We start from the raw sequence: 288,358 nt of genomic DNA on the forward strand, positions 1-288,358 counted from the left end.
TCTGTTCCGGTGGGTGTTCCTCCTGCTGCTGCAGCCCTCGGCAGTAGCCCATGGGCTCACTATCCAGTGTTTCATGTGAAGTGTGAGACTTACATAAGCGCACAACTATGGAATGGGCTCCCAAAAGCTGTGAAAACAATCCATGACCACTTGAACTTCAGGAAATCACTAAAAACCAACCTCTTCAAAAAGGCCTACCCCAACAACCCCACGTAACCCTCTTCACCTACCAACACAGCATGACTATGATCGCACAGGACAACACGCAATCTTCATCCATTTCGACCCTCCACTTATACCTCATACGATCACTATACAACTTTGTATTTGTTATCCACCGACTGGGCAAACGCCTTTGAAGGTACTATGTAAGCCACATTGAACCTGCAAATAGATGGGAAAATGTGGAGTACAAATGCAATAAATAAATAAAAACATGGAGGAGACAAGGCGGTAGAACGAGAGGACATGAAATGAGATTGAAGGGGGGCAGACTCAGGAAAGATGTCAGGAAGTATTTTTTCACAGAGAGGGTGGTGGATGCTTGGAATGCATAAAGGAATCCTGTGCAGTAGGAATGGATCCTCAGAAGCTTAGGCGAAATTGGGTGGCAGAGCAGGTGGGGGAAGAGGGGTTGCTGGTTGGGAGGCGAGCATAGTGGAGGGCAGACTTATACGGTCTGTGCCAGAGCCAGTGATGGGAGGCGGGACTGGTGGTTGGAAGGCGGAAAATACTGCTGGGCAGACTTGTACGGTCTGTGCCCTGAAAAAGGCAGGTACAAATCAAGGTAAGGTATACACATATGAGTTTATCTTGTTGGGCAGACTGGATGGACCATGCAGGTCTTTTTCTGCCGTCATCTACTATGTTACTATATGTTATGTTCTAACATGGAGCGAGGACAGTAATACACAGAAATAAAGATCACAGCAAATCATTCCTGGACAGTTATCATCCAGGTACTCAGCAATCCATCTGTATGTCTTTTTCAGTTGAATAGCTTGGTTCACTTTGTGTCCATCACCCCCACCACTACAGTTTTGCTGCTGAGCTCTTACCACCCCTTATTTTTTAGCATCTTGAAAAAATGTAACAAAAATAAAATGCAAGTGACCAGCTACTGTCTTGACAGTGAGAGGAGAATCACAGTTCAGTATCTGTTTTATATGTTGTCAGCTATCTTACCAAAACAAGTTGAGCTCTTGGCAAGTGAAGATGATCTAGACTAATGTTCCAATTTCCCTCTGAAAGTACCAGCATATATTTTGTGGCAGCAGCCTGACCTTTCACATGGTGTCCAAAATGCATGTTGTGCTAAGAAATATAATGCCACAGAGAAATTTACCAAAAGGATTGTACCATTAAAAGATCTGAAAATATTCTAAATGATGTCCTCCTCCCCCATATCAACTACTACTACTACTACTACTATTTAGCATTTTTATAGCACTACAGAGCTTACGCAGCACTGCACAAACATAGAAGAAAGACAGTCCAAGCAAGTAAATCTATTAATGTGTAGAGGAAAGAGGAGCGGAGGGTAGGTGGAAGCAGTGGCATAGGAAGGTGGGGGCGGTGGGGTGGTCCTCCCCGGGTGCATGCCGCTGGGGGGGTGTCAGCTCCGCTGGTTCCCTCCTCTCTCTACCCCAGAACAGGTTACTTCCTGTTCCAGGGCAGAGAGAGCAGGGAACCAGCGGAGCCGACGCAGCTCCCAGCAACAACGTGCACTCGGGGCGGAGCGCCAGTGGTAAGAATGCACTCCGAGGGGGGGGGGGTGTGCGCGCCGATAGGGGGTGCACCCTGCTGCACCCGAGGGGGTGCACGGCGGCGACCCGCCCCGGGTGTCAGCCGCCCTCGCTACGCCACTGGGTGGAGGCGAGTGGTTATAAGTCCAATGCAATGTTAAAGAGGTGGGCTTTCAATCTAGATTTAAAGATGGTCAAGGATGGGGCAAGACGTAGGGGCTCAGGAAGTTTATTCCAGGCGTAGGGTGCAGCGAGGCATGTTGTGCTAAGAAATAGAATGCAAGAGAGAAGTTTACCAAAAGGATTGTCCATTAAAAGAACTGAAAATATTCTAAATGATATCCTCCTCCCCCATATCAAAGTCTTTTTCCCATGCTTTCAAGATCATGGTAGGAAATCTCAGATGATTATATATATGTGCAGTGCTTTTTTGTGCCGGTACGCAACGGTACGGCGTACCGGCACCTTTTTTTTTTGCTCCCCCCGCCCCGTGACAGACGCAGTGCCAGCCCCCATTTCCGGCCGCTGCTGCTTCTCCTGTTGAGCAGCAGCGGCCGCTACACAAAGAAAAAGATTAAAAAAAAACTTCAAACCTGGCTGAAACGCGGCACCCCGGCACTGTAGACAGCCATTAGGCATTGGCTGTTGCCCCGCAGCCGCTCCTCCTCTTGCCTCTACGTCACTGCGCTCCTCCGGGGTCTTCCTCCAGGGGCAGTGACGTAGAGGCAAGAGGAGGAGCGGTTGCGGGGCAACAGCCAATGCCTAATGGCTGTCTACAGTGCCGGGCTGCCGCGTTTCAGCCAGGTTTCAATTTTTTTTTTAAAATCTTCTTTTTCTTTGTGTAGCGGCCGCTGCTGCTCAACAGGAGAAGCAGCAGCGGCCGGAAATAGGGGCTGGTGCCGCGTGCGTCGCGTCTTCGCGCCATTCGCGCCAAACTTGGCAGGGAGAGGGAATCCAACAGAGGGAAGGATTGGGGAGAGAGAGAAAGAGGGAAACCAACAGAGGGAAGGATTGGAGAAAGAGGGAAACCAACAGAGGGAAGGATTGGGGAGAGAGAAAAAGAGGGAAAACAACTGAGGGAAGGATTGGGGAGAGAGAGAAAGAGGGAAACCAACAGAGGGAAGGATTGGAGAAAGAGGGAAGGATTGGGGAGAGAGAGAAAGAGGGAAAGCAACAGAGGGAAGGATTGGGGAGAGAGAGAAAGAGGGAAACCAACAGAGGGAAGGATTGGGGAGAGAGAGAAAGAGGGAAACCAACAGAGGGAAGGATTGGGGAGAGAGAGAGAGAGGGGGAAACCAACAGAGGGAAGGATTGGAGAAAGAGGGAAAGCAACAGAGGGAAGGATTGGAGAAAGAGGGAAGGATTGGGGAGAGAGAGAAAGAGGGAAAGCAACAGAGGGAAGGATTGGGGAGAGAGAGGGAAACCAACAGAGGGAAGGATTGGGGAGAGAGAGAAAGAGGGAAACCAACAGAGGGAAGGATTGGAGAAAGAGGGAAGGATTGGGGAGAGAGAGGGAAACCAACAGAGGGAAGGATTGGGGAGAGAGAGAAAGAGGGAAAACAACAGAGGGAAGGATTGGGGAGAGAGAGAGAGAGAGAGAGGGGGAAACCAACAGAGGGAAGGATTGGGGAGAGAGAAAAAGAGGGAAAACAACTGAGGGAAGGATTGGGGAGAGAGAGAGAGAGAGAGAGGGAAAACAACAGAGGGAAGGATTGGGGAGAGAGAGAAAGAGGGAAACCAACAGAGGGAAGGATTGGAGAAAGAGGGAAACCAACAGAGGGAAGGATTGGAGAAAGAGGGAAGGATTGGGGAGAGAGAGAAAGAGGGAAAGCAACAGAGGGAAGGATTGGGGAGAGAGAGGGAAACCAACAGAGGGAAGGATTGGGGAGAGAGAGAAAGAGGGAAACCAACAGAGGGAAGGATTGGAGAAAGAGGGAAGGATTGGGGAGAGAGAGAAAGAGGGAAAACAACAGAGGGAAGGATTGGGGAGAGAGAGGGAAAACAGATGGAAGGATGGGGAGAGAAAGGGAAAAACAGATGGAAGGATGGGGAGAGAGAGGGAAAAACAGATGGAAGGATTGGGGAGAGAGAGGGGAAAACAGATGGAAGGATGAGGAGAGAGAGAGAAAAACAGATGGAAGGATTGGGGAGAGAGGGAAAAACAGATGGAAGGATGGGAAGAGAGAGAGAGGGAAAAACAGATGGAAGGATGGGGAGAGAGAGAGGGAAAACGGAAGGATAGGGAGAGAAAGAGGGAAGACGCTGGATGGAAGAATGCAGAAAGAAATAGGGGAGACACTGGAAGGATGGGGAGAGAAAGCAGAGCTGCTGGATGGAAAAGGGGAATAGAGAAAGACTGGAGAATAAGAGGAAGGGGCATGGGGAGAACAAGGGTGAGGAAAAGATGAAAAGCCACAGGTAGATGAAGGAAATTAAAGAATGGATAGTAAGAATGAATTAAATCTGGACAGAGAGAGAGCCTGAAAAATATTGAAGAAAGCAATGAAAAAGGAGACAAAAATGACAAATGGCACAGAAGAGTTAAGCGAAAACAAAGGAAAGGAGAATCACAGACTGGGACCAATATGGAAAGAAAAACAGTCACCAGACAACAAAGGTAGAAAAAAATCATTTTATTTTCATTTTAGTGTTTGTAATATGTCCAATTTGAGAATTTACATTGGCTGTCTTATTTTGCACTGGGTATACTACTACTACTACTTAGCAAATCACGTTATTTTTTTCTCCTATAGTACTGTAATATTTTCAATGATGTCTGTTTATATGCGCCATGGCTGGTATAGGGGGTGTGGTTAATGTGGGTGTGGCTATCATAGGGGTGGAGCCATATGTGGTGACCCCGCCCATAATGAGTACCGGCACCTTTTTTTCTACAAAAAAAGCACTGTATATGTGATAAGACTTGGCCTAAGGCTTTGATTTGTTTACAAAATGTGCACAAAGTATGATCCACCTTTAACACCAGAGCAGACTGTATCATGGGTCACATTAAAAATTGCCTCGACTAAATAAAAACTCGTGTTCCTTCTAAAAGCAGATGCATCAAAGATGCACATGAAAAAGGTCATATGTTGGATCTGGTATGTGCAAACTATCCCTCTTTGTTGACTTTTTGTAACTGGGAACCAGAATTATGGTCAGACCATTACAGTTGTACATTTACTTTGAATTATTTTTCTTCTAAATCAATTCAAACTCCTGTTCATAAGAGCAAAATGGATAGAAATAATAGACAAATTATTTGTTTGTTGGAATGTAATTGTATTTTACATGCATTGCCTGTCACCTATTATTTCTCTGTGATTACTCTGTGACCTCTGATGTGAATTACTTAGAGAGGTCACACTGCTATGCAACTTCCTGTGGGGGTTAGATGCAGCACATGCAGCACATGGAGCACATGGAGCTCATGTTCTCTCCTAACCTGAGAGGATCTATGGTGGTGTGAGCATCCATTACCATCTAAGCACATGGAAGGAGCTGATAAGACAAATGTATAGTAATATGTATATATAAGCCTGTCTGATTATAATCTAACTACAAACTGTGAGTAAACAGATGTTTTGTTACTTCAACTTTAAAGTGACTCAGCAGTGAATTATTCAGGGGTGAATGAGAGAGAGATGAAGAAAGAAATTAACATTTCTAAAGCTGAAGCTGTGTGTACTAAAATCTGCTAATTATTTACTACAAATAATCCAACAAAAGGGTTATGGGCCCAGGGCCAGGAATTGAAAAAGAAGAGAAATATTACCAGGCAGAAAAAAGGCCACATTTTTCTCTTAAGTTTTAAAGGAAAGATTCAGTCTGTCTCTCTCTCCCCCCACACAGCAGACAGAAGGCTAAGAAAATGGCTGAGGGAAGAAATTCACCATTGTTCTATTCTCTCAAGGTGCCTAAATTAACTGAGTTTAATTATCGGCAGTGGGAACTAAGATTCATATGTCTCCTTCGAGCAAAAAGATTAAATATATGCTTAGATCAAGACAGAACAGATGAAAATATGGCTGAATGGGACAATGCAAACTATTATGTGAAGTGCATGCTTTTGGAAGCTCTCTCAGAGAAACAAGCCATATTAGTGGAGGGAAAAGATACACCAAAGGACATTTTATATAAACTGAGAACTATGTATGCAACTACATATGCAAAGCAGCAACCAATTTGGCTGGCAGAGTTGAATGAAACCAAATTAAGGGATAAAAGTAAATGTAATGATCACATTATGCATCTTATGTCTTCATTTCAAAAGTTAGAACTTTCTGGAATTCCCATGTGTGATGCATTGAAAAGAGCATTTCTTTTTACCTCACTATCAAAGAAGTTTGATGTTTTTAGGTCTGTAAATGAGGCCATTGAAGGGCAATCTTTTGAACAGGCAACATCAAAACTAAGGCAGGAATGCATAATAAATGATTCTGAGGAGATGTGTTCTCAAAGCAAGTCAGAGAGAAATGAAACAAATTTCTTGGCAAAGAACAGAGGAAGGCGGAGCTATGGGAAAACTCCACCCAAGGGCAAGCTGATTTGCTACTCATGTGGAAAGGAGGGACATGTATCTAAATGGTGTAAGGAAACACAAAACACTCCCTCTAGCTCACCTAAGCCAATGGAACTAAAGAATTTTCAAACCAGGAAATGTATGAAAGACAATCATAAACAAAAGGGCTTTCTAATGGCAGAAAAATCTTTGACTATGGTAAATAATAATTCAAATGAAAGTACTTGGATTTTGGATTCAGGGAGCACATGCCATTTAACCAATTCTAAGGATTTCTTTCAGGAAATGTGTCCAGAGGAAGGTATTCTTAAAACTGCAAACGCAGGGACTGCTAAGATCCAAGCAAAAGGTATTGGATTCTTAAAATGCAAAGTGTCTAATGAAGTTAAAGAAATTCCTGTAAGTGATGTCTTGTATATTCCCCAAGCAGTTTGCAATATGCTTAGTGTATCTACATTAGATAAGAAGGGATTTGCGATTCATTTTGAAAACAGTAAGTGCACAATCTCTAAAAATGATGAAGTGTATGCTGAAGCTTTATGCATAATGATGTTTATAAACTGAGCATTTCAGGTGAAGCCTCACATATGGCGCAAGTAAGGAAGAATGATGGTAAATGTAGTCTGGAAATCTGGCACCGCCGCCTGGGACATCGTGATTTTAAGGTGATCCAGGATCTTTACAGTAAGCAACTAGCCACTGGCATTCAGATAAGTGCAGATGCTGGTAAAATGGAGAAATGCATAGACTGTGTTACTCAAAAAGGTGTGAGACCCTCATTTCCTGCATACACAGGAAATAGGAGTAATAAAGTACTGGACTTAATACACAGTGACTTATGTGGACCGTTTAATATCCCATCATTGGGAAATAACAGATTTGTGCTAATATTCTTGGATGATTTCTCTAGATATTGTGTGGCCTATTTGCTGAAAGAAAAAAGTCAAGTCACAGACATGCTGAAGAAATACGTAGCCATGGTGAGCAATAAATTTGAAAGAAAACCAAAGGTTCTTCAGACCGACAATGGTGGTGAGTTCACTTCACAAAGCATGCGCACATTTCTAGAACAAGAAGGCATTCAGCATATCACAACAGTAGCTTATACACCAGAGCAAAATTCTGTTGCAGAGAGAAAATTTAGGTCACTTGTGGAAATGACCAGATGTATGCTGTCAGATAGCAATCTCCCTAAAAGACTATGGGGGGAAGCCATTCTCACAGCAGTGTACCTACAAAACAGAATGCCAACTAAAGGCGCTGAGCGCACACCACATGAGACATGGCATGGTAGGAAGCCAAACCTGTCACACATAAGAACATTTGGAAGTACAGCATATGCTCATGAACCAAAGCAAAGAAGGCATAAGCTGGATTCCACAACAGAAAGGGGCATTTTAGTTGGCTATGCTCCAGGACACAAAGGATATAGAATTTTGAATCTGAAAACTGGCATTGTTGGCATAAGACATGTTACATATTTTGATGAAAACAAAAGGGTTGATAAAGGCTGGATTATCCCAGATGAGCCTTATCATCCAGAATATGAAACTAGAACCATAATAGACATGCCAGTGTATATAAATGCCATACCAAGGCAGATGTCTGAAAGCAACTCACCTGTATCTAACGAGGAACAGGCAGAGGAAGCAGACACAGAAAGGATCATTGAAGAAGACAGTACAGTTGGAGAAGGGGAATCAATTGGAGAAGGACTCTCAGATTTAGAGGATGCGGAAAGGTCAGACCAACCTGTTGTCAGACGCTCATCCAGGGAAAACAAAGGTGTTCCACCCCCAAGACTGTCTTACCTAACAAAGTCAGCAGAAGCTCAAGAGCCCTTAACATGGGATGAGATTGAGAAAATGCCAGCAGAAGAAGCTGCTGAATGGCATAAAGCTGCACAAGAAGAAATTGATGCATTGGATAAAAATAATACTTGGATTCTTACAAAATTACCTCCTGGCAAGAAAGCTATAGGATGCAAATGGGTATTCAAGTTAAAAAGGAATGCACAAGGAAAAGTGGAAAGGTATAAAGCCAGATTAGTGGCAAAGGGATATCTTCAAAAATATGGAGAAGATTTTGATGAAGTGTTTGCACCTGTAGTGAAACACACGACAATTAGAACACTTCTGAGCATTGCAGTCTCAAAAGGCATGCAAGTCAACCACATTGATGTGAAAACAGCGTTTCTTCACGGGGATATAACTGAAGACTTGTACATGGAACAGCCAACAGGTTTCATAAATACAAAACAAAGACAGCTAGTGTGTAAATTAAACAAAGGTCTTTATGGATTAAAGCAAAGTGAAAAATGTTGGAATGACAAATTGCATGAAATATTGACAAATTTAGGATTTAAGCAAGGTGAAGCAGATAAATGCTTGTACACTAGGTGCACAAATGGACAATATGCATACATTTTAGCTTTTGTTGATGATCTGCTCATTGCAAGCAAAAGTGAGCAAGAGTACAAGGACATTGTAAAATGTTTAAACCTCAATGTTGAGATAAAAGAACTGGGTAATGTGTCATACTATCTTGGTATAGAAATTGAGAAACAAAATGATGGTTCTTATCTTCTAAGCCAGAAGCAGAAAATAAATGAGCTTATTGAAAGTTTAGGTATGCAAGATGCCCAAGTTGTAAGCACTCCCATGATCACTGATTTTCTGAAGGATGAAAACAGTAAGAGAACCTTTACCAGATAACATCCAATATAGATCAGCCATAGGTAAGCTTTTATATCTAGCTACCACATACAGGGCTGATATAGCAAATGCAGTAGGAATTTTGAGCAGAAGGGTCAGCTCACCTACCAAATCAGATTGGACTGCAGTTAAAAGGATGGTAAGGTATTTAAAGGGTACCATTGATTGTAAATTAAAGATTTCAGCCAATAGTAATCCAAAACTAATATGTTACTGTGATTCAGATTGGGCAGGGGATCATTCTAATTATAAATCCACAAGTGGATATGTGTTTATGTATGGAAATGTACAAATTTCATGGGCCAGTCATAAACAAAGTATTGTGAGTTTGTCTTCTACAGAAGCTGAATACGTGGCCGTATCGGAAGCGTGCAGAGAACTGATATGGATTGAAAAACTTTTGCTGGATTTCGGAATAGCTGAAAAGAGACCAATCCAGATAATGGAAGATAATCAGAGCTGCATCCGACTGTCACAGAATGACAAGGTTCAGTCACGCACCAAGCACATCGCAACGAAATACCACAACGTGCGAGAGTTGGCGAAAGAAGGGGTCATCAGTCTACACTATTGTCACACCAGTGAGATGACAGCTGACATCATGACCAAACCGTTACCCAGAGAACATTTTGTGAATCTGCGTATAAAGCTTGGACTTTGTATGAATAAATAATTGCATGACAGTTATGCATGAGAAGGGGTTTGTTGGAATGTAATTGTATTTTACATGCATTGCCTGTCACCTATTATTTCTCTGTGATTACTCTGTGACCTCTGATGTGAATTACTTAGAGAGGTCACACTGCTATGCAACTTCCTGTGGGGGTTAGATGCAGCACATGCAGCACATGGAGCACATGGAGCTCATGTTCTCTCCTAACCTGAGAGGATCTATGGTGGTGTGAGCATCCATTACCATCTAAGCACATGGAAGGAGCTGATAAGACAAATGTATAGTAATATGTATATATAAGCCTGTCTGATTATAATCTAACTACAAACTGTGAGTAAACAGATGTTTTGTTACTTCAACTTTAAAGTGACTCAGCAGTGAATTATTCAGGGGTGAATGAGAGAGAGATGAAGAAAGAAATTAACATTTCTAAAGCTGAAGCTGTGTGTACTAAAATCTGCTAATTATTTACTACAAATAATCCAACAGTTTGGTCTTCAGTAATTCCATTTATAGATATGTCTGAAACTAGTTTTGAAGTTTTATTTTTGACTTGAAATTCTATGACCTCATCAGTTATCGGTCTTATTGCTCCTGAATATGAAGTAAAAGTTAGTTGGAGAGTTAGTTTTTTTCCTGCAAAATTACTGGCACTGAAAAAATATTGTCATTGTCTAGAACGTAAATAGAGAAAGCAAAAAATGTGATAAGAATTAAATGGAAACAGTTATTAAAATAGTATAAATGTGGCTTAAATAAGGCCAAAAGAACATATTACTCAACCTCTGTAGGTACAGAAAAGCCGAAGCTTAGAAAGTTATTTGAACTGGTTAATTTTAATCTAGCGTCTTCTTTCTCAACCAATGCTGTTCAGTCCTCTGATGAAGAGTTAGCTGTTTACCTTGAGTCCAAAGTGAAATTTATTCATTTCATAAATGTTCCTATTTGTATTTTGCCAAAACCTATATCAGATTTGGATGATGTGCTAGCAGACAGATGCCAGGTCTCTTTTGACCCGGCTTCTGCCATTGCACTGTTTCCATTAATTAATACATCTTGTTAGAAACCATTTCTAATTTTGCTCAGGTGCTGACCTCTCTGTACCTGAAGCAAACTCCTCCAAAGTATAACAAATTTGGACCTTTTTAAATTCCAAACTTCTCAACTTCTGGCTATAGGGCAATTTTGGAAGTTAAATCATTTGAAAATTCTGGTCCCACCCAGAGAATTGCCTTAACAGTAGTTAGCTGGCACTTGGGACTTAATCATTACACAGCAGGAGGTAAGGGTTGAGCTCTGAATAGGGGTCAAACCATTTCTAACTTTGCTCAGGTGCTGACCTCTCTGTACCTGAAGCAAACTCCTCCAAAGTATAACAAATTTGGACCTTTTTAAATTCCAAACTTCTCAACTTCTGGCTATAGGTGAGATTCCTGATATTCTCTTTAATTTAATGCTTAGTGCTTAATTAATTTTGCCCTGTGAAACCTCTTATTTTCTTTCTTTTTCTCTTCCTACCAAGCTCTGAGAGGGAGGCTGTATTGTATTGGGGCTCTAAAGTGCATTTTACATTGTTGAAACTGATATAATTATTGGGAATATCTGGATTTATATTACAACAAGGAAAGTTTATTTTTTTATATTCTAGGGCAATTTTGGAAGTTAAATCATTTGAAAATTCTGGTCCCACCCAGAGAATTGCCTTAACAGTAGTTAGCTGGCACTTAGGACTTATAATCCCACCCACCCCAGGGTTTTCCACTCATTTATAGACAAACCAAACCTCATTAACTTAATCATACACAGGCATTCTTACAGACTGTTAACCCCAACTAAGTATACCTGTTCATACCCAATTCAAGAAATCAGGATGACTTTTATTCTCTGCAATAATTGTGGTACTTTAGTTTCAAGGCCAATCATCTGGAGACTTAAAACTTGCCCTATCTGTCTTCAACTATCTAGTTTTAAACAAGAGTTCAGTAAAGTAATGCAAGAATTGGATACAATTAAAGCAGCTTCTAGGACTGCACAGAGAAATAGCTTTTCACCACTCCGTCAAAGAATAAAACCACATAAGAACAGATGGTTCACAGTAGGCTCAGGCAGACTTCGTCATGTGACACAGAAGCATCCACCCCGCACAAGTGTTGCCACTAAAGAATTCTTTTGCTCCATTACAGCACTGTAATGCTCCTGAAAATAGAACTGAAGCAGAGGAAAAAGCAATAAAGTTGGAACAAAAAGACATGAAGGTACCCAAAGTGAAAAGACACTCCCAAATCACTAATGTTAAAACACATACCAAGAAATATAGGTGGAAAGCAATGACCACAAATGCTCGTAGTCTAAGCAATAAAGTTCATGACCTTCAAGCCCTGATGTTGGAGGCAGATGTTGTTGCAATCACAGAGACATGGCTCAACAGTTCCCACGAATGGGATGCAAGCATACCAGGCTATAATCTATTTAGGAAGGATAGAGAGGGTCGTAAAGGTGGAGGAGTAGCTCTGTATGTGAGGAATGATATCATGGCGACTGAAATGACAGGGACCTGGGGAAAAGAAGAAGCGATATGGATCACCTTAAAAAGAGAAGATAGAACTTCTGTCCACGTGGGTGTTGTCTAAAGACCCCCCACACAATTAAAGGAACTAGATAAAGATCTGATTGCAGATATTCAAAAATTAGGAAAGAAAAAAGAGGTTCTGTTGATGGGAGATTTCAATCTGCCGGATGTAGATTGGAAGGTTCCGTCTGCCAAATCGGAAAGAAGTAGAGAAATCGTAGATGCTTTCCAAAGTGCTCTGCTCAGACAGATGGTGACGGAACCCACGAGGGAGGGAGCGATGCTGGATCTGGTGCTCACAAATGGGGATAGTGTGTCAAATGTGCGAGTGTGTGCACATCTGGGAAACAGTGACCATCAAACGGTTTGGTTTGATATAACGGCTGAAGTGGAGGGCGGCCACTCTAAACTCAAAGTCCTGGATTTCAAGCGTGCTGACTTTAGTAAAATGGGGGAATACCTGAGGAAGGAGATGATGGGCTGGGAGGACGAACAGGAAGTGGAAGGGCAGTGGTCCAGGCTGAAAGAAGCAATAAATAGGGCCACAGACCTTTATGTAAGGAGAGTAAATAAAAGCAAGAGGAAAAGGAAACCGATATGGTTCTCCAAGCAAGTGGCTGAGAAAATAAAGGCTAAAGAGTTGGCGTTCCAGAAATATAGAAAATCTCAAGAAGAGGAACACAGGGAGGAATACCGGATGAAACTGAAAGAAGCCAAGAGAGAGGTACGTCTGGCGAAGGCGCAAGCGGAAGAACAAATGGCTAGAAATGTAAGGAGGGGCGACAAAAATTTCTTCAGGTATATTAGTGAAAGAAGAAGGACTAAAAAGGGAATTGTGAGACTAAAAGATACAGCGAACCGCTATGTAGATAATGATGAAGAAAAAGCCAATTTACTAAATAGATACTTTTGTTCGGTTTTCACTGAAGAAAATACTGGAGAAGGACCGCGAGGGACTGGCAAAAGTACACCTGAGAATGGAATGGATATAGCACCATTCACGGAAGAGTGTGTGTATCAACAACTTGGAAAGCTAAAGGTGGACAAAGCCATGGGACCGGACGGGATCCACCCCAGAATATTGAGGGAGCTCAGAGAGGTCCTGGCGGGTCCTCTTAAAGATTTGTTTAATAAATCCTTGTAGACTGGAGAGGTTCCGAGGGACTGGAGAACAGCGGAGGTGGTACCTCTTCACAAAAGTGGTGATAGGGAAGAAGCTGGAAACTACAGGCCGGTAAGCCTCACTTCGGTTATTGGAAAAGTAATGGAAGCCATGCTGAAGGAAAGGATAGTGAATTTCCTAGAAGCCAACAAGCTGCAAGATCCGAACAACATGGTTTTACCAGAGGGAAATCGTGCCAAATGAATCTCATTGAATTCTTTGATTGGGTAACTGGAGAATTGAATCATTGACGTGCTATAGACGTAATCTACTTAGATTTTAGCAAAGCTTTTGACACAGTTCCTCACAGGAGGCTCTTAAATAAACTAGATGGGCTGAAGATAGGTCCCGAAGTGGTGAACTGGATTAGGAATTGGTTGACGGACAGACGACAGAGGGTGGTGGTAAATGGAGTTCGCTCGGAGGAGGGAAAGGTGAGTAGCGGAGTGCCTCAGGGATCGGTGCTGGGGACGATTCTGTTCAATATATTTGTGAGTGACATTGCCGAAGGGTTAGAAGGTAAAGTTTGCTATTTGCGGATGATACTAAGATTTGCAACAGAGTGGACGCCCGGGAGGGAGTGGAAAGCATGAAAAGGGATCTGAGGAAGCTAGAAGAATGGTCTGAGGTTTGGCAATTAAAATTCAATGCGAAGAAATGCAAAGTGATGCATTTAGGGAGTAGAAACCCACGAGAGACGTATGTGTTAGGCGGGGAGAGTCTGATAGGTACTGAGGGGGAGAGGGATCTTGGGGTGATAGTATCCGAGGATCTGAAGACGACGAAACAGTGTGACAAGGCGGTGGCTGTAGCGAGAAGGTTGCTAGGCTGTATAGAGAGAGGTGTGATCAGCAGAAGAAAGGAAGTGTTGATGCCCCTGTACAAATCGTTGGTGAGGCCCCACCTGGAGTATTGTGTTCAGTTTTGGAGGCCGTACCTTGCGAAGGATGTTAAAAAAATGGAAGCGGTGCAAAGAAAAGCTACAAGAATGGTATGGGATTTGCATTCCAAGACGGATGACTAAAGACTTGCTGACCTGAACATGTATACCCTGGAGGAAAGGAGGAACAGGGGTGATATGATACAGACGTTCAAATACTTGAAAGATATTAATCCGCAAAAAAATCTTTTCCGGAGATGGGAAGGCGGTAGAACGAGAGGACATGAAATGAGATTGAAGGGGGGCAGACTCAAAAAAGATGTCAGGAAGTATTTTTTCACGGAGAGGGTGGTGGATGCTTGGAATGCCCTCCCGCGGGAGGTGGTGGAGATGAAAACGGTAACGGAATTCAAACATGCGTGGGATATGCATAAAGGAATCCTGTGCAGCAGGAATGGATCCTCAGAAGCTTAGCTGAAATTGGGTGGCGGAGCAGGTGGGGGGAAGAGGGGTTGGTGGTTGGGAGGCTAGGATAGGGGAGGGCAGAGTTATACGGTCTGTACCAGAGCCGGTGATGGGAGACGGGACTGGTGGTTGGGAGGCGGGAAATACTGCTGGGCAGACTTATACGGTCTGTGCCCTGAAAAAGACAGGTACAAATTCAAGATATGAGTTTATCTTGAGCAGACTAGATGGACCATGCAGGTCTTTTTCTGCCGTCATCTACTATGTTACTATGTTATAATTGTCCTTTAGACAAACCACCTAGTGGTGTACCAAGGGCGGGGCGGTGGGGGCGGTCCACCCTGGGTGTCAGTGGGTGGGGGGGTGCTCCGCTTCTGCTGCTCCGCTCCTGCTTTTCCCACCCTTTAAAAAAAAAAAACCTGAGAAGTGGCGTCTGCCCTGCTTGTAAAAGAAACAAATCTCCTTGTCGTTGTCGGGCCTTCCCTCACTGTGGAAAAAGAAGCCAGCAGATCAATATAACATCAGAAATATTTTATTGAAGATACCGCATGTAAACAAATTGCCCGACACAGGCCGTGTTTCACCCACCAAGGGCTGCGTCAGGGGCTAATTTGAAACCTTCAGAAAGGAGCAACTCTAAAAACGGAAAATTTGTGGTGTATAATAGATTGGAAAAAACCAGCGCATACAGCAGATGCCTAAAATGATGTGACTCTTAACACAACGCAAGCAGATGCTTCCCTCACTGTGTCCCGCCCTCCTCTGAGGTAACTTCCTATTTCCGCGAGGGCGGGACACAGTGAGAGAAGGCCCGACAACGACGAGGAGATTTGTTTCTTTTACAAGCAGGGCAGATGCGAGGCGCTGCCTGCCACGCCGCTTCACAGGTTTTTTTTAAAAGGCAGGGTGGTGGCAGGAGAAGAGGGCTGACAGAGATGGTGGTCGGGTCAGGGGGGGTTCTCAGATGAGAGAAGGACTGAGAAGGGGCTCTCTCTCTCTCTCTCATGGGAGAAGGGGGGGCTGGGGAGGGGGTTCTCAGATGGGAGAAGGGGCCATGAGGGAAAATGGGGGCCATGCCTGGTACTGGTGAGAAAATGCGGCATGCCTGGGTCAGGTGGGAGAATGGGTCTGGGGCTGAAAAGGGGGGCCCTAATGCAAGGCATGTGGATGAAGGGGGCTGGAACAGGGGGCTGAAATAAGGGTAGGTGGGATAAGGGGGCTAGTGCTGGGACTGGTGGCTGAAAAGGGGCAGGGGCTGAAACTGGGGGGGACTGGGGGCTGAAAAGGAGACAGGGAGAAATGGTGGGGGCTGAAGTTCAGGACTCGTGAGAGAAAAGGGCTGGGGTTGAAACTGGGGGCTGAAAAGGGGACAGGGAGAAGTGGCTGGGGGCTGAATCTTGGGACTGGTGGGAGAAAAGGGCTGGAGCTGAAACTGAGGACTGGTGGGATAGTGGGGCTGAAGCTGGGGGCTGAAAAGGGGGGCAGGTGGGAGATGTGGGCTGGGGCTAGAACTAGGGGCAGGTGGGATAAGGGGGCTGGAACTGGGGGCTGAAAAGGTTGCCAGATAGGCGGATTTCCCGCCCAATTGGGCGGTTTTCAGCAACCCACTGCAGGAAATTTCTGACCGCTGCGGGTTGCGGTTTTTTGGGCTGCTTTTTTTTTGCCGGGCGGTTTTTTTTCCTCCACCGGCTGCAGTTCTTCGCCCCACGAGGGTCGTGGCTAGTAACGTTGGGGGGGGGTGGTTAGTGACATTGGGGGAGTGGTTAATGATGTTGGGGGCGGGGTTGGTGATGTTGGGGGTGGGGCTGGTGATGGCGGGGGCAGGGCTGGTGATGGCGGGGGTGGGGCTGATGATGGCGGGGTTGATGACGGCGGGGGCAGGGGTGTGAAATTGTGGGTGGGTTTTGGAACTGGTTAATTGGCAACACTGTCAGCCAGTGTTTGAGCCTTAGGCTTACTAGGAGAGAGGGCTCAAGCTACTTTTCTGTTGAATAATTTTGTTTGTTAAATTTAAGAAAAGCCTAAGAGGACTTGTTGCAGAATGTTGTTGTTTTATTTTTTAAGACTCTGAACTGCAGTAAAATACATTGGGGAAAATGACAAACAAAACCATAGAATGACTTTGTTTAAAAACCTACCAGGAAACAGGTGTGAAAGTTTGACTGACCCTGGTGGGGGTAGAAGGTGAACAACTATTTCCTAGAGAGAGAGAGAAAAAAAAGCACTTGACTATTCACCACTTGGAAATCTAGGATAGAAGGGAGAGGTGAGTCCATGTAGGAGCCTGGATGTTATTTTTTGATCTGTGGGGAGTATGTCACTTCCTGACTAGTAAGGAAAATGGCATAGCTCCCACAGAGTTTTCTTCCTTGACTATCCCTTACAGTCTGACATGTATTTTAAGACTGCTCAGTGTCATGACTCTTGGAGCTTGGTAATTAGAAGCCCCAATATCATGGAGCATAACCCTGGCGCAGCAATCACCTGAAGTCTCTATTATTTTATAAAGTCTCTTTTATTGAATAAATCACAGATAATTTACTCACAGATAGACGTTCAGGATACAGAGACTTCTTAATCTGGAGGCTGTGGGAGATGGAGATCTGAAGAGAGGTAGTTGTATTGCAGGGGGAGGGGAAAGTAGTTGAACAGGTAGAAATAGGCCAAAGCTGGGTGACTGCAATGTGCGATATCTCATTTGGAAGAAGATATTTACAGGGTAAAAAATCCAGGTTCGTTACAGGGATTTTCAGCAGGACAGAGCTGTCTGGAGCGAGATGGTGTTGGCTCCATGTCCTTGGCTATAATGGAGGAAGAAGCCCCACGTGGCTGAAAGGACAAAGAAGTGGTGGGGCTTCACACAGGGAGGAGCAGATAGAAACCAATGGGGACAGAGCCTGCTATCGGATAGCAAGGGGTAGTCCTAGAGATAGGAGGGAAAGGTCACACCTGGCTGACCTCTGAGGACAGATAGTAAGACTAAACAGGAAGACAAAAGAGCCAAGCTTGGCAGAGAGAGAGAAGGTCTGAGCAGCCTCACAACCAGTGATAGCAGTTCTTACACAGCCAAACAAGTGTGGTTGCACTGCCTGTGAACTACATTACCCACAGTGCATTGCTCATGTATTTTTCCAGTGGGGAAACTGCAGCAATGATAGTCCTTGGGACTGAGAATAACAGTAAAGGCATTACACACATTTTAGGATCACGTTATAAACTAGTGCGAGGCTGTCGGAGGACAGAACACTCCTCGCCTGGTATCGGTAGATACCACTATCCATATTATCACACTTTATCAAATTAATTGCATGCAAGGTCCATTATTGACATTCAGGCTGTCCATCGGCTGTCACGATCCCAGGCTTCAAACAAACAGTCGCGAACTCTGGAACAACGTGAGTTCTTGACCTATTGTCGTCGAACGGCAGCAGGAGGCAAACCTCCCAAGCAGGACTGGACTAACAAGCTTGGTTTGGCTGGAACCAGTTGCTAGGATGGACTTGGCTTAGCAGGAACAGGATTCAAAATGCTGGAACCAGGTTCAGGATGCTCGAACAAGCTGGACAGGAACAGGATTCAGGATGCTGGAACAAACTTGGCAGGAGCGGGAGCTGAAAGCAAACAAAGCAGAGACGAGCAGGCAGGGGACTGGAGCTGAAGACAACCAGGATAGACACAAGCAGGATACAAAGCTAGCCCTCACAGACAAGCAACAGGACTAAGGCTGAAGCTAAGGCAGAGAGGGACTAGAACAAACAAGGCAGGCTAGGCAGGACACAAACCCGACCTAGAGACAGACAACAGACTAAGGCTGGAGCTAAGGTAGTAACCTGTTCCAGGGCAGAGGGAGCTGCAGCGAATGAGTGACGAAGTTTAGCAAACTCGGAGCAGGCGTGCGCCGCGGCACCCCCCCAGCAGCGTGCACCCGGGGCGGACCACCCCCACCGCCCCCCCCCCCCTTGGTACACCACTGTCTCTCACCCAGACTAAGCAGTATATCATCTTTAACTACCAATAGGGTGAGCAGATGCCTTTCTGCCAGGTCATAAAGAACAGAAGCCAGTGCTGGATTCTTTTTTAAGTTCTTTCTCAAAGACACTTTCTGCACAGACATAAAAAGGTTAATAAATAAAAACAAACAAAATCCATAACCTAAAAACAAACACAAAAAAAGCACTGACTCTAAAGTTTAGCAATTTCATTAAAGCAAAATGTATTTTCACATATCACAAACTCTTCCTATCCAAGCAGAATGTTTTTTATATTTATTTATTTATTTATTGCATTTGTATCCCACATTTTCCCACCTCTTTGCAGGCTCAATGTGGCTTACAATACATCATGAATGGTGGAGATATATAAGAAATAAACATTTAGTAATTACACACACAAAAAGCAATCAGATTTTCACTTACCAGCTCTTCACAGCTAAACTTCCTCTTTGAACCTACTGTTTGAACCATCAGCCAATGAAATGGCTTTTAGTAGCTATCTCAGGTTACCTGATAAGATAATTATGCACACATCATTGCAGTCATGCCCTCCTCTCAGAAAAAAAAACTAAAACTTTGAACCACTTACAGATTTTAACAAACATTTACACTATTTATTTTTTATTTCTCCCCAGTCTCACTTGCACACCTCCCTCCAAACCTGTTCTCTTTAATTTGAATGTTGTTCACGTCAAGCTCACCCTGAATGAGAAGTTGTTCTCACACCAAAGACATATATAGCACTCGTTGTATTCTTTTAAGCAACTTCAGCAGAGGTGTCTGCCTCAGTTAGCACTGCTGGACTGCCTTCATTTTCTGACGCGGGCAGGGGAGAGAGGACAATCACAACTTCAGGTAAAAGATTTTGCAACTGAACGGACCTGGCACCCTCCAGAGGTCGGGGCCCCCAGCCGGTGCTTACCCTGTTGGCATGGCCCTGAATGTGTGTATTGGACGTGTGTAGGTCCATTTTTCAGTGCACCTACAAAAAAGGCCTTTTGGGGGGGCTGAAAATGGATGTGTGGCAAAATAAAATTTGGCACACATCAATTTTGGGCTTGAGACCTTATCACCACCCATTGAGTTAGCGATAAAGTCTCACATGTTTACTGGGTGGTAATCATCAGCACATGTACACTTCCAATTACCCCCATTAGGCTACTCCTCCACTCCCAAGGTCACAAAGAGCTGTAGTGGGAACTGAACCCAGGATGCCAGAATCAAATCCCACTGCCCTAGCCATTAGGCTACTCCACTCCAGTTACTATACAAACCTCCACACATTTCTGCTAGATTGATGTTTGTCTGTTTTTTAATATAAATTAAGCTTTAGTAAAAAAAAAAAAAAAAGACAGCAGCAAGCTATATTTAATATTAAATACACAGAACTAGAGCAGGTTTCCCCATGAGAGTAAACTCTAAGAGAATGACACTATAAAGCTCCTGTATCTTAGCAAGAAAATTGGATTCAAGTTCAGCTTAATGACTTCTCCCCTCAATAATTTCATATCTGTTTCATTGCTTATATACCTATTTCCAGTGAGAAAATATGACTGTTTTTAATGCTGCTTTTTTTAATGTAAGTGATTTAAACAGCATTTGTGTGGGATCAGCAAGAACCTCATAACATCTCCCAAGCCGACGAATTAAGTACAGTCAGTTTTGAAGATGCAAGCTCATTCTCTTCTGCTTTTTTTAATGCTTTTTCATGGCCTTTGGAGGTTCGCTGAGTGTTTGTGTTCATTAGGGCAGGATTTGTTGACATCACCAGGATATCACAGGAATGGGGACATCATAATCGGAGGAATAGTAAATGTGAACAGTTTATATCTAACTGAACGGTTTAACTTCACAGATCCCCCTAACTTCCTTAATAATAGATTGTAAGTAAAATTGTTTAGCTTGTTCCTATCGGGGTTATGTTTATGAATTTTACAATGCACAGCCACTAACTGGGTGAATAATAAGTTTACTTGGATTCTTTTGAAATTAACTAGGTTACGGGGTCCTTTTACAAAGGCGCTCTGAAAATGGCTTGTGGAAATGTAGGCATGGGTTTTGGGCGTGCGCTGATCCATTTTTCAGCATGCCTGTAAAAAAGGCCTTTTTTAATTTTTGCCAAAAATGGATGTGCGGCAAAATCAAAATTGCCGTACATCCATTTTGGTTCTGCGACCTTACCGCCAGCCATTGACCTAGTGGCAAAGTCTCACACGGTAACAGAGCAGTAAAGACCTACGCGCACCAAATGCCACTTGATGCACGTTGGACGCACAACAAAAATGAAATTACTGCAAGAGCCACACGGTAACCAGATGGTAACTCCATTTTGGTGTGCGTTGAAGTACGTAGAGCCTTACGCTGCTTAGTAAAGGGGCCCTAGATTACTTATTACTTAGGATCCTATTGTGAATTAGAATTTGAAATGTAGGTTCCTAAAACATTGGTGGATGTGCCAATATTGCAAAGCACTTTTCCATAAAGAGGTTTACATATATACAGGTACTTATTTGTACTTGGGGCAATGGAGGTACTTATTTGTACTTGGGGCAATGGAGGGTTAAGTGACTTGTTCAGAGTCACAGGGAGCTGCAGTGGGAATTAATCCCAGTTCCCTAGGATCAGAGTCTGCTGCAATAACCACTAGGCTACTCCTCCACTTGTGAAACATTGGTGGCTATGGAATAGAAAAAGGAAATGAATGTGCCAATATTGCAAGGCACTTTTCCATAAAGAGCACCTGTTACCTGGGCAAGTGCTGCTGATCATCTGTATACTGTCTTGAGTATCCTTACAGACCCCTCTGCATTTTAAGTGCATTTACTTAGGGTATTTATAATCAGCTTAATCTATTCTTGGTGGAGTACAATGAACTGAGAATTAACAGTAAACAATCATTTTAAAGAGAACTGAGTCACACACAATAACTGCTTACATGATAGGATGATTGCAGTCAGATAGAACAGGTAGTGTCAAATGTGAAACAACTGAATAAAGAAGTAAAATAAGTAGTATTAATTTTTTACTAATCAATTAGTCTTAAGTCTCTAGAAGGGGCATTTTCAATATGACATCTAAGTCGGACTATGGACATTTTCCATTAAACGTCCCAAATTTGAATAGGAAATATGGAGGGGCATAATTGAACGAAAACGCCTATCTCCATGGGCGTTTATCTCCGAGAACGGGTCCGTGAAGGGGTGGACCGAACCGTATTTTGGGAAAAAATAGACGCCCATGTTTTATTCAACAATGTGTGAGCTGGGCGTTTTTGTTTTTCAGCGATAATGGAAAATGAAAGCGCCCAGCTCAAAAACGAATAAATCCAAGACATTTATTCGTGGGAGGGGCCAGGATTCGTAGTGCTCTGGTCCCCCTCACATGCCAGGACATCAACCGGGCACCCTAGGGGGCACTTTTACAAAAACAAAAAAACAGGTAAAAGAGCTCCCAGGTGCATAGCACCCTTCCCTTGTGTGTTGAGCCCCCCAAATCCCCCTCAAAACCCACTGCCCACAAGTCTACACCATTACTATAGCCCTAAGGGGTGAAGGGGGGCACCTACATGTGGGTACAGTGGGTTTGGGGGGGTTGGACGACTAATAAGCATTAAGCAGCACAATTGTAACAGGTAGGGGGGATGGGCCTGGGTCCACCTGCCTGAAGTCCACTGCACCCCCTAACAACTCCTCCAGTGACCTGCATACTGCTGCCAGGGAGCTGGGTATGACATTTGAGGGTGAAAATAAAAAGTTGTGAAACATCATTTTTTTGTGGTGGGAGGGGGTTAGTGACCACTTGGGGAGTCAGGGGAGGTCATCCCCGATTCCCTCCAGTGGTCATCTGGTCATTTAGGGCACTTTTTGGGGCCTTATTCGTGAAAAAACAGGGTCCAGGAAAAGTGTCCTAAATTCTAGCTAAAAACGCATACTTTTTTCCCATTATCGGTGAAATGCGCCCATCTTTGTTAGGCAGATAGCCACGCCCCAGTTCCGCCTTCGCCACACCTCTGACACGCCCCCATCAACTTTGTCCGCATCCGCGACGGAGTGCAGTTGAAAACGTCCAAAAATCGGCTTTCGATTATACCGCTTTATTCATTTTTGTGAGATAAACGTCCATCTCCCGATTTAGGTCGGAACTTGGGCGTTTTTCTCGTTCGATTATAAGCAGGATAGCCATTTTCAAAAAAGCAAAGCGTCTATCTTGTGCGGATAGTGCCAGGGTGTCTTAAGGTATTAGGATAGCAGGAGATACTGCCACTAGCTGGATAACAGTGCTGACCCCCTTATCTAGATACAATAGTAGGCAACTCATTTAGGCACCTTTTCTTGGAAAATTCATTGCAGTTTGCTGTCTGAATTTTTGGCTCCTAAATTTAGGAAACTTTAAACTGACAACTAGCACCTAAATTTCAACAAAAACATTCTTATATTTGGGAAAGTAAATGTAATGTGTTCCAACTATGTCTATGTAAATTGATGAGAAAATCCACAAGTAAATTATTTAAATGTGTGGAACAAAAAAGGAAACCTTTAGAATTTTGCTTGTAATTTCTTTACAGATTCATACTTTGTCTTATAGAAATGGAAAGTGTCAGCAGATGAGAATCTCTTGTTCCATCCAGTCTGCTTATTTATGCTGTGACCAATCACACTCAGTCTGTGGTTTTCTCCTTCATTCCTTCTTACACTAAGGTCACATGTATGTTTGATTTGCACCAGGGTTGTAATCAGTGGTGTGCTGGAGCTGGCTCACACCGGCTCTGCCGAGCCGGTTGTTACTTTTTCAAGAATTTAGTGAGCCGGTTGTTCAGCTGTCAGCTCTCGCCCCGCCTCTCCAGTCTCCGAGTCAATGTCACGACGCCTACCTCCTCACAGTGGCTCCTCGCACTCTCTCCGCCTCTCCTGAGTCTCCCAGTCCTGCCCAGCGGCCCATCTGTCGACGGCAGGACGCCATCCTCCTCCCAGCGGCTCCTCTTGCTCTCTCTCCACCTCTCCGAGTCCCGCCCTGTCAACGTCACGACGCCCCTGCCCTGCGGCTCCCTGCCCGCCAGTGAGTGCGCGCCCTTCCTGCTTCGGCTCCTGCAGGTTAGTTTGGCTCCTGTCCGTCCCAGCAGCTCGCTTCTGACTGCACTCTTCATTGGCCATGAGGTAGTAGTGCCTTCTGCTGCACTGCTAATGCACTCCTCCACACACCCTGCCGCCGGCCACCAGTCTATCGTCGTCCTCCTCGTCGGTAGAAGAATCTTGGATTGGATCACCAAAAAGGAAGGACAGGGGGGGGGGGGGGGACAAGATGGAACACTACTCTGGATGGGAGAGAAAGAGGGCAATGGCAATGGGCATGAATGGCCAAATTTCAGTGAGGATATCCTGTTTCCTGATGGGTCACTCTTAACTGTTGTTGTAATCTACCATGGGAAGCCTGGTGTTATAAAATTTGATGGAATATATTGAAATTAAATGGAAGTAGAATTAAACTCTCCTTTCATTGGGGCACACATGGAATCAGATCTGTTTTGTAGAAGTTTACCTTTTAGATATGCAAATGGATTATTCTGTTTTGAACATGTTTCAGGGGGAAGTGGTTTTATTAGTCAAAATAAATATTTTGTTTGTAGATTTCTTTTGTTTATATAAATGGGCTATATAAACCCCTAATGCAGCCCATATTAGTTTTCTTATATTTTGTTCTTGTGATAACTTATACTGTGCCAAAACTGAAAACTCTTATCTCTGTCTGGTTGGTAATAAAAGGAGCTCATTGTGAACACTATCTACCCTAAAAGACTGTTTTGTGGCTGTATGAAGAATTGTGATATTGAATAAATAAGCATATGTGTGTGTGCCCCTAGTCATGATGCATCCTAAGTTTAAATAATCCTTTCAAGAAATCCAGTTAATCTTTTAACTTATTAGTGGAGCATTACCACAGAGGCTTGGTATGGTCGTATTTTCAATATGGTAATACTACAGCCCAGCTAAGGAACAGCCAGGTTATTTTGAGTTAGTCTTCATCATACATATGTTTACAACATACATATGTACAGTTTTTTGTTTTTGCCATGTCCCACCAGCCAAACAGACTTCTTCCACTCTCCGCTGCTTGTTTCCTGCGCAGAGCAGCATGCCAGGCAGTCGGGACTTCTTGTACATGCTCTGAGAATGCGCAAAAACTCCCAGCATGCTGCACAAAGCCAGAAACAAGCAGTGGGGAGTGGTGGCAGTCCATTTATTAGGTTGTGGGGCTCAGTATCCCTGCCAGTAAAGGAATGCCTAGCATGCCTACACGGGTAGGGGGGGAGATAAATGTGTTGTGTCCCCCCCCAAGTCCACCCCTGGGTCTCCCCCCCCCCCCATCCAAATTGCAGGGCAGGCTATGCTCGCAGAGAGAGCCTGTTGTTAATACTTTACCAGCTAACTCTCTCCCTGGGAATAGCCAGCTCTGCCAATTTGTGTGTGTGTGTGGGGGGGGGGGGGGGGGGGGGGGGTGCAGAGGTGGATGGGGGAAGAGAGCCTGTTGTTAAAAATTTACCAGCACAACACTGGTTGTAATCCTTCCACCTCAGTTATCCACCTGCCTTTCTAAAACGTATTTTTATTTTCCCCAACTTACTATAATGACACCTTGACTTTCAGAAATTCATTCTTTGGAAAATGCTACTTATTTTTCCCTTATCAAAGCCTGATAGAAAACCAAAGGTTTGAAAAAATTTTTCATTTCCAAATTGTTTTAACATGTTGACTATATGTGATTCTGAAACATTTTCACCTTTGTACATATGGTTGACAAATTCTGTCAGTCACCAAACTTCTGTCATTGTTTTTTTTTTCTTGACCTTCTCTGTCCGAAGGTCTATTGCGGTACAAGGGGACCTCAGCATGCATCAAAAACAGCTGGATGTTTGCTGGTTTGGAATTGATATATCAGAGACGAGGACATTGCTTTCAAATTCTATAGAGTGAGTGCTGAGAAGTTATGTATTTACACTTCACAGGGATTCCTGAAGCAGGCCTCTATGGCTGAAGCACGATTTGTGTCGAGTCCATTATATACTTTGAATAAAGCTTCTGATGTGAACTCTTTGAGTCCGTTGGACGTTTTGTTTGCATCATCTTTGTTGTCACCGTCGCTGTTTTTGCCTGCTTGTATGGTCACAGGCAGGTCATGGGCATTTCTAAAATCTATGCGCATTATTATAGAATATACCCGCTCCTTGCATATTTTATGGTTCTAGATTTACAGCAGGTTTTACTTGGCGTAATTGGCTGTGGCTAAATTTAGTTGTGTGGACCGTTACTCAGTGTATTCTAAATAACTCATCCAAATTTAGGCTTATTCTATAAACTATGCCTAAAGTAAGTTGTTCTTAATAGAATAGTCTTAAGTGAATTAAGTGAACATTTAGGCATGATATATTGAATCTAGTCCACAAGGGAGAATTCTATAAAGACCAGATCTCTTTTAGAACATAGGCGCCGACTCCATGGGTGCTGTGGGTGCTCGAGCACCCCCAATATTTTCACTGTCCAGGCATTGGCAGGGGCGGGGGACACCGACCTCTGAAGGGCACCACCGCTGCTTACCCCTCCGACGTCACAGCAGCTGCGCAGCGTCAATGAAAGTGCTGCTGGCTAGCCTTCCCTTCGCTTCGCTCGTTCGTTCCCTCTCAGTGTCCAACCCTCACTGAAATGATGTCAGAAGAAGGCGGGACACTGAGAGGGAACGAACGAGCGAAGCGAAGGGAAGGCTAGCGGGCAGTGCTTTCACTGATGCTGCGCAGATGCTGCCACGGAGGTAAATTTAAATAGAAGATTTAAACCAGAGAACAGGGCGAGCAGGTGGACATGGGAGCGGGAGGGCAGGGGAGAAAGAAGCATTGATCGATGTACATGGATGGGAGGGGAGGGCAGGGCCCAGGGAGAGAGGAGAAATTGCTGGACATGGAGGGAAGTGAATTGCTTGATATGGATGGATGGAGGTGGGCAGGGGAGGAAGGAGAATTGCTTGATATGGATGGATGGAGGTGGGCAGGGGAGAGAGGAGCATCGATGGACATAGATGGGAGGGCAGGGCCCAGGGAGAGTGGAGAAATTGCTGGACATGGAGAGGAGGGCAGGGGAGAGAGGATAATTGCTGGATATGGATGGATGGTGGTGGGCAGGGGAGAGAGGAGCATCGATGAACATGGATGGGAGGGCAGGGCCCAGGGAGAGAGGAGAAATTGCTGGACATGGAGGAGAGGGGAGGGCAGGGAAGAGAGTGGAGAATTGCTGGATATGGATGGATGGAGGGAAGCAGCAGGGGAGAGAGGAGAATTACTGGATATGGATAGATGGATGGAGGGAAGGAGAGTTGCTGGGCATGGGTGGATGGAGGGCAGGGGAGAGGAGAGTTGCTGGACATAGGTGGATGGAGGGGAGCAGAGAGTGGCTGGACATGGATGGAGGGAAGGGCAGTGGAGATAGGAGGGTTGCTGGACATGGGCGGATGGAAGGGAGGGCAGGGAGAGAATTGTTGGACGTAGATGGAGGGGAGGGAAGGGAAAACAGGAAGGAGATGCACATGGATAGAGGGAAGAGAGAAGAAATGCTGGTCATGGATGGAGGGGAGGGAAGAGAGAGGAAAGAGATGAGATGAGGGAAAAGGAAGAGAGGAGAAAAACTGCACATGGATGGAAAAAATAGGCAGAAGCTGGATCCACTGGACAGTCAAGTCTGCGGAGGACCCAGCTTTTATTTATGGAGATAGAGCAAGAAATGAAGAAGAAAGGAGGAAAGTAAAGAAATAAATGGAAAGGAAGCCCTGGAAATAGAGTTAAGAGGACAGATAGCAGCAGAATCAGATACTGAGCCAGCATGATCAGAAAAACAAAGTCACCAGACAAAAAAGGTAGAAAAAATCATTTTATTTTCATTTTAGTGTTTGGAATATGTCCATTTTGAGAATTTACATCTGCTGCATCTGCTGTCTTATTTTGCAATGTATAGCAATGTGTTTCTTTCTGTTTGTCTGGTATTGTGCTGCATGCAGGGTCTAACTTCTTAGGATTTCAGGTTAATTTTTGAAGAATTTGAAGAGGGGCTATCTCTGTTCTGCATGTGTGACTGAAGGCCAAGTGTCTGAATAGGGATCTGTTTGTTAGATTCTGAGATTTTGCTAATACATTGTTTTTCAGAGTTGGCAAGACTGTCTGTTCTCATAATTCATGGTCTGTATGCTAATTTGGTTTGTGTCATTTAGCTGTAACAGTTTACAGTTTACAATGGAGCTGTAACAGTTTACAGAAATTATCTGTATATATAAAAGGCACCTCCAACGTTCCAATTAAGCCTCAAGCCGGATGAGGCTCCCGAGATATCCGGTTTGCCCTGCAGTCACTGTAGCTCCGCCCTCGCGTCAAAACGCGATGACGTCGAGGGCGGGGCGGCGAATTATGTCAAGGGCGGGGCGGCGAAGGCACAATGCACGAGTTCCAACTTCCACAGATTCTGATAGCAGCAGCGGGGAGAGCGCTGCCAACTTTGACCACAAACTCGCAAGCAAGTTAGTGAGGAACGGAGGGAGGGAGAGGGGGCTGTGGAACTCGGAAGGGAGGGACGGAGGGGGGGGTCTGGAACTCAGGAGGGAGGGAGGATGGTGCGTGGGGGGGGGGGGGGGGATGACCTTGCTAGCGCCTGTTTCATTTTTTCCCGAAATGGGCATTTCTTACTAGTTTATAATAAAAACAAAAAAAACCCAAAAGTTATTTTTCTTCTATACTGGTGTAATATTTTCAGTGATGCCATGGCTGGTAAAAGGGGTGTGACTACTGTTTGTGCGGAGCCATTGTGATCTCACCCCTGGATGGGTAGGGATGCCGACTAATAGGCTGCAGGAGGGCACCAGAAACCCTAGGACCGGCTCTGCACCCGCCGTAAGTCGGAAGTTCCATTCCCAGCCAGCCTACCTGCCCGGTGCCCGCCCTCTTGTCCCTCAGTTCTCCGCCGGTCCATCCTCGCCTTCCTGCGTGCCGCCCAGAATTTTAAAACTCATCTTACCTCGGGGTCCCGGCGGCAGCAGTGAAAGGTGAGCAGGCTCGGCGCTTCAGCCTTCCCTTCTCTCTCAGCTCTGGTCCCACTCTCATTTTCTGTTTCCACAAGGGCGTGACCAGAGCTGAGAGAGATGGGAATGCTGAAGCACCGAGCCTGCTCGCCTTTCACTGCTGCAACCGGGACTCTGAGGTAAGATGAGTTTTAAAATTCTGGGCGGCATGCAGGAAGGTGAGGAAGGACCGGCGGAGGACTGTTGTGAGAGAACAGGTCAGGCTGGGGTTGGGACTGGCACTCGGAGGAGAGGGGGGCCTGGAACTTGGAGGAGAGGGGAGAGAGGGAGGGGGAACGGGGAGGGGGAGGGAGGGGCGGGGGAATGCACCAGCTGTTAAAAAAAATTCAGCACCCCCAATCATTTTGAAAAGTTGGCTCCTATGTTTTAGACCAGATCCCTTTTAGAATACTATCTAATACTATCTAATAGTATTCAATAGAGTCAGAATGCCCCTGCCCCTCCTATGTCAGTGCTCCTATGTAGTTATGCACTAGAACACATTTTGTTGAGTTATAGAATGACGGGACACCGTAAAAGCAGAGGGCCATGTGTCACTATGTGAGAGGAAAGCAGCAGAAGGAGTAGTGGAGGTAGCAGGGCTCTACCCCAAAATGATAGGACAAGAGATGTAGTAAACAAATTCTTTATTTATCAAGACCCAAAACAGCACTGTGTTTCTGCAAAAAGCCTACATCAGGGGTCTTACACTACTCCTTCTACTGGCCAAGTTATAGAATAGCACTTGAGTGCACTGTGGTATCGAAGTGCCATTTCAGCCCCATTGTAGCACCGAATACTATCTTTTCTGTAACTACTATTCCTGAATAGAACTCCCTTCCATTAAACATTCGGAGAGAACGGAACTAAGAAATTCCGTAAAATTTTTAAAACACATTTCTTTGGTGGGTCTTAATTATATTATTCATATTACATGAATGTTGGTATGATATTCTTTATTGCCACTTATGCATTTGTCTAATTCTGCGATAGTTCCTTTTGTTGTACACTGCGTTGAACACTATTTTGGGGAAACAGTGGTTAAGAATTATCGATTTACATTTTGACATTAACTGTCAATGGCATGCTAAAAGTTTGAGCCTAATTAGCTCCTAACGTTTAACACACTATAGAGAATTATCCCCATATAGAGTCATTTTCAAAACCATATATGTGTATAAAGCAATAATTTGCATGCAGGAAACAGGCTTTTACAAAATTGTGTGCCAGACTTGTTCATAAAGTTATGTACATTCAACCTGTACACGTGTAATGCTGCATGGAGCGAGCAGAGGCTTTCCTGGGAATGGGGCTGGGGAGAAGGTTGCATTTATGTACAGGCTTTGAAAACATCATGCGTATTTGTATAAATTCACCCTAAATATATGTGTGTGCTAAAGAACAGGTGTAAAGCTTAGAGATGTACATTCAGTTGAAATGACATGCAAATGTCAATGGCATTTCCTTTGTAGTGTGCCATCGTTTCTAACCTAAAGTGACAGGAAACTCCTCAAAATGTGGGGGTATTTGTTTCAATTCTATTGTTAAGCAACGTGTACAAGTGTTGGGTAATGCACACTATCAGTAGACTCACTGTCATGTTTGTGCTCACTGTCATGTTTGTGACTTTTTTCTTGGTTTCTGCTCCTCTTGCCCTCTGGTGGCCAGAACCGGTGGCTGCCATAGACTTTCCAGACACTTTTCAGTCCGGTCCAGATATTTTAGCTCTCAATCTTGCTTGGAAGTTTGGCAGCTAGCCTCACCCTTAGCTGCCTTGAGATTGCTGCAGCTGAGCCTCAGCTGCTGAAGGGCTTATTAGCCACCTGGAAACTTCCTGCTTTGCCGTTGCAATGCCAAAGGTCCAGGTTGGTGTTTGTGCTTAGTGCACTTCTGCCTTGTCTTGCTTAGCCTTCTTTCTTAGTTAGTGTCCCTAGACTGCAAACTTTGCGTGTTTGAGTCTCCTGTATCTTGTCTTGATTCCAGTCTTGATTGTTCCTTCCCTGTCTGCTTTTGGCTTCCTTTCCCTTCTGGCTGTGTACCTTGGGTTTGAGACCTGTATCTTGGACCTGTTCTAGTCAAGCTTGTGTTGGTTTCCTGCCTGTTTGAGACCCTATATCCTGTACCTTGTCTTGTCAAGTTTGTCTTGATCCACTCCGTCCAGTAAGTCCTGCCGGCTGCCTGCACCTAGGGGCTCAACCCCCAGGGAACGGCGGTCAAGCGCAGGTGAAGTATTGTCCAGTCATGCTAGTTCCTATAACCTGCTTGAGAATCCTGTATCCTGTCCAGTCCTAGTTGGTGGGTTTTTGCCTGCTGCTGCCGCTCCCCGTCAGCAGCCCAAGGGCTCACGTCAGTCCAGTGTCCGAGATCCTTGAGAACCTAACACTCAGTATTGAAAAGTAGTGTACATTAGTACTCACTAATGAGCAAGAGTTCACATTATTGGAACAATAACACACTATTGATTATATTAACCCCAAAACGAAAGAGAAGAAATACTTTTAACAACCCTGAACATATTGGAAATACTTGGTAAATTCCATGGTAAACTACACAGCCTTAGTAAATATGTGCTCAGGTTGTCTAAGATCTTTTATTTGTCTGCTTATTATACATAATCTGACACTGAATCTCATTACAGTTTTAATGCAGAAGACATCTACAACTTCCTGGCCTTTGTTTCTGCAGTGGAGGAGATTAACAACAGCTCAGAGCTCTTACCCAACCTCACGTTGGGATTTCACATTTATAATTCTTACAGTCATTCACTCTTAATATTTAAGGCTGCCATGAATATATTTTCACAAATGGACACACCAGTCATTAATTATAACTGCAAAACATCTGGTACACTGGCTGCTATCATTGAAGGTCTTCCAGCTGAGAGATCAAGTCAAATATCCAATGTGCTCTCAATATACCACTTCCCACAAGTAAGGAGACATTTATATTTTACTTTATTTCCTATTCTATAATCCATTTTGACAGATCATCTTCATAAAAATGAATCCAAATTGCTATCCACAAACACATAAAGTTATAAGCTGCTGAAATAAAAGGATGGCAATTAAAAGTTACAGTTTTAATGCCACATCTTCCTGCAATGTGAAATGTGCATGCTAAGCTTTCATAGAAAATCAATTTTGAACAGAAGAGGGCAATTGAAACTAGTTTGGCAGCTACTAAAGCCTCAAATAGCCCCCAATATTCAGTACCAGTGACCCCTCCTGGCCCAGTACTGAATATCCAGGGCTACTTCTGCTCATGGTAGTGTATAAAAACACTGACTGCCGTGGGCTGAATATCATCTGCCGTCAGCTTTAGTGTGTGTAAGAAATGTGCATGTACTGCCTGTACAGCTTAGTAATCATTTTAGAGACACATGAGAGGGAGAGCTCATATTTTCAATCATTGCTTAAGTTGGCATTATCTCACTTATACATACAGCTACACCCCAACGCTCTTACATCAATTAAATGTCCATTCTCATTGATACATGATTTTTAACCCGAGCCTCAGCTGATGATTCTTTTTACATGGGGATTCTTCACCATGATTCACCAGGACTCTTCATCGACTCCTTTAATGCTTTCACTTCCCAATAATTGTATTCATAATAATAATTTCAATTTCAATATTAAATAGGTTGTATTAAATGTTTAATTTATCTTAAGACTCGTTGCCAATTCTGCTGTATGCCGACATGGGTCACGTTTTGCAGTATACATTGCATCAGGGCAAAATCCTAAAACAAATCCCAATATCAATGAGATTATTTCAATCCAAATTTATCTTAAGATCATTTTTTATTAAGTATGTTAACAGGAAAACCCAACAGAACTAGTACAACTGAGTGGAATGATTCCAAGAAAATCACACAACAGGCGATAACAAAAAAAAATAACATACTTAGCATATTCTTTGGTATTTTTTCCTTTATCGGTTAGTCCCACCCTTCCACCTCCTCTCACTTCCCTCCTTGTTTTATTTATTTATTTATTTTTGCATTTGTATCCCTCATTTTCCCACCTATTTGCAGGTTCAATGTGGCTAACATTATTCCGTAATGGCGAGCGCCATTTCCAGAATGAGAAATACAAAGTGGTATTGCGTTAGAGTTCATAAGTGACAGAGTAGATTAAGCAGTCAAGTATGGAAAATTCATTTTCGGAATGAGAAATAAAGTGGTATTGCATTAAAGTTCATTAGTGGCAAAGTAGATGAAGCAGTCAGATATAGAAAGTTTGGTATTGTTCAGTTCTGGTATAAGTTTCATTGTCTGGTATTTACGATCGATCACTGTGGTATGCATTATTGAACAGGTTGGTTTTTAGTGATTTTCGGAAGGTTGTTAGGTCCTGCGTTGTTTTTATGGCGTATGGTAGTGCATTTCATTGTTGCGTGCTCATGTAGGAGAAGCTGGATGCATATGTTGATGTATAGTTTTGTCCTTTGCAGCTGGGGTAATGGAGATTCAGGAATGTGTGTGCTGAGCTTTTTGTATTCCTGATTGGTAAGTCTATAAGGTCTGACATGTAGACTGGGGCCTCGCCGTGAATGATTTTATGAACCAGAGTGCAAATCTTGAATACAATACGTTCTTTGAGTGGTAGCCAGTGTAGTTTTTCTCTTAGGTGTTTGGCGCTTTCGTATTTCATTTTTCCAAATATGAGTCTAGCTGCTGTGTTTGGGCAGTTTGGAGTTTCTTGATGATTTGTTCTCTGCATCTGGCATAGATTGCATTGCAGTAATCTGAGTGGCTTAGCACCATTGATTGTACCAGGCTGCGGAATATTTCCCTTGGGAAGAAAGGTTTTACTCTTTTGAGTTTCCACATTGAATGGAACATTTTCTTTATTGTACTTTTCGCATGGCTTTCTAGTATGAGATTTCAGTCAATTGTAACTCCGAGAATTTTCAGACTATCTGAAACAGAATGGGTGTAGTCTGGGGTGTTTATAGTGGTGGGTTTGTTCGTGTTTTATTGTGATGAGAGGATGAGACATTGTGTTTTTTTTGCGTTGAGTTTTAATTTAAATGTGTCTGCCCATTAATCATGATTTGGAAGCTGTATTTGATTTCATTTGTGATTTCTGTTAGATCATGTTTGAACGGGATAAAGATCGTAACATCATCTGCGTAGATGTAAGGATAGAGGCCTTGGTTGGATAGCAGTTTGGCTAGAGGTGTCATCATTAGGTTGAAAAGGGTCGGTGACAGCAGTGATCCTTGGGGAACTCCGCATTCTGGTTTCCATGGTGATGATGTATTCAAATGTGATATCACTTGGTATGTTCATGCGGTTAGGAAGCCTTTGATCCAACTAAGTACGCTTCCACCAATCCTGAAATATTCTAGGATGTTTAATAGTATTTTATGGTTTACCATGTCGAATGCGCTGGACATGTCGAATTGTAGGAGGAGTACACTATTGCCAGTTGCAATTGCTTGTTTGAATTTGGTTAGGAGAGTGATTATTACTGTTTTGGTGCTGTGGTTGGATCGGAATCCTGATTGTGATTCATGTAGTATTGAGAATTTGTTTAAGTAGTCAGTAAGCTGTTTGGTTACCATACTTTCCATTAGTTTGACTGCCAGAGGGATAGATGCTACCGGGCGGTAGTTGGTTATGTCATTTGCTTTTTTCTTTGAATTTTTAAGTATTGGGGTGAGTAGTATGTTTCCTTTATCTTTAGGGAAGAGTCCGTGTTGTAACATATAAATTAGGTGCAACATGAGTTCTGTTATTTTATTAGGTTGCTGGGGCATATGTCCAGTTTGCAGTGGGATTTGGTAAGCCTGTTTTTCACTTTGGTGACGGTTTCATCGGTAAGTAGAGCAAATTTTGTCCAGATTCGGTCTGCTGGATATTCATCAGGGATTGCGTCCAGATGTTCAATGAATTTTTCATGGTCAGTGGTAGCGTGACTCGTAGCTTCATAATTTTCTCGTTGAAGTATTTAGCAAGGTTTTCTGCTGATGGGGTGTCTGTGTTGTTTGTGGTAACCAGTGTGGTATCAAGTAGTTTGTTCATGAGTTGAAAAAGTTTATGCGTGCCTTTGTAGTCTGGGTGCTGGTTAAGAACAGAAAAAAAAATGCTGCATGACTTGTATTCTGCCTGTGTCACTGTGCTCATATTAGCCCTCTTCTCAAATCACTTCATTGACTCCCTGCATACTGTTCAAACTCCTCTTATTGACTTACAAGTGCATTCACTCTGCTGCTCCTCAGTACCTCTCTAATCTTATCTCTCCCTACACTCCTCCCTGGGATCTCTGTTCCCTGAGTAAATCTCTCTTATCTGTACCCTTCTCCTCCACTGCTAACTCCAGACTCCGTTCCATTTATCTTCCTGCACCATATGCCTGGAATAGACTTCCTGAGCTGGTATGTGAAACTCCATCTCTAGTTGTCTTCAAATCTAGGTTAACAGCTCACCTTTTTGATGCTGCTTTTAACTCCTAACCCTTATTCACTTGTTCAGTACCCATGTTTTATCATTTCCACCTTAGTAATTCCCTTATCTCTTATTTATCCTGTTTGTCAGTCCTAATTAGATTATAAGCTCTGTCGAGTAGGGCCTGTCTCGTTATGTTCAGTGCACAGCGCTGCATACATTCAGTAGCGCTATAGAAAAGATAAGTAGTAGTAGTAAAATCAGACAACAGTTAAAGATCCTGCTTCTTGCATAATGAGTCAAGGTAGACCAAAAGGGTTCCCATATTGCTTGATTCTTAAGGCCCTCTAGTGAGTCCAAGCTCTGCACCCATCACCGCTCCATAGTGAGAGTATGAATCATACCTGCTCTCCATGATTGCTCCAAGGGGGCCTTCTCGGACAACCATGAAGAAAGGATCAGTATTAACAGAGTGTCCCAGCAAAGAAATCTACTAGCTCTCTACCGCCGTGGTTGTATTTCAGGAGTAACACTGTACATAAGACTTGACTGTAGGGGGACCGAACAGAACTACATCTTGGTGATAAAGGTCAGAACCCATTGCCAATGAGATTGTACAGATGAGTATTTCCACAGCATATGACCCAGGGAAGCATTCAACTGACCACATTTAAAGCAAGCAGAAGTTGAGCAGATTTTCATAAAACTCTTTTTACATCAATAAAAAATCTACAATTTCAAGTCCATGCTTTCACAAAGAGGTGTGTCTTCACCAGTTTATGAAACTGTGTTCTACCGTTACACAACCTTAAAGTGCCAGGGAAAGCATTCCAAACATGTGGACCAGCAATAGAAAAGGCTGTCTTCCAAGTACAAACAGGTTTCACAGAAAGTAAAGCTCTTGTCACCATCAACATTGCATTTTCAGACAGCAAGGCCCATAAAGGCTGATACACAGAAACAGCCATCTCAGGGCCAGGAACAAATTAAGCAAGCTAATTCTCCCCAGCATGAAGAGAGAATTACCCTTCTAGCCCTTCAACCTGGTCCTGGTATTCTTCAATAATTGGTTAATGTTGAGAGAATGTAAGTGGATCAAATCCATAAGAAGGTGCACCCCCAAGTATTTAATACTACCTGAGCCCACTGCAAGGGGAATGCTCCAGACTAGGATGACCAGACTGAAGCAAGAACCAGTAGGCCATAAGAGTTATCAAGATTAAGAGGAAAGCTAGACAGAAAGCCATATTGCATCATCAGATCAATCACTGCCGTCAGGGAATGCTGGGTGTCTGTGAGGATAAGGAATAGGTCACCAGCAAATTCCAAAATCTTTAATGTGTAATTTCCCACTTCCAGGCCACATATTTCTACCTCTCCCTTTAGGGTACAAAGTAAAGGTTCTAGGGAAAGAACAGAGACTAAGGGGGATATATGACACCCCAGGCTAGTTCCTCTAGCTATTGGAAAACCCTGTGACTGCCCTCCATTAATAAGGCCATAGTTTGCGCATAAAGTGCCTTCATCTCACTCAAAAATCACCCATTAATCCTAACAGGGCCCAAAGTATGGAACAAAAAAGACAATGCCAAACAATCAAAGGCTTAGAGGGATCTAAGCTAACTGAGTGCTGGAGTATTAGTATGCTGACAGTGCACCAACGCTAGCAGTGCCTTCCAGACATTGTGAACTGCATGATGCCCAACTGCAAATCCTGTTTGATCTCCCTCTGTCACAGTGGGTAAGTGCTTAGAAAGGTGGGAAGCCAAAATATGGGCAAACAACTTCACATCCACATTAAGGAGGGATATGGGTCTTTAGGAACCAGGATCATCATCAGGCATACCCGGCTTGAGGAGAAATCAAGGCACATTAGTATTATATCATGTAGGCAAAATTCAATACCATGGTACAATGAAGAACTAAAAAAAAAAACTAAAAACACAATCCAGGAAGCTTAAACGAGCATGGGAAAAATTAAAAGATGCACAATCACTGAACGCATGGAAACAAACCCAAAGAAATACAAATATGCAACAAGACAAGCCAAAAGGTCATATTACAAAACCAAAATAGGGCCTGACTACAAAGACACGAAAAAACTATACCAACTCGTGAACAAATTAACACAACTAACACAAACACCCCATCTGCAGACGCACTTGCCAAATACTTCAACGATAACTTCTTTGAGTGTATGGACCCAATCCCCGGCGAATACCCAGCAGACAGACTGGACAACCTTCACTCCCCTCACCGCTGACACAGTCAACCAAGCGACTAATAGGTTCTCCAAGACTCACTGTAAATTGGATGTCTGCCCCAGTTACCTATTAAAATCTGCTCCTCACCTCTTCATAGTAGACCTCACATCCCACTTAAACTACAGGCTTCAACATGGTCTCTTCCCAAAGGAAAACGGCAACATCCTACTTACCCCAATACCAAAAGATACCAAGAAAAAAACAGACGAAATCACCAACTACCGACCAGTAGCATCAATTCCACTGGTAGTCAAACTGATGGAAAGCATAGTAACCAAACAACTTACTGACTACATAAACAAATTCACAATACTACACGAATCACAATCAGGATTCCGCTCCAACCACAGTACCGAAACAGTTCTAATCACTCTCCTAGCCAAATTCAAACAACAAATAGCAACAGGCAAAAGCATACTTCTCCTACAATTCGACATGTCTAGTGTGTTCGACATGGTAAACCACAATATAATACTAAAAATCCTAGAATACTTCAGGATTGGTGGGAGTGTTCTTAACTGGATCAAGGGTTTCCTAACAACTAGAACATATCAAGTGAAATCAAACTCGAATATATCATCACCATGGAAAACAGACTGTGGAGTACCTCAAGGATCACCACTTTCACCGCTCCTTTTCAACCTAATGATGATCCCACTAGCCAAATCCTTATCCATTCAAGGCCTTAACCCTTTCATATACGCAGATGATGTCACATTATACATCACTTACAGATATGACCTAACAGAAATCACCAAAGAAATCATACTCAGCTTGAACATCATGAACTCATGGGCGAACACATTTCAACTAAAACTAAACACAGATAAAACACACTGTCTAATCCTCTCATCCCAATATAACACGAACAAAACCACCAACATAACCACCCCAGACTACACCCTCCCTATCTCAGATAGCCTGAAAATACTCGGAGATACAATCGACTGAAATCTCACACTAGAGAGCCAAACAAAAGCAACAACAAAGAAAATGTTGCTCTCTGTGTGGAAACTCAAAAGAGGGAAACCATTCTTCCCGAGGGAAATATTTTGCAAATTGGTACAATCAATGGTACTAAGCCACCTAGACTATTGTAATGGAATTTATGCGGGATGCAAAGAACAAATCATAAAGAAACTCCAAACTGCCCAAAACACAGCAGCCAGACTCATATATGGAAAAACAAGATTCAAAAGCGCAAAGCCCTTATGAGAAAAACTACACTGGCTCCCAATCAAAGAATGTATTGCGTTCAAAATCTTCACCCTCATTCACAAAATCATCAACGCTGAAGCCCCGGGATACATGACAGACCTCATAGACCTCCCAATCAGAAACACATCAAGATCAACACGAACATACCTAAATCTCCTCTACCCAAGCTGCAAAGGACTCAAATACAAATCAACCTAAGCATCCAGCTTCTCCTATATAAGCACACAACTATGGAACGCACTACCAAATGCCGTGAAAACAACATATGACCACTTAAACTTCCGGAAATGAATTAAAACTCACCTGTTCACAAAGGCATACCCGAATGACCCAACTTAAATGCCTCAACTCTGCAACACAACAAAACCAAAGCTTGTTCTGGACATAAATTACCTCTTCCTCATTATGATTCTTAAATCTGTCTGCCACGCACAAACTTTACTCTACCACAACTTCACTTTGTATTTGTTCATACCGATATTGGTGATAGCCTCTATGGTACTATGTAAGCCACATTGAGCCTGAAAATAGGTGGGAAAATGTGAGATACAAGTGGTACAAATAAATAAATAAATAAATAGTGGGGCAAGGTTCCTACGCCAATCACTGCCAGATAGAGGGGCATAATGGAACAGAAACGCCTATCTCCATGGGCGTTAATCTCCGAGAACGGGTCCGTGAAGGGGCGGAGTGAACCGTATGTTCCAAAAAAAATAGACGCCCATGTTTTATTCGCCAAGGTGTGAGCTGGGCGTTTTTGCTTTTCAGCGATAATGGAAAATGAAATCGCCCAGCTCAAAAACGAATACATCCAAGGCATTTGTTCGTGGGAGGGGCCAGGATTCATAGTGCACTGGTCCCCCTCACATGCCAGGACACCAACCGGGCACCCTAGGGGGCACTTTTACAAAAACAAAAAAAAGGTAAAAGAGCTCCCAGGTGCACAGCACCCTTCCCTTGGGTGTTGAGCCCCCCAAATCCCCCCTCAAAACCCACTGCCCACAAGTCTACACCATTACTATAGCCCTAAGGGGTGAAGGGGGGCACCTACATGTGGGTACAGTGGGTTTGGGGGGGTTGGACGACTAAGCATTAAGCAGCACAAATGTAACAGGTAGGGGGGGGGGATGGGCCTGGGTCCACCTGCCTGACGTCCACTGCACCCCCTAACAACTGGTCCAGGGACCTGCATACTGCTGCTTGGGAGGAGGGTATGACATTTGAGGGTGAAAATAAAAAGTTGTGAAACATCATTTTTTGTGGTGGGAGGGGGTTAGTGACCACTGGGGGAGTCAGGGGAGGTCATCCCCGACTCCCTCTGGGGGGTCATCTGGTCATTTAGGGCACTTTTTGGGGCCTTATTCGTGAAAAAAACAGGGTCCAGGAAAAGTGCCCTAAGCTCTTTTGGCCTATGGGATGGTTTAGTTGGACCACCTCCTCTGGCAAACAGGGCATGACAGATTAGCTAAAATAATCCTCTACCTGTTCCATGGACAATTCAATCTCTGCCTCCTAGAGGTCCTGGCTTGGCCACTGCTGTAAACGGGATACTGGGCTATATGGACCACTGGTCTGACCCAGTATGGCTAGTCTTATGTTCTCAAATTCCACTCCGAATTCCATTCCGAAGATGTCCTGCCCCACAAAGAAATCTCACCACAACCGGATGCGAAGCTAAAGAATGTCTATCCAATCGACCCCTAAGGCATGCTAAGGCCGCCACCTGGACCTTTAAAGTATTTAACGATAGCGCCTTATCCATTCCCTCCTGTAAGAATGCCAAAATGGATCCCAGAGGACCCGATTGAGGAGAAATGCCTGCCAAAGAACACCAAGCAACAAAAGTCCTCCAAACTCTAGCATACACCGTTGAAGTAGAAAGTTTGCAGGCCTGCAACATTGTCGCAATGAAAGCCTCCGAATAACCTTTCCGCCTCAGACGCGACCAACCCATAACTATCTGAGCTACAATTCATTACTTAATGTCAGTAGAAAGGAGCTATTCAAATAGTTGTCATGAGGAATTATTTTATGTTCCAGGGCAAGTACTATTTAGAAATTGTCAGGCTAATGATGCTTGCATCACTTGCACCACCTGTAGTCACGTTATATATGGCCAGTTTTGAGGAAGAGGTGATACATAATTCACAATGGTTTCAACATGTGATCTTTGGAAGGTGATTTCTGGATGATATATTCTTCTTATGGAAAGTTAGTGAAAAGCAATTGCAAGATTTTATTTGTCTTAATGGTCAAACTCAATATTTAAATACCTACAACACAATAGCGAACAATCAGATACTAAGTGAAACACTTTAAGAAAGAAGAGAGGAAAAGGCCACAGCAGTCTGTGGTACGATTTCTTCATACAGACAATATTTCTTTCATCGGCCAAAAAGACTCTCCTCCATTTACAACTGACCTTAAATTATGACAAAGTCCAGTTAGATTTCTTGAATTTGTGAGTTAAGCGGTTGGCATGGAGATACAGACTACATTAATTTGCAAAGAGATGGAAAAGAACACACTATTGCACTTTCACAGTTTTCATCCTTATAGGTTGTGTGGTAGCTTACCTCAGCCAGTCCCTAAGAGTTGGAGGATCTGCTTCTTATCTGAGGATTTTGAAGTTGAAGCTGAAGAACAGTAGCATTACATTTTAAAGAGAGGTTACCCATGTACAGTAGTCCGTAATTCCTATTTATTGGCTTGTTTTGCCCACAGGATCTGCTATCCTATATAATAATTCTCACCATCAACGTTCTAATGTGGGACTGCCTGTGTCCGTGGCTCCTGAAGTTGCTGAGCTAGGCTCCGTAGCCAGGATGATGTCACTCACAGCTGATTCCAAGGCAAGGGGAGGAGTAGGGAAACACGCAGAGCGTGTTTCCCACCTCCTCCCCCTGACTGGGAATCAGCTGTCAATGCACCACTCCCTGCTACTTCGGAGCAAGTGGCAGGGAGCGGCGCAACAAAAAACTACAAGTGCGGCACCACAGAAACCCCCCCTCGGCGCATCACCAAAACACCCCCCCAAGCACATCAAACACCCCCCACCCGAAGCACATCAACACCCCCACACACACACAAATGTCACCCCCCTCCCTTCCAGTTCAAGGCCCCCTCACGCCCCTCCCACCGAGTTCCAGACTTCCTCCTCCCTCCGATTTCAACACCCCCCTCTCCGTGTTACTGACCCCTGGACCCCCTGCCGCGACCCTCTCGACCCCCCCTTCCCACTGAAAACCCTCCCCCACCACCGTCACGTATCTGTGCTGACGGGGGACCCCAACCCCCGACAGCCGAAGTCCTCTTCTCGGTTGCACAGCATTGCTTGATGAATGATCTGATCAAGTTTCTGTGCGTGCATCTGTGTTAAAATTGGAGGGAGGGGGGAGTCTGGAACTCGGTGGGAGGGGCGTGAAGGGGCCTTGAACTGGAAGGGAGGGAGGGAGGGGGTCTTGAACTTGGAAGGAAGGGAGGAAGGGGGGCGTGGGTCTTGGAGGAGACAGAGTGAGACAGCAAGAGAGGGTGGGGGATTACCTTGCTAGCGCACGTTTCATTACCTACCAAAACGAACCTTTTTTACTAGTTTAGTTATAAATCTGGAAATTCAGAAGACCATCATAGGGACGTTATTGCCCCGAGATGTTCCGGTGCTAATTTTAGAGTGCAGTTTGGAACCACAAGGGGCTTCTGATCATCGGGACCTTAGACTTATCTATTCAGCTGATAAGTTCAATCACTTTGCTTTCTTATTCTTGGAGAGTGATTAGCTCCCTATCTCTTACAGGTGTAAAGTTAAGATTCTAAATCTTCCCTTTATGACTCTGAAAATTTGCCTATCTACTGATGTAATAGTCTACTTCCGTGTACACCATTACAAATGCTGCATTCTTAAGAACAGAAGTTACTTTCTATTTCTCCTCCATCAAGAGCTCACCTAGACTGTATGAGGGAGAGGGCTTTTTTCTTCCTTACTCGCATCTTTGGAATTTAATCCCACAAGATCATTGTTACTTAAGCTTGATTTGAAGGCACATTATTTGCCTTTGCTTTTGATTGAGAGTATCGCACTGTCCTTATTTGAATCTAGATATAGTGAAGAGTTGGGTTCCAGACACCTAACTATTTCTTCATTTATTCTCTTGTCTTGCATTCTAATTATCCTTATGCATTGTAAACTGCTCTTGAATATGCATGTAGGTGGGATAATAGTAAATAAACTAAAATAAAATAATAAACATGAACAACAACAACAAAGCAAATTAAAGATCCAGTACTTCTCTACACTGGTTGGATAAAGCATATCGCTACTTCCACTTTTTGCCTTCTGCCTTACTGTATGGAATAATGTTGTAAATGTGACCTGAATTGGCTACTGAGGAAACAGGGTGTTGGGTTTGATGCATCTTTTGTCTATCCTACTGACAGTTCTTATTTCAATATAGGGGATTGGTTACTAATGTGCATTAAGGGAATAACATACAACATTTGCTTCTTAAGGCACATTAGATGATAAAATTATGCATTAATTTAAAGTAATAATATTAATTTATTGTAACATGTTACACGATGAGATTGATAGCATGCAAGTGAATGCAAAACACTTCATTTTATGCAAATTAAATAACACAGCTTGTGTTGAACTTTGGAATAAGTGTTATTCACAGGAAAATAATATCAGCATTATTTTTACCCTTCAGGAGCACTAGGTCATTATTGTGTGGCCTAATGTTCCTAGATGCCTTCTTAAAAGAGCTGGTGCATATGAATAAATGCAACCTCCTTTTCTTCTCTTCCCGCCCCCCCTCTCACTACCCTAGAACAGACTCCCATTCCCCCAGTCACCTCTATTCCCTCAGAGTAGACCATCACAAACCTGAAGTCACTTTACAGAACCTCCACCCTAAAGTCATTCCCCCCAAACCCCTTTAGGAGCTGCCATCTAGAATACGGATTATGAGCAAGTCCCAGTTGTTCCTGCCCTGTAACTCTCCAGGTTCAAAATGGTAACCTGTTCACTCCTTCAGTAGTCTTACAGTACTGCTGCTAGGATTGGGCTGCCATATAAGGAACTTCATATTTTGCTCTCAATTGGTAATTTAACCTCTAGAAATAGTACATCTTGAATCCAGAGTGTGATGGGGTAGAAGCGACAGGGATTACTACGTCCCCAGCTGCAAGACAGCAGGAAACCCCCAGGTAGGTCTAGTGAATCTTTGGGGAGTTGAGATGTTGGCACTGACATCAGGGGAATGAAGGGTCTGAGAATGTAATTTAGGGGCTATTGGTTCTGGTAGGTAGGGTTGACTGAAGGGGCTGGTATTCTGTTTAGCAGAGAAGGTGGCTTCAGAGGGTTGAGAGTCTATTCTGGAGACATGGGAGACACCCTTTTAATGGGCACTGGCTCCTATAAGATGGTGCCCAGAAGCATTGGACTGCATATTAGTAGCCCAATGCTCAATGGCAGACAAATAATACAGGTTGTGAGACTGACCATGGTTACAAGTTATGTTATTGATTCCTGCAGTAAATTGAACTGCGATAATAAGATATTTTACCACAGCTTAGTTGATATCTCCTTCAATCTCAAGGAATTCAAAGATAATTCTGAATTAATTACATTTCTTGACAGATCAGCTATACTTTTCATAATCCTTTCATGAGTGATGGTATTAAGTTCCCATATTTATATCAGACTATGCCCAGCATTCTTAACATTTGTACTGGATCGTGAAGTTACTGAAACATTTCAAGTGGACCTGGGTTGGTATCATTTCACCTGATGATGACAGCAGTCAAAGGTTTGTCCAGATCCTGAAAGAAGGGATTGAGCAGAATGGAGCCTGCATTGAATTCATAGAAATAATCAGTTACATCAATGCTTTGTCACAAGAGAGAATTGGCAAAATTAATGAGACTATTCATAAATCATCAACTAATGTGATCATTGCTTACTTTAATACTCAGATTACATGGAGTTTGTTTTGGGAGTTACATATTTTCAATATACCTGGCATGATCTTTATCACCATAACTGACATTGATTTTCACTTAACCAATGAAGTGGAATTTAGTTACAAGAATAACACCTTGCTATTCACTGGAATAAAGAAAACTATTCCAAGTTTTTTAAAATTTATACGTGAGGTAAATCCTATTATGTTTCCTGATGATATTGCAATTAAAGATTGGTGGCTTGGACTGTGTGACAACCAGTGTCCCCAAACCATCAAAAGATCCTGCAGTATAGATGGAAATGCTTCCTTCATGTTCCACTGTGACAATACCCACTTTGCCAACAGTTATGATGTTTACAATGCTGTCTATGCCCTGGCACAGGCACTGAAAAACATGCTTTTCTCTGGCTCTGGGAACACCACCACGTGGAATGGAGACCGACAGAGATTATCAGATTATTTACCATGGAAGGTAACATCATTTTCTAAAGGAATGCTATATACAGGAAACAGAATTGGTGACAATTTGTGGAGTGAAGGGTGAGGTTCAAATCTTTCTGGGTTGTCCATTTATTTAAAAGATTTATTTTTACTGTATGTGATGCCTAGAGTGTTGCATTCATTTAAAAATCTCTTCTTCAGATTATAAGTGGAATCAAATATATGACAGCCAAACCAAAGAAGTGAGGTACACTAAAGGAGGATATCAAAGTGTAAAAGCTATATTACAAATCAAAAATCGGATATGAATATTCAAATCCGAAGAAATTATTCCAAATTGTCAACAATCTTCTTGAAACAAATTCGGTCACCTCCACAAGCTCAGTTTCCCCATCAGCGGATTCACTGGCCAACTATTTCAAAGAAAAAATTCTAAAATTACGCAACTCCCTCACCTTACAAAACTCTGACATTGATGGCTTCCTTAATCACCTTCAGTCTACCTCTGAAGACCACCCAGCAGATCGTATTTGGCTGCATTTCACCCCTCTCTCCATTGAACAAGTCACCAAAGCAATTTCCAAATTCTCAAACTCCTTCTGCTAATTGGATACATGTCCTAATTATCTACTAAAATCTGCCCCTCCCTGCTTCATCCAGGATCTCACTTCTTGTTTAAACTTTATGCTTAAAACTGGTTTCTTCCCCCCAAATTATGGAAACATACTCCTTACCCCCATTCCTAAAGATAATAAGAAAAAATCAAATGACATTACTATCGACCAATTGCCTCCATACCATTGATAATAAAGTTAATGGAAAGCATGGTAACTAAACAACTTGTGGAGGACAAATTTTCCATCTTACATGATTCACAATCCGGTTTTCGATCCTTTCTATAGTACCGAAACGATATTGGTTACCCTTATATCTAAGTTTAAACAACTAATTGCTGCTGGCAAGAGCATATTCCTTCTGCAATTTGACATGTCCAGCGCATTTGACATGATTGACCACAACATCCTGTTATACCTTCTGGACTATTTCGGAATTGGAGGAACCGTACTTGAACGGTTTAAGGGTTTTCTTTCATTTAGATCCTATTGAGTAAAAGTGAATTCAGCTTTATCTTCTTCATGGAATGCAATTTGTGGAGTCCCTCAGGGATCACCACTGTCCCCCATATTGTTTAACATAATGATGGCCCCACTAGCAAATGCCCTATCCAGGTTAGGTTTAAATCCTTTTATCTACGCAGACAATGTAACATTATATATACCATTTAGTAAGAATTTGGAAGAAATTACCAATAAAATCACTCTTGGACTGACCACAATGGACAAATGAGCCAATTCTTTCCACCTGAAATTAAATGCTGAAAAGATGCACTGTCTCATCTTATCGTCTCAGTATAACAAATATAATTCTACCACTTTAAATACTCCCAACCTTTCTTTACCAATCTCAGATAGTTTGAAACTTCTAGGGATTACAATTGACCGACATCTAACATTGGAGACTCAAGTAACCAATACTATAAAGAAAATGTTTTATTCGATGTGGAGACTCAATTGAATAAAACCATTTTTTCCTCGTGACATCTTCCGCAATCTGATACAATCTATGGTCTTAAGTCAGATGGATTACTGCAACGCTATATATGCAGGATGCAAAGAACATCTACTCAAGAAATTACAAACGGCTCAAAATACTGCAGCAAGACTGATTTTTGGAAAACCCAAATTTGAATCTGCAAAATCTCTTCGAGAAATTTTGCACTGGCTCCCCATTAAAGAACAAATAGCTTTTAAAATATGTACATTAATTCACAGGATAATCTTCGGTGAAGTGCCAGAATATATGCTTGAATTGATTGACTTACCACCCAGAAACAGATCCAGTACCTCACAATCATATCTGAATTTACACTACACCTCCAACTTTACATACATTGAGGGGCATAATCGAACGGCGCTGGCCAAATAGCTGGCCGGCCATCTTTGGAGCCGGCACCGTAAGTGGGCGGAGCCAGCCGTATTTTCGAAAAAGATGGCCAGCCATCTTTTTCTTCGCTAATACGGTTGGGCCCGGCCAAATGTCAGAGTTCGCCGGGTTTGAGATGGCTGGCATCGGTTTTCGGCCATAATGGAAAATAATGCCGGCAATCTCAAACCCGGCCAAATCCAAGGCATTTGGTCATGGGAGGAGCCAGCATTTGTAGTGCACTGGCCCCCCTCACATGCCAGGACATCAACCGGGCACCCCAAAAATAAAAAATAAAAATAGCTCCCAGGTGCATAGCTCCCATCCCTTGGTTGTTTAGCCCCACAAATCCCCCCAAAACCCACTCTCCACAACTCTACACCATTACCATAGCCATAAGGGGTGAAGGGGGGCACATACATGTGGGTACAGTGGGTTTTGGGTGGGTTTTGGAGGGCTCCCATTTACCACCACAAGTGTAACAGGTAGGGTTAGATGGGCCTGGGTCCACCTGTCTGAAGTGCACTGCACCCACTAAAAACTGCTCCAGGGACTTGCACTCTGCTATCAGGGAGCTGGGTATGACATTTGAGGCTGTTTTATTTTTGGGTGGGAGGGGGTTGGTGACCACTGGGGAAGTAAGGGGAGGTGATCCCCGATTCCCTCTGGTGTCATTTGGGGCTCCTTTTTTAAGCTTGGTCGTGAAAAAAAGGGACCAAGTAAAGCCGGCGAAATGCTCGTCAAGCCTGGCTTTTTTTCCATTATCAGGCGAAGCAGGCCATCTCATGAGCACGCCCCTTCCCGCCCCACTCCGCCTTCACTACCCTACCGACATGCCCCCTTGATGTTTCGCCAGCTCTGCGACGGAAAGCAGATGAACCCGGCCAAAATCGGCTTTCGATTATACTGATTTGGCCGGGTTCAGGAGATCGCCGGCCATCTCCCAATTTGTGTCGGAAGATGGCCGACGATCACTTTCGAAAATGAGCTGGATAGGCACTCAACTGTGGAATGCGTCTACCCAGATCTACCTAAACTTCAGAAAATTATTGAAATCAGTACTGTAAGAAGGCTTATTCCCCAGATTCAACATAATTTGAATTAACTCTTACCATTAATATGACCCAAGGACACTAATTACCCGTTATCATCATTCACCCATTGCTGTTTAATTGTTATTTCTATCGTACTCTCTATTGTATAATTGTGCCTTTTGTACTGTAGCCTTATTACAGATTTATTGTAAGCCACTTTGAGCCTGGAATCAGTGCGAAATTGTGGGATATAAATGTAATAATACATAAATATAAGCTATTAAACCAACCCGACACGGCCGTGTTTCGGCACAAAGGCCTGCCTCAGGGGTCAAGCAAATAAGTTACATCAGGAGGCAGGACGCATAAGAGGTCCCTGGACTGGCCAGAGCAGGCAACCTGTCTTCTTAACTACAAAGTAAAAATATTCAAATCGTGATCATCACCTAAGGAATAGCACACACATTCCTTCCACTGCTAGACACCTTGTTTAAATCAAATGGGCTTTTGTTTGCAAGATGACTCTACAGGATGTGAAGAACACTAGTCTTGAGCATTTTTATTTTGGGTGACAAACGCCACCAAAGGTGGCCCTTGCCCCACAGCCTACATTCAAATAGGGCAAGACACTTTGTGAAATAACACAAACCCCTGCAAAAAGACACCCAAAACCTATACTGAAAACTTACCACACCATAATAGCCCTAACCTATGTATGAAAAGTCGGTACTATAAATATTACAGTGGGACCAAGAGAAGTGATTCCCTAGGTTGTCCTGGAGCACCCTCTTGCCATTCAGGTTTTTAGGTTATCCACAATGAATCTGCATGAAAAAGATTTGCATGTAATGGAGGCAAGTAATGGAGGCAGTATATGCAAATCAATGTCATGCATATTTATTGTGGATAGCCTGAAAACCTGACTGGCAAGGGGGTACTCTAGAACCAATTTGGGAAACACTGTCCTTGAACACAAAAAACTCACCACACCATAACAGCCCTAACCTACCTATGAAAAGACAGTGCCCTAAATATTACACTGGGCTCTGGAGCACCAATATACCTACTATTGGGAACCTGGAACAAGCTGCACTGTTAAACAGACACTACATGCTAGCAGAATCCTTCACCTAAGTCACACATGCAGAACATGGTCAAACCCTCATCTATATAACATAAGAATAGCCATACTAGGTCAGACCAATGGTCCATCTAGCCTAGTATCCTGTTTCCAACAGTGGCCAACCCAGGTCACAAGCACCTGGCAGGAAACCCAAATTGTGACAACATTCCATGCTACCAATCTAATACAGAATAGAGAGCAACAACAACAACAACAGAAACAACAAAAATTGAAATAGAGACCCCCCCCCCCCCCCCCCCCCCCCTCCTCTCTGCTCAAGGAAGCCAGACTCTATAAACAGTGCAATACTGGTAAAAAAAGAAACAGAAATGCATTTTCTCCTGTACTTTGCAAAATAAAAATAGAAAAAAATGTACCTTTTACAAAGCAGGTACATCTCAGTCCTTACAAAGTATTAAATAAAAATAATTTTCTTCTACCTTTGTTGTCTGGGAATTTGGCTGGTCCCAGTCTTTGTTTCCATGTTCCACGAGTCAGTCATACAAATTCTTTTCCAGGTTGGCCTTTCCATTTCTTCTCTCGCCTCTTGTCTTCTTCCTTTCCTTTTCTACATCTGTTGGCAGTGTCCCCTTCTCTACATCGTTTTATGTCCCCAAATAGTTGTGCATAGAGCTGCCAAGTGATCAAGCTCCAGAAGGGAAGATTTTTCAACCAGTCCTAGTGTGAACTGACATCCCAAATTCATGTGGGATTTGCAGTCCCTGATTCTCCCCATCAAAATCTGTGCACTCGGACCCCTGCAGGGTTGCTAATTTGAAGACATCAGAGATGTGCATTTTTTAAATACTGTCATATTGCTAAAATCAAATTCAAAATAAAATACCTTTTTCTACTGTTTGGACAATTTATTTTCTCATTTGCTTTGGTCCCACTGTCTCTTTTCTGTTCTTCTCCATTTCTTCTGCCTTTACAGGGTCTCCTGCCTATCTGACATTTCTTCTGTCGCCAAGTGCACCATCCTTCTTTCCTCTGCACCACTATTTGTCCTGTCTAGTATCTCCCTTCTGTGTCCCTTGTCCCTATCCTACCTCCAAGTTCAGCTTCTGCCCTTTCTGTGTCCCCATCTCCCCCTTTTTTCAGCACAAGCCTACCTGGTCTCCTCATCTCCCCCTTTTCTAATATCTGCCCTCCTGGTGTCTCCATCTCTCCCTTTTTCTAATATTGCCCTGTGTCCCCATCTTCCCCCTTTTTCCAACATTACCTCTTTCTCCCCATCTTCTTTCCATATTCCCATTCTCCCCTTCCAGTGGTGCCTCTTTGTGTCCCTATCTCCTCCTCCTCCCCCCATTCCAGTAGTGCCCTCTCTTTCCATGCCAAATGGAAAGAGCCACCTGTACCGGATCGCCTTTGACCTCATAAATTTTGTGACTTCTCGGAAAGACAAGCGCTTTTGCAACGTGGTCCAGGTCAAATCCTGAAACACTTCAATCTTACAATTTTTTCAGATAATTTCCTTTTGCTGCCTTGCTTTGGACAAAATCTTCTCCTTCATAGAGAAATCAGCAAAACACACAACAATGTCCCTCTGACGAGTTTCCCATTGCGGGCCAGCCACTCTATGTGCTCTATGGATACCAAAGTCTGGCAATTGGCCTCCCTCCTCAGAATTCAGAATGAAGCCACACAGTTCTCAGATCACTGCTTCACAATTGCTAAAACTGTTTAAATCAGGGACTCCCTTAAATCGCAGGTTATTGTGGCGCGATCCAGGTCCTCCACCTGCTCCCTGAGTTGCTGCAATTCCCTCGTGTCGGCACTCACAACTTTATGCAGTTTCCTCAAGTCCTGCTTATACATCTCCATTCCTTCCTCCATCTCTCCGACTCGCGTTCCCAAATCACGAATGTCAGCCCTAATGTCTCTGAGGGCAGATTGTATATCCTGTCGGACCACCGCCAAGTCCACCTTTATGTCTTGAAACTAAGCCACCATCTCCATTTTCGCTCGCTTCAGGGCCATCCACCGCCCGCACCTCACCAGCCTCCGGACTTGACGCCATCTTTGCTCCACTCTGCTCTCCCCCCCCCCCCCCCCCCCCCCGACTCCACTGGGGTTTTTTTCCTTGCTCCGCCGAAAACCAGAATCGTTCCAAGCTGTTCTTCGGTGGCATTCCTCAGCCCACTGTTGCGGTCTGATCTTTCCTGCTCTCTCCTGCCGTGCGTGATGTCACTGGTTTCTAAGTCCTCTGCTGCCTTAATTCCTGGAGCAAACTACTCCCGTGCAGTTGGCACATAAAAAACACATATACATATATATATATATATATATATATATATATATATATATATATATATATATATATATATAAAAATCCCCTGCACTACTTTAGGACCCCAGCTCCTCAAAGGAACTGCTCCACTTCCAGCAGTGTACAGGCTGGCCTCTCCACTGTACCCTTGCTTCTCCTCCTCTCACTACCCAGCCTTTCCGTTCGGGCCCCTATCTCAGTCCTGTGGGAGAAACCCCGCGTCTCCGGGCCCACTCCTCCATAGCTGCCCCACAACCGTACTACAGCCTTCAGAGAGCTCCACTCGCCTCATCCCACGATTGTGCCTGGATCTCAGCTGATCAGGAATTCTTGCCGTCTGCGGCTTCCACAGGACCGTCACTCCCAACTCGTAAGGGATGCTTCACCTAAATGGCCGCAGCGGTGGCACCACGCTTTCTGGCTCCCCGATCCACTGCTACCGCTACGTGTAATGAAAGACTCGCTCGCCCGATCTTCCGCTCCTGGCTGTGACCTGCCGCCGATTCCCGACCACCAGCAGCTCCTCCAGCTCTCACCTACTCCTTCCACTCCCCAATGAGGTGGGTAAACTCTTAAATTCACAGCATTATGGATGCAGGGTCCCAGAGGTATGCAGGACACATCCACTCACACCGACGCCATCTTCCTTCTCTAAAACATCAATGTGTAAATATGGTTTTTGATTTTTAAAAATTTAGGGATTGGTTCAATTTAAATTTGGTTTGCATATTCGTGATCGGGGAATTTTTCTGGATTTTGGGAGTGGGTTAGTTTTTTAATTTATATATTTGTAGGGGTTTTTTTGGAGGGGTGCTAGTTTGAAGGGGTTAGGAAAGGGTTAACAAATTGAATTTGATGTAGCAGGTAGAGGGGAAGGTAAGGAAATTTTTACGGTAGGTTTAAAATAATTTTGGGATTTTTGGGGGATTCTAGGGGTAAATATTGTGGGGCGGGTATTAAAAAGGGTTAAATTTGAAAAATAAATTCATAGATCAGGAATATAAGTAGTGCTTGGTGGTGGGTGTAAATTTGGGACATTTTGATGGAAATTTTGGGGTTAAATTTTTATTTTTAGTAATTTTCCATTAAAGTCTATGGGAAAATTAAAAGTAAAATGGGGTTACAGTTGGGCTTCTCAGAATTCCGTTTGCTACTGGGAAAAAATGGAATTCTGAGGGTGAGTCTGATTGGCTCAGAGGGAGCGGAATTCTGCGCTGGGGTTCCGTTACCTAGGAGACGGTGCGCTGGCTGTGGTCAGAGGAGGCTGAAGTCAGCGAGGCGAGAGGGTGTGTGTAAGCAGTGCTGGCGGAGCTTGTGAGAAAGGGGAAGGAATTAAAGGAAAATTTAAGAAATAAATGTGGGAGAATGAGAATGTTAAAGGGTGTGTGAAGGGTAAATGAGAGGAATAGGGAAATTGTGAATGTGTACCTAAAGTGTCTGAAAGGGGTGTTCTAAAGGATTGAGAAAAAGGAGTGTAAGGGGTGTTAACCTGTCAGGAAAGGGGAGAAATAGCAGTGAGAAAGGTTTGTGTTGAATGAGGATGCATGGGTTCCTGAGAAGTACGGTGCGCCTCCTTTATAGATAGGAAAGCAGTGAAGTACGGTGCGCCTCCTTTATAGATAGGGAAGCAGTGAATGAGCTTAGGTTCCAAGGATTTAGGGAAAATTAATTTGATTTTATTTTAGTGAAACCGGCCACAGTTTTATTGTCCAAAATTTAAAACCATCTAGGACAGGGAAAATTCGTATGAGTTTAGGGAGTGAGGTTTTTTTTTTCCCATTTAAGTTTTTAAGAGAGAGGTTTAGGGTGAAGACGAGCTGAAAGAACCGGACATCGGAGGAATCAGTTCCAGGGCCCCTACGCAAGACAGATTTCCAGAGAAAATAATACAAAATTTACAACGACAGTTAAGTGATGTTTGTTCTGTGAAAAAAAACAATTCTTACAAATACTTACGCGATGAGACGGCTGATCCGTGGTACCTGAAAAAGAAAGAAAGAAAAAGACACATGCCTGTGAGCTGGTAACTGGGAACTCGCCACGACTATCAACATCTGGCTTCTCAGTTTCCTGTTCTATTTACGTCATCCACAGGCATAGGGGGGCCGCTTGCTTACAATACACAACAACTTGTTTGTCTAAAATGCTGTGGCTCTAGGGGCAACAATATTGTCTCACTAGCACCACATTGAAGGGCACTATGACCATGAGGTCAGTGTGTCACTTAAAAAAGTGCTTTTCTGAGGTGAAAAGATGCCACTCAGTCTAGAACAATAGGCCTAGGACTTTCTAATACTGATTAGGAGAATTAAAACATTACACCGCATTTATGCTAGTACAGAGCCATTCTGACCGGAGAGTACATAATCCAGTAACAACACCTTGTGTTACTCTGCTGCTCAAGCCATTATATCAGCTCACCAAGGAGATTTCCAGGAGTCTTTGGCTAGCTGGCTGTCGGACCTTGATGGGGTTCTTGTATTGCAAGGCTTTTCGCTGACTACACACATATTCACAGTGCCCTTAGCACAGGCTTCTGCAGTGAAGGATGAAGTTGGTTAAAGTCAGTATTTTCATGTCAGGTTAGAAATGCTGAACATGCCATGTCTTGTATCCCATATACTTTTCTTATAGAGGCGTGTAGTGCTTGTTTTCCTCCTACATTAAGCATCATTACTATTAAGTTTATTCTGATGACTAATGAGAAATGTTGAATAATTATATAGTTTATGATGTGTTTTTGTGTATTGATATCTTTGACTCCCTTCGAGCTCTTTGGTCAGTTGTGTCGTCAAATAAAGTAAACTGAAAATAATCCTTTAGTGGGTAATTCTAGAACTGGGAACCTCCATTTAGGTATCTGAGGCCACATAGTAGAAGCCTTTGCTGTAACCGAACCCAGGTGCCCAAGTTCCATTATAGAATTCTAATCAACCCGCTATCGTTTCCTCTACTATATAGATACCCCCACTTATACCAGCCATAGATCAGGCTCTAACTGTAGCTGGGACACACATAACTTACTGTATTCTGTAACTACTCCCATGCTCTGCCCTATGAATACTTGTTCCATTGCAAATATTCACTATGTAGGTTAAACAGATATTTGTAGAACATATGCAGGTATATGTCATTATTCTAGACATTTAGCTGTGTTATACTTATATAAAAGAGAGAGCCTAGTTTAAAGAATTGGCCTTAAATTGCTTGACATATGAAGAGGTATGTTCGAAAGGACGTTCAAGTCAGAATAGAGATGTTCAGCTCATAACAGCAAAAAGAAACGTCCCTTTCACATGTATTTTCAAAAAAGAAATACATCAGGATTTCCTGTTCAAAAATACATGGAGATGGAGCTAAGGATTTTCACCTTGAACAGCTATTTTACAAACTGGATCATCCAATGTAGGAATGGCAAAAAACAGGGACAAGGACGCCTGTCTGGCAGAATTCTTAGAAGAAGAGTCACACAGACATGTTAGTAGAGCAAAGGTGAGGTCTATGGTTAGTTCAGTGGACTGTATCCAAGGGACCTAGGTTCAAATTTCACTTTACCTAGTAACATGGTAAGTGACAGCAGATAAAGACATGAACAGTCCATCCAGTCTGCCCTACAGATTTAAATCAACAATGAATATGATATCATATACTTGATCATGGTCTTTCTTTAGTGTTTCTGTGACATAGACAGTAGAAGTCCTTTTGGCTCTGTTCTAATGTTCCAGCTACTGGAGTTGCTGACAAAGCCCATTCCAGCCTATCCAAATCTGTCTCGTCATTTGCAGGACAAACAAAAGTCTGCCCGGCGCTGTCCTCACGTTCCAAATTACTGGAGTTTCCGTCAAAGCTCTCTCCAGTCCATCCTAAACCCAATTGCTATATGCATGACTGAAACCATACAAGCCAGTCTAGCATCAGTTGATGCAGCCAGAGTCGCCATCTAAGCGCCACTTGACATGCAAACACATATTCAACCCCTTAAGTTTTATTTTTTATATCATTCATTTTCTAATTATAGATCCTCTGTGTTCATCTCACGCCTTTTTGAATTCTAAAACCTCCATCAGGAGAACATTCAATGTATCAACCACCCTCTCCGTGAAAAAGAATTTTCTGACATTACTCCTAAGTCTACCACCCTGTAACCTTCATTCAGGTCTTCTAGTTTTACCACTTTCCCTTTTCTGGAAAATATTTGGAGTCTGTCCAGAGGGCGGCTACAAAATTAATAAGTGGCCTTGAACACAAAAAATATAGGGGCTTATGAACCTCAACAAGTATACACTGGGAGAGAGGAGATATGATAGAGATGTTTAAATATCTCAATGGCATTAATATACAGGAAGTGAGCCTTTTTCAACTGAAGGAAATCTCTGGAACAAGGGGGCATATGATGAAGTAAAGAGGGAATAGACTTAGGAGTAATCTAAGAAAGTATTATTTCACGGAAAGGGTGGTGGAAGCGTGGAATGGCTTCCTGGTGGAGGTTGTGAAGTTGAGGACTGTGCCAGAATTTAAGAAAGCATGGGATAAGCACATGGGATCACTTAGGAAAAGAAAGAGTAAGGGTCACAGAGGATGGGCAAATTGGATGGGCCATTTGGCCTTTATCTGCCGTTTTGTTTCTATATTAATACCTTTCAAGTATTTAAACGCCTGTATCATATTTCCCCTGTCCCTCCTCTCCTCTAGGGTATACATATTAAGGTCTTCCAGTCTCTTCTAATACGTCCTTTGGAGCAAGCCCCATATTATTCTTGGACCTCTGGACAGCTTCAAGTCTTCTTACATCATTAGCAAGATATGACTTCCAAAACTGAACACAATTCTCCAGGTGGGGCCTCACCAACAACTTGTATTGGGGCATCAACATCTCGTTTCTTCTGCTGATTACACCTCTCTATAAAGCCTAGCATCCTCCTGGCTATGGCCACCACCTTGTCACACTGTTTCGTTGCCTTCAGATCGTCAGATACTATCACCCCAAGATCCCTCTCCCTATCTGTGCATATCAGCCTCTCACCACCTAGCACATATGTCTCCCTTGGATTTCCACTCCCTAATGGGCTCATTTTCGAAAGAGAATAGCGTCCATCTTTCGACATAAATCGGAAGATACACATTCTTCTCCCAGGGACGTCCAAATCGGTAAAATCGAAACTCTACTACTACTTATCATTTCTATAGCGCCACAAGACATACGCAGCGCTGTACACCATACACGAAAAGACAGACCCTGCTCAAAGAGCTTACAATCTAAATAAGACAGGTAAACAGACAGAAGAACTAAGAGGTAAGGGAATTATAGAGGTGGGGTACAGGGCAAGTGAGTAAAGGTTAGGAGTCAAAAGCAGTGTCAAAGAGGTGGGCTTTTAGCCTGGACTTGAAAACGGCCAAGGACGGGGCTAGATGTACAGGCTCGGGAGGCGTGAGGTGCAACGAGATAAAAGGAACGGAGTCTGGAATTAGCAGTAGAGGAGAAGGGGACAGACAAGAGAGATATATCTACAGAGCGGAGTATCCGAGGGGTGGTGTAGGGAGAGACAAGAGTGGAGAGGTACTAGGGAGCGGTAGAGTGAATGCACTTATAGGTCAGTAAGAGAAGTTTGAATTGAATGCGAAAATGCATAGGGAGCCAGTGAAGTGACTTGAGCAGAGGGCTAATGTGAGCATAGCTACTTTGGCGGAAAATTAGTCGTGCAGCAGAGTTTTGGACTGATTGACGAGGAGAGAGATGGCTAAGTGGAAGGCCAGTGAGAAGCAGGTTGCAGTAATCTAGGCGAGAGGTAATAAGAGTGTGGATAAGGGTTCTGGTAGAGTGCTCAGAGATGAGGGGACAGATTATGTTGATGTTATAGAGAAAAAAACGACAGGTTTTGGCAATCTGCTGAATGTGAGCAGAGAAGGAGAGAGAGGAGTCGAAGATGACCCCAAGGTTACGAGCTGATGAGACAGGGAGAATGAGAGTGCTATCCACAGAAATAGAGAAAGTGGGGGAGAGGAGAGGTGGGCTTAGGGGGAAAGATGAGAAGCTCGGTTTTGGCCATGTTAAGTTTCAGATGATGTTGAGACATCCAGGCAGCGATATCAGATAGGCAGGCAGAAACCGTGTTCTGGATGTTGGTAGAGATTTTGGGGGTAGAGAGGTAAATCTGGGAGTCGTCAGGGTGGGATGATATCAGAGAACCAAGGGAAGAAGTTAAATGGAGAACAGGAGAGGACCAAGAACAGAACCATGAGGTACACCGATTGGTAGTGGGATAGAAGTAGAAGAGGATCCACCAGACTGTACACTAAATATGCGAAGCGAGAGGTAGGAGGTGAACCAGGAAAGAACAGAGCCCTGGAATCCAAGTGAAGACAGCGTATCAAGGAGTAGGCTGTGATCAACAGTGTCAAAAGCGAATTTGGACGTCCCCAATTGCACTCCGTCGCAAAAACGGCCAGACTTCAAGGGGGGGGGGGGGTGTTGGAGGTGTAGCGAAGGTGGGACTTGGGTGTGCCTAACACTTGGATGTCCTTGACCCATAATCGAAAAAAAAAACACTTGGATGTTTTCACCCGGACCTGTTTTTCATATGACTAAGGCACAAAAAGGTGCCTGAAATGACCAGATGACCACTGGAGAGAATCGGGGATGACCTCCCGTTATTCCTCCAGTGGTCACTAACCCCCTCCCACCATCAAAAAACATCTTTCAAAATATGTTGTGCCAGCTTCAGATGTCATACTCTAGTCCATGACAGCAGTATGCAGGTCCCTGGAGCAGGTTTATTGGGTACCCAGTCCCATCCCCCATACCTGTTACGTTTCTGGAGGAAACAGCGAGCCCTCCAAAACCCACCACAAACCCACTGTACCCACATCTAGCTGCCCCCCTTCATCCGTAAGGGCTATGGTAGTGGTGTACAGTTGGGGGTAGTGGTTTTTTGGGGGGGGGCTTTGGGGGGCTCATCACACACAAGCTAAGGGATCTATGTACCTGGGAGCAATTTATGAAGTTCACTGCAGTGCCTCCTAGGGTGCCCAGTTGGTGTCCTGGCATGTCAGGGGGACCAGTGCACTACAAATGTTGGCTTCTCCCATGACCAAATGGCTTGCATTTGGTCGTTTTTGACATGGACGTCTTTGGTTTCAAAAATCACCGAAAATCAGAAACGTCCATGTAAAGGGACGTCCAATTCTTTGATTGGGTAACTGGAGAATTGAATCATCGACGTGCTATAGACGTAATCTACTTAGATTTTAGCAAAGCTTTTGACACAGTTCCTCACAGGAGGATCTTAAATAAACTAGATGGGCTGAAGATAGGTCCTGAAGTGGTGAACTGGATTAGGAACTGGTTGACGGACAGACGACAGAGGGTGGTGGTAAATGGAGTTCGCTCGGAGGAGGGAAAGGTGAGTAGCGGAGTGCCTCAGGGATCGGTGCTGGGGCCGATTCTGTTCAATATATTTGTGAGTGACATTGCCGAAGGGTTAGAAGATAAAGTTTGCCTATTTGCGGATGATACTAAGATTTGCAACAGAGTGGACGTCCGGGAGGGCGTGGAAAGCATGAAAAGGGATCTGAGGAAGCTAGAAGAATGGTCTGAGGTTTGGCAATTAAAATTCAATGCGAAGAAATGCAAAGTGATGCATTTAGGGAGTAGAAACCCACGAGAGACGTATGTGTTAGGCGGGAAGAGTCTGATAGGTACTAAGGGGGAGAGGGATCTTGGGGTGATAGTATCCGAGGATCTGAAGGTGACGAAACAGTGTGACAGGGCGGTGGCTGTAGCGAGAAGGTTGCTAGGCTGTATAGAGAGAGGTGTGATCAGCAGAAGAAACGAAGTGTTGATGCCCCTGTACAAGTCGTTGGTGAGGCCCCACCTGGAGTATTGTGTTCAGTTTTGGAGGCCGTACCTTGCGAAGGATGTTAAAAAAATGGAAGCGGTGCAAAGAAAAGCTACGAGAATGGTATGGGATTTGCGTTCCAAGACGTATGACCAAAGACTTGCTGACCTGAACATGTATACCCTGGAGGAAAGGAGGAACAGGGGTGATATGATACAGATGTTCAAATACTTGAAAGGTATTAATCCGCAAAAAAATCTTTTCCGGAGATGGGAAGGCGGTAGAACGAGAGGACATGTAATGAGATTGAAGGGGGGCAGACTCAAAAAAGATGTCAGGAAGTATTTTTTCACGGAGAGGGTGGTGGATGCTTGGAATGCCCTCCCGCGGGAGGTGGTGGAGATGAAAACGGTAACGGAATTCAAACATGCGTGGGATATGCATAAAGGAATCCTGTGCAGCAGGAATGGATCCTCAGAAGCTTAGCTGAAATTGGGTGGCGGAGCAGGTGGGGGGAAGAGGGGTTGGTGGTTGGGAGGCTAGGATAGGGGAGGGCAGACTTATACGGTCTGTACCAGAGCCGGTGATGGGAGACGGGACTGGTGGTTGGGAGGGGGGAAATACTGCTGGGCAGACTTATACAGTCTGTGCCCTGAAAAAGACAGGTACAAATTCAAGATATGAGTTTATCTTGAGCAGACTAGATGGACCATGCAGGTCTTTTTCTGCCATCATCTACTATGTTACTATGTTACTATGTTATGTCCAAATATAGGGACGGCAAAATTTAAGGATTTGGACGTCCCTGACGGTATTTTCAAAATGAAAGATGGATGTCCATCTTGTTTTGAAAATACGGGTTTCACTGCCCCAAGATTTCAACGTTTTGGAAGGACGTCCAAATCGCAACATGGGTGTCCCTTTCAAAAATGCTCCTCTAAGTGTATGACTTTGCACTTTTTTGCATTGAATTTTAATTGCCAAACATTAGAGAACTCTTCTAACTTCTGCAGATACTTTTTCATGTTTTCCACTCCCTCTAGAGTGTCCACTCTATCAAATCTTCGTATCATCCACAAAAAGGCAGACCTTACCTTCTAACACTTCGGCAATATCACTTACAAATATATTGAACAGAATCGGCCCCAGCACAAAATTCTGAGTGGTATAGAAAGAGTAAAAGTAATTTCATTTATTACTCATTCCAAAAGTACAATGTCATGATGGTGACTGTTTCCTTGTCTGTACTCACCTCGCCCTCTGGTGGCCAGAACCGGTGGCTGCTATGGACTGTCACACGTTCCAGGCTTCAGCCCAGTCCGGTCCAGATCTTCCGGGCTGCCAGACTTGCTTTTTGTTGTTTGTGCCTGAACAGCGCCTGTAGCTGCCTTGTGATTCCTGCATCTGAACTTCAGCTGCTGATGGGCTTCATTAATGACCTGGAAACTTCTGTGTTTGTCTTTGCATCGCCTAAGGTCTCTGGGTTTGTTGGTGTGCTCTGTGCACTTCTGTCTAGTCCAGTTTGTTGTCTGAGTTCCTTGTCTGGTACTAGTTAGTCTGTGTGTAGTTTAGTTTTGGTTTTATTGCTTATTTCCTAGTCTTGTTTCTGGTCTGTATTCCTTGTCTAGTTCTTGGTTGTCTGTGTTTCTTTCTTAGTGGCTGCTTGACAGCTTTCCGTCCTGACTCTTACCTGTCTGAGTTTCTTTCTTAGTGGCTGCTTGGCAGCTTTTAGTCCTGACTCTTTCCTGTCTGTGTTCCTGTCTAGTGGCTGCTTGGCAGCTTTCAGTCCTGACTCTTTCCTGTCTGTGTTTCTTTCTTGGTGGCTGCTTTGCAGCTTTCAGTCCTTGTTCTTGAGCCTGTCTACTTTCTACCTAGTGTGGTATTGTTTGTCTGAGAGTCCTAGTCTAGTATTCTGCTTAGCCTCCCTTGTGTATTCTAGACCCTGTGTGAATTCTGTTGGTATCCAATTCCTGCCCTGTCCTGTAAGTCCTGCCAGCCGCCTGCACCCAGGGGCTCAACTCCTGGGGAACAGCGGTCAAGCGCAGGTGAAGTCTAGCTGTTCCTGCTCTGCCTGTTCCAGCTTGTTTGCCTCAGCTGCAACTCCAGTCCGGGGCTCCAGTCCTGTTCTGCCTTGTCTCTGGTTTGGGGGTGTTTTGCCTGCCACTGCCGCTCCTCGGCAGTGGTCCAAGGGTTCACGAATCCAAGTTTATCCGTGAGAAGCCTAACAGAATGCAAAGGCCATGAGCTCGGCAAGATCATCCTTCCAGCCCAGGACTTTTGCTCCTGTTTCCCGTATGAAGTTCAGTTCCAGTTTAATTATGGTTTTTGATTCTTTCATGACACTTTATAAGTATCGTGGAACACTTTTGTCTAAACCAGCTCTGAAGAGACTTCCTGAAGCGGCAGAAGAGAAAGCGTGTCCAGGAGCTTATGATTGCTGAAAACCCAGTTTCTGCTATTGACCCTACCGCCACCTACTGGTCTCCTGCCAAGACCTGCGGAATGCTCTGGAAGCTGCCGCTGAAAGAAAGCGTCTTGAGAATCCCAAGCTCCAGGCTTACCTGGAGTCCAACCTGAGGGGCGCTTCTAGCCAAATTGCTCCGGAGTCCATTCAGAGGTCCAGTTCCAGCCAAGTTCGAAGTCTCGTCTGAGTGGCGCTTCCAGTCAAGCCTCTGAGTCCAGTCCGAGTGGCGCTTCCAGTCAAGCCTCGGATTCCTGTCCGAGCAGTGCTTTTGGTCGAGCCTCCGATTCCGGTCCAAGTGGCGCTTCCAGTTGAACCTCCGATTCCAGTCCGAGCGGCGCTTTTGGTCGAGCCTCTAATTCCAGTCCAAGTGGTGCTTCCAGTCAAGCCTCCGATTCCTGTCCGAGTGGCACTTCATGCTGAGTCCACACTGAGTTCCAGTTCCAGCCATGAGGCTAAGTCTAAGTCAAACTCCAGTTCCAGCCAAGATGCTGAGTCCAAGTCGAGTTCCAGTTTCAGCCAAGATGCTGAGTCCAAGCTGAGTTCCAGTTCCAGCCAAGCTGCTGAGTCCAAGCCGAGTTCTAGTTCCAGCCATGAGGCTAAGTCTAAGTCAAACTCCAGTTCCAGCCAAGATGCTGAGTCCAAGCTGAGTTCCAGTTCCAGCCAAGCTGCTGAGTCCACACCGAGTTCCAGTTCCAGCCAAGTTGCTGAGTCCATGCCGAGTTCCAGTTCCAGCCAAGCTGCTGAGTCCACTCTGAGTTCCCGTTTCAGCCAAGATGCTGAACCAAGTTCCAGTTCCAGCCAAGATGTTGAATCCATTCTGAGTTCCAGCTCCAGCCAAGAGGCGAGTTCCAGTCCTGATGCCAGTCTGGGGTGCAGTCCTAATGTCAGTCCGAGGTCCAGTCCTGATGCCAGTCCGGGTTCCAGTCGCGACTCCTGTTCAAGCACCAGCCCAGCTACCTCTGGTCATATTTTGAAGATCCTCCATAGGTTTTACCATTGTTACCCATGGAGACCTGAATTCCCCGTGCAGGTCAGGGGGGGCCTTGAGGGGGCGGTACTGTCACAATGGTGACTGTTTCCTTGTCTGTGCTCACCTCGCCCTCTGGTGGCCAGAACCGGTGGCTGCTATGGACTGTCATACGTTCCAGGCTTCAGCCCAGTCCGGTCTGGATCTTCCAGGCTGCCAGACTTGCTTTTTGTTGTTTGTGCCTGAACAGCGCCCGTAGCTGCCTTGTGATTCCTGCATCTGAACTTCAGCTGCTGATGGGCTTTATTAACGACCTGGAAACTTCTGTGTTTGCCTTTCCATCGCCTAAGGTCTCTGGGTTTGTTGGTGTGCTCTGTGCACTTCTGCCTAGTCCAGTTTGTTGTCTGAGTTCCTTGTCTGGTTCTAGTTAGTCTGCATGTAGTTTAGTTTTATTGCTTATTTCCTAGTCATGTTTCTGGTCTGTATTCCTTGTCTAGTTCTTGGTTGTCTGTGTTTCTTTCTTAGTGGCTGCTTGGCAGCTTTCCGTCCTGACTCTTACCTGTCTGAGTTTCTTTCTTAGTGGCTGCTTGGCAGCTTTTAGTCCTGACTCTTTCCTGTCTGTGTTCCTGTCTTAGTGGTTGCTTGGCAGCTTTCAGTCCTGATTCTTTCCTGTCTGTGTTTCTATCTTAGTGGCTGCTTTGCAGCTTTCACTCCTTGTTCTTGAGCCTGTCTGCTTTCTACCTAGTGTGGTATTGTTTGTCTGAGAGTCCTAGTCTAGTATTCTGCCTAGCCTCCCTTGTGTATTCTAGACCCTGTGTAAATCCTGTTGGTATCCAATTCCTGCCCTGTCCTGTAAGTCCTGCCAGCCGCCTGCACCCAGGGGCTCAACTCCTGGGGAACGGCGGTCAAGCGCAGGTGAAGTCTAGCTGTTCTTGCTCTGCCTGTTCCAGCTTGTTTGCCTCAGCTGCAACTCAAGTCCGGGGTTCCAGTCCTGTTCTGCCTTGTCTCTGGTTTGGGGGTGGGTTTGCCTGCCACTGCCCCTCCTCAGCAGTTCCAAGGGCTCACGAATCCAGGTTTATCCATGAGAAGCCTAACATACAAACACCAGGGTACAGTCAAGGAAGTTACAAAATATTGTTAAAACAAATAGGAGGAAATATTTTCTCGCTGAATGGATAGTTAAGCTCTGGAACTCTTTGCTGGAGGATGTGGTAACAACAGTGAGCATATCTGGGTTTAAAAAAAGGGATTGACAAGTTCCTGGAGGAGATATTCATAGTTTGCTATTGAGACAGACATGGGGAAGCAACTGCTTGTTCCAGGATTAGTAGCATGGATTGTTGCTACTAATTGGGTTCCTGCCAGGCAGTGCTTTTTTTGTGCCGGTACGCAACGGTACGGCGTACCGGCACCTTTTTCTCCTCCTCCCCTCCCCTCCCATTATTTCCAGCGATTCTCCGCCTCTCCCCTGCCCTCCCATCGACGTCCAGCGATTTTTCCGTCCCTCCCCTGCCCTCACCTCTCTCATATCCAGCGATTCTTCGTCCCCCAGCGGTCCTCCTTCACTGCCTGCCAGCCAGTCGGACTCAGAAGCGAACGGTGCAGGCAGCGATTGGCTGGCAGCGTCGTAGCTTCCCTCTGCAAGTCCCGCCTATGCGTAAACAGGAAGTTGTAGGCGGGACTTGCAGAGGGAAGCTACGACGCTGCCAGCCAATCGCTGCCTGCACCGTTCGCTTCTGAGTCCGACGCTGGCTGGCAGGCAGTGAAAGAGGACGGCTGGTGGACGAAGAATCGCTGGATATGGGAGAGGTGAGGGCAGGGGAGGGACGGAAAAATCGCTGCACGACGATGGGAGGGCAGGGGAGAGGCGGAGAATCGCTGGAAATAATGGGAGGGAAGGGCAGGGGAGAGAGAACTGCTGGAAATCAATGGGATGGGAGGGAAGGGCAGGAGAGAGAGAATTGCTGGACATGGGATGGGATGGGAGGGAAGGGCAGGAGAGAGAGAATTGCTGGACATGGGATGGGATGGGAGGGAAGGGCAAGGGAGAGAGAATTGCTGGACATGGGATGGGATGGGAGGGAAGGGCCAGGGAGAGAGAATTGCTGGACATGGGATGGGATGGGAGGGAAGGGCAAGGGAGAGAGAATTTCTGGACATGGGAAGGGCAGGGGAGAGAAAATTGCTGGACATGGGATGGGAGGGAAGAGCAGGGGAGAGAGAATTGCTGGACATGGGATGGGAGGGAAGGGCAAGGGAGAGAGAATTGCTGGACATGGGATGGGAGGGAAGGGCAAGGGAGAGAGAATTGCTGGACATGGGAAGGGCAGGGGAGAGAAAATTGCTGGACATGGGATGGGAGGGAAGAGCAGGGGAGAGAGAATTGCTGGACATGGGATGGGAGGGAAGGGCAAGGGAGAGAGAATTGCTGGACATGGGAAGGGCAGGGGAGAGAGAATTGCATGGGATGGGAGGGAAGGGAAAGAGAGAGAATTGCTGGACATGGGAAGGGCAGGGGAGAGAGAATTGCTGGACGTAGGATGGGATGGGAGGGAAGGGCAAGGGAGAGAGAATTGCTGGACATGGGAAGGGCAGGGGAGAGAGAATTGCTGGACATGGGATGGGAGGGAAGAGCAGGGGAGAGAGAATTGCTGGAGATGGGAGGGAAGGGCAAGGGAGAGAGAATTGCTGGACATGGAATGGGAGGGAAGGGCAGGGGAAAGAATTGCTGGACATTGATGGGAGGGCAGGGATGAGATAATTGCTGGACATGGAGGGGAGGGCAGGGAAGATAGAATTGCTGGACATGGAGGGGAGAGAGGAGAATCGCTGGACGGGGAGGGGAGGACAGGGAAGAGAGAATTGCTGGACATGGAGGGGAGAGAGGAGAATCGCTGGACGGGGAGGGGAGGACAGGGAAGAGAGAATTGCTGGACATGGAGGGGAGAGAAGAGAATCGCTGGACAGGGAGGGGAGGACAGGGAAGAGAGAATTGCTGGACATGGATGAGAGGGGAGAGAGGAGAAATGCTAGAAATGGATGGAGAGGAGAGCAGGAGATAGAGGAGAATTGCTGGACATGGATGGATGGAGGAGTTGGCTAGGAGAGAGGAGAAATGCTGACTTGGATGGAGGAGAGGGGAGAGAGAATTATTGCTTTATATGGATACAGAGGAGGGAAGAGAGATGAGAAATGCTGGACATGGATGGAGAGAGGAGAAGTGCTGGACAGGAATGGAGGGGAGGAAAGAAAAAAGAAGATGCACATGGATGGAGATGAGGGAAAGGGAAGAGGAGAAAAACTGCACATGGATGGAGAAAATAGGCAAAAGCTGGATCCATGTTATACCTCCTCCAGTCAATTCCATGGAGGAGGACCCAGCTTTTACTTATGGATGCAGGGCAACAAAAGAAGAAGAAAGGAGGAAAGTAAAGAAATAAATGGAAAGGAAGCCCTGGAAACGGAGTTAAGAGAACAGATAGAGAGCAGCAGAATCAGAGACTGGGACCAATATGGATAGAAAAACAAAGTCACCAGACAACAAAGGTAGAAAAAAATCATTTTATTTTCATTTTAGTGTTTTGAATATGTCCAATTTGAGAATTTACATCTGTTGTCTTATTTTGCACTAGGTATGCTGGAGCTGTAACAGCTTACAGAAATTATTTATAATGAAAAGAAATCATGTTATTTTTTCTCCTATACTAGTATAATATTTTCAATGATGTCTGTTTATATGCGCCATGGCTGGTATAAGGGGTGTGGCCAATGTGGGTGTGGCTATAATAGGGGCGGTGCCATGTGAGGTGACCCCGCCCACAATGAGTACCGGCACCTTTTTTTCTACAAAAAAAGCACTGCTGCCAGGTAATTGTGACCTGGCTTTGCCACTGTTAGAAAGAGGATACTGGGCTAGATGGACCATTGGTCTGACTCAGTATAGCTACTGTTATGTTCTATGAGTGAATTCCATTAACTACCACCCGCTGGCAACTATCTGTCAACCAGTTCCTAATCCAGTTCACCACTTTGGGTCCTAACTTCAGCTTATCAAGTTTATTTAAAATCCTCCTATGAGGAACTGTGTCAAAGGCTTTGCTGAAATCTAAGTAGATTACATCTAGCGCACATCCACGATTCAATTCTCTGATCACCCAGTCAAAGAATTCAATCAGATTCATTTGGCATCATTTATCTTTGGTAAAACCATGTTGTCTCGGATCTTTTAACCTATTGGATTTCAGGAAATTCACTATCCTTCCTTCAGCATCGTTTCCATTAATTTTCCATTAACTGAAGTGAGGCTTAACAGCTATAGTTTTCAACTTCTTCTCTGTTACCAGTTTTGTGAAGAGAACCACATCCGCTCTTCTTCAATCCCAAGGAACCTCCCCCATCTCAAATAAATATTAAACAAATCTTTAAGAGGGCCCTCCAGAACTTCTCTGAGCTCCCTCAATGTCCTGGGATGTTTCCTGACTGGTCTGATGGCTTTATCCACCTTCAAATTTTCACATTGTTAATAACCACTTTCTTCCATGAACAGTGCTATATCTATTCCATTCTCATATGTACCTTTGCCAGTCAATCGTGGTCCTTCTCCAGGATTTTCTTCCATGAACACAGAACAGAAGTATTTGTTTAGCACTTTTGCTTTTTCCTCATCATTCTCCACATAGTGGTCCACAGCATCTTTTAGTCTCATAATTCTGTTTTCAGCCTTTCTCCTTTCACTAAAATACCTGAAAAAATTATTGCTGCCCCTCCTCACATTTCTGCATTTTATGAATGCCAGCTCTTTAGCCTTTATTTTCTAAGCCACATGTTCAGAGAATCATATCAGTTTCCTTTTTCTCTTGCTTTTATTTATTCTCCTTCCAAAAAGGTTATTAGCTATATTTATAGCTCCTTTCAAAATGGAACAATGCGTTCAACTTCTCGTATGTCCTCCCAGTCCGTCAGCTCTTTCTTCAGGTATTTCCCCATTTTGCTAAAGTCAGCATGCTTGAAAATCAGGACTGAGTTTTCAGTGGCTGCCATTCACTTTAGCTGTTATATCAAAGCAAACTGTTTGATGATTACTGCTGCCCAGGTGGGCACACACTCGGGGACTAGACATCATTTCCCCATTTGTGAACACCAGATCTACCATTGCTTCCTCTCTCATGGGTTCTCTTACCATTTATCTGAGCAGAACACTGTAAGGCGTCCACGATCTCTCTACTTCTTTCCAATTCTGCAAGTGGAACTTTCCAATCTGGCAGGTTAAAATCTCCCAGCAACAGGGTCTCTCTCTTCTTTCCCAAGTTTATCTAGTTCTTCTGATTGTTTTGGAGGTCAGTTGGCAACATCCATGTGTAATTGTGAGCCCTCCAGGAGCATAAAAATACTTACTGTACCTGAATGTACACCATTTCAATTATATAATTAGGTACAGTAGTTGTTTCTCTGTTCCTGGAGTGCACAACATTTTACAAAATAAAAAAGAATTGAAGCGAGATTTGAATCTGGGTCATTTGGTTTCCAGCCCAATGCAATAACTACTAGACTGCTCCTCAGACCTACACTTGTTTTGTTCTGAATGTCCATAATACCTGAAGCTGTCTCAGAGGCTGGTATTCCTTTCCAGTTTCACTTTTAGGGGAGATGGAGAGGGACAGCAACCACTGGGGGTTTAATGAGGTGCTCAGACCACCTTTATGTACCCTAGACTTGATTGACACAGGTCTAGCTAAGAATGGGATTTGGATGTTTCAAGCACAAGAACGTCTATTTGGGCGTTTTGAAACATCCGTTTGCTTTGAAAATAAGTGCCACAGACTGTGTAAATGCAAACTACTAATGGTGAGCATTCAGAACTTTCATTTGGGTTCAGTTATTTTCTTTTGTGGATATTTTTTTTTCATACTGTTTTGTATCTCAGAAGTATCACTCCATATCATGTCAAAATAGAACATGCTCTTTCCTGTTTCCTTCATTTGCATTTTTTTTTATATAACTATTGCCATACTGGGACAGACTGAAGTTCCATCAAGCCCAGCATCCTGTTTCCAACAGTGGCCAATCCAGGTTACAAGTACCTGACAAGATTCCAAGCTTCTTTATCCATTTATTGAAAGACTAGTAAAAGAGGCCCGTTTCTGTGTGAATGCTGCCAGATAGATGATCTTTAACACCTGGAAGCTGCCCAACAGCTGCCTTTACCTACTGTGTGCGTGTGTTGGAGAGAAGTGTTTGAGAGCGACCCACAAAGAACTGCCCACCAGTTGTTCTGAAAACTTATCGGAGCAGTTGACTCTGCCCACTGATATCATCATCCTGGGTTTTAAACCCCAGAAGCAGCCCAACAGTGGCTACTTTGATTTTAGATCTTTGTCTACTGTGTGTGTGCTGGAGAGGATTGTTGAGAGTGACCCAACAAGAACCACCCACCAGTTGTTCTACAAGCTCATCGAAGCAGTTGACTCCGCCCACTTACATCATCATCCCGGGATTTAAGCCCTGTAAGCAGCCCAACAGCAGCTCACGCTGGTTGCTCACAGAAGGTGAAGGAGAGGGCCCCTTAGTGAAACCTTGGAGAGCTACTGGAGAGATGCTGGGGATTGTCAGAGGTGACTTGTTGATTGGTTTGAGAATGGTGCGGGCAGTAGGTTGAAAAGTGTTTTTTTTTTTCATATTTCTGTTATAAGTGGGCATGAAGGCTTTGGGGAGTTGGTTGGTAGTCGGAGGGCGGTTAAGATTGTTAAATTGCATGTGAATTGTGAGAAATTGCAGGAGGTCCTTTTGGACTTGGAGATTGGGCATCCAAACATCAGATACAAATCGATGTAGACCTGTTTATTAAGCCATACTAGAGGGTGTCTACACGGTTAGCGCATTCTAATTTTTAGCTAAAAACATTAGTGCACCTTAGTAAACAGGGCCCTTGGTGTCAGTTGATTTGTAATGTGTGACTGACAGATTAGAAATGCTCTTATTCAAATACATACATTAAAAGAAAATTGGCAGTTCCAGGCATTCCAGAAATTTTATCCTTTATTTTTTTAGCTTCATCATTATCTGAAGAATGTGCGCTTTAAGAACAGTCTGGGTGAAGAGATATATTTTGATGAGAACGGAGACCAAGCCACTGACTACATTATTATTAATCTGATCCATCTCCCCAATGGGACATTGAAACATGAAATTGTTGGAAGTTATAAACCTTCTGCTCCCCCTGGAGAGGATTTTACAATCGATGAAAAAATGATAGTTTGGGAGGCTTCATTTACTCAGGTTAGAGTGATAAAACATTATATAAGATGGTTAATAATACAAGAGGTATTGCATGCTGTTATACAGAGAAGAGTAGAAATTTGGCTTCATGATTGAATTTTGTACAATTCTAATGGGTCCATTTTCAAAGTGATTTAATCATGCACGAGAGGCTTCTGGCCAGTTAGATCATTTGTACAGGACTATCTGCTGAAATTTAGCAGCTCTTAACTGGTTCCTTCTGTGAATATCAGCTCTAACCACTGGTCCACCCCCAGCAGGTGGCATTTCCAACGCAGGCTGAAATATTGGAAAAATATTTCCACAGAGGGTTACTCAGGGGTAATCGTGCAACGCTGAGCACTGCCCAGTTACTACCGGGTTAGCGTGGGAGCCCTTAATGCCACCTCAATTGGTTGCGGTAAGTATCCCTCTGAAATGGCCATGCGGCAAGTGCAGACTTACTGCATGGCCGTTTCTTCTTCGGGGCTTTTTACTCCCTGAAGTAAAAGGGGCCCTGGTGTGTGTTGCAAATACGGCCACCGCTGCTAGCATAGGGCACCCTTTTACCACCGTTTAGTAAAAGGGCCCCTATGTTAACTGGATAAATCAGACTGCATAAAACTCAGTCCTATCTACAGGATGAAACAAAAAAAAGGTAACCCCCCCTACAGGCTTTTGTTGTTTCTTATCAACTGTTTGGAATTTCAGTGTTAAATCGAACAGCGTTATTTCTTGCTCCCATCTACATTTATGTGCCATTGAATTCTCCCACTTCATGGTAGCTGGCTCCTCTCCCTTGGGCAGCTCTAGTGGTAGGCTACTTCCTTCTTCCACATACTCCATGGAATTTCTCTCTCCCTTCGTTTCTCCTCCTCCCTGGTGACCCTCCAGGAAATCTGCTCTCCCTTTCTTACAGCTGGGGGGAATTATATACTGATGGTGAAGCCAGGAAAACTGAGCTTCATCCTTCCCTTGCCCTCTAGTGGGGAAGGGAGTAACAGGCTCACCCTGCCTCAAGCCATTGCTCCCCCTGTTGGGACTGGGAATACATTCCATCTTTTTAGGACTACTCTCCTCACTCATTCTTGCAAGGACTTCTGGGACCCATAGTTCTGGGCTCAACTGCTTCACTGGGGTATCCCTGGGGCTTACCTTGTCACAAAATGATAACATGCCTTTGTAAACAGGGCCTTTAACCTGCTATCCGTGAATATTCAGCAAGGGATGGCCACCATCTCCCGCTTTATATTTGAGGTCAGCATATAGCAGCAAACTGGCCACCTTTGAATATTCAACGCATCACCGGTGAAGTTACATTCCTTTTAGCATAACAACCCAGCGCTTCACGCGTTCCAAACTGTTTGTACTGTAAAACTACCATTATTTGAAAAAAAGAAACGGGGTACTGTTAATGGTATCATAGTTACATTCCCCTGATATTTAGCACTATTTAACCGGACAGGAATGACTCCTGGCCGATTTAAATAGCACTTAACCAGCTATCTCAGCAGGGAATGAGAACCATTTCCCGCTTTATATTTCAGGTCAGCATATAGCAGCTAACTGGCTATCTGCGAATATTCAACACATCACTGGATAAGTTTGGCGATCAAATCAGGCCACCTAAACAGCAGGTGTATCTATGTCTGGTTTAAACTTAACTGGCCAGCTCTAAATATTCATTTGGCCAGTAAAGTTTAAATCGACTAAATAAACCCTCTGAATATTCAATGTCAGTCACTGGAAACAGCCCGGCATTGAATGTCCAGGCTCGGTGCTGACTGCGGGACTTAGACGGCTTGCCTCCCGTGGTTTCAATATCGGACCCATTGATTTATACAAACAACAGTTTGTATTTGATAATATGATCATTTACAAATAAGTTCTTTAAAATCATTTCCTATTCGAATGGCAGTAATGGGTTAGGTGTCCACAGCTGATCTGAGACAGACGGAGCTTACCACCAATAGGCAGAATTTGCCGCCAGATTGGTTCACCCAAAACAATAGCAAATGCTTTTTAGAAATAACGGACTGCCTATCCTTTGTCCATCTGTAAAAAGTCTAAAACTCTTCAAGTTAGATAGGCAGCGACTTAAAAGATGGAGGATAAAGGATTTTTTTTTTTATTTGAAAGCTTCCCATATCTAGATATATATCATGCAATAAAGTTGAATTTAACTAAAAAAAGCATTAAAAATTATTGTAGCTAGTAGAAACAGCAGTAGTAAACTCTGTATTTTATGCTCTTTTTTTCTACACTGTTCTATAATACATGGTCATATTTAAGTGAGGATATCCTGTTTCTTTATAGGGTCATCTTAACTGTTGTTGTATTGTGCCTTGGGAAGCCTGGTGCTGTAAAGATGGAATATATTAAAACTCAGTGGAAGTAAAATTAAACTCTCCGTTCATCAGGACACATGGAACCACTTCTTCACCTCATCTCTTTTGTAGAAGTTTAGTGTTTAACGTATCATATGGCCATTTCCTTTAAAAACCCAATCTTTTACCTGCTGTAGTAGAAGGGGGCCGCAGCATAAGGCAAATCTGTGTGCTGACGACACCGCAGGGGTCCTTATACTGCAGCTTGTTAAAAGGACTCCTAAATCTGCTATAAGCATTTAATGCAGTCCATTGGGTTTCATATATTTTGTTCTTGTGATGACTTATACTATGCCCAAACTGAAAACTCTAATGTCTTCTACCTGGTCTATAATAAAAGAAGCTTATTATGAACATTACTCTAAAATGTTGTTTTGTGGCTGTACATGAGGAATTGTGATATTGCATAAATAAGTGTGCGTTTCTGTTCCTAGTCATGCATCCAAAGAATATATAATACCTTCAAGAAATCCAGTTAATTGTTTCACTTATTAGCGGAACAAAACCACAGAGGCATGGTATGGTTGCATTTTCAATATGGTAATACTAGGGCCCAACTAAGGAACAGATTATTTTGAGTTGTATCAAAATTGCTTTCCTTGTGCCATCACCATCTAGATGGATAGGCAGTGCCTTAAAAGGTGGAGGATAAAGGATTTTTTTTTAGATTTTATATCCCACATTATCCCAGGAAACTTGGGTTCAGTGTGGCTTACATTTGAAAATATAGTGAGACAGAATAATAGAGTTCAGTAACATCATGGGAACAAGTCGATGGCTATGTCTGAAACATAGATGGATAATTTATAGTGGTCATCTTGAAGCTTAATTTCCAGAATATTTTGGTTTGAGCGGATTGAAATAACTAGGGATTCCAGGGCTAGATTAAATAACAGGGGGGAGAGGGGGCAACCCTGCTTAGTGCCTCTATATAATGTGAATTTTGGAGAAGTGATGCTGTTGGTGAAAATAAAGGCTTGAGGAGACTCATAAAGTAATTTAATCATATTGAGAAAAATTTTACCAAAGCCAAACCATTGGAGAGTTTTGAAGAGAAAGGGCCATTCGATTCTGTCGAAGTCCTTTTCTGCATCTAAGGAAAGGGCTATTAATGGAGAGTCAACATCATGTGTGTGAGTTAGTATATGCCAAAGTAGTCTGGGCATTCTACCAGATATGAAACCATTTTGATCACGATGGATAAGCGAGGACATCACAGATTTTAGGCGATTAGCAAGGATTTTGGCATAGATCTTGTTGTCAATATTAATAAGAGAGATTGGTCAGTAATTTGATACATTAGAAGAGTCTCTGCCTGGTTTGGGGAAGATTCTAGGAAAGAACCCTTATCACCAGAGTGAAGAAGGAGATGGTCAAATAAAATAAGTAATTTGAGACTAAGAATATTTGTAAAAATTGCAGAAACTTCTATGAGTAAGCCATCATTACCTGGGGCTTTATTATGGGGAATCTCTTTAATAGCCTTGATGATTTCATCTAAGGAAATATTTTTATCTAGAATAACTTTTTGAGATTGTGATAATAAAGATTGACTCAAATTTTTCATAAAGTTGTCAAAGGATGACTCGGAGAAGAGTTTCTGAAGTATAAAGTTGTTGGTAAAATTTGGAGAATTGCAGAGCTATTTGAGAGTCTGTATAGTGAGGATTTCCTAAGGAATCAATTATGTGAGATATGCGGGCGTGACTTTATTTTGCTTTAAGCAACTGTGCTAGCAAATGTCCTGATTTATTATTTTCCGCATAATAGACAGATTTCTGAATATTTATGGAGGAAAGGGCATCTTGACTGAGAATGGTGTTTTAATTATATCTATTTAAAAGAAGCTTTTGATATACAGTAATACCTCGGTTTTCATTGACTTCGGTTATCGTCGGTTTCGGTTTTCGTCAATTTTTTCCGCGAAACTTTGTCTCAGATTTTGTCGGTTTCCTCGGATTTCATCGGCGTGCCCACGTGACCTCACTACTAATTTTGCAAAAACAAAGGACGACCCACGCATTCTCCTGCTCAGTGTTGCGTTGTTTCTCATTGTTTGAGCATCACACCTTGCGTCTATCCAAACAATTCTATTGTTTTCCAGTGTTTTTGTGCTTTTTTTATTGATTGCAAGTGCTAATACTACAATTAAATGTAAGTGATTAATGCATATACAGAAGGCCAGGAACACGATCGAGTTGAAGAAGGAAATCATTGAAAAATACAAAAGCGGCATTAAGATTGCTGAAATTGGCTGCAAATCTTAAAGAGGCAGAAGAAACAGACCTCTTTGGACAGCTTTCTTGTGCAACATGGGTCCACTGACTCTGAAGCTAGTCCTAGTGCCAAAAGACCAAGAAGGGAAGTTACCCCAGATAGTGCCTTGATACCTAAGGTCCTTATGGAGGGGGATCCCCCTTCCAAACAATAATATCTGCACCTCTCTCTCCCCTCCTCACAGTCTTCCATATGTCAAGAAGAGCCTTCAGAAAGGTAAATGCCATGTTAAATGTTTATTTATTCTTTACATTAGTCTTTTATATTCATTTTATATTAATTTATTATTTTTAATATTAAACATTATATTTATTCTCTATAAAATGTGTTTTTGGAATGTATTTTAGAGTGTCTAAAATGAACTAATTGGATTTACATTGATTCATATGGAAATAATTGACTCGGTTTTCGTCGGTTTCGGATTTCGCCGATTGTTTTCGGAAGGATTATTGACGAAAACCGTGGTCTCATTGTACGTTATGATCTTTGGTTTCTGGTTATTGTTTTTCAAGAGATTTAGTTTCATTTACCAATAGATCTAACTTTCGTTTTTTATATACTCCCACAGAGTAATTGATAGTGGCCTTATAGGCAACCCACCATATATTAACTGGAGAATTATGTAGAGGATTATTGGTAAAATAATCTTCAGTGGATATTTTCAACAGAGATATAAAAGAGTCCTCCTTTAATAGGGAAGTGTTGAGTCTCCAAGCTAAAGATTTTTAGTGGAGGAGATATTTGAGAAGTATAATGAGATAGCAGAATGGTCAGATATATTCCTACTGTGAATTTGGGAATTAGCTACACTAGGTATGAGAGTTTTGAAGATCAGGAAATAGTTGATTCTTGAGTAACTCATGTGAGGTGGGGAGAAGAAGGTGAAGTCTTTTTTCTGTGGGATTAAACAGTCTCCATATGTCTACAAGACCCAGTGAAGAAATGAGTGAGTGTAAGGCAGAAAAAGCTTTGGATTGGTAATAGGGGCAATTGGAGAGCCTATCAAGAAGAGGGTCAAGAATTTGGTTAAAGTCCCCACCTAAAAATATAGGGTTAGGGAGAGAGCTGTTGATTTCTGAAGCTAGGAGATGAAAAAAATCAGGAGAGTCTTTGTTGGGTGCATATATATTTAAGAGAGTAACTGGTGTATTATTTATCAAGATGTTCACTTTAACCCATCTGCCTTCCACATCACAAGATTGTTTAATAATATTAATTGAAAGGGATTTCTTGTGTAAGATGGCCACTCTGTTTTTTTTTTTTGTGCACTGCAGGAGAGTGTGCCGTGAGTGAGAAGTTTTTGTCTTGGAGGCATTTAGAGTCTGAATCTGATAGATACGTTTCCTGAATAAAAGCCAAGTCAGAGTTCAAATTGTGTAAATATATTAGAAGTTTCTTCCTCTTAATAGGGTTAAACCTTTTATGTTAATGGAAGTAATTCTCAAGCAAGTTGTTCGATAATAATACAGGAAACAGAAAAACTGACTTGACTTTATGTGAAAAGAATATATCAATTATATCACAAGTCAAATAGGCAGTAAAGTTGACAAAAAGGAGAATTACAAGTATGCCTATGTGCTCAAAACAGTGGGAGGGAGAAAAAATTAAGAAAAACATTAGGTAAAAAGGATTCAGAGAAAACAATGGCATAGAACAGAGAACAATGCCAATACAATTGTAATAAATTAGTAAGGGAGAAGTGAGACACATATTGAGAGAATTAGAGGCTCAAAATTTAACAGTATGAATCTGCAGAGAGCTAGCACAGAAAACTTTTTTGCAGCATGTAATCTTGCAAATACCAAGGGAATAACAATTGTTAGGAGATTGGAGATAATTGGAAAAATTGGAGAAAAGAGAGCAACATTAAACATTTATAGCAAGTATTATGCAAATATATATAAATCTCATTATGCAATGGAAATAAATTCCAAAATGAGAGAAAGGACTGGAAGAGGGAAATTAAGATGTTTATTTCAAACCTTGTTAATGTTTAAGTCTCAAAAGGTGTCCAGAAAAAGGTTTAGGGCCAGGTCATCAAAGGTACGGGCAGAATTGTGGATTGTCACCCACATTTGTGCAGGGTAAAGGAGACCAAATTGAGCGCCAAGAGACTTTAGGCGATTACGTTGTGCAAGAAGTTGTTTTCTGCGATGAACTTGCTGAGATCCGGGAAAATTAAGACTTTCATACAATCATAGAAAATAGGCGATTTCAGTTTGGCATTTTGAAGAATTGCTAAAGTTTCAGGGTAGTGGCGAGTCTTAAGGACAATCGGTCGAGGGAAACGTTGTTGTGCAGTTTTGCCAGAGGTGATTTCAAGCAGTGGGCTAAAGTTTAAACCCAAAAGCGTGGGTAGGTGATTTTCCATAAATTTAATGGAGTCAGAGCCCTCTGCACCTTCTTTAATTCCAAGAGCTCTTAAGTTGTTTCTCCTTGCTCTATTGTTGAGATCTTCCAGATCTTTTTTGAGTGAATCAATCTCTTTTGTTTTTGATCAGAGAGAAGAGATTTCATTGGAGTTAGCTTCACACTTCAGGGAGAAAGAATCCATGCGCGATTGAGTTTGTAAAAGCTGAGATTTTATTTCATTAATATCTTCTCTGAATTGGGAAATGGAGACGAGAGTATCTTTGAGAATACCTCTGTGAGAGAGAAGTTTGCACATGATGGTCTGCATTGTGATTTCCTCATTTCCAGTCTCGGCCACCATTACGGCTTGATGAGAGGAATCTTGATGAGGTTTCTTTGAGGCCGGAGACGCGGACTACTTAATATCTGCCTTTGGAGATTTCTTTGGCATGATATCAGGTAAATATTAAAATGTAATTTGCTGACTTCCGGCGGAGCTGCTGGCCAAGATGGCCGCCACGAGCTGAGCTCCGCAAAGTCGCGATCGGGGATCCTCAATTTATCCCCCTTTAACGCCCCGAAAGCTAGCACAACTCGGCGCCACAACAGCAAGGCACGCGCTGAAAGCAGATCAGCGTAGTGGACAAGGGAAAGCGGCGAAGTTGAGAGTGCGGAGAGCCGAAGTTGTGTACCGCCCTTCCCCCGCATCGCGGAGTGCTACCACAAGCCGGAGAAGTGGGAAGGCCGAAGTTCGCACGCGATCGGGACGGAGAAGAACAGCGGAATTGATTGAGTCCTGCAAAAGGAACAATAAAATAAGCAGGAGCGCCCTAGCAATTAGCCACGACACAGGCTGCCGAGTGAAGAAGGGGCAAGGGAGCTAGAATCGCTGCAGGCAACAGGAAGAAGGCGGTTTATAGGCCTGCATACGGAGGCCAAAAGCAGCACATGCTCTTCACAGACACCCGGCAGACTCAACATCGGGTAAGACATTAAAAGTATACAACAGAGCTTGATGTAAAGACGCCAGAAGCCAGTAATATTAAGAGGAAAAGAAAAGGGAAAAAAAAATAAATGGCTATTGGCCCTAGAACAATATGAGAAGCTTTTCCTACTTCAAGACATTAAAATAAGATCTTAAATTATAAGAGATACAGACGATTGTTTAGAGCAAAAAGATTAAACACTCGGGAAACAGGAACGGAGATCCAAAGACCTCTGGGGACAGAATAAAAACCATCTCTGTGTATGGCTACCCGCAGCTCAAAAAAAGAACCGGAAAAATCCAGAGGGGGAGGCACAAAGATGGCGGAGAAAAGCTCCCCCGCATCTCCTTCAGTGAGCTCGGTTTGGGCCTCAGAAATAGTAACAGAGGTCAAAATGGCAGTAGAAGAAACAATGAGCCAACAACTTCAACAGATACTGGACAAGCTGGATGGAATGGATCAGCGGTTTACGACCTTCACGAAAGACTTTCAAGAGGTCCAGCAACGGTTGGGGGAAGTAGAAACAACAACGCAGGAATCATCAAGGACCATACAACATCTCCAAAAAACAGTAACGGTACTGGAAGAAAAAGTAGATGATCTAGAGAACCACTCTAGAAGAAACAACTTAAGACTGGTAGGAATACCTGAATCAATAAAAGATGGAGAACTCAGGGAATTTCTTGAAACCTGGCTGGAGAAGATTTTTAACAACCAAAGCACGGCAGGGCCGCTCAAGATTGAACGGGCACATCGGCTGGGAGCCAGAAAAGCAACCTCAGATAGACCTAGAGTGGTCATACTGAAACTGCTCCATTATCAACACAAGATGGACATATTAACAGCTCTCAGGAAAGGAGAAAAGCTGGAGATAAAGGGACATAAGATACTGTGCTTTCAAGATTACTCTACTAAAGTCTCTTTACAACGAAAGCAATATTCACAGGTATGTGGACGCCTTCATAAATTACAAATACGTTTCAGCCTATTATATCCGGCAAAACTGCGAATCCAGCACAATGGCGGAGTGAAATTTTGTGACACTGTGGAAGCGGCACAAACGCTGGTTGATCAACTGGAAAGAGACAGATCGAGCCCATCCAAAAATAAATAGTCTCAGCCGGAGGTGAGCGAAGACAAGAGAGGGACAGAAGACACAGTGTAAACCTGTGGTGTTAATTTTGCATGGCTGTGTGCGAGGGATGAGGTGGTAAATGTTACATAGAAAATATTGTATAACAAAAAGGGGACAAGTAACATAAAGTTGAGAATTAATTGTCAGCGAGGATCCTTGATCGCTGACACGGAGGTTGAGCACCATTGGTGCACTTAGGAGTAAGGGGGGTGGGGTAGGGATGGGAAGAAAGGGGCTTACATTAAGCAACTGGAACTTCATGGTACAACAGGTAGAACAACAAATAAGCAGTAGCCTAACACCTGGAGATTTAAAATACAGAGTGATGGGTAAAGATAAGCGAGGGGGGTACAGGCTGGGATGCCTCCTTTGCCCATTGAGAGCGGGAAATACTTCAGTTTATCATCAAAGAGAAGATGTCACGTAATGGCACTTAAAATAGTGACGTGGAATGTGGGTGGTATCTCTTCACCGATTAAACGGCAGAAGATATTACAAGCACTCCATAAACAAAAGGTTTCTATAGCCTTATTGCAAGAAACGCACTTGAATGCTAGAGAACATGAGAAACTTCTGTAAATAATTTGGGGGGGTCTAGAACCCCTCAAGACGGCTAAAGTGACCTTAATCTGACTCCATCTCCACACAGCATTACTACTGGGGTAATCTGGGAGTTTGTAATTGAATTCTGTGGGCACTGCGCAGGCATCAGAGGGTGTAACTCTGGTAGAATCCCCATGACCGTGATTTTCTGTCTATCAGGACCTACTTTAATCTTTAGTTATCTGTGTACCCAAATGTATTCTATTAAAGTGTAACAGTATTTTGTACATGCAATGAGTGTCAGTTGTATTTTCTAAATTCGTTGGTAGAATAAAAAGGAAATAAGGAATAGACATAAATTAAGACAAACATAGTTTTAGGAAGATAAGTACATTTTATTTCTTACCCAAAGACAAGTCTTCAAGTTGGTACAAATTACAGATTCAGTCTGACAGCTCACCCCGGGTAGGGTCTTCATTTCGGTACAGATTCTGGATGTAACCGGACAGAGCTTCGCTGCTTTCAAGGTGTCGGAGAAGGACTCTCAAATTAAGCCAAATTGTCCCTTCTTTTATACCCTCACATCTCAATAGAAGTCTATGGCATGACCTATTTTGGACCTATTTTTTTCAAATATTTCTCAATTTCTTAGATCATACTTTCATATCCGGCCATCTGTACATCTGTACCCAACTCTCTGTACCCAACTCCTTCCGTTCTATCTATTTCTAGAGCTTGCCACATTTTCCGGTACTGTAAACATGTTTTTGGAACAAGTTGTTTTTCTCGTTTAAAATATCTTTATCAGTTTCACTTCTTCCTTTTGCAATACCTTTAACATCTGATGACCTCTATACCATCTTATACAAAAAATAAGCTCCATTTTAAAAACCACATTTTATCCATCATTTTTTCATTATAGGTGCTATATTCTATTACCAAGTTGTACCTGTTTGTGTCAAGACTCATTGTTCTGATCTGCTTTCTGCAGATTCTCAAATATTAAATCATTTGCTTGTTATCTGGCCTAGTCAGTACTTTTTCAGTTGTTTTAGGCCGTGTGGCTTTGCACACCTCTATTCCAGTGGTGGTCTGAAGCCAGGCCATATATTAACACTTCATAGATGGTGGGTGGGTTCCTACTATGAATCCCCGGCGCAGGCCAAAAAAGCAGGAGTCATAATATTGATCAGGAAGGGGATCCGTGTTCTGACTCATAAAGTTCTAACAGATACAGAGGGAAGATTTGTGATAGCACATCTAACAATAGAGCGTCAACCAGTAGTACTGTGTAATCTGTATGCCCCTAATACATATAACAAGGCTTTCTATAAGAAGCTCCTACGACATCTGTCGGGGTTTGATGGGCTCCCGCTATTGGTAGGAGGTGATTTTAATGCAGTAGATGACCCTAGTATAGACAGGTCGCACGGAGAGAAGAAGGGGACAGGAGCGGACTCACGGGGAATCAGAACACTTAGTGAGGTGCTGGACATGGTGGATGTGTGGAGGACTATGCACCCAGTAGAACGAGACTACACTCATTTATCTCGGGCGCACGACACCATGTCCCGCATTGACTATATCTTCATATCACGAGATCTGTTTACAAGGATTCAAGAGTCTGAAAAGGTCCCATAAAAATTTCAGATCACGCGATGGTAGCTATTACTTTGGGGCCCTTAAGTATAGACCCAAGTCACTTCCAATGGAAATTTCCAACTAGATTATACAGAGATAAAATATTCCGGGAATATATACTACAAAAATACAAGCAGTTCCAAGAAAACAATCAGGAACATAGATCCACCCCAATATTGTTCTGGGAGGCGGCCAAAGCTGTACTACGGGGGGAGATAATAGCATACACGAGCCATCAAAAAAAGACAAGGGACAAGGAGATGCAGAGGCTGGAAAAAGAGGTAACAAGGTTGAGGAGAGCATACGGACAAAGTCATTCCATACAGTTAAAAGCTCAACTCCTAGAGCTACAACAGACTTTAAACGAAAAGATTCAGCAACAGGCCCAGAAAAATTATATATATTATAGATATCAGTTATATAAATATGCCAACAAAAATAGCAGGATGTTAGCACGTCTGGCAAAGCCAAGACAAGGACCTTCTAAAATAGCTGCTTTATATACCTCAGATGGCACATTAGTGAACGAGGATGCCCAAATAAATAAAGTACTGTTAGGGTTTTATAAAGGCCTATATTCAGCCCCAGATCCTCCCCCATTGGATAGCAAGCTGTATTTCAGTAGCCAAGAGGTAATGTGCGTAGAGCAGAGGAGCTTGGATATGTTAAATGCCCCCATTACGGAAGGAGAGGTGTCCTGGGCAATACAGCAAGGTCCATTGGGAAAGGCCTCGGGCCCAGATGGCTACAGAGGGGAATTTTATAAAATGTTGAGAGAGGAGGTGGTACCATCTTTGACAGATATGTTTAATGCTATAGTGAAGGAGCAACAAATGCCTGCATCACTACGTCTGGCGCAGATCATAGTATTACCTAAGCCAGGGAGAGATGCAATGAAACCAGAGGCATATAGACCGATTTCATTGCTCAATTATGAAGCTAAGCTTTATGCTAAGGTCCTAGCAAATCGCCTCTCTAGGATATTGCCAGATATTATAGAGGAATCTCAAGTGGGCTTTGTACAGGGTAGGAATACTACGAAAAATGTGCGAAAGATAATTACAACATTAGAAGCCGTGTCAAATCAAACCATACCATCATTGTTAGTCAGTTTTGATGCCGAGAAGGCTTTTGACAGGGTGGTCTGGGATTTTTTATTTGGTACATTAGAAGCCTATGGGATAAGTGGGTTTTTTCAAGAGGCAATAAGGGCGCTTTACTATCTACCACAAGCCCAGATATGGGCCAATGGTATAATGTCTACCCCTTTCTCTATATGTCGGGGCACTAGGCAGGGGTGTCCATTGTCGCCTTTACTGTTCGTTTTAACATTAGACCCCCCTAATAAGAGATATCCTGCCGACACCAGACATACAAGGAGTTACAATTGGCGCTAACACTTTTAAAATTGCAGCTTTCGCTGATGACTTGTTAGTTCATGTGACCCACCCTAACACCTCACTGCCGGCCCTTTTGGAATGTATGGAAGAATATGGAGATTTTTCTGGCTTCAGATTAAATTTAGAGAAGTCGGAAGCTTTAAATGGACAGGAGTTACCAGAAGGGGATTGGCGTGAAAAGGTTCCATTAAAATGGGCAAAAGAATCTTTTCGCTACTTAGGAGTGAGACTATCCATGGATATTTCCAAATTATACCATCTGAATGTAGAGAAGTTGATACAGGATATAGGCCGCACTTTAGAGCAGTGGAATCATTTGCCTTTATCACTGATGGGTAGAATAAGTATATTCAAAATGATTATATTCCCAAGATGGCTGTATATCCTACAAGTCATGCCACTACACTTACTACGTAAAGATATACAAAAATTGAATAGGATATGTAGGAAGTTTCTCTGGGGGGGAAAAAAATCTAAGATGCGTATAGAATATCTCTATGATAAATGGGAACAGGGAGGATTGGGACTACCCAATATCCGACGGTATAACCAAGCATGTCTCCTGAGACATCTTCGGGATTGGATATTGGATACGGAACAATTTACCCCGCTAAGATGGGAGCAAGCATTATATGTGCCTTGGCACATCAATTTCTTGTTACAGGCCCAAACCAAAGAGCTACCACCAATGTGTAAGAAAAGTATATTGTTACACCCCCTAAGACAGATTTGGCGCTTTCTTATGACAGTTTGGAATCAACACCCAAACATTAGCGATCAGCTTCCACTTCGGGGAAATGGAGGTTTTCTGCCTGGACTGGAAGCTTGGATATTTAAGAGCTGGTCAGACATGGGAATCACTCTAATTGAACATATAGCAAATGAAGAGGGAAGATTATACACATTTACAGACCTGCAGCAGAGACTGTCTTTAACCAACACAGATTACTTTACATATAGACAGTTACATCATTACTGGCATAGCTTAGACCAAGAGGCATTGGGCTCAAAATTGGGACAAAAACTGCGAGATTTTTTAAAAGGGGACGCACGTGGCCAGGTGTCTATATCCAGTTTGCATCGGGCGCTGCTGTCGCTCTGCCAGCCCCGAAACTATAAAGCATTAACAGAGGCATGGAGCAAAGATTTGGGGTATGAATTGAAAGGGGTAAATTTTGCAAAATTGATAAAAGATATCCCAAAACAAGTGGGTGGGGCGGAGCTGCAGGAGAGTCAATATAGAATAATACACAGGGGTTACATAGCACAGACACAAGCAGCAAGAGCCGGTTGGGCGCCGGAGGCGCAGTGTGTAAAATGCAGACGAGGGAGAAATACATTGTTGCACGCATTTTGGAGTTGTGTAAAGGTGAAAATCTTTTGGAAAAGGCTCCATAATTATTTGGAGACTATAGTAGGGTACAGGTTAATCCCCTCTTGGAGAGGGGTGGTATTAAATAAAAGGGGAGCCTACGAACTTTCGGATAAGAGCGCGGATCTCCTGCTGGGTAAGGCGTATGCAGTGGGGAAAAAATGCATATTGAGACATTGGATGCAAGAGGAACCACCCATCATCTGGCTTTGGAGGAATAAATTTCATGAGTTGATGCTATGGGAGGCTAGAGCAGCACGAGGTACCCCAAAGAAAAGAAAAGCATTCATTTCCATTTGAAATAGATACTTGCAACAAATCTCTCATAAAGCACGAAGTGCAGTGCTCAATAATTTGACTGAGCCATGAGATAGAAGGAGAGAGAGGCTAAAAATTTAAGGTATGGGAGGGGTTAGTGGAGTATGCATAGTTTGAGTAGACCGCCTCAGGAATGGGGGAAAGTGCCAGAGGAATCCGGTCACGTTCACCTACACTTTGATAAGTATACTGAGGGGAGAGGGAGAGGGATGCCATGAAGTTAAAAGTTGGTTTAAGAGGAGGGAGGGAGGTGGGGGTGGGAGGGAGGGGACATAGTTTTGAAAAAGGTAAGATACTATGTAAATTGAAGGGTTACATGCCATAATAGCTTGGGGAGAATTTTGATTGAAGAAAAACATTCAGCAGTCTCGTCGGTAAACATTGTTGAGACTTAAATGAGGTAATAAAATACAGAGCAATCACGAGACACAATTATTGGAGTTTAATATGGAAGTTTATGGGTTAAGATAGAATTATCTGTTATCAAACTTTTACTGTATAACAAAGAATTGCAAATAATGCATCTTCATTCATAACAATAGTTAAAGCATAAAAAGTAAATATAAAATAGGGTCTGGGGGGAGGGAGGGATAAATGTTGTATTTCAAAATGGGATGGCTGTACGCAATGTTGCATGGTTGAAGTGCTGTTCCACTGAGTCTTGTATAATTACTTTGAGAATGTTATGTTTAGGTGGATTGGTACTTTTGGAGATGTCATCAATAAAAACGGTTGTAAATGACAAGTAGAGGGGAAAGAGGGAGGGTTGGGGGGGTTGGGAGAAACTGTCAAAAAGATTGATGATGGACTTCATCATTGTATTTCTATTTTGAAAGTTTGCTGGTGGCATTTAAGTTTCTGCCAGATATTGGATGTAGTTATCTTTGTCATCAATAAAAATGTTGAAATATAAAATGTAATTTGCTGTGAATAAGCGAGAGAAGTTGTAAGCAATCTGTCGGATTGTTTAACTCTGAGCAGGAGCTGAGAGATTAAGCCGCCATTCTCTGTTACGCTTAGCAGCGCCCCCCTATACCAATTGCTTTTAACCATCCTTAGGCTTCACCTTTGGGTTTAACAAGCAATATCATGTGCATATAATGTCTGGATGAATTAATTAAGACCTTAGTAACATTGTAATATAGTAGATGAGGGCAGATAAAGACCGGTATGTTGTATTCAGTCAAAATTTGAATCAAATGCCCAAAATATGTACTACTTGGTAGCAGTAATGAAATAGTGATGGAATATTTACATAGCAGGCAGCCAACAGATTTATTTTCCATTGAAAATAATGAATTTTGCATGAACTTGACGGCTAATAGTGTGCTGTTTGCTACTGTATTTTGTATTTCGGTGGTATATTGTTCCTGTTACGTCTGTGCTTTCCTCGCCCTCTGGTGGCCAGAACGGGTGGCTGCTATGAATCATTACCTGTTCCAGATTTTAGCTCAGTCCGGTCCGGATCTTCAAGGCTGCCAGGTTTGCTTGTGTTGTTTGAGCCTGCACAGCACCCGTAGCTGCCTGGTGATTGCAGCAGCTGAGTCTCAACTGCTTCTGGGCTTATTAGCCATCTTGGAACATTTCTGTTTGCCTTTGCATCGTCTAAGGCCCTGGTATGTTAGGGTGCTGGTGCACTTCTGCTGAGTCCAGTTCTAGTTTGGTTTCCTGCCTTGATTCTTGTCTGTTCTTGATAGTCTGTGGATAGTTAGATTAGATTGTTGTTTGTTTGTTTGTTTGCTTGTCTTGTCTCTGGGTTATAGTTTTGTGTGTAGTCCTCGTCTGTTTGTATCTTAGTGGCTGCTCTGCAGCTTTTAGTTTTGTGTCTTGTTAGTCAGTGTTTTGCTCCCTGTTTTAGTGGCTGTTTACAGCTTTCAGTCTGTCCTTTATTTTACCCTTTCTTTGCCCTGCTGTCCCTGTATGTTCCTTTCCCCTCTGACCCTCAGACCCTGTTCAGTCTAGTTGGGATCCTGTTCCTGCCCTGTCCTACAAGTCCTGCTGGCCACCTGAAGCCAAGGGCTCAACCCTTGGTGAAAAGTGGCCAGGTGCAGGTGAAGCCTAACTGTTCATTAAGCTCTGCCTTGTCTCCGGTGTGGGGGTGGTTTTGCCTGCCACTGCCGTTCCTCAGCAGTGGCCCAAGGGCTCACAAACCAGTTTCCAGCTTTGAAAATGTGACATTTCCTCTGTATAATAAAATCACAATCATGTATATACAATCACATAGCTAGGAGATAAAGATTTTTTTTCAAAACATGCCTTTTATAAGCAAACAGACTTGAAGAAGAAATAAATATATAAAACAAACTGGAAAATCTTGAAACATTTAGACTAACTCTGGACAAAACTTCTGCATGAAAGATTCTCAACTCGGGCATTCGGCAATCATTCAGACATACCCACTTACATATCCAGGACTATACCAGAAGCCATTTTCTTTGACAAATGTGGAATTTTATTTAGGCCGCAGCCAGGCCTTCAACATTGCATTTTACCAAAAAATACATAACATAATCAAATCCCACTGGTAAACATAACCTTCACCTGAGTACGCAGCCCTTCTTTCTTATGTCACCACAGGCTGTGCCGTCCAAGCACCCTGTTCTCCTCAGTGCTGTCATAGCACACAATGTCACTTGATGCATCTCGTCTAAGGATGCACCTACAACTTTAAACCAAAGCTCTTGTCCCCCTGGCCATCCAAGCCAGGAGACTAGCCGTGTCCACATTGTTGTTTTAGCCTGCTAGCATGCAGGCATACACTTTGCTTAGTATTGCAACTTTCAACAGCTCTTTTTAACACGCATGTAGTAAATCACTTCACAATGTTATCCGCTAAGGTGCTGCGTACCCGGCACTGTCGTTGCATAACTTTCGTAGCTTACGCCTCGCTGCGACAACTGCCCCTTATACACATGGGCGGGTGGGCGGGGCAGCACTGATTCCTTCACCTGCTGTCCACAAAATGGCACACTCCTTTCCGATCCCTCCCTTCTTCACTACCCCTCCCTACCCGCCCCCTTTCCCCTTAACCCTTCACTCACCTTCCCTTCCCCTTACTCCCTACTCCCCCCTCCCCCTCCTCTCCTTTGTCTTCATGGGCTTTCAGCCCGGTTGTGATCGGCCCCTTTTTAAGGGGTGGGCCTTATTATTTTCCCTCATTATTCAATACCTCTCTTTGAAATAGTAGTAATAAAAAAAATCAAGTGCATTTTTATAATACACACTGCATTCCACAAAACAAAAGGAGCAAGTTCCCACGTACCATATTTTTCTTTTGATGCATGCACAAGAAAAAAAGATGTTAAATGCTCCCATGTTTCAACCTAATTAATGTTTGCCAAAAGATCATCCCGCAAATTCCTTGATCTGCACTTCCCCAGTTGCAAGGGAATGAAATACAAATTAATGCATGCATCAAACTTCACCTACTTGAGCACACAGTTATGGAATGCACTGCCGAGCAACTTGAAATCGATATACGAAATAGCGAACTTCCGCGCACTACTGAAGACCCATCTCTTTGAAAGAGCATACCAAAAAGATCAACCCAAGTGAATATGCACAACTCACCTATTTAATTTTAGAACTGTCTCCTAAAATCTGCTTGTATACTACTACTTCGCTTTTCTTATCATGCTGACAAAGAACATGCAATACTAAATGTTTATTACTAACGCTCTTCCAATACTCATGATGTATTATAAGCCACTTTGAGCCTGCAAAGAGGTGGGATACAAATGCAACAAATAAATAAAATAAATAAATAAAAAATAAAACTCTGAATGTTGGACATTTGATTCTCCTAACATGATGTCTGTTTTGGTGGCCCTTAATAGGTGAAAACCTCTCTGAATGATTGCAATGCCTGCTAGGGTGTTAGTCCCTATAATCAGCCCCTTCAAATGACACACTGATTACGATTTAGAACTAATTACTACTCTAACCTTTCAAATCAATACTTCCTCTGTCAACAATAATGAACGACAACATGGATGCAGCAGCTGATAGGTTTCTTTGCTCTGTTTTGGGTGTACCATCTTAACGGTAGCCCAGATTAGTAACTCTGCCATGTGTTTCTCTTCATCCTAAACACCTCCACAGAAATGTGTACTTTTAACGTAGTTTAATATTACTTCCTCTGAAAAATAGCTGACTATAATTTAGCTGTTCTAGGGGTAAATAACAAACCTCAAATGCGAAGTCCAAAGAAAAGGTCTGAATTGGTCCATAAGTGGACAGGAATGAAATCTGCATTTTATAAACTACAGTCCAGTGACATTTGAAGGTAGATATATATTTTGTTTCAATCCTCAGACTCCTCCACAATCCAGATGCACTCAGAATTGTGCTCCTGGCTTCAGGAAATTACCCAGAGAAGGAAAGCCTGTCTGCTGCTATGACTGTATTCCCTGTCCAGCTGGACATATCTCCAATGAAACTGGTGAGTGATATACAATAATGAGAGGCTCATAGTGGCAAGTTATTCAGCCCCGCTTCTTAAAGGACATTATTTTATTCTATTCTATTATCTTGGATTTATAAATTGCAGAAACCCAAGAGGTCCGAAGCTATATACAATAGTGTCATATTCCTAATCTGCAATAAACCAGTTACAAGCACTAAGTAATATCACAATAACAGCATTAAAAATAAACTGAAGTCAAAATCACAAAATTTAGTTTCTTATGCCTTTATAAAATCTTGGGGATAGTACATAAGTACATAAGTACATAAGTAGTGCCGTACTGGGAAAGACCAAAGGTCCATCTAGCCCAGCATCCTGTCACCGACAGTGGCCAATCCAGGTCAAGGGCACCTGGCACGCTCCCCAAACATAAAAACATTCCAGACAAGTTATACCTAAAAATGCGGAATTTTTCCAAGTCCATTTAATAGCGGTCTATGGACTTGTCCTTTAGGAATTTATCTAACCCCTTTTTAAACTCCATCAAGCTAACCGCCCGTACCACGTTCTCCGGCAACGAATTCCAGAGTCTAATTACACGTTGGGTGAAGAAAAATTTTCTCCGATTCGTTTTAAATTTACCACACTGTAGCTTCAACTCATGCCCTCTAGTCCTAGTATTTTTGGATAGCGTGAACAGTCGCTTCACATCCACCCGATCCATTCCACTCATTATTTTATACACTTCTATCATATCTCCCCTCAGCCGTCTCTTCTCCAAGCTAAAAAGCCCTAGCCTTCTCAGCCTCTCTTCATAGGAAGTCGTCCCATCCCCACTATCATTTTCGTCGCCCTTCGCTGTACCTTTTCCAATTCTACTATATCTTTTTTGAGATACGGAGACCAGTACTGAACACAATACTCCAGGTGCGGTCGCACCATGGAGCGATACAACGGCATTATAACATCCGCACACCTGGACTCCATACCCTTCCTAATAACACCCAACATTCTATTCGCTTTCCTAGCCGCAGCAGCACACTGAGCAGAAGGTTTCAGCGTATCATCGACGACGACACCCAGATCCCTTTCTTGATCCGTAACTCCTAACGCGGAACCTTGCAAGACGTAGCTATAATTCGGGTTCCTCTTACCCACATGCATCACTTTGCACTTGTCAACATTGAACTTCATCTGCCACTTGCACGCCCAACCTCCCAGTCTCGCAAGGTCCTCCTGTAATCGTTCACATTCCTGCTGCGACTTGACGACCCTGAATAATTTTGTGTCATCGGCGAATTTAATTACCTCACTAGTTATTCCCATCTCTAGGTCATTTATAAATACATTAAAAAGCAACGGACCCAGCACAGACCCCTGCGGGACCCCACTAACTACCCTCCTCCACTGAGAATACTGGCCACGCAATCCTACTCTCTGCTTCCTATCTTTCAACCAGTTCTTAATCCATAATAATACCCTACCTCCGATTCCATGACTCTGCAATTTCTTCAGGAGTCTTTCGTGCGGCACTTTGTCAAACGCCTTCTGAAAATCCAGATATACAATATCAACCGGCTCCCCATTGTCCACATGTTTGCTTACCCCCTCAAAAAAATGCATTAGATTGGTGAGGCAAGACTTCCCTTCACTAAATCCGTGCTGACTTTGTCTCATCAGTCCATGTTTTTGTATATGCTCTGCAATTTTATTCTTAATAATAGCCTCCACCATCTTGCCCGGCACCGACGTCAGACTCACCGGTCTATAATTTCCCGGATCTCCTCTGGAACCCTTCTTAAAAATCGGAGTAACATTGGCTACCCTCCAGTCTTCCGGTACTACACTCGATTTTAGGGACAGATTGCATATTTCTAACAGTAGCTCCGCAAGTTCATTTTTTAGTTCTATTAATACTCTGGGATGAATACCATCAGGTCCCGGTGATTTACTACTCTTCAGCTTGCTGAACTGACCCATTACATCCTCCAAGGTTACAGAGAATTTGTTTAGTTTCTCCGACTCCCCCGCTTCAAATATTCTTTCCGGCACCGGTGTCCCCCCCAAATCCTCCTCGGTGAAGACCGAAGCAAAGAATTCATTTAATTTCTCCGCTACGGCTTTGTCCTCCCTGATCGCCCCTTTAACACCATTTTCGTCCAGCGGCCCAACCGACTCTTTGGCCGGTTTCCTGCTTTTAATGTATCTAAAAAAATTTTTACTATGTATTTTTGCTTCCAACGCTAATTTCTTCTCAAAGTCCTTTTTTGCCCTCCTTATCTCCGCTTTGCATTTGGCTTGGCATTCCTTATGATCTATCCTGTTACTTTCAGTTGGTTCTCTTCTCCACTTTCTGAAGGATTGTTTTTTGGCTCTAATGACTTCCTTTATCTTACTGTTTAGCCACGCCGGCTGACGTTTAGTCTTTTTTCCCTTTTTTCTCTAATACGTGGAATATATTTGTCCTGAACCTCCAGGATGGTGTTTTTAAACAGCATCCACGCCTGACGCAAGTTTTTTACTCTGCGAGCTGCTCCTTTCAGTCTTTTTTTCACCATTTTTCTCATTTTGTCGTAATCACCTTTTCTATAGTTAAACGCTAGCGTACTTGATTTCCTAGTTTCACTTCCTTCAATGCCAATATCAAAACCGATCATATTATGATCACTGTTATCAAGCGGGCCCTCGTACCGTTACCCCCTGCACTAGATCATGAGCACCACTAAGGACTAAGTCTAGTATTTTTCCTTCTCTTGTCGGCTCCTGAACTAGCTGTTCCATGAAGCTGTCCTTGATTTCATCAAGAAATCTTATGTCCCTTGCGTGTACAGATGTTACATTAACCCAGTCTATATGCGGGTAATTGAAATCCCCCATTATTATTGTGTTGCCCAGTTTGTTTGCGTCCCTGATTTCCTTTAACATTTCCGCATCCGTCTGTTCGTCCTGGCCAGGCGGACGGTAGTACACTCCTATCACTATCCTTTTCCCCTTTGCACATGGAATTTCAATCCACAGTGATTCCAAGGAGTGTTTTGTTTCCTGCAGAATTTTCAATCTATTTGATTCAAGGCTCTCGTTAATATACAATGCTACCCCTCCACCAATCCGATTCACCCTATCACTACGATATAATTTGTACCCCGGTATGACAGTGTCCCACTGGTTATCCTCCTTCCACCAGGTCTCAGAGATGCCTATTATATCTAATTTTTCATTTAGTGCAATATATTCTAACTCCCCCATCTTATTTCTTAGGCTCCTGGCATTCGCATATAGACATTTCAAACTATGTTTGTTGTTCCTAAGTACATCATGCTTAGTACTTGACAGTATTAATTGGCAATCTTTTGTCTGATTTTTATTGTTATTTAAGGATACCCGATCTACTACAATCTCTTTTGCAACCTCACTATCAGGATACTCTATCTTCCCTGTTATGGTGATATCTTTGAAAGATACCTTATCCCGAACCATGCTCTTTTGAGCGACTGTCGGCCTTCCCCCCATTTCTAGTTTAAAAGCTGCTCTATCTCCTTCTTAAACGCCGATGCCAGCAGCCTGGTCCCACTCTGGTTAAGATGGAGCCCATCCTTTCGGAATAGGCTCCCCCTTCCCCAGAATGTTGCCCAGTTCCTAACAAATCTAAAGCCCTCCTCCCTGCACCATCGTCTCATCCACGCATTGAGACTCTGGAGCTCTGCCTGTCTCTTGGCATTTCTTCCTGTCTCTTCTGATGCAGAAAGTTCTCCGTTCCTTCACACAACTAACAAGACATTTGCTTAAGTTGCCACTGTCTCCTATATACCCATGAGTCACTCCTAGTCTTTCAGTATACTAGCATGAGCAGTACAGCATAGTCAGTAAACTTTCTGTGTTATAAGGTCAAGGCTTAGGCTTGAAGTGTCTCCCATTGCAACTATGGTCAAAGGCCAGGGAAATTTCAGGAAAGCCAAGACACTATTCCAGGGTGAATCAAGGATTTCTAGTCAGGGGAAGTTTCCTTCTACAACCGGTTCTTCCCACTATTCACTCCCCATGTCTCTATCTTTCTGGAAGATGCCATAATGTCCAGAAGGTCAGATCCAGCTCATCCTTCCTACATCTGAGGTTGAACAACAGTGCCCCTGCGTTTGGGGGGGCAGCAGTCAGGGGAAGGTCACAGTTGAGCTGGGGAGGCTTAGCCTCCCCAAGCCTCTTATACGGGGCGCCTATGACTGTCCTCCCATCCTATCCATGTCCATCAATTCTCCTCTGCCCTGCCCTCCCCTTCCCTTCCTCCCTCCCTCCCCTCGATGTCCCGCAATTCTCTACACCTGACATGATCTCGCCTTCAGCGTTCCCTTCCCCCTCATTGTTCCTCCCTTTGATATCATTACGTTTTGACGCGAGGGCGGGGCAATGAGTGGGAATGGATGTTACGAACCCAGGCATCCAGATGTAGAATGTTGGAGGTGCAAATTATTATATAGGATGACACCTTTGCTTAGAGATCTTCATTGGCTGACTGTTTCTGGAAGGGTTGAATTTAACACTGTTTCAAGTTCATCTGACCACATTACTCTGATATACTACTCTTCTGCGGATCGATCTATTTGTAGTCATTATTCTCTAAATCTAGCTGTTCCTTCAGTGAAAAAAATTCAATATAAACTTTTTTTTTGATAATTCGTTTAGCTATTCCGCAGTTAAACTGTGGAACTCAATTCCTAGTCAACTCTGGGGATTTCAAATTACTATCAGTTTAGGACAGAGGTAGGAAATTCCAGTCCTCGAGAGCCACAGACAGGTCAGATTTTCAGGATATCCACAATGAATATGCAGGAGATAGATTTGCATATCAAGGAGGCAGTGCTTGCAAATCTATCTCCTGCATATTCATTGTGGATATCCTGAAAACCTGACCTGTCTGCAGCTCTCGAGGACCGGAGTTGCCTACCCCTGGTTTAGGAAGTTTTAAAAACTTTATCTATTCAAGAAACATTTTGAAGTGTTAATGTTGCGTAGTGTAATGATTACATGTTGTAACCCACTTTGATTGTTTGAATTTATTTATTTATTTATTTATTTATTGCATTTGTATCCCACATTTTCCCACCTCTTTGCAGGCTCAATGTGGCTTACAATACATCATGAATGGTGGAGATATATAAGAAATAAACATTTAGTAATTACAGAAGGATCTTGTGTTACATGATAATGAAAAAACATGATATTAGTGTAACAAGCAAATATTATAAGACAATTCTGGATATATCTGGAGGGGTTCACATTTGTTGATTTTTGTGGTATGCCTTGTTAAATAGATGGGTCTTCAGTAGTTTGCGGAAGTTAGTTAGTTCATAGATTGTTTTTAGGTTGCGTGGATAGAAGGATAGGAAAAACAGAATAGAATAGAAAATTCTGAACTTGTAAATGTAAATGTCAGCCCAATCTATGGCCCATCCATGCTTCTCCCCTGCAAACACCCCTCTGACATTTCTGAAACTATAAATATGAGGTTTTTTTCTCAAACGCACTTTCATGGGTTAGTGATCAATCAAGTTCTTGCAAATTTTAGACATTATGACTCAAAGAAAGGGGTAAAATGATGTACAATTAGGACATTCATTTTTGTGGAAGTATTTTACTCACCCAATGCAAAGATGTTCTCAGGAAGCCCCTTTTTAATATGGCTAAAAGTGCATGTTGTATGAACCCTCTGTGTACTGTAAAGCAATTATATGACTAAATCTGGTAAGTGGCTTTGAAACATCTCCTTTAAATTACAGTATATCAGATCAATATTTAAAGTGACTTAACTGGCCAAAAATAGTTAAATCACTTGCTCAGGGCTAACCGGTCAAATTCAATAGCTCTTAACCAATTAGTGCTGCTGAAAATATCCAGTTAGAGCCTATCAGTCTCATATCCAGCTATTTTGGGGGCATTCTGTGGTCTAAATCAGTACTTGACTGGTTAATTCTATTCAGCAATTAATTGGCCAAAGTAACTGCATAAATAGTGCAGATAAATGTCTATACGGTGCCCCATAGCTGATTACAGGCTGAATATCGCTCTTAATGGCTATGCTTTATCCAGCTCCACATACCCGGAAATTTAGTGCTGAAGCCTAGATATGGTTTGGCATTGAATTTATGGGAATACATTCCAGCAGTGGTCAGCAAAATGCTAAGCAGCGCAGGCTGAATATCAACCCCTATATCTTTAAAATTAAGAGCAATATTTAGCCACTCTTGTAATCTGACGTTATTTTTGAGACGTTAAGAAAATATTCTGTCTTCTCAGATATGGAGAACTGTATAAGATGCCCAGAGGACCAGTGGCCCAATGAAAAAAGAGATGTCTGCATCCCAAAAATAATAATATTCCTCTCCCATGAAGAATCTTTGGGAATCATTTTGATATTTATCAGCATTTTCTTTTTTCTCATCACTGCTGTCATTTTGGGAATCTTCATTTATTACAGAGAAACTCCCATTGTGAGATCCAACAACCGGAACCTAAGCTACATTCTCTTAGTCTCCCTCATGCTCTGTTTTCTCTGCTCATTGATATTCATAGGACATCCTGAGAAAGTGACCTGCATTCTTCGACAGACTGCCTTTGGAATAACGTTCTCCATCTCTCTCTCTTCTGTCCTGGCAAAAACAATCACAGTGGTCATGGCTTTTCAGACCACTAAGCCTGGAAGCAAGCTCCGGAAATGGATGGGTTCCAGAGTCTCATACTCTACAGTACTTTCTTTTTCCCTTCTTCAAGTCCTCTTTTGCCTTGTCTGGTTGGGAACTGCTCCACCATTCCCACATCGTAACACGCAAACAGAAGATGGAACAATTCAAATTGAATGTAATGAAGGATCAATAATTGCATTTTACTGTATTTTGGGTTACCTGGGATTTCTGGCTGGTATCAGCTTCATTGTAGCTTTCCTAGCAAGAAATCTACCTGACAGTTTCAATGAGGCCAAGTACATCACCTTCAGCATGCTGGTGTTCTGCAGTGTCTGGGTGTCTTTCATCCCAACATACCTAAGCACCAGGGGCAAGTACATGGTAGCAGTAGAGATATTTGCTATCCTGGCCTCCAGTGCTGGAATACTGGGGTGTATCTTTATCCCCAAGTGCTACATTATTCTGTTGAGGCCTGACAGGAACAACAGGAAGTATATCACAAAAAATAAATTGATGTAAACTTTCCTGAATGTTAAAGGAAAGCTAAAATAACAGCAAAATCTTACATTCCAACTCATACATAATCTGTCTAATATTCAAGGCCAGCTGCACATTCATGATTCTCAAGAGGTCTGAACAAGGGTAGGATGGGAAATTACCTAGATAGAGGCAATATTCAGTCACTGAGTAGATTATACTTTTAGTTTAAATGTATAGTTATGCCACGGTGACTACAATATCTGAAATATTCAGGACCTCAGCTTTTATATATAGCAGTTCTGATTATTTGGGCTGAATATCTCCTTACCTCTGATGATCTGATATTAAGCACCACATACACTAGGCAGCATCCAGGTGCCTCAGTGTAGTCCCAAGTTATAGAATTTAGTTCAAACTTTATGTCAGGTCAGAAAAGAACAACAAACAGGAAAAATAAATACAACCTTCAACATGCAGGGGACAAACATCTCACATACTAACATGGAGCGAGGACAGTAATACACAAAAATAAAGATCACAGAAAACCATTGCTGGACAGTTATCATCCAGGTACTCAGCAATCCATCTGTATGTCTTTTCCAGTTGAATAGCTTGGTTCACTTTCTGTCTATCACCCCCACCACCACAGAGTTGCCACTGACCAGCTACCACCCCCTATTTTTTAGCATCTTGAAAAAAAGCTATCCAGAAATTCAATGCTGAAGGCCTGACATGGTCTAGCATTGAATTTATGGATTTAACACTGGTGGCAGTCAGCAAAATGATGGTCATAGCTGGTTTTATATCAGCCCTGATATCTTACCAGATAGCTCAAATTCAACTCTAGTGCTATGGACATCATGATTTGAAAAAATGTTTTTTGATCCATATGAAGAATGTCTACCATTGCAAGTGACCAGCTACTGTCTTGACAGTGAGAGGAGCATCACAGTTCAGTATCTGTTTTATATGTTGTCAGCTATCTTACCAAAACAAGTTGAGCTCTTGGCAAGTGAAGATGATCTAGACTAATGTTCCAATTTCCCTCTGAAAGTGCTAAGAAATAGAAAGCCAGAGAGAAGTTTGCAAAAAGGATTGTGCCTTTAAAAGATCTGAAAATATTCGAAATGATGTCCTCCTCCCCCATATCAAAGTCGTTTTCCCATACTTTCCAGATCACGGTGGGAGGTCTACACAATATTCATCTCAGATGATTATATATATGTGATAAGACTTGGCCTGAGGCTTTGATTTGTTTACAAAATGTGCTCAAAGTATGATCCATATTTAACACCAGAGCAGACTGTATCATGGGTCACATTAAAAATTGTCTCGACTAAATAAAAACTTGTGTTGTTTCTAAAAGCAGATGCATCAAAGATTCACATGGAAAAGGCCATATGTTTGATCTGGTATGTGCAAACTATCCCTCTTTGTTGACTTTTTGTAACTGGGAACCAGTATTATGGTCAGACCATTACAGTTGTACATTTACTTTGAATTATTTTTCTTCTAAATCAATTCAAACTCCTGTTCGTAAGACAGAAATGGATAGAAATAAAATAGACAAATTATTTGTTTGGTCTTCAGTAATTCCATTGTTAGATATGTCTGAAACTAGTTTTGAAGTTTTATTTTTGACTTGAAATTCTATGACCTCATCAGTTATCAATCTTATTGCTCCTGAATATGAAGTAAAAGTTAGTTGGAAAGTTAGTTTTTTTCTGCAAAATTATTGGCACTGAAAAAATATTGTCATTGTCTAGAACGTAAATAGAGAAAGCAAAAAATGTGATAAGAGTTAAATGGAAACAGTTATTAAAATAGTATAAATGTGGCTTAAAAAAGGCCAAAAGAACATATTACTCAACCTCTGTAGGTACAGAAAAGCCGAAGCTTAGAAAGTTATTTGAACTGGATAATTTTAATCTATCATCTTCTTTCTCAACCAATGCTGTTCAGTCCTCTGATGAAGAGTTAGCTGTTTACTTTGAGTCCAAAGAGAAATTTATTCATTTCATAAATGTTCCTATTTGTAGTTTGCCAAAACCTATATCAGATTTGGATGATGTGCTAGCCGACAGATACTAGGTCTCTTTTGACCCGGCTTCTGCCTTTGCACTGTTCCCATTAATTAATAGAACATCTTGTTCTAATTGTCCTTTGGACAAACCACCCAGTGACGTACCAAGGGCGGGGCGGTGGGGGCGGTCCACCCAGGGTGTCAGCGGGTGGGGGGTGTGCTCCGCTTCCGCTGATCCGCTCCCGCTGTTCCCACCCTTTAAAAAAACCCTGTGAAGCAGCATGGCAGGCTGCACCTCGCGTCTGCCCTGCTTCTAAAAGAAACAAATCTCATTGTCGTCGGGCCTTCCCTCACTGTGTCCCGCCCTCCTCTGAGGTAACTTCCTATTTCCGCGAGGGCGAGACACAGGGAGAGAAGGCCCGACGACGAGGAGGAGATTTGTTTCTTTTACAAGCAGGGCAGACGCGAGGCGCTGACTGCCACACCGCTTCACAGGTTTTTTTTTTAAGGCAGGGTGGTGGCAGAAGAAGAGGGCTGATGGAGCTGGTGGTCGGGTCAGGGGGTTCTCAGATGGGTGAAGGACTGGGAGGGGGTTCTTTCTCTCTCTCATGGGAGAAGGGGGGGCTGGGGAAGGGGTTCTCAGATGAGAGAAGGGGCCATGAGGGAAAATGGGGGCCATGCCTGGGACTGGTGAGAAAATGGGGCATGCCTGGGTCAGGTGGGAGAATGGGTCTGGGGCTGAAAAGGGGGGCCCTAATGCAAGACATGTGGATGAAGGGGGCTGGAACAGGGGGCTAAAAAGAAGGGTAGGTGGGATAAGGGGGCTAGTACTGGGACTGGGGGCTGAAAAGGAGCAGGGGCTGAAACTGGGGGGACTGGGGGCTGATTGATTGGGGAGGGGGGAAATAATAAGGAGTCTAATGTCGGGGGGACACTTTCGGGCGGGGACTCACTTCCTTTGGGAGGAACTGGCAAGAAGGGAGAATAGCCAGTTGGAGGGGAAGGGAAGGGATGGGGAGGGGGGGTCAGAGGGCAGGGGGGAGGGGAAGGGGGGATCTTGAGGGTAGGGTCTTGGAATGTGAATGGTCTTAACAGCCCCGGGAAGAGAAGTATTATCTTTCGAGAACTACGTAGGTTGAAGTGGGATGTAGTAATGTTACAAGAGACGCATATACAACGGAAGGATGAAACATTGCTGAGGAATAGGGTACTGGGCGAGGGGTACCCATGTGCAAATCCCAAAGGGGGGAAATCTGGGGGCTAGTTATATATATTAAAGATAACCTGCAATTCACCAAGGAACAGAAATTCAGGGGGAGGGATGGTAGATGCCTGGCACTCAAAGGAACAATTAAGTGCCAACCAATTACATTTATCAACATTTACGCACCAAATGAGGGACAAGGGGAATTCTTTGACAAATTAGTTCCTTTTGCTAAGGGTCAAATAATATTGGGGGGAGATTTTAATTTCCCTGCAGCAGGGCTTGATCACTCAAAAGGAAAAGAGCAAGGTGCGAAATACACGAGAGGGAAACTTCTCAAATTAATGCGGGAACTAGACCTACTGGACATATGGAGGTTGCAACACCCAGGGCAAAACCCTTCACGCATTATTCACATGCGCAAAAGACCTATGCTAGCATAGACGCGATCTGGGGTAGTCGCTCGTTATGGGGTGGTACTCAAAGGTTCTGAAATTGATAATATACATGCCTCCGATCACGGCCCTGTGTGGGTCATGTTGGGGGGGGGGGGGGGGTTGGGTAAAGAGAGAGGGGGAAGGGTATGGAGACTCAATGAAGAAGGGGCAAATCTGGAGGAGAAGCGGAATTATATAAAGGATTTGGGTCTCAATAAAATAACAGATACCCAAAGGGTGAGTTTAGAAGCCTCTATAACATTGGAGGAAGTGTTCGGAGTCATCAAGGGATTAAAAGGAGGGAAAGCGCCGGGGCTAGATGGGTACACGGGAAAGTATTACAAAGTGTTTAGACAAGAATTGGCTCCCCTACAGGTACGAGTGGGTAATGCCTGCTTTATTGGGGAAGAGATACCTATAAGCATGCAAGCGGCAGGAATTACAGTGCTCCTCAAGCCAGGGCGGAATCCAGCTTTGTGCGGTTCCTATAGGCCGATCTCCCTGCTAAACATTGATGTCAAGATCTTGGCCAACGTGATGGCGGACCGCTTGGGCAAGCTCTTACCATTCTTGATCCATGAAGATCAAGCGGGATTCGTGCCACATAGGCAAGTAGCAGATAATATTCATAGAACTCTAAATATCAAGTGGGGAGCTCAGAGGAGAGGGGACTCCCTAACACTTCTAGCGACCGATGCAGAGAAAGCATTCGATAGGGTGGATTGGGAGTTCCTATGGGAAAGCACGGCACAAATGGGGATGGGGAAAACTCTCATAGGTTGGTTGAGGAAACTATACGCCCATCCGGTAGCCAAAATTAAAGTTACTGGGGGGTACTCCGAGCACTTTGATGTTCAGCGGGGAACTAGGCAAGGGTACCCGCTCTCCCCATTATTATTCGCTATAGCCATAGAGCCATTTGCTCAGAGGATCCGCTTGCTCCAAGAGGTCCGGGGGCTTCGGATGGGAGGTAAGGCGCATAAGATTGCACTTTTCGCGGACGATATTTTATTTTATATCTGATCCCCTATGACGACATTGCCTGCTTTGATTAAAGAGCTGAAAGATTATGGCTGGGTATCGGGATTTAAGGTGAACTATCATAAGTCCGAGGTGATGGGGGTCACTATACCAGAGGTTGAGGAAGAAAGAATAAAAGAGGCGTTTACATTTAAAATAGCTAAGGACAGTTTCAGGTATCTAGGGATACAGATCCCGCGGAATCTCAATAAATTATATCAATTAAATTATATACCTTTACTAAAAGAAGTGTGGGGGGATATGACCAAATGGCAAAAGGGGTGGCTTTTATGGTGGGGCCATATTGCGTCAGTAAAAATGAACATTCTACCCCGGCTTCTATTTTTGTTTCAAACACTACCAATCCCAGTACCTAAGAGGGAGTTAATGAGGCTGCAAGCAGATATAGGAACATTCGTTTGGGTGGGAAGCACCAGCAAGATTGGCACGGAAAATAATGTGGGGTACACCTGATCAAGGGGGGAGGGGAATACCAAACATTCTCTGGTATTACTGGGCATCACAGCTAAAGCAAATAGCGGTTTGGGGTAAAGTAGATCTATCTCCAATAACAAAATTAGAACAGATCTTTGTCCAAGAAGGGGTATTGGAGGGACTGTTATGGGCCTCGATTCTGGATAATACATATAAGAGGTTAACTCTAAATCCCTTTGTATCACATCTTCTAGCTTTATGGGGTACTTTAAAACACAGGCTTAGGGGATCTAGGACTAAATCTACATTTGCTTGGATCACACAGGACCCGGGTTTCCCAGCCGGGACTGAAGGTGGGGTGTTTAAAACATGGTTCCATAAAGGGTTGATACGTTATAGAGATTTGTTGACAGAAGAGGGAATTAAACCTTTTGCAGAATTGCGGGAGGCCTATGAGCTACCACCCTCTGATATCTACGCTTACATGCAGGTAAAGCACTACATAATATCCGTTAGGTGGGTTAAAGATAAATTAGTAGAAAAGGAAAAGATGGAAGACATATGGGGGAAGATTGATTTATGAGGGAAGGGACTCTCTAGGCTATATGATCATAAAAGGGGGTCACAATTTGTAAAACACCAGTATATGCAGGCCTGGGAGAGGGATTTGAAGCAAGAGCTGACTGACTCTGAATGGGGGCGAGTGTCTAGAGAGGTTAAAAAGGCCTCCGTATGTGTACTCCTCAAAGAAAATGCATATAAACTACTGAGCAGATGGTACTATACACCGGAGAAAGTGAAAGCAATGTTCCCTGGAGCCTCGGATACATGCTGGAGGTGTAAGGAGGAAAAGGGCACTTTTTATCATGTGTGGTGGGAGTGTGTGTTAATACAGAAATTTTGGAAGGGTATTACAGGGCTATTGACAGAAGCCCTGGACACTTTATTCCCATATGATCCGAAATGGTGCCTATTAGGGTGGGGGAACCAGAGAGGGGTGAAATGGGAACAAAGGATTAAGAGGATAGGCCTAGCGGCTGCAAAATCTACAGTAGCTGCATTTTGGAAGCAAGACAAGGGACCCACAGTGCAAAACTGGCTTGGAAAGATTAGGGGACTAATAGTGATGGAGGAATTGACAGATAAAAGGCGGGGGAGGTTTAATTCGGAGGCTGAAGAATGAAAACACTTTGACCAAATATTGGGGAAAGACCTGTAAGGGGGGGAGGGGAGGGGAGGGGGAGGTCGAGCCGAGAATGAATGGGACTAAGATGGTGGGGTTGGGGGGGAGGGGGGATGGGGGTGAATATGGGGTGGGAGAAAATGGAGGAGACATAGGAGGGGACATTCTTTAATGCTTATATGTCTGTACCCTGAGGTTCAGATGAGGGAATGATGGATGTTAATAGAATTTAGGATGAGACATTGTAATGTAACTTTTATATGGTTTGTTCAATAAACTTAAAAAAATTAAGAAAAAAAAAGGAGGAAAAGTCCCTCACTCAAACGTGAGTAGCAAACAAAAAAGTGAGGTAGATTCAATGAGGATGCCTAGAAGACTTTAATTTAGAGAAACATACAGTTGACCCAACACGGTTGTGTTTTGGCACAAATGGCCTGGCTCGGCAGTCAAGTGGATCTTTTATGTTGTAACGATAAAACTTAACTTAAAAGTAACGTCAAGATCCTTGCTGTCGAACCTCTCTGTAATCCTCAAGTGAGTAAGGAGTGCAATAATGCAAACAACGTCTGACTGGCAAACGCCAGTGATGTAACTTATGCAATAAAAAAAGTCACCAAACGACTCGACACAGCTGCCGTATTTCGGCGCCGAAGCGCCTGCTTCAGGAATCTTACGGTGTAGGTTATGCAAAGGTAAATGGTATTTCTAAAACCAAATGCAACAGAAAGCAACTTATGGTTGTTCAAGGTATAAAACCATCACTTTCAACACATGGCAGCATAAGCTAAAAGGAAAGTAGAGAAACGTTCCTGTCAACTTTTGCTGTTGGTTAGAAGAGCCAGCCTACTCTACTCTTTTGACTCGTGTTGTTGACGTTTATAGGGATTCAGTATTCCTCCACTTTGACTGGTTGCTTCCTTCTTCTTTTTTGTATAGATATATAAGTAGGACTATGTTGTGTTTGTAAATAGGCTTAATGTAGGTTCCATTTTCCAACTTGAAAAACACTCCCCAAATATGCAATGTCCTCAATTACATCTACTACTAATCATTTCTATAACACTACTTGATGTACACAGTAATGTACACATTATATGCAGGTACGTTCTCTGTCCCTAGAGGGCTCACAATCTAAGGGCTCTGTTTACTAAGATGTACTAGCGTTTTTAGTATGCGCTAAAATTGGCACGCGCTAAACGCTAGAGATGCCCATAGAAATATATGGGTGTCTCTAAAGTTTATTGCATGCTAAAAATGCTAGATCGCCCTTAGCGCTGCTTAATAAACAGGGCCCTCAGTTTTTATACCTAGGACAATGGAGGATTAAGGGGTCCTTTTACTAAGGTGTGCTGATAAATGGCCTGCACTGGTGTAGATGCATGTATTGGACGTGCACAGGTCCATTTTTCAGTGCACCTGCAAAAAAAAAAACCTTTTTGGCTAAAAATGGACATGTTGCAAAATAAAAATTGGAGCGCGTCCATTTTCAGCCTGAGACCTTAGCACTAAAGTCTCACCTGTTAACTGGGTGGTAATCATCAGCGAGCGTACACTGCCAATTACCGCCTGGTTAGCGCTGCGCACAGGAAATTTTCCAGTGTGCGTTGAGGACACACGTAAAAAATGAAATTCCCTCCTGGGCCAAGGTTGCAAGCAGCTGTAGTGGGAACTGAACCCAGATTGCCAGAATCAAAGCCCACTGCACTAGCCATTAGGCTACTCCTCCACTACAGTTATTATACAAATCTCCAAACATTTCTGCTAGATTGATGTTTGTCTGTTTGTTAATATAAGTTGAGCTTTAGTTAAAAAAAAAAAAAAAGACAGCAGCAAGCTATATTTAATATTAAATACACAGAACTAGAGCAGGTTTCCCCATGAGAGTAAACTCTAAGAGAACGACACTATAAAGCTCCTGTATCTTAGCAAGAAAATTGGATTCAAGTTCAGCTTAATGATTTCCCCCCTCAATAATCTGATATCTGTTTCGTTGCTTATATACCTATTTCCAGTGAGAAAATGACTGGTTTTTTTTTTAATGTAAGTGATTTAAACAGCATTTGTGTGGGATCAGCAAGAACCTCATAACATCTCCAAAGCCGACGAATTAAGTACAGTCAGTTTTGAAGATGCAAGCTCATTCTCTTCTGCTTTTTTTAATGCTTTTTCATGGCCTTTGGAGGTTTGCTGAGTGTTTGTGTTCATTAGGGCAGGATTTGCTGACATCACCAGGATATCACAGGAATGGGGACATCATAATCGGAGGAATAGTAAATGTGAACACTTTGTATCTAGCTGAACGGTTTAACTTCACAAATCCCCCTAACTTGCTTGAAACTAAAATGTAAGTAAAATTGTTTTGCTTGTTCCTATCGGGGTTATGTTAATGAATTTTAAAATGCACAGCCACTAACTGGGGGAATAATAACTTTAGTTGGATTCTTTTGAAATTAACTAGGTTAGGGGGTCCTTTTACAAAGGCGCTCTGAAAATGGCTTGTGGTAGTGTAGGCACGGGTTTTGGGCGCGCGCGCTGATCCATTTTTCAGCACGCCTGTAAAAAAGGCCTCTTAAAATTTTTGCCTTAAATGGATGTGCAGCAAAATCAAAATTACCGCGCGTCCATTTTGGGTCTGCGACCTTACCGCCAGCCATTGCCCTAGTGGCAAAGTCTCACATGGTAACCATGCAGTAAAGACCTACAAGCATCAGATTCGCGTCTGATATGCGAATCCAAAAATAACAATTATTTTTCAGCCTCTTGTATCGGACACACGACAAAAATGAAATTACTGCAAGAGCCACATGGTAGCCAGGTGGTAACTCCATTTTGGTGCACGTTGGGCTTGCTTAGAGCCTTAAGCGGCTTAGTAAAGTGGCCCCTAGATTACTTATATTTAGGATCCTATTGTGCATTAGAATTTCAAATGTAGGTTCCTAAAACATTGGTGGGTATGGAGTAGAAAAAGGAAATGAATGTGCCAATAGTGCAAAGCACTTTTCCACAAAGAGGGGAAAGGGAATGGGGCTGGATATACCTCCTCTCTGTAGTTTTTGTAACTACATTCAAAGCTGTTTACATAGCATACACAGGTACTTATTTGTACCAGGGGCAGTGGAGGGTTAAGTGACTTGCCCAGAGTCACAAGGAGCTGCAGTGGGAATCAAACCCAGTTCCCCAGGATCAGAGTGCGTTGCACTAACAATTAGGCTACTCCTCCACCTGTTAGCTGGACAAGTGCTGCTGATCATCTGTATACTGTCTTGAAAATCCTTACAGACCCCTCTGCATTTTAAGTTGATTTAATTAGGGTATTTATAATCGGCTTAATCCATTCTTGTCAGAGTACAATCAACTAAGAATTAACAATAAACAATCATTTTAAAGAGAACTGAGTCACACACAATAACTGGTTACATGATTGGACAATTACAATAAGATAGAACCGGTAGTGTCAAATGTGAAACAGCTGAATACAGAAGTAAAAACGAAATATTAAGTTTTTTACAAATCAATTAGTCTTAAGTCTAAGTTTGACTATGGACGTTTTTCACTAAATGTCCCAAATCTGAATAGGAAATATAGCCATTTTCAAAAAAGTAAAGCGTCTATCTTGTGCGGATAGTGCCAGGGTGTCCTAAGGTATTAGGATAGCAGGTGATACTGCCACTAGCTGGATAACAGTGCTGACCCCCTTATCTAGATACAATAGTAGGCAACTCATTTATGCACCTTTTCTTGGAAAATTCATTGCAGTTTGCTGTCTGAATTTTTGGCTCCTAAATTTAGGAAACTTTAAACTGACAACTAGCACCTAAATTTCAACCAAAACATTCTTATATTTGGGAAAGTAAATGAAATGTGTTTCAACAATGTCTATGCAAATTGATGAGAAAAACCCACATGTAAATTAATTAAATGTGTGGAACAAAAAAGGAAACCTTTAGAATTTTGCTTGTAATTTCTTTGCAAATTCATACTTTGTCTTATAGAAATAGAAAGTATCAGCAGATGAGAATCTCTTGTTCCATCCAGTCTGCTCATTTATGCTGAGACCAATCACACTCAGTCTGTGGTTTTCTCCTTCATTCCTTCTTACACTAAGGTCACATGTATGTTTCATTTGCACCAGGGTTGTAATCCTACCACCTCAGCTATCCACCTGCCTTTCTAAAACATATTTTTATTTTCTCCAACGTACTATAATGATACCTTGACTTTCAGAAATTGATTCTTTGGAAAATGCTACTTATTTTTCTCTTATTAAAAAGCCTGTTAGAAAATCAAAGGTTTGAAAACTCTTTTTCATATCCAAATTGTTTTAATATGTTGACTATATATGATTCTGAAACACTTCCACCTTTGTACATAAGGTTGGCAAATTCTGTCAGTCACCAAACTTCTGTCATTGATTTTTTTTCTTGACCTTCTCTGTCCAAAGGTCTATTGCTTAATAAGAATATGTTTTCCTTTTACCAGTAAATAACTTTTTTCCATGACTAGTTTTCCAACATCATAATCCATGAAATGTCATCAACACTTGGCTACTGCTGTTTCTTGACCTGTTCAAGTTCTTCCCTAATGCATCCCTGATATCCCTATAACAGCTACATATTGTTAGATAACCAGATGGCCACATCTATTCACCTGCAGAATTTTGTCTATCAAGTGTAAGGTTGATTGATGGTATTTTGAGTCCCAAGAGCTCAGCAGTTCTCGGAATAACTGTGGGGGCTTACTGCTTACTAATCCAGAACTACCGGTAGTTCCCACCCCCAGCAAGCGCCATTTCCAGTGCTAGAAATGTTTTTAAAAATTTAATTTTTTTTAGCAATGGTGTTTAAATAGCCATGCGGCAAGTGGTTCACTTGCTGTACTGTCACTTCTTTTAAAAGAGACAGCCTTTCACCCTTTGCGGTAAAAGGGGGCCTCAGAGTGCATCAAAAGCAGCTGGATGTTTGCTGGTTTGGAATTGATATATCAGAGACGAGGACATTGCTTTCAAATTCTATAGATTGAGTGCTGAGAAGTTATGTATTTACACTTCACAGGGATTCCTGAAGGAGGCCTCTGTGGCCGAAGCACGATTTGTGTCGAGTCCATTATATACTTTGAATAAAACTTCTGATGTGAAATCTTTGAGTCCGTTGGACGTTTTGTTTGCATCATCTTTGGTGTCACCGTAGCTCTTTTTGCCTGCTTGTATGGTCACGGGCAGGTCATGGGCATTTCTAAAATCTATGCGCATTATTATAGAATATACCCGTTCCTTGCATATTTTATGGTTGTAGATTTACAGAAGGTTTTACTTGGCGTAATTGGTTGTGGCTAAATTTAGTTGTGTGGACCGTTGCTCAGAGTATTCTAAATAACTGCATCCAAATTTAGGCTTATTCTATAAACTATGCCCGGAACGTTCAGGCTTGATATATTGAATCTAGTCCATGAGGGAGAATTCTATAAAGACCAGATCTCTTTTAGAATACTATCTAATAGTATTCAATACAATCAGAATGCCTATGACATGACCCAGCCCCTCCTATGTCAATGCCCCTTTGCAGTTATGCACTAGATCACATTTTACTGAGTTATAGAATGACGGGACACCGCAAAAGCGGAGGACTGTGTGTCACTATGTGAGAGGAAACCAGCAGAAGGAGTAGTGGAGGTAGCAGGGCTCTACCCCAAAATGATAGAAGGACAAGAGATGTAGTAAACAAATTCTTTATTCATCAAGACCCAACACAGCACTGTGTTTCTGCAAAAAGCCTACATCAGGGGTCTGTACGCTACTCCTTCTGCTTGCCAAGTTGAATATAGAATAGCACTTGAGTGCACTGTGGTATCGAAGTGCCATTTCAGCCCCATTGTAGCACCGAATACTATCTTTTCTGTAGCTACTATTCCTGAATAGAACTCCCTTCCATTGAGTTCGATTCCCGGCACAGGCAGCTCCTTGTGACTCTGGGAAAGTCACTTAACCCTCCATTGCCTGCCGCATTGAGCCTGCCATGAGTGGGAAAGTGCGGGGTTCAAATGTAACAAAATTAAATTAAATTAAATTAAACATTCGGAGAGAACAGAACTATATGAAATTCCGTAAAATTTTTAAAACACATTTCTTTGGTGGGTCGTAATTATAATATTGATATTACAAAATGTTGGTAAAATGTTCTTTATTGCTACATATGCATTTGTCTAATTAGCTGCTAACATTTAGCAAACTATATAGAATTATCCCCATGGTGGGTCATTTTCGAAATCATATATGTGTATAAAGCAATAATTTGCATGCAGGAAACAGGCTTTTACAAAATTGTGTGCCAGACTTGTTCATACAATTATGTACATTCAACCTGTACACATGTAATGCTGCATGGAGTGAGCAGAGGCTTTCCTGGGAATGGGGCTGGGGAGAAGGTTGCATTTATGTACAAGCTTTGAAAACACTAAGACATTTCCAAATCTCAGTCCCTGCCTTAAGGCAGTTCAAGTTAAATAGGATACTCTATCCTATCTGAGACTAGTGATGTGCTGAGAGAGACATCACGCAACACAGTTTGGTCTGACCTTTCTTTGAGGATAAATCTTCTGCAGTGCAGAAACTTATTAAGGCCAATTCAAGACCACTGATTGTGGAGTGACATATGACTTTGGTTGGTGGACAGAAGAAATAGGTTTCAAATCATTTTTCAGTTAGAATTCATGTTTCTAGATCTTTTATTTGGCTGCTTATTGTACATAATCTGACACTGAATCTCATTACAGTTTTAATACAGAAAACATCTACAACTTCCTGGCCTTTGTTTCTGCAGTGGAGGAGATTAACAACAGCTCAGAGCTCTTACCCAACCTCACGCTGGGATTTCACATTTATAATTCTTATAGTCATTCACTCTTAAAGTTTAAGGCTGCCATGAATATATTTTCACAAATGGACATACCAGTCATTAATTATAACTGCCAAACATCTGGCACACTGGCTGCTATCATTGAAGGTCTTCCAGGAGAGAGATCAAGTCAAATATCCAATGTGCTCTCAATATACCACTTCCCACAAGTAAGGAGACATTTCCATTTTACTTTATTTCCTATTATATAATCCATTTTGACAGATCATCTTCATAAAACTATATCCAAATTGCTATCCACAAACACATAGAAGCTGCTGAAATAAAAGGATGGCAATTGAAAATTACCACATCTACCTGAACAGAAGAGGGCAATTTGAAAATAGTTTGGCAGCTAAGTCTCAAATAGCTCCCAATATTCAGTACCAGTGACCCCTCCTGGCCCAGTACTGAATATCCAGGGCTACTTCTGCTCATGGTAGTGTATAAAAACACTGACTGCCATGGGCTGAATATCGTCTGCAGTCAGCTTTAGTGTGTGTAAGAAATGTGCTTGTAATCATTTTAGAGACACATGACAGGGAGAGCTCACAGTCAAGGTACATGCATCATATTTTCAATGCATTGCTTAAGTTGGCATTATCTCACTTATACATACAGTTACACGCAACGCTGTTACATCAATTAAATGTCCATTCTCATTGATACATGAGTTTTAACCTGATCCTCGGCTGATGATTCTTTTTACATGGGGATTCTTCACCATGATTCACCAGGACTCTTCATCAACTCCTCTAATGCTTTCACTTCCCAATAATTGTATTCATAATAATAATAATTTCAATTTCAATATTAAATATTTTGTATTAAATGTTTCATTTATCTTAAGACTCGTTGCCAATTCTGCTGTATGCCGTCAAGGGTCACGTTTTGCAGTATACATTGCAACAGGGCAAAATCCTAAAACAAATCCCAAAATCAATGAGATTATTTTAGTCTGAATTTATCTTAAGATCATTTTTATTAAGTATGTTAACAGGAAAACCCAACAGAACTAGTACAACTGAGTGGAATGATTCCAAGAAAATCATACAACAGGTGATAACAAATAAAAATAACATACTTAGCATATTTTTGGGTATTTTTTGCTTCATCAGTTAGTCCCTCCACCTCCCCTCACTTCCCTCCTTGTTCCTCTGGGTGCTGGTCAAGAACAGAAGAAAAAACCAAACTCCTGCTGCATGACTTGTATTCCACCAGTGTCGCTATGCTCATATTAGCCCTCTTCTCAAATCACTTCATTGGCTCCCTATCCATTTCCGCATACAGTTCAAACACTTCTTATTGACTTACAAGTGCATTCACTCTGCTGCTTCTCAGTACCTCTCCACTCTTATCTCTCCCTACACTCCTCCCAGGGTACTCTGTTCCCTGAGTAAATCTCTCTTATCTGTACCCTTCCCCTCCACTGCTAACTCCAGACTCTGTTCTATTTATCTTCCTGCACTATATGCCTGGAAAAGACTTCCTGAGCTGGTATACGAAGATCCATCTCTAGCTGTCTTCAAATCCAGGCTAAAGCCCACCTTTTTGATGCTGCTTTTAACTCCTAACCCTTATTCATTTGTTCAGTACCCATGTTTTATCATTTCCACCTTAGTTATTCCCTTATCTCTTATTTGTCCTGTTTGTCAGTCCTAATTAGATTATAAGCTCTGTCGAGTAGGGCCTGTCTCGTTATGTCCAGTGCACAGCGCTGCATACGTTCAGTAGCGCTATAGAAAAGATAAGTAGTAGTAGTAAACTCTGTCAACAATTAAAGATCCTGCTTCTTGCATAATGAGTCAAGGTAGACCAAAAGGGTTCCCATATGGCTTGATTCTAAAGGCCCTCTGGTGAGTCCAAGCTCTGCATCCATCACCGCTCCATAGTTAGAGCATGAATCATACCTGCTCTCCATGATTGCTCCAAGGGGGCCTTCTCGGACAACCATGAAGAAAGGATCACTTTCATTATCATCAGAGTGTCCCAGCAAAGAAATCTACTAGCTCTCCACCGCCGTGGTTGTATTTCAGGAGTAACACTGAACATAAGACTTGACTGTAGGGGGATCAACAAGAACTACATCTTGGTGATAAAGGTCAGAACCCGTTGCCAATTAGATTGTACAGATGAGTATTTCCGCAGCATATGACCCAGGGAAACATTCAACTGACCACATTTAAAGCAAGCAGAAGTTGAGCTCATTTTCATTAAACTCTTTTTACATCAATAAAAGATCTACAATTTCAAGTCCATGCTTTCAGAAAGAGGTGTGTCTTCACCAGTTTATAAAACTGTGTTCTACTGTTACACAACCTTAATGTGCCAGGGAAAGCATTCCAAACAGTGGACCAGCAATAGAAAAGGCTGTCTTCCAAGTACAAACAGGTTTCACAGAAAGTAAAGCTCTTGTCATCATCGACATTGCATTTTCAGACAGCAAGGCCCATAAAGGCTGATACACAGAAGTAGCCATCTCAGGGCCAGGAACAAATTAAATAAGCTAATTCTCCCCAACATGAAGAGGGAATAACGCTTATAGCTCTTCAACCTGGTCCTGGTATCCTTCAATAAATGGTTAATGTTGAGAGAATATAAATGGATCAAATCCAAAGGAAGGTGTAACCCCAAGTATTTAATAAACTTGTACAGCGCTGCGTAACCCTGGCAGCGCTATAGAAATGCTAAGTAGTAGTAAGTAGTAGTAGTAGTAATACTACCTGCAGCCCACTGCAAGGAGAATGCTCCAGACTAGGTACGGAAATGTGATATGCAACATTGGACCACGGCCAATCCGCCGACTTTCTGACATTGGCATAACCAGGTGCATCGATTGTTAGTCTGGGAGGCTAAAGAAGCTAAGGGGTACTGTAAACGGAAAATTCAATTTCTTAAAATATGGGGATGCTACTTAGACAAAATGATGCAGCGAGGAATAATTCTCATTGTTAATAGCTTATAATCGTATAAGATATGATAATAACAGTGTATCGGGTAGTTATGGGTTAATCGGAAGGGGGAGGGGGAATTGTAGGGGAAGGGGTGGGGGAGGGGCAAGGAGGAGTAGGAATTGAGGGTACTTTAAGTTTGTAACTGTTATGTATGCTCTAGAGCAGAGTAATTGTTATGGAAAGTTGAGTGTCTATTCTACATGAAGTTAGTATTATATTCTGTTGACTTCTCTATTATATTAATGTTGAAATATACTATAAGGTGGAGTAGTAAATAATACAATAGTAAATGATACAATGTTTACATGTTGAAGCATAAGGATGGAGGATGTGGGGGAACATAACGAAAAAAGATTGGTGACTGTAAGTAGCAAATAATTTAGTTTGTTAGTGAACTCATTTTTGAATTTCTGTATATTCTGAATGTGGATTGTGTTTTAGTTTTGAAGTGTCATCAATAAAAATTGTTGGAAATGGAAAAAAAACCAGGCAGGGTGCTGTGGCAGGAAAAAAAAGGATGTTGGGGGGGGGGGGGGAGAAGAGAGTGGGCAGGTGGATATGAATGGGAAAGAAGAGTGGGGGCGAAGAATAATCACTGGACATAGATTGCAGTGGAAAGGAAAATGAGAAAAAAAACTCACTGTGTACAGATGGAAAAGCGCAGAAAAAAAAAATCTTTGGGGATAAATGGATAAAGGAAATGTACTGGAAATGAGTGAGTGGATGGAGAAAAGAACAGGGAAGAGAGAAGGACTGCTGATTGTTGTTATGATGAGACTTCTCTTCCCTCTCTTCAGCAGACCTCACTGGCCTGTGGCTCTTGAGCAGGACTCCAACCAACCTGTTCCCAACACCCTGAACACACCAACCTTCAGGCGCCTGGGTCCCTTTTCAACTCAGGGTGACCTGTTCCATCTGCCCTCCTACTGCTGCCGGTTCTTCTGGGGTATACCCTCTGTTCCTGGGTCACTCCTCAGGCTTTCTCTCTGAGGGTACAGCTCTGTCCTCCAGCCCCTGGCTGCTAGTTCCTTATTCTTAATAAATAGCTCTATCTACACACAGTCCACCAAAACTCCACAGAGTTCAACCAGTATCTTCAAGGGGCTCTTTTTCCATCAGCTGCCAGATCTCCAGCTTCTCTCTTCTCTTTTACCACTCAGGCAGGTATAAGGTGGTTAATTAGCTTCTCCGCCCCTTTAGGCTCTTCCCCCTAATTCCAGGCAAGACCCAGCCCATAACAACCTACGCCTGTTTCCAGCCCAGGATTCTGCTTGGTCCTAGCAACCTCCATCTAGACATTCTCCTACTAGCTCCCTCTAGTGACACATCCTGGGCATTTTCCCCATTTCTATGGAAACAGCGCTCTCTAGTGGCCTACCCAGGACAGGACAGACCCTTACTCTTCACAATATGGATGGATGAAGGAGAGGGCATGGAGAGAGGAGAATTGTTGGACATGGATGGAGGGGAGGGAAGGGAGTACAGTAAGGAGATGCACATGGAAGGAGGGAAGAGAGAAGAAATTCTGGACATGGATGGAGGGCAGGGAAGACAGAGGAAGGAGATGCATATGGATGGAGGGGGAGGGAGAGAGAAGAAATGCTGGACATGGATGGAGGGGAGAGAAGAGAGAGGAAGGAGATGAGATGAGGGAAAAGGAAGAGAGGTGAAATACTGCACATGGATGGAGAAAATAGGCAGAAGCTGGATCCACTGGACAGTCAAGTCTGCGGAGGACCCAGCTTTTACTTACAGATGTAGGGCAAGAAATAAAGAAGAAAGGAGGAAAGTAAAGAAATAAATGGAAAGGAAGCCCTGGAAACGGAGTTAAGAGGACAGATAGCAGCAGAATCAGATACTGGGCCAGCATGATCAGACAAACAAGGTCACCAGACAACAAAGTTAGAAAAAAAACAATTTTATTTTCATTGTAGTGTTTGGAATATGTCCACTTTGAGAATCAGGTGCTCAACGTTAAAAGTTTATATTTATTTACTTATTTATGGCATTTTATCCCACATTAAACATGAATTAGATTGGAATATGGGATCATTTATTTTTTTTTCCTGGAGAGAGTAATACATTGCCACCCACCACAGGCTCTCTCAACGGCTATAGCCAGCTCTGCAATTTGGTGGGGGGGGGGGGGGGGCCCAGAGGTGGATGAGGGGCGCATAGGTGGACGGGGGTGCGCAAAGGTGGACCGGGGACAGAGCCTGTTGTTAAAAATTTACCAGCACACCACTGGGTAGAAGCAACTGGGATCACTACGACCCCAGCTGCAAGACAGCAGGGAACCCCCAGGTAGGTCTAGTGAATCTGTGGGGAGTTGAGATGTTGGCAGTGACATCAAGGGAATGACGGGTCTGAGAATGTAATTTAGGGGCTATTGGTTCTGGGAGGTAGGGTTAACTGAAGGGGCTGGTAATCTGTTTAGCAGAGAAGGTGGCTTCAAACGGTTGAGAGTCTGTTCTGGAGACATGGGGAACACCACTTTAATGGGCACTGGCTCCTATAAGATGGTGCCCACAAGCATTGGACTGCATATTAGTAGCCCAATGCTCAATGGCAGACAAATAATACAGGTTGTGAGACCGACCATGATTACAAGTTGTGTTATTGACTCCTGCAGTAAATTGAACTGTGATAATAAGATATTTTACCACAGCTTAGTTGATATCTCCTTCAATCTCTGGAAGACAAAGATAATTCTGAATTAATTACATTTCTTGACAGATCAGCTATACTTTTCAGAATCCTTTCATGAGTGATGGTATTAAGTTTCCGTATTTATATCAGGCTATGCCCAGCATTCTTAACATTTGTACTGGGATCGTGAAGTTACTGAAACATTTCAAGTGGACCTGGGTTGGTATCATTGCACCTGATGATGACAGCAGCCAAAGGTTTGTCCAGATCCTGAAAGAAGGGATTGAGCAGAATGGAGTCTGCATTGAATTCATAGAAATAATCAGTCACATCAATGATTTGTCAAAAGAGAGATTTGACAAAATTAATGAGACTATTCATAAATCATCAACTAATGTGATCATTGCTCACTTTAATAATGAGATTACAATAAGTTTGTTTTGGGAGTTAAGTATTTTCAGTATACCTGGTATGATCTTTATCACCATAACTGAAGCTGAGTTTTACTTATCCCATCAAGTGGGAATTGGTTTCAAGAATAACACCTTGCTATTCACAAGAATAAAGAAAACTATTCCAAGTTTTTTAAAATTTATACGTGAGGTAAATCCTATTCTGTTTCCTGATTATATTGCAATTGAAGATTGGTGGCTTGGACTGTGTAGCAACCAGTGCCCCCAAACCATCAAAAGATCCTGCAGTATAGATGAAGATTGTTCTGGCATGTTCCACTGTCACAATACCCACTTTGCCAACAGTTATGACGTTTACAATGCTGTCTATGTCCTGGCACATGCACTGAAAGAAATGCTTTTCTCTGGCTCTGGGAACACCACCATGTGGAATGGAGACCGACAGAGATTATCAGATTATTTACCATGGAAGGTAACATCATTTTCTAAAGGAATGCTATATTCAGAAAACAGTATTGGTAACAATTTGTGGAGTAAAGGGTGAAGTTCAAATCTTTCTGTGTTGTCCATTTATTTAAAAGATTTATTTTTACTGTATGTGTTGTCTAGAGTGTTGCATTCATTTCAAAAACTCTTCTTCAGATTATAAGTGGAATCAAATATGTGACAGCCAAATCAAAGAAGTGAGGTACACTCAAGGAGGATATCAAAGTGTAAAAGTCTTTAATTCATAAAAGCTATAAAACCAACCCAACAAGGCCGTGTTTCAGCACAAAGGCCTGCCTCAGGGGTCAAGTAAATCTTTTGTGCTGTGATTGGTTTGAGAGTGGTGTGGGCAGTAACATAGTAACATAGTAGATGATGGCAGAAAAAGACCTGCACGGTCTATCCAGTCTGCCCAACAAGATAAACTCATATGTGCTAGTTTTTTGTGTATACCTTACCTTGATTTGTACCTGTCTTTTTCAGGGCACAGACCCTATAAGTCCGCCCAGTACTATCCCCTCCTCCCAACCACCAGCCCCACCTCCTACCACCGGCTCTGGCACAGACCGTATAAGTCTGCCCAGCACTAGCCCCGCCTCCCAACCGTCTCTGCCACCCATTCAAGGCTAAGCTCCTGAGGATCCCTTCCTTCTGAACAGGATTCCTTTATATTTATCCCACGCATGTTTGAATTCTGTTACCGTTTTCCTCTCCACCACCTCCCACGGGAGGGCATTCCAAGCATCTACCACCCTCTCCGTGAAAAAATACTTCCTGACATTTTTCTTAAGTCTGCCCCCCTTCAATCTCATTTCATGCCCTCTCGTTCTACCGCCTTCCCATCTCCGGAAAAGGTTCGTTTGCGGATTAATACCTTTCAAATATTGGAACGTCTGTATCATATCACCCCTGTTTCTCCTTTCCTCCAGGGTATACATGTCCAGGTCACCAAGTCTCTCCTCATACGTCTTGTAACGTAAATCCCATACCATCCTTGTAGCTTTTCTTTGCACCGCTTCAATTCTTTTTACATCCTTAGCAAGATACGGCCTCCAAAACTGAACACAATACTCCAGGTGGGGCCTCACCAACGACTTGTACAGGGGCATCAACACCTCTTTTCTTCTGCTGGTCACGCCTCTCCCTATACAGCCTAGCAACCTTCTAGCTACGGCCACCGCCATGTCACACTGTTTTGTCGCCTTCAGATCCTCAGATACTATCACCCCAAGATCCCTCTCCCCGTCCGTACCTAGCAGACTCTCCCCGCCTAACTCATACGCCTCCCGTGGATTTCTACTCCCTAAGTGCATCACTTTGCATTTCTTTGCATTGAATTTTAATTGCTAAACCTTAGACCATTCTTCTAGCTTTTTCAGATCCTTTTTCATGTTTTCCACTTCCTCCGGGGTGTCCACTGTGTTACAAATCTTAGTATCATCCGCAAAATAGGCAAACTTTACCTTCTAACACTTCAGCAATGTCACTCACAAGTATATTGAACAGAATCGGCCCCAGCACTGATCCCTGAGGCACTCCACTACTCACCTTTCCCTCCACCGAGCAAACTCCATTCACCAGCACCCTCTGGCGCCGGTCCGTCAACCAGTTCCTAATCCAGTTCACCACTTTGGGTCCCATCTTCAGCCCATCCAGTTTATTTGAGCCTCCTGTGGGGAACCATGTCAAAAGCCTTACTGAAATCTAAGTAGATTATGTCTATAGCACATCCATGGTTCAATTCTCCGGTCACCCAATCAAAGAATTCAATGAGATTCGTTTGGCATGATTTCCCTTTGGTAAAACCATGTTGTCTCAGATCTTGCAGCTCATTTTCTTCCAGGAAATTCACTATCCTTTCCTTCAGCATCGCTTCCATTACTTTTCCAATAATAGAAGTTAGGCTTACCGGCCTGTAGTTTCCAGTTTCTTCCCTATCACCACTTTTGTGAAGAGGGACCACTTCCGCCATTCTCCAATCCCTCGGAACCTCTCCCGTTTCTAAGGATTTATTATACAAATCTTTAAGAGGACCCGCCAGAACCTCTCTGAGCTCCCTCAATATCCTGGGGTGGATCCCATCCGGTCCCATGGCTTTGTCCACCTTTAGCTTTTCAAGTTGTTCATAGACACTCTCTTCTGTGAACGGTGCTATATCCACTCCATTCTCAAATGAACTTTTGCCAAACCATCGCGGTCCTTCTCGCGGTTGAAAAGTGTTTTTTTTTTCATATTTCTGTTATAAGTGGGCATGAACGCTATGGGGAGTTGGTTGGTAGTCGGAGGGCGGTTAAGATTGTTAAATTGCATGCGGATTGTGAGAAATTGCAGGGGGGTCCTTTTGGACTGGGATACTGGGCATCCAAACATCAGATACAAATCGATGTGGACAATTGCAAAATGATGCACTTAGGGAAGAATAAATGAAATTATGGCTAAATGATGTTAGGGTCCACATTAGGAGTCACTACCCTGTTTGCGAAGCCATGCTAGAGGAACGCTAGTGTTTTTACTGCATGCTAAACATTACCACGCGCTAACCGTGTTCTTACCCATGATGTTTCTATGGGTGTCTACATGATTAACGCTTACGAACTTTTAGCAAAAAACACTAGCACACCTTAGTAAACATAGTAACATAGTAACATAGTAGATGACGGCAGAAAAAGACCTGCATGGTCCATCCAGTCTACCCAACAAGATAAACTCATATATGTATACCTTACCTTGATTTGTACCTGCCTTTTTCAGGGCACAGACCGTACAAGTCTGCCCAGCAGTATTTCCCGCCTCCCAACCACCAGTCCCGCCTCCCATCACCGGCTCTGGCACGGACCGTATAAGTCTGTCCTCCACTATCCTCGCCTCCCAACCACCAACCTCTCTTCCCCCACCTGCTCCGCCACCCAATTCCGGCTAAGCTTCTGAGGATCCATTCCTACTGCACAGGATTCCTTTATGCATATCCCATGCGTGTTTGAATTCCATTACCGTTTTCATCTCCACCACCTCCCGCGGGAGGGCAATTCCAAGCATTCACCACCCTCTCCGTGAAAAAAAATACTTCCTGACATCTTTTTTGAGTCTGCCCCCCTTCAATCTCATTTCATGTCCTCTCGTTCTACCGCCTTCCCATCTCCGGAAAAGATTTTTTTGCGGATTAACAGTTGATTTGTAATGTGTGCCAAAGTGAGTGAGCATCAAACTGATTGACAGATCAGAAATGTTCTTATTCAAATACATACATAAATAGAAAATTGGCAGTTCCAGGCATTCCTGAAAATGTGCCCTTTATTTTTTTAGCTTCATCATTATCTGAAGAATGTGCACTTTAAAAACAGTCTGGGAGAAGAGATATATTTTGATGAGAACGGAGACCAAGCCACTGACTACAATATTATTAATCTGATCCATCTCCCCAATGGGACTTTGAAATATGAAACTGTTGGAAGTTATAAACCTTCTGCTCCCCCTGGAGAGGATTTTACAATCGATGAAAAAATGATAGTTTGGGAGGTTTCATTTACCCAGGTTAGAGTGATAAAACATTATATAAGATGCTTAATAATACAAGAGGTATTGCATGCTGTTATATAGAGAAGAGTAGAAATTTGGCTTCATGACTGGATTTTGTACAATTCTAATGGGTCGATTTTCATAGTTATTTAACCAGGCAGGAGAGGCTTCTGGCCATTTAAATCATTTGTACAGGGCTATCTGCTGAAATTTTGCAGTTCTTAACTGGTTACTTTTGCTGAATATCAGCTCTAACCACCGGTCCACCCCCATCAGGTGGCATTTCCAGTGCATGCTGAAATATTGGAAAAATATTTCCTCAGAGGGTTACTCAGGGGTAATTGGGCAGCGCCGAGCACTGCCCAGTTACTACCGGGTTAGCTCTGGAGCCCTTAATGCCACCTCAATTTGTTGCGGTAAGTGATCCCTCCGAAATGACCATGCGGCAAGTGTGGACTTACTGCATGGCCGTTTCTTCTTCGGGGCTTTTTACCCCCTGAAGTAAAAGTGACCCTGGTGTGTTGCAAATACAGTCACCGCTGCTAGTGTAGGGCCCCCCTTTTACCACCATTTAGTAAAAGAGCCCCTATCCAGCTTATTTTCGAGAGAGATCGCTGGCCATCTTCCGACACAAATCTGGAGATGGCCGGCCATCTCATGAACCCGGCCAAATCGGTATAATGGAAAGCTGATTTTGGCCGGCTACAACTGCTTTCTGTCGCAGAGATGGCCAAAGTTAAAGGGGGCGTTTCGGAAGGGTATGGAAGGCGGGATGGGGCGTGGTTATGAGATGGACGGCTTCAGCCGATATTGAAAAAAAGATGGCCGGCTCTGACGAGCACTTGGCTGGCTTCACTTGGTCCATTTATTTTTAGGACCAAGCCTCAAAGAAAAGTGCCCCAATTGACCAGATGACCACCAGAGGGAATCGGGGATCACCTCCCCTTACTCTCCCAGTAGTCACCAACCCCCTCCTACCCCCAAAAAAATTTTTTAAACATTTTTTTCCAGCCTGTATGCCAGCCTAAAATGTCATACCCAGCTCCCTGACAGCAGTATGCAGGTCCCTGGAGCAGTTTATTGTGGGTGCAGTGCACTTCAGGCAGGTGGACCCAGGCCCAACCCCCCCCCCCCCCACCTATTACACTTGTGGTGGTAAATGGGAGCCCTCCAAACCTCCACCAAAACCCACTATACCCACATGTAGGTGCCCCCCTTCACCCTTAGGGCTATGGTAGTGGTGTATAGTTGTGCAGAGTGGGTTTTGGGGGGGATTTGGGGGGCTCAGCACCCAAGGTAAGGGAGCTATGCAGAAGCGTAGCCTGGTGGGGCACAGGGGGAGCGGTCGCTCCCCTAAACAGCTGTTTAAAAAAATGGTGACTATGCGCCTCAACCCAATAAATATTTTTTTCTGCTCCCTCCCGAGTCTTTAATCTTTTGCTATCTCTTCTTCTGCCCGCGCTCTCCCGTCCGCGAGGTCACTTTTACTTCCCGAAGCGTTCTCCCTCTGGCACCGGTGATTCACAGTCAGCCTGCCAGCGTCGGGGCTTCTCCTGATATTTAGCGCTATTTAACCGGACAGGAATGACTCCTTGCCGATTTAAATAGCACTTAACCAGCTATCTCTGATATTCAGCAGGGGATGAGCACCATTTCCCGCTTTATATTTCAGGTCAGCATATAGCAGCTAACTGGCTATCTGCGAATATTCAACGCATCACTGGATAAGTTTGGCGATCAAATCATGCCACCTAAACAGCAGGTTATCTTTGTCTGGTTTAAACTTAACTGGTCAGCTCTAAATATTCATTTGGCCACTAAAGTTTAAATCGACCAAATAAAACCTCTGAATATTCAATGTCAGTCACTGGAAACAGCCCGGCATTGAATGTCCAGGCTCGGTGCTGACTGCGGGACTTAGCCGGCTTGCCTCCCCTGGTTTCAATATCAGACCCATTGATTTATACAAACCAAGGTTTGTATTTGATCATTTACAAATAATTTCTTTAAAATCGTTTCATATTCGAATAGCAGTAATGGACTAGGTATCGGCAGCTGATCTGAGACAGGCGGAGCTTGCCACCAGTAGGCAGAATTTGCCGCCAGATTGGTTCACCCAAAACAATAGCAAATGCTATTGAAAACAATAGTAAAAGCTTATTAGAAATAACGGACTGCCTATTCATTGTCCATCTGTAAAGTCTAAAATTCCTGCGGTCCTTATACTGCAGCGTAGTAAAAGGACTCCTAAATGGGCTATAAGCACTTAATGCAGTCCATTGGTTTTCACATATTTTGTTCTTGTGATGACTTATACTATGGCCAAACTGAAAACTCTAATGTCTTCTATCTGGACTATAATAAAAGACGCTCATTATGAACATTACCCTAAAATGTTGTTTTGTGGCTGTACATGAGGAATTGTGATATTGCATAAATAAGCGTGCATTTCTGTTCCTAGTCATGCATCCAAAGAATATATAATAACTTCAAGAAATCCAGTTAATCATTTCACTTATTAGCGGAACAAAACCACAGAGGCATGGCATGGTTGCATTTTCAATATGGTAAGACTAGGGCCCAGCTAAGGAACAGATTATTTTGAGTTGCATCAATATGGCTTTGCTTTTGCTATCACCATCTAGCTGGATAGGCAGTGCCATAAAAGGTGGAGGATAAAGGACTTTTTTTTTTAGATTTATATCCCACATTATCCCAAGAAACTTGGGTTCCATGTGGCTTACATTTGAAAATATAGTGAAACAGAATAACATCAGTAACATCATGGGAACGAGTTGATGGATATGTCTGAAACATAGATGGATAATTTATAGTGGTCATCTTGAAGCTTAATTCCCAAAATATTTTGGTTTGAGCGGATTGAAATAGCAAGGAGTTCCAGGGCTAGATTAAATAACAGGGGGGAGAGGGGACAACCCTGCTTAGTGCCTCTATATAATGTGAATTTTGGAGAAGTGATGCTGTTGGTGAAAATAAAGGCTTGAGGAGACTCATAAAGTAATTTAATCATATTGAGAAACTTTTCACCAAAGCCAAACCATTGGAGAGTTTTGAAGAGAAAGGGACATTCGATTCTGTTGAAGGCTTTTTCTGCATCTAAGGAAAGGGTTATTAATGGAGAGTCAACGTCATGTGTGTGAGCTATTATATTCCAAAGTAGTCTAGCGTTATCACTGGACATTCTACCAGGTATGAAACCATTTTGATCACGATGAATGTGAGGATATCACAGATTTTATGTGATTAGCAAGAATTTTGGCATAGATCTTGGTGTCAATATTAATAAGAGAGATTGGTTAGTAATTTGAGACATTAGAAGGGTCTCTGCCTGGTTTGTGGATGACAACAATTTAAGATTCTAGGAAAGAACCCTTATCACCAGAGTGAAGAAGGAGATGGTCAAATAAAATAAGCAATTTGGGACTAAAAATATCTGCTAAAGTTGCATAAAATTCTATGGGTAAGCCATTGTGTATTTCTGTCCCTTAGCCCCCATGGAAAGAGAAAGCACTACAGCCCCAACAGCTGAAAAAATAAGAAAGAGAACTCCGATGTGTTTGCACGTGAACAGTCTGTGGCCATTGGCTAGTCAATTATCAGTATAGCGTGCAGTTAGTCACAGAGCAAAAAAAATTACAAAGAACAATACCCTTGTGTCCTCTCTCTGTCTCTCTCCACAAATGCAACATACTGGTAGGCTTCACTGTGTCCTCAGTCCCTTAGCAACTATCAAGGTTACATCCACCTTATATGAAAAGCATACTCAGCTGCAAACAAATGTTATGAAGTGTCAGTTCTCAACTCCTGAGAAGGCAATGATTGTTACACAAGATGCTGAGTTAGTAGGCTAACTTGTGAGAACCAAACTGACAGTACAGGCCTTAAGCCTAGCCCTTAGTCATAGGACAAGCATAGGAAGGCATATACATTTCCCTCTTGAAAGGCTGAATAGCGAGAAGCATGAAACCTTTCACACACAAGGAGCACAGATAGTGGTGGTAAACATGAAGGACTGGGTTCTTCAGAGCCAATACTGGAAGTGCCTCTGAGAGAAAAGGTCACAAGGAATGACTGTGCAAAAAAAACTAATAATTAAAACAAAAATAGAATTTAAGAACAAAAATGGGGTCCAGGAGAAAATGATATGTGTAAAGGGAAATATAAAGCAATGGTATAGCATCATGAGTAAAAATGGGCCATTAACCATTAAAACTATGGTGACATATGTCTTACACCAGGACAGAAACCTGAAAAACAATCACCAACAGAAAAAACAACAGGATGAGCAGATATACACTAAATTATAAATTGCAACATATAATATCAAAATTTCTTAAAGCCACTCAGCAGAAGTAGCGACCTGCAAACCAGGAGTAAAGAAAGAAACTACATCAAGGGAAGTGCTAGAAAATAAAATTCAGCAGGAATAGAAAATCAAGCATACAGGTGTACAGATACCAGAAGCATTCCCAGGAATACATGGGTATAATGGAGTAGAATAGTGCCAGAAAATATACATAAAAGGAAAAACAGCACAAATAAAATTAAAAGGAAAAACTGTCACAGAAGCTAATACTTGACCTAAGTATTGACATGTACCAGAAAAGGAAATACATAAACGGGCCAAAATAAGAAGAAAAGCTGCAAAGACAGGAGAAAGGGATAGTGGACAATGAATACGACTAATAAAGAATTCAGGACAGTTAACCACAATACAAGAAGTGTTAACCAGAATAGCAGCGGACAGCATAGCTTTAGAAGACTATGCAACAGAAGCTGCAGACATGACATATGAGGAGTCATATGAATGTAAAGAGGAAAAACAGTTGTAAGAATAAAAAAACAAATTCATCATTATGGCAAATAGTTCAGTATGGCAAAAGTCCAAAATATAAAGTCCACAATGCAAAGTCTGTCTCAAGTTCCAGATAGAACAGTAGGTGAAGGGCAAAGATCAGATAGATGGTTATAGGAAGAATGTCCTTCAAATAAAGCAGATGTTGGGGTAGGAGTCCAAATGCAAAAGTGTCCAGATTACACAGGAGCAGTGTAAGGTTTGTGTAGTAGTTAAGCAGCAGGTACTCAGCATCAAACTTGAGTGAAGTTCTCCAGCATCCGATTGTAGTGGACTTGAGAATTATTACTGTACTGTGGGTCATCTGGATCAGATGTTAAGGCTTCCATTTGAACCCTAATTTCTCACTTGGTTTGTTGTTTGCTTCATCGGTTTGAGACGAAGATTCCTATTGAAGCACCTCCCCTGTGCAGCCAGGCTTACCCTTGCAAGAAGGTGGTCTACTCTGGTTACCCAATTTTTCCCTCTTGATGACCTTGATAAGGACCCAGTCTCCTGCTTGGACCTAGCCAAGCTCAATAGGTTCAGGATCCGTGAACACCAGTGACCAACAACAGAAAATGAAAAAACAGTTAGGATGGAGGCGGAAAAGGGATGGCCCCCCAGCGGGTTTGTGTAGGAACAATTTCAAACAGCTCAAAACAATCTCCCCATTTGCCTAAAAAAGAACCAAGGGCATGAATCTCTATCTAGTATCTGATATGAGATCAGCCAAAAGTATACTAATTCTCCTGTATTAGGTCTAGGTCAAGTTTAAGTAGGACAATCCTATAGAGGTCAATAGTTTCTAAAATATCAGTATCATCAGGACCAGGGTCCCAACTCAAAGAAGACATGAGAGAGTTAAAAGGGTAAAGCAGTTCTTCCACAAATGTTGGAGTAATACAAAAAGTAAAGTTTTTTTTATCAACAAATTGTTGCTAGCAAGGCAGTAAGAATAATGACAAACAATGAAATAAATTAAAACTCTAGAACCATAAGTCCCCAATCATACAGTATGAAGTATGGCTGATTCAAGTTTTATAGCAGATTTCAGATATCTGAATCAGGAAGTATGATTTTGCAGCTTTACAGCCGTGGCTGAAAAGGCCTCAATTTGCTTCCAAATTATGTGTGTAAACTGATCTGGAATGACATTAGACAGAGAAGTATTGGGAAAACTGGTATGCTGTGAATATTCTTGTTACCATCCCTCTTGTTGAGTGCCTGATCCAGGAAGGGTACTTCTTTATCTATCTGTAAAAGACTGTCATGTAAATGGACAGTTAGTGTATCTATTATGGGCTGCAGACTCACAAATGGCTAATCTGCCCAGAAGGAAGACAGCAGCCAGTAGGTGAATGATAAGATTGCAGATACAGAAAAATAGAAGGAAAACATGTGGAAACATATGAGTGTACAGCTAGTAAGCAGACAGAAAGCATTATAACTAAAAATAGAACAGAAATTACATAAAAGTAAAAATCCTGCAATCAGAGCAATAGTGTAATCACTGAGGTAGAGTTCAACAGTTCATCCAGTAAATGGAGCAGGTCTTTAATCACACAAATTAGTGCAAAATTTCTCCTTCCAGTAATGCAGCCGTAGGTGTCACTTTAGATGTCACTGTTATCAGACTAGTCTCGCAGCATGCTTCAAAAGGATGCCAACTCAGAGTAAATAAGGGGACTTTGAAGAAAGACAATAATACAAGATAAACAGAGCAGAACCATGAGGACTTAATAGTATTTCATAGACATGAGGTCATAAAGGTCAGAGTTCCTAACAAGTGAAACAATCTATGTAATGTGTGGGCAGTTCTTAAACAAAATGGCATAAGCTCAGGTTTGATACATTATGCAAATGTAATTGAAGTTAATTTGGAATAAAAAATACAAAAGAGTATACCATATACATTTCCCTGTATAACCAGTACAACATACGTCTACACCGTCATTCACGTGCTCTGACCATCTAATCAACGTGCAGTGTTCTTCCCAGATATTGTGCCATGTGACTTTCTAACAATGCATTCAACTGGCAGCAAACGACTTTGACAATGTTTCATTCACTATTAAGTGGAACATCCCTATAAGCTTTCACAGAATTACCCAAAAAGGAATGGGAATTTTTCATCCATCGATATCGCAATTAAACTTCCAGCAATGCAAAACATAACAGTAAATCATTATTATGGAAGCTCCCTCTGGTGGCTAAAATAAGTACGAAAACAGTATTCGTTAGCTACTAAAAGTTTCTTAACATTGCCTCCCCTGGGATTATTGATCTGCAATATCACTATAAACCTAAGATCTTCATCTTGATGGATAGCCATGATCCAGTGGTCTGTCTACCAAGGGTGGTCTCAAAGTGCTGAAATCTAAGATTGCTTAAATGTTGAGCAATTCGATATTTAATCTTATGTTTAGTTTCCCCAATATACCATTTGTGACATGAGTATCGGGTGGCTTAAACTACTTGTTGTGATTCACAATATGTTCTTGTTTTCAACAAACCAAAAAAAAAATCTCTTTATAAATGGGCCACTCATACTTTATCTGCCACAATACACAATCGTAATAGATCATCATATAGGAATTGTAAATTTTAAAAAGTATCATTCTTTAATTCCTTTAGCGATTTCTTAGGGGAGGAAAGTAATTCTGTCCAATCACAAGTAGGAGAAAAAGTTTTCAAATTCAAATAATATAAAACAAAGCGTGAAAGTATGCAAATAATGGTAACAAGTTATCTATTATGCAGTGAAATAGAAGGCAAATAAGAGCAGCACAAATTAGTTTCAGGCAAGGTATATAAAAAACTAAACCACGTCATGATGTAAAAGCTCGTTTAGGTCCAATGTTCCTGGGAGGGATGTCTGTGAAATCTCAGCAACCTAGGATACAGAACATAACACATTTAATATTGGAGTAGACAGACATGTATTGTAACAAAATGTAAAGAGAATGGAATTTAAACCAATTGGGGCAAACTAGGTGCTGTCCTTGTTCTGGGACAGTACAAAACATTTCAAGTTGCAGGGTACACAAAATATGTTAACTTCTTCTTGATGTAAACATTCATCTAGATTTACTGGGCCTGTTAAGCAGTTGCTCTTGAATCTGAACTACGTAAGGTAGAGTATTTTTTGTTACATTTGTACCCCGCACTTTCCCACTCATGGCAGGCTCAATGCGGCTTACATGGGGCAATGGAGGGTTAAGTGACTTGCCCAGAGTCACAAGGAGCTGCCTGTGCCTGAAGTGGGAATCGAACTCAGTTCCTCAGTTCCCCAGTGATACAAAAATTAATAAACTAAACACTTTAAGTAAAATGGGAAGTGCAGGACAAAGTTTAAAAGCATTTAGTATGTGGACACAACAGAGAAAGAAAAAAAAACAGGCAGGAACTTTACAGTAAATCTCCCAGTGAATGTAAAATTTATCCTAAATGTATCCTTGTAAATCAAAATCCAACAGTGAATGTTACGTTTTGAAACCAATGTAAGAAAGTTAAAGGCAGTTGTGTACAATCTTAGTAGGAGGAATGAAACCAGCTGAAAATAAGAAAACTGCATTACAAAAATTAGCATGCCATCAGAAATATGAATTAGCAACATGTAAACTCTGTCAGGTGTACTGTGGGCGGCGCCACCGTGATCGATGGTATCAATTTAGACAGGGCTGCACAAAGCCCTTTGTCATCCCAATACATTTTCAAAATAGGTATCCGACACTGTTTCAACTTTAAGAATGCTGTCCCATACAAAGAATCAGGCTTTAATATATGAGTATAGTATGTGGTTCAATAAGATGAGCCATTTGGAATTGGATCCAGACTATAGAAATAAATGAATGATTTTACAGCCTGTATTACATATGCGCTGCATACCATGGAGGATTGAAAAGAATTAATGAAAACAAGGCAATTATCAGAAGAACATGGATACATATGCTCCCTAAAAGAAAGCATAAACTGGGGGGGGAAAAAACATCAGGACATAATTTCAGTGAAGACTAGTACGAGCATTGGTCACATAGTCAGGGTTCAAATGATGTAATGTCCTGCTTGTACTGGAAGGTGTCAATGAAGGTAAAAGGACAATTTTACGAACCTGGGAAAAAGACTGCAAACAAAAAATCAATTAAACAATGAGGGCCTCTGTCTAGGCCCCAAGTAACAATTCACATAATGTATGCACAATTGCTTAACTGGGTAATGAGATATGTTACCAACAAGCTGCTGCTTAAAAATCATTAGACAGACACATGTCATTAATTTGCACGTTTGAAAATCGGATACTGATATGACTATTATTCCCTTTTGTTTTGCTCATTAATGACATGTGGCTATTTGTAAGGAAGGGGAAAAAGTTTTAAAACAATAACTTGTGAGGGCAAATTAAACAAGAGCAAACTTAGACAGTTGCCTAGAAATGCACTGTAAGAGTATGAAATACTGTACTGTAAGGTATATAAAAATGCTTAACAACAACAATTCCTGGTTTTGTTTTGATATACGCCTTACAGTCAAATTTTAGTATATAGAAATAAGACTATATTACAAAAATTAGGATTCCAATTTTAGTATATGTGCTGCCAAATAGCAGTGTAAGTGAAACGGAGAGCACCTAAACATTTATCGGTTCTCCTGCAAGGAACCCCCCCACCCCCACCCCACATAAAGACAGATGAACAATTGAAAGTCAAGGAATTAAGAGGTTATAATTTAGATTATGCTATAGAAATGCAATAGTGGGCATGATTTTACAATGGTTCTTGTAGTATGCATTCTTTGCTATATAATAGTGTCAGAGGATAAGGAAATTAATTTTGCCTCATCAAATGCATTACACAGGAAAGTAATTTCTTTATTGCCGACCATAAGGGTTATGTGAGACAACACATGACTTTTAAAATAATCATAAACTTTTTTAAGTCAAACCTAGTCATACAAGGAGTACAATGTTCATAAACTGTAAAGGTTTTATTATTTTTTTTTTAAAGGCAGACCTCGGGAACATCAGTCTGTAGCCCTGAAAACTAGGAATAGAAAATTCAGAAGAATTCATGATAACCTGTAAAACAAAATCGTACTGAAGGAAACAAAGCTGCAGCCTTGACTGACCGTTAAGAAATATAGAGCAAGAAAGAGCCTATAATTTGGAAATTAAAAATTGTATTGCATTTGAAATAATCCTCTGGTTTCTGGATCAGGGCCCTTGAAACAGAAAGCAGGTGGATTTAAATGCAAAATGCAATTAACTCATGCTGCACAGCTAAAATAAAGCATTACAAGGCAGGAAAAACAGCGTATTGAAAGGAAAACGCCCACATAAAAAACTGGCCAATCGGCACTCACGCACACACACATTGATGACGGACAGCAACCGAAAGAAGAAACGTTGCTTGAAATAACAGCACAACCTCTGCCAGAACTTTAGGGAAGAAAGGAAAAAATAAATAAATATAGCTATGTTTAACCAAAAGTGTAAGGACACAAAACAGTTATCCTAAGGAACAGTAACTAACAGGGCTACAATGAGAAATCCATAGACAGAGCAGCTTTAAACCAAGCAAGCTATGCCAGGAATTTAGGGAAAAAAGAAAAAACAAAATACAGCTATCTTTTATGCAAGTGAATCAAGTAACACAGACTGCAACTAAAAAAAAATTCCTCTTTTTTTTTCTGCTACATGAGAAAGTCTCGCTGTCTGCAAAACCACTCCAACACTTTTTTGTGCTTTTCACTGCATTCCAAAACAAAGCAAACTACAGATACCGAGTTGTTATCCTGCTCCAACGTTAACAATTACTTATTGTGAATGATGGAAATACAATGTGTTACAGTACAATTATGAGTTACATTGTGAAGAGTTATGGGAAAACAGTGTCAAGTCAAGACATCATTTAGGGCGTGGAAACACTGGAATGTTACAATGGGGAAAAGATAGGGCGATAGAACAATAGCAGAGGACATAGGGTATCACAATTGTATTTGTGGGTGGAGATTGAGGTGTGGTGTAATACAGGGTAGGAAAATTCAGAAGAGAGTGTATTGATGCATTTCTATTAGTGTGAATGAATATGTTTTGATCCTTGCCATAAATTTTCTCAAAGAGATATGTCTTCAATCGTTTGCGGATGTCGGTTAATTCGTAGATCGTTTTCAGGTTGCGTGGTAGTGTATTCCAGAATTGTGTGCTCATATAGGAGAAGGTTGATGCATGCAGTACTTTGTATTTTATGCCTTTGCACTTAGGGAAGTGGAGGTTGAGGAAAGTTCGGGATGATCTTTTAGCGTTTCTGGGTGGCAGGTCTATTAAATCAGACATGTATGCAGGAGCTTCACCGTGAATGATTTTGTGAACTAAGGTGCATACTTTAAAGGTGATCCGTTCCTTGAGTGGGAGCCAGTGTAGTTTCTCACGTAAGGGTTTTGCACTTTCGTATTTTGGTTTTCCGAAGATGAGTCTGGCTGCTGTGTTCTGGACTGTTTGAAGTTTCCTCAGTATTTGTTCTTTGCAGCCCGCATATAGTGAGTTGCAGTAGTCCAGATGGCTGAGTACGAGTGATTGCACTAAGCTGCGGAAGACGGATCTTGGAAAGAATGGTCTTATTCTTTTCAGTTTCCACATGGAGTAGAACATCTTTTTGGTTGTGTTGTTCGCGTGAGTTTCAAGTGTTAGGTGGCGGTCAATAGTGACTCTGAGGATTTTTAGAGTTTCAGAAATTGGTAGATTTAGTTTAGGTGTGTTAATAGCGGTAAATTTATTCCTGTTGCATTGGGAGGTAAGTATGAGGCATTGAGTTTTTTCTGCGTTCAGTTTCAGTCGGAATGCATCTGCCCAGGTATTCATGATGTATAGACTTTGGTTGATTTCATTGGAGATTTCATTAATGTCTTGTTTGAAAGGAATATATATCGTTACATCATCTGCGTATATGTAAGGGTTAAGGTTGTGGTTTGATAGAAGTTTTGCCAAGGGGATCATCATTAGGTTGAAAATAATTGGCGCGAGGGGGGATCCCTGCGGTACTCCACATTCCGGTGTCCATGCATCAGACGTAGTTGAATTCAATGTTACTTGATATGAGCGCAAGGTTAGGAACCCCTTGAACCAGTTTAGGACATTGCCTCTGATGCCAAAATATTCAAGTATGTTTAATATGATTCCGTGGTCAAGCATATCAAAGGCACTTGACATGTCAAATTGCAAGAGGAGTATATTGGTGCCGGTAGCAATCATTTGTTTGAATTTGGTCATTAGGGTAATTAGTACTGTTTCTGTGCTGTGATTAGACCGGAATCCTGATTGGGCATCATGCAGTATTGAGAACGTGTTAAGATAATTTGTGAGTTGTTTGGTTACCATCCCTTCGGTTATTTTGGTTATTAATGGTATAGATGCTACTGGTCTGTAGTTAGTTATTTCGCTTGCATTTTTTTGTGTGTCTTTGGGTATTAGGGTGAGTAAAATTTTTCCTTTTTCCTTTGGGAAAAGTCCGTTTTGTAGCATGAAATCCACGTGGTTCGTTAGGTCTATTATGAATTGTTGAGGAGCTGATTTCATGAGGTTGTTTGGGCAGATATCTAGTTTGCAATGGGATTTGGCGAATCTTTTGAGCGTTTTAGAGATGAGGTCCTCTGACAGTGATTCGAATTCGGTCCAGATCCTGTCTGCTGGGTATATTCCGTCTTCTGGGTCTAGACAGTTTAGGAGTGTGGCGTATTCAATAGGGCTGGTGGGTATTTTAAGTCGTAATTGTATAATTTTTTCCGTGAAGTATTTCGCGAGGTCATCGACTCCTGGTGCGTCTTTGCTATTGTTTGTAACTGGTGTGGTGTCTAGCAATTTATTTACAAGGTAGAAGAGTTTGTGTGTGTCTTTGTAGTTTGGTCCAATCATTGTTTTGTAGTGTAGTCTTTTAGTCTGTTTTATGGTATATTTGTATTTCCTCCGAAGTGATTGCCAGGCATTCAGTGTGTGTTCATCTTTCTTTTTGTTCCATGCGCGTTCTAGCTTTCTGACTTGTGTTTTGAGTTTTTTCAGCTCTTCGGTGAACCATGGATTAGATTTTTTCCTACGTGATGTTCTGGTTTGGATTGGGGCAATTGTGTCTAATGTTGTTTTACATATGTCATCCCGTTCTTGGAGGAATTGAATGGTGTCTGTATTTGTTGACCATTCATTTTGGTAGACCTGTTGCCAGAATGTTGTGGGGTCTATTTTTCCTCTCGTGGTGTATGTTGTTCGTTCATGGTTGTTGATTGCGTTTCTGTGTATTTTTCGCCAGTGGAGGGAGACTTGTGCTTTATAGTGGTCTGTCCATGGTGTGGGTGTCCATCTTGTGTCTGTAAGTAGGAGAGTTGAGTTTGAGTCGAATTTGTGTGTAATGATGTCTAGCGTGTGTCCCTTTTCGTGTGTTGGTTGAGTATTAGGTGCATGTAAATCCCAGAGTTTTAAGAATTCTTTACATTCTTGTGTGCCTGTTGAGGTGTCATCTTCGAGGTGTAGGTTGATGTCTCCTATTATGAGGATGTTTGAGGCAGAGACACATATGTTCGAGATAAAGTCCATGAGTTGCATTTGGGAGTCTTTCCATTTTCCTGGTGGTCTGTAAAATAGGATTGCGCTGAGGTGTTCTTGTAGGTTCGGATGAGTGATTCTTGTTGAGGCTGTTTCGAGTTGTGGTGAGGTGGATTCGCCAATGGTTGTGATGGTGAACTCGGATTTGTAAATTATGGCTATTCCGCCACCTCTTTTTCCATTTCTTGTCCAGTGGGTTATTTTGTATTCAGGTGGGCATGTCTCTTTGATGGCAGGGTCTGTAGGGCTGTGGAACCATGTTTCTGTGATGAATAGAAGGTCTAGATTCTCTGTGGTGATCCAGTCTAGTATGTCTACTGAGTTGCTTACTGCTGATCTTGCGTTGATGTATCCTATTCGGATTGAGCGGTATGGTTCTGTAGGGAGGTTTGATGTGTTTATTTTTATTAGTTGTCTGTTTCCCCGGTGGTTGAATTTGTCATTGTTGGTTTTTTTCTCTTTCTGTTGGTGGTGTTCATATGTGGAGATTTTTCCTTTTGGGTGGTTATTGTATTTTTGGTCTGGTGAGTTGTTAATAGGTTGTACATAGAGTTGGTGGATTATGGTAGGGTTGTTGTTGATACTGGGGGTGGTCCATGCGTGGTAGATTATGGGAATGAGGTAGATTATTATCAGTAACTTGTTGGTGTTCATGTTTGGTTTTTGTGGACGGTGTTCGTGGTATTTTTGGCAATATCAGTAGATTGTGGGCAGAGGTAATATCAGCAGCATGTAAATGTACAAATAAACAATATATATAGTAGTTTAGTTAGCTCTTCTCAGCAGTAAATGTACACAGATCTACACAGAAAATCTACACAGTCATTGATTCCTAACCACTACTCACTTGTCCTGTATCCTTTTCTTCTCTTTAAATAACTAATATAGTTAGTTCTTCTCAGCAGTAAACATACACAGAAAATATACAAAGAAAGTATGCACAGTCACTGATTCCTAACCACTACTCACTTGTCCTGATCAATTAGAATATGAGCTAGGTCAATGTCGATATTTAGTTCGATAGTTAAATCAATAGAATATGGACTTTACCTATTATTGTGATCTTACATGGCATTCAGGCAGTGCAAGCATGCAAACATGAGGCTGTGCTTTCGGAACAGAGATGGCGCAGCGATACTTAGTTCATCATGGGCTTTCTTGGTCTGAGTGGTCCGTTGGCCACGTGGTCGGGTCGCCGTTGTTGTTTCGCTGGGCCTTTCCGTTTCACGTTCTTGCTCAAGTCCGTGCTTGTTCGTATCTCTACTCCTCTGTGGTAGGATTAATTCAGACGCTTTGCAGGCAGGTCTCCCGGTGGCCACGTGGTCAGGCTGGTCGTTTGAGACGCCGCATTCCAGGGGCTTTGTCGGAAGGGCGTCCGCTTAGAGCCACGGAATATGGCTACGGTTCGCCCCTGTATCTCCCTGTCTCCAGACGTATGGGTTGCACTCTCCGGTACACAACTCAGACATCCTGAGCAGTCCGGGAGTGGATAAGCGCAGGAGTTCTGTTCCAGAGCTCCTATCGTCGATCATTGGTTCTGATTCGGGTTTACCGGGGGTGGGTCGCAGGATTGGTATGTCGATCCCCGCGTGGTTGCTCGGTCCCCGGACCTCGTCGTTGAGTCCCACTTGTTGTTTTCGTCTATGCTGATTCTGTCTGTGGAGGTATTCCACCTCTCCGGTGTTAGTAGGACAGTTCAGCTTATGTTATTCGACAGGGTGGTTTAGAATGTGGCCCCCGGCGGAGCTCTTGTCTCAGCGTCAAACCGGGTTACCATGTTGCACATCGCAATTTCACAATGTGTAAGTGGTGGTCTTTGCCACTTCGCTTCTCTCTGCCCTTCTAAGTGTAGTGCTCGGTCCCCGCTTTCGAGGCTTCTTTCTGCCCGTCCGAGTTTTGTGATCGGTGCCTACCTTCGGGGTGATCAGGATCGTCCGTTTATCTGATCGAGCGCTCGGCGCATGAGGTGTAGCCGGGTGATGCTCACCGGAGGCTTCTCGGTAGGCCGTAGGATATTGTGCCTGAGTTATCGGCAGGTTCACGCACCTCTCAACCGTGCCACTTTTGTTAGGTTGCGGCTTGATCGGCAGATTTAATCCTCTGCGATCCGTTAGTGTCTGTGCTGAGGCTGCCAGCGGATGGATGGGCCTTGTGAGGTGCAGACACACTTCCTAAGACCTCATCTCTTGGATCTCTGGTCTCTAGGTCTGTTTGGGCCAGTTGTTTCGGCGCTGCAATCCGTCGATCGGCTCATGTTTATCTCCGATTCAATCTGTTCTGTTCGGGTCCGTTCGAGGATGGTCAGGTAGGTCAGTTCTTTCGGGACCTCAGGAGCTCGGTTACGGAGCTCCTTACCTGTCGGCCATCTTACCATATATGGATTGGTCATGTATTCTATCAGTCTCTCCTGATGTGTTTGCACGTGAACAGTCTGTGGCCATTGGCTAGTCAATTATCAGTATAGCGTGCAGTTAGTCCCAGAGCAAAAAAATTACATAGAACAATACCCTTGCACCACTTGTTCCTCTGATCTCATCCCCACCAACTTTCTTAACACCATCTCTCATACTGTCACCCCCTCCATCTGTGATATCCTCAACCTCTCTCTCTCCACTGCAACTGTCCCTGACACCTTCAAGCACGCCGTAGTCACACCTCTCCTCAAAAAACATCACTTGACCCTACCAGTCCCTCCAACTAACGCCCCATCTCCCTCCTACCCTTCCTCTCCAAAATACTTGAGCGTGCTGTTCACAGCCGCTGCCTTGATTTTCTCTCCTCTCATGCCATCCTCAATCCGCTTCAATCCGGTTTTCGCCCTCTACACTCGACAGAAACGGCACTCTCTAAAGTCTGTATTGACCTGTTCCTTGCCAAATCCAGAGGCCACTACTCCATCCTCATCCTCCTTGATCTATCCGCCGCTTTTGACATTGTCAATCATGATTTCCTTCTTGCCACACAGTCCTCATTTGGGTTCCAGGGTTCTGTCCTTTCCTGGTTCTCCTCCTATCTCTCCCACCGCACTTTCAGAGTACACTCTCATGGATCTTCCTCCACCCCATCCCGCTCTCTGTTGGAGTTCCCCAGGGATCTGTCCTTGGACCCCTTCTTTTTTCAATTTGCACCTCTTCCCTGGGCTCACTGATCTCATCTCATGGTTTCCAGTATCATCTTTATGCTGATGACACCCAGCTGTATCTCTCCACACCAGACATCACCATGAAGACCCAGGCCAAGGTATCGGCCTGCTTATCCGACATTGCTGCATGGATGTCCAACCGCCACCTGAAACTGAACATATCCAAGACCGAGCTTATCGTCTTTCCACCAAAACCCACTTCTCCTCTTCCTCCACTCTCTATCTCAGTTGATGGCACCCTCATCCTCCCCGTTTCATCTGCCCGCAACCTCGGAGTCATCTTTGACTCCTCCCTCTCCTTCTCTGCGCATATCCAGCAGATAGCCAAGACCTGTCGCTTCTTCCTCTATAACATCAGCAAAATTCACCCTTTCCTCTCAGAGCACACCACCCGTACTGTCGTCCACGCTCTCATTACCTCTCGCCTTGACTACTGCAACCTACTCCTTACTGGCCTCCCACTTAGCCATCTATCCCCCCTTCAATCCGTTCAGAACTCTGCTGCATGTCTTATATTCCGCCTGAACCGATATACTCATATCACCCCTCTTCTCAGGTCACTTCACTGGCTTCCAATCAGATACCGCATACAGTTCAAGCTTCTCCTTCTTACCTACAAATGCACTCAGTCTGCAGCCCCTCATTACCTCTCTACCCTCATTTCCCCTTACTTTCCCGCCCGTAACCTCCGCTCAAAGGACAAATCCCTCCTCTCAGTACCCTTCTCCACCACCGCCAACTCCAGGCTCCGCTCATTCTGCCTCGCCTCATCCTATGCTTGGAATAAACTTCCTGAGCCCTTATGCCAAGCCCCCTCCCTACCCATCTTCAAATCTTTGCTCAAAGCCCACCTCTTCAATGTTGCTTTCGGCACCTAACCTTTATACCTTTCAGGAAATCTAGACTGCCCCAATTTGACTGCCCCTATTTGACTGACTGTACATTTGTCCTTTAGATTGTAAGCTCCTTTGAGCAGGGGCTGTCTTTCTATGTTAAATTGTACAGCGCTGCGTAACCCTAGTAGCGCTTTAGATATGTCAAGTAGTAGTAGTAGTAGTAGTGTCCTCTCTCTGTCTCTCTCCGCAAATGCAACATACTGGTAGGCTTTACTGTGTCCTCAGTCCCTTAGCAACTATCAAGGTTACATCCACCTTATATGAAAAGCATACTCAGCTGCAAACAAATGTTATGAAGTGTCAGTTCTCAGCTCCTGAGAAGGCAATGATTGTTACACAAGATGCTGAGTTAGTAGGCTAACTTGTGAGAACCAAACTGACAGTACAGGCCTTAGGCCTAGCCCTTAGTCATAGGCCAAGCATAGGAAGGCATATACACCATCATTACCTGGGGCTTTATTATGGGGAATCTCTTTAATAGCCTTGATGATTTCATCTAAGGAAATATTTTTATCTAGAATAGCTTTTTGAGATTGTGATAATAAAGATTGACTCAAATTTTTCATATGGTTGTCAAAGGAGGACTCAGAGAAGAGTTTCTGAAGTATGAAGTTGGTAAAATTTGGAGAATTGTAGAGCTCTTTGAGAGTCTGTATAGTGTGGATTTCCTACGGAATCAATTCTGTGAGATAAGCAGGCTTGACTTTGTTTTGCTTTAAGGAACTGTGCTAGCAAATGTCCTGATTTATTAGACAGATTTCTGAATATTTATAGAGGAAAGGGCCTGTTGACTAAGATTGGTGTTTAAGTTTTATCTATTGAAAAGAAAAGTTTCTGGTTATTGTTTTTCAAGAGATTTAGTTTCATTTTCCAATAGATCTAACTTTTTTTTATATATATACTCCCACAGAGTAATTTGTTATAACTCCTCTGATAGTGGCCTCATAGGCATCCCACCATAATTAACAGGAGAATTATGTAGAGGATTATTGGTAAAATAATCTTCAGTGGATTTTTTCAACAGAGATATAAGAGTTCTCCTTTAAGAGGGAAGTGTTGAGTCTCCAAGCTAAAGATTTTTTAGTGGTTGAGATATTTGATAAGTATAATGAAATTGTGGAATGGTCAGATATATTCCTACTGTGAATTTGGGAATTAGCTACACTAGGTATGAGAGTTTTGGAGATCAGGAAACAGTTGATTCTTGAGTAACTCATGTGAGGTGGGGAGAAGAAGGTGAAGTCTTTTTTTGTGTGATTAAACAGTCTCCATATGTCTACAAGACCCAGTGAAGAAATGAGTGAGTGTAAGGCAGAAAAAGCTTTGGATTGGTAATAGGGGCAATTGGACAGCTTGTCAAGAAGAGGGTCAAGAATTTGGTTAAAGTCCCCACCTAAAATTATAGGGTTAGGAAGAGAGCTGTTGATTTTTGAAGCTAGTAGATGAAAAAAATCAGGTGAGTCTTTGTTGGGTGCATATATATATTTAAGAGAGTAACTGGTGTATTATTTAGCAAGATGTCCACTTTAACCCATCTGCCTTCCACATCACAAGATTGTTTAATAATATTAATTGAAAGGGGTTTCTTGTGTAAGATTGCCACTCCGTTTTTTTGTGTGCACTGCAGGAGAGTGTGCCATGAGAAGTTTTTGTCTTGGAGGCGTTTAGAGTCTGAATCTGATAGATGCATTTCCTGAATAAAAGCCAAGTCCGAGTTCAAATTGTGTAAATATATTAGAAGTTTCTTCCTCTTAATAGGGTTATTTAAACCTTTCATGTTAATGGAAGCAATTCTCATATAAGGTGTTAGGTAATAATACAGGAAACAAAAAAACTGACTTGGCTTTTTGTGAAAAGGATATATCAATTATATCACAAGTCAAATAGGCAGGGAAGTTGACAAAAAGGAGAATTACAAGTATGCCTATGTGCTCAAAACAGTGGGAGGGAGAAAAAATTAAGAAAAACATTAGGAAAAATGAATTCAGAAAAAACAATGGCATAGAACAGAGAACAATGCCAATACAATTGTAATAGATTGGTAAGGGAGAAGTGAGACACATATTGAGAGAATTAGAGGCTCAAAATTTAACAGTATGAATCTGCAGAGAGCTAGCACAGAAAACATTTTTGCAGCATGTAATCTTACAAATACCAAGGGAATAACAATTGTTAAGAGATTGGAGATAATTGGAAAAATTGGAGAAAAGAGAGCAACATTAAACATTTATAGCAAGTATTATGCAAATATATATAAATCTCATTATGCTATGGAAATAAATTCCAAAATGAGAGAAAGGACTGGAAGAGGGAAATTAAGATGTTTATTTCAAACCTTGTTAATGTTTAGGTCTCAAAAGGTGTCCAGAAAAGGTTTTAGGGCCTCCAGGTCATCAAAGGTGCGGGCAGAATTGTGGATTGTCACCCACATTTGGGCAGGGTAAAGGAGATCAAATTGAGTGCCAAGAGACTGTAGGTGATTACATTGTGCAAGAAGTTGTTTTCTGCGATGAACTTGCTGAGATCCTGGAAAATTAAGACTTTCATGCTATCATAGAAAATAGGCGATTTCAGTTTGGCATTTTGCAGAATTGCTAAAGTTTGAGGGTAGCAGAGAATCTTCAGGACAATCGGTCGAGGGAAACGTTGTTGTGCAGGTTTGCCAGAGGTGACTCTGTGGGCCCTTTCGATTTCAAGCGGTGGGCTAAAGTTTAAACCCAAAAGCGTGGGTAGGAGATTTTCCATAAACTTAATGGAGTCAGAGCCCTCTGCACCTTCTTTAATTCAAAGGACTCTAAAGTTTTTGATCAGAGAGAAGAGATTTCATTGGAATTAGCATCACACTTCAGGGAGAGAGAATCCATGCACGATTGAGTTTGTAAAAGCTGAGATTTTATTTCATTAATATCTTCTCTGAATTGGGAAATGGGGAGGTGAGTATCTTTGAGAATACCTCTGTGAGAGAGACGTTCACACATAATGGTCTGCATCGTGATTTCCTCATTGCCAGTCTCAGCCACCATTGCAACTTGATAAGAGGAATCTTGATGAGGTTTCTTAGAGGCGAGAGATGAGGGCTGCTTAACATCTGCCTTCGGAGATTTGTTTGGCATGATATTAGGTAAATATTAAGATGTAATTTGCTGTAAGCAAGCGAGATAAGTTGTAAGCAATCTGCCGGATTCTTTAACTCTGAGCGGGAGCTGAGAGATTAAGCCGCCATTCTCTGTCACGCTCAGCAGCGCTCCCCTATACCAATTGCTTTTAACGACCCTTAGGCTCCACCTTTGGGTTTAACAAGCGATATCATGTGCATACGATATCTGGATGAATTAAGACCATAGTAACTTTGTAATATAGTAGATGAGGGCAGATAAAGACTGGTATGTTCTATTCAGTCAAAACTTTAATCAAATGCCTAAAATATGTACTACTTGGTAACAGTAATGAAACAGTGATTGAATATTTACATAGCAGGCAGCCAACAGATTTATTTTCCATTGAAAATAATGAATTTTGTATGAACTTGACAGCTAATAGGGTGCTGCTTGCTACTGTATTTTGTATTTTGGTGGTGTATTGTTTGTCTCCATAATAAAATCACAATCTTGTATATACAATCACATAGCCGGGAAAAAGATCTTTTTTTAAAAACATGCCTTTTATAAGCAAACAGACTTGAAGAAGAAATAAATATATACAACAGAACTGGAAAATCTTGGCACATTTAGACTAACTCTGGACAAAACTTCTGCATGAAAGATTCTTTTTCCTCATTATTCAATACCTCTCTTTGAAATAGTAGTAATAAAAAAAATCAAGTGCATTTTTGTAATATATACTGCATTCCACAAAGCAAAAGGCGCAAGTTCCCTCATACCATATTTTTCTTTTGATGCATGCACAGGAAAAAAAAGATGTTAAATGCTCCCATGTTTCATCCTATTTATTTTATTTATTGTACATTTATATCCCACGTTTTCCCCACAGTTAACTTTTGTACGTAAAAAATAAAATTCTGAATGTTGTACATTTGATTCTCCTAACATAATGTCTGTTTTGGTGGCCCTTAATAGGTGAAAACCTCTCTGAATGATTACAATGCCTGCTAGAGTGTTAGTCCCTATAATCAGCCCCTTCAAATGACACACTGATTACGATTTAGAACTAATTAAAACTATGACTTTTCAAACCAATATTTCCTTTGTGAACATCCATATGCTGCACAAGCTGGCATAAGTGAGATCAAATAAAAATGCTACCAACAATAATGAACGACAACATGGATGCAGCAGCTGATAGGTTTCTTTGCTCTGTTTTGGGTGTACCATCTTAATGGTAGCCCAGATTAGTAACTCTGCCATATGTTTATCTTCATCCTAAACACCTCCACACAAATGTGTACTTTTAACGTAGTTTAATATTACTTCCTCTGAAAAATAGCTGACTATAATTTAGCTGTTCTAGGGGAAAATAACAAACCTCAAATGCGATGCCCAAAGAAAAGGTCTGAATTGGTCCATAAGTGGACAGGAAAGAAATCTACATTTTATAAACTACAGTCCAGTGACATTTGAAGGTAGATATATATTTTTTTCAATCCTCAGACTCCTCCACAATCCAGATGCACTCAGAATTGTGCTCCTGGCTTCAGGAAATTACCCAGAGAAGGAAAGCCTGTCTGCTGCTATGACTGTATTCCCTGTCCAGCTGGACATATCTCCAATCAAACTGGTGAGTGATACACAACACATGAGAGGCTCATAGTGGCATGTTATTCAGCCTCGCTTCTTAAAGGACATTATTTTATTCTATTCTGTTATCTTGGATTTATAAATTGCAGAAACCCAAGAAGTCCAAAGCTATATATAATAATGTCATATTCCTGATCTGCAATAAAACAGTTACAAGCACTAACAGGGGAATTTTCGAAAGAGAAGGGCGCCCATCTTCCGACACAGATCGGGAGATGTGCGTCCTCTCAGAGTCGCCCAAATCGGCATAATCGAAAGCCGATTTTGGGCGTCCCCAACTGCTTTCTGTTGCAGGGATGACCAAAGTTCCCAGGGGCGTGTCAGGGGCGTAGCGAAGGTGGGACTGGGGCGTGCCTAACAGATAGGCTTCCTCGAGCGATAATGGAAAAATGATGGGCGCCCCTGACGATCACTTGGCCAACTTTACTTGGTCCTTTTTTTATGACCAAGCCTCAAAAATGTGCCCTAAATAACCAGATGACCACCGGAGGAAATCAGGGATGACCTCCCCTGACTCCCACCCTGAAAAAACAACTTTAAAAACTTTTTTTTTGAGTATGGGTAAAGGATGTCCTTTGCTATGCCTCTGACATCCCCTTTGTTTATTTGGATTACAAGTAGCAGCAGTGGGATTTGAACCAGCCACCTCTGTATTGCAAGACCAGTGTTCTAACCACTAGGCCACTCCTCCACTCTCTTGAAATTTGGACGTCCCTGTGTGTGTGGGGGGGGGGGGGGGGGCAGTTGAGGACATCCAAAAAGTTTGAAAGAAGGACGTCCATGCCTTTGTTATGCCTCCGCTAACACACACACCTCCTCCCAGGGACCTGCATACTGCCCCCCCCCCACCCCACAGGGACAGCCAAATTTCAAGGTAGTGGAGGAGTGGCCTAGTGGTTAGAGCACTGGTCTTGCAATCCAAAGGTGGCCCGTTCAAATCCCACTGTTGCTACTTGTGATCCAAAATCCAAATAAACAAAAGGGATTACAGAGGCATAGCAATGGCATGGATGTTCTTTTCACAGAAACATCACATTTTGGACGTCCTCAACTGCCATCACAGGGATGTAGGCATAGCAAAGGAAGTCCTTCACCCATACTCTTAAAAAAAAACATCCCTGACGAGCACTTGGACGTTTTCACCTGGAGTTTTGTTTTTTTAAGGTTGTAGATGGCTATTATACACGCAGCTTGTCTGCATGTATGAAGCCGTCTTTGGCATGCACAGAGCAGCCTCGCATAATGCGTGGCTGCTGTGCACTGGCTTCCCCTCCTTAGGAAGGAAATCATATGCAAATGAGCTAACAGTGAGCAGCTCATTTGCATGCGTTTTCCTTCATGCATGCCCGTTCCTTTCTGAATCGCAAAGGGATCTGTAAGGGAAGGGCTTTTTCTGTTCAGTTAGTGGGTGTGCTCGGTTTCCATTATCACCGACCATCTGTAAGTATAGGCCATTTCTTCCCATTTCTTCTGAACCTCAGGAGGGATGCAGAAAGTTCTTCGTTCCTTCACACAGCTAACAGGGCATTTGCTTAAGTGGCCACTGTCTCCTATATACTTACACATAACTACAAATTATTGCCCGTTAGCACTTGTTAACCCCAATTATTGATACTTACTGATTATTAAATATTTATTGCTTGTTAAACACAGTTATTGATACAATTAAGGGCCAATGTGGTGAAAATTAGCCAATTACGTTACGTGCATAACTGACTCTATTCTATAATCAATTTCCCAACTTTGTGCCCAACATTAGGCCCCATTTATAGAATTTGTGCACATAAATCCATTGTCTATATGTATTCCTGGATTGGCCGTTGTCATGGATAGGATGCTGGGCTCGATGGACCCTTGGTATTTTCCCAGTGTGGCATTACTTATGTACTTATGTGGTGAAGTGGTATCAAAATTAAGTCAGTATTTGAAAATTCCTTGTTGGGAACTTACCATAGGTCCCCTGCACTTTTCGGCAGAAAAAGAACATACAAAATTTACTAAAAATGTAATTCAATCAAAGCAGCAAAGAAATATCAAGAACAACAAAGCAGCAAAAACACAGAGCAGGCAATTCTGTAACAGGATTCACCATTTAGGCACTAAAATTAAGCAGCTCATGGAAATGTTAGCGCATAGTAACATAGTAGATGATGGCAGAGAAAGACCTGTACGGTCCATCCAGTCTGCCTAACAAGATAAACTCATATGTGCTACTTTATGTGTATACCTGACTTTGATTTGTATCTGCCATTTTCAGGGCACAGACCGTAGAAGTCTGGCCAGCACTAGCCCCGCCTCCCACCACCGGCTCTGCCACCCAATCTCCGCTAAGCTTCTGAGGATCCATTTCTTCTGTACAGGATTCCTTTATGTTTATCCAACGCATTTTTGAATTCCGTTAACATTTTCATCTCCACCACCTCCCGCGGGAGGGCATTCCAAGCATCCACCACTCTCTCCGTGAAAAAATACTTCCTGACATTTTTGATAGATGTGACATTATGCATGAAACGCACAACATTTTCCATGTCTCCCATTATGGATCTAGAACAATGCATAGAACTGAATCTTTATTGATTATGCTGGTTACTAAAATTAAGACCTTGTTAAGTCAAAATATTCTATCTGTCTAATTCAATTTGATGTTTTAGGGGCCTTTCATATTGTTGACAATACGTTATTGCTAAATAGGCTGAATGGATTGGGTTTGGATGGTATTGTTCTGAAGTGGTTTAAGGGTTTTCTTGGTAATAGGCAATATAGTGTCAAAAAAGGAACATTTTCAGAGTTTTAGAGCTCAGTATATAGCGACCCTTAAGGTTTGCCTTTGTCACCGATTTTATTCAATGTTTTTATGCGTTCTCTGGGAATATTTTATCAGCCTCATTATTTTTTGATGCTTCTTATACAGATGGCATTTTTATTTTGGTACCAGTCATAAATGATTTAATTTCAGATTTTACTTCCAAGACAAGGATTGCTGGGTATCAACTAATCTGATAAAGGTTAATACAGCTAAGACTAAGTTGCCCTACTTTGACACATCTTTAAGCAGAGTACCACCAAACTTAGTTCTTAACAAAAATGCAGAGTAAAATATTATGGGTTCCACAGCTATGTTTAACTTTAACTTTGCAAAGCGTACATTTCACAAATTCTGCACTCTGTCTGGTTTCGTCATACATCTGTTCAAATACAGACTGTATAAGTGACCGCTTGTCAATCGGGCATGCTGAGCTTGATTTTTTTCTTTCTCTGTAGAATCCATTGGCTGCTAATCTAATTCCTGAAAACAAGGTAAAATTCACATTGGCAGCAGAGAATAATAATTGACTGAGAGCAAAACAGTAAAAACATTATTTTTAGAAATTAACTTCCCCCTTGCAACTACACTCTCCTCACTTGACATCATTCATCGCACAGTTCCTATTCCTATATTTTACAGCTCCCCCACTTTTAACCAAGTTTAGCCATCCACATATGAATAAAACCAAAACATGAAAGACTCCAGAAGAAATTGGAGAGTCATGGGATAGGAGGTAGTGTCCTATTGTGGATTAAAAACTGGTTAAAGGATAAAAAACAGAGAGTAGGTTTAGATGATCAGTATTCTCAATAGATAAGGGTAGATAGGGGGGTTCCCCAGGGGTCTGTGCTGGGACCACTGCTTTTTAACATATTTATAAATGATCTAGAGATGGGAGTAACTAGTGAGGTAATTATATTTGTTAAAACTTACAAGAGGACCTTGCGATTGTTGTTTTCAAACTGGTTTATTGATATCTGAAAATCTGAAAACTAGATTTCAGATTTCAAAACTGCCAGATAGTATTAGAACTCTCTTTCTTTTACTAAAATTGAGCTGAACTCACTCCCTCCCCCATCCTACCCCACCTGGTTTTCTGCAGACACTCTAAAACAATTAGGAGTGGCTAGTTTCTGTTGAGAGCTAGGTAGCTTCAAAGTCTTTGCTTGTCTCCTGCCTGAAGGAAACTCACTCAGATAAGACTTGTGCTGGCTTTATTCCTGGATATTCCTACGCTAAAGCTGTGTTTTTGGACATTTCTGGTGCATTTCGTAACCTGGTCTTCCCCTTGACTTAACCTTGTCTTCCCCTTATCCCAACCAGCTGTGTAGATAAGTGGCTTAATACAGTTCTAGAGATAGGGTTTACAGCAAACACATTCCACAGGTTTTAAATTTTAAGCCCTCCCACCCTGCCCCGCATCCCACCCACCCCAGGAGCTTTCCTAAATACACTAATCACAAATTAACTCCACCCAAATACAAATCTCTCTGCCTTTGTGGCTGAAAAGTAAAGTTAATCTTGCATACTATTAACCCCATCATAGCACACCTATTCATACCCATTCCAATAAAAGAGGATGACTCTTATTCTCTGTAATAATTGTGGTGCTTTAGTTTCAAGGCCAATCATCTGGAGACTAAAGGCTTGTCCTATATGTCATCAGCTTGCTAGTTTAAAACAGGAGCTCAATAAAGTAAAGCAGGAATTAGATGCACTTAAAAGCAGCTTCAAAGACTCCACAAAATCATACTGCACAGAATCAAGCCAAATTCACACCACTGCCTCAAAGGATAAAACCACCTAAGAATAGATGGTTCACGGTAGGCTCAGGCAGATTTCGTTATGTAACACAGAAGCATCCGCCCTCAGAAGTGTTGCCCCTACAGAATTCGTTTGCTCCATTACAGCACTGTGATGTTCCTGAAAATAGAACGGAGGCAGAAGAAAAAGCAATGAAGGTGGAACAAAAAGATAGGAAAGTACCCAAAGGGTTAAGGCACCCCCAAATCACTAATGTTGAAACACATACCAGGAAATGTAGATGGAAAGCGATGACCACAAATGCTCACAGTCTAAGCAATAAAGTTCATGACCTTCAAGCCCTGATGTTGGAGGCAGACTTAGACACTGTTGCAATCACAGAGACATGGATAAATGGTTCCCATGAATGGGATGCAAACATACACCAGGCTATAATCTATTTAGGAAGGATAGAGATGGTCGTAAAGGTGGAGGAGTAGCTCTGTATGTGAGAAATGATATCACGGCGAATGAAATGACAGGGACATGGGGAAAAGAAGAAGCAATATGGATCACCTTAAAAAGAGATGATAGAACCTCTGTCCACGTGGGTGTTGTCTACAGACCCCCGACACAACTGGAGGAACTAGATAAGGATCTGATCGCGGATATTCAAAAGTTAGGAAAGAAGAGAGAGGTGCTGTTGCTGGGAGATTTCAATCTGCCAGATGTAGATTGGAAGGTTCCGTCTGCAAAATCGGAAAGAAGTAGAGAGATCTTGGATGCTTTTCAAAGTGCTCTGCTCAGACAAATGGTGATGGAACCCACGAGGGAGGGAGCGATGCTGGATCTGGTGCTCACAAATGGGAATAGTGTGTCAAATGTCCGAGTGGGTGCTCATCTGGGCAGCAGTGACCATTAAACGGTTTGGTTTGATATGACAGCTGAAGTGGAGGGCAGCCACTCAAAACTCAAAGTCCTGGATTTCAAGCGTGCTGACTTTAGTAAAATGGGGGAATACATGAGGAAGGAGCTGATGGGATGGGAGGGCGAGAAGTGGAAGGACAGTGGTCTAGGCTGAAAGAAGTTATAAACAGGGCTACAAACCTTTATGTAAAGAGAGTAAATAAAAGCAAGAGAAAAAGGAAACCGATATGGTTCTCCAAGCAAGTGGCTGAAAAAATAAAGGCTAAAGAGCTGGCATTCCTGAAGTACAGAAAAACTCAAGAAGAGGAACACAGAGAGGAATACCGGATGAAACTAAAAGACGCCAAGAGAGAGATACGTCTGGCGAAAGCGTAAGCGGAAGAACAAATGGCTAGAAAGGTAAGGAGGGGTGACAAAAATTTCTTCAGGTATATTAGTGAAAGGAGGAAGACAAAAAAGGGAATTGTGAGACTGAAAGATGCTGCAAACCGCTATGTAGAAAATGATGAAGAAAAAGCAAATTTGCTAAACAGATACTTTTGCACTATTTTCACAGAAGAAAATCCTGGAGAAGGACCACAATTGACTGACAAAAGTACATATGAGAATGGAGTGGATAGAGCACGGAAGAGAGTGTGTATGAACAACTTAAAAATCTGAAGGTTGGCATAGCCGTAGGACCGGACGGGATCCACCCCAGGGTATTGAGGGAGCTCAGAGAGGTTCTGGTGAGTCCTCTTAAAGATTTGTTTAATAAATCCTTAGAGAGATGGGAGAGGTTCCATGGGAGTGGAAAACGGCAGATGTGGTTCCTCTTCAGAAAAGTGGCGATAGGAAAGAAGCTGGAAACTACAGGCCGGTAAGCCTCACTTCGGTTATTGGAAAAGTAGTGGAAGTGATGCTGAAGGAAAGGATAGTAAATTTCCTGGAAGACAATAAGTTGCAAGATCCCAGACAACATGGTTTTATCAAAGGGAAATTGTGCCAAACGAATCTCATTGAATTCTTTGACTGGGTGACCGGAGAATTGAATCGTGGACATGCTATGGACGTAATCTACTTAGATTTCAGCAAAGCTTTTGACACGGTTCCCCACAGGAGGCTCTTAAATAAACTGGATGGGATGAAAATAGGACCCAATGTGGTAAACTGGATTAAGAACTGGTTGGCGGCCAGATGCCAGAGGGTGGTGATTAATAGAATTCTCTCGGAGGAGGGAAAGGTGAGTAGTGGAGTGCCTCAGGGATCGGTGCTGGGGCCGATTCTGTTCAATATATTTGTGAGTGACATTGCCGAAGGGTTAGAAGGTAAAGTTTGTCTTTTTGCGGATGATACTAAAATTTGTAACAGAGTGGACACCCGGGAGGGAGTAGAAAACATGAAAAAGGACCTACGGAAGCTAGAAGAATGGTCTAAGGTTTGGCAATTAAAATTCAATGCGAAGAAATGCAAAGTGATGCACTTAGGGTGTAGAAATACACGGGAGTCGTATGTGTTAAGCGGGGAGAGTCTGATATGTACGGACGGGGAGAGGGATCTTGGGGTGATAGTATCTGAGGATCTGAAGAGGACGAAACAGTGTGACAAGGCGGTGGCCGTAGCTAGAAGGTTGCTAGGATGTATAGAGAGGTGTGACCAGCAGAAAAAAAAGAGGTTTTGATGCCCTGTACAAGTCGTTGGTGAGGCCACACCTGGAGTATTGTGTTCAGTTTTGGAGGCCATATCTTGTTAAGGATGTAAAAAGAACTGAAGCAGTGCAAAGAAAAGCTACAAAAATGGTATGGGATTTGTGTTACAAGACGTATGAGGAGAGACTTGCGCACCTGAATATGTATACCCTGGAGGAGAGGAGAAACAAGGGTGATATGATACAGACGTTCAAATATTTGAAAGGTATAAATCCGCAAACGAACCTTTTCCGGAGATGGGAAGGCGGTAAAACGAAAGGACATGAAATGAGATTGAAGGGGGGCAGACTCAAGAAAAATGTCAGGAAGTATTTCTTCACGGAAAGAGTGGTGGATACTTGGAATGACCTCCGCGGGAGGTGGTGGAGATAAAAACGGTAATGGAATTCAAAAATGTGTTGGATAAACATAAAGGAATCCTGATCGGAATGAATGGATCCTCAGAAGCTTAGCCGAGATTGGGTGGCAGAGCTGGTGGTGGGAGGCAGGGCTGGTGGTTGTGAGGTGGGCCTTGTTCTGGGCAGACTTTTACGGTCTGTGCCCTGAAAATAGCGGAAACAAATCAAGGTCAAGTATACACATAAACTTTCACATATGAGTTTAAATTGTTGGGCAGACTAGATGGACCGTGCAGGTCTTTTTCTGCCGTCATCTACTATGTTACTATGGCAGATGACGTTTAATGTGAGCAAGTGCAAAGTGATGCATGTGGGCAAGAGGAACCCAAACTATAGCTAAGTAATGCAAGGCTCCACGTTAGGAGTCACCGACCAAGAAAGGGATCTCGGCATCATTGTTGATGATACATTGAAACCTTCTTTTCAGTGTGCCACGGTGGCTAAGAAAGCAAATAGAATGTTAGATATTATTAGGAAAGGAATGGAAAGCAAAAGTGAGGACGTTATAATGTCTTCGTATTGGTCCATGGTGTGACCGCACCTTGAATATTGTGTTCAATTCTAGTCGCCACATCTAAAAGAAGATATAGTGGAATTAGAAAAGGTACAGTGATGGGCGACGAAAATGATAAAGGGTATGGGACCACTTCCCTATGAGGAAAGGCTGAAGCAACTGGGGCTCTTCAGCTTGGAGAAAAAACAGCTGAGGGGAGATATGATAGAAGTCTATAAAATAATGAGTGGAGTGGAACAGGTAGATGTGAATCATTTGTTTACTCTCTCCAAAAATACTAGGACTAGGGGGCATGCGATGAAGCTACAAAGTAGTAAATATAATACTAATCGGATAAAACTTTTCTTCACTCAACATGTAATTAAACTCTGGAATTCGTTGCCAGAGAATGTGGTAAATGCAGTTAGCTTAGCTGGGTTTTAAAAAGGTCTGGACAGTTTCCTAAAGGAAAAGTCCATAGACCATTATTATAATGACTTGGGAAAAATCCACTGCTTATTTCTGGGATAAGCAGCATAAAATGTATTAAACGTTTTTGGGATCTTGCCAGGTATTTGTGACCTGGATTGGGCACTGTTGGAAACAGGACACTGGGCTTGATAGACCTTTGGTCTGTCCCAGTGTGGCAATACTTATGTATTTATGCCTTGTTCATACTCTCAGGCTTTCCTTCTTGAGACCTTGATGAGATACGTGCCTCCAGCAACAAAAATACACCATAAGTGCTCCTTCCGCTCCTCTGTGTTACTCCCTATATCTCTCTTGTCCTTGTAATAGTGAATTACTAAAAAATCTATTTTAAAAAATTGATTCATATCAGTAAGCCAAAACCGAATTGGTGAATCGATTTGAATCGTGAATTGGACAGCACTACTGTTCTGCAGGGATGATCTTTAGTTGTAAGAAATCTCTCTATATAAAACGCACCTCCAACGTTCTATGAAGCCTCTTTTAGCCAAAGTGAAGGGGGTGAGATCCCATAGTGTCTGCCCCGCCCACGCGTCAAACGTGATGACGTCGAGGGCGGAGCAATGACACTCAACCAATCGCATCGCTCGGCAGCGAAGCGTCAAGGAAGGAGGCGGCGCTCTCGACGTCTAGCCTTCCCTTCGCTGTGTTCCGCCTTCTTCTGACGTCAAGGATGACGTCAAAAGAAGGCGGAACACAGCGAAGGGAAACCTAGACGTCGGGAGCGCCGCCTCCTTCCCTGACGCTTCGCTGACGGAACCGCCACGGGGGTAAATTTTAAAAGAAGAAAAAAAAAAAAAAACGATGCATGGATGCGAAGGGGGGGCATGGATGCGAAGGGGGGGAGGAGAAGAGGGCGGGCCAGGCTGGGACATGGGAGACAGAGGAGCATGGATGCGAGGGGGGGGGTCATGGAAGGGAGAGAGGGGACTTGCTGGACAAGGATGAATGGAGGCGGCAGGGGACAGAGGAGCATGGATTGCAGGGCAGGCCTCAGGCAGAGAGGGGAAATGCTGGATAGGGATGAATGGAGGGGGCAGGTGACAGAGTAACATGGATGGCCATGGATTGGGACGGCAGGGCTCAGGGAAAGGGGAATTGCTGGATAGGGATGAATGGAGGGGACAGATGGCCATGGATGGATATGGATTGCAGGACAGGCCTCAGGCAGAGAGGGGAAATGCTGGAAAGGGATGAATGGAGGGGGCAGGGGACAGAGGAGCATGGATTGCAGGGCAGGCCTCAGGCAGAGAGGGGAATGCTGGATAGGGATGAATGGAGGGGGCAGGTGACAGAGTAACATGGATGGCCATGGATTGGGACGGCAGGGCTCAGGGAAAGGGGAATTGCTGGATACGGATGAATGGAGGGGACAGATGGCCATGGATGGATATGGATTGCAGGGCAGGCCTCAGGCACAGAGGGGAAATGCTGGAAAAGGATGAATGGAGGGGGCAGGGGACAGAGTAACATGGATGGCCATGGATTGGGAGGGCAGGGCTCAGGGAAAGGGGAATTGCTGGATAGGGATGAATGAAGGGGACAGATGGGCATGGATGGATATGGATTGCAGGACAGGCCTCAGGCAGAGAGGGGAAATGCTGGAAAGGGATGAATGGAGGGGGCAGGGGACAGAGGATCATGGATTGCAGGGCAGGCCTCAGGCAGAGAGGGGAAATGCTGGATAGGGATGAATGGAGGGGGCAGGTGACAGAGTAACATGGATGGCCATGGATTGGGACGGCAGAGCTCAGGGAAGGGGTATTGCTGGATAGGGATGAATGGAGGGGACAGATGGGCATGGATGGATATGGATTGCAGGGCAGGCCTCAGGCAAAGAGGGGAAATGCTGGAAAGGGATGAATGGAGGGGGCAGGGGACAGAGGAGCATGGATGGCCACACACACACACACTCTCTATCACACTGTCTCTCACATACACACTTGCACACACTCTCTCACAAACACACTCACACCCAGACTCACTCTCTCTCTCACACACTCACACTTTCACTCTGACTCTCAAACAGTCACTCTCACATACACTCTCCCAAACATACATACTCCGAGGAAAACCTTGCTAGCGCCCGTTTCATTTGTGTCAGAAACGGGCCTTTTTTACTAGTATGAACATATGACACCTTTGCTTAGAGATCTTCATTGGCTGACTGTTTCTGCAAGGGTTGAATTTGTTTAATTTATACAGTCTTCTGTGGTTCAAGTCCATCTGACCGCATTACTCTGATAGACTATTCTTCTGCGGATCGATCTATTTGTAGTCATTATTCTCTAAATCTAGCTCTTCCTTCAGTGAACAAAATTCAATATAAACCTTTTTTTTGATAATTCCTTTAGCTATTCCGCAGTTAAACTGTGGAACTCAATTCCTAGTCTACTCTGGGGATTTCAAATTACTATCAGTTTAGGAAGTCTTTAAAAACATTTTCTTTTCAAGAAACATTTTGAAGTGTGAATGTTGCTGTAGTATAATGATTACATGTTGTAACCCGCTTTGATTCTTTGAATGAAATTAGAAGGGTAGAAAAACCAGAATAGAAAATTGTGATACTTGTAAATGTAAATGTCAACCCAATCTATGACCCATCCGTGCTTCTCCCCTGCAAATACCCTTCTCAAACTATAAATGTGAGTTTTTTTTTCTCAAATGTACTTTTATGGGTTAGTGATCAATAAAGTTCTTAAATGTCAACCCAATCTATGGCCCATCCATGCTTCTTCCCTGCAAATACCCCTCTGACATTTCTCAAACTATAAATGTGAGTTTTTTTTCTCAAACGTACTTTTATGGGTTAGTGATCAATAAAGTTCTTGCAAAGTTTGGACATTATGACTCAAAAAAGGGGTAAAATGATGTACAGGTTAGGACATTCCTTTTTGTGGAAGTACTTTACTCACACAAAGCAAAGATGTCCTCAGGAAGCCTCTTTTTAAAATGGCTAAAAGTGTGTGTTTTATGAACCCTCTCCAGCTTATAATCGAAAAAGAAAAACGCCTATATTTCGACCCAAATCGGTAGATGGGCGTTTTTCTCGCAAAGGCGCCCAAATCGGTATAATCAAAAGCCGATTTTGGGCGTTTCCAACTGCACTCCGTTCTGGAAACAAATAAAGTTGATGGGGGCGTGTCGGAGGCATGGTGGAGGCGGGACTGGGGCGTGGTTATCAGCTGAGGAGAGATGGGCGTCTTTAGCTGATAATCGGAAAAAAAAGGCATTTTCACCGCGATTTTGGGTCACTTTTTTTGGACCCTTTTTTCTCACGAACAAGTCCCAAAAAAGTGCCCCAACTGCCCAGATGACCATTGGAGGGAATTGGGGATGACCTCCCCGGACTCCCCCAGTGGTCACTAACCCCCTCCCACCAAAAAACCCCCCACTTTAAAAACTTTTTCCCAGCCTTTATGCCAGCCTCAAATGCCGTACCCACCTCCATGACAGCAGAATGTGTTCGATCCTGTCACAGCCTTTCCCTGGGTCAGATGAGGCTCTCGGGTGCAGTACAGGGTCACATCAGCATTGCATTGTGGTGAGTGTAGGATATTGGGCTCCGTGATTTCATTAGCTTGTGTTACAGTCTCACTATGTTGGTAGTTGGTAGGCTCTTCTCCCATGGTGCTTTCCCCCCTGCCTACTGGGTCAGAGTGTGCCCTGTTGTGTTTCCTGTTGTAGTCCATGCGGTAGTGGCCATTTTTGTAAGCCAGTTTTAGTTCCCTTTCCTGTGTTAGCCACGTTAGAGAACTTAGTTCTTACCTTGAATGTGGCTGAAAGAGGGCATTATACAGCATTCTGCCAGCTCTGACCTACTGCTAATCTCAGTACCAGGGAGACTCGTTGCCAGTGAGGCACAACCTCTGATCTGCAGTTGGGAGCTCAGCACCTGTGGTAAGGGAGCTATGCATGTGGGAGCTTTTTCTGAAGTCCACCGCACTGACCTAGGGTGCCCAGTTGGTGTCCTGGCATATCAGGGGGGCCAGTGCACTACGAATCATGGCCCCTCCCACGACCAAATGGCTCAGATTAGGACATTTTTGAGTTGGGCGTTTTTAGTTTCCATTATCGCTAAAAAAAACAAACACCCAGCTCAAAAACGTTCATTTTTTCGAAAATACGGTTCGGCCCGCCCCTTCACGGACCCGTTCTCGGAGATAAACGCCCATGGAAATAGGCGTTTGCGTTCGATTATGCCCCTCTCTGTGTACTGTAAAGCAATTATATGACTAAATCTGGTAAGTGGCTTTGAAACATCTCCTTTAAATTATATCAGATCAATATTCAAAGTGATTTAACTGGCCAAAAATAGTTAAATCACTTGCTCAGGGCTAACCGGTCAAATTCAATAGCTCTTAACCAATTAGTGCTGCTGAAAATATCCAGTTAGAGCCTATCAGTCTCATATCCAACTATTTGGGGGGCATTCTGTGGTCTAAATCAGTACTTGACTGGTTAATTATATTCAGCAATTAATTGGCCAAAGTAACTGCATAAATAGTACAGATAAATGTCTATACGGTGCCCCATAGCTGATTACAGGCTGAATATCGCACTTAATGGCTATGCTTTATCCAGCTCCACATACCCGGAAATTCAGTGCTGAACCTCAGATATGGTTTGGCATTGAATTTATGGGAATACATTCCAGCAGTGGTCAGCAAAATGCTAAGCAACGCAGGCTGAATATCAACCCCTATATCTTTAAAATTAAGAGCAATATTTAGCCACTCTTGTAATCTGACGTTATTTTTGAGAAGTTAAGAAAATATTCTGTCTTCTCAGATATGGAGAACTGTATAAGATGCCCAGAGGACCAGTGGCCCAATGAAAAAAGAGATGTCTGCATCCCCAAAATAATAATCTTCCTTTCCCATGAAGAATCTTTGGGAATCATTTTGATGCTTATCAGCATTTTCTTTTTTCTCATCACTGCTGTCATTTTGGGAATCTTCATTTATTACAGAGAAACTCCTATTGTGAGATCCAACAACCGGAACCTAAGCTACATTCTCTTAGTCTCCCTCATGCTCTGTTTTCTCTGCTCATTGATATTCATAGGGCATCCTGAGAAAGTGACCTGCATTCTTCGACAGACTGCCTTTGGAATAACGTTCTCCATCTCTCTCTCTTCTGTCCTGGCAAAAACAATCACAGTGGTCATGGCTTTTCAGACCACTAAGCCTGGAAGCAAGCTCCGGAAATGGATGGGTTCCAGAGTCTCATACTCTACAGTACTTTCTTTTTCCCTTCTTCAAGTCCTCTTTTGCCTTGTCTGGTTGGGAACTGCTCCACCATTCTCACATCGTAACACGCAAACAGAAGATGGAACAATTCAAATTGAATGTAATGAAGGATCAATAATTGCATTTTACTGTGTTCTGGGTTACCTGGGATTTCTGGCTGGTATCAGCTTCATTGTAGCTTTCCTAGCAAGAAATCTACCTGATAGTTTCAATGAGGCCAAGTACATCACCTTCAGCATGCTGGTGTTCTGCAGTGTCTGGGTGTCTTTCATCCCAACATACCTGAGCACCAGGGGCAAGTACATGGTAGCAGTAGAGATATTTGCTATCCTGGCCTCCAGTGCTGGAATACTGGGGTGTATCTTTATCCCCAAGTGCTACATTATTCTGTTGAGGCCTGACAGGAACAACAGGAAGCATATTACAAAAAATAAATTGATGTAAACTTCCCTGAATGTTAAAGGAAAGCTAAAATAACAGCAAAATCTTAAATTCCAACTCATACACAGTCTGTCTAATATTCAAGGCCAGCTGTACTTTCATGATTCTCAAGAGGGCTGAACATTCAGTCACTATCTGAGTAGATTATACTTTTAGTTTAAATGTATAGTTATGTCACGGCAGTGCTTTTTTTGTAGAAAAAAAGGTGCCGGTACTCATTGTGGGCGGGGTCACCACATATGGCTCCACCCCTATGATAGCCACACCCACATTGGCCACACCCCTTATAGCAGCCATGGCGCATATAAACAGACATCATTGAAAATATACTAGTATAGGCGAAAAAAATAACATGATTTTTTTTCATTATAAATAATTTCTGTAAGCTGCTACAGCTCCAGTATACCCAGTGCAAAATAAGACAACAGATGTAAACACTAAAATGAAAATAAAATGATTTTTTCTACCTTTGTTGTCTGGTGACTTTGTTTTTCTATCCATATTGGTCCCAGCCTCTGATTCTGCTGCTCTCTATCTGTTCTCTTAACTCCATTTCTAGAGCTTCCTTTCCATTTATTTCTTTCCTTTCCTCTTCTTCATTTCTTGCCCTACATCCATAAGTAAAAGCTGGATCCTCCTCTGCGGAATTGACTGGAGGAGGTACAACATGGATCCAGCTTTTGCCTATTTTCTCCATCCAAGTGCAGTTTTTCTCCTCTCTTTCCTTTCCCTCATCTCCATCCATGTGCATCTTCTTTTTTTCTTTCCTCCGCTCCATCCATGTCCAGCATTTCTCCTCTCTCTTCCCTCCCCTGTATCCATATAAAGAAATAATTCTCTCTCCCCTCTCCTCCATCCAAGTGCATTTCTCCTCTCTCCCCGCCAACCCCTCCATCCATCCATGTCCAGCAATTCTCCTCTATCTCCTGCTCTCCTCTCCATCCATGTCTAGCATGTCTCCTCTCTCCCCTGCTCTCCCCTCCCATGTCCAGCAATTCTCCTCTGTCCTCCCCTGCCATCCATGACCAGCCATTCTCCTCTGTCCCCTGTCCTCCCCTGCCATCCATGACCAGCCATTCTTCTCTGCCCCCTGTCCTCCCCTGCCATCCGTGACCAGCCATTCTTCTGTGCTCCGTCCTCCCCTGCCATCTGTGACCAGCTATTCTTCTCTGCCCCCTGTCCTCCCCTGCCATCTGTGACCAGCCATTCTTCTGTGCTCCATCCTCCCCTGCCATCCGTGACCAGCCATTCTTCTGTGCTCCGTCCTCCCCTGCCATCCGTGACCAGCCATTCTTCTCTGCCCCCTGTCCTCCCCTGCTATCTGTGACCAGCCATTCTTCTCTGCTCCATCCTCCCCTGTCATCCGCGACCCATTCTTTGCCCCCTGTCCTCCCCTGCCATCCGTGACCAGCCATTCTTCTGTGCTCCGTCCTCCCCTGCCATCCGTGACCAGCTATTCTTCTCTGCCCCCTGTCCTCCCCTGCCATCCGTGACCAACCATTCTTCTGTGCTCCGTCCTCCCCTGCCATCCGCGACCCATTCTTCTCTGCCCCCTGTCCTCCCCTGCCATCTGTGACCAGCCATTCTTCTGTGCTCCGTCCTCCCCTGCCATCCGTGACCAGCCATTCTTCTCTGCTCCGTCCTCCCCTGCCATCCGTGACCAGCCATTCTTCTCTGCCCCCTGTCCTCCCCTGCCATCCGTGACCAGCCATTCTTCTGTGCTCCGTCCTCCCCTGCCATCCGTGACCAGCCATTCTTCTCTGCCCCCTGTCCTCCCCTGCCATCTGTGACCAGCCATTCTTCTCTGCTCCGTCCTCCCCTGCCATCCGCGACCCATTCTTCTCTGCCCCCCGTCCTCCCCTGCCATCCATGTCCACTGATTATCCTCTCTCCCCTCCCCTCTCCTTCATGTCCAGCAATTTTCTCTTCCCTGCCCTCCCCTTCTTCTCCAGCCCCAGCATCAGACCCTCAGCCCCAAACCTCAGCGTCTGTCCTTGGTCCCTTTTTTCTCCCAGCCACAGAGTCAGACTCTTCTCCCTAAATCAGCTCCCTTCTCCCAGCCCCAGCAAAATACCCTTCTCTCTCCTCAACCCCTAGCGCCCAGCATGTGCCCTGTTCTCCCATCCCCAGGGTCTGCCATTCATCCAACCCCCACATCAGACCTTCTCCCCACCCGACGTCGAGATCCAGCGCCCCTGCCCCAGCTGCCCGCCCTCTGTGCTTCCCGACAGCCCTGCTTTCCGGTCCAAACCTCCCCCCCGCGACGCGTTTCAATCTTTTATTTATTTTTTTTACTTGCAGTCACAGCGCCGGCGTTGTTGAGAGGACCAGGCTCGCCTCCTCATGCTTTCCTTCCCTTCGCTGTTCCGATTCGCTGCCTCTCAGTGTCCCGCCTTCCTGTGACGTATTTCCTGTTTCCGCGAAGGCGGGACACTGAGAGGCAGCGAATCGGAACAGCGAAGGGAAGGAAAGCATGAGGAGGCGAGCCTGGTCCTCTCAACAACGCCGGCGCTGTGACTGCAAGTAAAAAAAATAAATAAAAGATTGAAACACGTCGCGGGGGGGGGGAGGTTTGGATCGGAAAGCAGGGCTGTTGGGAAGCAAAGAGGGCGGGCAGGGGCGCTGGATCTCGACGGGCGGCAGGAACGCAACTCAGGAACCCTAGGGGAAAAAGGTGCCGGTACGCCGTACCGGCGCGTACCGGCACAAAAAAAGCACTGTGTCACGGTGACTACAATATCTGAAATATTCAGGACCTCAGCTTTTATATATAGTAGTTCTGATCAGTGGCGTACCAAGGGGGTGGGGGCGGTCTGCCCTGGGTGCACGCCGCTGGGGGGGTGCCGCGGCACGCGCCTGCTGCTAGAGTTCGCTAACTTTTCTCATTCGCTGGAGCTCCCTCTACCCCGGAACAGGTTACTTCCTGTTCCGGGGCACAGGGAGCTGCTGCGAATGAGCAAAATTAGTAAACTCGCAGCAGGCGCGCGTTGCGGCATGCCCCCCCAGCGGCATGTACCCGGGGGGCCTCTTTCGCGGGGGGGGGAGTCCGCGCTGCATCGGGGGGGGGGGGGGGCACTGCACCCAGGGGGCGGGGCGCCGCCCCGGGTGTCCGCCCCCCTAGGAACATCACTGGTTCTGATTATATAGATTAAATGAAATACTATTGTCAACATTTGGGCTGAATATCTCCTTACCTCTGAGGATCTGATATTAAGCACCACATGCACTAGGCAGCATCCAGGTGCCTCAGTGTAGGCCCAAGTTATAGAATTTAGTTCAAACTTTATGTCAGTTCAGAAAAGAACAACAAACAGGAAAAATAAATATAACCTTCAACATGCAGGGGACAAACATCTCACATACTAACATGGAGCGAGGACAGTAATACACAGAAATAAAGATCACAGCAAACCATTCCTGGACAGTTATCATCCAGGTACTCAGCAATCCATCTTTATGTCTTTTTCCAGTTGAATAGCTTGGTTCACTTTCTGTCCATCACCCCCACCACCACAGTGTTGCTGCCAGTGGCATAGCCAGACTGCCAATTTTGGGTGGGCCTGAACCCAAAGTGGGTGGGCACAAAATTTTCTCTCTACCCCCAGGGCCGGTCTTAGTAAGTGCGGGGCCCTATGCAGACCAATTTGGTGGGGCCCCATCCTAGCCCCGCCCCACCATAGTCCCGCCCCCACTGTAGCCCCGCCCCTACCCTAGCTCCACCCCATTGATAAGATTATTCCATTTTTAGAACATTTTTTATTTATGAAATTTCAAATAAAGACAAATGAAGCTAAACTTGTACAAAAAACTGATTGAAATAATAGGCACAATGCTATCATGAAACTCCCCTCCCCAGAAATTATTCAGTTCAAGTCCACTACAATTAGTAGTTCCAATTCTCATAACAAAGGAGAATAAAGGAAAAATATTAAGAAAAGATTCAGTACTTTCAAATTCCCCTATTACTCTGTAACCCATATATGCAATACAATAAAAATGAAATGAAAAGATATACAATAAAATAAAGTGATGTGTGAAATATAATGTACAATATAAAAATATATAGACCACCAAGGTATTAAAATTGTTTTAAAATATATACCACAGCTCTCTGACTCAAGAAGACTCCGACTCTGTCTGTCATCCATAACTGTCTGACAACACACAGAAAAAAAATAAGTAAAAACAAATTGTCACAATTAATACCTTATACACCAATATACCAGCCATAAGGAAAATGCAGACCATCAACAATATGAAGCTAGCAAGGGATCATAATACCACAATTCTCATGCAGAGCCACAAAACACCCTTTTAGAGGTAGTGTGTCATGATTTAGGCTCTACACCCTTTCTGATGTTTGGTGCCACCTTAGTAAGGCCAACACACAATCTCTCCACTGCAAAACACTATACACAAACTTGTGCAAAAACACACTCATAACCTTAACAAACCATAAACAGCACTAATTCCAAGGACAGAATGAGCTACAACCTTATGCGTGGCGTGGAAAGGCAACTGTAATTACACCTGGCTCTAAAACACCAGTGCACAACCTAGTGAAAAAAAACAAACAAAAAGGGATTCAAACTATACGCTAGCAGAATACTGCACCTTCCTTGATCACACCTGAAAAATACATGAAGGCAAAATACTGAAATGGAAAGTTACCTCAAGAAGTCAGACTCAGCATGCAGCAATACTACAAAAATTGAAACGTACATGAAAAATATCACAGATGCACATTTCCAAAAACTGACATATTCCAATTAATAAATCCTGAATAAAATAGTTTTTTCTACCTTTGTTGTCTGGTGTCTTTGTTTTTCTGATCATGCTGGCTCAGTATCCGATAGTGCTGCTATCTGTCCTCTTAACTCAGTTTCCAGGGCTTCCTTTCCATTTATTTCTTTACTTTCCGCCTTTCTTCTTCATTTCTTGCCCTACATCCGTAAGTAAAAGCTGGGTCCTCCACAGACTTGACTGTCCAGTGGATCCAGCTTCTGCCTATTTTCTATATCCATGTGCACTTTTTCTCCTCTCTTCCTTTTCCCTCACCTCATCTCCTTCCTCACTCTTCCCTCGCCTCCATCCATGTCCAGCATTTCTTCTCTCTCCTCCATCCACCCATGTCCAGCGACCCTCCTGTCCCCCCTGCCATCCATCTATGTACAGCAACCCCCCCTGTCCCCTCTGCCCTCCCCTGCCATCCACCCATGTCCAGTAACCCTCCTGTGCCCCCTGCCCTCCTCTGCCATCCACCTATGTCCAGAAGCCCCCTCCCCTGCCATCCACCCATGTCCAGCGACCCTCCTGTGCCCCTGCCCTCAACCTATGTCCAGAAACCCCCTCCCCTGCCATCTACCCATGTCCAGTGACCCTCCTGTGCCCCCTGCCCTCCCCTGCCATCCACCTATGTCCAGATGCCCCCTCCCCTGTCATCCACCCATGTCCAGCGACCCTCCTGTGCCCCCTGCCCTCCCCTGCCATCCACCTATTTCCAGAAACCCCCCTCCCCTGCTATCCCCCCATATCCAGCGACCCTTCTGTGCCCCCTGCCCTCCACCTATTTCCAGACCCCCTTGCTATCCCCCCATGTCCAGCGACCCTCCTGTGCCCTGTAAGAACTTGTCAGCAAGCACCTCTCCGTGCTGTCTGTCTTCACCCCCCACAAGAGCTTGTGAGAATGACACAGGAGACCTCGTGGCACTCTGCTGACTTGCCTCTGGAACTCGACCGCTCCCACTACCCCCACACCGGAGACCTCCTCTGGAGACTGACGCCGTTTCCACTCAGCTTCACTTTGAGTTCTCTAGTCCCCCAGAACCCCGCCTGTAGTCAGTGGGCCTTTCTGCACCCTTTCCTGGGGGATACAATTATTGCCTGGGTCCCACCAACCCTCTGCTCTTCCCTTGGTTTCAACGTTCAGTCACTGTTATTCAACTGTCAAGGGTAGCAGGGATTCTCTGGTGTCCTTGTCTTCAGGGAGTTATTCAACAACAAGGTCCCATCTGGGATAGTGCCCTTTGTACCCCCCCACAGGGGCGCTCTTTGGTGTGTATTGGCCTTCTAGTGGCTCCTGCCTGGCCTCACCAGCCTTTTGCCTCGGGGAACCACCTTGAAACCAGACTTCTCTGTGACTGCATTGACTCAGGCCTCTAGGTTTGGTCCTCCCCTTTCCCTCAGGGTGACCTCTTCCTTAACCTGCAGTCCTGGCCCGGCCTCCCCGCTGTATCACCTGGTAACCGACCCACCTTACCAGTTCTTCTGGTGGGGCCCCCCAGGTCACCCTTCTCTGGACGATAGCACAGCTTCCTCTGCTTGCAAAAATATGCAAATTAGCTGGTTGCATGTAAATTCAGTTTATTAGCTTGGTTACAGTCTTGTGGGAACCTGGCTTGCCCACTATCAATCTGTTACTTCGATTCACCCCCTGAGACCATTTACTGGGGACATCTGGGTCTCAGGGTATAACAGCCTCCTCCCCTGGATAGGACCTTCTTTATTCACCTTAACCTTACGGTCCTATCCTCCACCCCACGGCTGTTTGTTCTTTTTAAACACGTCACAGTTCCAACCACAATATTTTGGGGACTTCTAACCCCAGGCTTTTGCAGCCTGCTTTACCTTGCCCGTACTAGGGACACACAGTCCCTTGAACACACAGTTCACCTTCTCAGCACTGGGATCACATAGTCCAGGCCACCGGCCTCAAGGCTCCCATCTTCTCTCCCTTGGGCAAAACTTCTCTCTTTCGGGCAAACCTCCTCCCTTTCGGGCAAAAATCTCTTCTCTTTCAGGCAAATCTCCTCTCCTCTACTGAGAGAAAGCTCTTTAAGAGGTATCCAATAAACCTCCCCACCTCTTGAGACCTCGCCCCATAGGTGTAGACTGGGGGGGGCGAGGGGGGGCAATGCCCCCCCAAACGACGATGAGGCACCGCCGCGCCATTAGTTTAAAAAAAAAAAACAAACACATGCACGCACGCGCTCCTCTCCATCCGCTTGGCTTTCCTGCTCTCTTGGTCTGCGTCCCACCTTCCTCTGACGTCAGAGGAAGGCGGGACGCAGACCGAGAGGGCAGGGAAGCCAAGCGGAGTAGCGGACGGAGAGGAGCGTGTCCGTCTACCCCTCTCTTCCTCCCTCCCTCAGCCGCAGGCAGCAGTCTTTTCCAGCGTTCCTGGCAGCGGTAGCGTTGTACACGCTGCCTTTGGCTCTGCCCCAAAGCCTTCTCTTCAAGTTCCTGTTCCCACAGGTGGGAACAGGAACTTGAAGAGAAGGCTTCCGGGGCAGACCGAAGGCAGCGTGTAAAACGCTACCGCTGCCAGGAACGCTGGAAAAGACTGCTGCCTGCGGCTGAGGGAGGGAAGAAGAGAGGGGGTAAACGGAGTCACCATCTTGGACCTCGCGGGGGGGGAGGGGAGCAGAGGGAAGGAGCAAGAGATGGATGGGACTGGGAGGGGTGAGGAGCAGAGGGAAGGAGCAACAGATGGATGGCACTGCGAGGGGTGGGGAGCAGAGGGAAGCCTACTGGAAAGAAGACACTGAATAAAACAGAAGACACTGGGACCAAAGCGAATAGAAAAACTAAATGATCAGACAACAAAGGTAGATAAAAGTATTTTATTCATAATTTATTAATTGAAATGTGTCAGCTTTTTGAAATGTGCATCTGTGATATTTTGCCTGTAAATTCAATTCCTTCCTCCACATTAGCATATTCATTTGCATATGTATATATGCAAATGATATGCTAATATGCTCCGCCCATTCTTTGCCCCCCCCAAATGAAACAAACTACGCCTATGCCTCGCCCCTCTGGTTCTAGAAAGATCTGGGTCCAGAAGTCTCTTCTCACTCCCCCAGCTATCTCTCTGGAGCTCCCTCTACTGGCCCATACATGCCAATACTCAGCTCGACCCCTGGAGCTCCCTCTAGTGACCAGAATGGGCATTTTTCCAATTTCAGTGGAAGAGCGCCCTCTGGCGGCCACCTCATGTAAGGGCAGGCACTGTGATTATCACAGCCCCCTGCTCTCCACCTATTTCCAGACCCCCCCTCCCCTGCCATCCACCCATGTCCAGCGACCCTCCTGTGCCCCTGCCCTCAACCTATGTCCAGAAACCCCCTCCCCTGCAATCCACCCATGTCCAGCGACCCTCCTGTGCCCCCTGCCCTCAACCCATGTCCAGAAACCCCCTCCCCTGCCATCCACCCATGTCCAGTGACCCTCCTGTGCCCCCTGCCCTCCCCTGCCATCCACCTATGTCCAGAAGCCCCCCTCCCCTGCCATCCACCCATGTCCAGCGACCCTCCTGTGCCCCTGCCCTCAACCTATGTCCAGAAACCCCCTCCCCTGCCATCCACCCATGTCCAGTGACCCTCCTGTGCCCCCTGTCCTCCCCTGCCATCCACCTATGTCCAGAAGCCCCCCTCCCCTGTCATCCACCCATGTCCAGCGACCCTCCTGTGCCCCTGCCCTCAACCTATGTCCAGAAACCCCCTCCCCTGCCATCCACCCATGTCCAGCGACCCTCCTGTGCCCCCTGCCCTCCACTGCCATCCACCTATTTCCAGACCCCCCTTGCTATCCCCCATGTCCAGCGACCCTCCTGTGCCCCCTGCCCTCCACCCATGTCCAGCGACGCGACTCTCCTCGTTCCCCTGCTCCCCCTCCCTCCAGCCACCTGAGCCCCCCTCCCCGACCCGCCAAACGACCCTCGTCTACCACCCGACCCGCCCGCACCTCACCTGACCCAGCATTTAAAAAAAAGCTACAAGCGGCAGTGCCTCCTCGCGTCTGTGAAAGAAGAAAAGTCGCTTCGTCCATTGGCCGGCCTTCCCTCATGTCCCGCCCTTGCGGAAGTTACATCAGAGGGCGGGACATGAGGGTAGGCCGGCCAATGGACGAAGCGACTTTTCTTCTTTCACAGACGCGAGGAGGCACTGCCGCTTGTAGCTTTTCAAAAAAATGCTGGGTCAGGTGAGGTGCCGGCGGGTCGGGTGGTAGACGAGGGTCGTTTGGCGGATCGGGGAGGGGGGGCTCAGATGGGGGAGGGGCTCAGACGGCTGGAGGGAGGTGGAGCAGGGGAACGAGGACTGGAGAGTCGCGTCGCTGGACATGGAGGGCAGGCGAGCAGTGGCGGTGGTAGGAGAGGCGAGGCAGACTTGAGGCGGGCCGCGCGGGGCCCCCTTAGGCGCGGGGCCCTATGTGGCCACCTCGGTCGCCTCTGCCTAAGACTGGCCCTGTCTACCCCCCTCCCTCAGCAATATTTAGTCACACTTTTCAGTGAGCTTTCAGAAGCCAAAACCTCCTGCCTCAGGTCAGTATAATGCTGTTACGGTATCCTCTCCTGACTTAAGGAAGGAAGTATTGGTCTCTGAAACTTTATTAACACAGTTACCATATTACTTTATCCTAAATTAAAAATAAAATTATTTTCTTTACCTTTGTTGTATGGCCATTTACTTTTTCTCATTGTGTTGCTTCCACTCTCTAGATTCTGCTTTCCTTCGTCTTTCTCTTGCTATGGTTTCCTGTCCATTCATCACCTATGGCTTTTCATCTTTTCCTCACCCTTGTTCGCCACATGCCCCTTCCTCTTATTCTCCAGTCTTTCCCTACTCTGTCCTCTCCCTCTTTCAATCCAGCAGCTCCCCTCTTTCTCTCCCCATCCTTCCAGTGTCTCCCCTCTTTCTTTTGCATCCAGCGTCTCCTTTTCTCCCTACCCTTCCATCCAGTGTCTTCCCTCTTTCTCTCCTTATCCTTCCACTCATCTACCCTCTCTCTCTCCTGATCCTTCCATCTAGTGTCTCTATCTCCCCTCTCCTTCTATCCAGTGTCTATCTCTCTACCCTTTTCTGTTCAGTCTCCTCCCTCTCTCCACATCCTTCTAGTTTCTCCCCTTTCTCTCTGCATCCTTTCATCCATCTCCCCTTTTTCTCTCCCTATCCTCCCATGTCCAGCAGCTCTCTTCCCTCTAGTCCCTTCTTCCTCTTCCTTCCTTGTCCAGCAGCTCTCCAGCCCCTTCCTCCTCTCCCTCCCATGTCCAGCAGCTCTCTCCCTTCCATCCAATCCCCTCCTCCTCTCCATCCCATGTCCAGCAGCTCTCTCCCGTCCCTCTAATCCCTTCTTCCTCTTCCTCCCTTGTCCAGCAGCTCCAGCCCCGTCATCCTCTCCCTCCCATGTCCCAGCAGCTCTCCCTTCCCGTCAGTCCCTCCCATGTCCCAGCAGATCTCCCTTCCCGTCAGTCCCTTCTTCCTCTCTCCCTCCCATGTCCAGTAGCTCTCTCCCATCCAATCCCCTCCTCCTCTCCATCCCATGTCCAGCAGCTCTCTCCCTTCCCTCTAGTCCCTTCTTCCTCTCCCTCCCATGTCCAGTAGCTCTCTCCCTTCCCTCAAGTCCCTTCCTCCTCTCTCCCTCCCATGTCCCAGCAGCTCAGCCATTTTCCCTCCAGGCCCGCCCATCCACAACCTTCGCGTGCTGTCGCTGCCCTTTTGTCCTGCGGAGGCAGTGTTCAGCGTTTCCTTCCTGCCCTGTCTTTTCCCCAAGCTCCGCTGCATCGTCCCTGCAAGTGGAATCCTTCTCTATTTTGGCCGTCGCGCTGCGCTGCCGTTCACACAGGCAGCTTCACTCTCCCCCACCACGTTCATCCGGCCCTAACAGGAAGTGCATCAGAAAGGGCCAGAATGGACGCGGCAGGGAGGAGCGAAGCTGCCTGTGTGAACGGCAGCGCTGTGCGACGGCCGAAAAGGAGAAGGATTCCACTTGCAGGGACGATGCAGCAGAGCTTGGGGAAAAGACAGGGCAGGAAGGAAACACTGAACGCTGCCTCCGCGGGACAAAAAGGCAGCGACAGCATGCGAAGGATGGGCGGGCCTGGAGGGAAAATGGGTGGGCCTGGGCCCGTCCAGGCCCACCCGTGGCTATGCCCATGGTTGCCGCTGACCTGCTACCACCCCCTATTTTTTAGCATCTTGAAAAAAAGCTATCCAGAAATTCAATGCTGAAGGCCTGACTTGGTCTAGCATTGAATTTATGGATTTAATGTAACAGGGGGTTAAAAACGGGAAGAAAAATTAAAAATTACTTACCTGGGGTCCTATGTGGGGCTTGGGGTCATCTTCAGGGTGTTGGGATGAGGTTGCTGGTGGTACATGCGCTGTGGAGGATAGCGCTAATTATTTTATTTTTCTTTTACAAGGGGAAGCGCTGGAGGAGCATTTCAGTGCCGTTTTGGGCGGTTTTTGGGTGAGATGGCTGGTTTTAGGGGGCCCCTGTAAGGCCGGTTCTAGAGGAAGGTGGTCAGTCGAAGTCCGGGACGCTCTGGCGTTCCCGGTGAAGAAAGGAAGAGGAGAGCAAGTTTGGGACTGTTTCGGCCAGTGGGAAGAAGCGCTGTCGCTTCCGTGGCTCGGGGTTGTTGGGGAATGTCCCCGGGCCTTGCAAAGTGAATCAGGCGCTCCCATGGTTGTTGGACCCGTGTTTGGGTTGATTTAGGCTGTTGGTAGCCTTCCGGGAGTGCTGGGCATCCTTGCGGGGCGGTGGGGAGAGCGAGAGGCAGTGGCGTGTGTCCGGGGATATTAGAGCACGTCCCCGGACAGAGTGAGCTACTCGGGCCTGTTTTTGGGCGGTTCTGCCTGTGGGCTGGATGAGGCGCAAAGGTTAGCAAAGAGAAGATGGCCGATGAAGAAGAAACATGCGGGCGGGCTCCCGACGGGGGCGCGTCAAATACACGAATCGGCAACGCGCATTTGCGAAAAAGCTCCGTGTAGGCCGAAGCCTGGGGCTAAATTTTGGGCCCAGGCACGGAAGTTTTTTTGTTTTGGCTCCGTTTTGGAAACCGGAGGACCGGGACCGGAACCAGCGGGGGTCTTCGCTTAAGGGAAAATTCAGCTTTCAGATGGGGGGTCGCATGACCCGAAATTTTAATTAATTTAATTTTAAATTGCAGAAATTGCGTTTTTTATTTTTAAAAAATCAGGGTTTTAAGTTATTTAAATTTGTTTTTTGGATTTGTGGTCGGGGAATTTTTTAGAATTTTTCTGCCGGATTGAATTTTAAAATTTTAATATTTTTAGGGGGGGTTTGAAGGGGGGGGGTTGAGTTTAGGTGGTTGTTAAAGGGTTAAATTGTTAAATTCGATGGGGTAGGTTTAAAGGGAGAAGTTTGAATTTTTGGGATATTTTTAAAATTATTTTGGGATTTTTATAGGGGTTTCCGAGAGGGATTTAGTGGGACGGGTGGAAAATTTGGGTATTTTTAAATTTGGAAAATATAGGTTAATAGGGAAAGGAAAGTTTTATTATTTTGAAAATTTGGGGGTATTGAAGTTTAGGTTTGAGGGTGTTTTTGTTACATTTTTTAGTTGTTCCATTATTTCCTATGGGGAATAATGGAAAAAATGGAGATTTTGCACTGCTGGTCAAGATTCTGCCGGTCAGCAGTGAAACTTAGAATTTTGAGGGCAGCAGATGATTGGCTGAGGGGTTCCCAGAATCCAGCCGAAAGCTCCGTATCCTTGGATACGGAGTCGCTGGCGATTAGGAGAAGGAGTTGGGATCTGGTGATGAGAGGTTGTGTTTTGGTGTGGCTGGTGGTGATAGGTGGTTAAAGGGTGAGTGGTTCAGGGCAAGGTTGGAAAAGTGAATAATTTGGCTGAAAGAAGTGAGTTAGGAGTGAGTTGGTGAAGAAGGGTGGATAAATGCTGGTTGTGTAAAATTGGTATATATAGAGTTAAGTGTGATCATTGGGATTACTGAGGGGGGGGAGTGATTGTTGGGTGTTGAATGGGTTCCTGTTTGTCACCTGATCACTCCTTTTTTAGTCTAGGGTTCATAAAAATAAGGTTAGGTTTTTTTAAACTAGGGAATTATATTTATATTTGTTTTAAGGTTAAATATTTCCAACGTTTTGATAGAGTTAAAAAGTAATGTCATTTAGTGGGAGTCCTTGAAAGGGAGAGAGGGTATTGCTTCCTTTTTGGTTGTTAAGGGTGAGGTTCAGGACAAAGACAAGCCGGAGAAGTGGAACAACTGAGAACACGGGCCCCCACGCAAGAAAGACCAGCGACTTACTAAAAGAAGCGTAAGAGAGAGACTGCATTGTAGCACACTAAAGACTGGGACATTTGAAAGAGGAAAGGGAGAGGGTAAAATAAAAGGAAGGGAGTAGTACTTACCTGGATCCAGGAAGGTGGGGGTGGAAATCCTGTAAGACACAAAGGACACACAAAGGATCAAAATCCTTATATACCCTGTTTCCCCGAAAGTAAGACATCCCCCGAAAATAAGACCTAGTAGAGGTTTTCCTGAATTGGTAGATATAAGGCCTCCCCCGAAAGTAAGACCTAGCAAATTTTTGTTTGAAAGCAGGGCCGCCGAGAGCCGGACAAGGCCGCCCCCGGGCTGCCCCCCCCCCCCCACCCGAGGTCGCCGGGCCCACCTCCACCCGCCCTCCGTCGCTCCTGGAACTAACCTTAAACGCCTCCTTTCACCTTCGCAGCAAGCAGCAGCAGGGCAGACCTCTCCTTCCTTCCGTGCCCCGCCCTCGCGGACATTACGTCAGGTGAGGGCGGGACACGGAAGGAAGGAGTGGCCTGCTCTGCTGCTGCTTGCTGCGAAGGTGAAAGGAGGCGTGTAAGGTTAGTCCGGGAGCGACAGAGGGCGGGCGGGCCAACCCTGATCCAACCCCGATGTTTCCCCCGAAAAATAAGACAGCCCCTGAAAATAAGACCTAGCACATTTTTGGGGGCAAAAATTAATATAAGACAGTGTCTTATTTTCGGGGAAACACGGTATATAATAAATTCCTGAAAAGAAATTTGGAGTGATAGGAAAGAATAAATACAAAAGTGGGTATACTTATCTGATTTTGGGTGACGTGGGAGAGTAACCTGTGGTAGAATAGAGAAAGAAAGTTGATCTCATAATTTACATTGCAAACTTTATACACTGTTTGATTTAAATTCCAGAATGTTAAATTAAATAAGTAATTAAATTTCTTCTCTTATGGTGTTGGTGTTTCTTGTTCTTGACACTGGGAAAATCTTGAAATTAGTTTAAATTCCTCTCCCGCTTCAGAAGTAGGAGAAGAGGTTAGTTTTTGTTGTCTCTACCTCACCCCTGGGTACTGAGTTCTGGTAAAGCTGCCACGACTACAAACATCTGGCAAACTGGGGCTCACTTTTTCTCTTATATTGCACCCAAGCAGGAGGGACAGACCAACATTAACACTGGTGGCAGTCAGCAAAATGATGGTCATAGCTGGTTTTATGTCAGCCCTGATATCCTACCAGATAGTTCAAATGCATCTCTAGTGCTATGGACATCATGATGTGAAAAAATGTTTTTAGATCCATGTGAAGAATGTGGTGAAAGTGGAGAACCTTCGGGTACCCCACAGGAGGCAGACCATGGAGCAGATGTGGCTGAATTCATCTCAAATGATTATATATATGTGATAAGACTTGGCCTGAGGCTTTGATTTGTTTACAAAATGTGATCAAAGTATGATCCATCTTTAACACTAGAGCAGATTGTATCATGGGTCACATTAAAAATTGTCTTGACTGAATAAAAACTCATGTTGCTTCTAAAAGCAGATGCATCAAAGATTCACATGAAAAAGGTCATATGTTGGATCTGGTATGTGCACACTATCCCTCTTTGTTGACTTTTTGTAACTGGGAACCAGTATTATGGTCAGACCATTACAGTTGTTCATTTACTTTGAATTATTTTTCTTCTAAATCAATTCAAACTCCTGTTCGTAAGACCGAAATGGATAGAAATAAAATAGACAAATTATTTGATTGGTCTTCAGTAATTCCATTTTTAGATATTTCTGAAACTAGTTTTGAAGTTTTATTTTTGACTTGAAATTCTATGACCTCATCAGTTATCGATCTTATTGCTCCTGAATATTGTAAACGGGCCCGCTGTTCCAGTATGTGGGGGAAGGAAGCCGCCTCCCCTGAATAGACAGATCTCCATAAATTGCCACCAGTGGATACTTTAAAATATTCTTTTATTTTTTAAGTTAATGACAAACACTTCAGTCCAGAGCCCTGGGTTAGGGCTTTCCCAGCAGGGCTGTTCTGCCTCTCTTAGTGTACATGCCAGCAAACACAAAGGCTCTGCCCCTTTCTTGAAGGGCTGCAACCGTCCTTTGAAAATCCCTCCTTTTCAAAGTCGGTAGCAAAATCAGTACTTGCCTCCAAGCAGGGTTTCCCCCTCCGGCCCAAACAATTCTTTCAGGTTCCACATAGTCCTTCCAAAATAATCAGGGTGTAGCTTGGGGGAACCAGGCTTGTAACTCTTCAAGCAACCTCCCCCAACAGTCAGGGTTTCCCCACTGCAAACAGGTCTAACCCAAAAGAGAACAGACTTCTCTCTTTAAGCAGGTTTCAGTCAAAACAACCTTATAGTGAGAGTTTCAAATTACTACATAATTCCCAACATGAGATTAGACCCCTTCATAGTACTAAGACTTTGCTATTATCACTGATCTCTGAGGTGAAGAAGGTTCTCTGTTGAGGCAGTAATATTTTGCTTCTACAATTTGACATCTCTGTAGCTTTCAACACAGTGAACCAGGCATTACTATCCATTTCATTTTGAGCATTTATTTACTGCTCAGACCTAAGTGGTTTAGAACTTCACTTTACATTTACTTTACAGACACTGGGTCTGCTCACAGACCAGGTAGTACATTGTACTACTGTTGTACCTGGAGCAATGGAGGGCTAAGTGACTTTCTCAGGGTCACGTAGAGCTGTAGAGGGAATTGAATGTGGTTCCCCTAGATCTCAACCCACTGCTGGACATCAGGTAGCAGCAGGAATCAAACCCAATTCCCCAGGTATGCAACCTGCTACACTAACCATTAGGCCACTTCTCCACTCCTAGTGTCTGATTTTGGTGTGGTAGATTTAGCTTTCACTTGGTTCAAATTATTTTTAACACAAAGACAATATATAGTATTAAATGAGGGTTCTTTTTCAGCTCCTTGGTCTTCACCTTGTGGTGTGTCTCAGGGCTCTCCCATTTCTCCTCTATTGTACAATCTTTACATGAGCACATTGGGAAGATTATCTTTTGGTCCTGATGCAAGGTTGTGGTCCTACGCTGATGACATTTTCCATTTAGTTCCAGTAGATTCAGTTGTTGACGGCTTTTACTCAAAGATAAACATTTATATTAAAAATATTGTAGCCTGGTCTAGAAATATGCGACTTAAATTAAATAAGGATAAAACAAAGATTCTTTGGTTTGCTATGGATTTTTATTGTTCTAGAAAATGGGCATTCTCATAGGGTGGATCAGGAGTCCAGATTCTTAGGTATGACTCTTGACTCCTCATTTTTGATGGACTCACAGATAAAAATGTAGTATGTAAAGCATATTTTAAACTTAAACAATTACGACTATTATGGTCATATTTTTTAAATGATCATTTCAGAGTAATTGCTCAACTGTAAGTCCTAACACTGATCGATTATGGTAATTCTGCTGCAGTTCTCGGTATGAGAGAGTCTGTTCTCTACTGGCTAAGATGCATTGGTTGCTGGTTCAGGCTAGAATTTATTTCAAAGTTTTATGTTTGTTTTTTTGGTTTCTAAATCTTTATACGGTGCTTGTTCAGTAGATCTTTTGGATACTTTCAAGATGCTAAAAAATAGGGGGTGGTAGCAGGTCAGCGGCAGCACTGTGGTGGTGGGGGTGATGGGCAGTGGCTGGAGGCCCTCCGATAACCCTTACTGCCAGGGGCCCTGATCACTGTTAGTCCGCCACTGCCCTTACCCCTTTCCAAACTCCACCCATCTCTCCTGTAATCTCTTACTGCTGCTGTCATGATATTTGGGACAATACAATATAATGAGCCCACTTTGGCCAACACCATTGTCTCCCACAAGATGTAATGAGGAAATCACCGTTTTCATTTTGTGAAAAAAGGGAGATGGTATTACTCTCTATTCCCCTTTCAATCTGAGACTCAGTCATAGCAGTTTTAGATGTTTTTCAGACTATGGCATCAAATACTGGCACAGCCCCCTCCTGCTCCCCCATGTCTTTCCAGTATAACAACATACTAATTCTGATGACTACAGGGTTGGAGGAGAAGGGCAAAATACACCTATTGCCAATTCTTGATCCAGCTCAGCTGGCACAAAAATCTTTACTAAAAACTTTGTGTCTGAAATTTAACTTCAGTCTTCTACCTCTAATTGTTCTTGGTTTTCTCTCTGTCCTCACATTCCTTCTTTTAAGGATTCTCTTTCAGTCTTCTTCCCATGCCATCATAATTTCTTTCTTCTTCATGTATATTTGAATCTCCATGGTTTCTCTCATCTCACTTTCTTCAATTCTCACTCCCTCCTTCACTTCTCATCCTTTTCTCCCTTTCATGTCTGTTCTCTCCACCACCCTTTCCCTCAGCCACTCTTTTCCTAGTCGCACACCGGTACTCTCAGAGATTCCAAGGGAGTCCCATCCCAATACTGGAGATTTACCATCGCAATGTTGAAGATTGAAGCCAATGAGTGAGATTCTTCTCACGGGCCCCAGCCATGTCTAAAATTAGTTCTGGCAGATGCATATTCGAAAAACTGACATATTCCAATCAATAAATAGAAAATAAAATTCTTTTTTCTACCTTTGCTGTCTGGTCATTTTATTTTTCTTATTGTTTTGGGTCTAGGCTCTGGTTTCTGCTTTCCACTTTCTTCTCTTAACTGTCTTGCCAGTCTCCTCATCCATTTGGCACTTCCTTTCTCTCCATGTCCACCATCCATCTTCTTTCTGAATCTCTATCTATCTGACCCAGCATCACACCTGTCTTCCCACCAGGTTGACCATCTCCCAGCTCTGTGTCTCTATTCTTGCTCTGTCAAACAAAACTCTTCTGTGCCCCTAGTTCTCCCCCCCCCCCCCCCCCAAATGCCAGCATCTCTCTCTCTCTTTCTTTTTTAATTATTTTATTTATCATTTTACTTAATTACATTCACATTTATCACATAAATGTAAGGAAATACAGAAATTAATATAAAAAGGAAAACATTTTCTCTAAACAATATATATTTACATAATTGTCCACAATTGGAAGATCCAAGATCAGGAAAACAATCTTAAAGAAAATAAGAAAAACTCAAAACGGTTAATCTTACACATTTTCTGAGGGAGGAAGGTTAATCGGTTATTGCAGCCGGTACAGTGGTAACTGAAGGAAGTTGCTGCAGAGGACTCTTCATCTGTTTCCACAAACTCTTATAATTTCTTAGGTTCAAACAAATAAGTAATAAGGAAATAAAACACTTACAAGGGAATCGCGCTAGGAAGGTCCCATCTAGGGCAATGATTCCTGGCTGAAAAGCCAAGACTTCACACCTCCCAGTCTGTGGTTCCCTTGATGTGTCAGGAAATATATTCATCTTTGAACCCAAAAAACTATCAACCATATATCGAAAATACAGTTTTAAAACGTTGTTCCTATCTAATCAAAGACGAAAGTCACTAATAGTATAACTCTATCTATAACTTCTGAATTTTCCAAAATGTCAATTAATTTGTCAATTAATTTCTGAAAGAAGATTTTAAAGGAAATATAATTTTAGTCACCAAAAGGTGGCTATCAGAAGGTATTAGCAAAGTATCAGAGAAATATTTCTTCAAGAATTCAGTAGCTAATATATAGGATATTATAGGTAAATTTATCATTCTCAAGTTATTTTCCCTTAATTGGTTCTCCAGAAATTCCAGTTTTTACAAGAAAAATAACTATTCTTCATTACCAAATTATCTAATTTTCATAGAGAAGCCATTTCCATAATCAAAGTCTCTTTTTATATCTTGGACTTCCACTTTGTTAGATAAGTATTAATATAAATTCTTTAACTCACATAGTGAAATTTTTAAACATTTGAAGAAGACAGTTATTCACATTCTGCTGCAGTTCCTATAGTATGTCCTTTATGACATTATTGGCTTCACCAAGTCCAATTTCTCCACAGAAATCGCTCCAGATATCTTTGAGGGGAAGAGCTCACTCTCCAACCCCCCAGTTGGTTTATTATCTGGAGTCGATGCTGCGCCAGGACCTCCTCGGGTCACATGAAAATCCTAACCCACTTCGGGTGTTTCCATTATTGACCTCCATAGCGAAGCATTACTATTTCTGGGTCTTGGAGGAGTCGTGCCAACAGAGGGACTCAAAGTCACTCTCTCCACTGAGATTCGGCAGTAAAGCCTTGCTGTTCCCCGAAGCAAGAACCGATATCCCCGACGTTATGACCCCGAATCTCTCCAAAATAGACTGAGAAGTGGTGGGAACCCCAGCCGTGTTCGAGGAGGACAGCACAACGGCTTTGCCTTTTCTCTTCCCCATTCTCTGGGGAGCGCGCCTTCTTCTTCAGGCATTCTGGTGTAAAACGGGAACTCAACTAGCGTACGTCCTCCCTCAACGCCATCTTGGATCCTCCAGGTTGGGACACTCTTTGTCTGGTTTCTCCTCAGAGGCCTGTCTGATATGGGTAACCCTACAGCATAGCCCTCTGAGTCATTGAAACACGGAAGCCCCTCCACCACTTGCAAGGTGGTGTCCCTTCGGAGGGGTCTCTCTCTCTTTCTCACTCTTTCTCTTCCTTCCCTCCTGTCTCTCCTGGCCAGCAACTCTCCCTCTGCAACCCCCCCCCCCTCAGTGGTCCAGCTAGTGTTTCTTTCTCTTCCCTCATTCCTACTCTGTATCCCCTGTGAAGGACTAGCACCTCCTTCCTTCTTTCCCTGCAGGTCCTGGCACGTCTCCTGTATTGCCCTCCTATTTCCATCTCTTTCCATCTCTTCCTCAACCTATTTATTAGATCTCTCTCTTCCCTACCTGACCTTCCTGTCCAGCACCTATCTCCCTCCTTGCCCCCCCCCCCTGATGCAGCACCTGTGTCACTCCTTGACCCCCCCCCCCCCCACACACACACACACACACAATGCAGTGTCTCTCTCCTTCAGGTGGTTCAGAGAGGGGCAACGGGAATGATATGGGGTTTGCACTGTGTGGCATTTGGGGAGAGACTTGGGGACCTTAGGATGTGTGCCCTAGAGGTGGTGAAAGATAGGGGTGATGTGGTGCAGATATTCAAATGTTTGAAAGGTATTAATCTACAAACCTTTTCCAGAGACAGGAGGTCAGTAGAACTGGGAGACATAGATTGAGGTTGCAGGGGAACTGACGTCGGGAGGTAAATTTAAATGAATAGGGTGGTGGATGCCTGGGGTACCCTTCTTCGGGAGGTGGTGGAGATGGGTTTGATATTAGAGTTCAGGAGAGTGTGGTATGGAGATAGGGGAGTCCTGTATGGAGAGAGAATACAATCAGACAAACTTGGCAGTATATGGGTGGCAACTCCAGTGGTTGGAAAGCAGAGCCAGTGCTGGGGAGACTTCTACAGTCTGTGTCCAATCATGGCTGGATGGATTTGGATGGGCGGCAGTGGGGTTTTGATGACAGTTTCAATAGTTGGAGAACAATGCCAGTGCTGAGCAGACTTCTACAGTCTGTGCCCAGAAAATGTTAAGGACAAATCAAGATCAAGTATACATATGTATTTTTACATCCTATCTTATGCTATGAGTTTTTCTTTTTTGGGCAGACTGGATGGACCATACAGGTCTTTATGTGTCGCCATCTACTGTGTGACTATGCAACAATTTCTTAAGATTGAAGTATACTATTGATCCTGATCTGTCTTGCAAGATATCATGGGGGTAATTCTTTAAAAGACACTTAAGTCTTTTCTTCATGTTCAATTGTGAAGTGCTGCATACGACTGGTAGCGCTATAGAAATGATTTATAGTAGTAGTAGTAGTAAGTTAGACACCGGGATTAAATGGGTAAACCATGAAGAAGATACAGACTTTGCAGAATACAGTTATCCTTGAATTTTGCCACTCACACAATTTTGATCATATCACTCCTTTGCTTAAAAGCCATCACTGGCTCCCAGTTGAATATCAACTAAAATTTAAAGATTTTGCTCCTCACATTTCTGGCTTTTCAGATGGGGTCTGTAAATAACCCCTCCCCCACTCCTGGATTCAAAAAGGATATCGCCTGAGCCGAGTGTTTCACCCAGCGCAGAAGAAGGGCACAAAAAAACTTATAAATCACAATTGGTTAATAAAAATTTACTTTATTCTAATATGGATTTAAATGAACACAATATATTTCACACCCCTTAATAACCTTAACATTTCATTTCTTTATTTCCTATAGGTTTCTCTATTCTCTATAAAGCTCCCCTTCCGTGTTACTTCCCATCAGATAAGTATCAGTTCAACTTCTTAATAAAAGTTAAATATGCATGCAAAATTATATTTTAATATGAGTCCCTTATATAGAGTTGATTCTTTGTTTCTTTTCTTCTTTTTCAGGTTCTGCGCCGGAGACTTCAAGGTAAGTACACTATTTTCCTTTATTCCAAAAAAAGTTTCAAAAGGATACTTTGATACACATCTCCTCTGCTGATTTTGTATCTTCTTATTATTCCAATCGTTGGGTACCATGGACTGTAGAGTTGAACCCTGGCCAGGGTACAGGAATCAGGGACTGAAGACACCTACTACTCTAAGCTATAAAAAAACAATAACCCTAAAACCTAACTAATTCACACAATTTTCAGGTGCTTGATGCTCACACTTTCTATCTAGCTTCCCAAAAAGAACATATAATTAATAATCCCTATTCTATTTCCCTTCCCCAAAGTTTAATTAATTCAAAGAGTGTGCTAAATAATAATTTTTAAATAAGTACGGGCCAAATTCTCAATTTCAGAAATCCCCTTTCTCTTTAAAATCATTTAGGGTCTTTCAGGATAGCTTTTCACTTTTCAGCTCTTTTTACAACCATCCAGGTTTAAAAGTCTAAAGTGTTCCTCAGCTATCACTGGCAATACCTTTTTAACATAACACCCCTTGATAAGATATCAAGATTTATAAGATCCGTTTATTTCCAGTACTAGTGCACTGCCATTCATTCCTCTCTAAAGCCATTAAATACGCGGCAGGCTTTCAATTTACATTACCTACTGATCACCTTTCAAAACACACTCATCAGATCCCTTTTTAAGTACTTTTTTCTCTATTTTTACACAAAATTTCCCCTCAGCTGAGCACAGCTCTTAAACACAGCTCTGCCCTGCTCAGCACTTACCTCCCAACTGACAAACCGTCACACATAGAATCCTTACCCTAGCTCATGCTGCTAGCACGAGCTCTGCATTCCAACCTTCCCATCACATACACCAAACATTTCCAAATTAAAATGAACACATTTTAAACATATACAAACACCTAGCAATTTAAAACAATATAAATTTTGTACCTTTTTTCTTCCCTGAAGCCTGAAAATCACCCTTTTTCATTCGTGCACGAGCCCTCGCCGCTCCATTCACGCGACAACAGCTGGCTCGTGTCATCAGCTGTTGTTTCACTTCCCACGCGCTTCCCCAGCGCGTGCCGCACTCTCTCCATCGCAAACCGCCACATAAATAAACTAAAACGTTGGGAGAGTGCACCGGAGCACTCTCCTCCCCATCTCCAGTCCCATTCCCGGCTTTATTTATCTTCAGAACCGGCTCTCCCGCTAAATAGAGCCGGTTCCCCTTTAAAATTAATGATTTCCTGGGCCCTGCGTCAGCTGTGTACGTCTGACGTCATGACGCGACGTCAAATTCCGACGCAGGGCCAATCAGCGCTCATACTCTCCCCTCTTCGCCTTCGCTCCGCCCCGCTCCTGCTCCGCTGCAACTTGCAGCGTCTATGCCGGTCAGGCCACCGCTTCCTCGTGCCCCACCGCCCGAACTCCGCATATTTCCCAAAAAAACCCGGCGCTACAAGGAGCGCAACCAAAAACATCACCCGATGTCCCTGCTACCACCTGATCCCGCCAGTGACGCCAGGCCACTGAACAAATTCTCTCCAGACGCCGCCGCCGCTTCCAAAACCTCCGATCAGCTGAACAGCTGATCGCCGCTCTTTCCTTGCACTCCCTTCCCCCGCAACGGCCCCGATACCAGCGCACCCCAACAAAACACGTGGCTGCCGGATCTCCCTCCACAAGCAGCCCCAGGTACGTTTATTTTAACCCCTTATGGGTTACATTCGGCCTAGCCAAGTTAAAAAAAAAAATGTATGAAATAACATTTTTTTTTTTTAAATCATTCCATCCACTTCACACCCCCCCACACTTCAATATATTCAACAATTTTCCTTGTAAATCATTCTATTACATTACTTCCATTTCTGTACTACCATTATTTCATAATAAAATGTTCCCTTAGAAATACAGGAATTTTCCCTTTTGTTGCTCTCTCCGAAACTCGTACCTCAGGTTCATGCCCCACAACAACACTTTCCCTTTCTACATCTTGCTCATTTCTCTGAGGATTATCCCTCCTGGTAATAATGAGCCAGGATGTATTAGGTTCACTAGACACTTGTTCATTCTCTGGGAGCTTTTTAGATTCTCTTTCACTCATGATATTTTCCTCTATTGAATCTACGTCAGACATGTCCCAATTGATCTGCTTCAATTGGTTTCTATGCAATATTTTCTTTATACCCATTTTGGTACAGATTTTATATACATTATTTCCAGACCCCAACCTTTCTAGCACTTGGTAGGGTTCTTCCTCCCATATATTCTGCAACTTATGACGACCCCCAAAATTTTGTCTCCTTACTAGCACCCACACACCAGGCTCCAGAGTTGAACCACATGCAAGCCGATCATAAGCTCTTTTTGTCTTAAGCCCACTTTGATCTGAGCATCTTCTCGCTAACTCACGGGCCTCCTGTAAGGTCTCTTCATGTGTTCTCAACCACTCTTCAGTGGACAACTCCATCTTTTCCGCATCAAACATCCATTCCTTATATGGCATTAAGGTTTCTTGTCCCAGAAATAAATAGGCGGGAGTATACCCGGTGTTACCATGTATGGTGCTATTGTATATCTGGCAAACTTCTTGCAAATACTCAGACCACCTTCTTTTCTTCTCAACTTCCAAAGTTTTTAGTAAATGGTGTAAGGTCCGATTAAAACGCTCACATCTGCTATTGCCTTGGGGGTGATAAGGTGTTGTGCGAGATTTTTGTATTCCATATCTCTGGCAAAGTTCCTTAACAATTGCTGCTTCAAATGTTTTTCCTTGATCTGAATGAATTCTTTCAGGGCAACCATAGACCATGATCCATCTCTCTAAGAGTACTTTTACAGTAGTTTTTGCAGTCTGGTTTCGTGTTGCCACTGCAATAGTGAACCGGGTAAACATGTCCGTGATAATCAACACGTTTTCAAACCCTCTTGTATCTTTTTCTAAAACGGTGTAGTCCAACGCAACCACTTCCTGAGGTTTTGTAACTACAAATGGTTGCATAGGCGCTTTCTCTTTAGGCACCATTTCTCTTGCCCATCCACAATTCTTGCAACATTGTATCCAATCACTGACATCTTTGGTCAAATGTACCCAAAAATATTGCTTTCTTATTTGTTTACATGTGATCTCCGTTGCAAAATGCCCCCCCTTATTATGGTATCTCTCCAGAATCTTCTTTTTCTCAATATCTGGCATTACCATCTGTATAATCTCTTTCCCATCTCTATAATCTTCAATGACTCTACACAATATTCCATCTTTGAGCATCAGCCTCCTTCTGTGTTTCCATAGTTCTTTTGATTCTACGGACCACTCTTCATAATCATTAGGCCTTTCTTGTTTTATCTCCAGTGCTTCAATAACAGGCCTTAAACTTGGATCATGTCGCTGCAAATCAAACAATTCTTCTGCCACTACTGCCTCTTCACTACTTTTTGACGCACCAGCATTCTGGACACTTATGTGACCCCTTCGTTTATCTATTTTACTTTTCACGCAGGCAACAACCTCTGTGTTGGACAGGATAAAGAAATCTTTCTCTTCATCGCTGCTGAATGCACCTTCACTGCTCTCACTGCTTGCCTCCTTCTCTTCTTCTTTCTCCTTTTCACCATCCTTCCCATTACTCTTTGGGGTCTCCACCTCACCATACTCAGTGCTGAGGTGTCCTTCTTCCTTGTTCTTACTACTGGGGTTCTCTGCCCCATCCTTCTCATTGCCAGCAGTCACCATCATATTTCTTGGCAGATTCACTGTAGCTGTTGCAGTTACAAGCATTGTACACGCCGTCATACCTCTAACACTATGACATTTACCGCTCAAAATTTTCTCAGACAAGGGCGGTATGATATGTTTCTCCTTGCCTATCATTTTGATGAACCCTAACCTTTTTGAAGGGTCATGTTCTTCAAACTTCCTTTTCTGCACAATATCATGCCAAATTCGGGTAACCCCAACATGTTTGGATTCTGGTGATAGTTGAGATAGATCCTTAAACAACCCTTCCAGGGACTGTAACACATTCATGCCTAATATGCCTGGGATGCAATTCTTCTCAGTTTTACCAGTATTTAAATTATCCCGCACAATAAAAATGCAACAAGATGGCACTTTTTGTCCCAGGCATTCCACAGTGGTCTCGATACATCCTAATACCGGCAAGTCTGTACCATTTGCTGCAGTTAACGTGATCCAACTTGCGTCTTGTAATTGATTTATACTATCACAATACTTATAAAAATGACTTGCCACGATGGTGGTGACATCTGATCCGGTGTCCACAATGCACTGCGTTTTAACTCCTCCAAAGGACACTGTTAATACCGGACTACTCCCGATTGCTCTGTCCTTAAAACTTTCCCGATTGGTGTCCAAATTCTCTTCCTGCACCCTCTGCACTCTTACTGTGGGTGTCTGTGTTTCCCCTTCATGTGCGGATTTCACTAGTGCTTTCCCTTTTCTTTCAAAATCAGCACCGGCACTTGTGGATGGCCGATTGTTCTCCTCTGAATTTCCAGCTTGTGACCCAGATGTCACCCTCCTCTCACTTTGGCAAAATCTGGCTATGTGTCCGGGTTCCTGACATCTGTAACAAACTAAAAGCCCTCGGTCATCCCGTAGAGGTGTTCTCCGATTAGTACCTCCATATGGTGTCGTCCTTTCTCTTCTTGTATCATTAGGACGACTTATGGTTTCTCTTCTCTGCCATTCTAATATTTCATCCTGCTTCCTCCCCATCTGCCCCAGCAGTTTTGAAATCTCAGATAGTGTGGTCACCAGCCCTTCCGTTTCTGTGGAGACGGGACGCTCTGAAACTTCGCTCTGTCCCCTTTGAAGAATCCTTACTCGAGAAACCCCTGGCTCAGGTATCCGCTCTTCCTCAGACCAACGGATGGCAGCTTGCATCAGATCTGTAAACCGTATTTCCGGATTGTCTTCCCACCTTCTGGTCATCTCTCTTCTCAGTGACACATCTTTAAGGCCTAACAGAAATTGCTCCTTCAGGACATTCTCTGGCTGACTCACTCGAGAACTATCCCGAGCTCTGATCATCTCTAGCTTCTCTTGAAGTTGGTATGCGAATGCCCGGATAGTTTCCCTATCACCTTGTCGCCTATCATAAAACTCCTTTACTCGTATACCCAGAGGGACTTTGTCTCCATATACTTGAGTAAGTAATTCATAGATGTCCTCAACTGTTGGTTCTCTTTCTCTGGCCATATACTTCACTGTGTCTTTAGCCTGACCCTTGATGTGATCTTTTAAAATCTCCAGTTGGTCCTCCGATGGCACTCTCAGGATCTTTAAGGCTGATTTGGCCGTCACAATCCATTCTTCTACCGGGATGTCACCTGCACGGGTGGGAAACCCGTAAAAATCTGGAATATTCTTCTCCTTTTGAAGTACCACTGTAGTGGTCTGCTGTTGGCTTGGTTCACCTCGTCCCCGTCCTTCCATTGAGTTCCTCAATTCGTCAATCTGACGCTGTAGTTCCTCCATGTTCTTCTCTGGAGCTGATATGTGGGCCCAATAAACAAACAAAATTTCCCTCCCCACACAACAGTTGCCCCAACCGTTCAAATTTTACTTTTCACCAGAGATGAACAATTGCCTTTACATGAATTGCTTAAAAACAGTAAATACCTTTTTACCATACATACACATATATTTCTGCCCCTCTGTTTCACTTTGTTGATAAAGTGAAGGCACTATCCTGTCCGTGACGCCATTTTTGTAACCCCTCCCCCACTCCTGGGTTCAAAAAGGATATCGCCTGAGCCGAGTGTTTCACCCAGCGCAGAAGAAGGGCACAAAAAAACTTATAAATCACAATTGGTTAATAAAAATTTACTTTATTCTAATATGGATTTAAATGAACACAATATATTTCACACCCCTTAATAACCTTAACATTTCATTTCTTTATTTCCTATAGGTTTCTCTATTCTCTATAAAGCTCCCCTTCCGTGTTACTTCCCATCAGATAAGTATCAGTTCAACTTCTTAATAAAAGTTAAATATGCATGCAAAATTATATTTTAATATGAGTCCCTTATATAGAGTTGATTCTTTGTTTCTTTTCTTCTTTTTCAGGTTCTGCGCCGGAGACTTCAAGGTAAGTACACTATTTTCCTTTATTCCAAAAAAAGTTTCAAAAGGATACTTTGATACACATCTCCTCTGCTGATTTTGTATCTTCTTATTATTCCAATCGTTGGGTACCATGGACTGTAGAGTTGAACCCTGGCCAGGGTACAGGAATCAGGGACTGAAGACACCTACTACTCTAAGCTATAAAAAAACAATAACCCTAAAACCTAACTAATTCACACAATTTTCAGGTGCTTGATGCTCACACTTTCTATCTAGCTTCCCAAAAAGAACATATAATTAATAATCCCTATTCTATTTCCCTTCCCCAAAGTTTAATTAATTCAAAGAGTGTGCTAAATAATAATTTTTAAATAAGTACGGGCCAAATTCTCAATTTCAGAAATCCCCTTTCTCTTTAAAATCATTTAGGGTCTTTCAGGATAGCTTTTCACTTTTCAGCTCTTTTTACAACCATCCAGGTTTAAAAGTCTAAAGTGTTCCTCAGCTATCACTGGCAATACCTTTTTAACATAACACCCCTTGATAAGATATCAAGATTTATAAGATCCGTTTATTTCCAGTACTAGTGCACTGCCATTCATTCCTCTCTAAAGCCATTAAATACGCGGCAGGCTTTCAATTTACATTACCTACTGATCACCTTTCAAAACACACTCATCAGATCCCTTTTTAAGTACTTTTTTCTCTATTTTTACACAAAATTTCCCCTCAGCTGAGCACAGCTCTTAAACACAGCTCTGCCCTGCTCAGCACTTACCTCCCAACTGACAAACCGTCACACATAGAATCCTTACCCTAGCTCATGCTGCTAGCACGAGCTCTGCATTCCAACCTTCCCATCACATACACCAAACATTTCCAAATTAAAATGAACACATTTTAAACATATACAAACACCTAGCAATTTAAAACAATATAAATTTTGTACCTTTTTTCTTCCCTGAAGCCTGAAAATCACCCTTTTTCATTCGTGCACGAGCCCTCGCCGCTCCATTCACGCGACAACAGCTGGCTCGTGTCATCAGCTGTTGTTTCACTTCCCACGCGCTTCCCCAGCGCGTGCCGCACTCTCTCCATCGCAAACCGCCACATAAATAAACTAAAACGTTGGGAGAGTGCACCGGAGCACTCTCCTCCCCATCTCCAGTCCCATTCCCGGCTTTATTTATCTTCAGAACCGGCTCTCCCGCTAAATAGAGCCGGTTCCCCTTTAAAATTAATGATTTCCTGGGCCCTGCGTCAGCTGTGTACGTCTGACGTCATGACGCGACGTCAAATTCCGACGCAGGGCCAATCAGCGCTCATACTCTCCCCTCTTCGCCTTCGCTCCGCCCCGCTCCTGCTCCGCTGCAACTTGCAGCGTCTATGCCGGTCAGGCCACCGCTTCCTCGTGCCCCACCGCCCGAACTCCGCATATTTCCCAAAAAAACCCGGCGCTACAAGGAGCGCAACCAAAAACATCACCCGATGTCCCTGCTACCGCCTGATCCCGCCAGTGACGCCAGGCCACTGAACAAATTCTCTCCAGACGCCGCCGCCGCTTCCAAAACCTCCGATCAGCTGAACAGCTGATCGCCGCTCTTTCCTTGCACTCCCTTCCCCCGCAACGGCCCCGATACCAGCGCACCCCAACAAAACACGTGGCTGCCGGATCTCCCTCCACAAGCAGCCCCAGGTACGTTTATTTTAACCCCTTATGGGTTACAGTAAGAAAGAAACTGGAGCAAAAGGAGAAACCTCTGTGGGCCCACCCCCTTTCCCTCTTATTTCAAGGGAAAAAGGTTAGTGAAGAAACTTCAGTGACATGAAAGGTTTCCCCAGCAGAGGGCACTGGGACTCACTTATGCCAGGAGGAGGAAGGGATGACCGAAGGGGGCGGAATAATCCAGAAAAAACCCTTGTGGTACCGCCAAGTGGGGGAGAGGCTTCCTAGGGAGGAGTAGGAGTGTATGAAGACTCACATTGAAGCAGAAGGAAGGAGAGGGGTGAGTGAGCCCATGAAGGTCCAGGAGTATCCCAGAACAGAGGAGGCTCAAGGCTATGATAAAGGTGTACCAGATGCCCAAAGCCCAGAGGAGAGGATGGAAGTTCAAAACATTTAACTTCCTATAAAGGTAGTGTTAAGCAGTGCTTCAATTCCTATAAAGGTAGTGTTAAGCAGTGCTTCAGAGAAAGGAATTGAGTTAATAACCTATGAAGAAATAAGTTACACCTTTGTTTTTTTAAGTTTTTGTTTGCTGGCAGAGTGGGGTGGGTCCCAATACAGTATAAACTGCTGGATTGAGAGTAGATGGTTTAGGGTCTACCAGTGTTTAAGCCTTGGGCTTACAAGGAGAAGGGCTCAAATGCCTTTTCTTGTGTCAGAATGTTTTTTTGTTTTTGAAAGACTCTGCTAAAATAGAGGAAGGAAGGGAGCACGAGCTGGCTTTTTTTGGGGAATAACCATAATGAATATTTTTGAGATATCTCATACATATACATAATGGTTATTCCCAAAAAAGCCAGCTCTTTCTCCCTTCCTTCCTTCCTTCCTTCCTTCCTCCTTACCCAGCACTCCTTCTTTCTCTCCAGTAGTATTTCCCCACCCCCTTTCCCATACCACAGACGCACATTTCCAAAAGCTGACATATTCCAATTAATAAATTCTGAATAAAATACTTTTTTCTACCTTTGTTGTCTGACTATTTTCGTTTTTCTATTCGCTTTGGTCCCAGTGTCTTCTTTCCATTTGATATTTTTTCACTCACCATGTCCACCATCCTCCTGTGTCCTTATGCGTCCAGTCTACCATCTGTAGCCCTGTCCCTAATCTTCCTCCAGTTTCAGTATCTGCCCTCAAAGTGTTCCAATTCAGCCCTTAAATGCATGTTTCCTCTCCATCCATATCCAACATTTCTCTCACTCCCCTCCCCTCCATCCATCCATGTGCATCTACTTCCTCTGCCTTCCTTCCCCTCCATCCATCCAGGTCCAGCAATTCTCCTCCTTCCCCTGCCCTCTGCTCCGTCCAGCAACTCTCCATTCTCCCCTCCCCTCTCCTCCATCCATCCTTGTCCAGCAAATTTCCTCTCTCCCCTGCCCTCCCCTCCATCCAGCAACTCTCCATTCTCCCCTGCCCTCTCCTCCATCCATCTCCAGCAAATTTCCTCTCTCCCCTGTCCCCAACATCAATCCCTGTTGTCCAGCAATTCTCCTCCTTCCCCTGCCCATCCTGTTTCTGTCCATCCCCTTCCCCCTTCTATCCAGCGTCAGAGCGTCTCCCCCCCTCTCTGCTCCTTAGCAGCATCTGTAAAACAACGTGGATGCAGCAGCTCACAGGTTTGCTTGCTGTGTTAACTGAACAGCGACGGCTGCGCGGGGGAGTGGAAACAGTGATGCCTGCCTTACTTACAGTGGATGAGATAGGCTGGCTCACACTTCCATTCCACTCCCGAATTCACAGCGACGAACGGCCAGACAGCGCTGCAGTAGTAAAATCAACAAGGAGGCAGGTTCGACTCCGCCCTTCACTTCCCTCCTGCCCTCTGCATCCTGCCTTCCTCTGATGTCATTTCCTTTCGGGCAGGACGCAGAGAGGGCAGGAGGGAAGTGAAAGGTGGAGTTGAACCTGCCTCCTTGTTGATTTTACTAACACAGTACTGCCTGCCCGTTCGTCGCTGCGACTTCAGGTAAAAAAGTCGCCATTCCAGTTGTCCTTGTTTTGGGGGGGGGCAATGCCTCCCTCACCTCCCCCAGTCTATGCCCATGCAAGAAACATGCCGAGTCTTGTGCAGGCAGCGAGCAGGAGAAGTAAACCAGGAAACACACCGAGTCTGGGGCAGGCAGCAAGCCGGAGAAGTATTCAGGATACCAGCAGAAGTCAGGGCAGGCAGCGGGCAGAGAGTAGTCTGGATACCAGCAGAAGTCAGGGCAGGCAGCGAGCAGAGAGTAGTCTGGATACCAGCAGAAGTCGGGGCAGGCAGCGAGCAAAGAAGTAAACCAGGGAAACAAGCAGGGCCGGTCCACCACAGGATAAGGAGATCAGGAAGCACTGCAACAACTCTCACCGACGAGAAGCTCATCAGATGACCTCTGTTGCGAAGGCAAAGTAGAAAGTATCCAGGTGGTTCATAAAGGCAACCGACAAGGGAGATCACCAGGTAAGGGTGCTGCTAAGTTCCAAAAGTCCCAAGCCAGTCTGGAAGGCTGGAAGATCCGGACCGGACTGGCATGACTTCTGGAACAGGGGAAACAACAACCAGACAGCCCGCCGCAGCCACCAGGCCTTAGCACCAGGTGGCGAAATGACTGAGCGCATGAGACATGGCCACAATCGTGACAACCAAAGCATTGTTTAGAGAACTACACACCCTAATGGAAAAAGGGACTCTCTAGCTTGACTGTGGGAGTGACAATTTCTATGAAGTAATTAGTGACAGTTCCACTCTTGGAAATCTAGGATAGAGGGGAGAGGAGAGTACCTGGAGGAACCTGGATGTTATTTCCTGATCATTGGGGAGAATGTCACTTCCTGGCTAGTAAGGAAAATGTCATAGGTCCCACAGAGCTTCTCTTCCTTGACTATCCCATACATTCTGACAAGTATTTTGAGATTGCTCAGTGGCCATTTTATGTTCATGGAAAAGGGTCAAGAGAGAGAACTGTCTAGAAGGAAGGGGAGATAGAGGAAGACAACGGACGGAAGGACTGGGAGAGGATAATGGGTGGAAGGATGGAGAGAGAAAGAGGGATGACACTGGATGGAATGGTAGGAGAGAAAGAGGGAAGGTGCTGGACATGGATGGAGGGGAGGGAAGTATATGCACATGGATGGAGGGGAGTGAGGAGAAATGCTGGATATGGATGGAGGGGAAACTGTTGAATTTAAGAGCTGGATCGGGATATTGAAGGATAGAGACAGGGCTACAGATGGTAGACAGGAAGCATAAGGACACAGGAGGATGGTGGACATGGTGAGAGAAAAAATATCAAATGGAAAGAAGACACTGCATAAAACAGAAGACACTGGGACCAAAGTGAATAGAAAAACTAAATGATCAGACAACAAAGGTAGAAAAAAGTATTTTATTCAGAATTTATTAACTGGAATATGTCAGCTTTTGGAAATGTGCATCTGTGATGTTTTGCATGTAAATTTCAATTTTTCTAGTATTGCTGCATGCTGAGTCTGACTTCTTGAGGTAACTTTCCATTTCAGTATTTTGCCTTCATATCTGTTGTGTCATGTGTTTTGTGGCTCTACATGAGAATTGTGATATTATGATCCCTTGTTTCATATTGTTGACGGTCTGCATTTTCCGTATGGGTGGTATATTGGTTTATTAGGGTCTGCCCAGTGTTATGGTACAGTAAGGTTTATGAGTGTGTTTTTGCACAAATTTGTGCATAGTGTTTTGCAGTTGAGCAATTGTGGTTAGTACATGCTTTGAGCAACCACTTTATTCTTTGACATATGATACATATTTAATATCTAAATTTAATAAAAGGTATTAATTGTGACTTATTTTTACTTATTTTTTTTTCTGTGTTGACACACAATTATGGGTGTAACCCCCGCCCCTGGCCCCACCCCTAACCCCGCCCCCTTGAGCCTTCCCAAACAGTTGGGCCACCGACCGCCTATGTTTGACACCCTGTATTTGTTTGCTGGGATAAATGTTTGACTTCCCTATTTTTATACTGTAGTTCATTTTATTTATATTTTATTCTGTGCATCGCTTCTCCCTACGTGTTAGCTAAAGCTGTATAGCAAATATCACATAAGTAAATAAATATATTATAGAATACTAGCGTAAGTCTTAATTTATGGTCAACAGCTGGTGTAAATGCTCATTCCTACCTATAGGCAATTAGGCGTGAAAATGCCAGTATTCTTTAAGTTGTGTGCGCTACTGCTACGCACTCCCCTGACCCACCCACATCGCTACCGGGTTCATACCCCTCTGCAGGTGTTGTGATAGATTTTGAGTGCACAATTTATAGAATACTGACTAGTGGCAGTTACAGTACACATGTAAGTGACAATTAACGTTAACCAACATCAATTATAGCCAAGAATTAGCAGATAAACAATTAAATTTCAAATGTAACTGACACTATACTATAACTTGCATGAGTAATTTTGCCTGCTAAGTGTTAAATTGAATGCACAAACGTATAAAATTAGGGTTAATATAACTAGTAGATTCTGATCTCCCAAATGATTAATTGCATTTTCCTAGTTTCCATATACTTGAGACCAAAGGGGTCATTTTATTGGGATGGGCAGCTGGAAAAATTTGTTTTTGTGTCATTTCCCATATCATTTGGGGGAATGTTTACTTCTTTTTTTAGATTCCAAAAAACAAAAATGGAGATGCTGGCTGAAAAATATGATCTTTATTAAAAGTCAAACAACAAAAAAAGGAGGAAAAGTCCCTCACACAAACGTGAGTAGCAAACAAAAAAGTGAGGTAGATTCAATGAGGATGCCAAGAAGACTTTAATTTAGAGAAACATACAGTTGACCCAACATGGCTGTGTTTTGGCACAAATGGCCTGGCTCGGCAGTAAAGTGGATTTTTCATGTTCTAACGATAAAACTTAACTTAAAAGTAATGTCAAGATCCTTGCTGTCGAACCTCTCTATAATCCTCAAGTGAGTAAGGAGTGCAATAATGCAAACAACGCCTGACTGGCAAACGCCAGTGATGTAACTTATGCAATAAAAAAAGTCACCAAACGACTCGACACAGCTGCCGTGTTTCGGCGCCAAAGCGCCTGCTTCAGGAATCTTACGGTGTAGGTTATGCAAAGGTAAATGGTATTTCTAAAACCAAAAGCAACAGAAAGCAACTTATGGTTGTTCAAGGTATAAAACCATCACTTTCAACATATGGCAGCATAAGCCAAAAGGAAAGTAGAGAAACTTTCCTGTCAACTTTTGCAGTTTTTTAGAAGAGCCAGCCTACCCTACTCTTTGGACTTGTTTTGTTGACGTTCATAGGGATTCAGTGTTCCTCCACTTTGAGTGGTTGCTTCCTTAATTCTTTTTTGTATAGATATATAAGTAAGTGGGACTATGTTGTGTTTGTAAATAGGCTTAATATAAGTTCCTTTTTCCAACTTGAAAAACACTCCCCAAATATGCAATGTCTTCAATTACATCTACTACTAATCATTTCTATAACACTACTAGATGTACACAGTGCTGTATACATTATATGCAGGTACGTTCTCTGTCCCTAGAGGGCTCACAATCTAAGGGCTCTGTTTACTAAGATGTACTAGCGTTTTTAGTATATGCTAAAATTGGCACGCGCTAAACGCTGGAGATGCCCATAAAAATATATGGGTGTCTCTAAAGTTTATTGCATGCTAAAAATGCTAGATCACCCTTAGCGCTGCTTAATAAACAGGGCCCTCAGTTTTTATACCTGGGACAATGGAAGATTAAGGTGTCTTCTTACTAAGGTGCGCTGAAAAATGGCCTGCACTGGTAGATGCGTGTATTGGACGTGCGCAGGTCCATTTTTGAGTGCACCTGGAAAAAAAAACCCTTTTTGGCTAAAAATGGACCTGCGGCAAAATAAAAATTGGCGTTCGTCCATTTTGAGCCTGAGACCTTACCACCACCCACTGACTTAGCGCTAAAGTCTCACTTCTTAACTGGCTGGTAATCATCAGCGAGCATACACTGCCGATTACCGCCTGGTTAGCGCTGCGCACCGGAAATTTTCAAGCGTGTGTAGAGGACACACGTAAAAAATGAAATTCCCTCCTGGGCCACATGGTAGCCGGGTGGCAGTTCCAAATTGATGTGGGTTGGGCGTGGATAGGCACCTACGCGGCTTAATAAAAGGGCCCCTCAGTGACTTAGCCAAGGTCACAAGCAGCTGTAGTGGGAACTAAACCCAGGTTGCCAGAATCAAAGCCCACTGCACTAGCCATTAAACTACTCCTCCACTCCAGTTACTATACAAATCTCCAAACATTTCTGCTAGATTGATGTTTGTCTGTTTGTTAATATAAGTTAAGCTTTAGTCAAAAAAAAAAAAAAAGGACAGCAGCAAGCTATATTTAATATTAAATACACAGAACTAGAGCAGGTTTCCCATGAGAGTAAACTCTAAGAGAACGACACTATAAAGCTCCTGTATCTTAGCAAGAAAATTGGATTCAAGTTCAGCTTAATGAGTTCTCCCCTCAATAATCTGATATCTGTTTCATTGCTTATATACCTATTTCCAGTGAGAAAATGACTGGGTTTTTTTTTAATGTAAGTGATTTAAACAGCATTTGTGTGGGATCAGCAAGAACCCTATAACATCTCCCTAGCCGACGAATTAAGTACAGTCAGTTTTGAAGATGCAAGCTCATTCTCTTCTGCTTTTTTTAATGCTTTTTCATGGCCTTTGTAGGTTTGCTGAGTGTTTGTGTTCATTAGGGCAGGATTTGCTGACATCACCAGGATATCACAGGAATGGGGACATCATAATCGGAGGAATAGTAAATGTGAACACTTTGTATCTAGCTGAACGGTTTAACTTCACAAATCCCCCTAACTTGCTTGAAACTAAAATGTAAGTAAAATTGTTTAGCTTGTTCCTATCGGGGTTATGTTAATGAATTTTAAAATGCACAGCCACTAACTGGGGGAATAATAACTTTAGTTGGATTCTTTTGAAATTAACTAGGTTAGGGGGTCCTTTTACAAAGGCACTCTGAAAATGGCTTGTGATAGTGTAGGCACGGGTTTTGGGCGCGCGCTGATCCATTTTTCAGCACGCCTGTAAAAAAGGCCTCTTAAAATTTTTGCCTTAAATGGATGTGCAGCAAAATCAAAATTACTGCGCGTCCATTTTGGGTCTGCGACCTTACCGCCAGCCATTGTCCTAGTGGCAAAGTCTCACATGGTAACCATGCAGTAAAGACCTACATGCACCAAATGCCACTTGGTGCGCGTCTGATATGCGAATCCAAAAATAACAATTATTTTTCAGCCGCTCGTATCGGACGCACGACAAAAATGAAATTACTGCAAAAGCCACACGGTAGCCAGGTGGTAACTCCATTTTGGTGCACGTTGGGCTTGCTTAGAGCCTTAAGCGGCTTAGTAAAGTGGCCCCTAGATTACTTATATTTAGGATCCTATTGTGCATTAGAATTTCAAATGTAGGTTCCTTAAACATTGGTGGGTATGGAGTAGAAAAAGGAAATGAATGTGCCAATAGTGCAAAGCACTTTTCCACAAAGAGGGGAAAGGGAATGGGGCTTGATATACCTCCTTTCTGTAGTTTTTGTAACTACATTCAAAGCTGTTTACATAGCATATACAGGTACTTATTTGTACCAGGGGCAATGGAGGGTTACAAGGAGCTGCAGTGGGAATCAACCCAGTTCCCCAGGATCAAAGTCCACTGCAATAACCACTAGGCTGGGATTCCGGAATCTTGCTATTCTTTGGGATTCTACATGGAATGTTGCTACTCTTTGACACTGTGCATGGAATCTTGTTAATGGGACTTGATACAATGTCTTTCTGTGCTTTTGCAACTACATTCAAAGCGATTTACGTAGTATATACAGGTGCTTATTTGTACCTGGGGCAATGGAGGGTTAAGTGACTTGCCCAGAGTCACAAGGAGCTGCAGTGGGAATCAAACCCAGTTCCCCAGGATCAGAGTCCGTTGCACTAACAATTAGGCTACTCCTCCACCTGTTACCTGGATAAATGCTGCTGATCATCTGTATACTGTCTTGAAAATCCTTACAGACCCCTCTGCATTTTAAGTTGATTTAATTAGGGTATTTATAATCAGCTTAATCCATTCTTGGCAGAGTACAATCAACTAAGAATTAACAGTAAACAATCATTTTAAAGAGAACTGAGTCACACACAATAACTGGTTATATGATTGGACAATTACAATAAGATAGAACCGGTAGTGTCAAATGTGAAACAGCTGAATACAGAAGTAAAAACGAAGTATTAAGTTTTTTACAAAACAATTAGTCTTAAGTCTAAGTTTGACTATGGACGTTTTTCACTAAATGTCCCAAATTTGAATAGGAAATATAGCCATTTTCAAAAAAGTAAAGCGTCTATCTTGTGCGGATAGTGCCAGGGTGTCTTAAGGTATTAGGATAGCAGGTGATACTGCCACTAGCTGGATAACAGTGCTGTGACCCCCTTATCTAGATACAATAGTAGGCAACTCATTTAGGCACCTTTTCTTGGAAAATTCATTGCAGTTTGCTGTCTGAATTTTTGTCTCCTAAATTTCGGAAACTTTAAACTGACAACTAGCACCTAAATTTCAACCAAAACATTCTTATATTTGGGAAAGTAAATGAAATGTGTTTCAACAATGTCTATGCAAATTGATGAGAAAAACCCACATGTAAATTAATTAAATGTGTGGAACCAAAAAGGAAACCTTTAGAATTTTGCTTGTCATTTCTTTGCAAATTCATACTTTGTCTTATAGAAATAGAAAGTATCAGCAGATGAGAATCTCTTGTTCCATCCAGTCTGCTCATTTATGCTGTGACCAATCACACTCAGTCTGTGGTTTTCTTCTTCATTCCTTCTTACACTAAGGTCACATGTATGTTTCATTTGCACCAGGGTTGTAATCCTACCACCTCAGCTATCCACCTGCCTTTCTAAAACATATTTTTATTTTCTCCAACGTACTATAATGACACCTTGACTTTCAGAAATTGATTCTTTGGAAAATACTACTTATTTTTCTCTTATTAAAAAGCCTGTTAGAAAATCAAAGGTTTGAAAACTCTTTTTCATATCCAAATTGTTTTAATATGTTGACTATATATGATTCTGAAATACTTCCACCTTTGTACATAAGGTTGGCAAATTCTGTCAGTCACCAAACTTATGTCATTGATTTTTTTCTTGACCTTCTCTGTCCAAAGGTCTATTGCTTAATAAGAATATGTTTTCCTTTTACCAGTAAATAACTTTTTTCCATGACTAGTTTTCCAACATCATAATCCATGAAATGTCATCAAAACTTGGCTACTGCTGTTTCTTGACCTGTTCAAGTTCTTCCCTAATGCATCCCTGATATCCGTATAACAGCTACATATTGTTAGATAACCAGCTGGCCACATCTATTCACCTGCAGAATTTTGTCTATCAAGTGTAGGGTTGATTGATGGTATTTTGAGTCCCAAGAGCTCAGCAGTTCTCGGAATAACTGTGGGGGCTTACTGCTTGCTAATCCAGAACTACCGGTAGTTCCCACCCCCAGCAAGCGCCATTTCCTAGAATGCTAGGAATGCTAGAAATTTTTTAAAAAATTAAATTTTTTTAGCAATAGAGTTTAAATAGCCATGCGGCAAGTGGTTCACTTGCTGTACTCAGGGCCGTGCCAATACGGTAAGCGAGGTAAGCATGGCAGGGGGGCGCCGTCATTTGGGGGGCGCCGCCGCACCATGCTTACCTCCTCGCCCTCCCACTCCCATTGCCCAACTGCCCGCGCTCTCTTCTCTCCTGCAGCAAATCCCTTTTTCTTTTTTTAATACTTTTAATTTTACCTCCGTCCGGCAGCGCAGCGTCAGTGCAGGAGGCGGCGCTTCCGGTCTAGCCTTCCCCTTCGCTCATGTTCCGCCTTCTTCTGACGTCATTTCCTTGACGTCAGAAGAAGGCGGAACCTGAGCGAAGGGGAAGGCTAGACACGTCGGGAGCGCCGCCTCCTGCACTGACGCTGCGCTGCCGGGTGGTCACGGAGGTAAAATTAAAAGAAATAAAAAAAGAAAGGGAATAGTTGCCGGAGAGCAGGGGAGAGAGAGGAGCATGCAAGGGCAGGGTTCATGGAAGGGAGAGAGAGGAATTGCTGGATAGGGTCAGGGATGAATGGAGGGGGCAAGGGACAGATGAGCATGGATTGATGGGAGGGTAGGGCTCAGGGAGAGAGGGGAATTGCTGGATAGGGTGAATGGAGGGGACAGGGGACAGAGGAGCATGGATGGGCATGGATTGGGAGGGCAGGGCTCAGGGAGAGAGGGAAATTGCTGGATAGGGTCAGAGATGAATGGAGGGGGCAAGGGACAGATGGGCATGGATTGATGGGAGGGTAGGGCTCAGGAAGAGAGGGGAATTGTTGGATAGGGATGAATGGAGGGGGCAGGGGACAGATGGGCATGGATGGATATGGATTGCAGGGAAGGGCTCAGGGAGAGAGGAGAAACTGCTGGACATAAAGGGGAGGGAAGAGAGATGAAGGAGATGAAATGAGGGAAAAGGAAAAGAGGAGAAAAATTACACATGGATGAAGAAAATAGGCAGAAGCTGAGGACCAGAAATGAAGAAGAAAGGAGGAAAGGAAAGAAATAAATGAAAAGGAAGCCCTGGAAACGGAGTTAAGAGGACAGATAGCCGCAGAATCAGATACTGGGCCAGCATGATCAGAAAAAGAAAGTCACCAGACAACAAAGGTAGAAAAAAATCATTTTATTTTCATTTTAGCGTTTGGAATATGTCCACTTTGAGAATTTACATCTGCTATCTTATTTTGCAATGTATAGCAATTTGTTTCTAAGAATATTGCTGACAATTCTTGTCAGTGTGGTAAGTGGTGAGCGATCATTTTCACCGGGGGGGGGGGGGCGCCAACTGATAGTCTGCAGGGGGGCGCCAGAGACCCTTGGCACGGCCCTGGCTGTACTGTCACTTCTTTTAAAAGAGACAGCCTTTCACCCTTTGCGGTAAAAGGGGGCCTCAGAGTGCATCAAAAGCAGCTGGATGTTTGCTGGTTTGGAATTGATATATCAGAGACGAGGACATTGCTTTCAAATTCTATAGAGTGAGTGCTGAGAACTTATGTATTTACACTTCACAGGGATTCCTGAAGCAGGCCTCTGTGGCCGAAGCACGATTTATGTCGAGTCCATTATATACTTTGAATAAAGCTTCTGATGTGAACTCTTTGAGTCCGTTGGACGTTTTGTTTGCATCATCTTTGTTGTCACCGTCGCTGTTTTTGCCTGCTTGTATGGTCACGGGCAGGTCATGGGCATTTCTAAAATCTATGCGCATTATTATAGAATATACCCGCTCCTTGCATATTTTATGTTTCTAGATTTACAGAAGGTTTTACTTGGCGTAATTGGTTGTGGCTAAATTTAGTTGTGTGGACCGTTGCTCAGAGTATTCTAAATAACTGCATCCAAATTTAGGCTTATTCTATAAACTATGCCTAAATTAAGTTGTATTTAATAGAATACTCTTAAGTGAATTTCATTTCAGCACCGAACGTTCAGGCTTGATATATTGAATCTAGTCCATGAGGGAGAATTCTATAAAGACCAGATCTCTTTTAGAATACTATCTAATAGTATTCAATAGAGTCAGAATGCCTATGACATGACCCAGCCCCTCCTATGTCAATGCCCCTTTGTAGTTATGCACTAGAACACATTTTGCTGAGTTATAGAATGACGGGACACTGCAAAAGCGGAGGACTGTGTCACTATGTGAGAGGAAACCAGCAAAAGGAGTAGTGGAGGTAGCAGGGCTCTACACCAAAATGACAGAAGGACAAGAGATGTAGTAAACAAATTCTTTATTCATCAAGACCCAACACAGCACTGTGTTTCTGCAAAAAGCCTACATCAGGGGTCTGTACACTACTCCTTCTGCTGTCCAAGTTGAATATAGAATAGCACTTGAGTGCACTGTGGTATCGAAGTGCCATTTCAGCCCCATTGTAGCACCGAATACTATCTTTTCTGTAGCTACTATTCCTGAATAGAACTCCCTTCCATTAAACATTCGGAGAGAACGGAACTATATGAAATTCCGTAAAATTTTAAAAACACATTTCTTTGGTGGGTCGTAATTATAATATTGATATTACAACATGTTGGTATAATGTTCTTTATTGCTACATATGCATTTGTCTGATTAGCTGCTAACATTTAGCAAACTATAGAGAATTATCCCCATGGTGGGTCATTTTCGAAACCATATATGTGTATAAAGCAATAATTTGCATGCAGGAAACAGGCTTTTACAAAATTGTGTGCCAGACTTGTTCATACAATTATGTACATTCAACCTGTACACATGTAATGCTGCATGGAGTGAGCAGAGGCTTTCCTGGGAATGGGGCTGGGGAGAAGGTTGCATTTATGTACAAGCTTTGAAAACACTAAGACATTTCCAAATCTCAGTCCCTGCCTCAAGGCAGTTCAAGTTAAATGGGATACTCTATCCTATCTGAGACTAGTGATGTGCTGAGAGAGACATCACGCAACACAGGTTGGTCTGACCTTTTTTTTTTTAGGATAAATCTACAGTGCAGAATCTTATTAAGGCCAATTCAAGACCACTGATTGTGGAGTGACATATGACTTTGGTTGGTGGACAGAAGAAATAGGTTTCAAATCATTTTTCAGTTAGAATTCATGTTTCTAGATCTTTTATTTGGCTGCTTATTGTACATAATCTGACACTGAATCTCATTACAGTATTAATACAGAAAACATCTACAACTTCCTGGCCTTTGTTTCTGCAGTGGAGGAGATTAACAACAGCTCAGAGCTCTTACCCAACCTCACGCTGGGATTTCACATTTATAATTCTTATAGTAATTTACTCTTAAAGTTTAAGGCTGCCATGAATATATTTTCACAAATGGACATACCAGTCATTAATTATAACTGCCAAACATCTGGCACACTGGCTGCTATCATTGAAGGTCTTCCAGGAGAGAGATCAAGTCAAATATCCAATGTGCTCTCAATATACCACTTCCCACAAGTAAGGAGACATTTCCATTTTACTTTATTTCCTATTCTATAATCCATTTTGACAGATCATCTTCATAAAACTATATCCAAATTGCTATCCACAAACACATAGAAGCTGCTGAAATAAAAGGATGGCAATTAAATGTTTCCACATCTACCTGAACAGAAGAGGGCAATTTGAAAATAGTCTCAAATAGCTCCCAATATTCAGTACCAGTGACCAGGGCTACTTCTGCTCATGGCAGTGTATAAAAACACTGACTGCCATGGGCTGAATATCGTCTGCAGTCAGCTTTAGTGTGTGTAAGAAATGTGCTTGTAATCATTTTAGAGACACGTGACAGTCAAGGTACATGCATCATATTTTCAATGCATTGCTTAAGTTGGCATTATCTCACTTATACATACAGTTACACCCCAACGCTGTTACATCAATTAAATGTCCATTCACATTGATACATGAGTTTTAACCTGATCCTCAGCTGATGATTCTTTTTACATGAGGATTCTTCACCATGATTCACCAGGACTCTTCATCAACTCCTCTAATGCTTTCACTTCCCAATAATTGTATTCATAATAATAATAATTTCAATTTCAATATTAAATATTTTGTATTAAATGTTTCATTTATCTTAAGACTCGTTGCCAATTCTGCTGTATGCCGACAAGGGTCACGTTTTGCAGTATACATTGCAACAGGGCAAAATCCTAAAACAAATCCCAAAATCAATGAGATTATTTCAGTCTGAATTTATCTTAAGATCATTTTTATTAAGTATGTTAACAGGAAAACCCAACAGAACTAGTACAACTGAGTGGAATGATTCCAAGAAAATCATACAACAGGTGATAACAAATAAAAATAACATACTTAGCATATTTTGGGGTATTTTTTGCTTCATCGGTTAGTCCCTCCACCTCCCCTCACTTCCCTCCTTGTTCCTCTGGGTGCTGGTCAAGAACTGAAGAAAAAACCAAAATCCTGCTGCATGACTTGTATTCCGCCAGTGTCGCTATGCTCATATTAGCCCTCTTCTCAAATCACTTCATTGGCTCCCTATCCATTTCTACATACAGTTCAAACCCATGTTTTATCATTTCCACCTTAGTTATTCCCTTATCTCTTATTTGTCCTGTTTGTCAGTCCTAATTAGATTATAAGCTCTGTTGAGTAGGGCCTGTCTCGTTATGTCCAGTGCACAGCGCTGCATACGTTCAGTAGCGCTATAGAAAAGATAAGTAGTAGTAGTAAACTCTGTCAACAGTTAAAGATCCTGCTTCTTGCATAATGAGTCAAGGTAGACCAAAAGGGTTCCCATATGGCTTGATTCTAAAGGCCCTCTGGTGAGTCCAAGCTCTGCACCCATCACCGCTCCATAGTTAGATCATGAATCATACCTGCTCGCCATGATTGCTCCAAGGGGGCCTTCTCGGACAACCATGAAGAAAGGATCACTTTCATTATCATCAGAGTGTCCCAGCAAAGAAATCTACTAGCTCTCCACCGCCGTGGTTGTATTTCAGGAGTAACACTGAACATAAGACTTGACTGTAGGGGGATCGACAAGAACTACATCTTGGTGATAAAGGTCAAAACCCATTGCCAATGAGATTGTACAGATGAGTATTTCTGCAGCATATGACCCAGGGAAACATTCAACTGACCACATTTAAAGCAAGCAGAAGTTGAGCTGATTTTCATTAAACTCTTTTTACATCAATAAAAGATCTACAATTTCAAGTCCATGCTTTCAGAAAGAGGTGTGTCTTCAACAGTTTATGAAACTGTGTTCTACTGTTACACAACCTTAATGTGCCAGGGAAAGCATTCCAAACAGTGGACCAGCAATAGAAAAGGCTGTCTTCCAAGTACAAACAGGTTTCACAGAAAGTAAAACTCTTGTCATCATCGACATTGAATTTTCAGACAGCAAGGCCCATAAAGGCTGATACACAGAAGTAGCCATCTCAGGGCCAGGAACAAATTAAACAAGCTAATTCTCCCCAACATGAAGAGGGAATAACCCTTATAGCTCTTCAACCTGGTCCTGGTATCCTTCAATAAATGGTTAATGTTGAGAGAATATAAATAGATCAAATCCATAGGAAGGTGAAACCCCAAGTATTTAATACTACCTGCAGCCCACTGCAAGGAGAATGCTCCAGACTAGGATAACCAGACTGAAGCAAGAACCAGTAGGCCAAGATTTAGATGAGAGCTAGACAGAAAGCCATATTGCTCCATCAGATCAATGGCTGCCGTCAGGGAACGCTGGGTGTCTGTGAGGATAAGGAATAGGTCATCAGCAAAGTCCAAAGTCTTTAATGTGTAATTTCCCACCTCCAGGCCACATATTTCTACCTCTCCCTTTAAGGTGCAAAGTAAAGGTTCTAGGGAAAATGCAGAAAGTAAGGGGGATAGGGGACACCTCAGTATAGTGCCTCTAGCTATTGGAAAACCCTGTGACTGCCCTCCATTAATAAGGCCATAGTTTGCGCATAAAGTGCCTTCATCTCACTCAAAAATCACCCATTAATCCCAACATGACCCAAAGTATGGAACAAAAAAGACAATGCCACACAATCAAAGGTATTAGAGGGATCTAAGCTAACTGAGTGCTGGAGTGTTAGTATGCTGACAATGCACCAACGCTATCAGTGCCTTCCAGACATTGTGAAGTGCATGATGCCCAGCTGCAAATCCTGTTTGAACTCCCTCTTTCACAGTGGGTAAGTGCTCAGAAAGTTGGGAAGCCAAAATATCCACATTAAGGAGGGATATGGGTCTATAGGAACCAGAATCATCATCATTCATACTTGGCTTGAGGAGAAGAGATATCAAGGCTACATTAGTATAGTGGGGCAAGGCTCCTACTTCAGTCACTGCCAGATAGTGTTCCAGAAAAGGTGCCACTAATCCCACCCCCAGCATTTTATAAAATTCATTTGAAAAAACATCTGTTCATGGGTATATCCCGTTCTTTAACCTTGATATTCAATTTGAAGCTCTTTGGCCTGTAGGGGGTGGTTTATATGTTGGACCGCCTCCTCTGACAGGCGGGGCATGCCTGATTAGCTAAAGTAATCCTCTACCTGTTCCAGGGACAATTCAATCTCTGCCTCCTAGAGGTCCTGGCTTGGCCACTGCTGTAAATGGGATACTGGGCTAGATGGACCACTGGTCTGACCCAGTATGGCTAGACTTATGTTTTCAATTTAGAAGACTATCTATGTTACTCCCTCCCAACCCATAACTATCTGATCTACAATTCACTATTTAATATCAGTAGGAAGGAGCTATTCAAACTTGTTTTTGAATGGGCGACTGTGCAGCCCCAACCTTAATTTAATTGGTCTAGTGGTTATGGTGACCCTTTATGTGTCTGCTTTATATACATCTATAGCACAGGTGGATGTGATAGATACAGCGCAAAAGGGTTTAGAAGTCAGAGTACCACTCCAAAGGGGTTAATGAAGTTAACATCCATGGTTGTCATGAGGAATTATTTTATGTTCCAGGGCAAGTACTATTTAGAAACTGTCAGGCTAATGATGCTTGCACATCCAAGGACATGGATTACTGAGACCGAGTCAGCATGGCTTTTGTGTGGGGAATTCTTGCCTGTTCAATTTACTTCAATTCTTTGAAGGAGTAAACAAACATGTGGACAAAGGGGAGCTGGTTGATATTTTGTATCTGGATTTTCAAAAGGCGTTTGACAAGGTACCTCATGAAAGGCTACAGAGGAAATTGGAGGGTCATGGGATAGGAGGAAAAGTCCTATTGTGGATTAAAAACTGGTTGAAGGATAGGAAACAGAGAGTGGAGTTAAATGGGCAGTATTCACAATGGAGAAGGGTAGTTAGTGGGGTTCCTCAGGGGTCTGTGCTAGGACCGCTGCTTTATAAATGATTTAGAGATGGGAGTAACTAGCGAGGTAATAAAATTTGCTGATGACACAAAGTTATTCTCCGAGGACAAGCAGGCTGCTTGTTCTCACTGATGGGTGACGTCCACGGCAGCCCCTCCAATCGGAAACTTCACTAGCAAAGTCCTTTGCTAGCCCTCGCGCGCCCGCGCGCACCGCGCATGCGCGGCCGTCTTCCCGCCCGAAACCGGCTCGAGCCGGCCAGTCTTCTTTTGTCCGCACTCGGTACGGTCGTGTTTTCGCCGTGTCGAGCCCCGGAAAGTCGACCTCGCGCGTCCAAATTATTTTTGAGCGTGTTTTTTTCCTTCGGGAAAGCTTTGTTTAAGTCGGGAAGTGCCCCGGAAACCCTCCGCCGGGTTTCGTGTCAATCCTCCCCGTACTTCCAGCTTTTTGCCCCGGTAAGTTTTCTTTCGTCGTCGGGGTAGGCCTCTTTTCGGCCTCGGTCGAGATTTTTCTCCCTCTAAATTTTTGGTGCTTCAAATTTCGCCATTTCGGCTTTTGATTTCGCCGGCGTGATTTTTCCGCCCATGACATCGAAGCCTTCCAGCGGCTTCAAGAAGTGCACCCAGTGCGCCCGGGTTATCTCGCTCACTGATCGACACTCGTCGTGTCTTCAGTGTCTGGGGGCCGAGCATCGCCCTCAGAACTGCAGTCTGTGTTCCCTGCTTCAAAGGCGGACTCAGGTAGCGAGACTAGCCCAGTGGAACGTGTTGTTCTCGGGCTCTACGTCGGCATCGGCACCGGGATCTTCGAGTGCATCGACGTCGTCAGCGTCCAGACCATCTTCCTCGGCCGCCCCTGCATCGAGTGCATCGAGGCATCGGGCCTCTGCATCGGCGCCGAGACATCGGATAGCTGCATCGACGTCGGTGGTACCAGGACCTCGTCTGCTGATGTCGTCGGACGGTGGTGCATCGGGTGGAGTGCAGGTGAGGGCTGTCCATTCCCCTGCTGGTGGCGGTGAGCCCTCGGGTGGGTCTCCTCCTACCCTGAGGGCTCCTGCGGTACAGCCCCCCCGAGATCGACCTTCTTCAGTCTCGGCCCCGAGGAAGCGACGGATGGATTCGACGTCCTCCTCGTCGGTGCCAGGGAGCTCCGGTGACATGCTTCGGAAGAAATCGAAGAAGCATCGACACCGGTCTCCTCCCCGTGTCGGCACCGAGAGCTCTGGGTCGCCGAGGGATTCGGCACCCAGCAGGCATCGGCACCGAGAGGACCGCTCACCCTCTGTTCAGGAGGTGTCGATGCGCTCCGCTCTGGACAGCCCGGAACAGCCTCCACGCCCGGAACAGGTACTGACGTCGACGCCTGCATCGACCTCCATGCCTTTCTCTGCAGCCGCTCTGAACGAGAGCCTCCGGGCCGTTCTCCCAGAGATTCTGGGGGAGCTGTTGCGCCCTACCCCTCCGGTACCGGCGGTGCTTGCGCCTCCGGTACCGTCGAGCGTGGCGCCGGCTGGCCCATCGCCCGGGGTGAGGTCCCCGACGTCGGTACCGCGTGCGGTGCCGACTGCGGCCACCTCCCAGGAAGGCTCCCCGACTACGTCGGCGGAGGGAGCTTCGCCGATGCGGGCGAGGGAGTCTACCTCTCGACGCCCCCATCGTGGACGTGGCTCCACGGAGTCGAGCCGGGCGCGGTTGCAGACGCAGGTCCGTGAACTTGTGTCTGACACCGAGGGTGAGGCCTCGTGGGAAGAAGAAGAAGATCCCAGATATTTCTCTGACGAGGAGTCTGAGGGTCTTCCTTCTGATCCCACTCCCTCTCCTGAAAGACAGCTTTCTCCTCCCGAGAGTCTGTCTTTTGCTTCCTTTGTCCGGGAGATGTCTACGGCCATCCCCTTCCCGGTGGTTGTGGAGGACGAGCCCAGGGCTGAAATGTTTGAGCTCCTGGACTATCCTTCTCCACCTAAGGAAGCGTCCACGGTTCCCTTGCATCATGTCCTAAAAAAGACATTGCTTGCGAACTGGACGAAACCGCTAACTAATCCCCACATCCCCAAGAAGATCGAGTCCCAGTACCGGATCCATGGGGACCCAGAGCTGATGCGCACCCAGTTGCCTCACGACTCTGGAGTTGTGGATCTGGCCCTAAAGAAGGCTAAGAGTTCTAGAGAGCATGCTTCGGCGCCCCCGGGCAAAGACTCTAGAACCTTAGACTCCTTTGGGAGGAAGGCCTACCATTCCTCTATGCTCGTGGCCAAAATTCAGTCTTACCAGCTCTACACGAGCATACACATGCGGAATAATGTGCGGCAGTTGGCGGGCTTGGTTGATGCTCTTCCCCCTGAGCAAGCCAAGCCTTTTCAGGAGGTGGTCAGGCAGCTGAAGGCGTGCAGAAAATTCCTGGCCAGAGGAGTTTATGACACTTTTGATGTTGCGTCCAGGGCCGCTGCTCAAGGTGTGGTGATGCGTAGGCTCTCATGGCTGCATGCCGCCGACCTGGAGAATAGACTCCAGCAGCGGATTGCGGACTCGCCTTGCCGTGCGGATAACATTTTTGGCGAAAAAGTCGAACAGGTGGTAGAGTCTCTCCACCAGCGGGACACCGCATTCGACAAGTTCGCCCGCCGGCAGCCTTCAGCTTCTACCTCTACAGGTAGACGATTTTTCGGGGGAAGGAAGACTGTTCCCTATACTTCTGGCAAGCGTAGGTACAATCCTCCTTCCCGACAGCCTGCGGCCCAGGCTAAGCCCCAGCGCGCTCGCTCTCGTCAGCAGCGTGCGCCTCAGCAAGGCCCCGCGGCTCCCCAGCAAAAGCAAGGGGCGAGCTTTTGACTGGCTCCAGCAGAGCATAGCCGACATCCAAGTGTCAGTGCCGGGCGACCTGCCAGTCGGAGGGAGGTTGAAAGCTTTTCACCAAAGGTGGCCTCTCATAACCTCCGATCAGTGGGTTCTCCAAATAGTCCGGCAAGGATACACCCTCAATTTGGCCTCAAAACCTCCAAATTGTCCACCGGGAGCTCAGTCCTACAGCTTCCAGCACAAGCAGGTACTTGCAGAGGAACTCTCCGCCCTTCTCAGCGCCAATGCGGTCGAGCCCGTGCCATCCGGGCAAGAAGGGCTGGGATTCTATTCCAGGTACTTCCTTGTGGAAAAGAAAACAGGGGGGATGCGTCCCATCCTAGACCTAAGGGCCCTGAACAAATATCTCGTAAAAGAAAAGTTCAGGATGCTTTCCCTGGGCACCCTTCTCCCCATGATTCAGCAAAACGATTGGCTATGCTCTCTGGACTTGAAGGATGCCTACACACACATCCCGATACTGCCAGCTCACAGACAGTATCTGCGATTTCAGCTGGGCACACGCCACTTCCAGTACTGTGTGCTACCCTTTGGGCTCGCCTCTGCGCCCAGGGTGTTCACAAAGTGCCTAGCTGTGGTAGCAGCGGCGCTTCGCAGGCTGGGGGTGCACGTGTTCCCATATCTCGACGATTGGCTGGTGAAGAACACATCCGAGGCAGGAGCCCTGCAGTCCATGCAGATGACTATTCGCCTCCTGGAGCTACTGGGGTTTGTGATAAATTACCCAAAGTCCCATCTTCTCCCAGTGCAGAAACTCGAATTCATCGGAGCCCTGCTGGATTCTCGGACGGCTCGCGCCTATCTCCCAGAGACGAGGGCCAACAACCTGTTGTCCCTCGTCTCACGGGTGCGAGCGTCCCAGCAGATCACAGCTCGGCAGATGTTGAGATTGCTGGGCCATATGGCCTCCACAGTTCATGTGACTCCCATGGCCCGCCTTCACATGAGATCTGCTCAATGGACCCTAGCCTCCCAGTGGTATCAGGCCGCTGGGGGTCTAGAGGACGTGATCCACCTGTCCACGAGTTTTCTCGAATCCCTGTTGTGGTGGACGATTTGCTCCAATTTGACTCTGGGACGTCCCTTCCAAATTCCTCAGCCACAAAAAGTGCTGACCACGGATGCGTCTCTCCTGGGATGGGGAGCTCATGTCGATGGGCTTCACACCCAAGGAAGGTGGTCCCTCCAAGAACGCGATCTACAGATCAATCTTCTGGAGTTGCGAGCGATCTGGAACGCTCTGAAGGCTTTCAGAGATCGGCTGTCCCACCAAATTATCCAAATTCAGACAGACAATCAGGTTGCCATGTACTATGTCAACAAGCAGGGGGGCACCGGATCTCGCCCCCTGTGTCAGGAAGCCGTCAGCATGTGGCTCTGGGCTCGCCGTCAAGGCATGGTGCTCCAAGCCACATATCTGGCAGGCGTAAACAACAGTCTGGCCGACAGGTTGAGCAGGATTATGCAACCTCACGAGTGGTCGCTCAATTCCCGTGTGGTGCGACAGATCTTCCAGGCGTGGGGCACCCCCCTGGTGGATCTCTTCGCATCTCAAGTGAACCACAAGATCCCTCAGTTCTGTTCCAGGCTTCAGGCCCACGGCAGACTGGCGTCGGATGCCTTCCTCCTGGATTGGGGGGAAGGTCTGCTGTATGCTTATCCTCCCATCCCTCTGGTGGGGAAGACTTTGTTGAAACTCAAGCAAGACCGAGGCACCATGATTCTGATTGCTCCTTTTTGGCCGCGTCAGATCTGGTTCCCTCTTCTTCTGGAGTTATCCTCCGAAGAACCGTGGAGATTGGAGTGTTTTCCGACCCTCATCACGCAGGACGAGGGGGCTCTTCTGCATCCCAACCTCCAGTCTCTGGCTCTCACGGCCTGGATGTTGAGGGCGTAGACTTTGCCTCTTTGGGTCTGCCAGAGGGTGTCTCCCGCATCTTGCTTGCTTCCAGGAAAGACTCCACTAAGAGAAGTTACTTCTTTCATTGGAGGAGGTTTGCCGTCTGGTGTGACAGCAAGGCCCTAGATCCTCGCTCTTGTCCTACACAGACCCTGCTTGAATACCTTCTGCACTTGTCTGAGTCTGGTCTGAAGACCAACTCCGTAAGGGTTCACCTTAGTGCAATCAGTGCATACCATTACCAAGTGGAAGGTAAGCCGATCTCAGGACAGCCTTTAGTTGTTCGCTTCATGAGAGGTTTGCTTTTGTCAAAGCCCCCTGTCAAGCCTCCTACAGTGTCATGGGATCTCAATGTCGTTCTCACCCAGCTGATGAAACCTCCTTTTGAGCCACTGAATTCCTGCCATCCGAAGTACTTGACCTGGAAGGTCATTTTCTTGGTGGCAGTTACTTCGGCTCGTAGAGTCAGTGAGCTTCAGGCCCTGGTAGCCCAGGCCCCTTACACCAAATTTCATCACAACAGAGTAGTCCTCCGCACTCACCCTAAGTTTCTGCCAAAGGTCGTGTCGGAGTTCCATCTGAACCAGTCAATTGTCTTGCCAACATTCTTTCCCCGTCCTCATTCCTGCCCTGCTGAACGTCAGCTGCACACATTGGACTGCAAGAGAGCATTGGCCTTCTACCTGGAGCGGACACAGCCCCACAGACAGTCCGCCCAATTGTTTGTTTCTTTTGATCCCAATAGGAGGGGAGTGGCTGTAGGGAAACGCACCATATCCAATTGGCTAGCAGATTGCATTTCCTTCACTTACGCCCAGGCGGGGCTGGCTCTTGAGGGTCATGTCACGGCTCATAATGTTAGAGCCATGGCTGTGTCGGTAGCCCATTTGAAGTCAGCCTCCATTGAAGAAATTTGCAAAGCTGCGACGTGGTCATCTGTCCACACATTCACATCTCATTACTGCCTGCAGCAGGATACCCGACACGACAGTCGGTTCGGGCAGTCAGTTCTTCAGAACCTGTTTGGGCTTTAGGATCCAACTCCACCCCCCGAGGGCCCTGTTTGTTCTGTTCCAGGCTACACTCTCAGTTAGTTGGTAAATTTTTTAGGTCAATCTCAGTTATGTCCTCGCCGTTGCGAGGCCCAATTGACCAATGTTGTTGTTTTGAGTGAGCCTGGGGGCTAGGGATACCCCATCAGTGAGAACAAGCAGCCTGCTTGTCCTCGGAGAAAGCGAATGCTACATACCTGTAGAAGGTATTCTCCGAGGACAGCAGGCTGATTGTTCTCACCAACCCGCCCGCCTCCCCTTTGGAGTTGTGTCTTCCCTTGAAGTGTATTGTCTTGCTACATACTGGACTGGCCGGCTCGAGCCGGTTTCGGGCGGGGAAGACGGCCGCGCATGCGCGGTGCGCGCGGGCGTGCGAGGGCTAGCAAAGGACTTTGCTAGTGAAGTTTCCGATTGGAGGGGCTGCCGTGGACGTCACCCATCAGTGAGAACAATCAGCCTGCTGTCCTCGGAGAATACCTTCTACAGGTATGTAGCATTCGCTTTCAAAGTCATTAACTCGCGACAGGATTGTGAAAACTTACAGAAGGAACTTACGAGACTGGGAGACTGGGCGGCTAGATGGCAGATGACATTTAATGTGAGCAAGTTCATGGTGATGCATGTGGGAAAAAAGAACCCGAATTATAGCTACGTCATGGAAGGTTCCACGTTAGGAGTTACGGACCAAGAAAGGGATCTGGGTGTCGTCGTCGATAATACACTGAAACCTTCTACTCAGTGTGCTGCTGCGGCTAGAAAAGCGAATAGAATGTTGGGTATTATTAGGAAAGGTATGCAAAACAGGAGTGAGGATGTTACAATGCCGTTATATCGCTCCATGGTGCGACCGCACCTTGAGTATTGTGTTCAATTCTGGCTGCCGCATCTCAAGAAAGATATAGTGGAATTGGAAAAGGTGCAGCGAAGGGCGACTAAAATGATAGCAGAGATGGGACGACTTCCCTATGAAGAAAGTCTAAGGAGGCTAGGGCTTTTCAGCTTGGAGAAGAGACGGCTGAGGGGAGACATGATAGAGGTATATAAAATAATGGAGTGGAACAGGTGGATGTGAAGCGTCTGTTCACGCTTTCCAAAAATACTAGGACTAGGGGGCATGCGATGAAACTACAGTGTAGTAAATTTAAAACAAATAGGAGAAAATGTTTCTTCACCCAACGCATAATTAAACTCTGGAATTCATTGCCAGAGAACGTGGTGAAGGCGGTTAGCTTGGCAGAGTTTAAAAGGGGTTAGACGGTTTCCTAAAGGACAAGTCCATAAACCGCTACTAAATAGACTTGGGAAAAATCCACAATTCTAGGAATAACATGTATAGAATGTTTGTACATTTGGGAAGCTTGCCAGGTGCCCTTGGCCTGGATTGGCCGCTGTCCTGGACAGGATGCTGGGCTCGATGGACCCTTGGTCTTTTCCCAGTGTGGCATTACTTATGTACTTATCTGTAGTCACATTATATATGACCAGTTTTGCGGAAGAGGTGATATATAATTCACAATGGTTTCAACATGTGATCTTTGGAAGGAGATTTCTGGATGATATATTCTTCTTATGGAAAGGTAGTGAAAAGCAATTGCAAGATTTTATTTGTCTTAATGGTCAAACTCAACATTTAAATACCTCCTACACAACAGCGAACAATCAGATACTAAGTGAAATACTTTAAGAAGAGAGGAAAAGGCCACAGCAGTCTGTGGTTCAATTTCTTCATACAGATAATATTACTTTCTTCGGCCAAAAAGCCTGTCCTCCATTTACAACTCACCTTAAATTATGACAAAGTCCAATTAGATTTCTTGAATTTGTGAGTTAAATGGTTGGCATGGGGATACAGACTACATTCATTTGCAAAGAGATGGAAAAGAACACACTATTGCACTTTCAGTTTTCATCCTTATAGGTTGTGTGGTAGCTTACCGGTCAGCCAGTCCCTAAGAGTTGGAGGATCTGCTTCTTATCTGAGGATTTTGAAGTTGAAGCTGAAGAACTGAAGCATCACATTTTAAAGAGAGATTACCCATGTACAGAAGTTCATTATTCCTATTTATTGGCTTGTTTTGCCCACAGGATCTGCTATTTAGTTATAAATCTGGAAATTCAGAAGACAATCATAGGGACGTTATTGCCCCGAGTTGTTCCGGTGCTAATTTTAGAGTACAGTTTAGAACCACAAGGGGCTTCTGATCATTGGGACCTTAGACTTATCTATTCAGCTGATAAGTTCAATCACTTTGCTTTCTTATTCTTGGAGAGTGATTGGCTCCCTATCTCTTACAGGTGTAAAGTTAAGATTCTAATCTTCCCTTTATGACTCTGAAAATTGCCTATGTATTGATGTAATAGTCTACTTCCGTGTATACCATTACAAATGCTGCATTCTTAAGAACAGAAGTTACTTTCTATTTCTCCTCCATCAAGATCTCACCTAGACTTTATGAGGGAGAGAGCTTTTTTCTTCCATACTCGCATCTTTGGAATTTAATCCCAGAAGATCATTGTTACTAAAGATTGATTTGAAGGCACATTATTTGCCTTTGCATTTGATTGCAAGTATCGCACTGTCCTTATTTGAATCTAGATATAGTGAAGAGTTGGGTTCCAGACACCTAGCTATTTCTTCATTTATTCTCTTGTCTTGCATTCTAATTATCCTTATGCATTGTAAACTGCTCTTGAATATGCATGTAGGTGGGATAGTGTAAATAAAATAAAATAAAATAATAAGCATGAACAACAACAACAAAGCAAATTAAAGATCCAGTACTTCTCTACACTGGTTTGATAAAGCAACCCTCCCTCAGGGCTCAGCATATCTCTACTTCCACTTTTTGCCTTACTGTATGGAATAATGTTGTAAATGTGACCTGAATTGGCTACTGAGGAAACAGGGTGTTGGGTTTGATGCATCTTTTGTCTATCCTACTGACAGCTCTTATTTCAATATAGGGGATTGGTTACTAACGTGCATTAAGGGAATAACACACATCATTTGCTTCTTAAGCCACATTAGATGGTAAAATTATGCATTAATTTAAAGTAATAATATTAATTTATTGTAACATGTTAGACAATGAGATTGATAGTATGCAAGTGAATGCAAAACACTTCATTTTATGCAAATTAAATAACACAGCTTGTGTTGAACTTTGGAATAAGTGGTATTCATAGGAAAATAATGTCAGCATTATTTTAACCCTTCAGGAGCACTGAGTCATTATTGTGTGGCCTAATGTTCCTAGATGCCTTCTTGAAAGAGCTGGTGCATATGAATAGATGCAACCTCCTCTTCTTCTCCTCCCCCCTCCCTCCCTCCCTCCCTCTCACTACCCTAGAACAGACTCCCATTCCCCCAGTCGCCCTCTACTCCCTCAGAGTAGACCATCACAAACCTGAAGTCACTTTACAGAACCCCCACCCTAAAATCATCCCCCCAAACCCCTTTAGGAGCTGCTATCTAGCATCAGGATTATGAGCAAGCCCCAGTTGTTCCCGCCCTGTAACTCTCCAGGTTCAAAATGGTAACCTGTTCAATCCTTCAGTAGTCTTACAGTACTGCTGCTAGGATTGGGCTGCCATAAAAAGAACTTCATATTTTGCTCTCAATTGGTAATTTAACCTCTAGAAATAGTACATCTTGCATCCAGAGTGTGATGGGGTAGAAGCAGTGGTGTGCTGGAGCCAGCTCGCACTGGCTCGCAAGAGCCGGTTTTTAAATTTTCTAAGATCTTGCGAGCTGGTTGTTCTGCACAGCTAGCCGGCTCCGTTAAATGAGGTAAGCAAGGCAGGAGGGTGCCACAGGCCATGCTTACCCTGTTTACCTCACCTCCCACCACTGCCCTCGTTTGCCTGCACCCACCTCAGAGCGCCCTGTGGGGAGTTTAAATCTTTTTTATTACCTCCATCGAAGTGGCCGTGTCTTTGAAAGCCCTGCCCATCTCTAGCCTTCCCTTCGTGAGTTTGTTTCCTCAGAGTCCCGCCTTCTGATATCATATCCTCTTTCTGCGAGGGCGGGACTGAGGGAACGAAGTAACGAAGGGAAGTATAGAGACGGGCAGGGCTTTCAATAACGAAGCCACTTCAATGGAGGTAATAAAAAAGATTAAAACCATGCAGGGGAGGGGTCATGTGACGCTATGAACAGGAGCAGATGCTAGACGAATAGCTCCTGCCTTCTCCTCAAGAATCGCTACTAAAAAATCACTCAGAAAGAAAGTTTATCTCGTTACCTGTGAGAGGATCATAGCGTGAAACGAGAGCAGACCTGCTGATTGCAGATATTGCTGAGTATGACGACTAAATCTGATAGAAAAGAGAAAGACAAAAGTTGGCCGATTGGAGACAAAATGGCGGCACCGGCGAGCCCGGGAACATCAGCGGTGGGATCCGCATGGGCCGCCTAGATCGTGGGCAAAGTTACCCACGCGCTGGAAACTATTTTGGAAAACAAACTTAGCTCATTGGATTCTAAACTAGAATCGCTGCATAGTAGCGTAACTCAAATAGAACTGGATATGGCGCATTATCAACAAAGAGCTAGCGACACAGAAGATCGAGTTGGTACTTTAGAATCAGAAATAAACAGCTGAAAAAGACAATTACCTCTTATAATGACAAGCTTGAGGACTTAGAAAATAGGTCCCGGAGAAACAATCTTCGCATTGTAGGATTGGCTGAAGGACAAGGAGATCGGGATCTGAGCAGGTACCTTGAACAGTGGTTGGCAGAAGAATTAGAGATACCGGAGACGCTAGGGCCGTTAAAAATCGAGAGAGCACATTGTTTGGGCCAGAAACAGGCGTCGGATGGCAGACCACGGGTGCTTATATGTAAAATCCTCAACTTTGCCCTTAAAACGCTATTTTGCAAGCTCTGAGGAGTGGAAAAGAGCTGCACAGTGGGAATCGAAAAGTGTTATGTTTTCAAGATTACTCGTCGGCGGTGGCAATGCAAAGGAAAAACTTTTCGCCAGTCTGTACTGAACTTGTCAGTCGGAAAGTTAAATTTGCACTGTTATACCCGGCGAAATTGAGAGTAATTCACCACTCGGACACAAAGATGTTTAATACAGTGGAGGAGGCTCAGACATTTCTACAACAATTGGAAGCGGGGCAATAATATCCCTGACATGCTTTGGTGATACGGACTGCCTGTTACAGATTGTTTTGCAGGACACTGAACATGTGGAAACTATTGACGTGCAGCAGCTGGTACTAATCTTGTTATAATAATACTGGGTGAGTTTAATTTACAAGAGCTTACAAGAAGTGGGAGGCTTGCTAAGAGGCATTATATGCAGGCATGTTATAATTGAGCAGTAGAGAGAGAAGCGGAGATGTTAGAGCATTTGAATTGCACAGAGAGGACACCTGCTGAGTGTTTTGATCATTGATGATTGCTGGAGACAGCGTGGACAGTAAGGGAGCCCTCTAGAAGAGAATTGTGTTTTGGATTGCAACCTGAGCCCGATGCTGGCTGAGCGACATGGAGAGAGTCGGATAAACAGACAGCTACAATAATGTTATGGTGGCTGCAGGAAATTTCGCTTCTCCCATAAGTACCTATATAAATGCAAGGACTCCTGTGGACGGTAAATTAATAGACCTGATGTAATGGTGACAGGTTGATAACTCTGCTAACTGTGTAACATATTTAGTGGGTAAATAGAAACATCTGATAAAGGATGGTTCAGGGAATGGCTGAAAGAAGGGGAGACGCAGTAAAGATGAGAATGGGGAATGCAGGATGGTGCTGATTACGTTATGCATGACTGGCAGAGACACTGGTTTGAAAGTATTAGATTGCGATTGAAGAGGGGTTAATTGTTGGGAGAATGAATATGCAAGTAACAGAACGATAGAGGATGAGTGATTAAAAGAGATGCAGGCTATAGATGACAGGAGGAGGGGCGTTGAAAGTGACCTGATTCCTTCGGAACAAAGGGAACAAGAGGGATAGGGAGGGGGAGAATGGGAGGGATAGGGGGGCGGGTGGGCTAGGGCTACAGCAGGGGTGGGGGGAGGGGATTAACTCTTACGAATTAGAAAACTTTGTGCTAAGGGTAGAGAGAGACTGGTATTCAAAGGAAAGGGGCTGGAGGCTGGGCTGGCTTCTCTTAGATGTAATGGATAATCAGGGGATAGAATAGCTGGACACAGGAGGGTAACAGATTAAAGTAGCATCTTGGAATGTAGGAGGAATACACTCCCCAATTAAAGATCAAAGATTTTGCGGCATCTCAAACATATTGGGGCGGATATTGTGATGCTTCAGGAAATGCATTGACAGATATTGAACATACCAAATTAGCTAAATGGTGGGTAGCTGACTGCGTGCCATCAGCGGTTCTTGGCCGGAAAGGAGGGGTGGCATTGCTATTTAGAAAAGGGATAGCAATTCAGGTGCATAAAACAATAAAGATCCGGAGGGTAGATTTATTTCTTTGCATTGTTTCACTAAGTAGGCAAAAAATAATTTTGGGCAGTATCTATGCTCCTAATGTAATAGATTTAATATTTTACAAGAAGTTGCTTAAGCAAATTACGCAGCTAGAAAAATTGCCTATATTGGTGGGAGGAGATTTTAATATGACTTGGGATCCAATATTAGATAGATCACATCCTCCAACTGATATAAGAAGGATAGGTACTAGGGGTTTGCCAGATTTTTGTACAACGCTTGACTTACTTGATATTTGGCGGACCTTACATCCATAAGACAAAGAATATACACATCAATCTAGAGCACACGGCACATCGTCTAGAATTGATTACTTGCTAACATCCCGTACTTTACTGACTGACATTACAGAAGCACACATAGATCCCTGCGTTATATCAGATCACTCGGTGGTAAGCATGCAATGGATGGGGTCGAGGGGAGGAAGAGAAATTAAAAAGCTGGACGTTTCCGACATATTTGCTCAGAGAAGCACGGTTTGGGGAATTTCTGCACGCAAAGTGGGCTGAGTATAAGCATTTTAATGAGGGTTCGGTTAATAGAACTACTAGCCTCTGGGAGGCTGCGAAAGCAGTCCTGAGAGGCGAAATAATAAGCTATGTTACGCAATATAAAAGGACAAGAGATAGAGAAATTGTGAGGCTTGAAGAACAACTAGGTAAACTGAACAGACAGTATGGCCTGAATCCTTGTAACAGAATTCGGCAAGAAGTGCTGGTAAAGCAAACGGCCCTGAATTCCTTATTACACGAGAGGGAACTGAAATCTCAAGCCTACTATCGCTTCCAACTATACAGACATGGGAATAAAGGAGGCAAGTATTTAGCCCGACTTATTGCATCAAAATATTCCTCCAGAAACATAACAACTATTAAAACTGCGGAGGGGACACTTATACACTCTAATCAAGCGATTAGGTCCGCTTTTCAAACATATTATCAGAGTTTATATATGGCATCAGACCAGGAGGGCCTCACGGGAGAGATATACTTAGATGGTATTCAAGTCCCGAAATTGCAGAATAGTGACCGAATTCGCCTGAATGCCAAGATTAGTGATGATGAGGTTGCCTGGCCATTGCTCAGAGTAAGTCAGGTAAAGCCCCAGGCCCCGATGGATATAAAGCAGAATTTTATAAGCTGATGGGAGATTCGGTTGTTCCAACTTTGGTCAAGGTATTTAATGAGTGGATAACAAATGGCAAGATGCCTGCACATTTAAACTTAGCCCGGATAGTGGTGTTTCCTAAACCCAAAAGAGACGAAAAGTTGGTAACTTCTTATAGAGCTATCTCACTAATTAATCAAGAAGCAAATTATTTGCCAAAATTTTAGCCAATAGATTGGGTAGGGTACTACCTCATCTTATTCACAAAGCGCAGGTAGGATTTGTACAAGGTAGATCAATCACAAAAAGTTCCCCCTCCGAAGGGACATCACCTTGTAAGTGGTGGAAGGGCTTCCGTGTTTCAATGACTCAGAGGGCTATGCTGTAGGTTTACCCATATCAGACAGGCCTCTGAGGAGAAACCAGACAAAGAGAGTCCCAACCTGGAGGATCCAAGATGGCGTTGAGGGAGGACGTACGCTAGTTGAGTTCCCGTTTTACACCAGAATGCCTGAAGAAGAGGGCGCGCTCCCCAGAGAATGGGGAAGCGAAAAGGCAAAGCCGTGGTGCTGTCCTCCTCAAACATGGCTGGGGTTTCCACCACTTCTCAGTCTATTTTGGAGAGATTCGGGGTCATAACATCGGGGATATCGGTTCTTGGTTTGGGGAACAGCAAGGCTTTATTGCCGAATCTCCGTGGAGGGAGTGACTTTTGAGTCCCCCCTGTTGGCACGACCCCTCCAAGACCCGGAAATAGTAATGCTTCGCTATGGAGGTCAATAATGGAAACGCCCGAAGTGGGTTAGGATTTTCATGTGGACCCGAGGAGGTCCTGGCACAGCATCGACTCGGATAATAAGCCAACTGGGGGATTGGAGAATGAGCTCTTGCCCCGAAGATATCTGGAGCGGTTTCTGTGGAGAAATTGGACTTGGTAAAGCCAATAATGTCCATAATGGACGTACTATAGGAACTGCAGCAGAATGTGAATAACTCTCTTCTTCAGATGTTTAAAATGTTTCACTATCCTGCTTATAATCGAACGAGAAAAACACCCAAGTTCCGACCTAAATCGGGAGATGGAAGTTTTATCTCACAAAAACGAATAACGCCGGTATAATCGAAAGCCCGAACTTGGACGTTTTCAACTACACTCCATCGCAGAAGCATACAAAGTTCACGGGGGGCATGTCGGAGGCATGGGTGAAGGCGGGACTGGGGCATGGTTATCACCCGAACAGAGATGGGCGCCTTTCGCCGATAATGGAAAAAAAAAGTATGCGTTTTTAGCTAGAATTTAGGGCACTTTCCTGGACCCTGTTTTGTCACGAATAAGGCCCCAAAAGTGCCATAAATGACCAGATTACCACCAGAGGGGAATCGGGGATGACCTCCCCTGACTCCCCCAGTAGTCACTAACCGCCTCCCACCACAAAAAATGATGTTCACAACTTGTTACTTTTCACCCCCTAAATGTAGTATGCAGGTCCCCTGGAGCAGTTGTTAGGGGGTGCAGTGGACTTCAGGCAGGTGGACCCAAGCCCATCCCCCTACCTGTTCCAATTGTGCTGCTTAATGCTTAGTTGTCCAACCCCCCCAAACCCCACTGTACCCACATGTAGGTGCCCCCCTTCACCCCTTAGGGCTATAGTAATGGTGTAGACTTGTGGGCAGTGGGTTTTTGAGGGGGATTTGGGGGGCTCAATACACAAGGGAAGGGTGCTATGCACCGGGGAGCTCTTTTACTTTTTTTTTTTTTTTGTAAAAAGTGCCCCCTAGGGTGCCCGTGTTGGTGTCCTGGCATGTGAGGGGGACCAGTGCACTACGAATCCTGGCCCCTCCCACGAACAAATGCCTTGGATTTATTCGTTTTGAGTGGGCCGCTTTCATTTTCCATTATCGCTGGAAAAACAAAACGCCCAGCTCACAAATTGTCCGAATAAAACAGGAAGTCTATTTTTTTGGAAAATACGGTTCGGTCCGCCCCTTCACGGACCCGTTCTCGGAGATAACGCCCATGGAGATAGACGTTTCGTTCGATTATGCCCCTCTATGTGAGTTAAAGAATTTATATTAATACTATCTAACATAGTGTAGTCCAACTATACAAAAATGAGACTTACATTACGGAAAATGGCTTCTCTCTGAAAACCGATAATTTGGTAATGAAGAATAGTTATGTTGCTTGTAAAAATTGGAATTTCCGGAGAACCAATTAAGGGGAAAATAACTTGAGAATGATAAATTTACCTATAATATCCTATATATCAGCTACTGAATTCTTGAAGAAATATTTCTCTGATAGTTTGCTAATACCTTCTGATAGCCACCTTTTGGTGACTAAAATTATATTTCCTTTAAAATCTTCTTTATCAGAGAAAGAGATGTAAGTTTAACTGACATTTTGGAAAATTGAGAAGTTATAGATAGAGTTATTATTAGTGACTTTCATCTTTGATTTAGATAGGAACAATGTTTTGAAATTGTATTTCCGATACATGGCTGATAGTTTTTTGGGCTCAAAGATGCATATATTTCCTGACACATCAAGGGAATTGCAGACTGGGAGGTGTGAGGTCTTGGCTTTTAAGCCAGGAATCATTGCCCTAGGTGGGACCTTCCTAGCGCGATTCCAGTGGTGTGCTGGAGCCGACTCACCCCGGCTCGCAAGAGCCGGTTGTTAAATGTATTGGCATCTTGCGAGCCGGTTGTTGGCCCCTGCATGCCGGCTCGCCTCTGCTCCCCCGGTCATCCGTCTACAGCTCTGCGAGTCCCCGATAGCCGTTTCCTTTTTACGCCGCACCCCTACCTTTAAAAATTTTATTTTTCCTCAAGGCGCGCCGGCGTTGAAGGCTTGAAGCGTAGGCAGCAGGCTCAGCTTGGTTCCAGGCCTTCCCTTCGCATCATGGCTCCACCCTCGCCTGACATATTTCCTGTTTGCACAAGGGCGGAGCCATGATGCGAAGGGAAGGCCTGGAACCAAGCTGAGCCTGCTGCCTTCGCTTCAAGCCTTCAACGCCGGCACGCCTCGAGGGAAAATAAAATGTTTAAAGGTAGGGGTGCGGCGTAAGAAGGAAATGGCTATCGGGGACTCGCAGAGCTGCAGAGAGCATACGGACGACTGGGGGAGCGGGGCGGGGGGAAGAAGGCAGATGAAGGGGAGGAGGGCAGGGGGGAGAGGAGGGTTGCTGGACATGGGTGGGTGGATGGATGGAGGGGAGAGCAGGGCTGCTGGACCTGGGTGGGTGGATGGAGGGGAGAGGAGGGTGGGTGGACGTGGGTGGGTGGATGGAGGGCAGGGGGGAGAAGAGGGTTGCTGGACATGGGTGGATGGAGGGCAGGGGAGAGCAGGGCTGCTGGACATGGGTGGGTGGATGGAGGGGAGAGGAGGGTTGCTGGACATGGGTGGGTGGATGGAGGGCAGGGGAGAGCAGTGCTGCTGAACATGGGTGGATGGATGGAGGGGAGAGGAGGGTTGCTGGACATGGGGGGGTGGATGGAGGGCAGGGGATAGCAGGGCTCCTGGACATGGGTGGGTGGATGGAGGGGAGAGGAGGGTTGCTGGACATGGGTGGGTGGATGGAGGGCAGGGGAGAGAAGGGCTGCTGGACATGGGTGGATGGATGGAGGGGAGAGAAGGGTTGCTGGACATGGGTGGGTGGATGAGGGAGAGGAGGGTTGCTGGATATGGGTGGGTGGATGGAGGGCAGGGGAGAGGAGGGTTGCTGGACATGGGTGGGTGGATGGAAGGCAGGGGAGAGGAGGGTTGCTGGACATGGGTGGAGGAGAGGGAAGGGAGAGAGAAGAAATGCTGGACATGGATGGAGGGGAGGGAAGAGTGAGGAAGGAGATGAGAAGAGGGAAAAGGAAGAGAGGAGAAAAACTGCACATGGATGGAGAAAATAGGCAGAAGCTGAGGACCAGAAATGAGAAGAAAGGAGGAAAGAAATAAATGGAAAGGAAGCCCTGGAAACGGAGTTAAGAGGACAGATAGCAGCAGAATCGGATACTGGGCCAGCATGATCAGAAAAACAGTCACCAGACAACAAAGGTAGAAAAAAACTCATTTTATTTTCATTATAGACAGTGTTTGGAATATGTTCACTTTGAGAATCAGGTGCTCAACATTAAAAGTTTATATTTATTTACTTATTTATGGCATTTTAACCCGCATTAAACATGAATTAGATTGGAACCTGGGATCATTTAATAGTTTTTTCCTGGCTAGAGTAATGCATTGCCCCCCCCCCCCCCCCCGGCTATAGCCAGCTCTGCAATTTGGGGGGGGGGGGGCACAGAGGTGGACGGGGGGCGCAGAGGTGGACAGGGGGGGCGCAGTGGTAGACAGGGGGGGGGGGCGCCGTGGTGGACCTGGGAGAGAGCCTGTTGTTAAAAAGTTACCAGCACACCACTGCGCGATTCCCTTGTGTTTTATTTCCTTATTACTTATTTGATTGAACCTAGAAATTATAAGAGTTTGTGGAAACAGATGAAGAATGCACTGCAGCAACTTACTTCAGTTACCACTGTACCGGCTGCAATAACCGATTAACCTTCCTCCCTCAGAAAATGTGAAGTGTAAGATTAACCATTTTAAGTTTTTCTTATTTTCTTTAAGATTGTTTTCCTGATCTTGGATCTTCCAATTGTGGACAATTATGTAAATATATATTGTTGAGAGAAAATGTTTTCCTTTTTATATTAATTTCTGTATTTCCTTACATTTATGTGATAAATGTGAATGTAATTAAGTAAAATGATAAATAAATAAAAAAATAAGTTTACGAAGCATTCTGGCATCCTTGGAGGGACTGGGTCACTCCAAAGAACAGGCTTTAAGATACGTTTTGACGCAGAAAAAGCGTTTGATAGAGTGGAGTGGCCCTTTCTGTATTCGGTGCTAGAAAAATATGGCTTTCATGGTAGCTTTGTGCAGGTGATCGGAGCACTATATTATTCACCTAGAGCACAGGTGCTGGTAAACAGTAATGTATCGAGTGAAATTCAAATTAGCAGGGGAACCAGGCAGGGGTGCCCTCTGTCTCCCTTGCTTTTTGCGCTTTGTAACCAGGCGCCTCTCTTGTGCAGCCAAGGATAGAACAATCTCCTCTAACCACAGGCTCCCGATACAATGAAGAAATAGATGTCCACCAGTAACTTCAATCTTAAGGACTTTTATTCCATGCAGGTTTCTAGTACACAGTTCCAACAGCAGCATAGCACATACCAGGATTCAATACATGCTTACAGGCTCCAGTCTGGCACGAGAGACTTATGTGTTAGGCGGTGAGAGTCTGATAGGTACTGAGGGGGAGAGGGATCTTGGGGTGATAGTATCCGAGGATCTGAAGGTGACGAAACAGTGTGACAAGGCGGTGGCCGTAGCAATAAGGTTGCTAGGCTGTATAGAGAGAGGTGTGATCAGCAGAAGAAAGGAAGTGTTGATGCCCCTGTACAAGTCGTTCGTGAGGCCCCACCTGGAGTATTGTGTTCAGTTTTGGAGGCCGTACCTTGCGAAGGATGTTTAAAAAATGGAAGCGGTGCAAAGAAAAGCTACGAGAATGGTATGGGATTTGAGTTCCAAGACGTATGAGCAAAGACTTGCTGACCTGAACATGTATACCCTGGAGGAAAGGAGGAACAGGGGTGATATGATACAGACGTTCAAATACTTGAAAGGTATTAAACCGCAAAAAAATCTTTTCCGGAGATGGGAAGGCGGTAGAACGAGAGGACATGAAATGAGATTGAAGGGGGGCAGACTCTAAAGAGATGTCAGGAAGTATTTTTTCATGGAGAGGGTGGTGAATGCTTGGGATGCCCTCCCGCGGGAGGTGGTGGAGATGAAAACGGTAACGGAATTCAAACATGCGTGGGATATGCATAAAGGAATCCTTTGCAGTAGGAATGGATCCTCAGAAGCTTAGCCGAAATTGGGTGGCGGAGCAGGTGGGGGAAGAGAGGTTGGTGGTTGGGAGGCGAGGATAGGGGAGGGCAGACTTATACGGTCTGTGCCAGAGCTGGTGATGGGAGGTGGGACTGGTGGTTGGGAGGCGGGAAATACTGCTGGGCAGACTTGTACGGTCTGTGCCCTGAAAAAGGCAGGTATAAATCAAGGTAAGGTATACACATATGAGTTTATCTTGTTGGGCAGACTGAATGGACCATTCAGCTCTTTTTCTGCCGTCATCTACTATGTTACTATGTTATCCAGTGCACCATAAACATTAGTTCAATTCCAAACAGCAGCAGTCCATGCAATTCATCATCATAGTTAACTCACAAAGCAGCAGTTATACTTCTATTCTCTTCACCCTCATAATGAGCTCCATATTTTAGGGACTTCTCACACCCAAGGGATTCCCCCTGCAACAGCTTCACTAGTAAGGTCAATACTTTAGGGACTTCTTCTTACCCAAGGATTTTCAGCCTGCAAATACTTCCAAGACTTCAGTACTTTAGGGACCTCCCTGCCCAAGGGATTTCAGCCTGCAAATACTTCTCGCCTTCCTTGCTGCTCTCCTTGAACTGAACTGCTGAGACTCCTTCCTACCTGGCTAATCAATCCCTGGCTTCTGCCTTCACAACCAATCATTCTCCACTCATTAGCTTCTCTACACACCCATACCAGCTGAGCTGAGCATGAGCCTAATGAGGAGCTCCTACACACAGGGTTTCCTAGCTCTCTTTCCCCCTAGGGGCAGCCAATCTATACATCCTGTCAGCTTATTCCCTTGTCTTCCCCTATTGCAGCTAGAAGTTCAGTCCGGGTTCCTCATCTCACTCCCTGGCTCCTTGCCTGCAGTGCCTTCTGGGACTTGTAGTTCAGACTGAAACTGCCTTAACCCAACTATCCTGGATGTGACTTTATCACAGCTTCAATTAGACCCCTTAATTAGAGATGTGTACGGCTGTACTGCACTTCCTGGGGTGCAACTTAAGAGTCACTGTCTTTGATGGGGAGGATATGTCTCATTAAAATGGTGATATTGCCGAGATGGCTTTATGCATTACAGGTCCTACCTATAGTGTTGCTGAAGAAAGATATAAAACACTTTTATCGACTAGTGTTTCAGTTTTGCTGGGCTAAGAAGCATGCTAAGATGCAACAGAAATATATGCTGGGAGGATGGAGACAAGGGGGCTTGGGCATCCCTAACCTCAGATATTATAATATGGCATGCCTTCTTCATCAGGTGAGAGACAGGCTATACCTATCCCACGCACATAGACCACTGGAGATTGAAGATGCGCTATTTAGTCCATTTCATTATATAACATTAGTACATTTGCAGAAAAACAAGATCCCACATAGACTTAGACATAATGTTTTGCTCATGCCCACCAGAGAAGCGTGGAGATTTTTAGGGACACTGCTAGGAGGAGATCCAAGAATAACGGAATTTATTCACATTAAGGGAAATCTAGCATTTGTGCCAGGGTTGGAGTATAAAACTTTTGATAGATGGGAGCAGTCAGGAGTGATCTGCTTAGCAGACGCATTGGGAGAGAATGGGGCTATAAAACCGCTGACGCAACTGTTGGTACAAGGGGTGCAGGGTTGGGGTGATACATACGCATATTTCCAACTTAAACACTACATACAAACATTAAACAGGGAAGCGCTGAATACCAAATAGTGGAGGAGTGGCCTAGTGGTTAGGGTGGTGGACTTTGGTCCTGAGGAACTGAGTTCGATTCCCTGCACAGGCAGCTCCTTGTGACTCTGGGCAAATCACTTAACCCTCCATTGCCCCATGTAAGCCGCTATGAGTGAGATAGCATGGGGTACAAATGTAACAAAAACAATTTGGGTACTAAAATTAAAAATTTCTTTGATGAGATTTCTGACAACGCTCCCTCTATATCCCATATACACCGGAAGATTTGGGGGCTGGCTCCTGAGAAGGAGATGAACCAACTTCGCCAAAAATGGGAAAAAGATGTAGGGAGAGATTTAGAATCTTGGGATATTATGGCGCAGCTTAAAGATATACCGCGCATAATAAGAGGAGCAGATTATCGGGAATGTGCGTATTGGGTGCTCCATAGAGCTTATTTTACTCAAGTGCAATTATACAAATCAGGGGGTATTGAAACAGCTCTTTGTTTGAAGTGTAATAGATGTGATAATTCATTATATCATGCGTTGTGGGGATGTGTTTTAATACAGCGATACTGGAGACACATAGTTACTTACCTCTCTTGTGTGCTGGGCAGTAGAATAGAAATGAATCCATTGCAATTGGTATTAGATTCAAAGAGTCACAATTGCGCCTGAATGCTGACAGAAAGATGTTATATCAAAAATTATGTCTGGTGGTACGGAAATGTGTTATGCAACATTGGACCACGGCCAATCCGCCGACTTTCTGACATTGGCATAACCAGGTGCATCAATTGTTAGTCTGGGAGGCTAAAGAAGCTAAGGGGTACTGTAAACGGAAAATTCAATTTCTTTAAATATGGGGATGCTTCTTAGACAAAATGATGCAGCGAGGATGAATTCTCATTGTTAATAGCTTATAATCGTATAAGGTATGATAATAACAGTGTATCGGGTAGTTATGGTTTAATCGGAAGGGGGGAGGGGGAATTGTAGGGGAAGGGGTGGGGAGGGGAAAGGAGGAGTAGGAATTGAGGGTACTTTAAGGTTGTAACTGTTATGTATGCTCTAGAGCAGAGTAATTGTTATGGAAAGTTGAGTGTCTATTCTACATGAAGTTAGTATTATATTCTGTTGACTTCTCTATTATATTAATGTTGAAATATACTATAAGGTGGAGTAGTAAATGATACAATGTTTACCTGTTGAAGCATAAGAATGGAGGATGTGGGGGAAGGGGGGGAACTTTATGAAAAAAGATTGATGTCTGTAAGTAGCAAATAATTTAGTTTGTTAGTCAACTCATTTTTGAATTTCTGTATATTCTGAACGTGGATTGTGTTTTAGTTTTGAAGTGTCATCAATAAAAATTGTTGGAAATGAAAAAACCAGGCAGGGTGCTGTGGCAGGAAGAAAAAGGAGGATGTTGGGGGGAGGGAGAAGAGAGTGGGCAGGTGGATATGAATGGAAAAGGAGGGTGGGGGCGAAGAAGAATCACTGGACATAGATTGGAGTGGAAAGGAAGGTGAGAGAGGAGAATCACTGGGTATGGATGGAAAAGTGCAGGGGAGAGAAAAGAATCTCTGGGGATGAATGGATAAAGGAGATAGGAGAATTGCTGGACATGGGTGGATGGAGGGAAGAGCAGGGGATAGGAGATTTGCTGGACATGGGTGGGTGGATGGAGAGGAGGACAGGGAAGAGAAGGGTTGCTGGATGTTGTTATGACGAGGCTTCTCTTCCCACCTTCCAAAATAGCTCTATCTACACACAGTCCACCAAAACTCCACAGAGTTCACCCAGTACCTTCAAGGGGCTCTTCTTCCATCAGCTGCCAGATCTCCAGCTCCTATCTTCTGTTTCACCACTCAGACAGGTATAAGGTGGTTAATTAGCTTCTCCACCCCTTTAGGCTCTTCCCCCTAATTCCAGGCAGGTCCCAGCCCATAACAACCTACACTTGTTTCCAGCGAAGGACTGTCCTTGGTCCTAGCAACCTCCACCTGGACATTCCCCAACTGGCTCCCCCTAGTGACTCATCCTGGGCATTTCCCCATTTCTATGGAAACAGCGCTCTCTAGTGGCCTACCCAGGACAGGACAGACCCTTACTCTTCACAATATGGATGGATAGAGGAGAGGGCATGGAGAGAGGAGAATTGTTGGACATGGATGGAGGGGAGGGAAGGGAGTACAGTAAGGAGATGCACATGGAAGGAGGGAAGAGAGAAGAAATTCTGGACATGGATGGAGGGGAGGGAAGACAGAGGAAGGAGATGAGATGAGGGAAAAGGAAGATAGTGAAAAACTGCACATGGATGGAGAAAATAGGCAGAAGCTGGATCCACTGGACAGTCAAGTCTGCGGAGGACCCAGCTTTTACTTACGGATGTAGGGCAAGAAATAAAGAAGAAAGGAGGAAAGTAAAGAAATAAATGGAAAGGAAGCCCTGGAAACGGAGTTAAGAGGACAGATAGCAGCAGAATCAGATACTGAGCCAGCATGATCAGACAAACAAGGTCACCAGACAACAAAGTTAGAAAAAATCATTTTATTTTCATTATAGTGTTTGGAATATGTCCACTTTGAGAATCAGGTGCTCAACGTTAAAAGTTTATATTTATTTACTTATTTATGGCATTTTATCCCACATTAAACATAAATTAGATAGGAACATGGGATCATTTATTGTTTTTTCCTGGAGAGAATAATGCATTGCCACCCACCACAGGCTCTCTCCCTGGCTATAGCCAGCTCTGCAATTTGGGGTGGGGGCGCAGAGGTGGATGAGGGGCGCATAGGTGGACGGGGGTGCGCACAGGTGGACCGGGGTGAGAGCCTGTTGTTAAACATTTACCAGCACACCACTGGGTAGAAGCAACTGGGATCACTACATCCCCAGCTGCAAGACAGCAAGGAACCCCCAGGTAGGTCTAATGAATCTGTGGGGAGTTGAGATGTTGGCAGTGACATCAAGGGAATGACGGGTCTGAGAATGTAATTTAGGGGCTATTGGTTCTGGGAGGTAGGGTTAACTGAAGGGGTTGGTAATCTGTTTAGCAGAGAAGGTGGCTTCAAAGGGTTGAGATTCTGTTCTGGAGACATGGGAACACCCCTTTAATGGGCACTGGCTCCTATAAGATGGTGCCCAGAAGCATTGGACTGCATATTAGTAGCCCAATGCTCAATGGCAGACAAATAATACAGATTGTGAGACTGACCATGATTACAAGTTGTGTTATTGACTCCTGCAGTAAATTGAACTGTGACAATAAGATATTTTACCACAGCTTAGTTGATATCTCCTTCAATCTCTGGAAGACAAAGATAATTCTGAATTAATTACATTTCTTGACAGATCAGCTATACTTTTCAGAATCCTTTCATGAGTGATGGTATTAAGTTTCCGTATTTATATCAGGCTATGCCCAGCATTCTTAACATTTGTACTGGGATCGTGAAGTTACTGAAACATTTCAAGTGGACCTGGGTTGGTATCATTGCACCTGATGATGACAGCAGCCAAAGGTTTGTCCAGATCCTGAAAGAAGGGATTGAGCAGAATGGAGCCTGCATTGAATTCATAGAAATAATCAGTCACATCAATAATTTGTCAAATGAGAGATTTGACAAAATTAATGAGACTATTCATAAATCATCAACTAATGTGATCATTGCTCACTTTAATAATGAGATTACAATAAATTTGTTTTGGGAGTTAAGAATTTTCAGTATACCTGGTATGATCTTTATCACCATAACTGAAGCTGAGTTTTACTTATCCCATCAAATGGGAATTAGTTCCAAGAATAACACCTTGCTATTCACAAGAATAAAGAAAACTATTCCAAGTTTTTTTAAATTTATAAGTGAGGTAAATCCTATTCTGTTTCCTGATTATATTGCAATTGAAAATTGGTGGCTTGGACTGTGTAGCAACCAGTGCCCCCAAACCATCAAAAGATCCTGCAGTATAGATGAAGATGGTTCCGGCATGTTCCACTGTGACAATACCCACTTTGCCAACAGTTATGACGTTTACAATGCTGTCTATGTCCTGGCACATGCACTGAAAGACATGCTTTTCTCTGGTTCTGGGAACACCACCACGTGGAATGGAGACCGACAGAGATTATCAGATTATTTACCATGGAAGGTAACATCATTTTCTAAAGGAATGCTATATTCAGAAAACAGAATTGGTAACAATTTGTGGAGTAAAGGGTGAAGTTCAAATCTTTCTGTGTTGTCCATTTATTTAAAAGATTTATTTTTACTGTATGTGTTGTCTAGAGTGTTGCATTCATTTCAAAAACTCTTCTTCAGATTATAAGTGGAATCAAATATGTGACAGCCAAACCAAAGAAGTGAGATGCACTCAAGGAGGATATCAAAGTGTAAAAGTCTTTAATTCATAAAAGCTATAAAACCAACCCAACAAGGCAGTGTTTCAGCACAAAGGCCTGCCTCAGGGATCAAGTAAATCTTTTGTGCTGTGATTGGTTTGAGAGTGGTGCGGGCAGTAGGTTGAAAAGTGGTTTTTTTTCATATTTCTGTTATAAGTGGGCATGAACGCTATGGGGAGTTGGTTGGTAGTCGGAGGGCGGTTAAGATTGTTAAATTGCATGCGGATTGTGAGAAATTGCAGGGGGTCCTTTTGGACTGGGATATTGGGCATCCAAACATCAGATACAAATCGATGTGGACAATTGCAAAATGATGCACTTAGGGAAGAATAAATGAAATTATGGCTAAATGATGTTAGGGTCCACATTAGGAGTCACTACCCAGAAAAGAATCTAGGGGCCCTGTTTGTGAAGCCATGCTAGAGGAACGCTAGTGTTTTTAGTGCATGCTAAACATTACCACGCGCTAACCGTGTTCTTACCCATAATGTTCCTATGGGTGTCTACATGGTTAACGCTTACGAACATTTAGCTAAAAACACTAGCACACCTTAGTAAACAGGGCCCTTGCTGTCAGTTGATTTGTAATGTGTGCCAAAGTGAGTGAGCATCAAACTGATTGACAGATTAGAAATGTTCTTATTCAAATACATACATAAATAGAAAATTGGCAGTTCCAGGCATTCCTGAAAATGTGCCCTTTATTTTTTTAGCTTCATCGTTATCTGAAGAATGTGCACTTTAAAAACAGTCTGGGTGAAGAGATATATTTTGATGAGAACGGAGACCAAGCCACTGACTACAATATTATTAATCTGATCCATCTCCCCAATGGGACATTGAAACATGAAATTGTTGGAAGTTATAAACCTTCTGCTCCCCCTGGAGAGGATTTTACAATCGATGAAAAAATGATAGTTTGGGAGGCTTCATTTATCCAGGTTAGAGTGATAAAATATTATATAAGATGCTTAATAATACAAGAGGTATTGCATGCTGTTATATAGAGAAAATTTGGCTTCATGATTGGATTTTGTACAATTCTAATGGGTCGATTTTCATAGTGATTTAACCAGGCAGGAGAGGCTTCTGGCCATTTAAATCATTTGTACAGGGCTATCTGCTGAAATTTAGCAGTTCTTAACTGGTTACTTTTGCTGAATATCAGCTCTAACCACCGGTCCACCCCCATCAGGTGGCATTTCCAGTGCATGCTGAAATATTGGAAAAATATTTCCTCAGAGGGTTACTCAGGGGTAATTGGGCAGCGCCGAGCACTGCCCAGTTACTACCGGTTTAGCGCTGGAGCCCTTAATGCCACCTCAATTTGCTGCGGTAAGTGATCCCTCCGAAATGACCATACGGCAAGTGTGGACTTACTGCATGGCCGTTTCTTCTTCGGGGATTTTTACCCCCTGAAGTAAAAGTGGCCCTGGTGTGTTGCAAATACAGTCACTGCTGCTAGCGTAGGGCCCTCCTTTTACCACCTATCCAGCTTATTTTCGAGAGAGATCGCTGGCCATCTTCTGACACAAATCTGGAGATGGCCGGCCATCTCATGAACCCGGCCAAATCGGTATAATGGAAAGCCAATTTTGGCCGGCTCCAACTGCTTTCTGTCGCAGAGCCGGCCAAAGTTAAAGGGGGCGTTTCGAAAGGGTATGGAAGGCGGGACGGGGCGTGGTTATGAGATGGCCAGCTTCAGCCGATATTGAAAAAAAGATGGCCGGCTTCACTTGGTCCATTTATTTTTAGGACCAAGCCTCAAAAAAGTGCCCCAATTGACCAGATGACCACCAGAGGGAATCGGGGATCACCTCCCCTTACTCTCCCAGTAGTCACCAACCCCCTCCCACCCCCCAAAAAATTTTTTTAACATTTTTTGGCCAGTCTGAAATGTCATACCCAGCTCCCTGACAGCAGTATGCAGGTCCCTGGAGCATTTCTGTTCCTAGTCATACATCCAAAGAATATATAATAACTTCAAGAAATCCAGTTAATCGTTTCACTTATTAGGGGAACAAAACCACAGAGGCATGATATGGTTGAATTTTCAATATGGTAATACTAGGGCCCAGCTAAGGAACAGATTATTTTGAGTTGCTTCAAAATTGCTTTCTTTGTACTATCACCATCTAGCTGGATAGGCAGTGCCATAAAAGGTGGAGGATAAAGGACTTTTTTTTTAGATTTATATCCCACATTATCCCAAGAAACTTGGGTTCCGTGTGGCTTACATTTGAAAATATAGTGAAACAGAATAATAGAGTTCAGTAACATCATGGGAACGAGTTGATGGATATGTCTGAAACATAGATGGACAATTTATAGTGGTCATCTTGAAGCTTAATTCCCAAAATATTTTGGTTTGAGCGGATTGAAATAGCTAGGGGTTCCAGGGCTAGATTAAATAACAGGGGGGAGAGGGGACAACCCTGCTTAGTGCCTCTATATAATGTGAATTTTGGAGAAGTGATGCTGTTGGTGAAAATAAAGGTTTGAGGAGACTCATAAAGTAATTTAATCATATTGAGAAACTTTTCACCAAAGCCAAACCATTGGAGAGTTTTGAAGAGAAAGGGACATTCGATTCTGTTGAAGGCCTTTTCTGCATCTAAGGAAAGGGTTATTAATGGAGAGTCAACGTCATGTGTGTGAGCTAGTATATTCCAAAGTAGTCTAGCGTTATCACTGGACATTCTACCAGGTATGAAACCATTTTGATCACGATGAATGTGAGGATATCACAGATTTTATGCGATTAGCAAGGATTTTGGCATAGATCTTGTCAATATTAATAAGAGAGATTGGTTAGTAATTTGAGACATTAGAAGGGTCTCTGCCCGGTTTGTGGATGACAACAATTTAAGATTCTAGGAAAGAACCCTTATCACCAGAGTGAAGAAGGAGATGGTCAAATAAAATAAGCAATTTGGGACTAAGACTATCTGCTAAAGTTGCATAAAATTCTATGGGTAAGCCATTGTGTATTTCTGTCCATTAGCCCCCACGGGGAGAGAAAGCACTACAGCCCCAACAGCTGAAAAAATAAGAAAGAGAACTTAGACTCTGTTACGCGCAGCCAGTAATTACCTTTATTATCACAGAGCCAAAAAAATACAAACAATAGTTCTCTCCCTGAAGCAGGTTGTCAGTCAGCAAATGCGCATCCTGAAAGACAAGGACTGCTCAGCTAACACCTCCCAGACATCACATATATACTGTTGCAAATTCCATTTCTCATAAATCATGTGATTTCCCATAAACTGACACCATTAGGTTGCCTTCTACCATATATGGATTGGTCATGAATTCTATCAGTCTCTCCGATGTGTTTGCACGTGAACAGTCTGTGGCCATTGGCTAGTCAATTATCAGTATAGCGTGCAGTTAGTCACAGAGCAAAAAACTTACATAGAACAATACCCATGTGTCCTCTCTGTCTCTCTCCACAAATGCAACGTACTGGTAGGCTTCACTGTGTCCTCAGTCCCTTAGCAACTATCAAGGTTACATCCACCTTATATGAAAAGCATACTCAGCTGCAAACAAATGTTATGAAGTGTCAGTTCTCAGCTCCTGAGAAGGCAATGATTGTTACACAAGATGCTGAGTTAGTAGGCTAACTTGTGAGAACCAAACTGACAGTACAGGCCTTAGGCCTAGCCCTTAGTCATAGGCCAAGCATAGGAAGGCATATACATTTCCCTCCTGAAAGGCTTAATAGCGAGAAGCATGAAGCCTTTCACACACAAGGAGCACAGATAGTGGTGGTAAACATGAAGGACTGGGTTCTTCAGAGCCAATACTGGAAGTGCCTCAGAGAGAAAAGGTCACAAGGGATGATTGTGCAAAAAAAACTAATAATTAAAACAAAAATAGAATTTAAGAACAAAAATGGGGTCCAGGAGAGAATGATATGTGTAAAGGGAAACATAAAGCAATGGTATAGTATCATGAGTAAAAATGGGCCATTAACCATTAAAACTATGGTGACATATGTCTTACACCAGGACAGAAACCTGAAAAACAATCACCAACAAAAAAAAACCAATATGATGAGCAGATATACACTAAATTATAAATTGCAACATATAATATCAAAATTTCTTGAAGCCACTCAGCAGGAATAGTGACCTGAAAACCAGTAGTAAAGAAAGAAACTACATCAAGGGAAGTGCTAGAAAATAAAATTCAGCAGGAATAGAAAATCAAGCACACAGGTGTACAGATACCAGAAGCATTCCCAGGATTACATGGGTATAAGGGAGTAGAATAGTGCCAGAAAATATACATAAAAGGAAAAACAGCACAAATAAAATTAAAAGGAAAAACTGTCACAGAAGATAATACTTGACCTAAGTATTGACATGTACCAGAAAAGGAAATACATAAACGGGCCAAAATAAGAAGAAAAGCTGCAAAGACAGGAGAAAGGGATAGTGGACAATGAATACGACTAATAAAGAATTCAGGACAGTTAACCACAATACAAGAAGAGTTAACCAGAATAGCAGCGGACAGCATAGCTTTAAAAGACTATGCAACAGAAGCTGCAGACATGACATATGAGGAGTCGTATGAATGTAAAGAGGAAAAACAGTTGTAAGAATAAAAAAACAAATTCATCATTATGGCAAATAGTTCAGTATGGCAAAAGTCCAAAATATAAAGTCCAGAATGCAAAGTCTGTCTCAAGTTCCAGATAAAACAGTAGGTGAAGGGCTAAGATCAGATAGATGGTTATAGGAAGAATGTCCTTCAAATAAAGCAGATGTTGGGGTAGGAGTCCAAATGCAAAAGTGTCCAGATTATACAGGAGCAGTGTAAGGTATGTGTAGTACTTAAGCAGCAGGTACTCAGCATCAAACTTGAGTGAAGTTCTCCAGCATCCGATTGTAGTGGACTTGGGAATTATTACTGTCCTGTGGGTCATCTGGATCAGATGTTAAGGCTTCCATTTGAACCCTAATTTCTCACTTGGGTTGTTGTTTGCTTCACCGGTTTGAGACGAGGGTTCTTATTGAAGCACCTCCCCTGTGCAGCCGGGCTTACCCTTGCAAGAAGGTGGTCTACTCTGGTTACCCAATTTTTCCCTCTTGATGACCTTGATAAGGACCCAGTCTCCTGCTTGGACCTAGCCGAGCTCAATAGGTTCAGGATCTGTGAACACCAGTGACCAACAACAGAAAATGAAAAAACAGTTAGGATGGAGGCGGAAAAGGGATGGCCCCCCAGCGGGTTTGTGTAGGAACAATTTCAAACAGCTCAAAACAATCTCCCCATTTGCCTAAAAAAGAACCAAGGGCATGAATCTCTATCTAGTATCTGATATGAGATCAGCCAAAAGTATACTAATTCTCCTGTATTAGGTCTAGGTCAAGTTTAAGTAGGACAATCCTATAGAGGTCAATAGTTTCTAAAATATCAGTATCATCAGGACCAGGGTCCCAACTCAAAGAAGACATGAGAGAGTTAAAAGGGTAAAGCAGTTCTTCCACAAATGTTGGAGTAATACAAAAAGTAAAGTTTTTTATCAACAAACTGTTGCTAGCAAGGCAGTAAGAATAATGACAAACAATGAAATAAATTAAAACTCTAGAACCATAAGTCACCAATCATACAATATGAAGTATGGCTGAGTCACGTTTTGTAGCAGATTTCAGATATCTGAATCAGGAAGTATGATTTTGCAGCTTTACAGCCGCGGCTGAAAAGGCCTCAATTTGCTTCCAAGTTATGTGTGTGAACTGATCTGGAATGACATTAGACAGAGAAGTATTGGGAAAACTGGTATGCTGTGAATATTCTTGTTACCATCCCTCTTGTTGAGTGTCTGATCCAGGAAGGGTACTTCTTTATCTATCCGTAAAAGACTGTCATGTAAAGGGACAGTTAGTGTATCTATTATGGGCTGCAGACTCACAAATGGCTAATCTGCCCAGAAGGAAGACAGCAGCCAGTAGGTGAATGATAAGAGGGCAGATACAGAAAAATAGAAGGAAAAACATGTGGAATCATATGAGTGTACAGCTAGTAAGCAGACAGAAAGCATTATAACTAAAAATAGAACAGAAATTACATAAAAGCAATAATCCTGCAATCAGAGCAATAGTGTAATCACTGAGGTAGAGTTCAACAGTTCATCCAGTAAATGGAGCAGGTCTTTAATCACACAAATTAGTGCAAAAATTCTCCTTCCAGTAATGCAGCTGTAGGTGTCACTGTAGATGTCACTGTTTTCAGACTAGTTTCGCAGCATGCTTCAAAAGGATGCCAACTCAGAGTAAATAAGGGGACTTTGAAGAAAGACAATAATACAAGATAAACAGAGCAGAACCATGAGGACTTAATAGTAGTTCATTCTACAATCTACGTAATGTGTGGCCAGTTCTTAAACAAAATGGCATAAGCTCAGGTTTGATACATTATGCAAATGTAATTGAAGTTAATTTGGAATAAAAAATACAAAAGAGTATACCATATACATTTCCCTGTATAAACAGTACAACATACGTCTACACCGTCATTCACGTGCTCTGACCATCTAATCAACGTGCAGTGTTCTTCCCAGATATTGTGCCATGTGACTTTCTAACAGTGCATTCAACTGGCAGCAAACGACTTTGACAATGTTTCATTCACTATTAAGTGGAACATCCCTATAAGCTTTCACAGAATTACCCAAAAAGGAATGGGAATTTTTCATCCATCGATATCGCAATTAAACTTCCTGCAATGCAAAACATAACTGTAAATCATTATTATGGAAGCTCCCTCTGGTGGCTAAAATAAGTACGAAAACAGTACTCGTTAGCTACTAAAAGTTTCTTAACGTTGCCTCCCCTGGGATTATTCATCTGCAATATCACTATAAACCTAAGATCTTCATCTTGATGGTTAGCCATGATCCAGTGGTCTGCCTACCAAGGGTGGTCTCAAAGTGCTGAAATCTAAGATTGCTTAAATGTTGAGCAATTCGATATTTAATCTTATGTTTAGTTTCCCCAATATACCATTTGTGGCATGAGTATCGGGTGGCTTAAACTACTTGTTGTGATTCACAATATGTTCTTGTTTTCAACAAACCAAAAAAAAAAATCTCTTTATAAATGGGCCACTCATACTTTATCTGTCACAATACACAGTCGTAATAGATCATCATATAGGAATTGTAAATTTAAAAAAGTATCATTCTTTAATTCCTTTAGCGATTTCTCAGGGGAGGAAAGTAATTCTGTCAAATCACAAGTAGGAGAAAAAGTTTTCAAATTCAAATAATATAAAACAAAGTGGGAAAGTATGCAAATAATGGTAACAAGTTATCTATTATGCAGTGAAATAGAAGGCAAATAAGAGCAGCACAAATTAGTTTCAGGCAAGGTATATAAAAAACTAAACCACGTCATGATGTAAAAGCTCGTTTAGGTCCAATGTTCCTGGGAGGGATGTCTGTGAAATCTCAGCAACCTAGGATACAGAACATACATAGGCATAACACTATCATGAGAATTAAACACATTTAATATTGCAGTAGACAGACATGGATTGTAACAAAATGTAAAGAGAATGGAATTTAAACCAATTGGGGCAAACTAGGTGTTGTCCTTTTTCTGGGGCAGTACAAAACATTTCAAGTTGCAGGGCACACAAAATATGTTAACTTCTTCTTGATGTAAACATTCATCTAGATTTACTGGGCCTGTTAAGCAGTTGCTCTTGAATCTGAATTACGTAAGGTAGAGTGATACAAATATTAATAAACTAAACACTTTAAGTAAAACAGGAACTGCAGGACAAAGTTTAAAAGCATTTAGTATGTGGACACAACAGAGAAAGAAAAAAAAAAACCAGGCAGGAACTTTACAGTAAATCTCCCAGTGAATGTAAAATTTATCCTAAATGTATCCTTGTAAATCAAAATCCAACAGTGAATGTTACGTTTTGAAACCAATGTAAGAAAGTTAAAGGCAGTTGCGTACAATCTTAGTAGGAGGAATGAAACCAGCTGGAAATAAGAAAACTGCATTTCAAAAATTAGCATGCCATCAGAAATATGAATTAGCAACATGTAAACTCTGTCAGGTGTACTGTGGGCGGCGCCACCGTGATCGATGGTATCAATTTAGACAGGGCTGCACAAAGCCCTTTGTCATCCCAATACATTTTCAAAATAGGTATCCGACACTGTTTCAACTTTAAGAATGCTGTCCCATACAAAGAATCAGGCTTTAATATATGAGTATAGTATGTGGTTCAATAAGATGAGCCATTTGGAATTGGATCCAGACTATAGAAATAAATGAATGATTTTACAGCCTGTATTACATATGCGCTGCATACCATGGAGGATTGAAAAGAATTAATGAAAACAAGGCAATTATCAGAAGAATATGGATACATATGCTCCCTAAAAGAAAGCATAAACTGGGGGGGGGGGGGGGGGGAAACATCAGGACATAATTTCAGTGAAGACTAGTACGAGCAGTGGTCACATAGTCAGGGTTCAAATGATGTAATGTCCTGCTTGTACTGGAAGGTGTCAATGAAGGTGAAAGGACAATTTTACGAACCTGGGAAAAAGACTGCAAACAAAAAATCAATTAAACAATGAGGGCCTCTGTCTAGGCCCCAAGTAACAATTCACATAATGTATGCACAATTGCTTAACTGGGTAATGAGATATGTTACCAACAAGCTGCTGCTTAAAAATCATTAGATAGACACATGTCATTAATTTGCACGTTTGAAAATTGGATACTGATATGACTATTATTCCCTTTTGTTTTGCTCATTAATGACATGTGGCTATTTGTAAGGAAGGGGAAAAAGTTTTAAAACAATAACTTGTGAGGGCAAATTAAACAAGAGCAAACTTAGACAGTTGCCTAGAAATGCACTGTAAGAGTATGAAATACTGTACTGTAAGGTATATAAAAATGCTTAACAACAACAATTCCTGGTTTTGTTTTGATATACGCCTTACAGTCAAATTTAGTATATAGAAATAAGACTATATTACAAAATTAGGGTTCCAATTTTAGTATATGTGCTGCCAAATAGCAGTGTAAGTGAACGGAGAGCACCTAAACATTTATCGGTTCTCCTGCAAGGAACCCCCCACCCCCACCCCCACATAAAGACAGATGAACAATGAAAGTCAAGGAATTAAGAGGTTATAATTTAGATTATGCTATAGAATGCAATAGTGGGCATGATTTTACAATGGTTCTTGTAGTATGCATTCTTTGCTATATAATAGTGTCAGAGGATAAGGAAATTAATTTTGCCTCATCAAATGCATTACACAGGAAAGTAATTTCTTTATTGCCGACCATAAGGGTTATGTGAGACACACATGACTTTTAAAATAATCATAAACTTTTTTAAGTCAAACCTAGTCATACAAGGAGTTACAATGTTAATAAACTGTAAGGTTTTATTATTTTTTTTAAAGGCAGACCTCGGGAACATCAGTCTGTAGCCTTGAAACTAGGAATAGAAAATTCAGAAGAATTCATGATAACCTGTAAAACAAAATCGTACTGAAGGAAACAAAGCTGCAGCCTTGACTGACCGTTAAGAAATATAGAGCAAGAAAGAGCCTATAATTTGGAAATTAAAAATTGTATTGCATTTGAAATAATCCTCTGGTTTCTGGATCAGGGGCCTGAAACAGAAAGCAGGTGGATTTAAATGCAAAATGCAATTAACTCATGCTGCACAGCTAAAATAAAGCATTACAAGGCAGGAAAAACAGCGTATTGAAAGGAAAACGCCCACATAAAAAACTGGCCAGTCGGCACTCACGCGCACACACACATTGATGACGGACAGCAACCGAAAGAAGAAACGTTGCTTAAAATAACAGCACAACCTCTGCCAGAACTTTAGGGAAGAAAGGAAAAAATAAATAAATATAGCTATGTTTAACCAAAAGTGTAAGGACACAAAACAGTTATCCTAAGGAACAGTAACTAACAGGGCTACAATGAGAAATCCATAGACAGAGCAGCTTTAAACCAAGCAAGCTATGCCAGGAATTTAGGGGAAAAAGAAAAAACAAAATACAGCTATCTTTTATACAAGTGAATCAAGTAACACAGACTGCAACTAAAAAAAAAAATCCTCTCGCTGTCTGCAAAACCACTCCAACACTTTTTTGTGCTTTTCACTGCATTCCAAAACAAAGCAAACTACAGATACCGAGTTGTTATCCTGCTCCAACGTTAACAATTACTTACAAGGACTTCTGCACTAAGGAATCAGTGGAAAACACTATTTTAAAAGGACACAATCTATTTCCTATCCTCAATGAAAGTATTTGAGAACTCAAATCAACAACAAAAAAAAAATATATATATATACTTACAGACGTCTATCAAAATTCCAGACATGCACCCTTGTGCAGCTGACGCGGGCCACACCCAGCTCACCTGCACTTATGGTAGGGACCGCAGTCACCTACCCCTTTGCAGAGAGATTCTTCAACCCTGCAGGCTCTTCACTCAACTCAACTCCGGAGTAAAAAAACAAAACTTTCCACAGTCCAGCTGCAGAAATAGCTGACTTTTTTTTTTTTTGGTCTTTCTGTTTTTTTCTTTTTTTCTGTTTCTCTTTTTCCCTTTTTTTTTTCTTTTGATTAGTTTAGAGGTCTATTAAGGCTAATTACACAGGGCAATCAGTCCCTGTTTGGGCGCCAAAATGTGTATTTCTGTCCCTTAGCCCCCACAGGGAGAGAAAGCACTACAGCCCCAATAGCTGGAAAAATAAGAAAGAGAACTTAGACTCTGTTACGCGCAGCCAGTAATTACCTTTTTTATCATAGAGCCAAAAAAATACAAACAATAGTTCTCTCCCTGAAGCAGGTTGTCAGTCAGCAAATGCGCATCCTGAAAGACAAGGACTGCTCAGCTAACACCTCCCAGACATCACATATATACTGTTGCAAATTCCATTTCTCATAAATCATGTGATTTCCCATAAACTGACACCATTATTTTATTTATTGCATTTGTATCCCACATTTTCCCACCTATTTTCGGGCTCAGTGTGGCTTACAATACATTGTGAATGATGGAAATACAATGTGTTACAGTACGATTATGAGTTACATTGTGAAGAGTTATGGGAAAACAGTGTCAAGTCAAGACATCATTTAGGGCGTGGAAACACTGGAATGTTACAATGGGGAAAAGATAGGGCGATAGAACAATAGCAGAGGACATAGGGTATCACAATTGTATTTGTGGGTGGAGATTGAGGTGTGGTGTAATACAGGGTAGGAAAATTCAGAAGAGAGTGTATTGATGCATTTCTATTAGTGTGAATGAACATCATATGTTTTGATCCTTGCCATAAATTTTCTCAAAGAGATATGTCTTCAATCGTTTGCGGAAGTCGGTTAATTCGTAGATCGTTTTCAGGTTGCGTGGTAGTGTATTCCAGAATTGCGTGCTCATATAGGAGAAGGTTGATGCACGCAGTACTTTGTATTTTATGCCTTTGCACTTAGGGAAGTGGAGGTTGAGGAAAGTTCGGGATGATCTTTTAGCGTTTCTGGGTGGCAGGTCTATTAAATCAGACATGTATGCAGGAGCTTCACCGTGAATGATTTTGTGAACTAAGGTGCATACTTTAAAGGTGATCCGTTCCTTGAGTGGGAGCCAGTGTAGTTTCTCACGTAAGGGTTTTGCACTTTCGTATTTTGGTTTTCCGAAGATGAGTCTGGCTGCTGTGTTCTGGGCTGTTTGAAGTTTCCTCAGTATTTGTTCTTTGCAGCCCGCATATAGTGAGTTGCAGTAGTCCAGATGGCTGAGTACGAGTGATTGCACTAAGCTGCGGAAGACGGATCTTGGAAAGAATGGTCTTATTCTTTTCAGTTTCCACATGGAGTAGAACATCTTTTTGGTTGTGTTGTTCGCGTGAGTTTCAAGTGTTAGGTGGCGGTCAATAGTGACTCTGAGGATTTTTAGAGTTTCAGAAATTGGTAGATTTAGTTTAGGTGTGTTAATAGCGGTAAATTTATTCCTGTTGTATTGGGAGGTAAGTATGAGGCATTGAGTTTTTTCTGCATTCAGTTTCAGTCGGAATGCATCTGCCCAGGTATTCATGATGTATAGACTTTGGTTGATTTCGTTGGAGATTTCATTAATGTCTTGTTTGAAAGGAATATATATCGTTACATCATCTGCGTATATGTAAGGGTTAAGGTTGTGGTTTGATAGAAGTTTTGCCAAGGGGATCATCATTAGGTTGAAAATAATTGGCGAGAGGGGGGGATCCCTGCGGTACTCCACATTCCGGTGTCCATGCATCAGACGTAGTTGAATTTGATGTGACTTGATATGAGCGCAAGGTTAGGAACCCCTTGAACCAGTTTAGGACATTGCCTCCGATGCCAAAATATTCAAGTATGTTTAATAGGATTCCGTGGTCAAGCATATCAAAGGCACTTGACATATCAAATTGCAAGAGGAGTATATTGGTGCCGGTAGCAATCATTTGTTTGAATTTGGTCATTAGGGTAATTAGTACTGTTTCTGTACTGTGATTAGACCGGAATCCTGATTGGGCATCATGCAGTATTGAGAACTTGTTAAGATAATTTGTGAGTTGTTTGGTTACCATCCCTTCGGTTATTTTGGTTATTAATGGTATAGATGCTACTGGTCTGTAGTTAGTTATTTCGCTTGCGTTTTTTTGTGTGTCTTTGGGTATTAGGGTGAGTAAAACTTTTCCTTTTTCCTTTGGGAAAAGTCCGTTTTGTAGCATGAAATCCACGTGGTTCGTTAGGTCTATTATGAATTGTTGAGGAGCTGATTTCATGAGGTTGTTTGGGCAGATATCTAGTTTGCAATGGGATTTGGCGAATCTTTTGAGCGTTTTAGAGATGAGGTCCTCTGACAGTGATTCGAATTCGGTCCAGATCTTGTCTGCTGGGTATATTCCGTCTTCTGGGTCTAGACAGTTTAGGAGTGTGGCGTATTCAATAGGGCTGGTGGGTATTTTAAGTCGTAATTGTATAATTTTTTCCTTGAAGTATTTCGCGAGGTCATCGACTCCTGGTGCGTCTTTGCTATTGTTTGTAACTGGTGTGGTGTCTAGCAATTTATTTACAAGGTAGAAGAGTTTGTGTGTGTCTTTGTAGTTTGGTCCAATCATTGTTTTGTTTTGTAGTGTAGTCTTTTAGTCTGTTTTATGGTACAGTATATTTGTATTTCCTCCGAAGTGATTTCCAGGCATTCAGTGTGTGTTCATCTTCCTTTTTGTTCCATGCGCGTTCTAGCTTTCTGACTTGTGTTTTGAGTTTTTTCAGCTCTTCGGTGAACCATGGATTAGATTTTTTCCTACGTGATGTTCTGGTTTGGATTGGGGCAATTGTGTCTAATGTTGTTTTACATATGTCATCCCGTTCTTGGAGGAATTGAATGGTGTCTGTATTTGTTGACCATTCATTTTGGTAGACCTGTTGCCAGAATGTTGTGGGGTCTATTTTTCCTCTCGTGGTGTATGTTGTTCGTTCATGGTTGTTGATTGCGTTTCTGTGTATTTTTCGCCAGTGGAGGGAGACTTGTGCTTTATAGTGGTCTGTCCATGGTGTGGGTGTCCATCTTGTGTCTGTAAGTAGGAGAGTTGAGTTTGAGTCGAATTTGTGTGTAATGATGTCTAGCGTGTGTCCCTTTTTGTGTGTTGGTTGAGTATTAGGTGCATGTAAATCCCAGAGTTTTAAGAATTCTTTACATTCTTGTGTGCCTGTTGAGGTGTCATCTTCGAGGTGTAGGTTGATGTCTCCTATTATGAGGATGTTTGAGGCAGAGACACATGTGTTAAAGATAAAGTCCATGAGTTGCATTTGGGAGTCTTTCCATTTTCCTGGTGGTCTGTAAAATAGGATTGCGCTGAGGTGTTCTTGTAGGTTCGGATGAGTGATTCTTGTTGAGGCTGTTTCGAGTTGTGGTGAGGTGGATTCGCCAATGGTTGTGATGGTGAACTCGGATTTGTAAATTATGGCTATTCCGCCACCTCTTTTTCCATTTCTTGTCCAGTGGGTTATTTTGTATTCAGGTGGGCATGTCTCTTTGATGGCAGGGTCTGTAGGGCTGTGGAACCATGTTTCTGTGATGAATAGAAGGTCTAGATTCTATGTGGTGATCCAGTCTAGTATGTCTACTGAGTTGCTTACTGCTGATCTTGCGTTGATGTATCCTATTCGGATTGAGCGGTATGGTTCTGTAGGGAGGTTTGATGTGTTTATTTTTATTAGTTGTCTGTTTCCCCGGTGGTTGAATTTGTCATTGTTGGTTTTTTTCTCTTTCTGTTGGTGGTGTTCATATGTGGAGATTTTTCCTTTTGGGTGGTTATTGTATTTTTGGTCTGGTGAGTTGTTAATAGGTTGTACATAGAGTTAGTGGATTATGGTAGGGTTGTTGTTGATACTGGGGGTGGTCCATGCGTGGTAGATTATGGGAATGAGGTAGATTATTATCAGTAACTTGTTGGTGTTCATGTTTGGTTTTTGTGGACGGTGTTCGTGGTATTTTTGGCAATATCAGTAGATTGTGGGCAGAGGTAATATCAGCAGCATGTAAATGTACAAATAAACAATATATATAGTAGTTTAGTTAGCTCTTCTCAGCAGTAAATGTACACAGAAGATCTACACAGAAAATATACACAGTCATTGATTCCTAACCACTACTCACTTGTCCTGTATCCTTTTCTTCTCTTTAAATAACTAATATAGTTAGTTCTTCTAAGCAGTAAACATACACAGAAAATATACAAAGAAAGTATGCACAGTCACTGATTCCTAACCACTACTCACTTGTCCTGATCAATTAGAATATGAGCTAGGTCAATGTCGATATTTAGTTCGATAGTTAAATCAATAGAATATGGACTTTACCTATTATTGTGATCTTACATGGCATTCAGGCAGTGCAAGCATGCAAACATGAGGCTGTGCTTTCGGAACAGAGATGGCGCAGCGATACTTAGTTCATCATGGGCTTTCTCGGTCCGAGTGGTCCGTTGGCCGCGTGGTTGGGTCGCCATTGTTGTTTCGCTGGGCCGTTCCGTTTCACGTTCTTGCTCAAGTCCGTGCTGTGGTACGATTAATTCAGACGCTTTGCAGGCAGGTCTCCCGGTGGCCACATGGTCAGGCTGGTCATTTGAGACGCCGCATTCACGGGGCTTTGTCGGAAGGGCGTCCGCTTAGAGCCACGGAATATGGCTACGGTTCGCCCCTGTATCTCCCTGTCTCCAGACGTATGGGTCGCACTCTCCGGTACACAACTCAGACATTCAGAGCAGTCCGGGAGCGGTTAAGCGCAGGAGCTCTGTTCCAGAGCTCCTATCGTCGATCATTGGTTCTGATTCGGGTTTACCGGGGGTGGGTCGCAGGATTGGTATGTCGATCCCCGTGTGGTTGCTCGGTCCCCGGACCTCGTCGTTGAGTCCCGCTTGTTGTTTTCGTCTATGCTGATTCTGTCTGTGGAGGTATTCCACCTCTCCGGTGTTAGTAGGACAGTTCAGCTTATGTTATTCGACAGGGTGGTTTAGAATGCGGCCCCCGGCGGAGCTCTTGTCTCAGCGTCAAATCGGGTTCCCATGTTGCACATCGTAATTTCACAATGTGTAAGTGGTGGTCTTTGCCACTTCGCTTCTCTCTGCCCTTCTAAGTGTAGTGCTCGGTCCCCGCTTCCGAGTTTTGTGATCGGTGCCTACCTTCGGGGTGATAAGGATCATCCGTTTATCTGATCGAGCGCTCGGCGCATGAGGTGTAGCTGGGTGATGCTCACCGGAGGCTTCTCGGTAGCCCGTAGGATATTGTGCTGAGTTATCGGCAGGTTCACGCACCTCTCAACCGTGCCACTTTTGTTAGGTCGCGGCTTTATCGGCAAATTTAATCCTCTGCGATCCGTTAGTGTCTGTGCTGAGGCTGCCAGCGGACGGATGGACCTTGTGAGGTGCAGACACACTTCCTAAGACCTCATCTCTTGGATCTCTGGTCTCTAGGTCTGTTTGGGCCAGTTGTTTCGGCGCTGCAATCCACCGGTCGGCTCCTGTTTATCTCCGATTCGATCTGTTCTGTTCGGGTCCGTTCGAGGATGGTCAGGTAGGTCAGTTATTTCGGGACCTCAGGAGCTCGGTTACGGAGCTCCTTACCTGTCGGCCATCTTACCATATATGGATTGGTCATGTATTCTATCAGTCTCTCCTGATGTGTTTGCACGTGAACAGTCTGTGGCCATTGGCTAGTCAATTATCAGTATAGCATGCAGTTAGTCCCAGAGCAAAATAATTACATAGAACAATACCCTTGCACCACTTGTTCCTCTGATCTCATCCCCACCAACTTACTTAACACCATTTCTCATACTGTCACCCCCTCCATCTGTGATATCCTCAACCTCTCTTTCTCCACTGCAACTGTCCCTGACACCTTCAAGCACACCGTAGTCACACCTCTCCTCAAAAAACCTTCACTTGACCCTACCAGTCCTCCAACTAACACCCCATCTCCCTCCTACCCTTCCTTTCCAAAATACTTGAGCGTGCTGTTCACAGCCGCTGCCTTGATTTTCTCTCCTCTCATGCCATCCTCGATCCGCTTCAATCCGGTTTTCGCCCTCTACACTCGACAGAAACGGCACTCTCTAAAGTCTGTATTGACCTGTTCCTTGCCAAATCCAGAGACCACTACTCCATCCTCATCCTCCTTGATCTATCCGCCGCTTTTGACATTGTAAATCATGATTTCCTTCTTGCCACACAGTCCTCATTTGGGTTCCAGGGTTCTGTCCTTTCCTGGTTCTCCTCCTATCTCTCCCACCGCACTTTCAGAGTACACTCTCATGGATCTTCCTCCACCCCATCCCGCTCTCTGTTGGAGTTCCCCAGGGATCTGTCCTTGGACCCCTTCTTTTTTCAATTTGCACCTCTTCCCTGGGCTCACTGATCTCATCTCATGGTTTCCAGTATCATCTTTATGCTGATGACACCTAGCTGTATCTCTCCACACCAGACATCACCATGAAGACCCAGGCCAAGGTATCGGCCTGCTTATCCGACATTGCTGCATGGATGTCCAACCGCAACCTGAAACTGAACATATCCAAGACCGAGCTTATCGTCTTTCCACCAAAACCCACTTCTCCTCTTCCTCCACTCTCTATCTCAGTTGATGGCACCCTCATCCTCCGATGCCCGCAACCTCAGAGTCATCTTCAACTCCTTCCTCTCCTTCTCTGCGCATATCCAGCAGATAGCCAAGACCTGTTGCTTCTTCCTCTATAACATCAGCAAAATTCGCCCTTTCCTCTCAGAGCACACCACCCGTACTCTCGTCCAAGCTCTCATTACCTCTCGCCTTGACTACTGCAACCTACTCCTTACTGGCCTCCCACTTAGCCATCTATCCCCCCTTCAATCCGTTCAGAACTCTGCTGCATGTCTTATATTCCGCCTGAACCGATATACTCATATCACCCCTCTTCTCAGGTCACTTCACTGGCTTCCAATCAGATACCGCATACAGTTCAAGCTTCTCCTTCTTACCTACAAATGCACTCAGTCTTCAGCCCCTCATTACCTCTCTACCCTCATTTCCCCTTACTTTCCCGACTGTAACCTCCGCTCACAGGACAAATCCCTCCTCTCAGTACCCTTCTCCACCACCACCAACTCCAGGCTCCGCTCATTCTGCCTCGCTTCATCCTATGCTTGGAATAAACTTCCTGAGCCCTTATGTCAAGCCCCCTCCCTACCCATCTTCAAATCTTTGCTCAAAGCCCACCTCTTCAATGTTGCTTTCGGCACCTAACCTTTATACCTTTCAGGAAATCTAGACTGCCCCTATTTGACTGACTGTACATTTGTCCTTTAGATTGTAAGCTCCTTTGAGCAGGGGCTGTCCTTCTATGTTAAATTGTACAGCTCTGCGTAACCCTAGTAGCGCTTTAGAAATGTCAAGTAGTAGTAGTAGTAGTAGTGTCCTCTCTCTGTCTCTCTCCACAAATGCAACATACTGGTAGGCTTCACTGATTGTGATAATAAAGATTGACTCAAATTTTTCATAAGGGTGTCAAAGGAGGACTCAGAGAAGAGTTTCTGAAGTATAAAATTGGTAAAATTTGGAGAATTGTAGAGCTCTTTGAGAGTCTGTATAGTGTGGATTTCCTATGGAATCAATTCTGTGAGATAAGCAGGCTTGACTTGACTTTGTTTTGCTTTAAGGAACTGTGCTAGCAAATATCCTGATTTATTAGACAGATTTCTGAATATTTATGGAGGAAAGGGCCTGTTGACTAAGAATGGTGTTTAAGTTATATCTATTGAAAAGAAAAGTTTCTGGTTATTGTTTTTCAAGAGATTTAGTTTCATTTTTCAATAGATCTAACTTTTTTTATATATATACTCCCACAGAGTAATTTGTTATAACTCCTCTGATAGTGGCCTCATAGGCATCCCACCATATATTAACAGGAGAATTATGTAGAGGATTATTGGTAAAATAATCTTCAGTGGAATTTTTCAACAGAGATATAAAAGAGTCCTCCTTTAAGAGGGAAGTGTTGAGTCTCCATGCTAAAGATTTTTTAGTGGTTGAGATATTTGAGAAGTATAATGAAATAGTGTAATAGTCAGATATATTCCTACTGTGAATTTGGGAATTAGCTACACTAGGTATGAGAGTTTTGGAGATCAGGAAACAGTTGATTCTTGAGTAACTCATGTGAGGTGGGGAGAAGAAGGTGAAGTCTTTTTTTGTGGGATTAAACAGTCTCCATATGTCTACAAGACCCAGTGAAGAAATGAGTGAGTGTAAGGCAGAAAAAGCTTTGGATTGGTAATAAGGGCAATTGGAGAGCCTGTCAAGAAGAGGGTCAAGAATTTGGTTAAAGTCCCCACCTAAAATTATAGGGTTACGGAGAGAGCTGTTGATTTTTGAAGCTAGTAGATGAAACAAATCAGGAGAGTCTTTGTTGGGTGCATATATATATTTAAGAGAGTAACTGGTGTATTATTTATCAAGTTGTCCACTTTAACCTATCTGCCTTCCACATCACAAGATTGTTTAATAATATTAATTGAAAGGGGTTTCTTGTGTAAGATTGCCACTCCGTTTTTTTGTGTGCACTGCAGGAGAGTGTGCCATGAGAAGTTTTTGTCTTGGAGGCTTTTAGAGTCTGAATCTGATAGATGCATTTCCTGAATAAAAGCCAAGTCAGAGTTCAAATTGTGTAAATATATTAGAAGTTTCTTCCTCTTAATACGGTTATTTAAAACTTTCATGTTAATGGAAGTAATTCTCATATAAGGTGTTAGATAATAATACAGGAAACAAAAACTGACTTGGCTTTTTGTGAAAAGGTTATATCAATAATATCACAAGTCAAATAGGCGGGAAAGTTGACAAAAAGGAGAATTACAAGTATGCCTATATGCTCAAAACAGTGGGAGGGAGAAAAAATTAAGAAAAACATTAGGAAAAATGGATTCAGAGAAAACAATGGCATAGAACAGAGAACAATGCCAATACAATTGTAATAAATCGGTACGGTAGAAGGGAGACACATATTGAGAGAATTAGAGGCTCAAAATTTAACAGTATGAATCTGCAGAGAGCTAGCACAGAAAACTTTTTGCAGCATGTAATCTTACAAATACCGAGGGAATAACAATTGTTAGGAGATTGGAGATAATTGGAAAAATTGGAGAAAAGTGAGCTACATTAAACATTTATAGGAAGTATTATGCAAATATATATAAATCTCATTATGCAATGGAAATAAATTCCAAAATGAGAGAAAGGACTGGAAGAGGGAAATTAAGATGTTTATTTCAAACCTTGTTAATGTTTAGGTCTCAAAAGGTGTCCAGAAAAGGTTTTAGGGCCTCCAGGTCATCAAAGGTGCGGGCAGAATTGTGGATTGTCATCCACATTTGGGCAGGGTAAAGGAGATCAAATTGAGCGCCAAGAGACTGTAGGCGATTACATTGTGCACGAAGTTGTTGTCTGCGATGAACTTGCTGAGATCCTGGAAAATTAAGACTTTCATGCCATCATAGAAAATAGGCGATTTCAGTTTGGCATTTTGCAGAATTGCTAAAGTTTGAGGGTAGCGGAGAATCTTCAGGACAATCGGTTGAGGGAAACGATGTTGTGCAGGTTTGCCAGAGATGACTCCTTGGGCCCTTTCGATTTCAAGCGGTGGGCTAAAGTTTAAACCCAAAAGCGTGGGTAGGAGATTTTCCATAAACGTAATGAAGTCAGAGCCCTCTGCACCTTCTTTAATTCCAGGGACTCATAAGTTGTTTCTCCTTGCTCTATTGTTGAGATCTTCAAGATCTTTTTAAGTGAATCAATCTCTTTTGTTTTTGATCAGAGAGAAGAGATTTCATTGGAATTAGCTTCACACTTCAGGGAGAGAGAATCCATGCGCGATTGAGTTTGTAAAAGCTGAGATTTTGTTTCATTAATATCTTCTCTGAATTGGGAAATGGGGAGGTGAGTATCTTTGAGAATACCTCTGTGAGAGAGACGTTCACACATAATGGTCTGCATCGTGATATCCTCATTGCCAGTCTAGGCCACCATTGCAACTTGATAAGAGGAATCTTGATGAGGTTTCTTAGAGGCGAGAGATGAGGGCTGCTTAACATCTGCCTTCGGAGATTTGTTTGGCATGATATCAGGTAAATATTAAGATGTTATTTGCTGTAAGCAAGCGAGATAAGTTGTAAGCAATCTGCCGGATTCTTTAACTCTGAGCGGGAGCTGAGAGATTAAGCCGCCATTCTCTGTCACGCTCAGCAGCGCCCCCCTATACCAATTGTTTTTAACCACCCTTAGGGTTTAACAAGCGATATCATGTACATATGATGTCTGGATGAATTAAGACCATAGTAACATTGTAATATAGTAGATGAGGGCAGATAAAGACTGGTATGTTCTATTCAGTCAAAACTTTAATCAAATGCCTAAAATATGTACTACTTGGTAATAGTAATGAAACAGTGATTGAATATTTACATAGCAGGCAGCCAACAGATTTATTTTCCATAGAAAATAATGAATTTTGTATGAACTTGACAGCTAATAGGGTGCTGCTTGCTACTGTATTTTGTATTTTGGTGGTGTATTGTTTGTCTCCATAATAAAATCACAATCTTGTATATACAATCACATAGCCGGGAAAAAGATCTTTTTTAAAAAACATGCCTTTTATAAGCAAACAGACTTGAAGAAGAAATAAATATATACAACAGAACTGGAAAGTCTTGGTACATTTATACTAACTCTGGACAAAACTTCTGCATGAAAGATTCTTTTCCCTCATTATTCAATACCTCTCTTTGAAATAGTAGTAATAACAAAAATTAAGTGCATTTTTATAATATATACTGCATTCCACAAAACAAAAGGCGCAAGTTCCCACATACCATATTTTTCTTTTGATGCATGCACAGGAAAAAAAAAGATGTTAAATGCTCCCATGTTTCAACCTATTTATTTTATTTATTGTACACTTATATCCCACATTTTTCCCACAGTTAATTTTTGTACGTAAAAAATAAAATTCTGAATGTTGTACATTTGATTCTCCTAACATGATGTCTGTTTTGGTGGCCCTTAGTAGGTGAAAACCTCTCTGAATGATTGCAACGCCTGCTAGGGTGTTAGTCCCTATAATCAGCCCCTTCAAATGACACACTGATTACGATTTAGAACTAATTACTACTATGACTTTTCAAACCAATATTTCCTTTGTGAACATCCATATGCTGCACAAGCTGGCATAAGTGAGATCAAATAAAAATGCTACCAACAATAATGAACGACAACATGGATGCAGCAGCTGATAGGTTTCTTTGCTCTGTTTTGGGTGTACCATCTTAATGGTAGCCCAGATTAGTAACTCTGCCATATGTTTCTCTTCATCCTAAACACCTCCACACAAATATGTACTTTTAACGTAGTTTAATATTACTTCCTCTGAAAAATAGCTGACTATAATTTAGCTGTTCTAGGGGAAAATAACAAACCTCAAATGCGATGCCCAAAGAAAAGGTTTGAATTGGTCCATAAGTGGACAGGAAAGAAATCTGCATTTTATAAACTACAGTCCAGTGACATTTGAAGGTAGATATATATATATTTTTTTTCAATCCTCAGACTCCTCCACAATCCAGATGCAGTCAGAATTGTGCTCCTGGCTTCAGGAAATTACCCAGAGAAGGAAAGCCTGTCTGCTGCTATGACTGTATTCCCTGTCCAGCTGGACATATCTCCAATCAAACTGGTGAGTGATACACAACACATGAGAGGCTCATAGTGGCATGTTATTCAGCCCCGCTTCTTAAAGGACATTATTTTATTCTATTCTGTTATCTTGGATTTATAAATTGCAGAAACCCAAGAGGTCCAAAGCTATATATATAATAGTGTCATATTCCTGATCTGCAATAAAACAGTTACAAGCACTAACAGGGGAATTTTCGAAAGAGAATGGCGCCCATCTTCCAACACAGATCGGGAGATGGGCGTCCTTCTCTCAGAGTCGCCCAAATCGGCATAATTGAAAGCCGATTTTGGGCGTCCCCAATTGCTTTCTGTTGCAGGGATGACCAAAGTTCCCAGGGGCGTGTCGGAGGCGTAGCAAAGGCGGGACTGGGCGTCCTCGAGCGATAATAAAAAAATGATGGACACCCCTGACGATCACTTGGCCGACTTTACTTGGTCCTTTTTTTATGACCAAGCCTCAAAAATGTGCCCTAAATAACCAGATGACCACCGGAGGAAATCGGGGATGACCTCCCCTGACTCCCACCCTGAAAAAACAACTTTAAAAACTTTTTTTTTTAGAATATTGGTGAAGGATGTCCTTTGCTATGCCTCTGTCCCTGTGACAGCAGTTGAGGACTTCCAAAGTGTGGATGTTTCTATGAGAAGGATGTCCATGCCTTTGCTGTGCCTCTGACATCCCCTTTGTTTATTTGGATTACAAGTAGCAGCAGTGGGATTTGAACCAGCTACCTCTGTATTGCAAGACCAGTGTTCTTACCACTGGCCACTCCTCCACGCCCTTGAAATTTGGACGTCCCTGTGTGAGGGTGGGCAGTAGAGGACATCCAAAAAGTTTGAAAGAAGGATGTCCACACCTTTGTTATGCCTCCGCTAACACACACACCTCCCCCCAGGGACCTGCATACTGCCCCCCCAACAGGGACAGCCAAATTTCAAGGTCGTGGAGGAGTGGCCTAGTGGTTAGAGCACTGGTCTTGCAATCCCAAGGTGGCCAGTTCAAATCCCACTGTTGCTACTTGTGATCCAAAATCCAAATAAACAAAAGGGATTACAGAGGCATAGCAATGGCATGGATGTCCCTCTCACAGAAACATCACATTTTGGACATCCTCAACTGCCATCACAGGGATGTAGGCATAGCAAAGGAAGTCCTTCACCCATACTCTTAAAAAAAAACATCCCTGACGAGCACTTGGACGTTTTCACCTGGAGTTTTGTTTTTCTAAAGTTGTAGATGGCTATTATACATGCAGCTTGTCTGCATGTATGAAGCCGACTTTGGCATGCACAGAGCAGCCTCGCATAATGCGTGGCTGCTGTGCACTGGCTTCCCCTCCTTAGGAAGGAAATCATATGCAAATGAGCTAACAGTGAGCAGCTCATTTGCATGCGATTTCTTCATGCATGCCCGTTCCTTTTCGAATCGCCAAGGGATCTGTAAGGGAAGGGCTTTTTCTGTTCAGTTAGTGGACCAGTGCTCTACGAATGCTGCTCCTCCACGACCAAATGGCTTGGATTTGGTAGTTTCTGAGATGGGTGTGGTCGGTTTCCATTATCACCGACCATCTGTAAGTATAGGCTATTTCTTCCCGTCTCTTCCGAACCTCAGGAGGGATGCAGAAAGTTCTTCGTTCCTTCACACAGCTAACAGGGCATTTGCTTAAGTGGCCACTGTCTCCTATATACTTACACATATCTACAAATTATTGCCCGTTAGCACTTGTTAACCCCAATTATTGATACTTACTGATTATTAAATATTTATTGCTTGTTAAACACAGTTATTCATACAATTAAGGGCCAATGTGGTGAAAATTAGCCAATTACATTACGTGCATAACTGACTCTATTCTATAATCAATTTTCCAACTTTGTGCCCAACTTTAGGCCCCATTTATAGAATTTGTGCACATAAAATCCATTGTCTATATGTATTCCTGGATTGGCCGCTGTCGTGGACAGGATGCTGGGCTCGATGGACCCTTGGTATTTTCCCAGTGTGGCATTACTTATGTACTTATGTGGTGAAGTGGTATCAAAATTAATTCGGTATTTGAAAATTCCTTGTTGGGAACTTACCATAGGTCCCCTGCACTTTCGACAGAAAAAGAACATACAAAATTTACTAAAAATGTAATTCAATCAAAACAGCAAAGAATATCAAGAACAACAAAGCAGCAAAAACACAGAGCAGGCAATTCTGTAACAGGATTCACCATTTAGCCACTAAAATTAAGCAGCTCATGGAAATGTTAGCGCATAGTAATATAGTAGATGATGGCAGAGAAAGACCTGTACGGTCCATCCAGTCTGCCTAACAAGATAAACTCATATGTCCTACTTTATGTGTATACCTGACTTTTGATTTGTATCTGCCATTTTCAGGGCACAGACCGTAGAAGTCTGGCCAGCACTAGCTCCGCCTCCCAACCACTAGCCCCGCCTCCAACTACCGGCTCTGCCACCCAGTGGCGTACCAAGGGGGGGGCGGTGGGGGCGGTCCGCCCCGGGTGCCAGTGGGTGGGGGGTGCTCCGCTCCCGCCGCCTCCCGTGGCCGTTCCCGCGGCGCCGCACATTTAAAAAAACCGGCGAAGCAGCGTCGCAGGCAGCGCCTCGTGCCCTGCTTGTAAAAAAAAAAAAAATCAAATCTCCTTCCTCCTTCTCCTCCTCGTCTTGACGTCTTGACGTCGACTCGGGCCTTTCAATCAATTTGATTGGAAGGCCCGAGTTGACGTCAAGACGAGAAGGAAGGAGATTTGATTTTTTTTTTACAAGCAGGGCACGAGGCGCTGCCTGCGACGCTGCTTCGCCGGTTTTAACGGGAATGAGGTGGGGAAGGAGAGGGGCGAAAGGGACTCGGGTGGGGGTTTCAGAGGGGAGAAGGGGAACTGGGGTGGGGGTGGTCTCAGACAGGGGAGGGGAGAAGGGGACTGGGGTGGGGATCTCAGAGGGGAGAAGGGAAGGGGAGGGGGAGAAGGGGGACTGGTGTGGGGGTGTTCAGAGGTGAGAAGGGGACTGGGGTGGGGATCTCAGTCAGGGGAGGGGGAGGGGAGAAGGGGACTGGGGTGGGGATCTCAGAGGGGAGAAGGGAAGGGGAGGGGAGAAGGGGACTGGGATGGGGGTGTTCAGAGGAGAGAAGGGGACTGGGGTGGGGGTCTCAGACAGGAGAAGGGGAGAAGGGGACTGTGGTGGGGGTCTCAGCACAGGAGAAGGGGAGGGGAGAAGGGGTCTCGGGGTGGGGGTGTTCAGAGGGGAGAAGGGGGCTGGAACTGGGGGCTGAAAAAAGGGGCAGAGAGAGAGAGGGGACAGATCCTAGATGGAAGGGGGGAGCGAGAGGGAGGGCAGACCCTGGATGGATGGGAGAGGGAGGGCAAATGGGGGATTGAAGGGGCAGAGAGAAAGGGCAGGCAGTGGATGGAAGGGACGGCAGAGAGGGCAGACACTGGATGGCAGAGAGAGAGAGAGTAAAGACAGATGCTGGATGGAAGGAAGACGGTGAAAAGAAGATGAGAAAAGCAGAAACCAGAGACAACAAACTGTAAATAAAATATATTTTTTTATTTTTTTTGCTTTAGGATAAAGTATTGTAGATGTGTTAAATGTTTATAATAGAACATGTAAATAAGGTAATCTTTTTATTGGACTAATTTTAATACATTTTGACTAACTTTCGGAGAACAAAACCCCCTTCCTCAGGTCAGGATAGGATACTGTAACAGCACTATACTGTACTGACCCGAGGACGGAGGTTTTGGCCTCTGAAAGCTAAATGTATTAGTCCAATAAAATGGTATTATTTTACTTTCTATATTTGTTTTATTTCTATTTGTTAATTTGTAAAGTGGTGATTGGTACTTGATAGGTTTTTTTTTTCAAATTTATATCTGCAGTCTTTATATTTTGCACAGTACTAGGGGACAGTTTCTGTTTCTGTGGTGTTGCATTGTATGCAGAGTCTGGCATTGGGGGTTCAGTTTAATTTTTGTCTAAATAGAAAGTTTATGATTACTTATTCTATAGTGGATTAGGGTGTATCTGTGTTTGTGAAAAAGACATGGCTTTCAGTTGGCATTGACTGTGCAGGATTTACGATCTGTACTATTCTGTCTGGTTTCGTTTTACAATAGTTGAATTGATGTTCTAGTGCTCACTGTAGTGTTTAAGATGATTTCCTTTTCCTTGTGTGACTCGTAGAAATGACTGCTTATGGTATGGTAGAATTGCTCTATAGGTCCTGAGTGTTTTGTATTCTCGGCATGCCTAGTACTGGATTTGGGGTGGGGGGTGTTAAAAAATGACCGGCCCCGGGTGTCAACTACCCTAGGTACGCCACTGCTGCCACCCAATCTCCGCTAAGCTTCTGAGGATCCATTCCTTCTGTACAGGATTCCTTTATGTTTATCCAACGCATTTTTGAATTCCGTTAACGTTTTCATCTCCACCACCTCCCGCGGGAGGGCATTCCAAGCATCTACCACTCTCTCCGTGAAAAAATACTTCCTGACATTTTGATAGATGTGACATTTATGCATGAACCGCACAACATTTTCCATGTCTCCCATTATGGATCTAGAACAATGCATAGAACTGAATCTTTATTGATTATGCTGGTTACTAAAATTAAGACCTTGTTAAGTCAAAATATTCTATCTGTCTAATTCAATTTGATGTTTCAGGGGCCTTTCATATTGTTGATAATACGTTATTGCTAAATAGGCTGAATGGATTGGGTTTGGATGGTATTGTTCTGAAGTAGTTTAAGGGTTTTTTTTTTTGGTAATAGGCAATATAGTGTCAAAAAAGGAACATTTTCAGAGTTTTAGAGCTCAGTTTATAGCGACCCTTAAGGTTTGTCTTTGTCACCGATTTTATTCAAAGTTTTTATGCGTTCTCTGGGAATATTTTATCAACCTCATTATTTTTTGATGCTTCTTATACAGATGGCATTTTTATTTTGGTACCAGTCATAAATGATTTAATTTCAGATTTTACTTCCAACACAAGATGCTGGGTATCAACTAATCTGATAAAGGTGTAATACAGCTAAGACTAAGTGTGCCCTACTTTGACACATCTTTAGCAGAGTACCACCAAACTTAGTTCTTAACAAAAATGCAGAGTAAATATTATGGGTGCCACAGCTATGTTTAACTTTAACTTTGTAAAGCATACATTTCACAAATTCTGCACTCTGTCTGGTTTCGTCATACAACTGTTCAAATACAGACTGTATAAGTGACCGCTTGTCAATCGGGCATGCTGAGCTTGATTTTTTCTCTTTCTCTGTAGAATCCATTGGCTGCTAATCTAATTCCTGAAAACAAGGTAAAATTCACATTGGCAGCAGAGAATAATAATTGACTGAGAGCAAAACAGTAAAAACATTATTTTTAGAAATTAACTTCCCCCTTGCAACCACACTCTGCCTCACTCAACATCATTCATCCCACAGTTCCTATTCCTATAATTTACAGCTCCCCCACTTTTAACCAAGTTTAGTCATCCACATATGAATAAAACCAAAACATGAAAGACTCCAGAAGAAATTGGAGAGACATGGGATAGGAGGTTATCCTGCTTATAACTCAACACCCAAGGGAAGGGTGCTATGCACCTGGGAGCTGTTTTACCTTTTTATTTTTTTTTGTAAAAGTGGCCCCTAGGGTGCCCGGTTCGTGTCCTGGCATGTGAGGGGGACCAGTGCACTACGAATTCTGGCCCCTCCCACAAATAAATGTCTTGGAGTTATTCGTTTTTGAGCTGGGCGCTTTTGGTTTCCATTATCGCTGAAAAACAAAAACGCCCAACTCAAAAAAAGATAAACATCCATGTTTTTCGAAACTATGGTTCGGTCCGCCCCTTCACGGACCCGTTCTCGGAGATAAACGCCCATGGAGATAGACGTTTCCGTTCGATTATGCCCCTTAGTGTCCTATTGTGGCTTAAAAACTGGTTACAGGATAGAAAACAGAGAGTAGCTTTAAATGATCAGTATTCTCAATAGAGAATGGTAGATAGATGGAAAGTGATGACCACAAATGCTCACAGTCTAAGCAATAAAGTTCATGACCTTCAAGCCCTGATGTTGGATGCAGACTTAGACATTGTTGCAATCACAGAGACATGGATAAATGGTTCCCATGAATGGGATGCAAACATACACCAGGCTATAATCTATTTAGGAAGGATAGAGATGGTCATAAAAGTGGAGGAGTAGCTCTGTATGTGAGAAATGATATCACGGCGAATGAAATGACAGGGACATGGGGAAAAGAAGAAGCAATATGGATCACCTTAAAAAGAGATGATAGAACCTCTGTCCACGTGGGTGTTGTCTACAGACCCCCGACACAACTGGAGGAACTAGATAGAATCTGATCGCGGATATTCATAAGTTAGGAAGAAGAGAGAGGTGCTGTTGCTGGGAGATTTCAATCTGCCGGATGTAGATTGGAAGGTTCCGTCTGCAAAATCGGAAAGAAGTAGAGAGATCGTGGATGCTTTTCAAAGTGCTCTGCTCAGACAAATGGTGATGGAACCCACGAGGGAGGGAGCGATGCTGGATGTGGTGTTCACAAATGGGAATAGTGTGTCAAATGTCCGAGTGGGTGCTCACCTGGGCAGCAGTGACCATTAAACAGTTTGGTTTGATATGACAGCAGAAGTGGAGGGCAGCCACTCAAAACTCAAAAGTCCTGGATTTCAAGCGTGCTGACTTTAGTAAAATGGGGGAATACATGAGGAAGGAGCTGATGGGATGGGAGGGCGAGAAGTGGAAGGATAGTGGTCCAGGCTGAAAGAAGCTATAAACAGGGCTACAACCCTTTATGTAAAGAGAGTAAATAAAAGCAAGAGAAAAAGGAAACTGATATGGTTCTCCAAGCAAGTGGCTGAAAAAATAAATGCTAAAGAGCTGGCGTTCCTGAAGTACAGAAAAACTCAAGAAGAGGAACACGGAGAGGAATACCGGATGAAACTAAAAGACGCCAAGAGAGAGATACGTCTGGCGAAAGCATTAGCGGAAGAACAAATGGCTAGAAAGGTAAGGAGGGGTGACAAAAATTTCTTCAGGTATATTAGTGAAAGGAGGAAGACAAAAAAGGGAATTGTGAGACTGAAAGATGCTGCGAACCGCTATGTAGAAAATGATGAAGAAAAAGCAAATTTGCTAAACAGATACTTTTGCACTATTTTCACAGAAGAAAATCCTGGAGAAGGACCACAATTGACTGACAAAAGTACATATGAGAATGGAGTGGATAGAGCACGGAAGAGAGTGTGTATGAACAACTTAAAAATCTGAAGGTTGGCATAGCCGTAGGACCGGACGGGATCCACCCCAGGGTATTGAGGGAGCTCAGAGAGGTTCTGGTGAGTCCTCTTAAAGATTTGTTTAATAAGTCCTTAGAGAGACGGGAGAGGTTCCATGGGAGTGGAAAATGGCAGATGTGGTTCCTCTTCAGAAAAATGGCGATAGGAAAGAAGCTGGAAACTACAGGCCGGTAAGCCTCACTTCGGTTATTGGAAAAGTAGTGGAAGTGATGCTGAAGGAAAGGATAGTAAATTTCCTGGAAGACAATAAGGTGCAAGATCCCAGACAACATGGTTTTATCAAAGGGAAATTGTGTCAAACGAATCTCATTGAATTCTTTGACTGGGTGACCGGCGAATTGAATCGTGGACATGCTATGGATGTAATCTACTTAGATTTCAGCAAAGCTTTTGACACGGTTCCCCACAGGAGGCTCTTAAATAAACTTGATGGGATGAAAATAGGACCCGATGTGGTAAACTGGATTAGGAACTGGTTGGCGGCCAGACGCCAGAGGGTGGTGATTAATGGAATTCTCTCGGAGGAGGGAAAGGTGAGTAGTGGAGTACCTCAGGGATCGGTGCTGGGGCCGATTCTGTTCAATATATTTGTGAGTGACATTGCCGAAGGGTTAGAAGGTAAAATTTGTCTTTTTGCGGATGATACTAAAATTTGTAACAGAGTGGACAACCGGGAGGGAGTTGAAAACATGAAAAAGGACCTACGGAAGCTAGAAGAATGGTCTAAGGTTTGGCAATTAAAATTCAATGCGAAGAAATGCAAAGTGATGCACTTAGGGTGTAGAAATACACGGGAGTCGTATGTGTTAAGCGGGGAGAGTCTGATATGTACGGACGGGGAGAGGGATCTTGGGGTGATAGTATTTGAGGATCTGAAGGCGAAGAAACAGTGTGACAAGGCGGTGGCCGTAGCTAGAAGGTTGCTAGGATGTATAGAGAGGTGTGACCAGCAGGAAAAAAAGAGGTTTTGATGCCCCTGTACAAGTCGTTGGTGAGGCCACACCTGGAGTATTGTGTTCAGTTTTGGAGGCCATATCTTGCTAAGGATGTAAAAAGAATTGAAGCAGTGCAAAGAAAAGCTACAAAAATGGAATGGGATTTGCGTTACAAGACGTATGAGGAGAGGCTTGCGCACCTGAATATGTATACCCTGGAGGAGAGGAGAAACAAGTGTGATATGATACAGACGTTCAAATATTTGAAAGGTATAAATCCGCAAACGAACCTTTTCCGGAGATGGGAAGGCGGTAAAACAAAAGGACATGAAATGAGATTGAAGGGGGGCAGACTCAAGAAAAATGTCAGGAAGTATTTTTTCATGGAAAGAGTGGTGGATACTTGGAATGCCCTCCGCGGGAGGTGGTGGAGATAAAAACGGTAATGGAATTCAAAAATGTGCTGGATAAACATAAAGAAATCCTGATCCTCAGAAGCTTAGCCGAGATTGGGTGGCAGAGCCTGTGGTGGGAGGCAGGGCTGGTGGTTGTGAGGTGGGCCTTGTTCTGGGCAGACTTTTACGGTCTGTGCCCTGAAATGGCAGAAACAAATCAAGGTCAAGTATACGCATAAACTAGCACATATGAGTTTAAATTGTTGGGCACACTAGATGGACCATGCAGGTCTTTTTCTGCCATCATCTACTGTGTTACTATGGCAGATGATGTTTAATGTGAGCAAGTGCAAAGTGATGCATGTGGGCAAGAGGAACCCGAACTATAGCTAAGTAATGCAAGGCTCCACGTTAGGAGTCACTGACCAAGAAAGGGATCGCGGCATCATTGTTGATGATACATTGAAACCTTCTTTTCAGTGTGCCGCGGTGGCTAAGAAAGCAAATAGAATGTTAGATATTATTAGGAAAGGAATGGAAAGCAAAAGTGAGGGCGTTATAATGTCTTCGTATCGGTCCATGGTGTGACCGCACCTTGAATATTGTGTTAAATTCTAGTCGCCACATCTAAAAGAAGATATAATGGAATTAGAAAAGGTACAGAGATGGGCGACGAAAATGATAAAGGGTATGGGACCACTTCCCTATGAGGAAAGGCTGAAGCAACTAGGGCTCTTCAGCTTGGAGAAAAAACGGCTGAGGGGAGATATGATAGAAGTCTATAAATAATGAGAGGAGTGGAACGGGTAGATGTGAATCATTTGTTTACTCTCTCCAAAAATACTAGGACTAGGGGGCATGCGATGAAGCTACAAAGTAGTAAATATAATACTAATCAGATAAACTTTCTTCACTCAACGTGTAATTAAACTCTGGAATTCGTTGCCAGAGAATGTGGTAAATGCGGTTAGTTTAGCTGGGTTTTAAAAAGGTCTGGACAGTTCCTAAAGGAAAGTCCATAGACCATTATTATAATGACTTGGGGAAAATCCACTACTTATTTCTGGGATAAGCAGCATAAAATGTATTAAACGTTTTTGGGATCTTGCCAGGTATTTGTGACCTGGAGTGGCCACTGTTGGAAACAGGACACTGGGCTTGATGGACCTTTGGTCTGTCCCAGTGCGGCATTACTTATGTATTTATGCCTTGTTCTTACTCTCAGGCTTTCCTTCTTGAGACCTTGATGAGATACGTGCCTCCAGCAACAAAATACACCATAAGTGCTCCTTCCGCTCCTCTGTGTTACTCCCTATATCTCTCTTGTCCTAGTAATAGTGAGTTACTAAAAAATCTATTTTAAAAAATTGATTCATATCAGTAAGCCAAAACCAAATTGGTGAATCGATTTGAATTGTGAATTGGACAGCACTACTGTTCTGCAGGGATGATCTTTAGTTGCAAGAAATATGAACATATGACACCTTTGCTTAGAGATCTTCATTGGCTGACTGTTTCTGCAAGGGTTGAATTTGTTTAATTTATACAATCTTCTGTGGTTCAAGTCCATCTGACCGCATTACTCTGATAGACTATTCTTCTGCGGATCGATCTATTTGTAGTCATTATTCTCTAAATCTAGCTCTTCCTTTAGTGAACAAAATTCAATATAAACCTTTTTTTGATAATTCCTTTAGCTATTCCGCAGTTAAGCTGTGGAACTCAATTCCTAGTCTACTCTGGGGATTTCAAATTACTATGAGTTTAGGAAGTCTTTAAAAACTTTTTCTTTTCAAGAAACATTTTGAAGTGTGAATGTTGCTGTAGTATAATGATTACATGTTGTAACCCGCTTTAATTCTTTGAATGAAATTAGAAGGGTAGAAAAACCAGAATAGAATAGAAAATTGTGATACTTGTAAATGTAAATGTCAACCCAATCTATGGCCCATCCGTGCTTCTCCCCTGCAAATACCCCTCTGACATTTCTCAAACTATAAATGTGAGTTTTTTTTCTCAAATGTACTTTTATGGGTTAGTGATCAATAAAGTTCTTAAATGTCAACCCAATCTATGGCCCATCCATGCTTCTTCCCTGCAAATACCCCTCTGACATTTCTCAAACTATAAATGTGAGTTTTTTTCTCAAACGTACTTTTATGGGTTAGTGATCAATAAAGTTCTTGCAAAGTTTGGACATTATGACTCAAAAAAGGGGTAAAATGATGTACAGGTTAGGACATTCCTTTTTGTGGAAGTACTTTACTCACACAAAGCAAAGATGTCCTCAGGAAGCCCCTTTTTAAAATGGCTAAAAGTGCGTGTTTTATGAACCCTCTCCAGCTTATAATCGAAAAAGAAAAACGCCTATATTTCGACCCAAATCGGTAGATGGGCGTTTTTCTCGCAAAGGCGCCCAAATCGGTATAATCAAAAGTCGATTTTGGGCGTTTCCAACTGCACTCCGTTGTGGAAACGAATAAAGTTGATGGAGGCGTGTCGGAGGCGTGGTGGAGGCGGGACTGGGACGTGGTTATCAGCTGAGGAGAGATGGGCGTCTTTAGCTGATAATCGGGAAAAAAAAGGCATTTTCACAGCGATTTTGGGTCACTTTTTTTGGACCATTTTTTCTCACGAACAAGTCCCAAAAAAGTGCCCCAACTGCCCAGATGACCATTGGAGGGAATTGGGGATGACCTCCCCGGACTCCCCCAGTGGTCACTAACCCCCTCCCACCAAAAAAATACCCCACTTTAAAAACTTTTTTCCCAGCCTTTATGCCAGCCTCAAATGCCGTACCCACCTCCATGACAGCAGAATGTATTCGATCCTGTCACAGCCTTTCCCTGGGTCAGATGTGGCTCTCGGGTGCAGTACAGGGTCACATCAGCATTGCATTGTGGTGAGTGTAGGGTATTGGGCTCCGTGATTTCATTAGCTTGTGTTACAGTCTCACGATGTTGGTAGTTGGTAGGCTCTTCTCCCATGGTGCTTTTCCCCCTGCCTACTGGGTCAGAGTGTGCCCTGTTGTGTTTCCTGTTGTAGTCCATGCAGTAGTGGCCATTTTTGTAAGCCAGTTTTAGTTCCCTTTCCTGTGTTAGCCACGTTAGAGAACTTAGTTCTTACCTTGAATGTGGCTGAAAGAGGGCATTGTACAGCATTCTGCCAGCTCTGACCTACTGCTAATCTCAGTACCAGGGAGACTCGTTGCCGGTGAGGCACAACCTCTGATCTGCAGTTAACTGTGAATAAATGCAGTTATTCCAATAAAGGATGTTTTCGGAGAGATTAGTCTTCAGGTGTCAACTGGTGTGCCAATGTTATACAGCAGCAACAAGTCCTAGAGGCCTGTGTGTATGCAGGTCCCTGGAGCATTTTTAGTGGGTACTGCAGTGCACTTCAGCCAGGTGGCCCCAGGCCCATACCCCCCCACCTGTAACACTTGTGCTGGTAAATGGGAGGCCTTTAAAACCCACTGTACCCACATGTAGGTGCCCCCTTCACCCCAAAGAGCTATGGTAGTGTTGTACATTTGTGGGTAGTGGGTTTTGGGGGAGGGGGGTTGGGAGCTCAGCACCTGTGGTAAGGGAGCTATGCATGTGGGAGCTTTTTCTGAAGTCCACCGCACTGACCTAGGGTGCCCAGTTGGTGTCCTGGCATATCAGGGGGGCCAGTGCACTACGAATCATGGCCCCTCCCACGACCAAATGGCTCGGATTAGGACGTTTTTGAGCTGGGCGTTTTTAGTTTCCATTATCGCTAAAAATAACAAACGCCCAGCTCAAAAACGTTCATTTTTTCGAAAATACGGTTCAGCCCGCCCCTTCACGGACCCGTTCTCGGAGATAAACGCCTATGAAGATAGGCGTTCGCGTTCGATTATGCCCCTCTCTGTGTACTGTAAAGCAATTATATGACTAAATCTGGTAAGTGGCTTTGAAACATCTCCTTTAAATTATATCAAATCAATATTCAAAGTGATATAACTGGCCAAAAATAGTTAAATCACTTGCTCAGGGCTAACCGGTCAAATTCAATAGCTCTTAACCAATTAGTGCTGCTGAAAATATCCAGTTAGAGCCTATCAGTCTCATATCCAGCTATTTTGGGGGCATTCTGTGGTCTAAATCAGTACTTGACTGGTTAATTATATTCAGCAATTAATTGGCCAAAGTAACTGCATAAATAGTACATATAAATGTCTATACGGTGCCCCATAGCTGATTACAGGCTGAATATCGCACTTAATGGCTATGCTTTATCCAGCTCCACCTACCCGGAAATTCAGTGCTGAACCTCAGATATGGTTTGGAATTGAATTTATGGGAATACATTCCAGCAGTGGTCAGCAAAATGCTAAGCAGCGCAGGCTGAATATCAACCCCTATATCTTTAAAATTAAGAGCAATATTTAGCCACTCTTGTAATCTGACGTTATTTTTGAGACGTTAAGAAAATATTCTGTCTTCTCAGATATGGAGAACTGTATAAGATGCCCAGAGGACCAGTGGCCCAATGAAAAAAGAGATGTCTGCATCCCAAAAATAATAATATTCCTCTCCCATGAAGAATCTTTGGGAATCGTTTTGATATTTATCAGCATTTTCTTTTTTCTCATCACTGCTGTCATTTTGGGAATCTTCATTTCTTACAGGGAAACTCCTATTATGAGATCCAACAACCGGAACCTAAGCTACATTCTCTTAGTCTCCCTCATGCTCTGTTTTCTCTGCTCATTGATATTCATAGGGCATCCTGAGAAAGTGACCTGCATTCTTCGACAGACTGCCTTTGGAATAACGTTCTCCATCTCTCTCTCTTCTGTCCTGGCAAAAACAATCACAGTGGTCATGGCTTTTCAGACCACTAAGCCTGGAAGCAAGCTCCGGAAATGGATGGGTTCCAGAGTCTCATACTCTACAGTACTTTCTTTTTCCCTTCTTCAAGTCCTCTTTTGCCTTGTCTGGTTGGGAACTGCTCCACCATTCCCACATCGTAACACGCAAACAGAAGATGGAACAATTCAAATTGAATGTAATGAAGGATCAATAATTGCCTTTTACTGTGTTCTGGGTTACCTGGGATTTCTGGCTGGTATCAGCTTCATTGTAGCTTTCCTAGCAAGAAATCTACCTGATAGTTTCAATGAGGCCAAGTACATCACCTTCAGCATGCTGGTGTTCTGCAGTGTCTGGGTGTCTTTCATCCCAACATACCTGAGCACCAGGGGCAAGTACATGGTAGCAGTAGAGATATTTGCTATCCTGGCCTCCAGTGCTGGAATACTGGGGTGTATCTTTATCCCAAAGTGCTACATTATTCTGTTGAGGCCTGACAGGAACAACAGGAAGTATATTACAAAAAATAAATTGATGTAAACTTCCCTGAATGTTAAAGGAAAGCTAAAATAACAGCAATATCTTAAATTCCAACTCATACACAGTCTGTCTAATATTCAAGGCCAGCTGTACATTCATGATTCTCAAGAGGGCTGAACATTCAGTCACTATCTGAGTAGATTATACTTTTAGTTTAAATGTATAGTTATGTCACGGTGACTACAATATCTGAAATATTCAGGACCTCAGCTTTTATATATAGTAGTTCTGATCAGTGGCGTACCAAGGGGGGGGGGGGCGGTGGGCGTGGTCCGCCCCGGTTGCACGCCGCTGGGGGGTGCCATGGCGCGCGCCTGCTGCGAGAGTTCGCTAATTTCTCTCGTTCGCTGCAGCTCCCTCTGCCCCGGAACAGGTTACTTCCTGTTCCGGGGCAGAGGGAGCTGCAGTAAATGAGCAAAGTTAGTAAACTCGCAGCAGGCGCACGCTGCGGCACCCCCGCCCCCCCAGCGGCATGCACCCGGGGGGGGGTCCGCGCTGCATCGGAGGGGCGCTGCACCCAGGGGGCGGGGCGCCACCCCGGGTGTCCGCCCCCCTAGGAACGCCACTGGTTCTGATTATATAGATTAAATGAAATACTATTGTCAACATTTGGGCTGAATATCTCCTTACCTTCTGAGGATCTGATATTAAGCACCACATGCACTAGGCAGCATCCAGGTGCCTCAGTGTAGGCCCAAGTTATTGAATTTAATTCAAACTTTATGTCAGTTCAGGAAAGAACAACAAACAGGAAAAATAAATATAACCTTCAACATGCAGGGGACAAATATCTCACATACTAACATGGAGCGAGGACAGTAGTACACAGAAATAAAGATCACAGGAAACCATTCCTGGACAGTTATCATCCAGGTACTCAGCAATCCATCTTTATGTCTTTTTCCAGTTGAATAGCTTGGTTCACTTTCTGTCCATCACCCCCACCACCAGAGTGTTGCCGCCAGTGGCGTAGGCAGACTGCCAATTTTGGGTGGGCCTGAACCCAAAGTGGGTGGGCACAAAATTTTCTCTCTATCCCCCTCCCCCAGCAAAATTTAGTCACACTTTTCAGTGAGATTTCAGAGGCCAAAACCTCCTGCCTCAGGTCAGTATAATGCTGTTACGGTATCCTCTCCTGACCTAAGGAAGGAAGTATTGGTCTCTGAACCTTTATTAACACAGGTACCATATTACTTTATCCTAAATTAAAAATAAAATTATTTTCTTTACCTTTGTTGTATGGCCATTTATTTTTTCTCATTGTGTTGCTCCCAGTCTCTAGATTCTGCTTTCCTTCGTCTTTCTCTTGCCATGGTTTCCTGTCCATTCATCACCTATGGCTTTTCATCTTTTCCTCACCCTTGTTCGCCACATGCCCCTTCCTCTTATTCTCCAGTCTTTCCCTACTCTGTCCTCTCCCTCTTTCCATCCAGCAGCTCCCCTCTTTCTCTCCCCATCCTTCCAGTGTCTCCCCTCTTTCTTTTGCATCCAGCGTCTCCTTTTTCTCCCTACCCTTCCATCCAGTGTCTTCCCTCTTTCTCTCCTTATCCTTCCACTCATCTACCCTCTCTCCTGATCCTTCCATCTAGTGTCTCTATCTCCCCTCTCCTTCTATCCAGTGTCTATCTCTCTACCCTTTTCTGTTCAGTCTCCTCCCTCTCTCCACATCCTTCTAGTTTCTCCCCTTTCTCTCTGCATCCTTTCATCCATCTCCCCTCTTTCTTTCTTTCTCTCCCTATCCTCCCATGTCCAGCAGCTCTCTTCCCTCTAGTCCCTTCTTCCTCTTCCTTCCTTGTCCAGCAACTCTCCAGCCCCTTCCTCCTCTCCCTCCCATGTCCAGTAGCTCTCTCCCTTCCCGCCAGTCCCTCCCATGTCCCAGCAGCTCTCCCTTTCCGTCAGTCCCTTCTTCCTCTCCCTCCCATGTCCAGTAGCTCTCTCCCTTCCCTCAAGTCCCTTCCTCCTCTCCCTCCCATGTCCCAGTAGCTCTCTCCCTTCCCTCCAGTCCCTTCTTCCTCTCCCTCCCATGTCCAGTACCTCTCTCCCTTCCCTCAAGTCCCTTCCTCCTCTCCCTCCCATGTCCCAGTAGCTCTCTCCCTTCTCTCCAGTCCCTTCTTCCTCTCTCCCTCCCATGTCCAGTAGCTCTCTCCCATCCAATCCCCTCCTCCTCTCCATCCCATGTCCAGCAGCTCTCTCCTTTCCCTCTAGTCCCTTCTTCCTCTCCCTCCCATGTCCAAGCAGCTCTCTCCCTTCCCTCCAGTCCCTTCTTCCTCTCCCTCCCATGTCCAGTAGCTCTCTCCCTTCCCTCAAGTCCCTTCCTCCTCTCCCTCCCATGTCCCAGTAGCTCTCTCCCTTCCCTCAAGTCCCTTCCTCCTCTCTCCCTCCATAACCCAGCAGCTCAGCAATTTTCCCTCCAGGCCCGCCCATCCACAACCTTTGCGCGCTGTCGCTGCCCTTTTGTCCCGCGGAGGCAGCATTCAGCGTTTCTTTCCTGCCCTGACTTTTCCCCAAGCTCCGCTGCATCGTCCCTGCAAGTGGAATCTTTCTCCTTTTCGGCCGTCGTGCTGCGCTGCCATTCACACAGGCAGCTTCACTCTCCCCCAGCGCGTTCATCTGGCCCTAACAGGAAGTGCATCAGAGAGGGCCAGAATGGACGCGGCAGGGAGGAGCGAAGCTGCCTGTGTGAACATCAGCGCAACGCGACGGCCGAAAAGGAGAAGGATTCCACTTGCAGGAACGATGCAGCGGAGCTTGGGGAAAAGACAGGGCAGGAAGGAAACGCTGAACGCTGCCTCCGCGGGACAAAAGGGCAGCAACAGCGTGCGAAGGATGGGCGGGCCTGGAGGGAAAATGGGTGGGCCTGGGCCCGTCCAGGTCCACCCGTGGCTACGCCCCTGGTTGCCGCTGACCTGCTACCACCCCCTACTTTTTAGCATCTTGAAAAAAAGCTATCCAGAAATTCAATGCTGAAGGCCTGACATGGTCTAGCATTGAATTTATGGATTTAATGTAACAGGGGGTTAAAAACGGAAAGAAAAATTAAAAATTACTTACCTGGGGTCCTATGTGGGGCTTGGGGTCATCTTCAGGGTGTTGGGACGAGGTTGCTGGTGGTACATGCGCTGTGGAGGGTAGCGCTAATTATTTTATTTTTCTTTTACAAGGGGAAGCGCTGAAGGAGCGTTTCAGTGCCGTTTTGGGCGGTTTTTGGGTGAGATGGCTGGTTTTAGGGGGCCCCTGTAAGGCCGGTTCTAGAGGGAGGTAGTCAGTCAAAGTCCGGCGTTCCCGGTGAAGAAAGGAAGAGGAGAGCAAGTTTGGGACTGTTTCGGCCAGTGGGAAGAAGCGCTGTCGCTTCCGTGGCTTGGGGTTGTGGGGAATGTCCCCGGGCCTTGCAAATTGAATCAGGCGCTCCCGTGGTTGTTGGACCCGTGTTTGGGTCGATTTAGGCTGTTGGTAGCCTTCTGGGAGCGCTGGGCATCCTTGCGGGGCTGGTGGGGAGAGCGAGAGGCAGTGGCGTGTGTCCGGGGATATTAGAGCACGTCCCCGGACAGAGTGAGCTACTCAGGCCTGTTTTTGGGCGGTTCTGCCTGTGGGCTGGATGAGGCGCGAAGGTTACCAAAGGGAAGATGGCCGATGAAGAAGAAACGTGCGGGCGGGCTCCCGATGGGGGCGCGTCACATGCACGAATCGGCGACGCGCATTCGCGAAAAAGCTCCATGTAGGCCAAAGCCTGGGGCTAAATTTTGGCCCAAGACACAGAAGTTTTTTTGTTTTGGCTCCGTTTTGGAAACCGGAGGACCGGTACTGGAACCAGCGGGGGTCTTCGCTTACGGGAAAATTCAACTTTCAGGTAGGGGGTCGCATGACCCAAAATTTTAATTAATTTAATTTTAAATTGCAGAAATTGCATTTTTTATTTTTTAAAAATCAGGGTTTTAAGTTATTTAAATTTGTTTTTTGGATATGGGGTCGGGGAATTTTTTAGAATTTTTCTGCCGAATTGAATTTTAAAATTTTAATATTTTTAGGGTTTTTTTGAAGGGGGGGGGTTGAGTTTAGGTGGTTGTTAAAGGGTTAAATTGTTAAATTCGATGGGGTAGGTTTAAAGGGAGGAGTTTGAATTTTTGGGATATTTTTTAAAATTATTTTGGGATTTTAAAGGGGTTTCCCAGAGGGATTTAGTGGGACGGGTGGAAAATTTGGGTATTTTTAAATTTGGAAAATATAGGTTAATAGGGAAGGGAAAGTTTTATTATTTTGGAAATTTGGGGGTAATGAAGTTTAGGTTTGAGGGTGTTTTTGTTTCATTTTTTAGTTGTTCCATTATTTTCTATGGGGAATAATGGAAAAAAATGGAGATTTTGCACTGCTGGTCAAGATTCTGCCGGTCAGCAGTGAAACTTAGAATTTTGAGGGCAGCAGATGATTGGCTGAGGGGTTCCCGGAATCCAGCCAAAAGCTTCGTATCCTTGGATACGGAATCGCTGGCGATTGGGAGAAGGAGTTGGGATCTGGTGAGGAGAGGTTGTGTTTTGGTGTGGCTGGTGGTGATAGGTGGTTAAAGGGTGAGTGGTTCAGGGCAAGGTTGGAAAAGTGAATCATTTGGCTGAAAGAAGTGAGTTATGAATGAGTTGGTGAAGAAGGGTGGATAAATGCTGCTTGTGTAAAATTTGTATATATAGAATTAAGTGTGATCATTGGGATTACTGAGTGGGGGGGGGAGTGATTGTTGGGTGTTGAGTCGGTTCCTGTTTGTCACCTGATCACTCCTTTTTTAGTCTAGGGCTCATAAAAATAAGGTTAGGTTTTTTTAAACTAGGGAATTATATTGTTAAGGGTGAGGTTCAGGACGAAGACAAGCCGGAGAAGTGGAACAACTGAGAACACGGGCCCCCACGCAAGGAAGACCAGCGACTTAGTAAAAGAAGCGTAAGAGAGAGACTGCATTGTAGCACACTAAAGACTGGGACATTTGAAAGAGGAAAGGGAGAGGGTAAAATAAAAGGAAGGGAGTAGTACTTACCTGGATCCAGGAAGGTGGGGGTGGAAATCCTGTAAGACACAAAGGACACACAAAGGATCAAAATCCTTATATATATAATAAATTCCTGAAAAGAAATTTGGAGTGATAGGAAAGAATAAATACAAAAGTGGGTATACTTATCTGATTTGGGGTGACGTGGGAGAGTAACCTGTGGTAGAAAAGAGAAAGAAAGTTGATCTCATAATTTACATTGCAAACCTTATACACTGTTTGATTTAAATTCCAGAATGTTAAATTAAATAAGTAATTACATTTCTTCTCTTATGGTGTTGGTGTTTCTTGTTCTTGACACTGGGAAAATCTTGAAATTAGTTTAAATTCCTCTCCTGCTTCAGAAGTAGGAGAAGAGGTTAGTTTTTGTTGTCTCTACCTCACCCCTGGGTACTGAGTTCTGGTAAAGCTGCCACGACTACAAACATCTGGCGAACTGGGGCTCAGTTTTTCTCTTATATTGCACCCAGGCGGGAGGGATGGCCCAACAATTGGCGTAGTCGGCAGGATTTTCCTGTTGTTGAGGGTAACAAACTGTGAAATTGGTATCCTCAGACATGCTTATTGTGCTCTGAGAAAGTTTGGGGGGGGGGGGAAACTGTATTAACAAATTTTCCCTTTAGGGTTTCAAGTGATACGGGGGAGCTGTGCTAATAAAGATATTAAGAAAAAAAAGTGGTCTGAGTTTTTGTCTCCTGGGGTCTCTGTCTCAAAAACAAACCCAGTCTCCGAAGAGAAGAGAGAAGATGGAAAGAGAAGCAGCCATGGGAAGCCGTACCTTGCCACAGATTGTGACTCACACGGTGGTGATCCCGCATGACAGAACTGTGCCGGATTTTCATGGGTTCCTGAAAGGGCCGGATGATCTCAACGTTGAAGAATGGATAGATAAGATGAAATCCAGATTGAGAATTCTGAGAGTCCCGGTGGAGGACCAGGTGGAGGTGGTACGGGACCACCTGAGAGGGATAGCGCTGGACACCATCAAGTACTCCTTGCGGAGAGATTGTTCCGCGGAGGCCATCTATGATGTGCTTCTCCAGGTCTATAGAGACAAGGTGGCTATGGGTCTTCAGATCCAGGAGTTCTACAATTACCGACAGGGTGAACGCGAATCCATCCGAGTGTTCACCTATAAACTAAAAGAGAAGATGGAAGTTATCATGAAGCGTGATAGAAGGAGGATGGGAAATGCTGAAGAGTCATTGAAAGAGCAATTCATCATTGGATTAACGGATGAAGCGTTAAAAAGGGAAATTTTGAAACGGAGTGAGGACAACCCGAATATGCCTTTCTCCGACCTGATGCAGGCTGCCATTCGGTGGGCAGGAGAGGAACGAGGGTTGACTTCTTGGGAGCAAACACCGAGGAGAATTTTACAACGGAACAGAGAGGAGGCCGGTGATTATAGTCGTTCTGGGGAATCAGCCATGGTTGCCATGATGCAACAAATGACTTTCATGTTTACAAGGATGTGCGAGCGGCAGGAGCAGGAGTGGGATCGTCAGAGGAGGGAGAGGAACGAATGGAGGTATGCAAACCCCCCACGGGAACGTGCTGGACCTAGTTAGAGTTGGGGGCCGTCAAGAACACAGACTGGGGAGATCATTTGTTTCAGGTGTCGGGAACCAGGTTATATGGCCAGGAATTGTCAGAGCGAGTGCATCAGTAGACCCTACTCTGGGCCCAACCAGGAAGAACCAGCTGTACCAAGCACGAGCGGGAATGTACCAAGAACCAGCGATGTCCGTAGTGAAACTTCTGAATCACCAAAAGGAAGTGATCCCCGTGCAGCCGTCAGAATGCAGAGGAACTTGAGCACTGAGGATAAGGAGGAAAAATTGTTTGGAGAGAGAGCTATTGCTGCAAGCCCAGTGCTGAAGGTTAAAATTGATGGAGTGGAAACGGTGTACACAGTAGACACCGGATCTAGTGTTTCCATAATACTCGCAAGTTTTTTCTATAAAAACTTTAAGAATACAGAGAGTCTTCAGGATGCAAGTCAGCTGACACTAGTTGCGGTAAACAGAACTGACCTCCCAGTGTTAGGGTACATTGATGCGGATGTGCAGTGTTTGGGGCAACTGGTACCCGAGAGGTGCATCTTTATCGTTAAGAATAATTTTCAGGATGGGCGAGTTGACAACACCTCCACCCAGGGCATTGTTGGGATGAACGTCCTTCAGCATCTAGAAGGATTATTTAAGGACCTATCCTGCTTCACTCTGGAACCGGTAAAGATAGCGAGAATACTTTCCAAGATCTCACAGAAAAAGTCCAACTCCAGAGAGAATGAGGGTTGGGTGAAGTTGCAGGGGAGCGCGGGCGAAGTGATCCCAGCCATGTCGGAGAAGATAATTATGGGAAAATGCCAGCAGGTCCGGAAAACCTCTGGAGTTCTAATGGTGTCAGCATCAAGAAGAGTGAACCTACCAAACAAGATTATGGTGGCCAATACCCTGGTAAAGCAGCGTAGAGGGAATGTACCGGTCAGAATAATAAATATTGGAAGCAGAGATATCCTCATACCGAGGAGAGCTCAGATCGCCGAGGTAAACTCAGCCAAGTTGGTTGCACCTGAGCCAGAGCTGGATCCAGCTGAGGCGATGATGGGAGATTGGGAACAGTCGCTTCTTCCTAAGGTCAAGGTGGAGTGGAAGAAGCTGTCTTCAGAACAGGCACAAATGCTGAAGGAGCTATTGTGGAAACACAGAGGTGTATTTTCCATAAATGATACGGACATCGGGTATACTGACCTGATTACTCACAAGATAAACACGGGAAACGTCCATCCGATCAAGCAACCCTTCCAGAGGGTATCTCCGCACCTGTTCGACCAATTCAAGGCACATGTTCAGGATTTAGTACAGCAGGGAATTTTGCAAAGAAGTTTCAGTCCGTGGGCATCGCCTGCGGTTGTGATAAGGAAGAAAGACAGGAGTCTTTGCTTTTGTTGCGATTATCGCAAACTGAATGCGGTGACAGTACGAGACGCATATCCTCTACCGCGCATCGATGAATCCTTGGATGCCCTGGGTTCTTTTCAGTGGTTTTCATCATTGGAAATGACCTCTGGCTACTTCCAGCTGGGAATGTCTCAGGATGACATAGAGAAAACCGCCATTACCACTCCCTTCGGTTTGTTTGAGTGGACTAGGATGCCTTTCGGCTTGTGCAATGCGCCAGTGAGTTTTCAGCGCCTCATGGAAACAGTCCTGAGTGACTACGTGTTTCAAATCCTTCTGCTGTATTTGGACGACATTCTGGTATACGCTTCAAGTTTTGAAGAACATCTGAGAAGGCTGGATATGGTGTTTCAGCGAATGAAAGAAGTGGGCTTAAAGCTGAAGCCTTCCAAGTGCAAAATTGTTTGTCAAGAGGTTCGTTTCCTGGGGTATGTGGTGTCCAGTCAAGGTGTGTCAGCGGATCTGGATAAAGTGAAGGCCCTGAAAGAATGGAAGATACCAACAACGAAAACAGAAGTGCGTAGTTTCATGGGGTTTGCCAGCTTTTATAGGCGCTTTGTCCAAACCTTCGCGCAAGTAGCAGCCCCATTACATGCTCTAACCAGGAAGTCAGCACCTGAAGGGACAGAGGTTGTTTGGAATGAAAAGTGTCAGTTAGCCTTCGAGACACTAAAGGAGAAGCTTTCAACCGCTCCTATTCTGGCATATCCAATCTTCACTGAACCATTCATTTTGACAACGGATGCCAGCTGTAAGGGCTTAGGGTCGATCATGAGCCAAGTTCAGGAAGGTTGCGAGAAGGTCATCGCTTTCGCCAGCAGGGGGTTGAGAAAGTCTGAGAGGAATTCCAGCAACTACTCCACGTTTAAACTGGAGCTCCTTGTGTTGAAGTGGGCAGCTACAGAAAAATTCAGAGAATATCTGCTGTACCAAAAGTTCATAGTAAGGACGGATCACAACCCTCTTAAGTACCTGGAGACGGCGAAGATTTAGGCGGTGGAACAACGGTGGCTCGCGCAGCTGGCCAAGCTGGATTTTGTGGTCGAGTATAAGCCTGGAAGAAATAACCTAGCAGCTGATGTGTTGTCCCAATTGCCGGAAGTAGAGGAGCCGGAGCTGAGTGGAGAAGAGTCTGGAAAAGACTTTTTGAAGTTGTCATGCTCCGCAATAACGGTGAAAGCGAATAAGAGGAGAAAAGGCTTTCAAAGAAACTGTGATGGAATTCTGACTCAGACCCAAGAGACAGAAATTGAGAAATTGCAAAGAGAAGATGAGTATCTATGTAAGATCATAGCATGGTTGGAATCCAAACATGTTCCAGTACCGGAGGAGTTGACTTCTTTGGAGGTGAAGACATTATGGAAGACTAGTAAAAAAGGCCCGTTTCTGACACAAATGAAACAGGCGCTAGCAAGGTTTTCCTCGGAGTGTGTGTGTTTGGGAGAGTGTATGTGAGAGTGAGTGTTTGAGAGTCAGAGTGAAAGTGTGAGTCCAATCCATGCTCCTCTGTCACCTGGCCCCTCCATTCATCCCTATCCAGCAATTCCGCTGTCTCCCTGAGGCCTGCCCTGCAATCCATATGCATCCATGGCCATCTGTCCCCTCCATTCATCCCTATCCAGCAATTCCCCTCTCCATGAGTCCTGCCCTTCCAATCCATGCCCATCCATGCTCCTTTGTCACCTGGCCCCTGCATTTTTCCCTATCCAGCATTTCCCCTCTCTGCCTGAGGCCTGCCCTGCAATCCATATCCATCCATGGCCATCTGTCCCCTCCATTCATCCCTATCCAGCAATTCCCCTCTCCCTGAGTCCTGCCCTTCCAATCCATGCTCCTCTTTCAGCTGGCCCCTCCATTCATCCCTATCCAGCAATTCCCGTCTCCCTGAGTCCTGCCCTTCCAATCCATGCCCATCCATGCTCATCTGTCACCTGGCCCCTCCATTTTTCCCTATCCAGCAATTGCCCTGTCTCCCTGAGGCCTGCCCTGCAATCCATATCCATCCATGCCCATCTGTCCCCTCTATTCATCCCTATCCAGCAATTTCCCTCTCTCCCTGAGCCCTGCCCTCCCAATCCATGCCCATCCATGTTCCTCTGTCCCCTGCCGCCTCCATTCATCCTTTTCCAGCAAGTCCCCTGTCTCCCTTCCATGACCCCCCCTTGCATCCATGCTCCTCTCTCTCCCATGTCCCAGCCTGGGCCGCCCTCTTCTTCCCCCCCCCCCCTTCGCATCCATGGTGTCGTTTCTCCCCTGCCCTCCCGCTCCCATTGTTTTTATTTTGTGGCCACCCTCTTCGCTCCCCCCAACATGGTTTTTATTTATTTTTCTTGTTTTTAAATGTACCTCCGTGGCGGTTCCGGCAGCGAAGCGTCAGGGAAGGAGGCGGTGCTCCCGACGTCTAGGTTTCCCTTCGCTGTGTTCCGCCTTCTTTTGACGTCATCCTTGACGTCAGAAGAAGGCGGAACACAGCGAAGGGAAGGCTAGACGTTGAGCGCGCCGCCTCCTTCCCTGACGCTTCGCTGCCGAGCGTTGTGATTGGATGAGTGTCATTGCTCCGCCCTCGACGTCATCACGTTTGACGCGTGGGCGGGGCAGACACAATGCGATCTCACCCCCTTCACTTTTGGCTAACAGAGGCTTCATTCGAACGTTGGAGGTGCGTTTTATATAGAGAGATAAGATCCAGGTTGTGTGTGAAGAAAGGAATTTTATATAGAAGGTTTGAAGATTGTCGTCATGGGTGGGGGGGGGGGGGGGGGATGTATACCAAGTGGTGGTTCCGGAGACATTGCGAAAAGAACTTCTGGAGATGTTTCACGACCAGAGGGGGCACTTCGCGGCAGAGACCACTTTCAAAAATTTGAGGAAAAGCTACTTTTGGATGAATATGAGAGCTGATGTGGAGAAATGGATTCAAAACTGCAGGAGGAGCTGTTATTCGAAGGAGTTGTTTCCAAGGGAAAGAGCCAGAATGTCATGTTTCAATGTGACTAGACCTCATGAAGTGTTGGCCGTCGACTTCACAGTCCTGGAGAAAGACAGCAGAGGGTTTGAACATGTAATTGTAATGACGGCTATGTTCTCCAGATTTACAATCGCTGTGCCGACGAGGAACCAGACCGCTAGAACAACTGCAAGGGAGTTGGTAAATAGGTGGTTTTCTGTTTATGGAATCCCGGAGAGACTTCATTCCGATCAGGGGGCTAATTTTGAATCCACTGTCATCAAAGAGTTATGCAATTGGTATGGCATTAAGAAAACCAGGATGACACCATACCATCCCCAAGGAAACAGAAGGTGTGAACGGTTCAACCAAACTTTTCATCAGATTATCCGCACCTTCCCTGAGGATAAGAAGAAAAGCTGGTCCAAATATCTCCCAGAAGTGAACCAGATATACTACTACTACTACTACTATTTAGCATTTCTATAGCGCTACAAGGTGTACGCAGCGCTGCATAAACATAGAAGAAAGACAGTCCCTGCTCAAAGAGCTTACAATCTAATAGACAAAAAAAAAAAGTAAGCAAATCAATTAATGTGAACGGGAAGGAAGAGAGGAGGGTAGGTGGAGGCGAGTGGTTACAAGTGGTTACGAGTCAAAAGCAATGTTAAAGAGGTGGGCTTTCAGTCTAGATTTAAAGGTGGCCAAGGATGGGGCAAGACGTAGGGGCTCAGGAAGTTTATTCCAGGCGTAGGGTGCAGCGAGACAGAAGGCGCGAAGTCTGGAGTTGGCAGTAGTGGAGAAGGGAACAGATAAGAAGGATTTATCCATGGAGCGGAGTGCACGGGAAGGGGTGTAGGGAAGGACGAGTGTGGAGAGATACTGGGGAGCAGCAGAGTGAGTACATTTATAGGTTAGTAGAAGAAGTTTGAACAGGATGCGAAAATGGATAGGGAGCCAGTGAAGGGACTTGAGGAGAGGGGTAGTATGAGTAAAGCGACCCTGGCGGAAGACGAGACGGGCAGCAGAGTTTTGAACCGACTGGAGAGGGGAGAGATGACTAAGTGGGAGGCCAGCAAGAAGCAGATTGCAGTAGTCTAAGCGAGAGGTGACAAGGGTGTGGATGAGGGTTTTGGTAGAGTGCTCGGAAAGAAAGGGGCGGATTTTACGAATGTTGTAAAGAAAGAAACGACAGGTCTTGGCAATCTGCTGGATATGAGCAGAGAAGGAGAGAGAAGAGTCAAACATGACCCCAAGGTTTCGAGCTGAGGAGACAGGGAGAATGAGAGAGCCATCAACAGAAATAGAAAACGGGGGGAGCGGGGAGGTGGGTTTGGGGGGGAAAATGAGAAGCTCGGTTTTGGTCATATTTAATTTCAGGTGGCGTTGATTCATCCAGACAGCAATGTCAGACAAGCACGCTGAAACTTTGGTTTGGATGCAAGGTGAGATATCAGGGGTAGAAAGGTAGATTTGGGAGTCATCAGCATAGAGATGGTAGGAAAAGCCATGGGATGAGATTAATGAACCAAGGGAAGAAGTGTAGATAGAAAAGAGGAGGGGACCAAGAACAGAACCCTGTTCCTTACATCATGCCACCGGCTATACACCGGCAACTCTGTTCTTGGGAAAGGAAAGTTTGATGCCACAAAGAATGTTTGCAGAGGAGTGGGAAGAACCTTAGGAAGAAGACGCATCTGGGAGGAATTTGGATGACAGAGTCACAAGGAAAGAATGGAATACGCTCAACACTTAGCCCGGAAAGCAGAAGAACAGCAAAATGAAAAGATGAGAAGGTACTATGATCGGAAGTATGACGTGAATCCTCTTCAAATGGGAGATTGGGTTTTGTTGAGGAGGCAGAGGTTCCCGGGACGTCATAAAATTCAAGACATTTGGGAACATCAACAGTATCTGGTCATGGAAATACTTGGGGATACTGACAATGTGTTAAGGATAAGAAATGAAACATGTGGAGAAAAAGTAATTCATAGGGATTTGGTGAAAAAATATGTCTTTGATGATGATATGTCTGAAGATGGTCAAGTACAGAATGTTGCTGTAGAGCTGAGAATTGACTTGGGACAGCTCCTGAGTTGGAATCAAAAAATGTAGTTGGTACACTATTTGTACGGAAATAATGATCACTCCTGCTGAGTCAGAGGGTGGGAAATCGTGACATGTAAGAAGTTCTAGTAGGCCTAACAAGGGGATATGTTCTTCATTCTTGAGCGAGAATTTTGTTTTAAAGTAGAGGAGCAATCCGGAAATGAATGGTGTTATAGGGTGGCTGGCTGATAGTGGCTGTTTGAATGTGGGAAGGGGGAATGTGGTAGTAGTGGAAGTGTTTGGGTGGGAGGGGAGAAAGAAGTAATATTGGGGACAATATTGATTTTAAGACCGGGCAAATGTAACAGGGGGTTAAAAACGGGAAGAAAAATTAATTACTTACCTGGGGTCCTGTGTGGGGCTTGGGGTCATCTTCAGGGTGTTGGGACGAGGTTGCTGGTGGTACATGCGCTGTGGAGGGTAGCGCTAATTATTTTATTTTTCTTTTACAAGGGGAAGCGCTGGAGGAGCTTTTCAGTGCCGTTTTGGGCGGTTTTTGGGTGAGATGGCTGGTTTTAGGGGGCCCCTGTAAGGCCGGTTCTAGAGGGAGGTGGTCAGTAGAAGTCCGGGATGCTCTGGCATTCCCAGTGAAGAAAGGAAGAGGAGAGCAAGTTTGGGACTGTTTCGGCCAGTGGGAAGAAGCGCTGTCGCTTCCGTGGCTCGGGGTTGGTGGGGAATATCCCCGGGCCTTGCAAAGTGAATCAGGCGCTCCCGTGGTTGTCGGACCCGTGTTTGGGCCGATTTAGGCTGTTGGTAGCCTTCCGGGAGTGCTGGGCATCCTTGCGGGGCCGGTGGGGAGAGCGAGAGGCAGTGGCGTGTGTCTGGGGATATTAGAGCACGTCCCTGGACAGAGTGAGCTATTCAGGCCTGTTTTTGGGCGGTTCTGCCTGTGGGCTGGATGAGGCGTGGAGGTCAGCAAAGGTAAGATGGCCGATGAAGAAGAAACGTGCGGATGCATTCCAACGGGGGCGCGTCACTTGCACGAATCGGCGACACGCATTCGCAAAAAAGCTCCGTATAGGCCGAAGCCTGGGGCTAAATTTTGGGCCCGGACATGGAAGGTTTTTTTTGTTTTGGCTCCGTTTTGGAAACCGGAGGACCGGGACCGGAACCAGTGGGGGTCTTTGCGTAAGGGAAAATTCAGCTTTCAGGTAAGGGGTCGCATGAGATGAAATTTTAATTAATTTAATTTTAAATTGCGGAAATTGCGTTTTTTATTTTTTAAAAAATCAGGGTTTTAAGTTATTTAAATTTGGTTTTTGGATTTGGGGTTGGGGAATTTTTTTGAATTTTTCTGCCGAATTGGATTTTAAAATTTTAATATTTTTAAGGGGTTTTGAAGGAGGGGGTTGAGTTTACGTGGTTGTTAAAGGCTTAAATTGTTAAATTCGATGGGGTAGGTTTAAAGGGAGGAGTTTGAATTTTTGGGATATTTTTAAAATTATTTTGGGATTTTTAAAGGGGTTTCTGAGAGGGATTATTTTTTGTTACATTTGTACCTCGCGCTTTCCCACTCATGGCAGTCTCAACGCGGCGGGCAATGGAGGGTTAAGTGACTTGCCTGGAGTCACAAGGAGCTGCCTGTGCCAGAAATCAAACTCAGTTCCCCACTATCAAAATCCATCACCCTAACCACTAGGCCACTCCTCCACTCCACTTAGTGGGATGGGTGGAAAATTTGGGTATTTTTAAATTTGGAAAATATAGGTTAATAGGGAAGGGAAAGTTTTATTATTTTGGAAATTTGGGGGGTAATGAAGTTTAGGTTTGAGGGTGTTTTTGTTTCATTTTTTAGATGTTTCATTATTTCCTATGGGGAATAATGGAAAAAAATGGAGATTTTGCACTGCTGATCAAGATTCCGCCGGTCAGCAGTGAAACTTAGAATTTTGAGAGCAGCAGATGATTGGCTGAGGGGTTCCCGGAATCCAGCCGAAAGCTCCGTATCCTTGGATACGGAGTCGCTGGCGATTGGGAGAAGGAGTTGGGATCTGGTGAGGAGAGGTTGTGTTTTGGTGTGGCTGGTGGTGATAGGTGGTTAAAGGGTGAGTGGTTGGAAAAGTGAATAATTTGGCTGAAAGAAGTGAGTTATGAGTGAGTTGGTGAAGAAGGGTGGATAAATGCTGGTTGTGTAAAATTTGTATATATAGAGTTAAGTGTGATCATTGGGATTACTTAGGGGGGGGGGGGTGATTGTTGGGTGTTGAGTGGGTTCCTGTTTGTCACCTGATCACTCCTTTTTTAGTCTAGGGTTCATAAAAATAAGGTTAGGTTTTTTTAAACTAGGGAATTATATTTATATTTGTTTTAAGGTTAAATATTTCCAAAGTTTTGATAGAGTTATAAAGTAATGTCATTTAGTGGGAGTCCTTGAAAGGGAGAGAGGGTATTGCTTCCTTTTTGGTTGTTAAGGGTGAGGTTCAGGACGAAGACAAGCCGGAGAAGTTGTACAACTGAGAACACGGGCCCCCACGCAAGAAAGACCAGCGACTTAGTAAAAGAAGCGTAAGAGAGAGACTGCATTGTAGCACACTAAAGACTGGGACATTTGAAAGAGGAAAGGGAGAGGGTAAAATAAAAGGAAGGGAGTAGTACTTACCTGGATCCAGGAAGGTGGGGGTGGAAATCCTGTAAGACACAAAGGACACACAAAGGATCAAAATCCTTATATATATAATAAATTCCTGAAAAGAAATTTGGAGTGATAGGAAAGAATAAATACAAAAGTGGGTATACTTATCTGATTTTGGGTGACGTGGGAGAGTAACCTGTGGTAGAAAAGAGAAAGAAAGTTGATCTCATAATTTACATTGCAAACTTTATACACTGTTTGATTTAAATTCCAGAATGTTATATTAAATAAATAATTAAATTTCTTCTCTTATGGTGTTGGTGTTTCTTGTTCTTGACACTGGGAAAATCTTGAAATTAGTTTAAATTCCTCTCCCGCTTCAGAAGTAGGAGAAGAGGTTAGTTTTTGTTGTCTCTACCTCACCCCTGGGTACTGAGTTCTGGTAAAGCTGCCACGACTACAAACATCTGGCGAACTGGAGCTCACTTTTTCTCTTATATTGCACCCAGGCGGGAGGGACGGACCAACATTAACACTGGTGGCAGTCAGCAAAATGATGGTCATAGCTGGTTTTATATCAGCCCTGATATCTTACCAGATAGCTCAAATGCATCTCTAGTGCTACGGACATCATAATGTGAAAAATGTTTTTAGATCAATGTGAAGAATGTGGTGCAAGTGGAGAACATTTGGGTACCCCACAGGAGGCAGACCATGGAGCAGATGTGGCTGAATTCATCTCAGATGATTATATATATGTGATAAGACTTGGCCTGAGGCTTTGATTTGTTTACAAAATGTGCTCAAAGTATGATCCATCTTTAACACCAGAGCAGATTGTATCATGGGTCACATTAAAAATTGTCTTGACTGAATAAAACTCATGTTGCTTCTAAAAGCAGATGCTTCAAAGATTCACATGAAAAAAGTCATATGTTGGATCTGGTAGGTGCACACTATCCCTTTTTGTTGACTTTTTGTAACTGGGAACCAGTATTATGGTCAGACCATTACAGTTGTTCATTTACTGTGAATTATTTTTCTTCTAAATCAATTCAAACTCCTGTTCGTAAGACCGAAATGGATAGAAATAAAATAGACAAATTATTTGATTGGTCTTCAGTAATTCCATTTTTAGATATTTCTGAAACTAGTTTTGAAGTTTTATTTTTGACTTGAAATTCTATGACCTCATCAGTTATCGATCTTATTGCTCCTGAATATTGTAAACGGGCCCGCTGTTCCAGTATGTGGGGGGAGGAAGCCGCCTCCCCTGAATAGACAGATCTCCACAAATTGCCACCAGTGGATACTTTAAAATATTCTTTTATTTTTCAAGTTAATGACAAACACTTCAGTCCAGAGCCCTGGGTTAGGGCTTTCCCAGCAGGGCTGTTCTGCCTCTCTTAGTGTACATGCCAGCAAACACAAAGGCTCTGCCCCTTTCTTGAAGGGCTGCAACCGTCCTTTGAAAATCCCTCCTTTTCAAAGTCGGTAGCAAAATCAGTACTTGCCTCCAAGCAGGGTTTACCCCTCCGGCCCAAACAATTCTTTCAGGTTCCACATAGTCCTTCCAAAATAATCAGGGTGTAGCTTGGGGGAACCAGGCTTGTAACTCTTCAAGCAACCTCCCCCAACAGTCAGGGTTTCCCCACTGCAAACAGGTCTAACCCAAAAGAGAACAGACTTCTCTCCTTAAGCAGGTTTCAGTCAAAACACTTAAGCAGGTTTCAGTCAAAACAACCTTATAGTGAGAGTTTCAAATTACTACATAATTCCCAACATGAGATTAGACCCCTTCATAGTACTGAGACTTTGCTATTATCATTGATCTCTGAGGTGAAGAAGGTTCTCTGTTGAGGCAGTAATATTTTGCTTCTACAATTTGACATCTCTGTAGCTTTCAACACAGTGAACCAGGCATTACTATCCATTTCATTTTGAGCATTTATTTACTGCTCAGACCTAAGTGGTTTAGAACTTCACTTTACATTTACTTTACAGACACTGGGTCTGCTCACAGACCAGGTAGTACATTGTACTACTGTTGTACCTGGAGCAATGGAGGGCTAAGTGACTTTCTCAGGGTCACGTAGAGCTGTAGAGGGAATTGAATGTGGTTCACCTAGTTCTCAACCCACTGCTGGACATCAGGTAGCAGCAGGAATCAAACCCAATTCCCCAGGTATGCAACCTGCTACACTAACCATTAGGCCACTTCTCCACTCCTAGTGTCTGATTTTGGTGTGGTAGATTTAGCTTTCACTTGGTTCAAATTATTTTTAACACAAAGACAATATATAGTATTAAATGAGGGTTCTTTTTCAGCTCCTTGGTCTTCACCTTGTGGTGTGTCTCAGGGCTCTCCCATTTCTCCTCTATTGTACAATCTTTACATGAGCACATTGGGAAGATTATCTTTTGGTCCTGATGCAAGGTTGTGGTCCTACGCTGATGACATTTTCCTTTTAGTTCCAGTAGATTCAGTTGTTGACGGCTTTTACTCAAAGATAAACATTTATATTAAAAATATTGTAGCCTGGTCTAGAAATATGCGACTTAAATTAAATAAGGATAAAACAAAGATTCTTTGGTTTGCTATGGATTTTTATTGTTCTAGAAAATGGGCATTCTCATAGGGTGGATCAGGAGTCCAGATTCTTAGGTATGACTCTTGACTCCTCACTTTTGATGGACTCACAGATAAAAATGTAGTATGTAAAGCATATTTTAAACTTAAACAATTACGACTATTATGGTCATATTTTTTAAATGATCATTTCAGAGTAATTGCTCAACTGTAAGTCCTAACACTGATCGATTATGGTAATTCTGCTGCAGTTCTCGGTATGAGAGAGTCTGTTCTCTACTGGCTAAGATGCATTGGTTGCCGGTTCAGGCTAGAATTTATTTCAAAGTTTTATGTTTGTTTTTTTGGTTTCTAAATCTTTATACGGTGCTTGTTCAGTAGATCTTTTGGATACTTTAAAGATGCTAAAAAATAGGGGGTGGTAGCAGGTCAGTGGCAGCACTGTGGTGGTAGGGGTGATGGGCAGTGGCTGGGGGCCCTCCAATAACCCTTACTGCCAGGGGCCCTGATCACTGTTAGTCCGCCACTGCCCTTACCCCTTTCCAAACTCCACCCATCTCTCCTGTAATCTCTTACTGCTGCTGTCATGATATTTGGGACAATACAATATAATGAGGCCACTTTGGCCAACACCATTGTCTCCCATAAGATGTAATGAGGAAATCACCGGTTTCTTTTTGTGAAAAAAGGGAGATGGTATTACTCTCTATTCCCCTTTCAATCTGAGACTCAGTCATAGGTCTCTCTATTTCACAGTTGACAAAGAGAAGCAATTTTAGATGTTTTTCAGACTATGGCATCAAATACTGGCACAGCCCCCTCCTGCTCCTCCATGTCTTTCCAGTATAACAACATACTAATTCTGATGACTACAGGGTTGGAGGAGAAGGGCAAAATACACCTATTGCCAATCCTTGATCCAGCTCAGCTGGCACAAAAATCTTTACTAAAAACTTTGTGTCTGAAATTTAACTTCAGTCTTCTACCTCTAATTGTTCTTGGTTTTCTCTCTGTCCTCACATTCCTTCTTTTAAGGATTCTCTTTCAGTCTTCTTCCCATGCCATCATAATTTCTTTCTTTTTCATGTATATTTGAATCTCCATGGTTTCTCTCATCTCACTTTCTTCAATTCTCACTCCCTCCTTCACTTCTCATCCTTTTCTCCCTTTCATGTCTGTTCTCTCCACCACCCTTTCCCTCAGCCACTCTTTTCCTAGTCGCACACCGGTACTCTCAGAGATTCCAAGGGAGTCCCATCCCAATACTGGAGATTTACCATCGCAATGTTGAAGATTGAAGCCAATGAGTGAGATTCTTCTCACGGTCCCCAGCCATGTCTAAAATTAGTTCTGGCAGATGCACATTCGAAAAACTGACATATTCCAATCAATAAATAGAAAATAAAATTCTTTTTTCTACCTTTGCTGTCTGGTCATTTTATTTTTCTTATTGTTTTGGGTCTAGGCTCTGGTTTCTGCTTTCCACTTTCTTCTCTTAACTGTCTTGCCAGTCTCCTCATCCATTTGGCACTTCCTTTCTCTCCATGTCCACCATCCATCTTCTTTCTGAATCTCTATCTATCTGACCCAGCATCACACCTGTCTTCCCACCAGGTTGACCATCTCCCAGCTCTGTGTCTCTATTCTTACTCTGTCAAACAAAACTCTTCTGTGCCCCTAGTTCTCCCCCCCCCCCCAAATGCCAGCATCTCTCTCTCTTTCTCACTCTCTCTCTTCCTTCCCTCCTGTCTCTCCTGGCCAGCAACTCTCCCTCTGCCCCCCCCCCCCCCCAGTGGTCCAGCTAGTGTTTCTTTCTCTTCCCTCATTCCTACTCTGTATCTCCTGTGAAGGACCAGCACCTCCTTCCTTCTTTCCCTGCAGGTCCTGGCACCTCTCCTGTCTTGCCCTCCTATTTCCATCTCTTTCCATCTGTTCCTCAACCTATTTATTAGATCTCTCTCTTCCCTACCTGACCTTCCTGTCCAGCACCTATCTCCCTCCTTGCCCCCCCCTGATGCAGCACCTGTGTCACTCCTTGACCCCCCTCCCCCCCCCACACACACACACACAATGCAGTGTCTCTCTCCTTCAGGTGGTTCAGAGAGGGGCAACGGGAATGATATGGGGTTTGCACTGTGTGGCATTTGGGGAGAGACTTGGGGACCTTAGGATGTGTGCCCTAGAGGTGGTGAAAGATAGGGGTGATGTGGTGCAGATATTCAAATGTTTGAAAGGTATTAATCTACAAACCTTTTCCAGAGACAGGAGGTCAGTAGAACTGGGAGACATAGATTGAGGTTGCAGGGGAACTGACGTCGGGAGGTAAATTTAAATGAATAGGGTGGTGGATGCCTGGGGTACCCTTCTTCGGGAGGTGGTGGAGATGGGTTTGATATTAGAGTTCAGGAGAGTGTGGTATGGAGATAGGGGAGTCCTGTATAGAGAGAGAATACAATCAGACAAACTTGGCAGTATATGGGTGGCAACTTCAGTGGTTGGAAAGCAGAGCCAGTGCTGGGGAGACTTCTACAGTCTGTGTCCAATCATGGCTGGATGGATTTGGATGGGCGGCAGTGGGGTTTTGATGACAGTTTCAATAGTTGGAGAACAATGCCAGTGCTGAGCAGACTTCTACAGTCTGTGCCCAGAAAATGTTAAGGACAAATCAAGATCAAGTATACATATGTATTTTTACATTCTATCTTATGCTATGAGTTTTTCTTTTTTGGGCAGACTGGATGGACCATACAGGTCATTACGTGTCGCCATCTACTATGTGACTATGCTACTATTTCTTAAGATTGAAGTATACTATTGATCCTGATCTGTCTTGCAAGATATCATGGGGGTAATTCTTAAAAAGACACTTAAGTCTTTTCTTCATGTTCAATTGTGAAGTGCTGCATACGACTGGTAGCGCTATAGAAATGATTTATAGTAGTAGTAGTAGTAAGTTAGACACCGGGATTAAATGGGTAAACCATGAAGAAGATACAGACTTTGCAGAATACAGTTATCCTTGAATTTTGCCACTCACACAATTTTGATCATATCACTCCTTTGCTTAAAAGCCATCACTGGCTCCCAGTTGAATATCAACTAAAATTTAAAGATTTTGCTCCTCACATTTCTGGCTTTTCAGATGGGGTCTGTAAGAAAGAAACTGGAGCAAAAGGAGAAACCTCTGTGGGCCCACCCCCTTTCCCTCTTATTTCAAGGGAAAAGGTTAGTGAAGAAAATTCAGTGACATGAAGGGTTTCCCCAGCAGAGGGCACTGGGACTCACTTATGCCAGGAGGAGGAAGGGATGACCGAAGGGGGTGGAATAATCCAGAAAAAACCCTTGTGGTACCGCCAAGTGGGGGAGAGGCTTCCTAGGGGGGTGTATGAAGACTCACATTGAAGCAGAAGAAAGGAGAGGGGTGAGTGAGCCCATGAAGGTCCAGGAGTATACCAGAACAGAGGAGGCTCAAGGCTATGATAAAGGTGTACCAGATGCCCAAAGCCCAGAGGAGAGGATGGAAGTTCAAAACATTTAACTTCCTATAAAGGTAGTGTTAAGCAGTGCTTCAATTCCTATAAAGGTAGTGTTAAGCAGTGCTTCAGAGAAAGGAATTGAGTGAATAACCTATGAAGAAATAAGTTACACCTTTGTTTTTTTTTAAGTTTTGGTTTGCTGGCAGAGTGGGGTGGGTCCCAATGCAGTATAAACTGCTGGATTGAGAGTAGATGGTTTAGGGTCTGCCAGTGTTTAAGCCTTGGGTTTACTAGGAGAAGGGCTCAAACGCCTTTTCTTGTGAATAATTTGTTTGTTCAAATTAAGAAAAACCCTAGAAGTCTTGTTACAAAATGTTTTTTGTTTTTGAAAGACTATGAACTGCAGTAATTTACATTGGGGAAAACACAAGAAGAGTTTTCTTTTTGTTTCAAACAAAACCATTGAATGACTTTGTTTAAAAACCTGCCAGGAAACAGGGAAAGTTTGACTGACCCCGTTGGGGGAGGAAAGAAATGAATGCAGGAACCTGAACTGATATGCATATGTTTGTTTCCCCAATCTATAATAAAGGTCATGGCTCTTTTCCTTCCTTCTCATAGAGAGAAGGAAAGGAGATGCAGTGGCTTTCCTAGGGGGGCTGACACCCGGGGCAGATCGCAGGTGCAGCGCCCCCCCCCCCCCCCCCCCCCCCCATGCGCGAAAGAACCCCCCACCTGGGTGCACGCCGCTGGGGGGGGGGGTGCCGCGCGCACCTGTTCCGGGGCAGAGGGAGATGGAACGAACGACGGACAGGCGCACGCGGCACTGCCCCCCAGCGGCGTGCACCCGGGGCAGACTGCCCCCACTGCCCCCCCCCCCAGGAACGCCACTGAGGAGATGAACTAGAAATGTAAGTGCCTTTTTATCACTGACCAGAAAAGAGGACCAATGTCACGTTAGTGAGGATACGTGAGCCCTTGGGCCGCTGCCGAGGAGTGGCAGTGGCAGGAGAATCACCCCAAAACAAGAGACAAGGCAGAACACAGACAATCTGATACAACCAGGACTGGAGTAGCCGGACTGAAGCTGCAGCTGGAGTAGAGCAATCTGGAACAGGCAGGGCAGGACACAGTAGAGGCTTCCAGGAAACCAAACAGAGTCTTAGGCGGGCAGCAAGCAGTAGAAATAAACCAGGAAACACGCCGAGTCTTGGGCAGGCAGCGAGCAGGAGAAGTAAACCAGGAAACACACCGAGTCTGGGGCAGGCAGCAAGCCAGAGAAGTAATCAGGATACCAGCAGAAGTCAGGGCAGGCAGCGGGCAGAGAGTAGTCTGGATACCAGCAGAAGTCAGGGCAGGCAGTGAGCAGAGAGTAGTCTGGATACCAGCAGAAGTCAGGGCAGACAGCAAGCAGAGAGTAGTCTGGATACCAGCAGAAGTCAGGGCAGGCAGTGAGCAGAGAGTAGTCTGGATACCAGCAGAAGTCAAGGCAGACAGCGAGCAGAGAGTAGTCGGGATACCAGCAGAAGTCGGGGAAGGCAGCAAGCAAAGAAGTAAACCAGGGAAACAAACAGGGCCGGTCCACCACAGGATAAGGAAATCAGGAAGCACTGCAACAACTCTCACCGACGAGAAGCTCATCAGATGACCTCTGTTGCCAAGGCAAAGTAGAAAGTATCCAGGTGGTTCATAAAGGCAACCGACAAGGGAGTTCACCAGGTAAGGGTGCTGCTAAGTTCCAAAAGTCCCAAGCCAGTCTGGAAGATCCTGACCGGACCGGCATGACTTCTGGAACAGGGGGAACAACAACCAGACAGCCCGCCGCAGCCACCAGGCCTAACCACCAGGTGGCGAAATGACTGAGCGCATGAGACATGGCCACAATCGTGACAACCAAAGCATTGTTTAGAGAACTACACACCCTAATGGAAAAAGGGACTCTCTAGCTTGACTGTGGGAGTGAACAATTTCTATGAAGTAATTAGTGACAGTTCCACTCTTGGAAATCTAGGATAGAGGGGAGAGGAGAGTACCTGGAGGAACCTGGATGTTATTTCCTGATCAGTGGGGAGAATGTCACTTCCTGGCTAGTAAGGAAAATGTCATAGGTCCCACAGAGCTTCTCTTCCTTGACTATCCCATACATTCTGACAAGTATTTTGAGATTGCTCAGTGGCCATTTCATGTTCTACCTGGGCCATAGGTAGCTTAGCTCAGTTTGAATCCATCAGACACTCTAGAACTCTTTTCTGTGAATTATGTTTTAACCATTTTAGTACTGCAGTTAAATAATGGCTTTCCCAGCATTCCTATGGAAATTGAGACAGATTAGAATATGTTTGACACCCTGTATTTGTTTGCTGGGATAAATGTTTGACATTCCTATTTTTATACTGTAGTTCATTTTATTTATATTTTATTCTGTGCATCGCTTCTCCCTACGTGTTAGCTAAAGCTGTATAGCAAATATCACATAAGTAAATAAATATATTATAGAATACTAGTTTAAGTCTGAATTCATGGTCAACAGCTGGTGTAAATGCTCGTTCCTACCTATAGGCAATTAGGCATGAAAATGCCAGTATTCTTTAAGTTGTGTGCGCTACTGTACGCACTCCCCTGACCCACCCACAGCCCTACCAGGTTCATACCCCTCTGCAGGTGTTGTGATAGATTTTGAGCGCACAATTTATAGAATACTAACTAGTGGCAGTTACACATGTAAGTGCCAATTAACGTTAACCAACATCAATTATAGCCAAGAATTAGTAGATAAACAATTAATTTTCAAATGTAACTGACACTATACTATAACTTGCATGAGTAATTTTGCCTGCTAAGTGTTAAATTGAATGCACAAACGTATAAAATTAGGGTTCATATAACTAATAGATTCTGATCTCCCAAATGATTAATTGCATTTTCCTAGTTTCCATAGACTTGAGACCAAAGGGGTCATTTATTGGGATGGGCAGCTGGAAAATTTTGTTTTTGTGTCATTTCCCATACCATTTGGGGGAATGTTTACTTCTTTTTTTAGATTCCAAAAAACAGAAAGGGAGATGCTGGC

At 43.7% G+C, this 288,358-nt stretch overlaps 3 protein-coding genes and 1 pseudogene across 3 annotated transcripts; all 4 read left to right on the forward strand.

Annotated features, from left to right (window-relative positions):
- Positions 1–15,794: 15,794 nt before the first annotated feature.
- LOC115464386 (vomeronasal type-2 receptor 26-like) lies at positions 15,795–96,026 on the forward strand. Its single transcript, XM_030194772.1, has 5 exons — positions 15,795–15,844; positions 31,447–31,738; positions 69,811–70,038; positions 88,743–88,869; positions 95,122–96,026. Exons 1-5 carry the CDS (start codon positions 15,795–15,797, stop codon positions 96,024–96,026), a joined length of 1,602 nt encoding a protein of 533 aa, XP_030050632.1.
- A 4,162-nt stretch (positions 96,027–100,188) lies between these two features.
- On the forward strand, positions 100,189–155,674 carry LOC115464387 (vomeronasal type-2 receptor 26-like). The gene is made up of 7 exons (XM_030194773.1): positions 100,189–100,621; positions 100,709–100,847; positions 109,058–109,349; positions 114,870–115,667; positions 118,985–119,212; positions 141,288–141,414; positions 154,770–155,674. Exons 1-7 carry the CDS (start codon positions 100,189–100,191, stop codon positions 155,672–155,674), a joined length of 2,922 nt encoding a protein of 973 aa, XP_030050633.1.
- Positions 155,675–182,692: 27,018 nt separating this feature from the next.
- On the forward strand, positions 182,693–263,596 carry LOC115464388 (vomeronasal type-2 receptor 26-like). Its single transcript, XM_030194774.1, has 8 exons — positions 182,693–182,728; positions 183,187–183,208; positions 191,633–191,768; positions 197,683–197,974; positions 226,194–226,991; positions 227,955–228,182; positions 249,425–249,551; positions 262,692–263,596. The coding sequence occupies exons 1-8, from the start codon at positions 182,693–182,695 to the stop codon at positions 263,594–263,596; spliced, it is 2,544 nt and encodes an 847-aa protein (XP_030050634.1).
- Positions 263,597–276,275: 12,679 nt separating this feature from the next.
- LOC115464389 overlaps positions 276,276–288,358 on the forward strand; it is a 91,434-nt pseudogene continuing 79,351 nt past the window's right edge.

Source organism: Microcaecilia unicolor, chromosome 3, assembly GCF_901765095.1.
Source record: "Microcaecilia unicolor chromosome 3, aMicUni1.1, whole genome shotgun sequence".
In the NCBI taxonomy this organism is placed as follows: Eukaryota; Metazoa; Chordata; class Amphibia; order Gymnophiona; family Siphonopidae; genus Microcaecilia; species Microcaecilia unicolor.

What these genes read in the sequence shown, in the direction of transcription:
- LOC115464386 (XM_030194772.1), top strand. Translation starts at nt 15,795, where the DNA reads ATGGGGGCCATGCCTGGTACTGGTGAGAAAATGCGGCATGCCTGGGTC. An exon ending in ATGCGGCATGCCTGGGTCAG is followed by an intron (nt 15,845 to 31,446) that starts GTGGGAGAATGG and finishes ATCTCATTACAG; the next exon opens with TTTTAATGCAGAAGACATCT. An exon ending in GGGAGGCTTCATTTACTCAG is followed by an intron (nt 70,039 to 88,742) that starts GTTAGAGTGATA and finishes TTCAATCCTCAG; the next exon opens with ACTCCTCCACAATCCAGATG.
- LOC115464387 (XM_030194773.1), top strand. Translation starts at nt 100,189, where the DNA reads ATGGCGGACCGCTTGGGCAAGCTCTTACCATTCTTGATCCATGAAGAT. An exon ending in CAATATACCACTTCCCACAA is followed by an intron (nt 109,350 to 114,869) that starts GTAAGGAGACAT and finishes ATTTCTTGACAG; the next exon opens with ATCAGCTATACTTTTCAGAA. An exon ending in GGGAGGTTTCATTTACCCAG is followed by an intron (nt 119,213 to 141,287) that starts GTTAGAGTGATA and finishes TTCAATCCTCAG; the next exon opens with ACTCCTCCACAATCCAGATG.
- LOC115464388 (XM_030194774.1), top strand. Translation starts at nt 182,693, where the DNA reads ATGAACAATTGCCTTTACATGAATTGCTTAAAAACA. An exon ending in CAATATACCACTTCCCACAA is followed by an intron (nt 197,975 to 226,193) that starts GTAAGGAGACAT and finishes ATTTCTTGACAG; the next exon opens with ATCAGCTATACTTTTCAGAA. An exon ending in ACATATCTCCAATCAAACTG is followed by an intron (nt 249,552 to 262,691) that starts GTGAGTGATACA and finishes CTGTCTTCTCAG; the next exon opens with ATATGGAGAACTGTATAAGA.